Here is a 288358-nt window from a genome sequence, read left to right on the forward strand (position 1 = left end):
AGTGATCCGAGTTGCAGCGAGGGGGAGTGAGTGCATAGCAGAAAGGTAGAGATAGTGTCGAAAGACCAACACAGAGGCAGAGGAGGCTACGCAGAGCTAGCAGGAGTCACGTAGAGGGCCAAAGGGATTGCGCAGAGGCTACCAGGGCCTGCGTGAGTGACGCAAAGGGCCAGAGAGCCAACGCAAAGCATTAGAAAGTTGACACAGAGAGTTCCATGCTGACGCAGAGGCCAGGAGGGCTGACGCAGAGCCTCAGAGAGGCGTTGGATAGATTTTCATGGAGCAGACTTACCGAATATTTGCTTCCGAAGAGAGGTATTACTGCCAAATTGATTTCTCTGTCAAGTGAGCCAGTTTGGCACCCAGTTCAAAAAAGCTTCTTAATAATAAAACCCTCAAAATTGTTGCATTGGTTTTCCCTTGTGTGTTTGTCTATTTCTTTCAATTGATGATCTGTAGATAGTTGATACTGCATTTGTGTTTATTTTTAGTATTTATATGGTTAAATAACTTGTTAAGAAATTAAACAAGCAAGTGAAATAAACCAGATAGTGCAAAAAGAATTTCTAACCGTTAGACTTAGAAATTCCAACATGGTATCATAGGGTTCCAGATCACAGGAAAGATGAAAGCACTCGTTGTAATCAGAAATTTTGCAGCAAAAATAGTTGTCCCGAGAGACAGAAGTTGTTCCTAAGCAGAAAGTAACAGAGAAGGAGTGATGCAGAGGGCTTGTGTCATCATTCCGAGCCAGAGAAAGGGTCAGCACAAAAACAGTGAGGCGGAAGAGGCTCACGAAGAGCCACGTCATCATGCTCAACCAGGTAGGAGTGACGCAGTTGGCTAGAGGAGCAAATCAGCCACTGCCGGGATTGTGCAGTGCCAAGAGGCTCAATTTCTTCAGCTGCTGAGGCCTAGGAAGCTGTGGGCATATTGTGGATTGTGAATCTGATGGGGTGTTGTTGTCGAAGCAGAACAGTACCTAACGGAACAGAACCAAGGTAGAGGGAGTCGCTACCTAAGCGGATTTCTAGCCAAGAAATCCAGATCAGTGTTGTAGGAGCAAAGGGGATCAGAGAAGAGCGATTCGACTATTTGCAGAATGATTTCCAGGAGGGAAATAGAGACCCAAAAGGAGTCTAGGAGAAGGATTTCCAAGAGGCAAAATCGAGACTCAGGAGGAGTCTAGGAGAAGATTTCTAGAAGGGAAATCAAGACTCAGAGGGAGTCTAGAAGAGAACTTCCAAGAGGGAAGTAGAGACTCAGAGGGAGTCAAAGAGAAGAACAGAGATGGCAATGAACAAACTGAGGGATCAGGACCAGTTGGACGCAGAAACCAACTTTGTCATCTGGAAGGCCAGGATCTTGTTTGTTCTTCATTGTGCCATGAGTGCTCATACACCTCTAGAGAAGAGGTGGGGAGACATTGTGTTGTAGTCAGGAGGACCACATGAGATGTGGGGTAGGACCCTTGAGGTACCCAAACACTTGGATCATATCCGACTACAGGAGCCCGAGAGACAATAGCAGGATGATGGATGTCGGTAGAAGCAAGATGTGGATGGAGCAATAGAACAGTGCTAGAGTGCAGGGATCTGTAGCAGCACAATGGGGATTGCAAAAGTGCAAGAGGCACAGAGGAGGTTGCACCAGTGCAGGAAGGCATAGAGGTGTTTGCAGCAGTGCGAGAGGCACAGAGTTGTTGTAGCAACGTAGAGGCAGCAAAGAGAGCTTCAACATCAGAAGGGCTTCTAGCCTAACAAGGATGTCAATAGTTGGGTAGATCAGTTACCAACGTCTTAGTAACAATGGTAGTGTTATGGGCAGCACGATGCAACATGATAAGGGAGCACTGCAGTGCAGATGCAATGTTGGGAGAAAGGACCAGCAACAGCACGAATGCAAAGGGAGCTGCAGTACAGATGTAGCAGTGGCAGTGGCAGAGCCATGGGCAGTAGTACAGGAGGCAGCAATGCAAAGGATGTTGAGCAACAGGCCAAGCATCAACATAGGTACCGGTGTCGAATGATCAAAGTGATGTTCAGTAGTGGAGCATTACTAAAGCACATTCATCACTAAGAGGGTGTTGATTTGGGATAGCATCAGATGTGTTCTAGCCATGAAAATTGGTGGAGAGGCTAAAGCATATGAAATCTCCAAGACCCAGAAATGGTTTGGGGAAATTCCACCCGGTTAGAGAGATATTAAAATAATTAATACTTTTAATGGGTTCCTAAGTCTAAACTTAGGAAAATAAAAATATTAATGGGTATTAATATAAAAGTGGGTGAGAAGGTTCTAAATGACATGGATCAAGCCAAATCTAATATTAGCCGTTAATTAGAGATTTAATCTCGGTCATTGAAGACTCGACAGAAAAAAGTATAAGAGGAGACTTGAGGGTCAGTTGGAAACACACCAAGATTGATCAGTCAGTTCAATTTTCTAGAGCAGGGTTTGTTGAGAGAACTCGGACAAGTGATCTGAGTTGCAGTGAGGGGTGGTGAGTGCATAGCAAAGACGCAAAGATAGTGTTGAAAGACCAGCGCAGAGGCAGAGTAGGTTACGCAGAGCCAGCAGGAGCCACGTAGAGGGCCAGAGGGATTGTGCAGAGACTACCAGGGCATGCGTGAGTGACGAAGAGGGCCAGAGAGCCAACGCAGAGCATCAGAAGGTTGACACAGAGGGTTCCAGGATGATGCAGAGGCTATGAGGGCTGACGCAGAGCCTCAAAGAGTCGTTGGAGAGATTTCGTGGAGTAGACTTGCCAAATATCTGCTTCCAAAGAGAGGTATTACTTCAAATTGATTTCTGTGTCGAGTGAGCCAGTTTGGCACCCAGTTGTACTCAAGAAAGTTGCTTAATAATAAAACCCTGAAAACTACTGTATCGGTTTCCCCAAGTTGGGTTTTTACAGGGAGATTGTCCAAAAATAACGGTGTCCCTTGTGTGTTTGTCTATTTTTTTCAATTCATGAGCTGTAGATGGTTGAAACTGCATTTGTGTTTATTTTCAATATTTATATGGTTAAATAACTTGTTAAGAAATTAAACAAGTAGGTGAAATATACCAGATAGAGCAAGAAGAATTTCTAACAAGTTAGACTTAGAAATATAATAATCCAATATCATCAAAATCACAATACTAAAAAAAATAGTGCATTTCCTCTCACTGTCCTCTTCAAAAGGGTGCTTTTAGTTTTTTCTAGTAAAAATTAAATAGAAAAAACTTGGAGTCATAAAAAAATGTGTTAGTATGACACCTTCTTTTCCTACCCTCTTTTTTTGGGTCAAAATCTTTTTTTTCCTACTCTATGATAATAAATAATAACATCTAGTATTGAGATCAAAAAATCATAAAAAATAGTCAATGTACTAGTGATCTATGTAAATTGTGACAATAGATATTTTTCCACTCTATCTCTCATCATCCCTACATGGAATTTGAAAGTATATGCACTTAACATACAATGGATGTATCTCACTACGTTTACACATTTTTTCAAAAAATCTCTACAATTTTTGTTTTCCTTCAAACTACTCCAAAATAAAATAGTTTTAAGCACTTGAAGAAACAAAAGAAAATTGCACTTTTCATCCTCAGGACAATCAAAGTTTTCATGTTTTCATCCAAAGACTATTTTGTACCAGTTTTTAATAAGTTGTTAGCATATACTTGTAGCTTCATTTATTCTACATGAAAATAAGTACTGTGTTAAATTTTTGCATACATTAGATCTGATTTGGATTTTAATCTCTTGGTGAACGAGTAATGAGTAATTTGTAGGATTATTTGGTATGTAAATTTATCATGAACAATCAATGAATTCCTTTAAATGATTTAACAAGTATATAGAAGCTATAAGGTTGGATCCACTACCATAATATTATATGGTAATAGTGTTCTTTAAATTTGTTAAATATTTGAGAAACGTACTCTAAGAGCTGATATATTATTGCAATATTATTTATTTTATGTGTTGTTTAGTGAATTGGATTGAACAGAGGTCAAACATATATCAGTGCAATATATATTTCAGATTCAATGCTAAAACAAGAAATAGATCTAATTCTCCAAACTTCAATGCTTTCTCTAGATTTTTCTATTGACAAGGCTTGCTTTGAATAATATTAAAATTATGCGATACTATCCATTTTAATACTTTAAAATTGTCCCTTGAGATTGAATTACAAAATTTCTACTGTCATGGCCAGCCGATTACACTGAGATTAGATTGCTTCCCTTGTTTTGTTCGTCCCCTTCTATCTTTAATAATTGACCCTTATCCATATCCCTATGCGTTCTTCCAACCCTTCTTCCTTTCGTATCCTCTAGTGCACGAGATTCCCAAAAATGATCAACTGTGAAAGAGTCATTGTTATTTTCCATGAAAAATCAGTCATACTTGACCCCTTCTGTAATATTGATGAGCCTCGAGAAAAAGACCTTGAAATTGTGCTTGTGTGTAGATGGCTTTCTATTTTAAAGTTTTCTTACAGCTCACCTTTCCTTGTTAATGGACCAGGAAAGTTAGCACTGCATCCAATATTATAATTAAATTTTCAAGGTGAATAAATAAATGAAACTAGAAGGGTACATTTTCGAGAAAATATCTACCTCTCCCACACAAAAATGCCAAAATATTCAAATAAATGGCCCTAGATAAGTTTGAAGCTGGGTCATCGTAACACCTCACTTTGGCGGTTGCCAAGTTCCTGGCTGAAAAGACTGCCCTGTCCCTGTTGGCTCCGATGACCTGTCAAGCATAACATAGAGGTTAGCAGCTTTAATGCTCACCATCTGCGAAGTGATTTGCACAGGATGTCAATCAAAATTAAAGTTTCTCTGAAGATAAAAAGCTTTGCTATTTCACAATACAACCGAACGTATGATACAAAGGAATACTTGTAAATAATATTTATTATTGTTAAATAAGAATATGAGTTGATGGTACAATAACCCTCGTGAAGGGGTTTTTATATAGCATATTCATGGTGAAAGGATACGTGCCCCTTGACTATTCATTTTAATTAATCAATTTATTAGTATTTATTATGTTTATGATATTGCCACCCCTTTTAAATTGCCTTGTCCTCAAAGCAAAGCTAATGAGGGTATTATTTGTTGATTTTCTAGTGCTAATCAGACAAGCACAATTTCTTGCAAATGATAATTTCTTCCAATGATATATGATATTACTTTAGCACACCATTGAACATTATTAAGTAATTACACTCAGAAAATTCAACTCGTCAAATATTCACTGTCTCAGAAATTCGAGTCGTTAGAAACTTTAACCTCTTCCTCAAAGTACTTACCAAGTGCGTGAGAGAGAAAAATATGTGAGTGATGAGTGGGTATCAAAATGAGAAGTTCAAGCGTCTTTTTATAGTGATTTTAGGGTGCCCAAGAGGCATGTTTCTTTGCAGATTAAATTAAATTATCTTTCTTTTGAAATTTAATTTCTCTTTCTTTTAACTTATGTAGCAGGGGAATACTTCCCGCAACTACCCAAAAATCAACACTCCCTCTTAACTAGGGAGGTTTTTACCTTGACTTCCTCAAGATGTCCACTTAGTTTTAAAAATTATCCATCTCAAGAAAAGATTGAATGAGCCCGCTATGTTAAATGTATCCATCCACTTCATGTTCCATTCCAGGACGACATGGAAAACATCCTACATTAGCATCATGCAAAGGATCTAGTCACCCACTAGCCAACTACCCTTTGGGGATATGCTCAACTACCCCTGACCGGGGTAAAACAAAACTAATCCTGGGTCACCAACTTACCAACTTGTCGCTTGGAACCAGGTCAATTTTCCCTAACTAAAGGTGAAACCTTAGGCCCATTTACCATTCACCCGTGTCATCACATAGCACTTGAATGGTAAAAATTCTTGCCTAATGCTTTAAGACACTCACTCTACCCACTAGCCAAGTAACCCTTGGTAATATGGTCAAAACCTCATGACTGAGGGAGCACTCCAACCCTAATGTTAGCTTGGTCATTCTCCATAGCCACATTACATGGCACACAGTCAATACCCCTGACCTAGGGAGAATGTCAGCCTTGATGCTACAACATCAACAGTGCCTCTCAACGATGGAGCCATTCTCATCCACTCCAAACTTGTCCCTGAAGTATACAAACTTCATCTGGGACAGAGGGTTTGTGAGGATGTCAACAACTTCAAGTGTGTAGAAATGTATTGGAGCCTCACTGCTCCATTTTGTACCATGTTTGAGATGTAATGGTACGTGATCTCAATGTGCTTCGACTTGTCGTGGAAAACTGGATTTTCCAAAAGCTTCACACAACTTTAATTGTCACAATGTACAACGATTGTTTCCAATACGTAATCAAACAATCTTGTGAGCAACTTCCGAAGCCGCACTACTTCATAACTCGCCAAACTAGCTGCAATATACTCAACCTCTGCAATGTTCAATGCGACAAATGTCTGCTTTCTTCTCATCCACAATATCATAGCAAAAACCAAACTAAAGCAACATTCTAATGTGCTCTTCCTATCTTCGGCACTTCCTGCCCAATCGAAATCTATGTATCCATGTTGTTGTACTTCACCATTTGAGACATATCTCAATCCATAATTTATTGTACCATGCAAAGATCTCAACACATGCTTTGCCACAATCCAGTGTACATGCTTAGGTACCACAATAGTTCAAATAGAAGTGTATTTGACTACTAGAGCAAATGTCTTTACATAGTCCTCTCCCTCTTTCTGGGAAAACCCTCTTGCCATGAATCTCACTTTGCACTTTTGTATGCAACTATCTACCTCATGTTTGATCTTGTAGATCCACTTGGAAGTCATCATCGACTTCCCCTCAAGTCATAGCACAATTTCCCACACGTCGTTCTTCATGATGGACTAATATTCCTCCATCATGATCCTTCCAAACTTGCTAGCCTATTGCCTCCTTATAGTTAGATGGCTTGGAATCAATGATGTGACTCATCAATGCTGCATATCCTAAGTGCTTCTTAGGATGTTTTTTCTTGAAAGTGCCAAGATGAGTTGCATGCCCCTATGCATCTTGCAATGTACTTTGAAGCCATGTTGACCTCTTCTTGGATTCTAGAACAATGACCCTAAGTGGGTCCACTGGCTCAATGGGCCCTTCTGGGTCTTCCTGATGATCTAAAGGATGTTCCATAGGTACAAAAGGACCTGAATCCACATCCTTGGGAGCCTCTTGCTCCTCATCATCATGAGAGACCCTTTGGATCTCCAGTAGGTTACATCCTTCCATTCTACTTGATTGTTTGCTCCCTCTGAACTAGAAGCTCTTCCAGTCATCTGGCACGGTTCTAGATGTTTGTGCAATTTCTCCCTCTCGAACACAAATCACTCTTGCTGAGTTTATGCTCAATCCAGGGAAAATCCATTGAGATGGCTTATAAATCTCCTAGGTTAATTTCTTATGGACACTAGTGGACTTGTCACTATTCACCCCACAAATATTCTCCAACCATTTACTCATTGGTGCTACAATGTTAAATCTCTGCTCGCATTAAAATTTGTGTTTTACTCCATTGGAATTATGTTAATCCACCCACATATTGATTGACTTTGTTAAATTGTTCCTCCATAATTTATGCGATCTTTGCATAAATTTAGATAGAAGTAAAAAGTAAATATGCAGTATATTCTTTATATTTTAGTAATTAAATATATTTACCAAGAATTACTGCCCACCATAGTTTATGCAATTCTTTGCATAAATATAGGTAGGAGTAAAAGTAAATATGGTGTACATATAGATTGTAACAATCCCAAAAATTCAACACTCTGTTGAGGTCTTTCTCCACCAAAACTTTGATACCATGTTCACTTTCTAGGGCTAATTGGACAAGCACAATTTTCTGAAATTGATAATTACTTCCAATGATATATGATATTACTTTAGAACACTGCAGAACATCATCAAGAAATTACAATCAGAATTTTTGCAATTGATAATTACTTCCAATGATATATGATATTACTTTAGAACACTGCAGAACATCATTAAGAAATTACAATCAGAAAATTCAACTGGTCAAAAATTGACTCTCTGAGACATTCAACTCCTTCGAAACTTCAGCCTCTTCCTTAGATTACTTCCCACGTGTGAGAGAGAGAGAAAGATATGAGTGATGAGTGAGTGATGAGTGTGTATCAAAATGAGAAGTTCAAGTGTCTTTTTATAGTGATTTTAGGGTGCCCAAGAGACATGTCTCTTTGCAAATTAAATTTCTTTCTTTTAATTTTTTTTTTCTTTCAACTTATGTAACTAGTTAATACCTCCCGCAGCTACCCAAAAACCAACATTTTTGGTGAAAATTTTATGTCTCCCATGATGTATCTTCTTCTGGAATGTTTTTCCATTTGACAAGGTATTCTTTGATGGTTATGGAATGTAACACTTTTTCCTTGCAAGAATTCCTTTTGGTTCTAAAATAATTCTTCCTTTGTCATCAAAGTCGAGAATCTCTGTTTGAATAGGTTGGGCTTGTCCGAACACCTTCTTGAGGAAAGACACATGGAAGACATTACGCATGTGACAGTTGTTTGGAAAATTCAACCCATAGGCTACTTTGCTAGTTTTTTTATTGATTTGGAAAGGCCCATAGAATTTTGGAGCCAATTTGTTTTTTCCTTGTTTAAGTGATAATTACTTGTAAGGTTGGAGTCTTACAAACACTCAATTGCCTTCTTTGAACCTTGTTTCTGATCTATGTTGGTATTCTTGTTGTTTCATTCTATTGCGAGTTGTAGCTAAATTTTCTTCCAATATTTTGATGATCTTTTGCTCTTCGTCAAGATGACTCTTCTTTGGTTGGGCCTTAAGTGTCAATTGGTGCAAATTCCTTCTATTTGGTTGTTCATAACCATATAAGGCTTGATGGAAGTCATTTTGGTGGTTCATAACTAAATGCAACCATTGGAACCACTTGTTCTGCATATCTGCCACAAAACAATGGAGGTAAGTTTCCAAGCATTTATTTACAATTTCTATTTGTCCATATGTTTGCAGATGGTAAACTAAACTCATATTAAGGGATATTCCGAGTTTCTTTCAAACCTCTTTTCAAAAGTTCCCTTTAAAATTTGGATCCCTATCGCTTACAATGGCCTTCAGAAAACCATGCAGATTATATAGATTTTTATAGAAAACATCAAGAATCTCTTTTGTTGAATCCATTTCCCTGATTGCCATAAAATGTACACATTTGGTTAGTTTTTTTACCACAATAAAAATCTTATATTTTTTGTCGAACATGAGTAATCCTTCGCTGAAGTTCATTAATATCTCTTCCCATTTTTTAATGTGTAATGGGTGAAGCAGCCCCAATTTCATGATATTCTCATTTTTATTTCTCTGACAAATGTCACATTACACAACAAACTTTTTAAAATATTTATTCATCCCTTTCCAATAAAAGGGTTGCCATGCATTATAGTATGTTTTAAGAAATCCAAATTGTTAGTTATGAAATAAGATTCAAGATCCTTGGCAGATTCAATCTGAATTTAATTTAACCAACTGGAATCACCACTATTGCCACACATGTTATTCCATCATCCTTTCATGACAATGCATCAACAACTACATTGTCTCTCCCCTTTTTGTGTAATATTTCCATATCAAAGATGGAAAGTTTTAACATCCATTTTTGTTGTTTGATTGATAATGCTTTCTATTGTAATAGGAACTGAAGATTCTTATGATCCATATGTATTGAGAATTTACTACCTAAGAGGCAGTGTTGCGGGGAGTGCCCCCCCTCTCGCTCCTGCTCCCAATTCGTGCTCCCAGAGGGAGCTGCTCCGAAGCGCCTCGAGAGCGCACTCCCGAAAACGCTCCCCCCCCCCCCCCTTCTCGCTCCCGCTCCCAATTCGCACTCCAAGCAAGAGCGCGCTCCCTAAAAAAAACGCTCCTTCCCTTTTCAAGAGCATTTAGCCTTTTTTGCAAAAAAAAAATTGCAGTAATGTTCCAAATGCAATTTTTTTAAAAGAAACAAATAAGTTTGAGTGGCAGGGCTTAATGATCAAGCCTATGGCCCTAGTATTGATATGCGATTCATGGTAATGTTAAATTCTTAATGTAAAAGTGACATTCTCCTTAATCTTCATTTTCATCCTTTTACTTAAATTTTTAACATTACCATGAAATGACTTAGGATGTTTGAGAGTGGTTCCGACCTAATTGGATTTCATATGGAGAAAGTAGAATTTTAAATTTCATTCAAAATCCCGCAGACTTATCAATTTTTTAGGACTTCAGGATTGGGGGATTGCAATGTTTCCATCAAATTTTGTCATGTATTAGGGTATGGAACTCGTATTTAATTAAGAGCGCCAATCCCTCTATGTACCTTGATGTTAGTGACATTGGTTGTTGAACTCCTCTTTCATGACCCTCCTAAAAATGTACACATCACTCAAACAAAATCTTGATTTCACATGCTATGCTTTTTCTATCTTATGTTAATGCTTAGAGGGTGATATTAATGACAAAGATCCCTATACAGATTCAGAGGTAATGGCAAAGATACCTCTGGATATTAATGCTTAGAGGGAGATATTAATGACAAAGATCCTGATTTTCCAACAATACTAAAAAATTAGACATTTCTCGTGATGGCAAGAGGCCCAAGCATAAGCAATTGATAATAGATTTACTTGTCTTTTCTAGTTTCTCATAGTTTTTATAGCTATTGACTCTTTCATATTTATTATGATATTTTTTTAAACAATATATGACAATTTAAGTTTGAAGTTGGCAATTGTAACTCATTAGTAATGAATTATGAATATGATGCTTCATGAAAGTTGAAAGTTGTTTCATTCATTTCATTTTATAACATTTCATTTCATGTTAAATATTATTTGTTGTAATGTTTACACTTAGCTTACAAGTACAACTTTGGTGATCAATGATGATAAATGTTATATATTGAATTTTGAAAGCTTGGAACTTTAAGATTGATGAATCATGAGACACAATATGTTGTATATTACTATGTTACTAACTTGTGGACGTGGTTGATGAAGATTGTAATTGTAACTTCTACATGATTGTTGTTATATGGTTCAATCTATGTTTTTTTATGTTTTTTATATCTAATTCATCATTCTACATGTTTTTGTTGGCATATATGTATCAAAATATAAAAAAAAAAAAATATATATATATATATATATATATATATAAAACGCTCTGGGATTCACTCCCAAACCGGGAGCTTTTGAAAATGTCGCTCTCGCACCCGCTCCCCACTTTCGCTCCCGCTCCCAAGTAACACTGCTAAGAGGTATTGTCACCACTTGGCTAACACATGGATGATGGCCAACATCTCTTTATCATATGTAGATTTTATGCATTCCCTCTTGTTGAGTTTTTGGCTCTCAAACCTATCAGATAGCCATTTTGCATTAATATTGCACCTATCCCAACCCCTTAAGTATCACATTCCACCACAAAGGGTTTTATGAAATTTGGTGTTGCTAACAAAAGTGTAGAAAACATAAGTATTTTCAATGATTTTCAAAACACTCTTCTACTTGGTTACTCCATTGTAAGGAATTTTTCTTCAACAAGATAGAGAGAATCGTTGTTAATTGAGCATAGTTCTTGATAAACCTTCTATAATAACCTACTAATCCTAGAAATCCTCTAGTTTTGATACATTATTTGGCCTTGGCCATTCCATGGTTGCTTTGATTTTATTGGAATCTATCTTAACTCCTTTGGATATGGCACAATCGAGGTATTCGACTTCTTCCTTACCAAAAGTACATCTTGGTATTTTTGCATAGAACTGTTTCTCTTCTAAGAGAGAAAATATCTGCTCCAAATGCTTAATATGTTCCTTCCATGTCTTGTTGTAGATAAAAATGACATCAAAAATACAGGTACAAACTTTGTTATGTACGGTTTAAAGAGTTCATTCATGGTTGGTCGGAAGGTGTTAGGGATGTTAGTTAAGCCAAGCGACATCACCATTAATTTGTAATGACCTTCGTGAGTTCTGAAAGCAATCTTTTCCACATCTTCTATCTTTACTTGAATTCGATAAACCCTGACATTTGTTCTAATTTTGAGAATATATTGCTCCATGGAGCTTGACCAACACTTCATCTATAGTAAACTTATTTTTTTATAGTTATCTTGTTTAGGCCTCAATAATCTATGCATAGACTGAAAGATCTATCATTGTAATAACTCCACATCATAAAAGGTATTCAAATAATCTTTCCACATTTGTTTTATGGTGATGAGGATATCGATATGGTTTGATATTCATCAGTGCCAAGTCTAGCTTAACTTTGATTATATGTTCTAACCTTCTTTCTAGAGATGGCTTCATTAGTCTTGGAATACCTCCTTGTATTTCTTGATTAATGCTTTAATCTAAGGGTCCTGAGAATGCACTATTTTTGGTGCTACCATCTCCATTTGATTCCATTATGCAATGTAGATTGGTGGCCCCTTTCTAATTAGTTTCACCATTCGCTGAGAGGATACATTTTGAGTTGGAGACTTTCAATTTGATAAATTGTTTCTAGTGATTTGCAAAAAACGTTGTCATGGTTTGTAGCCATTGAATTCCCAATATGATGCCTACTCCTTTCAAGGGCATGGTGTAGAATCTGGATTCTAATCCATAATCTTCTAATTACAGCTCGACTTTGTGGCACTTTCCAAATCCATCAATTTGTTTTCCGTCTACTACCATCACACTTATGTATACGAATAGATTTAGTCTTTTTGTGACAATTATATCTATGAAGTTATGGGTGTTTCCTATGTCTATGATTATGGTACATTTTCCCTTTTTACATGTCCTCTTAGTTTCAATGTTTGGGTTGTGTTATTCATGTTATCATGGAAGGCAATATCTTGGGCACGGCCTCTTCATCTTCTGTATTTTGAATATTATTTTCTTCTTTAAAATTTTCTTTCGAGTCCCTGCCACATGGCTCATATTCTACCTCAGCTCCACATGTATATAGTTTTTTGTTGTAGCATATGTACTTGGTGTCTAGTTGTCTCTGCAATAGCTACATTTTTGACCCATTTCTTGTTTGACCCTTGATGTTGGTTCTCTAATTCTCTTAAGGGAAGAGGCATATACTTGTAAAACTTGTCTATGGAGTACTTTTTTGACCTTTCATTCGAGTATTTGTTTGATTTTTCTAGACCTGTAAAAGATGGCTTGTTGAACTTGTTCTTTTGTTTAATCAATGGCATCCTCAATTGTTTTAGGATTCCATAGCTTTATTTCACTACAGATATAATCTCTTCATCCACAGATATACATTTTTAGCAATTGTCTGTCTACAAATCCATCTTGTCCAGTTGCCAAAATTTATCATTCATGTGTATGGTTGTCTATGTTTCCCTTCTGCTTGAGATGTACAAATTTGTTATAAGAATAATAATCTTCTTCATCATGAGATGTACAAATTTGTTATACAAAAAATAATCTTCTTCATCATGAGATGTACAAATTTGTTATACAAATAATCACCTTTTTTGTCATGAAACCTTTTTAATAAGATTGGCATAAAGCTTTTCCAATGAAAAGAACAAACATCACATTTTTTTTGTCCACCATAGGAACGAATGATAAGCTTTCCCTTTTAAATTGTTGGAAGATTTCATTATCTTTTCTCTTTCACCTTACGAGGGTTTCATTAAAAAATCACTTCCATTTTGTTGACCCAAATAATTGCTCCTCTATGGTCCTTCTCGTCACACTTTAGTAATTCATTCTTAATCCATTGATGATTTCTATCTAGAATTCTTGTGTTATATTGATTACCTGAAAAAATTACTTCAAGTGGTTCTTCATGGTCTTATCCGCTTGTGTTTTGCGGAGTGTAGACCTTTAATAAACTAAGTGTTGTGCCATTAATGCATCTAACTTCTAAATTAATTGATCAATTCATTCGCCATGGTAGTGAAGATTCTTAGTAGTTTCATCTCTCATCATTTTTTATTCTTAAAGCAGTTTTCCATGTATCTCTATATGATTTTTGTAGAGAAAGTCAGTTTTCATAATTTGTCTTAGCCCTCCAAAATGACATATATCAATTGTACTTCAACTCAACTTTAAAAGAACTAAAATTTGAATTTTCAAATTGTGAAAATTTGCCTCCAAATGAAAGGTCAACTTCAAGTCGGCCCCAGTGAAGGGACACGCCAATTCGGCTCATTCAACAACTATATACTGGCATTCGTCCTCTCCATTTTGGCCATCCAATTCATATCACATTTGAGGCTAATTCGAATTATCTAAGGAAGAATTTCAGGACTCTTAAAGGACGAATCTGAGGCTTACCAAAAAGGACGAATTTGTGGGAAGAATTGAAGGACAAATTCTTTGTGGTAGGACACAATTTCTGAGGCACAACTAACTAAAATTTTAGTATGTTCTATGTTTAAGAGCAATTTACTTCAAATTTCTTATTAGCCCAATATCAATTTCCAGATTAGCAATCGCATCAGCATGATAGTAAAATGCATATAGAGCATAAACATAAACAGTAGAAGATAAGCTAAGACAAGAGGTCACAAGATGTGGCACCAGCCAGGGACAAACCCCATTGTGGGGAAACCCTTGATCAAATATTCTTATATTCTTCAATAATTTAGCAACAAGAGAGAGATAGTACAAATATACAAATAAGATATTTTAAGACAGCAACAGTAAGTCCATCATTCTGCTAATGATGAATGTTCTAAGATGTAGCCCTGAATTCTTATGACAATCTTCAAACATTCACTAAGAGTGTTGTAGCATATCCTTTGAGGAGATCATCAAACTAATGGCCCTCCACATAACACTGATGCAACATTCCTCTGTTTGATTGTTGCTTCTGCAATTCTACTTAGGGCACAATATGCAGCCCTAAACTCCCTTGACAATGATGAATTGTTGATCTAAGAAGGGCACAGAAGCAGTCCTAAACTTCCTTCACAACCTCCAAACAGTCCTAAGAGAGCTGTGGCATATGCTAGAGAAAGTCCTCCTTTTGTTATGAAACAGTGAAACAACTAGGCAACCCTAAGTAGCCCTTGCTATGGTGTTATGGCCTGTGGCCTAGCACATAGCAACTCCTGAAGCAACTGTCCTCAAAACAGTTATACAAACATCATTAATGCAGCGGTATGGGACTACAATAATTTGGATTAATGTTAGCACCCAATCCGCATATGTGACTAGCCCTACGTAGATATGATCTAAGTCTAGAGGGCATACAACTTCTCCTTATGACAGCAAATTAAAAGCCTTGCAATCAGTCCTTTATACATGCTTTAGAATTGCCCCATTTGTCACGTTGTCACCTACAGCATACAAGGATTTTCATGCTTCCTCATGCTCCTTCTTACTGCGGCTAGGTCTCCTTCTCTGTTGCAAATTATGGCTACACTTTATAGTGGATTAGGGCTTCCTTTTAACAGCATATTAAAGCTCCTCTTGACTGTGGATTAAATCCTCCCTTTGTTGCGTATAAGAGCCACCTCTTGCTACATACAAAAGCTTCCTCTTGCTGCGTATAAAAGCACCTTGGATCTACGGAAAGATCTCCTTCAAGACTGCAGCTAGGCTTCTTTGATCTGCGGCCAGATCTCCTTCAAGACAGCGGCTAGGGCTTCTCCCTTCAACTGCAGCTAAGTCTCCTCTTTACCTACGGCTAGGGCTTCTTCATGACTGTGGCTTGATCTCCTTTAGGACAGCGACTAGGGCACCTTCTTCAACTATGGCTAGGGCTTCTCCTCTTGACCTCTCCTTCCACCAAACCCAAACGAGTGGAGAGAGATCATGAGAGATGTGTGTAATAAATGACTTGAGGCCTCCTCTATTTAAATGCAACGTTGAGGTTGAGCTGGGGGTAATTTGGCTGCTGGCCGACCTTGTCAAATAATATAAATAAATTCATATCTCCATGAATACATGTCGGAATCGGATGATCTTTAGATCAATCCTACACCTCTCGAAGAGAGGAATCCAAAAAAAATTATCAGATGCCATAAATAAGATGACCCATGTGGAGTTTGGCCCTAGTTGCAAATTTTAACACTCGCTCTCAACTAGGGAGAACTCCATCTACTAATCCATCTATCAGTCTGTACTATCTCTGCCATCAATGCAGTGCCCTGCACTACTCTGCTAAACTATGAATAAGAAGAAGTGATCGAGAATGTATCATACCATTCTCTATTGACCCGAAGTCAGTCCCATATAAAGAGAGTGTTTCATACCACTCTCACTAATCCGAAATCAGTTCCAAATAAAGAGAGTGTCTCATACCACTCTTATTGACATGTAGTCAGTTCCAATTGATCCCAAGTCAATATCATCCTAGCATAGGGAGTACGGTAGTACACGACGCGTCCATCAATAGTACTAAGGTCCCTATCCTCATTTCCCTACTCATTGGCCAGATGAGAGGTACTTCCCATGAGTCCCAAACTGCATGGGTAGCATGTCTCAGCAAGAGAAGGATGAACCACTCATCCTGCCTACATGTCGCCACAGGTATCACAGGGGAAGCCTGAACCACTCACCCTGTACACAACAAATCACTAGGGGAAGGTTGGACCACTCACTCTATGATTGTGTCTCAACAGGAGAAGAATGAACCACTCTTCCTGCCTACATAGCAAACCACTAGGGGAAGGTTGAACCACTCACCCTATGGTTGCTCATCATCCCAAGAAGTACCCCAAGACCCCCGGAGCTCCCAGAGCTCAGAGTCCATCTCATACAATACCCTCAAGAGAGGGTCTCTCCACGACTCCTAGTCGTTCTCGAAAAGTCAAGAATTTGACCTTTTCCAAGGGCTTCGACAGAGTATCGACGACCTGCTCATCAGTCCCAATGTGATGGAGCCTTATTGCTCCTCATTGTACCATATCCCAAATAAAGTGGTACCTGATGTTTATGTTCTTGGAGCAATCATGAAATACGGGAGTACCTGATAATCGAATCCCACTCACGTTGTCGCAAAAGATCATGGTGGTATCCAGCACATGTCCAAATAGCTCACTGAAGAGCTTCCTCAACCAGACAGCTTCACACAAGGCCATACTCACAGCTATATATTCGACTTCAGCGGTGCTCAAATCAATTGACTTTTTCTTCCTACTCATCCAGGATATCGAAGCAAAACCCAAAGAGAAACAACACCTAGAAGTGCTCTTGCGATCCATCACAGTGTCTGCCCAATCAGCGTCAGAATAACCATGCAGCCTCATATTTCCAGTAGTGTATCTCAATCCATGGGTGATTGTGCCCCGAAGATATCTCAGAAAATTCTTGGCACCAATCTAATGTGAATGATGAGGCTCAACCATATATAGGCTCAACATGCTAACTGCAAAACATATATCTGGACGAGAGTTCACCAAGAACATCAACGCTACTAAAAGTTGACGATACTCAAAAGCATTTCCCAATTTAGGTCCGACAGCACTACCACATAACTTCTTAAAGTTAAGCTCCATCGAGGTAGTCACAGGCTTGCAGTCCACCATCCCAAATTCAAAATCCAACTCCCTCTTATGTTTGTAAATGATAGGGTCTGCACCTGTTAGAGAGAGGTCGTCCTCATAAGGTACCAGTATGAGAGGTCTATCATCCACAACCTTAAAGCAAAGGTTTGGATCAGCTTCACTCCTAGTGAATCTCAGCTTCATCAGATAATTGTCAATCCTCTCAAACCAAGCCCGGGGTACTTGCTTCAAACCATAGAGAGCTTTCTTCATCCTGCTTATATGAGATTCTTGATCATGAACCTCAAGCCGCTCGGGTTGATCCACATATGTGGTCTTGCTATTACTTGAGGGGAATAGACCCCTCGTAGGCTTTCCCTTGGTACATCCTAGGCATATACCTTCATGCACATCTTTGAACTCAAACGTCCCTGTCACCATCTGTCTCACATGAGGTAGGGCCTTCCAGTGCCATAGTTCAAATTAAAAAGATGTGTCACAAGGCATGGTCCACAATGGACTTCCTGCAACTTGATACAAAGTGCCAACCCTGAACCCAAGAGTAAAAGCATCTTTAAAATTCATTTTCCAAACACGTACCTTTCCATCGATGAATGCCACCTTGTAACCTTTATCTTCCATTACCAAAATGGACACCAGGTGCTTATTGAGATCAGGTACATATAGAACTTCTTGTAAATGAATCGTGTTACCCTAATTCAATTGAAGAGTAACATTCCCTATGCCCTTTATGGGATAGGTGGCATCGTCTCCAAGATCGTTTCCTTCTCTATCAGACTAGAGAGAGCTTCCTTGTATCCGATGAAGTGCCTCGAAGCACCACTATCAATAAGCCAATTTCCCAAGGAGTCTGAAGGAGAGGTAGTGGAGAGGGTTGATATAAGATAATACTCCTTTTGCTTATCAGAAACAACATTTGATTCTTCATACCTAGAGTTCCTTGCTTTCTCGGAGGGTCAACCATTTCCTTGATGTCCTGCGTTTGTTTTTCCTTTGTCATTGTACCCATCATTCCTTCGATCATTGTTGTTGAATTTTCCCCTGGAATGATTGTGATTATCATCATGTGGTGTATCCCTTCTATTTGGACACTCCGTTGCATAGTGGCCAAACTTATTGCAAGCAAAACATCTGTCCTTCCTTCCACCCTTAGATCCGAGCTTTCCATTGAAGTGACCTTTAGACCCTACATTATTTCTCCTTTTGGCATGAGTGGAGAAAGCAGTGAGGATGCCTCTATTAGAAGGCATTTCTTGCTCCACCATTCTTGTTTCTTCCTAAATGCATCTTGATATCAATTCTTCAAATCTCAAAATTCGATCATTATTAATAATAGTGGTTCTAAATATATACCTCTCGGGTGGGAGCCCTCCAAGGGTAATGATAGTAAGTTCCCTGTCAGGAATGACTTCTCCAATCGATAAAAGATCATTCTCGATCTCAGTGATCCTTAAGAAGTAGGAGTGAATATCCTAGTCCTTGCCATTCTTAATATCCTTCAAATTATTTTTGAGGAACAAAACTTGATTTGCATCACTAACCTTGAACATGCTTACCAATCTATCATAGATCTCCTTTATGTAGGCCACTCGTAGGCTTAGGGGAATAGACCACTACACGTTTGTCAATGGAATCTTTGATAATCTTCTTCGCTTTGACTTCACCCTTGGTGTACTTGTTCTTTGTAACAACCAGTGCATTTGATGAAGGCTCAGGGATTTTACCCTTCACATAATCCAACACTTTTTGTTCTTCCAATGTCAGATCCATCTGTGATAGTCAGACTTTTCACAGAGCTTGTCTTCAGCAGGGAAGTAGGATGAGGAACCCATTGAATCTTTGTCTGACTATCTTCGGTGATTGCTCTTTCACTCTTGTTTGGGATTTGTCTTCACCTCAGCTCTGATACCATGTTAAAATTTTGGTATGTTTTATGCTTAAGAGCAATTTACTTCAAATTTCTTATTAGCCCAATATCAATTTCCAAATTAGCAATCACATTAGCATGATCATAAAATGCAGATAGAACATAAACATAAACAATAGAAGACAATCCAAGACAAGAGGACACAAGATGTGGCACCATCCAGGGACAAACCCCACTGTGGGGAAACCCTTGATCAAATCTTCTTATATTCTTCAATAGTTCAGCAGAGAGAGAGAGAGAGACAGTACAAATATACAAATCAGACATTTTATGGCAGCAGCGTTAAATCCATCATTCTGCTAATGATGATTGTTTTAAGATGCATCCCTGAATTCTTATGTCAATCTTCAAACATTCACTAAGAGTGTTGTATCATATCCTTTGAGGAGATCATCAAACTAATGGCCCTACACATAATACTAACGCAACATTCCTTTGTTTTCTTGTTGCTTCTGCAATTCTGGTTAGGGACAATATGTAGCCCTAAAGTCCCTTGACAATGATGAATTGTTGATATGATAAGGGCACAGAAGTAGTCCTAAACTTCCTTCACAATCTACAAATAGTCCTTAGAAAGCAGCGACATATGCTAGAGAAAGTCCTCCTTTTGTTATGAAACAGTGACACAACTAGGCAACCCTAAGTAGCCCTTGCTATGGTGCTATGGCCTATGGCCTAGCACATAGAAACTCCTGAAGCAATTGTCCTCAAAACAGTTATACAAACATCATTAATGCAGCAATATGTGACTACAAGAATTCGACTTAATGTTAGCACCCAATCCGCATATGTAACTAGCCCTATGTAGATTTGATCTAAGTCTAGAGGGCATACAGCTTCTCCTTATGACAGTAGATTAAGAGCCTTGCAACCAGTCCTTGATACATGCTCTAGAACTGCCCCATTTGCCACACTATCACCTACAGCATACAGGGATTTTCATGCTTCTTCATGCTCCTCCTTACTGCGGCTAGGTCTCCTTCTTTGTTGCAAATTATGGCTACACTTTACAGTGGATTAGGGCTTCCTTTTGATAGTGTATTGAAGCTTCTCTTGACTACGGATTAAAGCCTCCCTTTGCTGCATATACGAGCCTCCTCTTGTTGCATATAAAAGCCTCCTCTTGCTGCGTATAAAAGCACCTTAGATCTGCGGACAAATCTCCTTCAAGGTTGCGGCTAGGCTTCTTAGATCTACGGCCAAATCTCCTTCAAGACAGTGGCTAGGGCTTCTCCCTTCAACTGCGGCTAAGTCTCCTCTTTACCTGCAGCTAGGGGGGCTTCATGATTGTGGCTTGATCTCCTTTAGGACAGCGGCTAGGGCACCTTCTTTAACTGCGGCTAGGGCTTCTCCTCTTGACCTCTCCTTCCACCAAACCCAAACGAGTGGAGAGATCATGAGAGATGTGTGTAACAAATGACTTGAGGCATCCTCTATTTAAATGAAACGTTGAGGTTGAGCTAGGGGGTAATTTGGTTGATGGCCGACCTTGACAAATTGTCAAATAATATAAATAAATTCATATCTCCATGAATACATGTCGGACTCGGATGATCTTTAGATCAATCCTACACCTCTCGAAGAGAGGAATCCAAGAAAAATATCAGCTGCCATAAATAAGATGACCCACATGGAGTTTGGCCCTAGTTGCCAATTTTAACACTTAAGTTTAGGTACTCCCTTTAACGAAATATTTCAATCTTCCCAACACTTTGTAGTGCATATAAGCATTCCTTCTATGTCAAAGATCTCACTAAGTTTAATGCCCTTGACTTCATATTTGCCACTGACCTTTTGAGTGAACTTCTTTTCAAGTAATTTAGATAGCTAGAATGAGTGTTCAGATTCATAATCATTTTTCCTATGCCTTCTTTTTGGTGATGGTTCATTTAGATCAGTAGCAGATGCATGGTGTCCTCTTCTTCTTTTGTGATCATCATCTCTTTCATATTCATCTCTTCGATTCTTTTGACGACATTGAGCTTGATAGTGACCATAAGCTTGACAATGAAAGCATCGATTAGATCATTTCTATCTCTGTTTTCTCTTCTATCTCTTTTGTTTGGAGAGGGAGGAGGAGATGTTTTATGAGACGTAGAATCCTTCCTTGAGGCAGATCTTGGATCTTGTCTTTACCAGCACTTCTTTGGAATTTGCAAAAATTTGGTTTCTTCTTATTTCCCTCTGCATGAGCTACAAAATGCTTCTATACTTGGATCTTCAATTTCTCCTCTAGAATAGAGTCTTGACTCCTCTTGTGTGCATGCTCCCCATAGCTTCTCAAAGGTTGGAGCATTCTCTCTAACAGTAATACCTAAAGCAAATGAGTCCCAAGATCTAGGGAGACCACCCAAAGCAATAGCTACCAATTCCTTATCAAATACTTCTTCATCAATGGCTTTGAGTTTATCTCTAATTTCAAATAACTTGACAAAATATGATGCCAACGTGTCATTCTTTGTCATCTTGATATTACGAAGTTGACCTCTTACATTGATGGTATGATTCACATCATTGATAGTGCACAATCCAATGATAGCATCGTACATAGCTTTAGCAGACTTATGTTCAGCAATATAGGGAATCAAATGATCCCTAACAGAATCCAATAGAATACTTCTTGCCAAAATATCATCTTCATGATACTTCTCCTTTCCTGCTTGATCAGATGGTTCAATAACTTTACCTGTGACAATTCCCAAGACTTTGTTCCTTTCAAGAATGATCTCAACTCTTGCCTTCCATGCCCTGTAGTTAGTGGCTCCTTCAAGCTTGCTTTCAGTCTTCATGAATGAAGAATTCATGATGAAAATATAGGACAAAACCCAAAAACCTTTCAACTGCTCTTCAAGATGTTTTTCAAGTGTTCTTCAAGTGCTCTTAAGATGATCTCTCTGCTCTTTTCCTTCACCAAAGCTCTGATACCATGTTGAAATTCTAGTGATGTAAAGACTAGAATAGTTTTTCACAATTTGATAACTACTTCCATTGATTCAAGCAGTTCCTTCTTTATCCTTTAATCAGTAAGTAGCTATATATGAAAAACTTCAACCAATAAATCTTCAAGAGCTATAAATAGAGATCACAGTAGACTATAAATAGTAGACAATAATGAAGAGACAAGAGACACCAAGATAAGGCTCACAGTCAGGATAAAACCCACACGGGGAAAACCCAAAAATTCTTTCCTTATGAGAGAGATTTTGTTCATCAAGAGTACATATGAATGTTCCAATAAATTAAAATCAATCTACAAAGAAATACCAGTCAAAGTCTACTAATGTACAAAGAGATTAACTTCAAATCAGTTGTCCAACAAGGCCCAAATTAGGGCATGTGATCACTATTGTAGAAGGTTAAATATAGCATTGTAATCACCTTAGAAGTATCAATGAATTGTTTAGAAAACTCGCCCCAAAATTGCAGACAAACCCTTGCACAACTTCATGTCAACATCTCATCAAAGGAACGAGATTGCAATCAATGAAAGGTCAAGTTTCTTTTGTAGCCTTCGGCCACAAAAATGAAATAGAACAGAAAACAATTTATGCCAAAAACCACCCACTTCAACTCTAACCAATGAGCCTTGAAGGAGATAAACAAAGTAGCCAAAAAAATAAACATTTTCTGATCTTTGCATGTGTGACAAAAGTTTTGAAGTAGTAGATCAAACTTCTTATTGATTTCAGGCTGAATTGCTTGAACTTTATGGTGGTCGAAATGAATGTCAATGACCTCGTATAAATAGGCTTCAAGTGAGGCCTGATAAGCCCTAATAGAGTTGAATTGATGACCTTCAAGGAACCCACTTGTAGGGCTTGTTTGAGCCGACTTGTCGATGACCAAAATTGATCTCTTCTTTGTGTATCCAATGAAAAATGTCAACCATAGCTATATTATATTTCAACAAGAAGTTGAAGCATGAGTTTTCAGGAGAATTCTCTGGTGTGTTTGACTCAAAAGTCAAGGAATTGTCAAAGGGTTATGCACAAAATTTGAAGCCTGATATCAGTCTGAGTTCATGACTGTGTGAAGGTTATAATTTCTTTGTATTTTGACAATGACTTCAGCGAAAACCATAAGGGAGATAAGTTACATTCTTCTCTATTGTACATATTTTCCTTAAGAGCAATCATTAACTCCCTTAGAACTGGTTTTCTCCTTGTGAGTTTTTCCAGGGTCATTAGACCAAAAATATTGTCTCTATTTTCTGAGTGTGTGTGCTTACAATAATTTCTCAGATCAGTGAAAAAGTGAAATACGGTAAAGTAGCCTTTTGTTTCAAGTTAAATGCAACAATAATTTGTATATTAGGCATATGTTTATGATGGGTTTTGGGCATTAAACCATGCAAAAACTTGAACTTGGGTGGGCTACAACAATACAAAATTTTCTACATGGTATCAGAGCCTGAGAGAAGTCAGATCTGAAAATCTTCATCAATTGATAGAAGGACCAGCAAGCGTAAATTCTACCATCCCAGTGAACAACAGTAACTAAACCTCAGTCAGAAACCCAAAGAAGTGTTGGTTGAGAGGGAGGAGATTGCCTAGTAATAGATTTGCTCCAAAGTGTTGGTTGTGACGATCATGGCTACTGGTTTGAGGGTAGAGGACAGATTGAGTGGGGCTGATAATTTTGGCCCCTTGAAGGAGAGGATTATGCTTTTGCTAGAGGAAGTTGAAGTATGGGATATAGTGGAGGCCCGTGTACAACCTCCCATTGATGCTATTTAGTTGGTGAAATTCAACAAGAAAGACGTGAAGGCAAAGAGAATCATCCTTGATGCCATCAAAGATCACTTATTCCCTCATGTAACCAGGAAGAAGTTTGCCTACAAGATGTGGGAGTCCTTTGCCACATTACACTAGAGTTCCAATGAGAACAAGAAGATGGTGTTGAGACAAAAGCTAGGGAACACCAAGATTACCAAGACCAACAATGTGACCTCATACCTCACCAAGATTTCACAAGTAAAGGATAATTTGGTTGTCGTGGGAGGGGCTATCCCAGAGGACCAGTTGGTCAAGACTGCACTAGATGGTTTCACTTAGAAATAGGATGGATTCATTCATGGCATTGAAGTTAGAGAGCACTTTCCAAACTGGAGGAGGATGTGGGGCGATTTCATCTAGGAGGAGTGCCAAGGCGGGCAGTTAGAGTAGTGGGGGAGGTGAGGAGGAGAATGTCGCCCTCGCAACTTAAGGGCAAGAATAAGGCCAAGAAGGGGTCTTCTAGTGGAGTAAAGCGGGAGAAGGGGAAATAGAAGGCGCAAAGGAGAAGGATATGAGCCAAGTGAAATGTTTTGCTTGTCGGAAGATGGGTCACTATGTTGTTTAGTGTCCCAACAAGAATGGTAAGAAAAAGAATGGAGTTGCAACTTTAGCAAAGTTGGACGAGTTCACTTCCAAATTTGACACAGAGTTTACCTTATCAGCAAAGTTGGATGAGTTTGCCCTGGTGGTGAGTTTAGCCACTCATGTTACATCACCTTGTGCATGTTTTGCTCATAATGGAGCATCCTTCCAAATGACTGGAGTGAAAGAGCACTTCACGAGTCTCTCGGAGGATGATATTGACTTGGAGGTTGTGCTTGGAGATAACTTCAAGGCCAGAGCAACAGGAGTGGGGACAGTATCATTTCAAAGAGAGTTGTTGCACACATTTTGTCAAAGTTCCAAGGAAGCAGTTGTACCATATTTTTCAAATTCAGAATCATCAGCCATCAACGTTTTGAGTCATTGAAAACCCATTCTGCAAAATCTGTAATGTAAATGCTGCTAGTAAAGACCATGTACGTATGTAAGAACCTAGGCAACCCTATTATTTTGGCGACGGATTTCAACTTAAGAGGTTTTTCGTCTCACTGATTCATTTGTGTTTCTAAACACGGACAATCGACATAGTTTTTCCCTCCAACCTCACCCCAAAGCTAGGGTGGAATTTATCGTCAAAGTCTTAACTGAGTCTTAATTTTTTAATCGAATCTTATGTAAAAGTGATTTGGGAATAATTTAAACTAATTAGCTAAATTATTTTATTACAAATCACTTGGTTTACGAGATCACATTGTGTCGCAGAATTGGGTAATCATTTGAGGGTCTATAACGAACAGGAATTCCCCTTTTGAGGGTTTAAATGTAATTATCTGATGTAAAAAATATTTTAATGCGTGGTCCCTCAATGCTCATTTTTAGACATCATGGCTAAAATATTTGAGGGTGGAAAAATTATTAATCCCCTCATGGATCAATTTATTAATTTTTTTGACAAAAATTAATTAAATCCTAAGTCAGAAAATTAATTAATTTAAAGTAAAAAAATTTAAATGATAGAGAAATTAATTTCTCCAAGTGGAAAAACTTTGTGGGTCTAAAAGCAATTAATTTTTGGAGGTCCTGCACCAACAAAATATTGGATATTTCAAGAAAAATTGGACCTTTGGACCTTGGTGGTTAAGTCAAAGTCAATTTTTTTAAGAAATTAGCTCAAAATAATTATTTTTGAGCTAATAAAAATTGGTTTTCATGAGAAATTCGAAAATTCCCCAAAAATAAATTTTCGACAATGAAGATTAAAAGATGATCAAATATTTAAAAACGGTCGAGATTATTTTAACAAAGATCAAACCAATTAGTCGTTATTTTCCACTCTAAGGATTTATTTATAAACTAGAGGCCATTTTGCTTCTCAATTCATGATAAAAAGCTCTAACTTTGGTCTATGTAATTTTGTAATGCTAGTGTTGTTTGTTAATTTTAGGTATGTTCTATGATGATAGCAAATTTACTTCAATTTTCCATATTTGTTTAGTATCAATTCCAGATTAACAATCACATTTAGCATGATAGTAAAATGCAAATAGAAAATAAACATAAATCGCAGAAGACAAGCCAAGACAAGAGGACACAAGATGTGGCGCCAGCCAGGGACAAACCCCAACGTGGGGAAACCCTTGATCAATTCTTCTTATACGTTCTTCAATAATTCAGTAGAGAGAGATAGGACATATACATCAGAAGTCAACATCTTGACTTATCAAAATAAGAACAGAGATCTTCTCTAAGAAGATGTCACATGAGGTAGCTGAGTTGGACACAAGTGATTCCATCACCTTACTGTACCTATCACTGTGCTACAACATGTTGCACCATCACCATGTCTATCATCACTGTCCTACACCATGCTCCACCATCATACCATCATCACTGTGTTGCACCATGCTGCACTATCACCATGTCCATCATCATTGTGTTGCACCATGCTGCACCATCACCATGTCCATCATCATTGTGTTGCACCATGTTGCACCATCACTGAGTTGTACCTCATCATGTTGTACCCAACATGTTGCTCTTCACCATCACGCTGCATTATTCATCATACTGCACTATGCATCACTATGATTGTTGTACCTATCATTTTGCACTATGTTGCACTATATTTGATGTACCCATCACTATGCATTATGTTGCACCAATCACTATTGTACCCATAATTGTGCACTATGTTGCACTATGATTGTTGTACCCATCACTTAGTCTATCTTTAGACCATTTGATTACAATTTGAATTATTTCTGCCTTCATAAGAATCATGTCATATGTATGTTTTGCCATACAAATGTATTCCATCAACAAAAGGTATGCACATCCGAATTATATCATCGTCATATAAGGTCTGCTAGCATAGGCTTGCCATCTTAATGCCATCATATAAAGGTTTGTCATCATCATACAAACCATTCAAGGGCATGTCTTTAATACTAGGATCATCAAATGGTCATCCAATAAATCTGGTCTGCCATGCAAATATGTATGACCATAAAATCATGAATGTGAGCCAAGGTAAATCTGGTTTGCGATGTGAATATGTATGGCCATAAAATCATGTATGTGAGCCAATGTAAATCTGGTCTGCCATGCAAATATGTAACCCTACAAAAACATGCATAAGATCCATCCAAAATCTTGGTCTGCCATGTGAGGCTATGGAGTCATGAAAACATACATAAGGATTATACCAAATCTAATTTTTCATGAGTAGGAAATACATCCAAATCTGGTTTTCCATGCAACTGTATCAAACCACATAATTTACATACGAATCCATCCAAGTCTAGTACAAGGAATTTAGGCTTCCATAATAGCGTATAGGAATTAGGCTTCCATTCCATGACACCGTATAGGAATTAGGTTTTCATTCCATGACAATGTATAGGATTTAGGCTTTCATTCCATGGCAGTGTATAGGAATTAGGCTTCCATTCCATGACAGTGTATAGGATTTAGGCTTTCATTCCATGGCAGCATATAGGAATTAGGCTTCCATAACAGCGTATAGGAATTAGGGCAGCATATACTCTTAGTGACTTTTCCTTCCACCAAAACCCAAATGAATGGAGAGGAAAAGATCACATGAGATGAGTGACAAATGACTTGCAAGCCACCTCCTTTTAGAGTAAAACGTTGAGGATAGATGGGGTCAATTTGGATGTTGGCCGACTTTGACGAATTGTCCCATAACACAAATAAATTCATATCTCCATGAATACTTATCACAATCGGATGATCTTTAGATCAATCCTACACCTCTCGATGAGAGGAATCCAGAAAAAATATCAGCTGCCATGAATAAGAAGACCCACATGGAGTTTGGCCCTAGTTGCCAATTTTAACATTGTTCCACTAATTTGCTGGGAATGTTTGAAATATCATAATAAAAGACTTTGGGGTACAATTCATGGTGTTTTCTATCTGATAATATGTCGTACGTGTTGGTTATGTGCTTTCCTATATTGTGCTTAAATTTTTATAAACTTGTTTATTCATTAGATGCTGATAAGAACATTCTATTGGGAGATTTTGGGTCTATCTTAGGTGATCTGATTCGCCATATGTTTAACAAGTTTGCTTGAAGAAATATATAAAGTTTGAAGGTACACTAGCCCTTGGGCTCCAATTTCACACACTTTGGAGAAGAGTCGACCTTATTTGGGCTCCGTGTATTTTATATGGTTCTCTCACTTCGCTAACGCTGTGGGCAATGCCATAACTTTTGAAACACAACTAATCTATTGTCACTATTCATCATTTAAAAATTATTTTCTCAAAAAATATTAAATTTCACAAGCATTGTATATTTGTCAATATTTTGTAGACTAATTTTCTGTAAATTACTTTTCTAACCGTTGTATTTTAATCCTAACCCATTTTAATTTTTGTGTAGTATTTGGGGTTTTGAGGTTTTGAAAATTTATTTTATTTTTGGTATTTGGGTTTCTATTCTAAATTTGATTCAAGATTGAGGAAGAAATTGGCATTGGAGACTTCACAAACCCTAGACGTCTAGGGTTTTCAGGCTATTTTTGTAGGTTGCTTATTTTCAAATCAGGAAAGAAACCCATTTTTTGAAGGCCCTAGCCCTTACCCAACCTAAAACACTAGTGTTTAGGACCTATTTTGCAAGCATTAAGAAAGCCATAAGCCCTACAAGGGCTAGATCTCATTGCAAACAAGGGTTTTTTCAAGGGATTGGCAATTTATCTCTAACAATTTATTTTGCAGCGATTTTGGGGTTAACATTGTGTTTCCAGGTAGTCACCTTCACTGGAAGTCTTCCTAGCCATCTAGAAGGCCCCAAGGCCTCTTGGTTTGCTCTCTAACCTTCTTATTTCACCTCTATCCTAAAATTGAATTTTGAAGTAATTTATGACAACAGTGTAATTAAGGCCTAAACACACTTTATAAAAGTTGAATTTATGTACATAGTAGTGATTTTTTGTGGATTGTTGGGTAATTTTCAAATCTGATATGTTTACTACTTGCAGCAGACATAAAAGTCTGATCTTTGGGTTTTGAGCTAACATTTTGTGAGCACAGGTGATTTCCATCACATCTCCAAACTCATAGGCCATTAGGGCTTGGGGTTTTTTTCTATTGTTTTCATCTCTTATTTTAATTGACTGCATAATTTATATCAGATCTGGTATATTGATATAACAGTGGCATAATCATCATAATACAAGCCTAAAGAACTCACACATGAAGCTAATAATTCATACAAGGTATCAAGAAAAAATTACAAGAGTTTGATCTATCAATTTTATTGTTTTATGTTGGTTGTCATATAGTTTTCAAGGTCTGATTTGAAATTACATAGGTCTGATCTGAATGTTTCAGGTCTAATATAATTGTTACAGCAGTGTATTCAGAGCATAAAACACACATATAATAAGCCTAAATTCATTAACAAGTCACTTAAGGCATTGAACATTAATCTTGTCATTAAATTGATTGCATATAAGTTATTTTTTGATGACTGTTGGGCAATTTCCAGATCTGATATGTTTGCTACAGCCTACAGCCATCTAAAATAAAATAACAATGGCATAATGTTGAGTTTAGGCATGTTCTATGCTTAGAGCAATTTATTTCAATTTTCACAGTTAGCTCAATATCTTTAGCAATCACATCAGCATTAAAGTAAACCGCAAATAGAACATAAACATATATCGCAGAAGACAAGCCAAGACAAGAAGACACAAGATGTGGCGCCAGCCAGGGACAAACCCCAATGTGGGGAAACCCTTGATCAATTCTTCTTATATGTTCTTCAATAGTTCAGCAGAGAGAGAGGGAGATAGTACATTTACAACGGAAGTCAATACTTCGACTAATATATTATCTCTACATGAGATCAGTTCAAGACATGTTGCTTCCACTGATTCTCCAAGGTGACTCATTCACCTATCATGTGCTACATCTCGTCCATACACTGCACCTCACCGTGCTGCACCCATCATCACAATACTTGACCTCATGCTGCTATTGTCTCAGTGTTTATCTAGTGCCACGGCTGCACCATGGTATGCCCATGTGCTTGCTGCACCATTGCTGCTTTGTGTCCTAGCTACATCAAGTATTGTACTATTGTCCCATATAACACTCTACTTGCAGCTATCCATGCTTTACCATGTTGCTGCTCTCCATGATTCTTCATGCTTGCAATTTTCCCATGTTGCATCGTTTTACCATGCATGCTATAATACCTCATCATTGCCATGTTGTCCCATTGCAGCACCTATGTCTAGCAATACTGATCATATGTATTGCTACCCATTGCTGTTATGACAGTGTTCAAGTTAGGGCTACCACACAGTCAGGAGATAAGTCCTTTTAGGACTGCAGTTTATCTTGAAGAGCTTTCCCTCATGTCACATTGCCCTTTGAAGGTGTTGTCCACCCTTGACAGTCCTTGACACAACCTCAGTTGTGTGCTCTGTCTTGCAGGCTAGCACAACAGCTAGCAGTAGCACTCCGCCTTCCCAAATGATACCCAAACAGCAGCGTTTCTTTCTCATGAATTCGGGCAAGCTGACAACACTTACCTGCACTCAAACGCATACATATACAACCATGAATCTCTCCTCCTTGTGACTGCAGCTTTCTTGTCTTGCTGTTGTCCATGCCCACGTTGCTTCATTCTATGATAAGGTCCCTTCTGCTGCGGATGAAGTCCTCCTTATGCTGCGGCTAAGGCCTTGACTCAGTGCTCCTCTTGAAAGCAATTTAGGGCTTCCTCTTGACAGTGGTTTAGGGCTCCCATTAGATACGGATAAGGGCCTTCTCTTTACTATGGTTAGAGCTCCCTTTGTTGCGGATTAGAGCCTTCCCTTTGCTGCGGATTAGCGCTCCCTTTGTTGTGGATTAAAGCCTTCCCTTTGCTACGGTTAGCGCTCCCTTTGCTGCGGATTAGAGCCTTCCCTTTGCTGCGGATTAGGGCTCCCTTTGCTGTGGATTAGAGCCTTCCCTTTGCTGCGGATTAGGGCTCCCTTATTGCGCATTAAACTCCTATTGAATGCAGCTAGGGCTTCTTAGATCTACGGCCAGATCTCCTCCAAGACTGCAGCTAGGGCTCTCCTAGATGACTGCGTCTAGGGCTCTTTTAGATGACCCTCTCCACTGCATCTTCCTTGAGAGAAGAAAAACCCAAAACAAGTGGAGAGAGGGAGATCATGAGAGTTGTGTTCTCAAATGATTCAAGGCACCTTTATTTATACAAAAAACGTTGAGCACAGGAGGGGTCTATTTGGTTGTTTGCCAACCTTGACGAATTGTCCCATAACACAAATAAATTCATATCTCCATGAATACTTATCGGAATAGGATGATCTTTAGATCAATCCTACACCTCTCAATGAGAGGGATCCAAGAAAAATATTAGCTGACATTAATAAGATGACCCACACGGAGTTTGGCCCTAGTTGTCAATTTTAACACTCCCTCTCAACTAGGGAGAACTCCATCCATTGATCTATATGTCTCACTATACTATCTCTACCATGAGTGCCCTGCATTGTTATGTTATGCTCTGCTGAGCTCTGCTCTGCTCAATTTTGCTCTGTTGAACCATGAAGAAGAAGAATTGATCGAGAATGTCTCATACCATTCTCTACTGACCCGAAGTCAGTTTCATCTGAAGAGAGTGTGTCATATCACTCTTACTCACCTGAAGTCAATATTATTGATCCCAGATCAATATCACAAGAGAGTGTCTCAAACCACTCGTACTAATCCTAGATCAGTTTCATTGATCCCAGATCGACGGAGGTCATCCTAGCATAGGGAGTACGGTAGATACAACGATGCGTCCATCGATAGTACTACTATGGTCCCTAACCCCATTTCCCTGCTCATTGATCAGATGAGAAGTACTTCCCATGAGTCCCGGACTGAATGGGTACAATGCTTCAACAGGAGAACTAATCATCCTATCCACAGGAGAACGATCATCCTGTCCACTGGTTGCCACAGGAGAACTAATCATCCTGGCCCACAGGAGAACTAATCCTCCTAGCTCACAGTCGCTACAGGAGAAATAATCATCCCGGCCCACAAGAGAACTAATCAACTTGTTCCATAGTCACCATGAGGTATCACAAGGAAAGGTTGAACTTGTCACCCTGTACATAGCGCACCTCCAGGGGAGGGTGAGTCGCCATGTGGCCGTTTGTTGCTCCAGTAAGTACCCCAAGCCCCCCATAGCTCCCTGAGCTCAGTGCATGCAACATGTAGGACCCTTATATGAAGATCTCTCAACGACTCAAAGTCGTATAGGAAAATCACAGATATGACCTTTCCCCAAGGCTTTGACAAAGTGTCTGCGACCTATACATCAGTCTCAATGTGATGGAGCCTCCTCGCAAATCGACTTACCATATCCCAGATAAGGTAGTACTTGATGTCTATCTGTTAGAGCAATCATCGAATACGGGATTTCTCAGTAATCGAATCCCCCCCTGGTTGTCGCAAAGAATCACAGTGGTATTCATCATGTGTACAAACAGCTCTCTGATGAGCTTCCACAACCAGGCAACTTCACACGAGATCATACTCGTAGCTATGTATTCGGTCTCGACGGTGCTTATAGCAACCGACTTCTGCTTCCTTCTCATCCATGATATCAAAGTAGAATCCAGAGAGAACCAACACTGAGAAGTGCTCTAGCGATCCTCCACACTGCCTACCCAGTCAGCATTTGAATAATCATGCAACTCATATTTATGTCGTTGTATCCCAATCCATGACAGACTATACCCTGAAGATATCTCAGAAGATTCTTGGCATCAATCTAGTGAGGCTCAACGAAATTTGAGCTCACATTGCTAAGTGCAAAGCATATATACAGACGAAAGTTCACCAAGAACATCAATGTAGATGAGTTTATGAAACTCAGAGGCATTTCCCAAATCTGGTCCGGCATCACCACCATATAACTTCTGAAAGTTAAGATCCTCGAGGTAGTCACGGGCTTGTATTTTACCATTCCATATCTGGAATCCAACTCCCTCTTACTTCTGCAAGTGAGAGGCTCTCCACCTGTCAAAAATAGGTCGTCCTCAGAAGGTGCCGATATGAGAGGTCTATCATCCACAACCTTCGAGCAATGGTTTGGATTGGTTTCACTCCTAGTGAATCTCAGCTTCATCAGACAGCTATCAATCCTCTCATACTATGCCCGAGGTGTTATACTTCAAGCCAATAAGAGCTTTCTTCCACCTGTACACATGAGATTCATGATCATGAATCTCAAACTCCTGGGGTTGTTCCAAACCTGTGGACCTGCTACATGAGGGAAATGGTCCCCTTGTAAGATTTTCCTTCGGTGCATCTCAGACATGTACCTTCATGCTCTTCTTGAATTCAGGCATCTGAGTCACCATCTGACTCATATCGGGTAGGGCCCCATAAGTAGACCTCCGGTGCTATAGATCAGATATGTCAACTGGTATGGTCCCCAATGGACCATCCCGCAACTTGATACAAATTGCCAACCTTGAACTCAAAATCATCTTAGAAAGTTTTATTTTTTAAACATGTACCTTTCCATCAATGAATGCCACCCTGAAACCTTTGACTTCCATTGCCAAAATGGACACCAAGTTCTTCTTGCGATCAGGTACATAAAAGAGATTTTGTAAGTGAATCAAGTTACCCTCATTCAATTGAGAGGTAACATTCCCTACACCCTTTCCAGGATAGGTGGCATCAGCTCCAAGTATAATCCCACAATTGTTTCCATCTCTACCAAATTAGAGAGAGCGCACTTCTATTCGATGGAGTGCCTTGAAGCACTACAATCAATAAGCTAGATTCCCAAAGAATCTGAAGGAGAGGGCCAATACAAGATAGCACTTCTTTATCTTATCAGAAACAACATTTGATTCTTCATACCTGGGGTTCCTTTCTTTCTTGAAGAGTCAGTCATTACCTTGATGACCTGCACTGTCATTCCTTTGATCATTGAAGATGTCCTTGGAATGATTGTTATCATCATCAAGTCATGTGTCCCTGCCATTTAGACACTCCTTCTCATAATGGCTGAACTAGTTATCTTCCTTTCCTTCCACCTTGAGATCTGGTCTTCCCAATGAAGTGATCTTTAGGTAGGCCATATTCCGCTGCACCATTCTGATAATATTCTCTGCTTCAATTTCACCCTCGGTGAATTTGAAGAGGGATGAGGAACCCATTGATCCTTTCGTCCTTTCCTAACAGTCTTCGTTGATTGCTCTTTCACTCTTGCTTGGGCATTGTCTTCACCTCACCTCTGATACCATGTTGAGTTTAGCCATGTTCTATGCTTAGAGCAATTTATTTCAATTTTCACAGTTAGCTCAATATCTTTAACAATCACATCATCATCAAAGTAAGTTGCAAATAGAATATAAACATAAATCGCAGAAGACAAGCCAAGACAAGAAGACACAAGATGTGGCGCTAGCCAGGGACAAACCCCAATGTGGGGAAACCCTTGATCAATTCTTCTTATATGTTCTTCAATAGTTCAACAGAGAGAGAGAGAGAGAGATAGTACATTTACAACATAAGTCAATACTTCCACTACTATACTATTTACAACAGAAGTCAATACTTCGACTAATATACTATCTCTACATGAGATTAGTTGAAGACATGCTGCTTCAACTGATTCTCCAAGCTGACTCATTCATCTATCAGGTGATGCATCTCGTCCATATGTTGCACCTCACCGTGCTGCACCATGTTGCACCCATCATCACAATACTGGACCTCATGTTGTTGTTGTCCCAGTGTTTACCTAGTGCCACGGCTGCACCATGCTATGCCCATGTGCTTGTTGCACCATTGTTGCTTTGTGTCCTAGCTACATCAAGTACTATACTGTTGTCCCATACAACACTCTACTTGCAGTTGTCCATGCTTTACCATGCTGCTACTATCCATGATTCTTCATGCTTGCAACTATCCCATGTTGCATCATGTTTTACCATGCATGCTATAATACCTCATCATTGCCATGTTGTCCCATTGCAGCACCTATGTCTAGCAATATTGATCATATGTATTGCTGCCCATCGTTGTTTTGAGTGTGTTCAGGTTAGGGCTAACACACAGTCAGGAGATAAGTCCTTTTAGGACTGCAGTTTATCTTGAAGAGCTTTCCCTCATGCCACGCTGCCCTTTGAAGGTGTTGTCCACCCTTGACAGTCCTTGACACAACCTCAGTTGTGTGTTCTGGCTTGCAACCTAGCACAACAACTAGCAGTAGCACTCTACCTTCCCAAATGATACCCAAACAGCAGCGTTTCTTTCCTCATGAACTCAGGCAAGCTGACAACACTTATTTACACTCAAACGCATACCTATACAGCCCTGAATCTCTCCTCCTTGTGACTGCGGCTTCCCTATCTTGTTGTTGTCCATGCCCACGTTGCTTCATGCTATGATAAGGTCCCTTCAGCTAAGGATGAAGTCCTTATGTTGTGGCTAAGGCCTTGACTCAGGGCTCCTCTTGACAGCAGTTTAGGGCTTCCTCTTGACAGTGGTTTAGGGCTCCCATTAGCTACGAATAAGAGCCTTCCCTTTGCTGCGGATTAGAACCTTCCCTTTCTTATGGATTAGGGCTCCCTTTGTTGTGGATTAGAGCCTTCCCTTTGCTGCGGTTAGAGCTCCCTTTGCTGTGGATTAGTGCCTTCCCTTTGCTGCGTATTAGGGCTCCCTTTGTTGTGGATTATAGCCTTCCCTTTGTTGTGGATTAGAGCCTTCCCTTTGCTGCGGATTAGGGCTCCCTCACTGCGCATTAGAACTCCTATTGACTGCAGCTAGGGCTTCTTAGATCTGTGGCCTGATCTCCTCCAAGATTGCGGCTAGGGCTCTCCTAGATGACTGCATCTAGGTCTGTTTTAGATGACCCTCTCCACTGCATCTTCCTTGAGAGAAGACAAACCCAAAACAAGTGGAGAGAGGGAGATCATGTGAGTTGTGTTCTCAAATGATGCAAGGCACCTTTATTTATACAAAAACATGGAGCACATGAGGTGTTTATTTGATTGTTGGCCGACCTTGACGAATTGTCCCATAACACAAATAAATTCATATCTCCATGAATACTTATCAGAATCGTATGATCTTTAGATCAATTCTACAACTCTCGATGAGAGGGATCCAAGAAAAATATCAACTGCCATTAATCGCCAATTTTAACACATAATAATTGAATTGCAAATATATTTCATCATTGGGAAATCATTGGCATTGGTTGGGTTTGCATTTATTTGAATATCTTGTCACTTCTTGAGGGTTGTCATTAAATTAGAGGTTTGATATATGTTGCATAAGGTCTGATATAAACATTGCAATGGTGCCAAAAATTGTTGACAGTCATCTAAATTCACTTGGCATTTGTTCCTTACATCCTTGCTACTCAAGTCAATTGATAATCATGATCGTGATAAGAAATATTTTTGTGGTTATTTGGAAGAATTGTTAATTGTGTTTAAGCTCTCTATCTCATGTATCTAATTGACACATTAGCACTCTATTGTTATTGGTCATACCTAATTGGCATTATTATTCCATGAGCAATTGTCTTGATCTTAACAACATATTGGCACTTTCTATGTTGTTTCATTGAGCATTCTCTCTTTTAGTGAAGAACATATTGATTAAGTACTTCATCATTTCAAATTGAATATCATCTTGACTATCACTAAGTACTTAAGACATTTAACAATATCACTAAAAGTAATCTTACATCTTGCATTTACATTCTAGAATTAGATTGCATTAATTTACCTCCAAGCATAAGCTTGGTTGATAGAGAGATAGGACCACCTTTTTCATATAGTTTGAAGAGTCTAGAAACTCTTTAGTGGTCAACACGGTGACCTTGTAGTCATCAGAGCCACAATCTCTACAACACCGAAGGCACTGGGTGGTTGGAACACAGGGGAAGGTATCATTAATCAAGTCCTTGCTTGCTTCCCACTGACTTCCATCACACAACCTACTCTAGAGACTAGTTCCAAAACAGTTAAGAGGAAGGCTACATATAGAATAGACATCCAAGCAGCATTTGTTCATCCGGTTACTTGGCATTTAAATGGTAATAAGCAAGAATTTGACTCCTCCATCTCCACATTTCCATAGGGACTACCCCCCATAGCCTGTTCTTGGAAGACAGCTAGAACGGAGAGGTCAGGGATCAGAGTGGCAAACCCTGACTTGAGTCGTTGTCGCAATCCCTATACAATCTGAGCAACAACAAGAGTCATTACCTCCTATGAAAGTGACAAATGTTCTTTATGTTCCAGGGCTGAAGAAGAACTTGATATGAATCTCCAGCTTGGAGGACAAGGGGAATGAGGTTATGTTCTGTGGAGGACAAGTGTTGATATATACCAGGGGATCTAGTGTTGAGCATGCTAGACCTATTGGAGTCCATAGTGGGAAGCTATACAGGTTTATGTTTCAGCCTATTAGAGCCTTGGTGGCACAAACCAACAACAGTAAGTTATGTGAGTTATGGCACAGGAGGATGGCCTAGTTGCACACCATGGAGCTTTCAAGCTATCGAGGGAGATGGTTACTGGTTTACCAAAGTTCAGCAATGATCATCATGATGTGTGCAGGGGGTGTGCTTTGGGAAAGTACACCAAAACACCTTTCCCAAGTAGTGACAGCAGAGCTGCAAGTATCCTTGACTTGGTACACTGATGTTTGTGGTCCTATGTCTCATGTATCACTAAGTGGATGTGCGTACTATGTGACCTTCATTGATGCCCACTCCAAGAAGACCTAGATTTTCTTTCTGCAAACGAAGGATGATGTCTTCAAGAGGTTCCAATAGTTTAAGGCTCTTGTGGAGAACTAGACAAGGAGGATCAAGCTATTGAGATCAGATAATTGGGGTGAGTATACCTCCACGAAGATGAAGGAATTTTGAAGGAGTACGGGCATCAAGAGGAAGTATATAGTGCCTTATAACCCCCATCAGAATGGGGTGCCAAAGAGGAAGAATAGGGCCATAGTGGGTGCAGCTAGAGCGATGTTGCATGATCACATATTGTTTCTCTTCTTGTGGGTCGAGGCCATTGGAAAAAGTAACTATGTTCAGTCTTCAATAATGTACGTGAGTCATTATGTAATGTACTTGTCAAAATAATAAAGAAAATAATTTTATTATTGTAACAATGACTTATTAAAGCATGGGTTTCATGCTTGGATCATCATTATATTAGTCAAAGTCCCCATTGTGGAATCCTAAGATTAATATTGAGTTTATAGAGTCATTGTACATTCAAAGAGACCCTTCTTAGGCTTTCAGATCATGTAAAAAGGTTTTGTATCAAGCAAAATATGAATTATGTGTCCTCCACATCATGTCAGCGTAAGGAAGATAGTCGGCCTAGAGACCCTCATTCGACCCACTAGAATGTTATATAAAGAAGGAAGTCAAAGTCATTTAGAAGCATCACTCTCACAAGCAATTCAATATCTTCTGGGAAGTGTTGGGAAGTGTTGGGGATGCGAAGTCTATTGTCAGAAGGAGGAAAGACGTGCAAGTTTGGGGGAGTCCCTAGAGAAGAGGAAAATTGAAGTTTTGGTACCTCTCTCTCTCTGTTTCATGGTCCGGTTTAGGAGATCAAAGTCCCCTAAGGTTTTGTTGTTGTCGGAAGCTGCATGCTACTGGGATCTGCTACATAGTCGAAGTTGCTAGAAAGAGGTTGAAGATCTTGGAGGTTGACATGGTGTGTAGGGAAAGTCTGGTCTTGGTCTAGGGTGAAGAGTCTCAAAGAATACTATGAAAGGAAGAATTACTTTGACTGGGTTTTCCCCTCGAAGGGGGTTTTGCCCTGGCATGTGCCTATATCTTGTGTCTCTTGTTTTGTGATCGTCATGTATGTATAATTGCTTGATGAAAGATAAGATAATAAAGAAGTAAAAGAAGCCAACGCACTCACACATAATTATCAAGATCGGAGAATCAAACCCTAATATAATATCTTTGATTTTCCAACATGGTATCAGAGTTAAGGTTAAGAGAAGTCGAAGATCACTTTGTTGGCATGGATTCTCCCTCTATGGTGAACTACATAAGATTGGGTTTTCAAATCTATTGGAAGATGGATCAAGAAGATCATCTACTACCTATTCAACAAAGTCAAGAGTCATGGATTCTTAGTTTCGCTTACAGGATTTCTTACTGATGATAATGCATGATCATTGATAGCAGAGCATCGACACATATGACAGGTGAAAGTAAACGACTTTACACACTATCAAAAGAATCATGCTCCCATGCAATGGAACTGGATGACAACAAAAGCTATGTTGTTAGAGACCTGGGATCTACATCATTAAAGCTGGACAATGGATCAAAGTTGCATCTCAACAACATTCTCTATGTTCCAAGTTTGAAAAAGAATTTACTTTCTATTTCTTGTTTAGAAGATAAAGGGGATAGAATTGCTTTTGTTGATGGAAAAGTATTGGTTTGGGGAAAGAACTCTAGTATTGACAAAGCTAGGGTTATTGGAGTTTGAGAAGGAAGTCTTTGTCGGGCTATCACTCCATCTCCTCAAGCTCTTGTTCATATGGAAATAAGTCCCATTGAATTATGGTATTGAAGGTATGGCCATCTTCATTATAGGGTCATCCCTACTCTTAGTCAATTGGTTAATGGCATTCCTGATATGAAGTTGGATCATGAAGGTGTATGCAAGGGATGCTCTTTGGGGAAGCATACAAGAAATCCATTTCGTCATAGTGAATCTAGATCTAAAGAATATTAGATTTCATCCATTCTGATGTGCGCGGGCCCATATGTGACAAGACACTTGGCAGTGATCTCTACTATGTAACATTCATTGATGATCATTCAAGGAAGACATGGCTCTATCTACTCAAAACTAAAGATGAAGTATTTGATAAGTTCAAGGAGTTTAGGGCTGAGGTGGAAACCCTAACTGAAAAGAAGATAAAGACTCTAAGGTCTGACAATGGTGGGGAATACACCTCTAAAGAGTTAATTGCATATTGTAAGGACATAGGTATTAAGAGGGAGCTCATTGTTCCCTACTATCCCAAGCAAAATGGATTGGCTAAAAGAAAGAATAGGTCAATTGAAGAAGGCATTAGAACTATGCTCCTTGATCAAGATCTACCAAAATTCTTATGGGGTGAAGCAGTGATGATTGCCATGTATGTTCAAAATAGAAGTCCTCATAAGAGTCTTGATAATACTACACCCGAAGAAGTATTCACAGGAAAGAAGTCGAGTGTAGATCATTTCTGCATATTTGGAAGTCCAACATTTGTCCATGTTCTGAAGGACAAGTGAAAGAAGTTGGAAACGACAAGAATCAAGGGAATATTCATTGGTTATAGTCTCTCCTCAAAAGCTTATAGAATCTACATAAAGGAGGGAAGATACATTGAAGTAAGCAGGGATGTCACATTTGTTGGGAATCAAGCTTACAAGAAATCAAAGGATATTCCTATTAATGATGACGAAGAAGTTCCCGTATTTGAAAAAGATGAATTTCATGAGAACTCTACTCCAAATGATGAAGAAGAAGAACCAAGTGAGCCTATTTAATCGATGGTTATCCCAGCCACAACGAAAAGGCCATATTGGTTGAGATCTACATTAGAAGATGTTGAAGGACATGAAGCTGCGAAAGGGCCCTCCAAGGAAAGTAAGAAACCGAAAAGGTATTCTGGTTATGCTGCATATATGACAAAGTTGATTGAAGCCGAGCCATCTACATTTCAAGAAGTTGAGCACGAAGAGATTTGGAAGAAAGCTATGCAAGAAGAATATCAATCCATCATGAGGAATGCGGTTTGGGAAATCATTCCTAGACCTAGTGACAAATCGATTGTCACATCAACGTGGATTTATAAAATCAAACATGCTATCGATGGAAGTACAGAGAAGTACAAGGCAAGGTTCGTTGCAAGGGGTTTCTCTCAAAAGGAATGCATTGACTATGCAGAAATATTTGCACCTACTGCTAGGTACACTACCATTAGATCATTAGTTTCACTAGCTGCTACAAGGGGGTGGAATATCCATCAAATGGATGTTAAGACTGCATTTCTAAATGGTACCATTAATGAGGAAGTGTACATCGAACAACTTGAACGATTTGAAGTGAATAGCAGGGACTCTCATGTTTGCATACTCAAGAAGGATCTATATGGCTTGAAGCAAGCACCAAGTGCATGGTATGCAAGAATGGATGCATACCTTCTTAGGCTTGGGTTCGTGAAGAGCATTGCCGATCCAAGTCTATATATCAAGATCGTGAATAATGAGCCAGTCATTATTCTGCTTATGTGGATGATCTATTCATCACCGGTGTAGAACAAATAATTCAAGAATGCAAGAAGATGTTGGCAGCAGAATTTGAGATGAAAGATCTACGACTGATGCACTACTACCTAGGTCTAGAAGCATGGCAAAGACCTAGGGACATATATTTGGGGCAAGGAAAGTACATCATCAAGTTATTGCAAAAATTTGGGATGATGGAATCCACGTTGATGGTTACTCCTATGGTCACCAATCTCAAGAATTTGAGAAGCTCTGACTCGAGTCTTGTGGATCCCACCTTATATCAACAATTGGTGGGTTCAGTGATGTATCTGGTAAATGCTAGGCCAGATATATGTTTTGCAGTGAACATTCATAGTCAGTTTTAGTTGGAGCCTCGTCATGATCACTAGATAGCAGCCAAGCATATATTGAGGTATCTTTGTGGTACTATACATCACTGCCTAAAGTGTGATAGTAAGGAATTCAAGATGATTGGCTTCACAGACTCTGATTGGGGTGAAAGTGAGACTGATGTAAGGAGCACTACCGGAGGATGCTTTAGTCTGGGCGCTGCTATGAGCTCATGGATGAGTAGGAAGCAAGATCCCATTGCATTGAGTAGTGCGGAATAATATGTGGTTGCATGTGAAGTAGGAAAAGAAGTTGTTTGGTTAAGGAAGCTTCTAACAGACTTTTTCGAAAAGTCTCTGGATCTTACTATGATTAACTGTGATAATCAAAGTTGTATCAAGATGTCTGGAGATCTCGTGTTTCACTCAAGGACGAAACATATCAATAGTAAGTTCCACTTTATTAGGAACTTGGTGCAGGATGGGATCGTGAAGCTAGAATATGTTATGACAGATGAACAGGTAGCAGACATCTTGACAAAGGCTCTTCCTAATAAGAAGTTCGAATATCTAAGGAACCTACTGGGTTTGGTAGATATTGGTGACTGTATTGATGATAAAGGAATGGAAGAGATTTGTTAAGGCTTTGCGAGTGAAGCATTCCCTAGGGAGACATCAGGTGGGCACTATGTGTTGATGTCAGGAATCCCATAATTGGAAAGGTTGTGTTTTTTATTGAGCTCGATTTTTGGATACACAACTGTATGTTTGGGTTGTTGGTTAGCAAGTAAGCCTAATGGTACCTAGAGGGGTTGAAAGCTTGAGTCCACCTTAGTTCCACCTAGATAGATTTCCCTGGTCAGGAATCTAGTCCATGGCATTGTGGTGCCTAAATTGTTGAGTGACTAGTTGGATAGATTGCCCTGGTTAGGAATCTAGTCCATGGCATTGTGGTGCCTAAAGGTTCTTCATGTTTTCATATAGTTTGAGATCTTCCATTGTATTTGTACATTATGAATACCTCCCTAGTTAAGAGGGAGTGTTGGAAAAAGTAACTATGTTTAGTCTTCAATAATGTACTTGAGTCATTATGTAATGTACTTGCCAAAAGAATTTTTATAATTGTACCATGACTTATTAAAGAATGGGTTTCATGCTTGGGTCATCATTATATTAGTCAAAGTCCCCATTATGAACTCCTAAGATTAATATTGAGTTTATAGAGTCATTGCACATTCGAAGAGACCCTTCTTGGGCTTTCAGATCATTTAAAAAGGTTTTGTATCAAGCAAAATATGAATTATGTGTCCTCTGCATCATGTCAGCCTAAGGAAGATCAACTCGGCCTAGAGACCCTAATTCGACCCACTAGAAGGCTATATAAAGAAGGAAGTCGAAGTCATTTGGAGGCATCACTCTCACAAGCAATTCGATATCTTCTGGGAAGCGTTGGGAAGTGTTGGGGATGCGAAGTTTGTTGCCGAAAGGAGGAAAGAAGTGTGAGTTTGGGGGAGTCTCTAGAGAAGAGGAAAATCAAAGTTTTGGTACCTCCCTCTGTTTCATGGTCTAGTTTAGGAGATCGAAGTCTCCTAAGGTTTTGATGCTGCCGGAAACTACATGTTGTTGGGATCTGCTGCATAGTCCTAATTATTGGAAAGAGGTCGAAGATTTTGGAGGCTAACATGTTGTGGAGGGAAAGTTTGGTCTTGGTCTAGGGTGAAGAGTCTCAAAGAATACTATTGAAAGGAAGAATTACTTTGACTGGGTTTTCCCCTTGAGGGCGGTTTTTCCCTAGCATGTGCCTAAAGGTTGTTGGTTAGCAAGTAACCCTGATGGTACCTAGAGGGGCTAAAAGCTTGAGTCCACCTTAGTCCCACCTGAATAGATTGCCCTAGTCAGGAATCTAGTCCACGGCATTGTGGTGCCTAAATTGTTGAGTGACTGGTTGGATAGATTGCCCTAGTCAGGAATCTAGTCCATGGCATTGCGGTGCCTAAAGGTTCTTCATGTTTTCATATAGCTTGAGAAATTCCATTGTATTTGTACATTATGAATAACTCCCTAGTTAAGAGGGAGTGTTGGAAAAAGTAACTATGTTCGGTCTTCAATAATGTACTTGAGTCATTATGTAATGTACTTGTCAAAAGAATTTTAATATTGTAACATGACTTATTAAAGCATGGGTTTCATGCTTGGGTCATCATTATATTAGTCAAAGTCCCCATTGTGAACTCCTAAGATTAATATTGAGTTTATAGAGTCATTATACATTTGAAGAGACCCTTCTTGGGCTTTCGGATCAAGTAAGAAGGTTTTGTATCAAGCAAAATATGAATTATGTATCCTCCACATCATGTCAGCCTATGGAAGATCAAGTCGACCTAGAGACCCTCATTTGACCCACTAGAAGGTTATATAAAGAAGGAAGTCGAAGTCATTTCGAGGCATCATTCTCACAAGAAATTCAATATCTTTTGGGAAGTGTTGGGAAGTGTTGGGGATGCGAAATCTGTTGCCGAAAGGAGGAAATAAGTGCGAGTTTGGGGGAATCTCTAGAGAAGAGGAAAATCAATTTTTGGTACCTCTCTCTCTGTTTCGTGATCTAGTTTAGGAAATCGAAGTCTCCTAAGGTTTTGCTGCTACCGAAAACTGCATGTTGTTGGGATCTGCTGCATAGTCGAAGTTGCGGGAAAGAGGTCGAAGATCTTGGAGGCTGACATGGTGTGGAGGGGAAGTGTTGGGGATGCGAAGCTTGTTGCGAGAAGGAGGAAAGAAGTGTGAGTTTGGGGGAGTCTCTAGAGAAGAGGAAAATCAAGTTTTGGTACCTCTCTCTCTGTTTCGTGGTCTGGTTTAGCAGATCGAAGTCTCCTAAGGTTTTGTTGCTGCCGGAAACTGCATGTTGCTAGGATCTGTTGCATAGTCGAAGTTGCGGGAAAGAGGTCAAAGATCTTGGAGGCTAACATGGTGTGGAGGGAAATTTTGGCCTTGGTCTAGGGTGAAGAGTCTCAAATAATACTATTGAAAGGAAGAACTACTTTCACTGGGTTTTCCCCTCGAGGGGGTTTTTCCCTGGCATGTGCCTATATCTTGTGTCTCTTGTTTTGTGATCTTCATGTATGCAATATGTATAATTGCTTGATGAAAGATAAGATAATAAAGAAGTAAAAGAAGCCAACACACTCACAAGTAATTATCAAGATCGGAGAACCAAACCCTGATATAATATCTTTGATTTTCCAACAGAGGCATGTAACACTGGACTGGGAGGGCCTATTGCATATATATTCCTGGACAGAGGAAAGTTGTCCACAAGCAAGATGTGAGATTTGAGGAGGAGAGGGCTTTGTGGAGGTGTCAAGAGGTTGATGAGGTAGAGCAGCAAGCTCCTCAACAGGGGGCGACACCACAGGGTTCAGGATCTTCAGGTGGTACCCCAAGATCAACAAGGTCACCTTCTTCAGGGGTGACACGTTCACAAAGTACAAGATCACATGGTTTAAGATTGTCAGGTGCATGATCTTAGAGTCTAGGATCTTCATTGACCATAATATAGCCTTCATCATCAAGAGGTGAGGCTCCAGTTGAGGATTTTCCCATACCAACAGAGAAGGATACTACAAGGAAGAAGAAGCCAACAAGGCTTCATGACAAACATAACGAAGCTCAAGAGGCAGTGGGGAAACCCAAGTGGTCAGTGAGGGAGAGCAGACCACCATAGTGGTTGGGTGGCTTTGTGGCCAGCTAGTTATAAGGAGGCTTCCAGTTAGCAAATCTAGAGGGATGCTACAATAGAGGAGTATGTTTTCATCACAAAGAATGATGTTTAGAAGGTAGTGCTAAGACCTGAGTGGAAGTCGATGATGACTTTCAAGTGGCTCTACAAGATCAAACATGTTGCAAATGGTAACGTGGGGAAGTTCAAAGCTCGTTTTTTAGCGCAAGGAATCTCACAAGTAGAGGGAGTTGACTCTCTAGAGACCTTCTCTCCAGTTGCTCGTTACACTTATATTACAGAAGTCATTTTTATAACAGTGGAGATGGGTTGGAGGATTCACCAAATGGATGTGAAGACCGCCTTTCTCTATGTAGTTATTTAGGACGAGGTGTACATTGAGCAGCTACAAGGCTTTGAGGTGCATCGGAGGGAGTCTCATGTGTGTAGACTTAGAAAGCCTTGTATGGACTGAAGTAAGTGCAGAGGGCATGGTATGAGATGATGGATGCCTACTTGCAGCCTTAGTAACCAGGTTCGGCGAATTTGAACGAATAAGTTCGGAATTCGCCGAACTTCAAATGAATACGAACTTATTCGTTCAAGTTCGTCGAACTTTATGGCGAACTCGAACTTCAAGCTGAATTTGAATTTAAACGCGAACATAATCAATTAAGTTCGTTTCAAGTTCGATAAAAATCGTTTTGGTTCGATTTAAAAAATTTCGAAATGAATTATTGCAGGCCCGTTTTGCTTTTGGTTTCATTGTTTGCGGACGTCGGGTTTTAGGTTTCAATGTTCATTGTTTGCGGAGGGTTATACCTACCAGTCTACCACCGAGCGACGCTGCAGCCTGCGACCGACGACCACTGACCTCAAGTTTCAACCGAACGACCAGTCCGGACTCCACGTGAGCAACATACAAACTACAGCTCCGCTCTTGACTCCTGTTGCCTCAGCTCGACTCTTGAAGTTGACTCCTGCACGCCGACATACTGATACGATGATACCTAGCGGCTGGCCAAGCAGTCTTGACTCCTGCTGCCTGGTAAGTTTATTAACCTATAGCCTAGCACCTCTACACATAAATTATAATACCAATAACCACGCTAAAGCCCAAAATTTTACATTAAAGCCTAAAGCCTAAAGGTTCCTCTAGATTGTACCTCGCCCCTTGTACAAGTTTACAACAAACCTCAGCCCTTTATTTCAGGACAACGAGAGACTAAGCAAGGTCCAAGGCCTAATTCTGAAGCAGCAAAGGACTTGTAGGCTATAATGTCATGATTACCCATGCAGAATTAAAATTCATAAACCTGGTGACCTTATACAGTGACCCTTGATTGCTTGAATTGCGGCGTACTTCACAATGATTGTCTCTATGATATATCATAACTTGTGACTGAGAGCAAGGAGGTCCAATCCTCTGTTTTTGTTGAACCAGCAAATTCATTATGGATATATGTTGAGGAACACAGAGATGTTTGTTCTCATACACTTTGGTTGTGACTGAGAGCAAGGTGGCCTTGTTGGACTTAATGTACCCTTCATGCCTTCTCAATGCCCTCTTGAATTCCAACACTTCCCTGTGATCCATGGCTGTCCTCAAAAGGCCAAGCCAAACTTCAAATAAAACCAGATTGTGTAGGATAAGACCAAAAAAAGGCCTCAATTCCAGAGAGATAATGAGGATTCCCCTCCACTCAGATTTAAAAAGCATGCTACCAGAACAGAGTCCCTGCAAGAGAAGATCCTTCACAAAATTGCAGAATCCCCTTCACAAAATACACAGCAACAGACATACCTCAGGAAAGACAGACTTGGATATAAAATCTACTTGAAGCAGAGATGTGAGAACAATTTCCTGGAAAACCTTTTTAAATTGCCACAACGACTAGAAAAGCGGAAGCAAAAGGCAATGGTGAAACCACTTCTCAGAATTGAAATCAAACAGCCTGGATTCTAAACAAGTTGCCCTATTCCTGGGGAATTGCTTACATAATCATATATCTCCAGACCTGAGTGTGGACAAATACTTGTTTCAATGTTTCAAAATCAATCTAGACAAACCGACCTAGTATAAACTATAAACAGTGAACACCATATTATTATACTTGACAATTTTAGAGTAAGAGAACAGAAGTATTACATACAATAAATTGTAATACAACTCTCAGACTTCAGTTATAAGTTGTAGGTTGTAGGTTGTGACTTTTTTTTTATGTTTCATTCTGCAAAAAAAAAAAAAAAAACTAATGAAAATGTAAATTCAAAAAAAGTTGCAGACATTTCAGACTTCAAGCCTTCACTAGTTTTTAACAATCAGAGGTTCAGAACCTTCAAATTTCAATCGCACCCCCAAAATCAACTATTGTAGCTTGGAATTTTGTCAAAAAAGATGGTTATAATCTCTCATGTCAGCGTTGTGGACATGATTTCACTGGCACTTTAACTAGAGCAGTGGATCACCTTCTCGGTATTAGCAATGGAAGTGGAGGTGGTGTTGAACCCTGCACTAAGATCACTGATGAACAAAAAGCCACAATGCAGAAAGACCATTCCAATTCAAAGATGCAAAAGGAGAATAGAGTAAATAAGAGGCAACGAATTGAGAGGGAGATTGCCATGTCTTCCTCCAACACCATTAATTCAATCTCAAACATTGGTGGATCAAGTTCTACTCAAGCAAAAATAGGTGGAACCAAAACATTAAATCAATTCTAGAAACTTGTTGAGAAACAAGAAGTTGATGATGTTGTTGCAGAATTCTTTTATGCATGTGCAATTCCCTTTAATGTGGCGAGGAGTCCATATTTTAAAAATGTAATTAAAAAGGCCATTGATTTTGGGAAGGGCTATGTTCCTCCCGGATCTGAAGCTTTAAGGACAACTTTGCTAAAGAAAACAAAAGACAGAGTGACAGGAAAGTTGGTTGAGATTAAAGAGTCTTGGAAGCTTACAGGATGCACAATTTTGAGTGATGGTTGGTCAGATTTGTGTCATCGCCCATTGATCAATGTGCTTGTTTATAGTCCTCAAGGGGTACTTTTCTTGAAGGCAGTAAATGCAATGGATCAAGTGAAGACATCAGAATTTATTTTTGGAATTTTGGATGAAGTGATTCAAGAGGTTGGGGAGGAAAATGTTGTCCATGTTATTACATATAATGCATCAAATTGTGTTGGTGAAGGGAAGTTGATTATGGAAAAGTATAATCAGATTTATTGGATACCTTGTGTAGTTCACTGCTTGGATTTAATGTTGCATGACTTAGCCAAATTTCCTTGGGTCAATGAGACAATCTGAAGAGCCAAAACAATTGCAAACTTCATCATCAACCATCGTCTCACTTTGAGCATATACAGGAAGAATGCATCAAAATAGTTGTTGAGGCCTTGTGATACAAGGTTTGCCACTTTTTGTATTACTCTAAAAAGAGTTGTTGAGGAAAAAGCGAGCCTAAGAGCTGTTTTTTGCAACGTTGAGTGGGAGAGATCTACCCTTTCAAAAGAAACTAAGGGGAAAAATGTTGAACAAATTGTGCTCAAAAATGGCTTTTGGGAAAATGCAAACAAGGTTATAAAAGTTTGTGACCCAATTGTTAATCTACTCCGCATGGTTGATGGTGATAAACCTTATATGGGTTTTTTTTATGAAAGCATTGATCGTTGCAAAGAGATCATTGTAACTACTTTTAATAATGTGGAACTTGATTACCAAGAGATATGGGATTTAATTGATCAAAGATGGAAGATGATGCATGGTCCATTACATGCAGTAGCATGCTATTTGGACCTTAGATTGTTTGGGTTACCAAGACATAGGGATGAAGAAATCATGAATGGACTTATCCATGCTATTGAAAAGATAAATCCAGATCCAGAAATTGCAGGTTTGATCAGAAGTCAGTTGAGGGCATACAGGTTAGAAGAAGGGTTATCTGGAACACAATCAGCAAAGTATGATAGGAGCAGAAGAGATCCAGCAGTATGGTGGGAATTTTATGGTTCAAGGGCACCAGAATTGCAAAATTTTGCAATTCGTATCTTAAGCCAGGGATCAAGTGCATCAACTTGTGAAAGGAATTGGAGTTCCTTTGACCACATTCATTCCAAGAAAAGAAATAGATTGTTATCTGGAAGATTAGAAGATAATGTTTATGTTTGTAGTAACTTGTAGTTGGCATTGAAGAATGTAGCTAAAGAGTCATCCAATTCCTCTACTCCGTGGATCAATCCTGTTCCAAATGCATCAATGGATGACGCTGATTTGTACATTGATAGTGACATTGACAGGGAATTGACTGATGAATCTAATGCTGAAGCATCTAGCGGATTCACAACTCCTACTGCTCTTGATGATATAGAACTTTTTGATATAACAAGTGGGCCACAAGAACATCAAGAATAAAACTTGTGTCCCTGTTTTAGATTTCTAGTTTACTTTTTCCATGAACAATTTTCTAAAACTGCCAAGCTACTTTAAACTTTCGAGTTTATATATTTTGAATACTTTTTTATCAGATTGTTTTTCAATATATGAAATCTGATATGGCCCATGGTTTTGTTAATTTGATATGTGTGCCGAATTGCCAATGTCTATGATGAATTTCTCACATTGTTTACTATGTATGGAAGTTGGAACTTGGTTCTTTATTGGAATTTGGCACTCGCTTTCATGGTTTAAAAAAATTTAAAATTATGTCAAAATGAATTAAATGTTTGAGCAATAATCTTATGTCTTTGCAATGTGCATTGAGGGACTTTGAATTTGACTTTAAATTGATATATATATATATATATATATATATATATATATACATTTTTTTCTCAAATTTCGATATGTTGAATTTTATGTCGAACTTTATCGACAAAATTTTAGTTGCCGAACTTTATTCGAATTTCAAGATCACCGAACTCGAACTCGAACACGAACCTAGTGACTTAGCTTACAATAGATGGGTTTCCAGAAGAGTGATGCAGATCTGAAACTCTATCTCATTATGGTTGGTGACAATCCACTCACTCTAGTTTTATATGTGGATGATTTGTTTATTAAAGGAGAGGACAGACTCATCCAACACTATAAGAGAGACCTTGCTTCAGAGTTTGATATGATCAATATGGGACCGATGCATTATTTTTCGGGGTTGGAAGTTTGGCATGAGGATGGGCATATCTTCAATGGCCAGGGAAGGTATGTTGGTGATATCTTGAGGACATTCAATATGGAGGCTTGCAGGCCTATAGCTGCTCCTGAGCCCTATGATCATCAACTGGAAGAACCTGCATGCTTCAAATTTCGAGCTAGTGAACCTCACCTCGTATCACCAGTTGATCAATTGTTTGATGTATATGTTCAACACTAGACCAGATTTTGTTTCATAGTCAACACACTAAGTCAATTTATGATGGAGCCCGATAGAATGCATTGGATGTATACTAAACATATATTGAGGTACCTACAGTGCACAGTGGACTATGGTCTGGACTATGTCAGGTGTGATGGAGTCAGAGTAATTGGTTGCACGGACTCAGATTGGGTTGGTAGTGCTAGTGACAGGAAGAGTACTTTCGGATGTTTCTCATAGGGCTCAGCAGTTGTGTCATGCTTCAGCAAGAAACAGAAGTCAGTGGCATTAAGCAGTGTGGAAGCAAAGTATATGGCCGCCAGTCAGGCTAGTTGAGAGGCACTGTGATTTTACAAGATGCTTCATGGTTTATTTCGTCAAAGGCTGAGACCAACTACAATATATTGTGATAATCATAGTTGTATTAAACTCTCTGAGAATCCAGTATTTCATGATCAGTGAAAGCATATAGAGATCAAATACCACTTCATCAGACACTGAGTTCAAAGGGGAGTTGTGAAGCTAGAATATATATCCACTGATGAACAGGTAGCAAACATTCTCACCAAGTCATTACCAAGGGTAAGCATGTATTCTTCAGAGACAGAATGGGAGCGGTGAAAAACAACTTCCTCGGTAAGAGGGAGTGTTGAAAATAAGGGTACCACAGAGGTGTTTCCTAGGCATTTATCCTTTTCTAAGTTGCACTAAGCGTCGAAGCGTTTTGGAGTTTCTGAAATGGGTACATTTAGAAACGTCACCTCCAAAAATGGAAACGTCACCCAAAATGTCATATATATATATATATATATATATAAAGAAATTTATAAATGAGTGATTAACACATTATCTTGTAAGATAAAATAAAAATAATACCCATAGATGACAATTTAGGATGAAAACCAATTATATATTAACACTCCTAGATTACATGAAGGTCAAGTTTCAGTTGAGTTTTGACAGAGTTTCAAAGTTTCGAGTACGAGTACAGCCCGAAACACCATGTTCTCGAAAGTTTCGTGCAACATAGATCCTTTTGGCCTAGGGAGACACATTAATGACCCCTTTGTCTAGTGACATTATGTGTTTTATTAATGTCAAGGAGATAATTTACTCTTAATGAGAGATGTACCTTGTACTTTAAGATATTAAAGTCACATGAGTTTTAAAAGTGACTTTATGTGAAAGGTATTAAGTACACTTTATATTATTAAAGTGACTTTTATATTCTAAAAGTGGCTTTATGAGAGAAAATGTGCACATTGTACAAAAAATTAAAAAGTATTAGGAGGCTCATTAATTGAGGGGGACCACATGAGGTGTTGAGAAATATTAGTATCGGTCTTCATAGTTATATTTGAGTCATGATGTAATGAAACTTTCAAAAGAAAGAAACGAAAAGTTATTGTAAAATAGAATTTATTTATAAGCATGGGTTTCATGCTTCATTTATTTTATTTCTAGGTCAAAAGCACTCATTGAGTGTTTTAGTATTTCTTTCTTCACATAATGCTCCCAGAAACTTCCATTGATAGTTCCTTCATCTTTGTCAACCACCTCATATTCCATATGAGGACATATTATGTTGATTTCATCTTTTCAATATGTGAATCATGCCTTCATGCATCTTTTTAATGGAAGAGATCCTTTTCCTTTGTTCATACTCATGAGGTAGAGTATTCACCCATGTTATTTGCAACTATATGGTGACATGACTTAAATCTATCAAACATATGCATACATACCTCTTTTCTCCTTTTGGTCATCCAAACTTCCTTCCTTTGGCAGCGTCCTTTCCCTGATTGAGAGTACTTGAATCAACTTGACCTATTGCACTCCTTTGTCACCATACCATCATCCTTCTAAACAATGGTGGAACGATCAACGAGACGCTTCTTCCAAGTAGAGGTGAACCTTCTGATGAAGATTCCAACAGAGGATCCAGATTATCCTCATCTGGCAGATACTCCTTTCACGATGATGATGTATGATGAATTCCTTCTATCATGCTAGATGACTTTCTTTCAACCATATGTACTATATATGCTTTCAATGAGGTTACCAAGAGCTACTTCCATTATATGATGACTATTACATCCATGTAGATTGTACTTCAACTATTCTTTCAAGCTTCTCTAATGATGTCATGAACCTTTGCTTCAACGGTATGCTTCTAGTATGATGCCATCTTCTACTAAGATGTGTCTCATCATAATACTTCTCATCTTGACTGCCATGGTGGAGATCTTTTCACCTCCTACTTGTCCTTGCTATGCATTGGAGAAACCCTAATAGTGATGATCTATCCCTTTGGATTTCTTCTCATCGGGTTCTTCCACTTCTTTGGTGATATGAGCTTCATTTCTTTCCTTCCTCTTGATGTCCTTCTTGAACTTCAGACAATCTCTCCCATATTCCTAACAGCCACAACGTTGGATCTTTAACATATTCTTCTTCTTTTTTTTTAGGACCAAACTTCCCAAACTTTCCTTTTCTCTTAACCATGGCAGCAAAAACATAAATTTGTTCATTTGATCCCACGTCACTTTTGCCTTCAACCCGGTTTCTTCAATCTTACATAATGACAAAGTTCACTAAACGGGGTGGCTTCCTTCTTTCAATAAATGCTTGATAGTGCATTGAGCACCACAGTGGTCATTTCCTTATCAAAGATTATTTCCCCCAACCCTTGCAGTTGGTTTTGTATTTCTTACACCCTCATAAAGTATGAGGCTATTCCTTCTTCCTTTGATATCTTCATCTTGTAGAGCTCAGTTCTTAATGATATTACTGCTACTGCAGTACTTACGGAGAATACTTCTACTAGCTTCTCATATATTTCTTTTGATGTCTCCAATTTTGCAGCATATGGTATGTGGGGATCCTTGATGGATTCTATAAGGATCCATTAAGCCCTAATTTCTCCTTTCATATACTTGGCTAGGGCTTGAGCTTTTTCTTTGGAGGTTTAGTGATTGAGCCCTTAGCGTGTTCAACGACTTCATTTTCTATGAGGATCAAATCTATCCTCTTCGTCCATGCAAGAAAGTTTGATGACCCAATCAACTTGTTGCTTTACTTGCAAAATGAAGTCAATTTAATAGATTTAGATGTGGACATATAGATACCTACTTGTGAAGATACTCTTTCATGACAATATCTTCAACATGATGCCTTCTTGATTTTGATGATGATGTTGAGAATAGAGGATGTCTTTTTGATGAAGATGTCTTCCTTCAAAAGTGATCCTTCAAAGAGAGGGAGATCACTTTGATTCCCTGATGCTGATTGCTGAGAATTCAATAAGGCAATGAATATGTTAATTCTCTTAAGTTGATAATGGTTCGTGTTACCTTTAACTTTGTTAGCTTTGTTCGTTATTATTCCAGTGTGCAATACATCAAGCAGTTACCAAAACAGTAAGAACAGTGACACAGTATATAGGTTGCAAGCCAGGGCAAAAACCCCTCCTCTTGAGGGGAAAACCCGTAAATCTCTTCTTTATCTTTTAGATCTTTCAATTGACGAATACCATGACCTAGACTCATTCAAATACCCTCCCAGATCAAGTCTACCACGGCCCCCTATTGCAATATCTTTGACCTCCCTGTAGATTTGAAATTCTGCTCCCCAGCAACTGTTGCAACTGTTGTTGCTTCTCTAGGAGACTTCGATCTCCCTCTAATAGCCTTCCTCTTGACTTCGCTTGCCTTGACTTGAGTCCTAGGGCTAGTAAGATGCCCTAAGAGACCTTCGCTTGCCTTCCCTTCTCTTCTTCTAGCAAAATCGAACCCCAGAAGATCTAGTGCAAAAACGCTAACTTTGATCTTCCCAAAAGAATAGATAAGGCATAAAAACACTTCGACTTCTTCACACTTCCTTCTTCGACTTCTCTTTATTTTACTTCTTCGCATAAGAGACGAGTGAGTGAGTGATCCAAATGGAGGACGAGTTCCTCTTATATATAGGCTTCTTCAAGGGTGGATGTGGGTCTTCATGTAGGCCGACTTGATCTTGGTGGTATTTTGACATTTTAAAGACAAAATAATTTTTTCTTTATAATTTACAATGTGCCCATAGGGCCATCAATATATGAAAATGACTCTTATACCTAGGAGAAACCCTAAAAGCACCCAATGGGTGCTCGACCTATAAAATAAAAGAACTTGAGCATAAAACCCATGCTCCAATAATAATAATAATTTCTTTTTCATTTTATATTTACAAGAATACATTTCATACCTATGTTGCCAGGAAACGTGGGTGCGGGGACGGGACGGGACGGGGACGGCATTTTTGGAAACAGGGTGCGTGGGTTCGTCGGGTAATATAATAATATTAAATTTTAATAATTATGTTTTATAAATTATAAATTATAAATTTATAATTAATAATATATATGACATTTGAATTTGTATATTTTTTCAACTTTAAATTTTAAACAAGAAAACTTTAATGACAATCATTTAAACATGCATATTATTAATTAATATTTCATATATATATATATATATATATATACATATGAAATATATTAAAGCTGAAAAAATATAATTAATAATATATATGAAATTTGAATTTTATATTTTTTCCAAACCCATTCTGATAATGCATAAATGGACCTGCTTACCATTTTCATCTGATGGCAGTCTGGCACATGCCTTCAAAATAATAGTGAAGATCACCTGGTTTGGATTTATGCCAAACCAAAGCATTCTGCCACAAATTGGAAAGCATCCATGCAACAGTTGTGGTCAGCATATCCTGTTGTCATTGAGTTCCACAAAACCGCATACCACGCAAACATCCTATCAAATACAGTTTTGCAGGTCAAACTTGTTCCCTAACTCTATATTGACATATTAACATTGCAGACATCATTGTTTGTCTGATCACACTGCTATAATGTCCATCCTTTTCCATGCTTCCAATTTCTCTTCCTATGCTTATCTTTCATTTTATTTTCCAAATCCAACAGAATTTCAGACCTTTCTCAATTGTTATGTTACCTGTTTGACCCTCAAACACAAGTCCCCAGTATTAGCTACCATAAAAAAGAGTGAAGATATTAACTATTGTTTTATACAGACAAGCATAACATCTGTTGCTTGATGCAATTAACTTATTCAATTTAGAGTTGCACCATATTTTCATCCAAAAATGAAACACATGAAATCAGTACAAAGTCAATTATACAGCTTGTTGGCAAGCGTCTTTTGTCAAGCCAACATATGGAATAATACATTACAGCTATAAACTATAATTCTTGTGTGCATCTCTCTATGTCCATTAATGTCTGTTCTCTCTATGTCCATTAATCTCTGTCTATGTGTATGCATCGATTTGTGTGCATACATCTACATCTTATATGTATTTATGTGAGATTTGAATTTCAACACTTCTCATCATGAGCAAAAATAGAACAAGAGTGTCTCTGAAAATGCCTTTACTGCTATTTATAAGTCATTACCTGAAGCTCCGAGGAAACAAAAAGGTCTCTAACAAAAGCCCGATCCCTATTCTGCCCAGACAAGCTCTCTGCAATCATATATCCAAGGAGGTCGACAGTCCACTCACATCTTTTGTTCACTAAATATCTTGATGTAACTTCAACCTAAAAATTTTGAAAATACCCATGCTACTTCAAACTTGTTGTATGGGCTCTTGTCCTTAAGAAATGCCCTAGGGATATATAGCCTTTGGCATGATACATGAAAACAGTAAACAGTCCTAAAACCTCCACTCCCTTTGTAGAGACACCAACAGAATAACATAGCACTTCCAGCTAACTTATTTTACTTAAGCCTCAATATAAATCCCAAAAAAACAGAGTTGAGAAAATAATGAAGTGGATTAAATCACTCAGGACGGTTTTCTGCATGGTGACCTCATTTATGAACTTGGCAGAATAGTGGCAATTACGACATATGCACTTCTTGCGCTTTTGATGAGACTTCAGTGGTCTTTACAACTTGCTGAAAAGCACAAACAAAATATAAGCTTCTTCCTCTTGTAAAACAATGCAGATTCCCACCACTCCTATTGCACATCATGTGATGATCACTACCACCTGCTCCTGTTTCTTATCATGCAGCATAAAGTGCACATCAGGTACATCCCCTGCTTCCTTCATCAACCCTGTCAGTCACTGCAATTCTGCATAGATCTCCTCTGTCTGTGGGTGTGATCTATCTCCTACAACAAATGTATGCACTTTGTTCTTAACCTCAATCCAACTATATATTATTAATTATATTTTTAATATAGTTTTTTTATGAAGAACCCAAAGAACCCGAAGAACCCAAAGAACCCAACCCGAAGAACCCAAGCACTCGAAGAACCCAAGCACCCGAAGAACCCAAGAACCCGTTAAAGGAAAAGAACCCAAATTTTTTTTTTGAAGAACCCGGTTCTTCTGGGTTTGTCTGGGAAGAACCCGTACCCGAATCCGGTACTTGGGTGCAGGAACCCGGGACGAGTTCGAGAACCCCACCCCCGGGTGCGGGTACCCGTGCAACACAGTTTCATACTTATGAAGACCGAACCTAGTTACACATTCTTCAACACTTCCTTTTAACTAGGGAGATATTCATAAGAGGTACATGATCATTCTTAATCTGAAGAGATCTCATAAGAAGAGTCAGATTGGGAACCCAACTGTCTAGCATCATATTAACCAACATTATCACATAGCAAGGCCTTGACTAACAACTCTATCTCTCCACAAGATCAGAGCACAATGTTGGCGAGACCAATGATGTATAGACACCATCATCTTGTCTCCCAAGGTACATACTCCACCCAGGGGTTCACAGAGTATGACCTCCCATTGCACTATTCTTATCTTGGGTACCTAATCCTCAAAGAATATCGATCCACGATTACTCTTGTCTTGAATGCCCTACCACATTCTCAAAGAGTATTGAATGCCAAATGGTTACCCAATCCTCCATCCTTTCTTCCCAAGTAAAGACAAGAATGTAGTGTCTATCTCTCCCTCTCAATTAGGTAGGAAAAATCCACCAAACCAAGCATGTCCCTTAAGTATACAAGCATCTTGTTTGGAAGTGATTTTGTCAATATGTCAACTACCTGTTCATCAGTGGAGATATATCGTAGTTGCAGCACACCATTATGTACTAGCTCTCGAATATAGTGATATTTGTTGTTGATGTGCTTTGTCTTTCCATGAAACACTAGATCCTCAGACAAACGAATGAAATTGGTGTTATCACACAGTATCACTGTAGGGTTCATCGGTCCATCAAACAGGTCGAATCGCAGCTTCCTTAACCAAACTGCTTCTTTGCTTACTTCACATGCTGCAACATATTCAGCCTCAGCACTACTCAAAGAAACGGTGTCTTGCTTTCTGCTCATCCATGATGAGATCATGGAGGATCCTAAACTGAAACATCCTCCCGTAGTGCTTCTTCCACCTTGTTGACTACCTCCCCAGTCGAAATTTGTATATCCAATCAATTGGACATCATTCCTTCTATCATATTTCAAACAGGAGTTGATGGTTCCTCACAGATATCTCAGAATATGTTTTGTTGCGATCCAATGATCATGCTTCAGCTCCACTTGGAATTGACTGAGTACATGTGTTGTAAAACATATGTCTAGTCGAGTATTCACCAAGTACATTAATGAGCCAACAAGTTGTCTATACTTGGAAGGATCCACGGGGCTTGAATCGGAACTCCTTAATCTCTTCAAGTTTGTGATCATCGAAGTGGTCATAAGTTTGAAGTCCATCATGTCAAACTTCTTTAGAATCTCGATAACATACATTCCTTGACCCAAACAGATTTCATTCGGTCCTTGCTAGACTAGTCCCAAATAGTGATGCATCAGCCCAAGATCCTTCATGTTAAATTATGCTGCCAGTTGCTTCCTACATTCTTCAATTCGACCTTCTACACCTGTCAAGAGAAGATCATCTACATACAAAAGAATAATTACAGGTTCATTGTTTACGAACCTTAATACAAAGGTTCGAGTCAGCAGAACTTTTTGTGAAGCCTATTCTCTATAGGTATGCATCCATTCTAGCACACCATGCCCTTGGTGCTTGCCTGAGGCCATATAATGTTTTTTTCAATCTGCAAACATATGCCTTCCTATCTTTGACTTTGAATCCCAAGGGTTGCTCTATATAGACTTCATCTATAATGTCATTCAGAAACGCAGTCTTGACATCCATTTGGTGGGTTTTCCATCCCATCGACGTTGCTAGAGAGACTAATGATCAAATCGTTGTATATCTTGTTGTTGGAGCAAACGTCTCTTCATAGTCGATGCCTTCAAGTAGAGAGAACCCTCTAGCCACAAATCTTGCTTTATACTTATTTATACTTCCATCAGCTACATGCTTGATCTTATAGATCCACTTGGATGTAACCACAAATTTGTCTTCAGGTCTAGGTACGATTTCCCACACTCCATTCTTCATTATAGATTGATGCTCTTCATTCATGGCATCCTTCCATTCTCGACATTCTACATCCTCTTCAAAGTTCGATGGTTCTGCTTCTATTAATTTTGTCATGTATGCAGCATACCTACAATATTTCTTGGGTCTCTTACATTTTCTAAATGATCCTTGTGCTTCCCCATGACCTTTTGCATCAAGTAGTGTGGATTTCAACCAATTAAGTTTCTTCCTTGTTTCTGGAATGACCATGGGTTGAACAGGTTCACGTGGCCCTTCTGTTGATTTGGGGTAGCATCAGATGTGCTCTAGCCACAAAATTTGGTGGAGAGGTTGGACACATGAGATCTCCAATACCCAGAAAGGGTTTGGACAGATTCTAAACAGATCGGGAGATATTAAAATAATTAATATTTTTAATGGAGTCCCTAAGTCTAAACTTAGGGAAAATAAAATATTAATGTGTATTAATATGAATCTGTGATAGAATGGTCCAAAAGACATGGATCAAGCTAGATTTAATCTTAGTCGTTGATTAGGGACTTAATCTCGGTCGTTGATATGTCAACAGGAAAAGCATAAGAGGAGGCTTGAGGGTCACTTGGAGAATACACTAGAGTGATCAGTGATTCTATTCTCTAGAGCCGGGTTTGCTAAGAGAGATAGAATCAGTGATCAGAGAGCAGCTGAGGGGCATTGAGTACAAAGAGACAGAGATAGTGCCGGGAGAACAGCAGAGCAGCCCTAGAGAGTGACGCGAGAGCAGCCAGTACTCACGCAGGGCCACGCAAAGGCAACTAAGTGTTGCACAGAGCACCAAAGAGGCTAGCGTAGCTGATGCAGAGTGTCAGAGAGCTGACACAGGGCATCCTGGGCTTGAAGCAGGGCCAGCGCTGGGCTAGGAGAGGCTGATGCAGTCCAGATTGGGCAGATGCTGGGGTTTCTAGGGCAGATTGGTGCTGAGCAATTGCTGGAAGGATTATCCAGGGTTTTAGCCAGAAGATTTGTCAGAAATTGAGAGGTATTACTGCTAAGGAAATTCTCTGTTGGGTAGGCCAGTTTCGGTACCCAGATTGTATTTTGATATGGCTTAATAAGAAAACCCTCAAATAGCTGCACCGATTTTCCAACATTGGTTTTTTTCTGGGGACATCAGTCCAAAAATAATGGTGTCATATGGTGTGTTTGTTTCTGTTTCTTTTAGTTGCTAATCTATAATATGTTGAGCATGCACTAGTGTTTATTTTCAGTATTTACATTGTAAATAACTTGTTAAGGAAAATAACAAGTAGGTAGGAATAAATCAAATAAAGTGCATGCAGGGTTTCTAACCAAGTAAATTTAGAAACTTCAACATGGTATCAAAGCGTGACTGCAGATCAAAGGAGGACTCAAGGACATCAGCGAAGCAGGGCAATAGCAGCAGAAAACAGTTGTCCCAAGGTGACAAAAGCTGTTTCTAGCAGCACAAAAGCCAAGGAGAGTGTCGCAGAGCCAACCAAGGCTGACGTAGGGCCACGCAGAGGCAGTCGGGAGCTGCGTAGAGCCTCAGAGAAGCCAGCGTTGTTGACACAGAGGGCCAGAGGGTTGATGCAAGGCCTCCCAGGGCTAACGAAAACCCATCCAGGGTGACACAGGGCTAGCATGAGGCAGAGAAGGTCTGACGCAGTCCACAAATAGGCAATTGTTGAGGTTAAGAAGGCTGCAAGAATATTGCAGAGCGGAGTTGGTGAGGTACTGTGGTCAGAACAGTACCTGACAGAGCAGGGCCAGAGGAGTTGCTACCGAGGGTTTCTAGCCGAGGAACCCAGATCAGTGGTGTGGTTGCATAAGACGATCAAAGTAGGGGGCATCTCAACAAGTGGCAAAAGGATTTCCAGGAGGAAATTAGGACTCAGAGGAAGTCCATAAGAGAACTTCCAGACAGGAAGTAGAGACTCATAGGAGTCGAACAAAGAACTTCCAGGAGGGAAGTAGAGGAGCATCATGGCACTACACGAAGTGAGAGACCAAGATAAACTGGACGAAGCATCGAACTTCGCAGTCTGAAAGGCCAGAATATTATCCGTACTTGACAGGAATCATGTCAAGAACTTTGCCTTGAAGGTAATAGTTGTCCCAGTCGACCCCAGTGATAATGACAGGTACGAGGAGGCAATGGCGAGGGCCAAGAGCATTATCCTTGATGATGTCAAGGATCATGTAGTACCCCACATAGCCGAGAAGGAAACGGCATTTGAGATGTGGGAGGCTCTCAAGAAGTTGTACCAGCATACTTCTGTGCAGAGAAGAATGTTGCTTGAGAATCAGATGAGGTCGTATCAAATGAAGAAGGAACAATCGATTGACACATTCCTCGGAGGACTGAATGAGATCCGAGACCAGTTGACTGCTATAGGGGCAACACCGGATTAGGAGCTAATAGTGAGGACAGCCCTGAATGCTGCCTCAGAAGACTAGGCAGTATTTGTCCAGAGTATACTGGGCAGAGGCACACTTCCGCCTTGGGACGAGATGTGGGCAGCTCTTCGCTAGGAAGAGATCAAACGGCAGTCAAAGACAGGTAGCAGCAGCAAGGGGATCAAATTCAAGTAGGAGGAGGAAGATGTGGCCCTAGCATCTAAGGGAAAGCAGGAGAAGCGGAAGAAGAAAGATCTCTCCAAGATCAAGTGCTTCCACTATGGGGAGTTGGGTCATTACGCGACCCAGTGTCCAAGGAAGAAGAGTAAGGGAGAGTCTTCTGAGACTAAGGCAACGCCAGCATGGGCAGAGAAGGAAGTTTTGACAAACGATGACTGTGCCATGAGTGCACATGCACCACTTGAGTGGAAGTGGGGAGACATCGAGCTATAGTCAAGCAGACTACAGGCAACGAGGGGAAGGATCCTTGAGGTACCCAACCTCTTGGATTAGACCTTGCTACGAGAGCCCTGAAGAGGAATAGCAGGATTGGTTGAGTCGGGTAGAGATGGATGCGGATGGAGCGGCAGAGAGAGCTATAGTGCAGGAGTCCCGAGATAGCGTGAGGCTAGCAAGCTGCAACAGTGCGAGAGGCACACAAGTGTTGCACAAGTGCAGGATGGCACAGAGCGGTGTGCAACGGTGCGAGATGCAGGGAGTTGTTGCAGCAGTGTAGAGGTCAGAGAGGGAGCACTTGTCAGCGGCAAAGGGAGCACTAGCATCAGTGGGTGTCTCTAGCCCAACAAGGAGGTCAGATTGGGAGATCAGTTACTTACTTCTCAGTAACTGAGTTGGAGTGCAGCAGTGGGCAACACGATGCAACATGATGGGAGGAGGTGCAGTGCAGATGCAGTGTTGGGAGAAAGGACCAGCAACAGCACGGATGCAGAGAGGGTTGTCGTATAGATGCAGCAGTGGCAGTGGCAAAACCATGGGCAGCAGTATAGGATGCAGCAGTGTAGAGGATGTTGGGCAAGGAGGCCTAGCATCAGCACAAGTACCGATGTCAGATGATCAAAGTAATACTCAGTAAGGAGTATTGCTAGAGCACAGTCCTCGCTAAGAGGGAGCGTTGATTTGGGGTAGCATCGGATGTGCTCTAGCCACGAAATTTGGTGGAGAGGTTGTGGCACATGAGATCTCCAAAACCCATAAAGGGTCTGGACAGATTCTAAACAGATCAGGAGATATTAAAATAATTAATATTTTTAATGGAGTCCCTACGTCTAAACTTAAGGAAAATAAACTATTAATGTGTATTAATATGAATCTGTGTTAGAATGGTCCAAAAGACATGGATCAAGCCAGATCTAATCTTAGCTGTTGATTAGGGACTTAATCTCGGTCGTTGATATGTCAACAAGAAAAGTATAAGAGGAGGCTTGAGGGTTACTTGGAGAATAGACCAGAGTGATCAGTCATTCTATTCTCTAGAGCGGTTTTTGCTAAGAGAGATAGAATCAATGATCGAAGAGCAGCTGAGGGGCATTGAGTACAGAGAGGCAGAGATAGTGTCGAGAGAACAGCAGAGCAGCTAGAGAGAGTGACAAAGGGGCAACCAGTGCTCATGCAGGGCCACGCAAAGGCAGCTAAGTGTTGCACAGAGCACCAGAGAGGCCAGCGTAGCTGACGCAGAGGGTCAGAGAGCTGACGCAGGGCCTCCTGGGGTTGATGCAGGCCAAGATAGGCTAACGCAAGGCCAGCGCTGGGCTAGGAGATGCTGACACAGTCCAGATTGGGAAGATGTTGGAGTTTATGCAGTAGATTGGTGCTGAGTAGCTACCGTAATGATTATTCAAGGTTTTAGCCAGTAGATTTGTCAGAAACTGAGAGGTATTACTGCCAAGGAAATTCTCTGTTGAGTAGGCTAGTTTCGGTACCCAGATTGTACTCTGATATTGCTTAATAAGAAAACCCTAGATAGTTGCACCGGTTTTCCCACATTGGGTTTTTTCAAGGACATTAGTCCACAAATAATGGTGTCATATGACGTGTTTGTTTTATTTCTTTTAGTTGTTGATCTGTAATATGTTGAGCATGCACTAGTGTTTATTTTCAGTATTTACATTATATATAACTTGTTAAGGAAAATAACAAGTAGGTAGGAATAAATCAGATAAAGTGAATGGAGGGTTTCTAACCAAGTAAACTTAGAAACTTTAACACCTTCTTCATGATGTGGTCCTTCTCCCTCCCTGTCAACTTCCTCAAATATTGAAATTTCTTCATCATCAGGATCTATGGAAAGTTCTTTTGACTTCTTGAATGTTATCCTCTCATCAAATATGATATCACAACAAACTTCAATGTGATGTCCATCTTTCATATTGTTAATTTTAGGCAACAATGGTATGTTCTATGCTTTAAAGAAAATTTACTTCAATTTCTTCATTAACCCAATATCAATATTCAGGTTAGCAATCACATCAACATGATAGCAAAATGCAGATAGAACATAAACATAAACACTAGAAGACAAGCCAAGACAAGAGGACACAAGATGTGGCAGCAGCCAGGGGCAAACCCCAATGTGGGGAAACCCTTGATCAAATCTTCTTTTAGTCTTTAATAGTTCAGCATAGAGAGATAGTACAATTTACAAATCTAATCATTTATAACAACAACGAAAGAGCCCTAACTAGAAAAGTCAACGTTGGTCAACAAAGAAGATTTGACCCTCAGCAAATCGGTCAACTTCAACCAACTTTAGCCTCCAAACAACAAGATAAAACAGCCCTCAAAACAGTCAAATTCAGCAAAATCAAAGTCCGGTCAAACAACCCACCTGCAATCAGCCCTAGTTGCAGTCAATGTTGGTCAACAGTCAACCTTTAGCCTCGATTTTTGAGCCCAAAAAAGCGGCCTACCCAAACAGAGATAGCCCTCACAAAAATGTAGTCAAAGGAGGTCAATACAAGCTGCTCAACGCTTGGTCAAATTGTCCAGAAATTTGGTATCTTGAAATTTCGACCTCCTGAAATTTCGCTCTCCTAAAATGTCGACCTCATGAAATTTCACTCTCCTAAAATTTCGGCCTCCTGAAATTTTTCTCTCCTGAAATTTCGGACGTGTGGAGAGAGAGAGGCTCAGAAATCCGTACCCAATTAATGAGGAGAGAGAGAGAAGTCTGAAGATGAGTGTCCAAATGAGGCTAAGTCACCTTCTATTTATATGCAACATTGAGGATGAATAGACGTGACTGTTGGGCTTTTGAGCCTACATAAATTTGTTGGTCGACCTTCACAATTTGACCATAATCAAAATAAATTCGTAACTTCATTTGTACATGTCAAAATCGGAAGATCTTTAGATCAATCCTACACTTCTCGGAGAGATGAATCAAAGAAAAATATCAGTTGTCATAAATAATATGACCCACGTGGATTTTGGCCCTAGTTGCCAATTTTAACACATATAGATTCTATAGGCCTTTGATGAGTTACTATACCCAACAAATATTCCCTTCATACCAGAAGGATCCGGCTTCTTTCTTTTGTCCTTTGGTATATGAATATACACAAGACACCCAAAGATTCGGAGATGATCTACAGATGGCTTCTTCCCAGTGAACACATCTTTCGAAGTCTTGTTATCTAGATATTTGTGAGGACATCGATTTTGAATATAGAATGTTGTCTTTATTGCCTCTCCCCATAGAAACTTAGGTAGATCTCGATCGTGTAACATTGCTTTTACACTTTTTTCAATGGATCTATTCTTTCTTTCTTCGACTCCATTTGGTTCGGGATTGTATGGGACTATCAACTCCCGCTTAATCTCAAACTCCTTACAAAATGCTATAAGCTCTTTGGATGTATAATCTCATCCATTATCATATCTCAATATCTTGATTCTTCTTTTTGGAAGGTTCTCCACTTCAGCCTTGAATTCTTGAAATTTTGTAAATACTTCAATGCATCCTTAGTTTTCATGAAGCAAACCCAGGTCTTTCTTAAATGATCATCTATGAATGTGAGATAGTATAGATGGCCTCCAAGTGATTTTGGAGTCATAGGGCCACACACATCAGAGTGAATGAGATCCAAGATTTCTTTCAACCATGAAGCACTGCTTCCAAATGGTCTCTTGGTATTCTTGCCCAATGCACATCCCTTGCAGACACCTTCATGATCCTCCTTCAAATTTGGTATTCCATCTACTATGGAACTTAAAGTTGGAAGTATTTTGAAATGTAGATGACCAAACCTTCGATGCCAAAGTTCACATGGACTAATCTCAATGTGAACTAGGGCTTGGTTTACGGGAGATATTAATCTGTAAATCCTTCCTTCTCGGATACCAATAACTTTTGCTTGATCTATGCTTGAGTCTTTTCCCCAAACAACTACTTTTCCATCAATGAAGGCTACTCTATCTCCTTTGTCTTCTAAACTTGAAATAGAAAGTAATTTTTTGTGCAAACCTAGAACAAATAGAATGTTGTTGAGGTGGATGTTGCTTCCATCTTTAAGTTTTATGGAAGTTGACCCAATGCCCTTCACAAGATAGCTCTTGTTGTCTCCAAGTTCCATAGAGGAAGTGTATTTTTCCTTTTGATAAGATCAATAGTTGTTTAGAGTGGCCAGTCATGTGCCTTGATGCACCACTATCAATTACCCAGATGTCTTCGTCTTGGAATGTACCAGAGAGAGTCGAGAATAGACCTTCATCCATTTCATTGATTGATGCCTTCTTTGAAGAGAATAAGAAACTCCATGCTTCCTTGATACCTTTCTTGAGATGGCTTGCAATTTTCTTGATGAACTTCTTCATTGTAGAGGAGATCTTCATGATGCCCGTAGAGAACCAAAGCTTTCATATCATGTTGAGAATTCAATAGGGCAATGAATATGTTAATACTCTTAACTTGATAACTGTTTGTGTTACCTTTTACTTTGTTAGCTTTGTCCATTATTATTCCAATGTGCAATACATCAAACAATTACCAAAACAATAAGAACGGTGACACGGTATTTAGGCTACAAGCCAAGGCAAAAACCCCTCCTCTTGAGGGGAAAACCCGTAAATCTCTTCATCTTTTAGATCTTTCAATTGACGAATACCATGACCTAGACTCAGAAAAATACCCTCCAAGATCAAGTCTACCACAGCCCCATGCTGCAATATCTTCGACCTCCCAGTAGATCCGAAATTTTGCTCCCCAGCAACTATTGCAAATGTTGTTGCTTCTCTAGGAGACTTCAATCTCCCTCTAATAGCCTTTCTCTTAACTTCGCTTGCCTTGACTTGAGTCCTAGGGCCAGTAAGATGCCCTAAGAAACCTTTGCTTGCCTTCCCTTCTCTTCTTCTTCCAAAATCGAACCCCAGAAGACCTAGTGCAAAAACCCTAACTTCGATCTTCCCAGAAGAATAGATAAGGGCCAAAAACACTTAGACTTTTTCAACTTCCTCCTCTTCGCACTTCTTTCTTCGACTTCTCTTTCTTCTACTTCTTCGCATATGAGATGAGTGAATGAGTGATCCAGAAGGAGGACAACTTCCTCTTATATATAGGCTTCTTCAAGGATGTAGTTCGACTTGACAGCTCATTAGGCCGACTTGATCTTGGAGGTATTTTGACACTTTAAAGACAAAATAATTTTTTCTTTACAATTTACAATGTGCCCATAGGGTCTTCAATATATGACGACGACTCTTATACCTGGGACAAACCCTAGAAGCACTCAATGGGTGTTTGACCTTTAAAATAAAAGAACTTTAGCATGACACCCATCCTCCAATAATAATAATAATTTCTTTTTCATTTTCTATTTACAAGAATACATTTCATACTTATGAAGATCGAACCTAGTTACACATTTTTCAACAATGATGGCAATGCTTATACCTACTTCCCTTGGATGTAAGTACTTCAAGATGCTTCAATTTGTAGTCCTTCTTTCTTTCAGTAGAGGTGGGGTCTTTAATACTTCTTCTTGAGTAAGTTGTTCTAACTTGTCATTTAGTAACTTCTTGCCACTTTTAAGCTTCTTTATTTGCATAAGAAGGTTTTGATTATGATTCCTTAGAGGTAAAAGCTCTTCGCTTTCTGGAATGTTGACCTTATTCTTAGTATCCTCCTCATCTTTTAAACTTTTGATTTGTTCTAATAACCTTTGGTTAAGGTTCTTTAAGCATAAATTTTCCTCTTCTTTTTCTAATAGACTTTTGTTGAATTTCTTTTTCTTGTTCTAACTTATGTAAGTAGTTTATGATTATGCTCTTTCAAACATGAATTTTCCTTGTTTTTGTTGGATATGACTTCTTCAAGCTCTTTCTGCTTTTTTGATACTATTTCTGGATTCTCTTGAAACATTAGTTTTGAAATATCTTTAAGGTCTTTTGATGAAGGCATTATTAGTTTTGATTTCGTTGTCATGTCTTGGAATGTGGCTATCTTCTTCTTGGAAGGGAACATTAAAAATCAAAAATAAAATAAATAAATAAAAATTGTGTCTAACATAACCGTACCTAATTCCTCAAACCAAGGTCGACCGAGAATTATGTCGACCTCTTTGTCAACATAGTTATGACACGGAATTAAGTTATGTACTCATAGTGATCAATTGTCACTTGTAAATCATTAATTTCATATTCTATTTCACCAAAAATACCTTTCCATTTGCCTATATTTGGCTATAGAACTAATAGTTGATTTGTCAAATTAATATTGATGTAATTATTCTCGATGCTTGGATTAATAGCAATACTAATCTATTTCCCTTGAATACACCCTTTTAATGTAAATAATCTAAAATATACAATTGGAATACCTTTATAGGAGGATCTTCCTTCCTTTATTTTCGAATTAGGCTCCATTTGCTTCATCAATAAACAAAAAACAAAAAACCAAAAAAAAAAAATTAACATATAATTTACGATAAATAATATCTTAATTTTAAAAATTTTCCTCCACTAGCCTTTGTTTTCGTTAAACATCTCTCCTCAACACTTCAAAAATACCCCCTTTATGTACTTTTAGGAGTACAATAATTTTCTTCCTTTTTACCTTTATAAATACCTTCACAAAATTTCCCCCTATATATTTTATAATACCTTTTTCATATCCTTTTATAATATAACACTTTATAATCGAAAAATGTTCGATTCTCCTTGGAATATACTAATTGGTATAACAAAACTTTTAGGGTTTATGTTATACCCTTTACTTACAATTTTACACAATTGAATGTAGACTATTGTTTAATCACCTTATATTATAATGTCTAATATCCAACAAGGTTGATTTTTATAAGGCGGACTTGGAACCCAAATATTAATTGTATTTTTTTTGTGGTTATGTGGCCATTGTCTAGAGATTTCTTACTAGTAACAATGAAACGACAATAGGATTTCGACGAACGTTAAGTGGATGAAACAAACTATGATTATACGGATTTGCATGTTTGCAAAGATTCATAACTATACAGATGTGAATGGCAATACGTGGTCACAAACTTAATTGGTAGGGTCAATTAATTGGTACAGGTTTTATTCAATTGTACATCAGCAAGAGTTCTGTTGCATCAAGAATATGCAACGATATGTTGATTCTTAGAGCAATGAATGTGCCTTAATTAAAGCATATTGACACCTGATAAATTTTTTTGGGTGATTTATTCAAACCAGTGTTGCAGGGGAGCGCCCCTCCCCCCCCCCCCGAACCCACTCCCAATCCGCACTCCGGGTAGGAGCGGCTCGGGAGCGCGCTCCCATTAAAAAAAAAAATTGCACTCTTTGCCAAAACAGGGATCGACTTCGGGAGCGTCGCTCTCGTCGCTCCAGGAGCGATCACTCTCGGGCATTATTTTTCGCTCCCGAAGCGACACGCGCTGCCACCAGAAGTGAAAGTCGCGGAAAAAAAATTCCGGACGTGAAAAAAAAAATTATTTTAAAAAAAGTTTTTGTTATATAAGGGCTTGGAGGGCTTTTATAAGTCATTATGACTTGAGAGAGTTGGAGGAGAGCCAAGGAGCATGTGCCAAGGAACGAGGAGCGAGCACCGAGGAGCAAGGAGCAAACCTGCAAGGAGGTTAGTAACTTAGTAATTTAGTAATTATTTCTAGAATGATGAATCTAAAATTAATAAATAGTAAATACATTTTTAATTTACTCATTCCCATTCCCATTAAATTTTGCAAATTCAAAACTACAAATTTCAAACATCATGGACCTGGTTATATTTCTTGGCATTTTCTTCTTCTTGGTCCCTTTTCTGGTTATTATGGTGCTGGGGACTAGGAAAAGGAGGGGTCAAAATGAAGAGGGGGATGAAGAAGGGGGACAAAGTGGATTTGATGAAAACCCCGGTGAAGAGGAGCTGGAGGAAGGTGAACATGAGTCTCAAAAAACTAAACAAGACCAAACCCCATTATGGAAATATGTTAACAGGCCTGAAGCAGGGAAAGGGGGTGGAACCACTAAATTTCATTGCCCCCATTGCAACGATAATTACACAATTTCATACACCCGTGCCAGAAAACACCTTTGCGGGAAAAGGCCATGGAATGGAGATAAACAAATAGGAATCAAAACTTGTACAGTTGTGTCAGCAGCAGATAGAGCCAAATACATAAGGGAAGAGGAGGAAGCCCAATACAAATCTAAAAAATCAAGGGATTTCTTTGAACCAAGCTCACAATCACAAGCACAAAGAACTCCTTCAACATCCTCCCAAGGCAGTGGATATGGAGGCATAGGGTCACCAACTTTAAGGCATAGAACCATATCAGATTTCCTTGATGAGAGGTGTAGGAATGATGTGGATTCAAAAGTTTACAAGTTTATATATGCATGTGGGATACCATTCAATGTTCTTCGCTCACCTTATTGGCACGAAATGGTTTATGCCATAAATGATGCCCCTAAAGGATACAAAAGACCTAGGTATGACGAGGCAAGAACCGTTGGACTTGATCATGAAAAAGCAAAAATATCACATTCTTTGAATAGAATGACAAGTTCTTGGACTAACCATGGGGTGTCCACTGTATCTGATGAATGGGAAAATGTAAAAGGCAAGCCATTGATAAGTGTTCTTGCTATGTCTGTTAGTCGTGCCATCTTTCTAAATGCATATGATTACTCAGAGAAGTTCAAGACCGGCATCAACATTACAGAAGCATTACTTGAAACAATTGACCGTATTGGGCCATACAATGTCATCCAAGTCATCACTGATAATGCTCCTAATTATAAGGCAGCGGGAGCAATTATTGAGGATAAATACCCCAACATATTTTGGTTTGGGTGTTTGGTTCACACATTGAACCTTTTGATGCATGATGTTATTAAGAACAAAAATGAACAATACAAATGGATTGGTGATTTGTACAAGAAAGGCAAACAAATGATAAAATTTATTACAAATCATAGCAATACCCATGGCCTTTTCCGCAGTCACTCAAGATTGGAGTTGTTGAAGATTGTGAGGATTAGATTTGGTAGCTATTACCTCATCTTCAGGTGCCTTTTGAAGGTAAGAGAGTCATTGGCTAGCATGGTATCAAGTCCACACTGGCGGGTATTAAAGGAAAGGGCTACAAATGCAGCTGACAGGCGAGGTTTTGAACTGGTAGAGGAGGTTGCTCTTGATGGTATGTTTTGGGCAAGTGTGAGGCAAGTATTGGATTTCACCAAGCCCATTTATCACATGATTTGGTTTGCAAATACGGATCAACCAGTGATTGGCAAGGTGTATGAGCAGATGGATACCATGTTGGGGCAAATAAAAGATATTATTCATAACAATGATCCCGACTTGTACAAACTAATTCACGATTGTGTGTGTGTACAGTGGAATAAACTTAATCTTCCACTACATTGCTTAGCGTATATCCTTACACCAAAATACTACTCAAAATCTTGGTTGGACCAACCTGCACCAGGGGGTGGGGTTAGGACCAAACCCCATTTAGATGAAGACGTAACTAGAGGATATTTGGATGCATTAGAAAAGTTGATACCTGACAGGGAGGAATGTGCAGTTGTGCGCCTTGAAATAGGCAGATACTTCAGTGGCATTGGTTTGTTTGGTACCTTCCATGCAATGGAAGACAGAGACAAATTTGATTCTCTCAGATGGTGGGAATCATCTGGCGGCCAAGGACTTTTGCCAAAATTGGCAAAAACAGTTCTATCACAAGTTGTAAAAACTTATTCTGCAGAGAGGTGTTGGAGCACCTACAGCTTCATACATAATGTGAAAAGAAACAGAGTCAATGAAAACCGGGTAGAAAGCTTGGTTTATGTGCACTACAACTTGAGGTTGTTGAGTCATTACTGTGATCGGGCTTATGAGGATCCAACATATAAAATTTGGGACAACCACCCAAAGGATGGCAATTTGGAGGATGGCACTATACATCTTGAAGAACTAGAAGAGGAACTTATAAGGGATGAAGATGAAGCAGCTACAGCAGCCATGCCACCTCCACCATCCAGTAGCAGTGCTCGAGTTCCGAGTCTTGTTCCTTTGTTGTCGCCACCTCCATCTACAGCCTCACGTGGAGGGCATGTGCCTTCTAGTTCTAGTCGTCGGTCTGTGCGGGAGACTCCTAGAAGACCACCACGACCTGCTCATACAGTAGACTCTCGTGGCAAGGGCCACATGTAATAGTAGATAACAGATTTACAATTTACTTGACTTTTCTAGTTTCTATTAGTTTTCATAATTGTTGAGTCTTGAGTCCTTGACTCTTGATTCTTGACTCTTTCATATCATAATGATATTTTTTGTAAACAATATATGACTATGACAATGAAAGTTTGAAGTTTGAAGTTGGCAATTATAACTCATTGGTAATGATTGTGAATTATTAATATGATGCTTCATGAAAGACTAAAGTTGTTTCATTTCATTTCATAATTCATTTTATAACATTTCATTTCATGTTAACAGTTAGAACTTAGAAATATCTCAGATATTATTTCTTGTAATGGTTAAACTTAGCTTACAAGTACAACTTTGGTGATCAATGATGATAAATGTTATATATTGAATTTTCAATTTTGAAAGCTTGAAGTTGAAACTTTAAGATTGAATTTGATGAATCATGATTCAGGAGACTCAATATGTTGCAGTTGTAATATGTATGTTACTAACTCGTGGACGTGGTTGATGAAGATTATAGCTTCTAGATGATTGATGTGATATGGTTCAATCTATGTTTTTCTATGTTTCTTATATCTAATTCATCATTCTACATGTTTTTGTTGACATATATGTATCAAAATATAAAAAATATATAAATTTTTAAAAAATCGCTCCGGGATTCGCTCCCAAACCGGGAGCTTCTGAAAATGTCGCTCATGCTCCGGTTTTCACTCCCGCTCCCAAGTAACACTGATTCAAACGATAAGCTGATTCTTAGAGAAATGAATGTGCCTTAATTAAAGCATATTGACACCGATTATTTTTTTTGGGTGATTTATTCAAACGAAAGAGGTGGTAAGGGACAGAATGACAATGTTTGTGACTGTGTATGGAATATGCAACGATAAGTTGATTCTTAGAGCAATGAATGTGCCTTAATTAAAGCCTATTGACACTGATAAATTTTTTGGGTGATTTATTCAAATGAAAGAGGTGGTAAGGGACAGAATGACAATGTTTGTGACAGTGTATGGTGGTATGTGATAGCGTTGCTGCGTAAGAAGGTTGGGCAGTCGTTGGTGGCTGCAGCATTAGGTGGCTATTGCAAAATTCAGACATTTACCACAACAACGGCATGAGCTGAATGTGCTGCAGGAAAGAGCTAAGGCGAATGGCTCTGTTGCTGGGAGTGGTCAACGAACAGCTTACTATGACAGTAGATTTGCTTGGTCGCCAGCGTCCGGGGAGGAGAAGGTCGCGACAGAGTGCTGTCGGGGACAACTAGTGTCAGACGGTTGCGGGCGATAAAAATTCTGGCAGTCATCGAAAGTGAGTCGAGTTGTGTTCAAGGATGGTCTAGAAAAGCAGGTATGTTGACACCTTTTTTTTATAAACTCTTTTTATTTTCTCCAAATTTTTTTAAGCTTTTTTTTATTTATTTTCAATCTTTTTTTTTCTCTTTTTCTACATTTAAATAATGGACAAAGGCCCAAAAATAAATTGGAGAATCTCCAAAATCTTGTGTAGCAAAACACTTGAATCACAACGACAACGAAGTTGATGACAAGTTGATGGCCAAAGGCCAAATCAGACTGGCTTTGTGCAGCGGTGGAGCGGCCAGAGGATCGAACAGCTCTAATACCAACGTAATGAACAAGGTTTGTTATAACAGGTTAAGCACGCCAAAAGACTTGAATATGTAGATCTCCATTGAAGACATAAGAATATATATTAAAATATATGAATGAGAATATGATGTTACAAAGGAGAGTAAGGAACTGCTTATATACCCTACACAGGTGTCCCTTTATGAACGGTCATGTCCTTGGGGACATACCTCTTCATTAACTAATTTATGATGTGTTATTATTACTTATATTTACATTATTTATATGAATATCTATATTTTATTCATAACATCTACTCATCCTCCATTCTATCATAATACTGTATGAAATGCATGCAGAAAACACAGAAGGTGGATATTCTCCATGACCCTCACCGTGGGTGTATGTCACCTATGTAGTATGTACACTCTTGATCCTATACATACTGATACAACTTTTAGTATCAAGAAAACATACTTCATTTGCTGCTATATCTGATTGTCTATTCCTGTAGTAAGCACATCTAGGTTATAATTTCTTATCTATTCTTCACATATTCACATGAAATATGCAGCTTTGAAGAATGCTCACTCGGGGGGCTGCCAGGTTCCAGGCCGAAAAGAACTTCCTGTCCCCACTGGTTCTGAAACCCTGCCAAACATAAGTGTGTTAAGTGTATTTGCATGCTTGTGTATTTCAAACTAAGGTACTAGTATTCCACAGAAGGAAGTTATTTCAAACTAAAAAATCTTGAACTCTAGTAATGTTTCCTCAACTCCCATAAAAAAATGGAGACTATTGTTACAATTTTGACTTGCAATCCATGCAGCAAAATTGTTTAACTTTGCTGTTTTGGAGAAGAATAAAAAAAGGTGCTAAAAGGAAACATAATATCATATACACTTTTAACATGCTACAAAATGCAATATGCAGCCAAAATGACCAAACACAGGATTCCTCAATTTTTTATACGACACAATATCATTCATCCAGAAATGAATGTACAATGTATGGCATGGTAAGACTAATTAAAATATCAAGACAGATTTAACACATAACCACAAGCCTTTTCACCTGATATTTAATTTTAACTTCCAGGGAATATGGCGCTGCTATCATACATGCAATATTGCATAATGCCAGGGTGGTAAGTATATAGGGTATGGCCCATATAAATTTCAAAGACAGATTAATTTTACATTTTTGAAACATTTTATCAAAGTTAAAGGAAATATGTGTACTGGAGGAAATGAGAGGTGACTTCGACACTACTGCAGCAGATTTTAGAGCTTTTGGAGTACAAGGTACATCTGAACTAGGGTTTTCCCAGATTTGTATATATACAAGCATGTTTAAACATAACCACTCATTGGATTACAAACGTGACTGACTCCAAACTTACACTAGAATAACTACCTTGTTTGGTTTCAGTCATCATTGATTCTTAAACAATATTGGAGATGTTACACCTCATCATAACATAACAAACGAGGTTCTGTATCATGATTTTCATCACATTTATGGAGATTTGCTGTTTCTTCCTTCGAGGTTTTGGATTGGCCTAGGGGAGATGCACCTTCATTGAGCATCTCATCCTTGGCATTGGAGGTCATTGATGCTATTTTTGAAATTCCTGTTTCAGATTTAATGTCTCGTGTAATTATATTACCCTCAGAAATGATTTTGCTCAATAAATGAATTTCTCCACAGTAAATACAATCTGAAAACTACAAATGGAAATTCTTTGGCACTTTCACTCACCAAACAGCAGTGTAAAAAAATTCGGAAATAACCCAAAAAAAGCAGACAAGAACAACAATTATTTTAACCCTCCAATCTCTATTCATTAAACTTTCTCAGAGAAATTACAGGCTTCCTTACCAGCGAAAATGGCCCTCTAAAAATACACAAAATACAGCTAATGGAACCAACAAAATCAGCCCCAAGAAATTTTCCTGCACTTTGCTGGCTGTCTTTCACAAGTTCAGCCCTCCTGAAGCTGCTCAACCCCTCCACAACTGCAGCCTCAACCCTCATGGTATCCCCATGCTTATGGCACCACTCCACAAACTCAGCCTCAACCCTCTTGGCCTCGCCAAGCTCACAGCACACCTCAGCCTCACCCTGAAGCAAATCACAGCCCTCCTCTTCTGCACTCCACCTGCAAAATTGTTCTCACTCAAAATCCCAGTTACACACTTCAATTTCTTCACCATGTAAATCTCTCAATCATCAAATCTACACTATGACTCATCCAAATACCTCAAAAAAACTCTCTGAATCTCTCATGTCGTCTCTCCATCCTCTCCCTTAAGTTCTATTTATAATTTCTCCATAAGCCAAATCCCTAATCTCAAAAGTGATAGAGGGATAGGATTAAATCTTAGCCTTCTTAGATCAACAGTGGATATTAGATCTATGTCACTTAACTAAGTTAATATTTATCCTTAGATAAACATTAGCCCAAAGTCAACATTAATCAATGTATTTTTCCTAAGCTAAAAACCTAGGAAGGAGATCACATTAGTTGCTCCTCTCGAACAACCACCTAAAGAGGACTTCTCTCCTACATGACATGACACTAAACCTATGCAGAACACCTTCTGGAGCTATAAAATCAACACTCCCTCCTAGCAAGGAAGCGATTCTCCACCACCCCCAACTTGTCCATGTAGAACACAAACTTCCCCTTCACTAAGGGTTTGATGAGAATATCTGCCACCTACTCTTATGTGGATATTTCTTACAATCTCACAACACCTCTTTGTACCTTGTCTCTAATGAAGTGGTATTTGATCTCTATATTCTTGGACCTATCATGAAACATTGGATTCTAAAGCTTGATACAGTTTTGGTTGTCATAGTGAATCATTGTGGGCCCATCTTAAGACTACATAAACTTGAGAGCATCTTGCAAAGCCATATGACCTCACAACTTGCTGAACTTGCTACCATATAGTTGGCCTCTACTAAGCTAAGTGCACTAAGTGTTGTTTCTCACAAAACCACGATACCATTAATGACCCCAAGCTGAAGCAACATCCTTAAGTACTCTTCCTGTGTAGCCCAGCAATTGCACTCCACCAACCCTAACATACCTCAATCCAAACTCCATTGTACCACAAAGATACATAAGCACATGCTTTGTTGCCACCCAATGCACCCTCCTCAACTCCACCATAAACTGGTTGAGTGTGTTCACAGCAAAACAAATATATAGTCTAGTATTGACCAAATACCTCAACGACCCAATCAATTATATGTACAAAGTGGGGTCCACCAACTCACTATCGATAGCATCAATCTTCCTCAAATTATTGATCATAGGTGTAGACATAGGCCTACAATCCTCCATCTCAAATCTCTTCAAAATATCAACTACATGCTTGCCCTGCCTAAGGAAAATCTCTCCTAGCTGCTATCACACCTCCCGCCCCAAAAAGTAGCGCATCAAGCCAATATCCTTCATCTAAAACTCCAAAGCAAGGTCCTCCTTACACATCCCTATGAGCCTCTTCAATACTACATCAACATAAAGTACCAAGATGAGCGGCTCACCATCAATAAGTACATGGCACAAATTGGAGTCCACCTCACTCTTGGTGAAACCCAAACCAAGTAGGTACACATCAATCCTCGAGTCCCATGCATGAGATGCTTGCCTAAATCCATACAATGATTTCTTCAATCTACATACAAGGGACTTTGTCCTATGCAACTTAAATCCCTAAGGTTGGTCAATATACACCTCTTCCTCAATTACCTCATCAGGGAAGGCAATCAATCTTCACATCCATCTAATATATCCTCCACCCCATCCCTGAAGGATGTTGGAAAATGTCACTAGGTTCGGTCTTCATAATTATCATTGTACTTGTATCATTTTATTTTCCAGGTAAAAACGAAAAGAAGAAAAAGAATTTATTATTATTATTTCATTAGTCAAGCATGTTCTTCATGCTTCTAGGGTTCATTGAGTCAAAAGAATATTTCTTATGAGTCAATTTATTGTATTGGAGTCAAGTCCCATTTGGACTTTTGAAAGAAAGTGGAAAATGAATTTTATTTGAGTCAAAATAGTCAGTTTTGTCCCCACGAGACCAAGTCGGCCCTACCTAAATAAGTCAACCCTAGAAGGGACCCATTCGACCTCCAAGATGTGTATATATATAGAGCAATCTGACCTCATTTGTGGACTAGTAAACTTTGATTTCGGTTCCAAGAAGAAAGAAATATTTGATTTCAATGCCAAGTGACTCAATAATGTTCTTTTACACACTCATTATTGGCATGGCATATTCCTCTTACACTCTCATTAATGCTCTTGCACTCTATTACACTCATTAAAGAACGTCATAAAAAAATCCCTTACACTTTCTTACACTCAATAAAAGCATGTCTTAAAAGATTCCTCTTACGCACTCTTTAATGCATATGCTACACTCTCTTTCTTAATGGCATAAGTTACAAAGGCATGCGTACTTGCTTAATGGCATGAGTTACATTTCCTAAATGGGCATATGTTACTCTCCCTCTTGGCATGCGAGTTACTCCTCCTTTATGGCATGGATTTGTTGCTCCTCCTATATATATGTGCCTCATTCTTTCTCCCCTCACTACTTGTGCATTATGAAAGGAGAGTACGAACTTGAGGAAGAGAGAGTTAGAGAGTCTAGAGAAGAATTGTGAGAGAGAGAGAGAGAAAGTCTTGAAAAGTAAGAGCAAAACTTGGTGAGCCAAGGTTGATTCAGTGGTTCAATGTTTCAGTGATGATTCAATTGAAGAGAAAGATGATTCAGTGTGTGCCTCTATTGTTGCTACTAGTGATATTCATGCTACAACTTGTTCAGATTTGGGTGAACTTACTCATTCTCTTGATCTCTCATTGTACTTTGTATCTTCGTTGAACAATTGATTTCTAATAGAAGAAGAATAAGGTTTGGTTTTCCCCTTATGGGTTTTTCCCTGGCCATTGGACCTAAATTCTCTGTCTCGTTGTATTCATGGTTGTCTTCTATTGTGCATTTGATTTATGTTCTATCTACAATTGCTTATTTAATATTGCAGCATAAAGAAGTTTTGTAATAAGTGATTATTACAGCATAGAACATCAGAATTTCAACATTGGTCATATGGGTTCTTTCTGCAAGGAGAGCAATAAGCTCGTTGGAGCATCAAATTACCTAGCATGGAAGAAAAGGAATGGCCTGGCACTTATAGAGCATGAGGTAATGGAACATGTAACTAGGGACATCACTAAACCTAGCAAAGACAAGACTCAAGAACTAGAAAAATACAAGAAAGGGGAAGTAAGGGCACAAAGGATCACAGTTGAATCAATCAAGGATCCTCTTGTTCCATTTAATTTCCAAGGCTATGTATGACAAACTAGTGACCTTGTACTCTGCGACTACATCGGGACAAAAGATGTCTTTGCAGAATAAACCATACAAGATGAAGAAATCAAAGGATGAGGACATGGCATCCTTTCTAATTAATGAAGATAACTCAATTAAGAGATCATTTGTAGGGGCTTAGAGAGACAAAATTTTATTCAGAAATGACCATATGTGCATTAAATGCATTGTTGTCAAAATGGAGCAACTTTGGAACAAGTATCTACTCTAAGAAAAATTCAACTCCTTCTGATGAGTTGTGGGCACAATGCATTTTGGAAGAATCAAGGATCAAGGTAAAAGATGGCATTGGATCAGATGAGCAGTCTCAAACCTTTCTAGCTCAAGTCAAGAAGCTAAAGAAAGGAAAGTTCAGAAAGTCTAAGAAGAAATATATGTCCAAGGTTCAATGCTTCAAATGCAATGAATATGCACACTATAAGAGGGACAATCCAAGCCAACAAAACAACAAGAGAAAGGAAAGAAGCAAGGCTCACATAGCAGAGGAAGTAGGAGAACCTGAGAAGAAGCCGAAGAAAGAAGAAGAGAAAGATCTTTACTATTAAAGAAGGTATCTTGTTTGTCAAGTTCTTGGTAAAGTTGGTCTTTCCTTTAGATAGTATGCATTGTTGTTTACTTCATTTTGTATGGCATCATAGAGAGAAGCATTTGATAGTAGCACATGTAGAGTCAACTTGGTTAAGTTGCTTTGTAGGAATCATCTAGTCTTTAAGAATAGATAGATAGACCAGTTTGCATATTAATCATCCAAGCATTATATAACATTATGTTAGAGGTAGTCATCTTGCTTAGGTGGATCATCATGATCCTAGAAGAACCATCATTATGGAAGGTTCTTGGGAGAAGCACTATGACAATGTTAGTATACATTCCATGTAATATGGAAACAATACCAGTAAAGGGATGAAGGAATGCAATGGTTCAAGATACAGGCTCATTATGAGACATATAGCTAGATGATGGAATAAGAGGCATAGGAAGTGACTCTTGGTTAAGATTCATGTGTGTAGAATCATGTGACATGCTTAGTATGATTGTATGATATTTAAAAGGAAGAATTTGACCTCAGGATGTATAAAAGATTAACACTTTCTCTAGAATATGGAAAATAATGATTAACATCTAGTATAGTCTCGGAAGAAAAAGTCGCAACTTGGTAATCAAGTTCGGTCCTTGGGCACTCTGATGCATGAAGGAAGATTCATATCGAGATGGACCATGAGGATGTTGATAGAACGAGATGGTCATCATGATGAGGTAAGTTTGATTTTCATTATTTTTGGTTATTTGGTTAGCATATTATTTTGCTACTTGGAAGAATGTTGCAGGAATACATGATGATAGTTGAGGCAAGTTCAATTGTATGAATGGAAACGTATGAAGAATCTTGAAGGAAGCTCAACATCTGAAGAATTTTGAATGGAAATGTATGAACTATGAAGAATGGAAACTGTAAATTCAAGATGTGTCAATCTTGGGATTGAAAGGTAGCAGTGCGAGAAGAACCTGAAGGTCAAATGAGATCACTTTCATGAGGAAGCCATGATCAGCGTGAAGTTTGGAAAGGCCTAATGCAATGTCTTCATCTATGATGTTGAAGATGAAAGTGATGAGCAAGGAAATTGACCTAGATCTGATTCATGTCACAAGATTAACAAGTGAAGATGGCTCCATGATAAATCAAAAGGAAGCAATCTTGATACAATGAGATGCGGAAAGAGGGAGCCAAGCAGCTATGGATTATTGGTAGTTGACACTCTTACGAAGACAATTTATAAGGTTTGTGGTGTTGACCTCCCAAATAGAAAGGAAGTCTGGAATCTTCTCTGGTTTTGAGAAGGAAGCAAGGGAAGTCTCCTTAATAGGAGCAAGGATCTATTCTATGGGCAAGAGGAAATAGGGATATCCTCTCCGGTTGAGAGGGAGTGATTTTAGACATCACATGTGCTTTCTTGGCTTCATGTGCCAAGCACTTGCCCAGGACTAAAAGTCGTAAATCTAAGTGAAGGCCTTGGAGAGAGAATGGTGGAGGATTGGATAAGCATCTGTGGTTTCCTTGAGGATATAGCATCCAAGAAAGGAAAGGGACCAACACACTCTTTGAGGATAAGACAGGTGTCCAAGATAAGAGTGATCGAAGAGGACCATTATTCTTTTAGGATTCAAGTTTGGAAATCCAAGATAAGGATAGTCCTAAAAGGACATACCTTGTAGACATCCGGATGGGGTATGTGCCTTGAAGAGGTAGTGTGGTATCACACGTAAAGCCTCCCAGCATAATGCTCTCAAATGAAGTTGAGCTTGTCAAGTTAGGCCTCAGTAACAATGTTGGTTATAACTATGATGTTTACAGTTTGGCCTATCAATCTGACTCTTCTTATGAGAACTCTTCAGCTTGAGAATGATGTTGTACACGTTGTACAATTATGAATACCTCCCTAGTTCAGAGGGAGTGTTGAAAATGTAACTAGTTTCGGTCTTCATAATTGTTGTACTCATTTCAATATATATCCTATGTAACAAACAAAAGAAGAGAAAAAAAAAAGTTATTATTATTAAAGCATGGGTTTCATGTTTCTTATTGATGGTGTTCTAGGTAAAAGCCTGTTCTTCATGCTTCTAGGGTTTGTTAGATCTTAGGATTTATTGTCATGAGTCAAAAAAGTCAACATCATGTTTATAAGACCCTTCCAAGCAAAATGTAACTGGAAAAAGAACTTATTTTGAGTCTAGAAACTCCAAAAGTACAAGTTGGCCCTAGCAACTTCAAGTCGGCCTAAAGGAGGGAATTTGACCCCTTGGAAAGGCTATATAAAGAAGCAATTCAGCCTCATTTAGCACTCTACTCACTCACAAGTTCGATTGGAGTGAATGAACAGCAGCAAGAAGAGCAGTTTGAGGCACGGTTTCCAAGGAAAAGAGCAGGCTGGAAATTGCTGGCTGTTTGGACAGCTACAGGATATTTTTTGCACATAAATTGAGGAAGAGACTGGCTGTAATTTGGGTTGTACAGTACCATACAGCAGTACAGATTTCTGAGCAAGCTGGGCACAGAAATTGAGGGGCAAATTTGGCACATTTTGCAAGGAAAGGACAGCATAAATTAATGTGATTAGTTGTTGTATTTATAGCTGAGTTGTACTACTGCAATTTATTCCTATTTGCTCAAGAAATAAAATAAATCTCTTTCTCTGGGTTTTCCCCTTTGTCGGGGGGGTGGTGTGAAGTAAAGTTACCTGCATTTACTTCGAAGTTTTATTGAAGTTATAAATGACTGTATGCTAGGTGTATGACAAAATTACCAAGTGAACTATTAGTGACTTTGTGTGATTTTTCTACATCAACTTCTAGGCTACACCCCACATGATCTGTCAGAGTTGACAAGAGGTAACTTGCAGAAAAGAAAAGCAATAAGGATTCATTTTGCAGCATGGAGTGATCATCAGGGAGTCTAGATAATGTGGCACCACATCCCTACTGTTGGATGCGGGGGGAATACCAACTCAAGGATAATGACTCAATGCAGACTAAAGAGACAAGACAAAATGACTCAAAACTCATCATATTGTCTCTTCAACACTACCCGTCTATCAAATGGAAAGCTCAATGGTTAGTAATCGAAATCCCTCTTCTAGGGTAAACTTCCACATAAGTTGAAGAATGGTTGGGTGAAAAAATGTAAGACTTAGAATTTGACCCTTAACACGCAATGGACAGCAAATTATCAACCTAAATAACCGAAAATAAAGATGACTTAGGCTTATAAAACACTTCTATTATGCAAGACCAATGTTATCGCAACCGAACCAGTCATCAAACCAGTCGACCCCCCAAACCAGGAACTAGTCCAGAACCGAACTGAAAATATATAATAAGAATGTGGAAAAGCCTCTAACTTATGTGTTTTCCTAATTAAAAATTGATACTTAACGAGAGATAGAAAAGTAGCATTGTAATTCTGGAAATAAGTAAAACTGGAAACCATCTAAGGTTGGGGAATGCATGCACCCTCTACCATTGTCTGGTTATACTGTAGTCCCTTCAAGACACTTTCTATTGCGCCTTTAGTTCAGTGCCCTCTCTGTTGTGCACAACTGAGGCAAGGAATCTAGGCTGTATGTATTCTGTTTGTATAAGTAGCACTGAGTCTGCTGCTGCTGCAGAATCTGCTTATCACACTGCACCATACACGAGACTCACTCTCACTCCAAGTGTGTCCTCTTCTTGACCCAAGCAATCTCTGCTCAACATGCTACAGAGAAATGGAGAACTCAAAACAACCAGGGAAACTAACAATTACATGCTACAGAGAAATGGAAAACTCAAAGCAACCAGGGAAACTAACAATTACATACATGCACTGTGCACAATTAACATGCAGGTCTTATGGCGTAGTTGCAACTTTTCATTATGGCAACAAATATTTGTCATGAGAGTCTGCTGATTTGAGCAATCATGGTGACGGTATTAACATAAAACTAATTTTTTTATTAGAGGCACATCTTTGAGAAAGACTAAAACATGAAGAAATGTTGAGCAGAATGTAACAAACCACAATACAATAAAGATAAGATAATTTTATTATTGTCCACAAATGGCCAAAAAGATAGGTTAATTGGACTCAAATAGACAACCAATTAACATCAGATTATGGGAGTTCCAAGAACACTCCTATTCGCTAAAGGATGAAAAGATACATATGCAAGTACAAAAAAACAGAAGTATATCAGAAATGGCAAACTGAAAAGCTAAACTCAGAAGGAGAGGAAACACTACTCAATATCAGAGATAGAGAGACGAAGATTGAAGTGAGTGTGAGAACTGACATCCCTGTCATCATCTATCACTGTAATGGAACCAGTGCAAGCCTGATAATGTCCTCTCATGAGTTCCAGGGGCTGAGAAGGTCAATCTAGGTGAACCTAGGAAGTGACTAGAAGTGGTTCATCAAAACTCACCTGAAATCTGAGGCCAAAGAGAGAAATCTGGAGATGGGTGTCTGCATGCTCAATCTGGACTGAGGGGCAGCATCACAAAAAGAGAGGCTTTGGACTTTTTGGGTACGTACGGAATAAGAGGCAATTTTAATTATTTTTAAGAATAATATAAACATGCAAAGATGTCTTCCAAGCATAGAAGCATTTTTGGAAACTGGAAAATGCAGATTTCAAAGAAATGAAGACCACGTAGCCTTTTCTCTTTGCATCCTTCTTAAATTAACAATATGATCTTAGAAACAAAGAACAAAAAAGGGTAAACTAACATTTTCATGGGAGTGATGAAATATAATGAATAAAAACACAAAATGATAATATGGAGATGACAAATCGTAGTGATTATAACTGGACAAATCAGCCATTGTTTTGCAGAACAATCTTATATCATAAAAGAAAATTTATATAGCAATTTCTCCAATGAGGTAATTCAACAATTCATAGGCTCAATAATAAGATTTTTTCATTTCAGAGACAAAAGCACACCTCATAATTGTACCAGTTCCAAGCATCCAAAAAAAGCTATAAAGACAGTACATTAAACTATAAAGAAGAAATGTAATTGAACCTGTCAGCATTTTCGTGTGTTCCGTGTGATATTTTCTCCGCATCTCCACCTTTTCAAATCACAAAACATCATAAGAAGAGTTTCAGCAGAAATTTGATCAACTTAACTCACAAGTCCCCATTTGCAAGCATAAAACCTACAAGTATAGATCAACCTAGCATACGTATTTCTTGCATCTAGAAGGTGAATACACATCGGATAATATGCCACTTAGTGAATTAATAGAGCAGAAAAATCGTCATCATTACACTTTTACAATACATGTATGATTGTGTAATAAAATAAATATATAAATAATAATTAAACAATAATTAGTTTAAACTTTAATGAAAGGAAGTAATATCCCTTTTCAAGGATATCCCTCAAACACAAGCAAACTCCAACCAGAGATGGACTGGGAGGGCGTTTGCCAGATATGTCGCCTCTCAAAAGAGGACGAGATCTGGAGGCTACCTGGCCCTTCCCAGACTCTGTCTAAGAGTATAGGAGAAAAACACACAAGTGATATAGTAGCCGGGAAGCTCAAGAGATAAAAATAACAGTAGTGCAACATACAATAATGTATACATAGAATATAATCAGATACTCAAGAAATGCAGAGAGAAATGCTAAGCCATTTTATTACATTGAGTAATGGAAAGAGTACAGGAGGTGATCAGAAAGACAGCACCTCGACTTGCACAAGGCAAGTGAAGAAATACACTCAGAATGGTAAGGAAATGGCCTCTCTCTGAACTGCGTCCAAGCTACCGAAGAACTACTGTGCTGCTGCTACTGCTGGAATCAAGTGAGGATTTGGGGCTGTTCCCTTCCTCAGAAAAATTTGAAACTCTGGAATCAACCACTGCTCAATAGACCCAGAAAAGCCCAGAAAGCTTTTCTAAAATAGCTGACCCTCGAAAATCACCCCCTTGAGGATCTATGTTATCCCTCAAGGCTCTGCGCTGCCACTGAAGAAAATCCTCCAAAACTCTGCCCGAGACTCTGCCAAAATCCTCCAATATGCAAGGGTTGATCCCTTGCTCAATCTCCAAGCTCAAATCCTCCACATAAACCCAATCTGGAGCTCCTACCAAAAGAGACTGCGTCCTCCTCTCTCAAGACTGCGCAGTCATCAAAATGCTCAGTTCCTTCTCACTCCAAAGATCGATCCTCCTGCAAAACACTGATGAAACTACCTTGCCCGAGCAGGCACTCGAAGTCTCCCGGGGCTAAGGGTGAGATCTCCAAACGGAGACACTCGATGCACTAAACAGTGCTGCAGACAGGCTAAACAACCAGCGTGCTCTACGTCGAAGTGACTAGCTCAAATGCAACATAATTGAATGCCAAAATGAGGAGGCTCCTCTCTCCTTTATAGCGTTGACCTCTCTCAAAACCCTAAGGCCCACCTCCTCCAACGTAGCCTCTCTCTTGCCACGTGCTCCTCTCCATCTGCGCAGTCCCTCCAAGTGTCTACATGGGCCCCCTTCTCTATGTGGTCCTTTGGCCCCCTTGGCTCCCCTTTTAAGTTACAACGTTGTGCTATTAAGGAGTGACTTTATTCAAAAAGTGAGTTATGTCCCCCTTTCCTCACCTTATTTTTATTTATAAATAACTATATAAGGCAAAATTGAGCAAAATCAAATATTCCAATTAGCCATGGCTAATTAGGAATATTACAGTCTCCCCCGGCAAAATGTTGCTTGTCCTCAAGCAACTGAAGTGATGGATGCTGCAAAATTTCCTCACTCTCTCAAGTGGTATCCTCATCCGGTAAATTCTTCCACCTCACCAAGAATTCCCGGATCGTCCTGCTCCACAGCTGCCTCTCCCTGGTATCAATAATAGCCTCTGGCTGCAACACCAAATGCCCCTCATCATCCGTGGGTGGTAGCTCATCTGTCACTGTCACCTGCTGCCCCAATGCCTTCTTCAGGCATGATACATGAAAAACGTTATGAATCTTGCTACCTTGGGGCAGCTCCAACTCATACGCAACCTGTCCAATCCTGCGTATCACCCTGTATGGCCCATAAAAGCGGGGCTTGAGCTTCTCAACCCCCTTCTGCTTCAGTGATGATTGTCGGTATGGTTGTAATCGCAGGTAGACAAAGTCCCCTACCTCAAAGTGTCTCTCCACCCGACCCCTGTCAGCATACAGCTTCTGCTGGTTCTGCGCTGTAGCCATATTATCCTTGAGAGCTCGGAGAATATCCTGACTCTCTTGGATCCAAATCTTGGCTCTCGAAGCCTTGCTAGCACGAAACATCACATCAGCTAAAGATAAAGGATGATATCCATATAAAGCATAGAATGGTGACATACCAATGGACATGTGATGTGTAGTGTTGTAGCATTACTCCCCCAAATGCAGCCACTTCAGCCATGCTCACTGTTGCCCACTGACATAGTTACACAAGTAGCCCTCCAGCCACTTGTTAACTATCTCTATCTGCCTGTCCATCTGTGGGTGATAACTGGTACTCGGTGTCAACTTCGTCCCCACCAACCGGAAAAGCCTCCTGCCAAAACCCGCCCATGAAACGGCTGTCCCTGTCACTGGTGATGGTCTTAGAAAGACCATGTAGCCTAAAGACCTCTCTGAAGAACATTTTGGCCACCTGCGCTGCTGTGTAGTGTGCGGATATGACGAAAAAATGTGCGTACTTTGTCAGTCAATCAACAACGACAAGGATACAATCCTTGCCCTATACCATGGGCAACCCTGTGATGAAGTCCATCGAAATACACTCCCATTTCCCCTCCGGAATGGGAAGAGGCTGCAATAATCCTGCGGGATGGCTCATCTCCCCCTTGTTCCTCTGGCAAATATCGCACTCCAGGATATGCTGGAATACGTCCTCCTTGAGGCCCTTCCATGAGAACCTCTCTCTAATGGCCCTGTAGGTTTTGGTAAACCCCTGATCGCCGGCCAATGGTGAATCATGTGATGCCTAAAGTATCTTCTTCTTGAGCTGAGATCCCTCAGTCAAGAAGATCCAGTCCCTGTAGTAGATGATCTCATCGACCACCCTGTACCTGTCATCCGCCACCTGCCCATCCAGAACCTCACATGCAAATCTGTCCTTGGAGTACTCTACTAAGAGTCGAGCCCTCCAGTCTGTGTCCAAGCTCATAAGAGACAACGTAGCTGGTCTACGTGAAAGGGCATCTGCTACCACGTTGTTCTTACCCTTGACATACTCAATATCAAAGTCATACGCTTGGATCTTAGTGATCCACTTCTACTGCCTCTCCTGTAGCTGTTTTTGCTCGAAAAAGAACCTGAGACTGTTGTGATCAGTCCTCACCCTGAACCTATTACCCACTAAATACTGTCGGAACTTGGCCAATGCATGCATAATGGCCATCATTTCCTTGTCGTATATAGAATACAACCTCTCGTGCGGAAGGAGCTTCCGGCTCTCAAAGGCTATAGGGTGACCTCCCTGCATCAACACTACGCCGATCCCCTCTCCCGACGCACCACACTCCAAAACAAATGGCTGCAAAAAATCTGGCAATGCAAGCACAGGGCAGCTGCTCATAATCTCCTTGAGCCTGTCAAAGGCTCGCTGCGTTGTATCCGACCAACTAAATGCCCCCTTCCTCGTCAGATCTGTCAGGGATGCAACAAGTTGTGAGAAACTCTTGACGAACTTCCGGTAGTAAGTACAAATACCAATGAATCCCCGACGTTCTATCACGTTCCTCAGCTCCAGCCAATCTCTGATGGCCCTGATCTTCTCCTCGTGGACTCTCACTCCGTCCACCCTTATGATGTGTCCCAAGTACAACATCTCTGTCAACCCAAACTCGCACTTGGAGAGCTTGGCACAGAACTACTGCTCCTCCAAGATATGCAACACTATCTCAATGTGCTGGAGATGCTCCTCCCAAGTCTTGTTGTAAATGAGGATATCATCAAAGAACACCAACACAAACTTCCTTAAGTGACTGCGGAAGATGTGATTCATGCAGGGCTGGAATGTAGTTGGGGCGTTGGTTACACCGAAGGACATCACCATAAGCTCAAAGTGCCCACAATGACACCTGAAGGCAGTCTTGGGAATGTCCTGCTCCCTCACGTGAATCTAATGGTACCCAGATCTCAAATCAATCTTTAAGAAGAATTGTGCTCCTCTCAACTCATCCATCAACTCATCGATCCTGGGTATGGGGTACCTGTTCTTCAGGGTTTTCTTGTTCAGGGCCCTGTAGTCAATGCACATCCTCAATGTGCCATCCTTCTTCTTCACCAACACCACGGAAGAAGCAAAAGGACTCGTGCTCGGCCGAATGTGCCCAAGAGTCAGCAACTCCTGAATGGCCCGCTCAATCTCATCCCGATATGCCTTGAGATGCCTATAGGGGGTAGTAATCACTGCCGATATTCCCTGCTCAAGCTCAATGGTGTGCTCAAACCCCTGGCCCAGTGGTTGTCCCAGAATCTCCCCAAACACTGTAGCATACTGGTCAAGGATGGACTGTATCTCTGGGTGCACCGTCTGCCTTGTAGTCCCTGCCTCTGATGCACGCAGCTCCACTACCCACTCTACGTCTCCCTTCCGGAAGACTGCCTCCATCCAATGAGCCAAAACAGTCTGAGGCAAGTATGTGTGTTGTCCCCATATCTTCTCATGCCTCCCTATCTTCTCATCATCCCACTCCATCTCTAGGGCCTTCCAATCTATTATGAGCTTCCCTAGAGTGATAAGCCACTGAACACCCAGTATCATGTTGGTGTCCGGAATATTGACCACAAAAAAGTGGTCAGTCAGTGTGTAGGTGCCCATTGTCACTGATAACTCTGGGACATAACGAGCACACACCATGGTCTGATCTCCTGGGACCAAAACTGAAAATCCATCGAAGCTCTCTGTCTGTATACCTCTCTGCTCAACCATCTGTGCATCGATGAAGTTGTGGGTTGCCCCACTGTCAACCAAAACTGATACTCGCTGGCCACGTACTGTCCCCCGTACGCGCAGCGTCAAATACTTGGGAACTCCTCGCAATGCTGCAAGGGCCCCTCCGGTAGGTGCAAAAGCTGCACCACCTGCTGCTGGTGGTGGAGGTGGCAAAGGATCCTGCGCGGCATGACTATCTCCTGCCTCCACATCATCCTCCTCATCCTCTTCCCTGCTGCTCTCAGAGAAGACCTCAATAAAATGTGCTTTGCTAGCAGCACATCTATGCCCCGTTGCCCATGGCCCCCGTTCAAGTAAAGCACAACCGCTTCTTCTTCAGCTCCCTCCTGGCATCATCATCAATCTATGCTCGTCCTAGATTCCCCATTGGAGGCGGAATCCTCACATCCTTCCCCTTAGGCTGGAAAGCCTGTCTCTGGGGTGAGGTGTCCGGGTCCTGGGTAAGGCATCCTGTAAGTCCCAGGTCCTGCTAATAGCATCCTGGAGTGTGGTTGGTCTAGTGGATCTGACTAGACCCCAAAGTGGCTCTGTTAACCCCTCAACAAACATGCAGATCATCTGTGTCGCGGATAGATCTGGCACCATCACTGAAACCCTCAAGAAGTCTGCAATGTAGGTCTCTGGGCTCCCGGTCTATTTGAGCCTCGTCAACTCAACAAAGTGTTGTTCTAGATCCCTCCAGTCAAACCTCTCTATCAATCTCTTGGTGAACTCGGCATATGTCGTCACTATGGAGTGTCCGAGTGTAACCATCCCATGGAACCAACAGTCCTGGGCCTCACCGTCCAAATGTAATGTCGCCACCTTGATGGCCGCTACCTCCAACATCTGGTTAAGTTGGAAATAGATGTCCAGCTTCTCCACCCAAGACTTTGCCGCACTGTTTGACGAACCATCAAACGTAGGCAAGTGGGATCTACTAGTTGTGCGGTGGGTGTCTCCATCATGATAATGCCGATATTCCCTATGATAGTCGCGGGGTCTACTATCCCGCTGGAGCTAAACAAAGTCTCTGAATGAGAGAGCATCCCTGAACTCCTGCCCATAGGCCCGGTACTCTGCAAATAATCGCCCATATGACTGGGCTCTGCCTCCTGCTGGGCTCCTGCCCCCGTGTCTGCTCCTAGGAAAGTGGGCATGGTAGAGCGTGTAGGGGCATGTGAGGCCATCTACTGAGTAGTATCACGCTGAGTGGCACCCTGTTCTGGCAAATGGTGGGCTGTACCCAATCCCTCACCAACCAGGAAAACCCGTGGATTCTCACGCTGTCTAGCCTCCACCACCGTGAATCTCTACCCCATCACCTCAATCTGCCTCGACAGATCCTACACTGATTTGAGGAGCATGTCCGCAAATCTCTTCCCATCCTCATCTGCCATCGAATCCTCCTGCTCTGTGTCCACCACAGGCTCCTCCTGTTCTGTGTCCACCACCCGAACACAGTCTCCCTCTCCATAGGTGTTCCCCAACCTACGCTCAGTATCTCTATATTTCTTACCTCTGTAACAGATGTAGGGCTTCTCCCCCAGTGTCATAGACTGCTAGCTCCACAAGCTGAGCCAGATCTATGCTTTGATACCATTGTAATATCCCTTTTCAGGGATATCCCTCAAACACAAGCAAACTCCAACCAGAGATGGACTGGGAGGTCGTTTACCAGATATGTCGCCTCTCAAAAGAGGACAAGATCTGGAGGCTACCTAGCCCTTCCTAGACTTTGTCTAAGAGTATAGGAGAAAAACACACAAGTGATATAGTAGCCGGGAAGCTCAAGAGATAAAAATAATAGTAGTGCAACATACAATAATGTATACATAGAATATAAGCAGATACTCAAGAAATGCAGAGTGAAATGCTAAGCCATTTTATTATACTGAGTAATGGAAAGAGTACAGGAGGTGATCAGAAAGATAGCACCTCGACTTGCACAAGGCAAGTGAAGAAATACACTCAAAATGGTAAGGAAATGGCCTCTCTCCGAACTGCGTCCAAGCTGCCAGAGAACTGTTGTGATGTTGCTACTGCTAGAATCAAGTGAGGATTTGGGGCAGTTCCCCTCCTCAGAAAATGTTGAAACTCTGGAATCAGCCTCTGCTCAATAGACCCAGAAAAGCCCAAAAAGCTTTTCTAAAATAGCTAACCCCCGAATATCACCCCCTTGAGGATCTACGCTATCCCTCAAGGCTCTGTGCTGCCACTGAAGAAAATCCTCCAAAACTCTACCCGAGACTCTGCCAAAATCCTCCCAATATGCAAGGGTTGATCCCTTGCTCAATCTCCAAGCTCCAATCCTCCACATAAACCCAATCCGGAGCTCCTACAAAAAGAAACTGCGTCATCCTCTCTCAAGCCTGCGCAGTCATCAAAATGCTCAGTTCCTCCTCACTCCAAAGATCGATCCTCCTGCAAAAAACCGATGAAACTACCGTGCCCAAGCAGGCACTCGAAGTCCCCTGAGGCTAAGGGTGAGATCTCCGAACGGAGACACTCGATGCACTAAACAGTGCTGCAGACAAGCTAAACAGCCAGCATGCTCTCAAATGCAACATAATCGAATGCTAAAATGAGGAGGCTCCTCTCTCCTTTATAGCGTTGGCCTCTCTCAAAACCCTAAGGCCCGCCTCCTCCAACGTAGCCTCTCTCTTGCCACGTGCTCCTCTCCATCTGCGCAGTCCCTCCAAGTGTCTATGTGGGCCCCCTTCTCTACGTGGTCCTTTGGCCCCCTTGGCTCCCCTTTTAAGTTACAATGTTGTGCTATTAGGGAGTGACTTTATTCAAAAAGTGAGTTATGTCCCCCTTTCCTCACCTTTTTTTATTTATAAATAACTATAGAAAGCAAAATTGAGCAAAATCGAATATTCCAATTAGCCATGGCTAATTAGGAATATTACAAAGGACATGTCTCAAAAGACGTGTCTCTTATGAAAGGGCATCCCCCTAGTATTTATACAGAGCCCTCATTGTAATCCAACATATCAATACAATTAAATACATTTTATACATTATTACTCTTAGAATGGACTCTTTTACTATATTCCAAGAGTTCTGGACTGTTTAATCTGTAAGTGAATTATGTTCGTCACATTGCTATCAGAGCTGAGTTCTAATTCCATCCATTGGCCACACTTCATTCAAAGGAAATTGATAGCCACACATATTTTTGGAGTTTTTCCATTTGCTCAGTAGAAAAAAGATGAAAAATAATATATATATATATATATAAAATCAAAAACAAAACAAACAACCAGCACCATCCACTTACCGCCGCCACCCAACAATTACCATCTGATGCCGCATTAGCCCCCACATTGTTGTACAATCTGTTGTACTTCGCAGCAAAATCCTCACCATACAAACCAATTTTTTATTGCTCCTAGTATTCTGTACATTCCAGATTGCAGATCATTCAACTGTCACACAACATCCTACCAACCCCATCCGTACCATTCCTACTGCTATCTGCATCCGAGCCCCCCTTCCGCATCACAGGGGGTTTGACTGGTGCAGAAAATTTTGTTTTTGGACCCTATATTAGGTTGAGTGGACCTACCTATGGTTTTGTGCATGATTTCCGCACATGGTTTTGGATTCGATGGTTTTAGGTCCATGGTTTTGGATGCGATGGTTTTCGGTCCATGGTATGGGATGCTTCGGCATGTATAAATATGTATTGTAACATTGAAAGGAACATAATGAAAAATAACGTTGGTAGTCCCGGTTTTGGGACCCATGGGAAAATCTCTGTGTATATATGTTTTATGTGTTAGGATCTTGCATTGTTTATTTTCTGTGTTTTAGAATTCGTATGCAGGTAATCCCTGTACAAGGTTAAAAACTAACTCTTTCCACTGTCTACGTTCATTGCCTGTCTCTTATTTTTTACAGTCGTCAGGACATACATACCATCCATTGCTCTGTATATCCATCGCAGTTGTGTAGCTGCTGTACATTTTTCTGCAATTTCCCATCTTTTACTCCATTCAGTTATCGGCACATCCGTACAGTCACAATTAAAAAAAGGTGGAAATACTCGTCTTTATCATCATACCATACAGATAGTTGAATTCGTATAAACGTTTGAACAACAGCCACCGTTTCACATATAAAAGTCTCCATATTTTGTGAGGGTGCACCATTAAGGCATTGTCTGACAAGGCCACAATTTCACCCGGACAGCAAATCTCGAAAGAAATTTTTCAAGAAATTTGATGGTGGGAGTGTTCAAATCATTTTTTTATGCCTGAAATGGTTTCATCACCATCAAAAACCCCAGTGCATCCAAAATCCTGAACCTTGATAGCAATTTTCAAACATTTCCACCAGATTTGCTCAAAATTATGCTGAAATTTATATTATTTTCCGAGCAAAAACATGGCTTGTTTAAACTAGGAGCGAGATTAATTAGTGGAACCACTAAAATGATAAAGTGAAAAATAAATAAAGAAAATGAAAAAAAAATATTAAATAATTCCCAAAATTCTATTCAATTTAGAAAGAAAAATTAAGCAGTAAACGAAAAGGAGGACAAATTAGAAAAAAAATAATTCAAGTTTACTCAAGCGAAACTTAAGGAATATGAAATGAAATGATATTTTAAGGTCCATGTGACTAAAAATAGTCTATGAGACAATTAGTTCCCTGTTTTTCGCTTTTTGCAATTCAATCCTTTTCCGATTCAAATTGATGATGAGCTGGCCCAACCTTCCAACAATCCCCTCAATGAAAAGACAATGCCAAGAATCTGAGGCTAACATGTTCTCATAACTTTCTCTGATGTCTTTGAATGCATCACATTCCAAAATGAAATGTTTGTCCGATTCCACTGCCCCAGACGTGCAAAATGTACACGCCCGTTCTTCTCAAGCTTCTTAAGGCCTTTTCCACCGTCCTGTTTCACGCTGAAGTTTATGCGAGTTGGTCCTTAATTGAGCAATAAGAACCTTTGCCCTCCACGGAATGCTAGCTCCAATGAACTCTTTTTGTTGTAGATAACACGTAGGGTTGAATTCATCAATGTAGTACTTCTTCTTTCTACCAAACTCTTTTCCCCATACCCTTTTACAAAACTTCTCCATAACAAAATTATTTAGTTCCTTGTTATTTGTGGGACAAGCATTGAGGTAGATATTCCATTTTTACATCCATGTGTAGTTTTGTTTCATCCATGTTTTCTTTCTTTCACTCATGCCTTCATCGAAGATAACATTAGGCCATCTACCTACTCTCATTTTCTCAATTCTTTTTAGACATCTTATGAGCAGCACCATAGCCATTGCTTCGATGGGAGTTGCTCTTGTTTCACTCAACATTATCTCATAAGGAACTGAACCTTTTATTTTGAACTTGCTCATGATCAAATGTTTTTGGATTTTCTCAATTTGTTCCCAAAAAAGTTGATTTTAGAAAAAGTTTATCGAAGTTTCATAAGAAGGGGTACTTAAAAGGTAAAGTGAGAACACTGAAAATTATTAAAGTGGCCATTTTAGTAATTATAAGTTTATGAGAGTTTATAAAAGGAGTTATCCAGGTTATAAACTATTAAATTTTCAATTAATATTAAGAAAAAATAAGGTTTAAAAGGGGCATAAGAGAATTCATCTCCACAATCAAAGGACCATTTAAAAAAAAAGGTTACGAGGGGTGAAAGCAAAAGAAGCCATAATAATTCAATTCAAGACATGTATTAAAGAAAAGAGGTTTTGACTTTTATTATAAAAGTTAAGAGTGGTTATTTAAAAAAATAAAAGTCCAAAATAATTGAAATAACATTACCCTCAATTCAAAATTCAAAAAGGGGAAATTCAAAACAAAGGAAAGAAGATTCTCCTCTAAAGGTAGTATGATCTCATGTTGTGAATTATGTACATTAAACCGAATATTCAAAGAAAATATATTAATATGACTATCAATGAGAACCATGAGGAAAAGTAAATTAATGTTAATTTAGCAAATCAAATATAATTGAGAATAAAGATGTCTCTTATTTCAAAGCAAAATGCAAAATTAAGAACTTGCAAGTAATAATTGATGATTATGGATGTATATCTCAATTCAGTGTTGTAACTATGTTTAACGAAGAGATTGACATGATTCTCAGTCTACATTGGTTTAAAGAATTTGTTATGTTCATCTTAAACATGAAGAAAAAAATCTTGGTGTTTCCCTATAAGAATAAGATGATGGCATTCCAAGACATGACAATGAAGTCAAAATTGATAATACCTTCATCAAAAGAGACTTTAAAGATATTTGTAAATTGGTTCTTCATGAGAATCAAAAATCAATATCAAGGACGCAGAAAGAATTTGACGAAATTATCTCTAATAAAAACAAAGAGATTTCTCCCTTAAAAGATCATGGTCAAAAATTATTTGCACAAGTCAAGAAATCCAAAGCTGCAAAGTAGTCATTTGAAACATAATAAAAAACTTATTCAAACAGAAGTATTGAAGACTTCAAATAAAAATGCCCAAGTTGAGGAGAAAGGAACAAATACAGATCTCAATAATCTTATAACTCAAGAAGACGCCAATCTAATTGAAGTCAAAACATACTCCAACGCTGCAACCAATGTTGCACGAAGCGCCCCCCCTCCCCCCGGTTCCAAGCCCGGAAGCGTGTCCCGTGCGGAAGCATCTAGGAAGCTTCGGCGAAAGCGCGCTTCCGAATTTTTTTGCCGCTTCCTGGAATTTTTCGAAGCGTGGCTCAGAAGCACGCTTCCAGACCTCCGAAGCACACTTCGTACAGCGCTTCAAGCGTACGAAGCGTGGCGCTTCGGAGGAGGAAGCGCACGCTTCCCGTACGCTTCCGAAAAAGGCCGAGCGCCTAATGAATTCGGTTTTTTTTTTCGTTGACTTGGCATAAAGGGGGTGGGTTGGGGTGAGGTTAAGGTGAGGAATGAAGGGAATAAAGCCTCCATTCATTCCTCATTTGGTCACTTTGAGTTTATGAGAGTTGGAGAAGAGAAGAGAGGAGAGGAGAAGAAAAGAGAGGAAAGGAGAGGAGAAGAGAGGAGAGCTTGGAGGAGTGAAGGAGGAGGAGCTAGGAGAAGGAAGAGGAGCTTGGAGCAAGAGCTTGGAGGACTTCATCTACAAGAGCTAAAGAGGTAAGTTCAAACCCCAAACTCCCTTATTTTTTTGACATTTTTTTTGTATTTTTCTCCTCCCTCTCCTACTCTTTCCCATTGTTTCTATTTGCTCCTTTACTTGCAGGTTGTCCACCACCTATATCCATATTCCAAGATGGTTTTCTTTTGGCTTCTATGTATCATTCCACTCTTGGTTTTAATGATGGCAAGGGGGAATAGGAATAGAAGGGAAGAAACAAAAGAGGATCGTGGTCCCAATATGAGTGACCCAATGTATGATGAGGAGGAAGGGTTTGAAGAGGAAGGGGATGAACCTGAAGGGGAAACAGAAACACTAGATGGGAAAGATGCATTAACACCCTTATGGAACTATGTGACCAAACTTGATGGGGGAAAGGGTGGTGGAACTTACAAATTTGTGTACCCTCATGGTTGTCATGAAGGAAAACCATATTGTGGTTCATATACCCGTGTGAGGAGGCATCTTTGTGGGGCGCTGGACAGTGATGAAAAAAGGGTATTGTGGGGGTACAAATTTGCCCAAACATTTCAACTGAAGAAAGAAGAAAATACATCCAAATAGAAGAGGTTGCACAACAAAAAAACAAGAAACAAAAAACTCATTCTGAATCAAGTGCAACCTCTAAATTTGGTAGTTTCTCATCTCCTCATGGTACTTTTGCAAGCTCTGGAGGTAGAAGAACAATAGGGGATTTCCTTAATGTTGCTGGGAGGGATGATGTGGATGGAAAGATAGTCCGTTTTCTTTGTCCTTGCGATGTACCATTCAATGTGCTTCGCTCTCCCTATTGGCATGAAATGGTAAAGGCCATCAATGAAGCCCCAAAAGGATACAAGGCCCCCAACTATGAAAAAGCTAGAACACTGTTATTAGAAAGAGAAAAAGCTAAGGTTCAAAGAGCTTTCACACGTTTTACAAATGAGTGGGTAGATTTTGGGGTATCCATTGTATCAGATGGGTGGATAAATATTAGAAACCAACATTTGATAAATGTTCTTGGTGTTTCTTCTAGTGGTGCAGTATTTATTACATGTCATGACTCCTCCTCCATCACTACATTTGCACAAAACATTGCAGATCTCCTATTGAAATCAATCAAAGATGTTGGTCCGAATAATGTGGTTCAAGTGATCACAGATAATGCAGCAAATTGTAAGGCAGCAGGAAAAATTATTGAGTGTACATATCCACACATCTTTTGGTCTGGGTGCCTGGTTCACACATTGAACCTTTTGATGCATGATATTATGAAGCACATAGAATGTGGGTAGATTACTGAGCTTTACAAGAGAGGGAAGCAACTCATTAAATTCATCACAGGGCATACAAGGGTAAACTACTTCTATGGCACTTACTCCAAGTTGTCGTTGCTTAAAATTGCAAAGACAAGATTTGCTAGTTATTACCTCACCTTTAGGCGGCTAGTGACAAGCTTTAACTAATCTAGTGTGTGCTAAATCATGGGATGAAATTAACACTGACATAGATGGTGCTAATGCAGTCAAGGACATTGTTCTTGACAGTTACTTTTGGGCAAAGGTTAAATATGTTTTGCAATTCACCAAACCAATTTATTACATGATCAAGTTTGCAGATTCAGATCGACCAGTAATTGGGGAGGTGTATGAGCAAATGGATAGCATGTTGGGGCAGATTAAAGACATTGTTGAGCCTAGAGATACCACCTTGTACAATTATATTCGTGCAGAGGTGGAAAACCGATGGGAAATGCTAAATGTTCCATTGCATGCATTAGCATATGTTTTGACACCTAAATACTATCATCCATCATGGCTTTCAACACCAGCCCTGGGGGGGAAACAGGAGAAAACCACACCAAGATCAAGAGGTTCACAAAAAATATATGATTGCATTGAGTAAATTAGTCCCTGACGAGGAGGAGGCTACCATGGTACGGAGACAGATGAGCAAATATACGCTTGACACTGGTCCATTTGGGAGCATGCATGCAATTAAAGATCGTGAGACTTTTTCTTCTCTTGATTGGTGGAACATGCATGGAGGAGGTACTCCACTTCTACAGACTTTGGCATTGCGGGTGCTATCACAGGTGGTAAACACTTCTTCTGCAGAGAGGTGTTGGAGCTCTTATTCTTTCATCCACAGTGTTAAAAGGAACAGGTTGAGTTTAGACCGGGCAGAGAGCTTGGTTTATGTTCATTACAACTTGCGATTGTTGTCCCATTACTGTGAAGATGCAAAGTCTAATAAAGACCTATTGATTTGGGACAAGAATCCAGAGGAGCCCAATTTGGAGGATGGAGTGTTGCGATTAGAGCAATTAGAGGATGCTTTTATCCAGGTATGTCCATTGTAGTATGAATTTTCCAATTTTTCCTTATAAATCATTTCTCCAATTCATGTTTTTAATTTTTTTGCTAACTAGTGTTTTTTTTTTGCATGAATTTTTTGAGCGATTCCAGGATGATGATGATCGTGTTGATATGCCACCCCCACCCCCATCTGGTCCCTTGGTTCCTAGGTTCCATGGTTCAACACAAACAGCAGGGGGTTCTTCTTTATCAGTTTCAGTGCCACTGCCACAACTTCCACAGGCACCATCTTCTGCATTGCCACCACGTGGAGGCCCGCCGCCACGTTCTCTTCGTGGTGGAAGGAGGAGAGATTAGTAGATATATTCACAATCTACTACTTTTGTCATAGATTACTCATTAGACTTGTAGGCTTGTGAATTTGAGTTTTGAACCTTTTTTGTCTTGGCAGTGACCAAGTGACATATTTTGAAAACATTATTATTTGAATTTTGGACATGACAAATGTTGACAGTTGCTCGCTTGCAAGATAAATCATAATATGCTCTATGTTTTATGTTTTATAATATGCTTAAATGTTTTATTTTTTATAATATGCTTAAAAATTTGATGTATGTTTGTAATAGCTAGAATATAGATGGTTGTTGTACATACTAGTAACTACAATGGAATCATGGATGCCATATCTATCTTGATTTATGCAAAAATATGCATGTTTTCATGTCTTCTACAGGTAATTTGGTATTTGGGATGTTTGTTTTGAGTATAAATGCAAAAAAATAAAAAATAAATATATATATATAGCAGATGCTTCCGTGGATGCTTTGCTTCCTAGATTTTTGGAAAATGACGCTTCTGCGTCCCCGCTTCGTGCAACATTGGCTGCAACACAGATGACAGAAATTCCAAATAAAGATTTTGTAACCAACTCAGCAACATCAATACCTAAATTAAATCACGAAATCGCCACATGCACGACAAGGGAAAACCAAGTCACAAAAACTCCTTATTGACATCCAAATCATAAAAGCAAGCATCTCAACCACTCAATGTATCATTATCACACAAAGTAGAAACAACTAACTTATGTTCCAAAGAATATTGATGTCAACACAATTACATCTTATAATAATTCATCCCAAGTACCAAATAATCGCAAAGTTCCACAAAAGATTGATTTGGGATGGTTAGTGTTCGAAATATGGTAGCCATGATTGGTAATTTCATCAAGAAAGGAAATAGGAAAAAATTAATTTTGAAATTATGCCCCCACAAGAGTCAAGTTTTTAATATTGAAATTATGCCTCTAAAGTAGCCAATAGATCTCTGACATTGGTATCTCTTACAATACAACCTTGTTTCAATAGAAAAACAGTGATGTTCTCCCAGCTTGTCCTAAGCTAAATCACCTTGCAAGAACCCTGATCCTGCTTTCCTATTTCTTTGCGCAAACCCCAAGGAAATTCTCCTCTATCAACTGTGTATAGGTTTCTCCTTAGTACGCCCTTCCCACACACAAGCTTTTGCACACAAACTCGTGCTCTCTAATTCCTTGTCTCACCAACTCATGCTCACAAAACAAATTAATCAACTCTTTTCCTTCGCCCTCCTTATAAGCAATTCGAATAGGCTAAATCTAGCAAGTTTTATTTTTGGGAGTCAAACTTGTGATTGATGAGTTAATTAAGTCAAATTGACTCTCGCAACTCGTCTAGTCTCAATTTAGAACTGAGACTCTTCGCATGCCAATTTCCAAAACTAACTTACACTAGAAGACAACAAACTAAGCCTCCCACACCAGCGTATTAGTGAAACTGCTTCATGAATTGCCCTAACTTTTAGGGACTCGTGCATGCAAAGGAAACGTGGTTGTGGTCTCTTTGACTAAGGCACAGGTCAAAGAAGGACCTTTCTCGCTACTATTTTCAACACTCCCTCCTAGCGAGGAAGGTGCTTCTAGAAATACCTCATCCACCTGGATCTATCTCCAATACTACCACGTTCTCTGCTACTACAGCTTCTCCCTCTGAACTAGAAGACTTCCCTGCTTTCTTCTGCAGAAAATGATTTGAAGACCTATTCCTTCCCACCATAGTACATACTCTCTTTGTCCATCACTTCAATCATAAGTGCCATGTACCCTGTGTACCTCTATGGCTGCTTCTTCTGGCTGAAGGTGATACTGGAAGATCCAACTCTCTCCTAATCTCCCTTAAACAAATCCTCTGCCCACTTGGCTCAAACTCTCCCTATATTGGGAGTCTCTAGCTGAGTGGTTGCCTCCACTCACCCTGGGTTATGCTCCTCATCATCCTACTAGTCAGCCCAACTGCCAACTAGCTTAGACTCAAACTGAGACACTGGCTGAGGCTCCATCTTGAGAGCTCTATCCTGCTCTCGCTCAACCACCACTTCTCTACTCTTAGCTCTACTTGCCTTGCTTCTTAAGGTTGCACCTATCTCTACCTACAACTTGTAGAGATTCTTCACCCTCACAACTATCCGCTTATTACATCCAAAAGCTAAGTGTTGGAGGTACGCCTTACCTCTGTTGATGATGATATCATATCCCTTGTCCTCAAGGGTGGCTGTTGAAACAAGATTCTACCTCAATCCCAGAAAATAGATAACATCTCTAAGATGAAGAGGATTACCTGACTCCCTCTAAAAACTGACAGTACGAACTCCTCTAGCTACATATCGCCTAGCGCAATCTGAAATTACACGTCCTCCTTTAGGTGGTTGGAACTCTTCTTGTTCCCAGTCATGTGGAAGGATGCTCCTAAATCAATATGCCAAATATTGTTATCTATTGAGCTTGTCATGCGGCAATAAATGAGAAATCTTTAATGAATTGGGCAAGAAATGCATCTACCTTTGTTGATGCAGCTACATGATCCTTATTGGACTCCTTCCGCTTGGGACAATTAGTGGCATAGTGTCCAAACTCATGGCAACGGAAGCACTTGATCTTGCTTAGATCCTTCTTCTTGCCCTTCTGAATGGACTTGGCCACTCCTTGGCCCTCCTTGCCCTTAGCCTTGCAGCACTTTCCTGTCAGGGCAAAGTTCTCCTCGTCCTCTATCTTCATCAATCTACCACCTTTGGTTCCTCTCTAGATCTCTTCTTGAACACAGTCAGTCCATAACCTTTCCCATCTGGGAAAATTTCTCTGTCACTTATAGCATCCTAGAACCCATACCAAGACTTGTGAAGTCCTAAAAGAGCAAAACTCACAAGGGCCTGCTCTGGTACAGTCACACCCACACCACCTAGCTCATTGTGTACCTGAGTGAACTTTGACAAATATGTGACAATGGGCTCTCCTTTGCTCATCCAGAGGCTTCTTAGCTTCTTCTTGAGAGAAAGCTTCTTGGCATCACAGGAACCCTGACACAAATCTAAGATAGTTTTAAACATCTCATATGTTGTCTTCTTCTCATTGACATGAGGGATAATATGATCTTTGATCCCCTCATCAAGGTTACTTGGGAGCAGGAGCAAAAGCAAAGTGTGGGAGTGGAAGCAAGGAGTGGGAGCGAAAGCGAGAGCAGCGAGCGACATTTTCAAAAGCTCTCGGTTCGAGAGCAAATTAGAAGCAAATTTTTATATAATATATATTTTTATATATATTGATGCATATATGTCAACAAAAGCATGTAGAATGATGGATTAGGTATAAAAAACATAAAAACATGGACTGAACCATATAACGTCAATCATCTTAAAGTTATAATCTTTATCAACCATGTTCACAAGTTAGTATCATACAATATATCAAGTCTCATGATTCATCAATCTTAAAGTTTCAAGCTTTCAAAATTCAATATATAACATTTATCATCATTGATCACGAAAGTTGTAACTTGTACTTGTAACCATTACCATTACCAAGTAACCAAATGATAACAAAGAATATCTAACATGAAATGAAATGTTTCAACTTTTACGAAGCATCATATTCATAACTCATTACCAATGAGTTATAAATGCCAACTTCAAACTTCAAACTTAATTGTCATATATCTTTTACAAAAAATACCATAATAAATATGAAAGAGTCAATAGTTATAAAAAGTACTAGAAACTAAAGAAGACAAATAAATCTATTATCTACTGCTTGACCCTCTTGCCACGATAAATTTCTAATTTCTTGTCTCATGCTTTATTGGGAATCTCCTCCTGCATAGTTGAACGACCTTGGTGCTCTTAATTAAATACAAGTTCCATACCCTAGTACCCTAGGTGCTCTTGATTATTAGGACTCTCCCCCGCATAGAGGGCTTGGTGCTCTTGATTAAATACAAGTTCCATACCCTAGTATATGACAAAATCCAATAGAAACATTGCAATCCCCCCAATCCTGAAATCCTGAAAAAATGACAAGCGTGTTGGATTTTGACTGAGATCTAAAATTCTACTTTCTCCATATGAAATCCAATGAGGTCAAAGCCGCTCTCAAATGGAGTCACAACCAGTTTCCAATTGTACCCACAGGGATAGCAGGAAGTCACACCCAATATATGGGCTAGGATACTCTACTAAAAATGGTGTACCCACCCAAGCTAGATTTGTGCAAGGTGTCAGATAAAAATGGTGTACCCACCCAAGCTAGATTTGTGGAAGGTTTCGGACCTTAAAGCGCCACAGGGATAGCAGGAAGTCACACCCAATATATGGGCTGGGATACTCTGCTAAAAATGGTGTACCCACCCAAGCTAGATTTGTGAGAGGTGTCAGATAAAAATGGTGTACCCACCCAAGCTAGATTTGTGCAAGGTGTCAGATAAAAATGGTGTACCCACCCAAGCTAGATTTGTGGAAGGTTTCGAACCTCTTGAGTCATTTCATGGTAATGTTAAAAATTTAAGTAAAAGGATGAAAATGAAAGATAAAGGAGAATGTCACTTTTACTTTAAGAATTTAACATTACCATAAACTGCATATCAACACTAAGGCCATAGGCTTGATTATTAGGTTGCCCCACTCAAAAAAAATATTTCAGCTCCCCTCTATCACTCCTAAATTGGCAGGGAGTGAAAAAAAATTAGGGAGCATGCTCCCAGGGTCACTCACAATGCTTGCTCCAAGAGCGGGTTCGGGGGGGGCTCCCCTGAAACCCTACCCCTCATGAATAATCTTCCTTGCTTTGATGTCATTCTTATTATGCTAGATCCACTGTTGGGCATCTTGAGGTGAAGCTATTCACTGCTTCACATACTCGAGCACTCCATTATCTTCCAACACCACTAAGATTCGCTCCTTCCATGAGCAGAAGTTTGAGGCTCCCTCTGAACTGTGATCTGACCTTAGTTCCTTGGAATACCATACTGCTATCCAAAGATACTTCTCTTCAAACTCTAGGGCAAGCCTCCTACTTAATTTGCGCTCTTCATTGACTGATCAATTTGGTGTTGGTCTTTATACTGATCGTTGCTCTGATACCACATTAAATTTCCATGAAACTCTGCAACTACTTCGATGAATAATTGAAAATTGAAACCTAGTTTACTTTCACCAAGATACAGAGTTTCTTAACACATTAGAAACAGTGAAATAAAAAACACATCACACAAATTGACACACTTGTTTTCTCAAGAAACCCAATAAGGAAAACCCTCTACTTGTTTGAGAATTTTATTGATAGAATATTGAGCAATAGATCTCTTACAATACAACCTTGTTTCAATAAAAAATAAAGTCTTGTTGTCCCTGTTTGTCCAAATATGAAACACCTTACAAGAACCCTGATCCCGCTTTCCTATTTCTTTGTGCAAACACCAAGAAAATTATCCTCTGTCAACGACACACAGGTTTCTCCTTTATACGCCCTTCCCACACACAAGCTTATGCACTCAAACTCGTGCTCTCCATTGCCTTATCTCACCAACTTGTGCTCACAAAACAAATTAATCAATTCTTTGCCTTTGTCCTCCTTATAAGCAATTCGAATAGGCTAAATCTAGCAATTTTTATTTTTGGAACTCAAACTTGTGATTAATGAGTTAACTGAGTCAAGTTAACTCTTGCAACTCGTCTAGTCTCAATTTAGAATTGAGACTCTTCGCATGTCAATTTCCAAACCTAACTTGCATTGGAAGACAACAAATTGAGCCTCATACTCTAGTGCATTAGTCAAATTGCTTCATGAATAGTCCTAATTTATAGAAACTCGCACTAACTTTTAGGAACTCATGCATGCTAAGGAAAGAGTGGTTATGGTCTCTTTGACTAAGGCAAAAGTCAAAGGACCTTTCTCACTACTATTTTCAACAAGAAACTCTCCTTGGGTCTCGGCCTGATTCCTCCTTGAATCTTGGCCTCCTACCACTCAACCTCAGCCTAAAACCTTCTTGTTGTACACTCCTTTCTCTACAAACAAACGCAGCCTCCTTTCTCTCACTCAAGCTCTTCGTATGCTCTCCTTTTTCTTCTCAATATCACACATGAGAATAATCAATGCAAAAACCCTTTCATTTTCCTTTTTGTCTTCTCCTAAAGAGGGAAAACCTAAACCTAATGATCAAGGGCTGAGACTAAATCTCAGCCCATGAGATCAATGGTTGAACTCAAATCCCCCACTGGATCCCCTTTCTCATGTAATTCCCCTCACTAAAATAACTCTTAGTTACCTTTATAATGTTTTGTACTATGTACACTTTTTCTCTCGTAAAGTGACTTATAAAATAAAAAAGTCGCTTTAATATTAAAAGTCACTCTGTACCTTTTCTCCCTAAAGTCACATCTAAAACATAAAGCAGTGTTATAAGGACCAAACTGGACCAACCAATTCAGACCAGTGCAACCGTTTTGAAGCAAAAACCCATTCGCACCAATGACTTGAACCGTTTTTGTTCGGTCCAATATGGTAAAGTCACGTAGAAGGCAACAAGTGGGGTTTGTTTTGTTTTTTCTTTTAATATTTGTCGTAGTTGCGCACTAGCCCATAATAGGTGCCTAATATTCAAGCATATGGCCCTACTATTGTTATGCATTTCATGGTAAAGTAAATTCTTAAATTTTTAAGTCACGTAGAAGGCAACAAGTAGGGCCTATTTTGTTTTTTTTGTTTTAATGTTTGTCGTAGTTGGGCACTAGCCCATAATAGGTGCATAATATTCAAGCATATGGCCCTACTCTTGTTAAGCATTTGACATTACCATGAAATGACTCTAGATGTTTGAGAGTGGTTTTGATCTCATTGGATTTCATATGGAACAAGTAGAATTTTAGATCTCGCTCAAAATCCAACGGACTTAACAGTTTTCCAAGATTTCAGGATTGGGGGGATTGCAACACTACATTGGATTTTCTCATGTACGAGGGTATGAAACTAGTATCTGATCAAGAGCACCAAGCCCTCTATGTACCTTGATGTTAGTGGCATTGGTTGTTGAACTCCTTTATCATGATCCTACTAAAAAAAATACCCATCAATCAAACAAAATCTTGACTTGACATGCTATGATTTTTCTATCTTATTTTAATGCTTAGAGGGTGATATTGATGACGAAGATCCCAATATAGGAAACAATTTTGATGATATGTAGGTATTTGTTGTAGCATAATTTTTTTGTATGCTAGAGGCCATGTGGAGCTTGTTTGCTGATGTATTTTCAGTTTAGAGATGGATTGCACTCGATGTTATTTTGGTTATGTGCACCCTTGCATGTTATATAAATGAGAACTTTTGCTTATTTGTGTATAAATGGTTTGGATTCATATGGATGCACATGAATATATATATGTTCTTCTTTAAAATTTGAACATTTTATGTGTTTTTGGTTGACTAGTTTTTTGGTCCTGTTTTTTAACCAGTTTTCATATGGTTCTGATCAGTTCCCGATCCAGGGGTTCTACCGATTCAATGATCGGTCTGACTCTGATAACTATGACATAAAGCGACTTAAATAAAAGGTACCTAGCACATGTACCACCTCATAAAATGACTTTACCCCATGAAATTAATATAACAAATAATGTCACATAACAAAAAGGTTATTAATGTGTCTTCCTAGGCCAAAAGGATTAGTGCGTAGGAAACACTTCCTTGGTACCAATTTTCTCAACACCCCCTCTTATCAAGGAAGCTGTTTCCCACCACTCCATATTTATCTCTGAAGTGGATATGCTTACCCCTTAGTACCATCCTATCACCCACTACTCTCGCCACATCACCACCCAACATCCCTAGTGGTATGATCTCCCTCATTAATTCATGTGCTTCCTTTAAGATACCATAAAGCCTTCTCGACTTCCTCAACTCTAAAGAAGTCTCCTGCACAAGTGTGGGAGCCTCATCTTCATCTCCTTACACATGTGGCCCTGATGAAGATGCCCCATGTGGCCCGTAATGATCATGTACTCAGAGTTCCTACACTTTGAGATCCAGCACTCAGTGAACCTGTCATCCCAAAAGCCAGTAATCCTCCTGACCTCTATGAACATGTACTAGTGGACCCTAAAACCTATAGTGTGCTCCCCTGCCCATGAGCCTACTACTCTACACAATCATCCTCCTGTTACCTCCTCACAGACCTAGCAAGCTAAAACATGAACCTGTAAAGTCTCCCCTCACAGACACCAACCACTCTAGCAGATGCCATGCTAGATCCCACGGGATACATCAACACTTGCCCATCCTGGAACACCACAACATATGTATTGTCCTCAATACAGGAAATCGATATCAGGTTCCTCCTCAACCGAGTTACATAAAGGACTTTTGTCACATTTAGAGGACGTAATGACTCCCTCTGAAAGGAAACAGTGCCCACTCCTGCCACTCTGACCCTGGTGTCATCTCCAAGCACCACCTCCAAATCTAAACCCTATATATAAGACTCGTAAAGTTCTCCCTCACCCCGTCATATGGAAAGATACTGCACTGCCTATAAGCCAGACACTTGAGGATATAGGACTAATGGCTAAGCTCACCACAAGGGGAAACATTGCATCAAACCGCGAGGTGAACTCCTCCACTATTGATGTTGCCACATACTTCTTCTTCTTCCCCTTCTTCTCAAGACACTTACAAGCATAGTGACCCATCTCCCCACAAGCAAAGCATCTCACTTTGCTCATGTCCTTCTCAAACTTCCCTTCTTCTGTTGCTTGGCCCCACTGGTGGACCCCTTCTTCTTCGTGCCCTTAGTTGCAAAGGCGACATTCTTCTCCTCATCTGTCCCACCACTCTTGGCGCTCCTCCTAGTCTACTCCTAGATAAAATCTTCCCACAACCTCCTCCAATCTAAAAAATGCTATATGGCCACAATGTCATGTATGAATCCATCCCACTACTTCGTGAAACCATCAAGTGGGATCTAGACCAACTAGTCCTTAGGGATAACCTCTCCCACTGCATCCATCTCATCTCTCACCTGAGAGATCTTAGTGAGGTATGAGGTCATCATGTCGGTCTTGGTCATCTTGGTGCTTTTTACCTTCTCCTTTAACAACATCTTCTTATTCTCATTGGAACTCTAATGTAGTGTGACTAGGGACTCCTAGATCTCATAGGCATACCTCTTCCCAATCAAATGAGAGAATAGGTTGTCTATGATGGCATCAAGAATGATTCTCTTTGCTTTTACATTCTTCTTGGTGAACTTGCTCAACTGAACAGGATCTGTAGGAGGTTACATGACCCTTACAACCAACACAGTCTCAGGTCTCTGAAAACAGTAAACTCCCCCCTCTCAACCAACAATCCTTGGGGTTTCTGAAGGTTTTTTAAGCTTGTCTTCTTACTATTCTATCAGAAGGTGCTTGTTGGTCTCTTCTATCAGCTGAAGAAAATTTCAAATCTGAAGCTTCCTTTCTCAGATCTGGAGTTTTTCACGCTCTGATTCTATGCAGAAAAATATAGTTTGTTGGCAGCCCACAGCCCCAAATGCTTTAGCTGATATAAAACACTTATTACAAATTTATTTGAAACATTTAAGCTACGACTACACTTCACTTTTCCAGCTGATATGAAAGAGTAAACAAGCAGCACACACTCAGTAAATTACACAGTTTACGTAATAAATTTTGGTCAACTGAGCCTGGAAAAACCAACAAGGGGAAAACCAATTCTTCAAGGAGGATTTTATTTGCCTCATAAGGAAATTTCTACAACAAGAAATAAGGACTTATCTCTTCCCTATAAAGGAGTGCCTCTAAGTCCTCATTCCACTGAGTTCTAGACTGATATTTCTTACACACAGTCAGCTCTCCACAAGAAAAAAATTTGGGCCTCCTGTCAACTCCTTGTACACAAGAAATCGGGCCACTAAACAGCCAACTATCTGCCCTGAAAATGTGGGTTTCCTTAGCAGAAAATACACACACACATTACAGGTATCTCCTCCTTGTACAGCAAGTTGAAACTCTCAGGAATAGGCCTGAGAATCTCGTTGTAAATGCCTAGAAACTCGGATTTTGTGTAGGTTGTCTGAAGGATAATTTATGGTTGCTTGTATGCTGGTTTTGAAAACTAGTTTCTCTGCCCATACTGACTCAACTGTGGCTGAAGAAGAGAGGTACAAACAACTCCTCAGTCTCCCAAGTAGCACGCTGAGTTTCTCATTCAGCTTCTTTATCTCCCAGTGCAGGTCCTAAACTAGATTCTTGGCATGTTTACACTTAAAAACTCGACGTGGAAACTCTCCTTGGGTCTCGGCCTGATTCCTTGTTGAATCTACTTGGCCTCCTAACACTGAAACTCAGCCTGGAAGCTTCTTGTTGTACGCTCCTCCTTTCCTTGCAAACAAACTCAGCCTCATTTCTCTCACTTGAGCTCTTTCTAAGCTCTCATTTTTCTTCTCAATATCACACATGAGAATAATCAATGCAAAAACCCTTTCCTTTTCCTTTTTGTCTTCTCTTAGAGAGGGAAAACATAAGCCTAATGATCAAGGGTTGAGATTAAACCTCAGCCCATGAGACCAATGGTTGAGATCAAGTTCCCCATTTGATTCCCTCTCTCAGGTAGTCCCCCTCACTTAAAGAACTCCTAGTCACCTTTTTAATGTTTTGTACCATGTGCATTTTTCTCTCATAAAGTGACTTTTAAAATATAAGTCACTTTAATATTAAAAGTCACTTTGTACCTTTTCTCCCTAAAGTCACATTTAAAACATAAAGTGATTGAAATAAAAGGTACCTATCACATGTACCACTGCATAAAGTGACTTTACCCCATGACATTAATAATTTATTATAATACATTATGTCACATGACAAAAAGGTTATTAATGTGTCTTCCTAGGCCAAAAGGGTAAATGCCTAAGAAACACTTCCTTGGTACCAATTTTCTCAACAATTCAGCTCCCCTTTTCCTTTTCAAGTTCAGAAAATTGCTCCTTGAATTGTGCTTGATGTATGTGCCAATAGGTCAATCTTCCCTTTGTATTTATATCTGTCCATGAGGTCGAGTAGGTGGCCCTTGGAGGCCCATGCCGACTTCTTCCCAAGGAGGGCTGACTTTGACTATTTTGGTGGACTGACTCAATATAAAATTATTTTTCTCTTCTTACAAAAAGTCCAAATGGGACTTGACTCTTTGACTCTATAAGCATGAAGAACATGCTTTGACCAAAAATAAAATAATAATTATGAATATAATAAATATGCCAATGATAAAAATTACATTTTATTACATTATGAAGACCCTGTTGAAAATTTTTAAATGTTACCCATTAGAAATCCCTACTACATTATCTGGTTTATTTCACCTACTTGTTTATTCCTTAACAAGTTATTTATTCATATAAATACTGAAAATAAACACAAATGCAACCTTAACTCATATACAGATCAACAACTGAAATACTAGACAAACACACAAGGGACACCGTTATTTTTGGACAATCGTCCCCGGAAAAACCCAATGCGGGAAAACTGGTGCAACAGTTCTGAGGGTTTTATTATTATGCAAATTTCTTGAGTACAACTAGGGTGCCAAATTGGCTCACCCAACAGAGATTTTTACACGGCAGTAATACCTCTTCTCGGAAGCAGATATTCAACTTCTTAGCACTAGTTTTCCCAACGAAAATCCTTTCAGCACTTCTCTAATGCTCTGCGTCAACCCTGTTAGCCTCTGCGTAGCTCTAGAACCCTCTGCGTCAGCCTTCTGCCTCTCTGCGTTAGCTCTCTGGCATTCTGTGTCACACACGCAGGCCCCTCAACCTTTGCGCAGTCTCTAATTGCCTCTGTGTGGCTCCTGCTGCCTCTGTGTAGCCTCTTCATTCACTGTGTTGTCCCTCTGCCACTATTTCTGCCTCTATGCTATGTACTCACTGCCCCTCGCTACCAATGTTGCGAACATTGGCATCGGGATAAAATCGAAAAGGGTCCGAAAAAGCAAAAAATCGTAAAAATCATGAAAATATCGATAAAAAAAGGGCAAACATTGGCAAAATTAAGATACCATAAAAATATATTTAAAAATCGGCAAACATCGGCTAGGCCAAAAAATCGTGATTTCGAGATAAAATTGGGATGTTATCAAGATGTTCGCAACACTGCTCGCTGCAACTTAGATCACTTATTCAAATTTTCTTAGCAAACGTCGCTCCAGAAAATCGAACTTACTGATCAATCTTGGTGTATTTCCCACTGACCCTCAAGCCTCCTCTTATACTTTTCCTGTTGAGTCTTCAATGGTCGAGATTAAGTCTCTAATCAACAGCTAAGAATAGGTTTGGCTTGATCCATGTCATTTAGAATCTTCTCACGCAGACTTATATTAATACCAATTAATATTTTAATTTTCCCAAGTTTAGACTTACGAACCCCATTAAAAATATTAATTCTTTTAATATCTATCTAACCGGGTGGAATTTCCGCAAACCATTTCTGGGTCTTGGAGATCTCATGTGTTTTAACCTCTCCACCAATTCATGGCTAGAGCACATTCGATGCTACCACAAATCAACACTCCCTCTTAGTGAGGAATGTGTTCTAGTAATGCTCCACCATTGAACATTACACTGATCCTCCAGCACCAGTTCCTGCACTGATGCTTGGCCTGCTGCCCAACATCCACTACACTGCTGCTTCCTGTACTGCTACCCATGACCTTGCCACTGCCACTGCCACTGCCACATATGTACTGCAACTCCCTCTCAACATGTTGCATCATGCTACACATAGCACTGCCACTGCTAACTACTGCACTACAACTCAGTTACCAAAAAGTAAGTAACTGATCTACCCAAATTCTAACATGCTTTTCAATCAGGAAGCCTCCTGATGCTGAAGCTACCTCTGCTACTATTTGGTGCTTTCTTTGTTGCCTTTGCACTGTTGCAACCACCTTTGTGCCTCTCGCACAGTTGCAACCTCCATTGTGCCTCTCGTACTGTTGCAATCACCTTTGTACATCTCGCACTGTTGCAACTCCCACTACGCTACTACAGGCCTTTGCACTCTAGCACTACCATGTCGTTTCGTCGCATCTTGCTTCTATTGACATCTGTCATCCTGCTACTGTCATTCGGTGCTCCCATAGCCAGATATGATCCAAGAGTTTGGGTACGTCAAGGATCTTGCCCCTCATCTTCTGTAGTCCTCCTTACTACAGCGTGATGTCACCCCACCTCTTCTCTAGAGGTGCATGAGCACTCATGGCATAGTCTCATCAATCTCGACTTCTTTATCTGCCTTAGCTGGCGCTGCCTTGGAGTCGAAAGCCTGTCCCTTATTCTTCTTCCTGGGACACTGGGTTGCATAATGACCCAGCTCCCCATAATAGAAGCACTTCACCTTGGAGATGTCCTTCTTCTTCCTCTTCCCCTGTTGTCCCGCAAATGCTAAGGCCACAACCTCCTCCTCCTCTTTCTTGATTCAACCCCCTTCGCTGCTACTCCCTGCCTTGGTCAATCGTCTAATCTCTTCGTGGCGAAGAGCTACCCACATCTCTTCCCATCTTGGAAGATTAGCTATGACCAAAATGCTTTGGACAAATGTCTCCCAATCCTCAGAGACTGCATTCAACGCGGTCCTCACCATGAACTCTTGATCTGGCGTGGCCCATATGGAAGTAAGTTGGTCCTGAATCTCCTGCAATATGAGGAGATATAGATATATCTGCTCCACCTTCTGCATCTAATATGACCGCAGCTGATTGTCTAATAGCATCTTCTATTGCACGAAAGTGTCCTGATACAATGTCGTCAAAGTATCCCACATCTCCCTTGTCATGTTCTTTTCGGCAATATGTGGTCCAACACGATACTTGACCCCATCAAGGATTATGCACTTTTCCCTTGCCATTACATCCTCATATTTCTCATTATCAGCTAGGTCGACAGGGACAGCCACAGCTCTCAAAGCGAAGCCCTTGATGCGATGTCTATCCAGCACTGACAAGATACTGGCCTTCCAGATGACAAAGTTGGAAGCCCCATCCAACCTGTCTTGATCCCTCATTTTGTTCACTGCCATCTCCGCTCCTTCTTCTGGACTCCCTCTAAGATTCAATTTCCCGACTGGAAATCTTCCCGCCAACTGTTGATCTGCTCCTCTCTGATCCTTTTTGCAACTGCAATTCAGATCTGGGTTTCTTGGCTAGAAATTCGTCAAGGCAGTGACTCCCTCTACCTTGGTTCTGTCCCGTTAGGTATTGTTTTGCTTCGACAGCAACAGCACCCCACAAGCTTCCTAATCCACAATCTTCCTATAGCTCCCTATGCACCAGCAATTGAAGAAACTAAGCCTTCCAGCTCTGCACAATCCCAAAAAGGCTAAATCACTCCTCTGGCCAACTACATCAAACCTACCTGACTGACTAGGATGACATGACTCTTCGTGAGCCTCTTCTGCCTCTCTCTGCCTTTGCATTGGCCCTTTCTGTGGCTCGAAATGATGACGCAAGCCCTCTGCATCACTCCTTCTCTGCTGCTTTTTGCTTAGGAGCAGCTCTATCTCTCGGGACAGCTGCTACTACTGCAAAATACTTATGATTATGTTGGTGCCTTCAGTCCTCCTATGATCTTCAATGCCCTGATACCATGTTGAAATTTCTAAATGTTACCCATTAGAAATCCCTACTGCATTATTTGGTTTATTTCACCTACTTATTTATTCCTTAACAAGTTATTTATTCATATAGATACTGAAAATAAACACAAATGCAACCTTAACTCATATACAGATCAGCCACTGAAATACTAGACAAACACACAAGGGACGCCGTTATTTTTGGACAATCATCCCCGAAAAAACCCAATGCGGGAAAATCAATGCAACAGTGTTGAGGGTTTGATTATTATGCAGATTTCTTGAGTATAACTAGGGTGCCAAACTGGCTCACCCAACAGAGATTTTTACATGGCAGTAATACCTCTTCTCGGAAGCAGATATTCAGCGTCTCAGCACTAGTCTGCCCCACAAAAATCCTTCCCTGCTAACCTTCGCGTAGCTCTGGAACCCTATGCATCAGCCTTTTGCCTCTCTACGTCAGCTCTCTAGCTTTCCACGTCACCCACGCAGGCCCCTCAGCCTCTGCGCAATCTCTAGCTGCCTCTATAATGGCTCCTACTACCTCTGTGTAGCCTCCTCAAGTCACTGCGTTGTCCCTCTGGCACTATCTCTGCCTCTCTGATATGTACTCACTGCCCCTCACTGTAACTCAGATCACTTGTTCGAATTTTCTCAGCAAACCCTACTTCAGAAAATGGAAAAGTGTTTTTCCAACTGACCCTCAAGCCTCCTCTTATATTTTTCCTGTTGAGTCTTCAACGACCGAGATTAAGTCTCTAATCAACGGCTAAGATTAGATTTGGCTTAATCCATGTCATTTAGAACCTTCTCACCCAATTTTATATTAATACCCATTAAGATTTTAACTTTCCTAAGTTTAGACTTAGGAACCCCATTAAAAATATTAATTATTTCAATATCTCACTAACCGGGTAGAATTCCCCCAAACCATTTTGGGTCTTGGAGATCTCATGTGCTTTAGCCTCTCCACCAATTTTCAAAGCTAGAGCACATTCGATGCTACCACAAATCAGCGGACCGACACTAGTAACATTTTTCAACACTCCATCTTAACTTAGGAGGTATTCATAATGACGCAACAGGATGCTCTCAAGTTGAAATATTCATATAAGGAAGGATCTTGATTGACAAGCATCAATGATGAATTACATCATCATATCGAGCATTGTCAAAATATCAAGGCCTTGACTAACACGCTCTATTTCTCCACTAGATTAGAGCACAATGCTAGGAGGCATAAATTTGGACACCACCACCTCTCAAGGCACATACCCCACCCAGTATTCCTAAGGTATCACATCACAAGACCATTTCCTAATGTTGAAAATTTGGCAGCTCAGGGATGAATTTCTAAAACTAGAAAGTCTAAAAATAGAATTTCTAAAAACAGAAAGTCTAAAAATAGAAGGTCTCAGGTATGACTTTACAAAAATAGTAAATCACCTTGCGTCAATTGGTAATCAAGTATTGTTGATGAAAAATCCCTTTTGATCATCAATCAATTCTAATAGTTGAATTTCTACTTAATCATCAATATTATGTTAGGTCCCTATAATACTAGTGATTACCCCATTACTATTGTAGTTATATCCCTTATTAATATTGTTGTGCCCCTATTGTCCCCATATTGTTATTATTGTGCCCCGTAGAATCCCTCTATTGTTATTTTTGTGCCTTTATATTATTATTGTTATGTCGGCTGAGTTATATTGTGACTCTTTAGACTCCTATATATAGAAAGGAGGTTTTGTCATTTGAATCATCAAAAAATCATTCATTTGTGTAATGTAAAGGAGGTTGCCCCCTCGAAGAGGCTGAATTCTAAGGCGTTGATCTATCTTTTCTATCTTTTTGTGAGCTGGTTTCATAACATTTGGTATCAAAGCTTTGGATTCTAGGGTTTCACTGCTCCAAATAGGTCATCGTGGCATTTTCGCTATAACTTTTTTATGGGACGTTTTAGAAGCGAGGATGATAATTTTATACAGAAGCATCCAAAACTACTCAAGCATTGAGGACAACACTTTTTTGAAGGAGAGGGGCATGTTAGGTCCCTATAATACTAGTGATTACCCCATTGCTATTGTAGTTATATCCCTTATTAATATTGTTGTGCCCCTATTGTCCCCATATCGTTATTACTGTGCCCCATAGAATCCCTCTATTGTTATTTTTGTGCCTTTATATTATTATTGTTAGGTCCGCTGAGTTATATTGTGACTCCTTAGACTCCTATATATAAAAAGGAGGTTTTGTCATTTGAATCATCAAAAAATCATTCATTTTTGTAATGTAAAGGAGGTTGCCCCCTCGAAGAGGCTGAATTCTAAGGCATTGATCTATCTTTTCTATCGTTTTGTGAGCTGGTTTCATAACATATTATCATTAATGATAATAATAATAATATTATTATTATGATACTATTATATTATTATTAAAAATAAATTCAAGTCACTCTAAGTCACCTGACACGGGGATTCGGGATTCGTAGGATTCGGGATTCGTGGTGTCGGATTCGAACACGTTGACCCCCCAGAACAGGACATGTAGGATTCGTTATATATTATTTTATTAAAAATATATATATATATATTAAAAATTAGATATTTCTTACACAAATTTTAATTAATGATACAAATTTATTGATTTCAAATATAGATCTTCATCTATAGCTATTAGCATGCATAGTACATACAAAATTCAAATACATGTCAATCTATTATCTATTTCTTATGCTTGGCCCTCTTGCCACCACAAGAAATGTCTATTTTTTTAGTCTTGTTGGAAAATCAGGATCTTTGTCATTAATATCACCCTCTAAGCATTAATATCTAGAGGTATCTTTGTCATTACCTCTGTATCTGTATTGGGATCTTTGTCATTAATATCACCCTTTAAGCATTAACATAAGATAGAACAAGCATAACATGTCAAGTCAAGATTTTGTTTGAGTGATGCGTACATTTTTAGGAGGGTCATGATACAGGAGTTCAACAACCAATGTCACTAACATCAAGGTACATAGAGGGATTGGTGCTCTTGATTAAATATGAGTTCCATACCCTAATACATGACAAAATTCAATGGAAACATTGCAATCCCCCAATCCTAAAATCCTGAAAAACTGATAAGTCTGCTGGATTTTGAATGAAACCTAAAATTCTACTTTCTCCATATGAAATCCAATGAGGCCGAAACCACTCTCAAACATCCTGAGTCATTTCATGGTAATGTTAAAAATTTAAGTAAAAGGATGAAAATGAAGATTAAGGAGAATGCCAATTTTACTTTATTCTTAAACATTACCATGAATAGCATATCAATACTAGGGTCTAGACTTGATCATTAAGCTGCCAAAACGCTTGCCAAATGAAAATATGTGTGGTTGTAATGACCAAATGCGACCTTTTCATACCCGTGCAGGTCACTTTTGCCGCCTAACGAGTCCTGGAAAACAGGACACGCTGCCAAAATCGTGACACGCAATCGGATTCGACGTGTCAAAATAGGACACGACGTGTCATGGTTTTTGGACACGAATCTCGAGAGAATCGTGTCAGACACGATGGATTCGAGATTCGTGGGGCCTATAGGACGAATCCGGTTATCTAGAAGTCACTCAATCATAGCTCTCAATAATGTTCTCTTACATTCATTATTAGCATGGCATATTCCTCTTACACTCTCATTAATGCTCTTGCACTCTCTTACACTCAATAAAAGCTCATCATAAATGATTCCTCTTACAGTCTCTTACGCTCTCATTAAAGCATGTCATGAAATAATCCTCTTACACACTCTTAAATGCATATGTTACACTCTCCTTAATGGCATAAGTTACAAAGGCATGTGTACCTTCTTAATGGCATGAGTTACATTTCCTAAATGGACATATATTACTCTCCCTCTGGGCATGCGAGTTACACCTCCTTTATAGCATGGATTCATTGCTCCTCCAATATATATGTGCATCCTTCTTTCTCCCCTTACTACTTGTGCATTGTGAAATAAGAATTCGAACTTGAGAGAAAGTTGGAGAGAGTGAAAGAACATTGTGAGAGAGAGACTTGGAGATTAAGAGCAGAACTTGGTGAGCCAAGGTTGATTCAGTGCTTCAATGTTCCAATGTTGATTCGGTTGAAGGGAAGGTTGATTCAGTGTGTGCATCTGTTTTTGCTACCAATGATCTTCATGCTACATCTTGTTCAAATTTGGGTGAACTTACTCATTCTCTTGATCTATCATTCTGTAGAGAAATCTAGAGGCAGCTAGATTAGGTGATTTATCTTCTTTGATAATTGCTTATGATGTATTTTTACTTATTTGATTAGCTTCTTCTTTCACTTGATTATTATTATTGTTCTCTATCATCAAACAGCTACAAAACCATAAAGATCAATGAAACAAGAGGGCACAAAATGTAGGTTGTAAGCCAGGGCCAAAACCTCTCCTCTTGAGAGGAAAACCCACAAGAATCCTTACCTTCTTATAGAACTTGAAATGACAAATTCTAAGACCTATGACCCTTGACAAAGACCCCTCCAATACCAAGTCAAACTTCTCCTTGAAGCACTTCCTTCTCACAAAGTCAACTCTAGTCAAACTTGCCTTGTCATAGCTACAACTTCTTCTCAATAGAAATTGTAATTATCGCTGCAATTTCGGCCTTCCTTACCTGCAATTTTCAGCCTACCTGTAATTTGCATGTGTGATCAATCTAGGGCAGAATCTGAGTGCTTCTCTTCTTTGCTTGTCTTGGGCCTATCTTCTTAGAATTTTGGCTTGCATGAATGATCCTTTGCATGCTAGATTTCTGCTCCTTTTAGGTAAGCAATCCTTCACTTCAAAAACACTAATTTCAATTCACACGTGTGAGAGATTATGTCCAAGAATAGTGCTTCAAAACCTTCATTCCTCCTTCCTTTTGTCTCTCCTCTTCCTCGTTGGCTATTCCTTGTCTTCTTGTGCTTATGATCGAACTTCTTCAGCTGATTAGATGTCAAAAAATGAGGTCGAGGTTTGCCCTATATATAGGCTTCTTAAGGTGGTCGAACAACCCTTCCATGAGGTCGACTAGTCAATTTGTAGGCCAACTTGATCTCCTTTTAAGGCTGACTTTTTGTTGCTTGATGAAAAGGTCTTGGAGGGTGTGAAACTTTTTGACTTTACAAAAAAAAGTTCTGACTTGATACAATAAGCCCAAGAGGGTCTTCCATACATGACAATGACTCAATTGACTTGTTGACTCAATGACAAGCCCTAGAAGCACTCAATGGGTGCTTGACCTATAAATCAAATAACCTTGAGCATGAAACCCATGCATCAAGAATGACAATAATAAATTTATTTTCTCTTCAATATCAAATACATAAAATCATGACTACATATGTCATTATGAAGACCGAACCTAGTTGCATATTTTAACACATTGTACTATGTATCTCTGCTGAACAATTGATTTCTAATAGAAGAGGAATCTGGTTGCTTTTTTCCCCTTGTGGGTTTCCCTGGTTATTGGACCTAAATTCTTTGTGTCTCATTTTGTTCTTGGTTGTCTTCTATTGTGCATTTGATTTATGTTCTATCTACAATTGCTTATCTAATATTGCAGCATAAAGAAATTTTGTAATAAATGATTGTTACAACATAGAACATTTGAATTTCAACACCTAATCCAAGGAAAAGTATGTCCTCCGGACCACTCTTTACCAAGTCCATGTATCTGACTTAGGATGTTAATCCCAGTCAATCACAATACATGACTCAAGAATGTTCGTCCCTGATGCTTATCCAATCCACCATTCACCCTATCAGTATTCTTTACTAGGCTTACAGTCCTTAGTCCTGGCTATAGTACATGACACATGGAGAACACAGTGTCCACCCTCACTCCCTCTCAATCAGGGACGAGATCCTCACTCCCTCTCAAACAGGGAGGAAATAACCACAAGCCTATGCTTGTCTCAAAAATACTCATTCTTGAAAAGGAACTTCATCGATGCATCGGCTACCTGTTCTTCCATGGAGATTTGTTGTAGCTTCTTGACTCCTATCTGCATCATACTCTCAAATCATAAAGCACTTCGCCTTCCTAGCTTCCTGACAATCTTCATGCAGCTTTGAATTCAATATGTCATCAAGTAATTCATCGAAAACCTTTGGTCTCTTCCATTGATTGTATGCAGTGCCATAGAGATGAACTTCGCACACCTTTGGATATCTTATCACAGTTCTTCCACAAAGTTTTAGCCTTTAATTTCCAGAGAAGATTTATAATTGGTTCCTTCCAGGTTCCACCGAACCTTGATTTTTATAGAGGTATAGAAGAACCTGGCCTTTCCAATAGATATATCAGAGATATCATATTCCATAGAAATATAATATTGTGCACAGTTTAGTTACGTCTCCAAAATATAGATTACTTCAATTTTCACTATATATGTTCTTTCAAGAGCAAGTGGCCTTGTATACCGTTTCAGGTCCCAATAATAGATGCAAGTGTATAATACAGATTTTCTTTACAAGTGAACTGGTGCTTCTCAAGGGGATGAGTGCTTGCTTCAAATGCCAAGTTAGTCTTCAAATTCTGTCATGCTTTGTCAACAATGACAGTCTTCTCGTGGTCTGCATTTATGACGATAGTCTTTCATGTGGCTCGCATAGTCCTCCTGTAATTCACAATTCCAGTAAGTATAGCACCTCAGAAAAATTAACTTGACCATGAACTGTGTGCCTTAGAAGATTCGAATTCCACAAAAAATGTTACAAAAACTCGAGTTTTCAATTTAGAGCAAGGTCATGTGAATCTCTCTTTGACTTGATGAACTTTATAAAGATCCCTCCTTGTCTTTTCTAAACTTCGGCCTTCTTCCTTTCTTTCAGAGATAGATAAATTAGATGGTATGTAATGTGTATGCCAAATGAGGGATGTGAATAGATTTTAATCACAGTGAGAGGCTTGGATGTCACAAAGAAATTTGAATTTCTTACAAAGGTGCCATTTCATATGCAATTTGGATCTAATCCGTGATTTGTATCTGATGTATACTATTAATGAGACAGACTTTCACGACAAAACTCAGATAAGTACCTCAAAATTTGGTCAAAACACCACAGATTACAGATATGAGTCACAGACCTCGAACAAGCCACCACAGAAGGTTTGGAATTTTCACAGGTTCACATCTTCCTTGTCTTTCCCATTCTTGATTTAGATTGTACATATAAAACTCTTCTTCCAATCTTTGAAACTAGATGCTTCATCAAATTTGTTGTCATAGAAACTTTGATGCTTTGTCATATGTGACAGAATTCAAATTTCTTTCAAACAATGAATGATCAAAAATATAAGGTGTTCTTCCAAGTTTCAAACTGCCCCTTTTCCTACCTTTGTGTGCCAAGAATATATTGATCCCTTTGTTCAGAGATATAAGAATGATCTTGGCCTCTCTGCATATTAGACTTTTGCTGCTTATTTCTTTCAGATTTAGCCCTACTCAGAGCTTCTTCATTAGTGCTCCTATCACCACCATAGCTATGATACCATGTTGAGAAACCAAGTGATGTAGGATTAGTTTTGATTTCTGTGTCTTGATAATTACTCGTGAATGTTATATAGCATTTATTATGTGTTATGTCTTCTTCATCGAGCAATTATACAAATGTTCAATCAACCAGGAAAACAAAGAGATAAGAGACACCAAAATTAGGCTCCAAGCCAGGGAAAAACCCCAAAAGGGGGAAAACCCAACAATCCTTCTCTTATAGAATTAGATCAAAATGAGATTATCCAAAACCAAGACCAAGACCCAAAACTGCCACCAAAATGTCAAGTTCAACCTTCCTCCAAGTCACCTCCAAATCTAGTCAAAGTCAACTGTGGTCAAACTATCCAAATCTATCATCTTCCTGAAATCTCGGTCCTATCCTAAAATTTTGGCCCTGAAATTTCGGGCCTGGATTAGCCACATTAAACTTCGTTCATTTTCACAGAAATCATCCTCAACGTATGCTAGATCTTTTCTCCTTTAATTCAGCACCCTTTTTCCTATTTTAGTCAAAAAATTGGTCCTTGAATTGTGCTTGATGCATGTGCTAATAAGTTGAACTGTCCTTTCTATTTATATCAGTCTAGGAGGTCGAGTAGATGGGCCCTTGGAGGTCTAGGCCGACTTGTTTCCAAGTGTTGAAAATTATCACTAGGTTCTGTCTTTATAATGACCTAATTGTAATCATGACATTGTATATTCTTTATAAAGAAAGAAAAATAAATTATATTTTATTTTGGAGTATGGATTTCATACTCAAGTTTGAGTCAAACACATGTTTTTCGTGCATTTAGGTTTTCTAGGTCTTTCTAGAATAAAGACTAATATTGGTCATGTGTCATAGTCCCATTTGGACTCTCTGAAGTTTGTAATAAAGAAAGATATTTATTTTATCAAGAAAAGTCATTTTCTATCCCAAGACCAAGTCGGCCTAAGGGAGGGCTATTCAACCGCTCAAAAAGGCTATAAACAAGGAACTTGACCTCATTTAGCACACTCACTCAACACAAGTTTGATCTGCAGTAGCGAAGAAGAAGAAGAGCTAGAAGGACAAAGGAAGCAAGGAAGAATCAAAGTTTCTAGGGCTAAATCTCTCTCTCTCTCTTTGTTCACACATGCGATGTTAGGGCTTCTGTGCAGCTGCAAATGAAGAGATGCAGAAATTGCAGGGCCAAAATTTTAAGGAGCAGTTGCAGGGCCGAAATTCTGGGATGAAGTTGCAATAGGTCAAAGTTTGGAAGCTGCCTTAAAAAAGATCTTGTTGGGGGCTGACTTGGTGCTTGGTAGGGTTGTTGGCTTTGATCTTTGGGTCTTGGAAGTCTCTTTGTACGCAGATTCTATGTAAGAAAAGAAGCATTTTTCTGGGTTTTCCCCTTGGACAGGTTTTACCTTGGCTTGGAGCCTATATCTTGTGTACTTTGTATTGTTGTAATCTTCATTGTTTTGGTAATTGCTTGATGATCAAAAATCTAATAAAGTAATAAAAGGCCAACACACATCACAAGTAATTATCAAGTTAAGGAAAATCTCTATAACATCTAAGTCTCTTGATTTTCCAACACCAAGAAGGGCCAACTTTGACTATTTTGGTGGACTTTGACTTGATATAAAATTCTTTTTCTTTTATTACAAAAAGACCAAGGGGACTTGACTCAAAATACATCTTTCTTTTCGCCTCTTTGACTCTATAAGCATGAAAAACATGCTTTGACCAAAAATAAAATAGTAATAATGAAAATAATAAATATGTCAATGATAAAAATTACATTTTATTACATTATGAAGACCAACACTAGGTTACATTTTTCAACATTCTCATTGTTCTTTTCTACTGCTCTTTCATGTTTAAATTTTAATGGTTGAAATTTCTTTATGTATAATTGCTTAATGATATTGGATGTTATATGGAATTAATGCTCATAAATCATTATAGATTGAAGGAAATTTTTTCTAGTTTGTTTATCCTAGAAAAATCAACATGGTATCAAAGAGAAGAGTTAAAGAGCGGTCATGAAAAGGGCATCCGAATTTTCTCTAATGTAGGGCCAAATTCCTGTGGTGCATTCATGTGCAAAAGGACAAAGATTCTGAAAGTTATTGTTGTAGAAAGAGGTTGAAGTAAAGTGGCTAGTCCTTGTTGAAGAAGAGCCAAAGTGTGAGTTTTGAGGTTGAGGAAGAGCCTAAAGTTCGACCCTATTAGAGACCTATGGACAGAATCTGATTTAGAGTTATGTAATCCGAGTTAGAATCTAAGTTTGCTAAGAAAGTGGCATGTTTGAGGTATGAGTTTGGCACATGATTTACTAAGGCATGCGAAGTCCAAGACACACATCTCTATGGCATTTGAATGGCATCCGAGCTACATTTGTGGCATCTAAATTACATGATCTTTGTGGTATTGATTGTTCAAGGGTGTGAATGATCCATGACTGTGGAGGATTCAAGTATATGGTATAAGCCCTTAACAATCGAATATTTGAACCTGAGGTGATTGAGACCAAGTTATCTCTGTGGTCCGAAGGTCCTCAAAAGGAGAAAGACGAGTTCTTTCTGTTTTGTTTCTATGTTCTCGTATAGATCAAGCTTATGCAGGTCTGATATGATGTTGATAATTCTGGGCATGCGAATTAGGAATCATATCTAAGATCAAGGCCGAGTAAATCGCTATGTCTATCCTTGTGTTATTGGAGGGTTGAAACTTGACACACCTAGAGTCTATTGTATAGTAGACCGAGTACACCTTACACAGGACCGAGTCCATTGTAATCTGAGTAGCGGTTGCAAGGAGGTTCGTGGTATTGTCTTTAAAAGGAGGATTGTTGTCTTGAGTCTCTTTGTCTCTATAGCAGAAGTCAAAACCAAAGTTATAACCCAAGAATCTTGATGATGACCAAGTCTAAGGTTTGTCCGAAGTCTGAGAAAAGGGTCAGGTCCTTGTGTTATCTATGTTTGTTTACCCTCACTAAGTAAGGTAATCAAGTCCAAGCTTATTGTGCCATCTGTGGATTAAGGATAAAGTCAAAATCTCTAAAGACCGAAGGCATATCACTGAAGAACAAGTCTGATCTGAGAAGTTTGATTCAAATATGAGCCTGAACTGGTATGTACCTTATATATAGTATAAGTACAGCAAAAGGAGGTTGACGTTATCTTAAAAGTATGAGGATACAATCCTATGTCACTTGAAGGACTAATATATATATATATATATATATATATATATATGAAGCTATGCAACTCTCGATATATATATATATATATATTGAAGCTATGCAACTCTCGATGAGTGGCTAGTTGCAAGTCAATGAATGAAAGAATAGTGTTAGAACATTGCTTTGGAATCTCAACAAGGCCTAGAAGCTTCTTTAAAGGTCTGTTAAATCTGAAGATAAAGTCCTACAGAAATAAGAGCCTACATGAATATCTGTGTATATGCTTAAGACATGTATGATATAGCCAAAGGAAATACTGCTACAATGACGTTGGGCATTGGAAATATATGCAAAGCTGCTAAGACATATCAAGACGTCGTAACTCCTCTTCAAAACCTGAAGGTTGATCAAATTATGAGCAGAATACATTTTTTGATATCTTGTTGCAAAGTTGAGACTTGATGAGATTGCAACAACTAGGGTTTGGAAGACTATATTCTAGGAATGTTTTTGGGTTTGTAAAACCCTAGGACTGTTGATGTTGAAAATAATGACGCTGGAAAAGAATGCAAGGATGAATGTTACACATCTAGGGTTTGTAAACCCTAGACTAAACCTGAAAAATTATTAGGGTTTGGAGACAAAACCCTAGCTAAGCAGATTGCAAACCCTATCAAGACAAAAGGGGTTGAAGATGGAAGCCTAGGGCTTATGGATTGATTGCTTCCGATTGAAAGAAGAAACTCTAGCTCCTGGATGAAATGACATCTTGATGATGAGGTTGATTTGCAAGTTGGATGCAAGAAGTCTAAGCTTAAGAGGGAGCTGAGATATTCTTAAGAGATATCTACTTATTTTATTATTTCTATTTTTTATTAGTAGTCTATTGTCTTTGTATTTGTTCTTCCATGGCTTCCTAGTGAGGATTGCAAATACATAATGAAGGTTGTCAGGTCATGGCAATCATTGATGGAAGAATAAATTGACAAGAAGACTTGTGATTGGATGAGTTTTTGACTCAGAGGGAGCAAACAAGATCAACCTGATTGAAGCATGTTTTGATCTATGACGAAAAGAAGTCAATTGTAACGTCAAAGATGAAGATAGCTAGAATCTTTTGAAGAGCAATGTTGATTTGAATATGTTGAAGATGAGCACATGATCTTTTCTACTGTGTTGATTCTAACAAGGGTTGAGCACTTCTATATCTAGTGTAAGAGGGAGTTGTTTTCGTAGAGGCATGAGCCAGGTGAAAACCTTGCTGCAATTTGGCACAATGGACTACGAGTCCATGGACATCTCCATGATGGAAAATTTGAAGAAGTTGCAAGACTTTGTTGCTGACTTGGTTGATTCTCCAATTAGCTCTAAACTATTTGTTGCATATTCCGATGATTTCTTATGTGAGAAGCCATGGCTGAAGTTGAATAAATAGTTGGTTGTTCACCTTATTGTTGTCTGCTGGAATATTTCATCAAGTGTTGAAATCCACCATGGCTACTTTTCTGCAGTTAAGTAGGTTGTTGATGTTTGCTTATGTGAGAAGCCTGGAATGGCTGAGAATCGCTCTTGAAAAGGAGCACTGATTAACAGCATCATGAGAATCTTCCTTGGGCTATAGCTGAGAGGCCATAGATTACGACCAAGAAGATTGTCAGTCACTTAGGTCAGTTGAACGAGAGGCAAGTGAATCTGGTTGGGGAGCTTACTTCTAAGGCATGAAGTGATCCCTTAAGAACAAAGAGGCTCATTTTTACATCTTCATGATTATAATCAGCAGCTCTCCCATACTTACCTACCCAAGAACCAAAAGCTTTCAGATGAGCATCAACACTAATTGCATTATTGCCCTGAAAAGAAGGCAATTTATTAATCCCATTCTCCGGAAGATCATTAGGATAACCTTGAATGTTAGCAAAGTTACAAGGGGTGAACATGTCCATGATGTCATGCTTAGTCAAGTCAGGAAAAAGAAAATGGATATCAGAGAGAGCTTCTTGTCCGAGATTAACAAGAAGTGTATGGGAAGAGAGCTTGTGTAATCGTACTCTGAGAGCCCTTTTAGGATCAGGAGTTGGACTAACCAAGCTACTTGGATGTCTTCTAGTACACACTCTTGTAGAAAATAAAAGAAATCGAGTCGCCACCCGAACAAAAATCTAACTTTGAGAAATCTAGATGCAAAAAAGGAAGTCAGTAAAAGGAACCAAGGACAAGGAACTTATCCTAGTGAGAGATGAAAGGATGAGGATGACTAAGATGAATGTCACAAAGCCAAGGTCCAAAACTAGTTCTCCAGCAATAGCGCCAAAAAATGTTGTGCCACTTGACGGGCTAATGAAACTCAAAAAAGATTAAATGATTAGAAAAATGCTATGAGGACCAAGGACAAGAAAATTCTATCCCTGGCAATGGCGCCAAAAAATGTTGTCGCACAGAATGTTTACACACCACGACAACGGTTCATATCAGGGGTTGTCAACCTAATCCCCAATCTCTTTTTTTAAGTTGTCTCCCAATAGCAGACTAAGGGGGGTAGACCCTACGAAAATGGATGGAAGAAGGATTAGTTGGGAACCAACCAATCCGGGAGACACAATTAAGCGACCAAATACTTGTTTTAGATTAAGCAAGATTTTAAAAGATTAGATTAGATTTAGACGATTGATACCAGTGCCTTATGAAGTCAACTATCCTGCTAAGTAAATTTAAGACAAGTATTGAATGGATAATTGTTGCTTTAATGAATAACTAACTTATATGACATGCAATTCCTAAAACTAATGTGAAATGCAGGATCTTGGTTAATTTTAATTATATCCCTATTCTAAGTATGTCCTTTGATCTTTGAAATCTAAACTTGATAGCAAATGGCAGAGAGAAGACAAGGTGAAGCACACGAGGGTGTGATTCACAATCCCTCTCCTTGAAATCTAACGTACCCGATGCTTCTAACACTGCAAAGGTTGTGGCTCTGATGACTGCAAGGTCACCATTTTAGACACTAAAAAGACTAAACTTCTCAAGAGAAGACACAAAGGTGTTCCTATCTTTCTTTCAACCAAGCTTATGCTTGGAGGTTGATTATTAAATGCAAGACTAACTTAGAATGTGGAATGTAAGGAGGATTAGAAGATGTTTAGTGAAGCAAGATGTTAAAGACTCAAAACACTTAGATTACGATTTATTTTGAGTTAAAAGCTAAGTACTTAAGTGAAAATTTAATGAAAAAACCTCAATTATGCAAATGTTCAAAGTACTAAATTTCAAGAACTGAAAGATATACAATTTTCCACAAGTCCACAATAAAGTATTCAATAAAAATGTTGATCACTATTACTCGAAAATCCTCAAAACTAATTATTCAAGAAATATCCAATAACTCAAGAAAATAGATCCAAAATTAGAGTTAATTTCCTTCTTAGACAATGAGCAATCCCAATAATTATCAAGCATTAAAACCAATGATCACAAAACTTAGTTGAAGCATGGAAATAATGAAAGCCTAAGCACTTAAATTTCAACAATTAAATATTCAGGATAACAATGAAATTTAGATGCTAATTAAAGCCAATTTAGTGAACAAACACCTCTTCAAATATTTTTGGAATTTATTAATTTTTCTAATGTCTCAAATCTAGAAGAATATTTTTTTCCTATAGTGAGACTTAGAGAAAAATTTTAAACAAATTATATGTTGCCTTGACTATATAAGAATTTAAATTTTACCCCACAACAAATTTTAAAGATTATAGGCCCACAAAAAACCCTTATCACAAAAACTAAAAAAAGAACTTTAGATTAAAATTGATGTCACACTTTAACAAGTTTAATGTGATAACGGTTGTAAAGAAAATTAAAAAAAAAAAGAGGGCCAACGTAAGAAACCATTTTTAATGTGATAAATGAGCATTTAATTTTGTAAAGGGGGCAAAAAATCAAAAAGGTAAGTTTTTTATGAAGAAATAAATTTAATTTTTTTGAAGGGCTAAAGGCCACTTTAAAAAAAAAAAATGAAATGTGATATGTGAGGGAAGTCCACTTTACATCAGCGAGAGGGAAAAATGCATATGCAGGTGAGAAATATGGCCTAGATCAAGCAGCGAAGGGAAAGGAGCTCACGCGCAGGGTTGAGGAGCGAGGAGCTCATGGAGAGGAAAATGAGGCGGAGGCAACTCACATAGGGATGAGGGACGCAGGGAGAGGAAAAGGAATGCGGATTAGGCAAGGAAGCGAGGAGGAACTGCAAGAGTTTTGCAGTGAGGGAGAGACGCGAGTTGGGGTCGAGGGGATGAGAACGAAGGCGAGTAAAGAGGAGACTGCGAAACACAGAAGATTAGGGTCGCACTGCAAAGAAGAGAAAGAAAAGACTGCGCGAGGAGAAAAAAAATGCAGAGGAATGGGATTGAGGGAGAAGGTTGATGAGGAAAAAGTTAAAACGCACATAGAAGAGGGAGGAGATAAGGTTGAACAACGATGTAAAACATAGGGAAAAAAGAGCTTGAGGAAGCCAAGGGTTGTCCTTAAAAACAAAATTATATTTTATTTTAAAAAATTGCCCAGAAATTTATATTTCAAAATGATGTATCTCTGCTTTGAATTGCTCTCAGAATTCAACATGAAAACCTTAGATCTGAACCTTCAAATGAATGATTTCGTTGTTTAATCCCTGCACACAAAGTGTGAGGCTAGATCTTGCCCTCCAGGGCCTAGATCTGCCTCAAAACCCCAAATTTTCCTTGACAATCTTCAGATCTGAACTTGCACAAAACAAAAATAAAACCCCAGATCCCACATATATACAAAAAAATTAATTGAAAACCAAATCCCAAGTTAGAAAATAAAATTTAAAATTTCTGAAGATTTACATAATTAAATTTACAGATTTGTCTCGATGGGGATACCCTGGTGAACTACAGAGGTTAGGATTTGAGTGCTCTCCGCAGCCTCCCCTCGCGCCTCTGGTTCATGCCTTCGGTGCCCTGTCCGCCATGGCAGATCCGCAACAACATCCTGGCGCCCACTCCTTCAAGGATATAGTCTCTAGTTGGCGGCTAGACCAGGCTTCATTCTTCACCAAGTTTGCCTCCAGTTCCGCCTTTTGTACACCACCAAAAGGAAACTCTAACAAAGAAGAAACAACACATCCATAGCAAAAAGAGTTGCCTAAGAGGAACGAAGACACAGTCAAAGGATAACCAAGGATAATCGGGCAGAAAAAGGCAAGGTCGCAGACACACCCTTTCCTGCTAACGTAAATCCTTCAAAAACTTAGGAGCAGTCACAGGATCAGGGGAAAAAGACTAAGAATAGCTGCAACCCCAAAGCCAATAAATTCCCAGAACTGGAAATCCAGGACCTCGGGGTAGTAGTATACAGAGAATACATGCAAGAACACGCAGTAATATGCAAGTTCATAAGCATCTGGCCAACCGAAAAAGCCTTGAACTGGTGGATTCAAAGAAAATGGACACCCAAAGGGAAGATCAGACTTCAATTGGGCTCCAAAGGATTCTTCACAATCATCTTTGACCTCCTAGAAGATAGAGACAAAATATTTGAAGAAGGATCCTATTTCTACAATTCAGCTGGTTTATACATGAGATTTTGTAGGGAGAACTTCACACCAAAAAAAGAGGATTTTACGAGGGTTCCAGTCTGGGTATGCCTCTACTCCTTACCAACTGATTATTGGGCTCCTTCAGTCTTAAAAGGTATAGGAGACCAGTTGGGGGAGTACATCAAAATGTCTGAAGGCACCAAAACGGGTCACTATGTTTCCTACGCCCGAATTTGCGTATATATAGACGTCTCTGGTTCCCTGCCAGAAGCAATTACATTAATCTTTAGGGACGAAGTCTGGCTGCAAATTATAGACTATGAACAAGTGTCATGAGCATGGGCATCTCTTCAAACACTGTCCAATGAATAAAACCCCTCATTCGCAAGAGCAAGCAAGTAAACAAAAAGATAGCGAAGGATTTACTAAAGTCATATCCAGGAACAAGAACAACAGGAAAAAGGCTATCCCCAAGAAGAACCAATTTAAAGAAGCAGGCCAGAACCAGTTCAATGTATTGAACAGTACCCAGGGGCAAATGGATCCTAACGAACTGAGAGGAGATGAGCATGGGCATCTCTTCAAACACTGTCCAATGAATAAAACCCCTCAATCGCAAGAGCAAGCAAGTAAACAAAAAGATAGCGAAGGATTTACTAAAGTCATCTCCAGGAACAAGAACAACAGGAAAAAGGCTATCCCCAAGAAGAACCAATTTAAAGAAGCAGGCCAGAACCAGTTCAATGTATTGAATAGTACCCAGGAGCAAATGGATCCTAACGAACTGATAGTAGATGAAGCAGGAGAGGAAGAAATGATCCCAGTAGACAGCGAACACGATGAGAGGGATACAGGTTATACCAACAGAGGAAAGGAGCATGCACAAGAGGATACAGAAATGGAGCAAATAGAAACAGAGGAAACACTAGAGGAAAACGCCATAGAGGAAGCTCTGGAGGGGGTAGACCTTGCAACAATTGTAGAGGAATGGAAACAAAAAGGAATAAATGCCATATCAGAACAACAGTTACAAAAAATTGAAGGAGCTTATCTCCTCCAGGAAGAACTAAAACTCAAAGCTCACCATCCAGCACAAGAAAGCACAATTTCAAAGGGCATATTAGCAAATATTCCAATAGAAGGACTCAACCTCAAAGGCTCAAGCCGAAAGTGAGGTCGAAAGACCACCAGTCAACTCCTCCAAGAACTGGGTGCCAAATTAATCAACAAAGGAAAGGTAAAGGCTCTAGCTCTATACCCATCTCCATGTCAATGAATTGCATCTCTTGGAATATTAGGGGACTGAACAGTCCTGGGAAGAAATGTATCTTAAAAAACATAATCCTATCTGATCATCCTGACATCCTGCTAATTCAAGAAACTAAACTTGATTCGACTCACCCCCCCCCTTCTCAACTCTTGCTTCAAGCCATACAACTCCTTGGCCAACTTGGCTACAGGTACGGCAGGGGGCATAATGACCTTTTGGAAAAACTCCAAATTCGACCTCATATCCTCTCTGGCCACTCATCATTCCATAACAGTGATCCTGAGAATCATAGGTACCAACGAGAGCATTTGCATAACTAATATTTATGCCCCGCACAAGGTGACAGACCATATCAAAATGCTCCAAAACATCTCCAATCTCCTTGACCCTCTTCACCATCCTCTCAAAATCATAGCAGGTGATTTTAATATGATAACTAACTTGTCTGAGAAGAAAGGAGGTATCTAAAAGCTTGATAAGGACTCTGAGGCTTTCCTCACCACCATTGAAAACCTCAACCTCATCGACATTCCCACCAGCAATGGCATTTTCACCTGGAATAACAGAAGAGGAGGAGACCGTCAAATTGCCTCCCGTTTAGACCGCTTCCTTTTATCTGAGGCAACTTATCTCACCTCCTAGGAAACGGAGGCGAGAATTATTTTGCAAGCAGGCTCTGATCACTGGCCAATCTCTCTCAAGATTCAAATTTCCAATGGTCCGAAAAATAAGCCTTTCAGATTCGAGGCCTTCTGGTTGGATCACCAAGACTTCATGGAAAAAATGAAACAATGGTGGACTTACACTCCCATCAGAACTGGAAACAAAATGTACACTTTCCAACAAAAGTTAAAACATATCAAAGAGGAAATCAAAAAATGGAACAAAGAAACATTTGGCAACATCATCACGGATAAAAAAAACTTGGAGCATCAACTGGAACTTCTCCAACAAAACATAATTGAAGAAGGGCTAACGAAGAACAGTAAGCAAGAGGAACAACGATTTCAAAAAAACTAGGAGGAAAGAGCCATCCAGGGAGAAAAGTTGTGGCAACAAAAATCCAGAATAAATTGGTTGAAATGTGGAGAAAGGAACATAGCTTTTTTTCCATAAAACAATGATACAGCATAGGAGAAACAACAGAATTCTGGCTTTGAAGAACCAAGATGGTCATCTCATTCACTCTCAAGAGGAGTTGGAAACAGAGCTCAATCACTATTTCAACTCCCTTCTCAAAAAGCCAAGGAATGACCGGGATCAAGACATCAAAAAAATCACCAAGCATATCCCCAAAATCCTCACAAAGGACCATAACAAAATGCTCCTAAGGAAAGTCTCCCTCGAGGAAGTGGAGGATGTGGTCATGGGAATTCTCAATGGAAAAGCACCAAGTCTGGATGGTTTCACCATTGATTTCTACAAAGCTTGATGGCTTATCATCAACTTGGAAGTGCATGCCCTTGTGGAGGAATCTTGAATTCAGAAGTTTGTCCTTAAAGCCCTTAACTCCACCTTCCTAACTCTGATTCCTAAGGGCAGCTATGTTGATTCCTCGGACAAATTTAGGCCCATAGCCCTCTGCAAAGTCATCTACAAAATAATCTCCAAAGTTCTCGCCAATCGAAATAAAGTCATCCTCCCTCTCCTCATCTCCGATCAACAATCTGGCTATGGAAGGAAGGCAAATCATGGATAGTATCGTCCTCTCTCATGAGCTTATCCACTCTCTTAAATCAAAAAAAAAAACTGGTATGATGATTCGGCTAGATATGTCCAAAGCCTTTGAAAAAATTAGTTGGAACTATATGAGACAAGTCCTAGCAGTGTTTGGGTTCCACAAAGAAAGCATCAAGTGGATCATGGCTATGGTGTCGGGAACCTTCTTCTCCATCCTCGTGAATGGATCCCCTTCACAACCCTTTAATCCTTCCAGGGGTATCAGGCAAGGGGATCCAATCTCTCCCTTCCTCTTTGTTATAATGGATGAAGGGCTAAGCCACTCTATCTCTATTGTCCTACAAGATAATAAGCTCTCTGGTCTCCAGCCACATGCCTCTGCTCCCCCATCTACGCACCAGCAATTTGAGGATGATACCTTTCTCATAGGCCTCCCATCTATCAAAGAAGTCTCCTCTTTCTTGTCCATTCTGTCCGGACTTCTCTACTAAATCTAGAACCTCCATCAACCCCGTGAAATCCAAGTTGTTCTTCTTTAACACTCCGCTGCCCATTTGCAGGAACATCGCCAGACTCCTGGCCATTCCCATTAGTACCCTCCCCTCCACTTACCTTGGTGTTCCCCTTACAGACAGGCCTCTCTCCCGGGCCACTTGGGAGAACCTGATTAACAAGATGGAGAAAAGAATTGCCAACTGGACCTTCAGATCTCTCAATTTGGCAGGTCGTCTTATCCTGGTCAAATCTGTTTTACAAGCCATCCCGCTCTACTTGTACTCGGCTCTGGTAGCCCCAAAAGTGATTTCAAACAAAATCAGAAACCTTCAGAGGAACTTCTTATGGAGAGGTGCGAGGTGAAACAGAAATGGGCTTTGGTGGCATGGGAAAAAATTTGCAAGCCCAAAAAGTATGATGGACTAGGTCTTAGAGACATAGACTTCCTAGGAAGGGCCCTTGGATCCAAAAATTTATGGAGATGGATTACAAACCTCAACTCCCCTTGGGGAATCCTATGGAAAGCAATGTATACCCCTCCCTCTCGCAAGAGCAAATCATCAGGCTCAATGGAAATATCAAAGGTTCAGTCATTTGGAACCAAGCGTAGGAGAATAAGGATATCATTCAAAATCACAGTTTCTAGGAAATAGGCAACGAAAACAAGGCTCTTTTTTGGGAGGACGCTTGGCAACAAGGGTCGGAACTTGATTAAGATCATTATCACCAAATCAAGGTTGATATGCAAAACAGAGGGAAGATCAAAGTCAGCCAATACTGGAATACGAGTGACAAAAAGGACAGAAGGAGAATTTGGATGGAACAAGAGGATTGGACTCCCCATATGAACCCCCAAGCCTAGTCGGACCTCTCATCAAAACTACAAAAAGACAAATCCTCCTTGACTCTATCGAGGATCAACTCAAATGGGGGAAAAACTCAGCAGGACACTTCAATTTAAAAGAAGCCTACAGATACATAGCCAAGCAAGATCAACTTCAACCAAAACCGAAGTGGAACGCAATCTGGGACAGGAAGCATTGGCCGAAAATATCTATCTTTCTATGGTTAGTCATGCATAGAAAGATTTTAACGTGGGACAACCTAAGAAGAAAAGGCTTTATTGGCCCATTGAGATGCCCTCTCTGCCAGCAAGAAGAAGAAACCCCCAATCATCTGTTAAATGTATGCCCATTCGCATCCAATTTATGGGATTGGATTTCTCTGGTCTTCAACAGCTCTGATCAGGACCCCTCATCTATTCAAAGTACCATTGCAAACTGGAGATTTGTCTTCTCCTCACATCCTCTGGTTAACCGTGCATGGAATTTAATTCCTGGTCTGATCTGCTGGGCTCTATGGAAGGAGCGCAACACAAGAATCTTTCATGGCATCTCCACCCAAGAGGTAATCATAATCTAGAAATTCAAAAGTGCGATCCGGGAAACAGTGACCTCTCTACCCACTCAGACAGTCAAATCCCCTCCCACCTTCTTCGAAGAGAGAATTCTCTCAATGCTGGATCTCCTTCAGATCAAGGTCCACGAAGTCACCCCCCTCTCCAGGCTTGAAAATATAAAAAAACACCTAGAGGCCGCCAGAGAAGGGGACTTTCAAGCTCAACTACGACAGTGCAGCTAAGGGGAATCCGGAACCAGCCAATTTTGGACAAGTCTTCAGAAAATCTAAAGGAGAGATAATCTGGATATATGAAGGCAATATAGGTTCTGCCACAAACAATGTCGCAGTACTTCATGCCATCAAAAATGGCATCACCACAACGCACAACCTAAAGCTCTGTCCTCTAATTGTAGAAGGAGATTCCACACTGGCCACTCAGATTGGCAAAAAAATTCAGCAAGGCATCAAGGTGGACAAAATAATACAACGGATCAAGCAAGGAATTGACAGCATGGCAGGCCTCCACTTTCAAGCAATCAAAAGGAAGGGAAATAAACTCGCGGACAGACTGGCAAATGAGGGTACAGCTGGTACCCTACACCTGAAGTCCCGAGCATGGCAGGAATTGGAGGAAGGTGAACTCCATCAGCAATGCGCATCAATCAATGATGAAGATAACCACTCTACCGAACAATAACTATTCACGTACCCTTCATCATTTCAAGGTCGATTCTCTGTTCCGTTGGAAGGACATGTGGATGGCGCACGTGCACAGACTCATCCTTGGCTTGCCTGATTCTAGCGCCCGCGATGCCACCTCCCCTCTCCCTTGTGTGACCATTGCCTCCCAGTCACATCCTCTCTGCTCAGACATTCCTCCACCGCCATGCATCAGAACTTCGCATGCTTCCCCTTCCCACCCTTCTCCCTGCTCCCGGCCTCCCACCATCACCCGGCTTCTATATATTTTCCCCTCCCCCTTCTCCCCCTCATTCTTCTCTCTGCCTTTATCCCTCTCCATTGGTCCTTCGCACTTTGGTTCCCCTCGCTCCCTAGCCCTTCTACTTCTCTCATGGCCCTGAAGAATTGCTCCACCCCTAGTTCCAACAGCGGAGGTGCGCGCAGTCGCGCAACCTCCTGCTGGCAGTCCCTGGGTGGCCCCCCACCACTCACGCGGAGACCTCTGCAAGATGCGCAGCTTTGTGCTACGCGGCAACAGTAAATCTTGAAACTCAATAGTGCATTGCCGAATTAGAAGCCCAAGCAAATGTTCTTCGTAGAGAGGTCACTACTGAGGAAGTCGGCGTCGTCTTTGCCTTGATTCTGAACCCTGCCTTCACCCGAACGCGCGAAAATCTCTACGCGCAAGCTATCGAAACATGGTGGCAAATGAAAACCATCATGGGGTTATCAATGCAGGAGCAGGAGGAGCACACCAAGGCATTGTAAACAAAGATTGACCGGTTGACTGAGAAGTTTGTTATGTATGTCAAAGCCATCCACCACTGTCAATTCATTACTCGGGACACACCGCATTACACAGTTATTAAAAAGAAGTCGATGACAAAGTCCATTCGACTGTTGAATGATCCCCAAACATCAAAAAAGAGGTTGCTGGGACCTCCACAAGTCGACAAAACACCACCGCGCAGCAGCAGGGAAGCTCTCAGGAGACTCCCATTTGTCTAGATGAGGATCTGGTAACCATCAACTAGGAGTGACTTCGTCAACCTCCTTTTTGTTTTTCTTCCTTCGCAAAGGGCTTTTTGTCGCAGAGAAAAACGACTTTTGCTTGGTCGACCTCGCTATGGTTTTCTTCTCTTCTCTCGGTTTCTATACTCTCAGTTTTGAGAATGTTGTAAAGAGGGTTCCTCTCAGTTTCCACCTCTGTACTCAGAACCCACTTTTGTCATGGTTGCACTATAAAAAAAGACAATTCTATGGCCATTTCAAGGATTTTGGTTGGGTCTTGTGTCGAGCTCTCTCTCCCACACAACCCAAATTATGTAATCTGTCAGTTTCCACAGTAATATATTTTATCGTATTCACAAACAAAAAAAATTACAGATTTGTCAGATCTAAGGAGTATGAGTCCAACTTCGCTCTCAAATCTGTAGATTTCAGGCTCTTGCTAGCCAGATCTAACTATTTAGCACAATTTATTAAGGATAAATAGAGATTTTAATTGAGGAACTAGCCCAGAAAATCCCTGCAAGAAGAAATTCGTCAGAGAATCTTAAGATATCAGAAAGGCTCTCCAAATCTTATGTCTCGGAAGTCAATTAGTCCAACCGAGGACTTCCCCAAACGCTCAATTTCTGAATAAGAATGATTTTCGCACACTTAGAATTTGAGTTGTTAAACCAATAGAGATACAAAATAGCAATTAAATTTTCAGAGATTAGAGATACCTACTAATCCAATTAAATTATAATGCTACCTTAAACCCAATAGCAAGATACTTGTGCAATAGATTACTCTATGAAAGCTATTAACCAACAACTTATCAAATAAGATCAGCAGAATATTAAGAACAATATTACCATAAAACATCGGAGAGGAACACTGCCATCAAATAAAACCCCAAAGACTTTGCATTGTATTATTTAAGGAAAAAAATATTACAAGAGAGTTTCAAAAGTCATTACACAACTCAATGATCGGATCCTTTGATGTGACAAATGACCTCTAAATTATAGATTAATTCTCTAATGGCTAGTTGGCTTGATCCCCATCAAAATAATCTTGATCGTTTAAAAAATTTAATTATCTTTTAATCTCTTCCATCAAAAATATTTTATTTTTTGAGGAAATTCGAATTTTTCATTTAATTGAATTTTAATCAACTCAAAATTAATTATTTTGAGTTGATTCCTCAAAAAATTGAATTTGACTTAACTACCAAAGCCCAAGGGTCCAAAATATCTTGAAATTTTCAACATTCCCTTGTTTAGGGACCTCCAAAAATTAATTCTTAGAACCCAAAAATTTTTAATTTGGAGAATTAATTTTACCTAGGACTTAAAATTAATTAAATTTCTAGCTTAAGATTTTAATTTATTTTTGTTAGAGAATTTATTTAATTAATTGACTCATGAAAGGATTAATAATTTTCCAACCCTCAAATAATTTAGCCATGGTCTCTAAATATGACGGACCTTGCCTTAAAATATTTTTCATATCAAGATATTGCAATTTAATACATGAAGGGGGAACACCCATTTGTTATAGACCTTCAATTATTTAACCAATTCTGCGACTCAAATATGATCTAGTAGACCCAGTGATCACTTTACACAAAACTCAACTATAATACTAGGACTTCCCTAAGATCTTGGCATCAAAATCCACCCTAGCTTTAGGGTGAGGTAGGAGGGAAAAACTTTGTCAATCATTCGTGTTTAAAAACACACATGAATCATTAGAAGAAAAACCTGCTATGATAGAAATCGTCACCAAAAAAGTAGGATTACCTAAGTTGTTATACACAACGAGAATCATTTACATTATAAACTTGCAGAATGGGTTTACAATTTTAACAAAATGATGACTGAAAATGATGATGAAATCTGGATAATCTTCCCTACCCGAGCATGATGGAATCTTCTTGCGAAAATGTACAATGGTATAGGGTAGTTGCCGCGGAGTGGTCAACAGTGGTGATATCAAACAAGAGAAAGACCTCCAAACACAATCGACACCATTTTTTTGTTGGGTACAACTTCACCAACTGTAATTGATTCCTGATTTTAGTCATTCTCATGAAGTATGCTTGAACCGTCTCTCCTCTATTCATCTTGATATCTCTCAGTTGATTCTTCAAGGCAATAATCTGATTCAAGTTACTAATTGCAAACATGCCAATTAGTTTGTCATACATTTCTTTATCTTTCTTCAAACCAGAAGCATAAGTAATGAAATGATCACTAAAAGAATCAAAAATAATTTTCCTATCTTTGATTTCACCCTTTTTATGTTTGGATTTGACAGCAGCACTTGAATTCTCTGGTGGATTAGCTACTGTGACTTTGACATACTTCACAACTTCATGTTCTTCAAGAGTGATATCTAGCCTTGCTTTCCATGGACCAAAGTCTGAAGCATCATTCAGCTTCTCCTCTACCTTGAAGTAGGACGAAGTCATCTTGATCAAAAAACTTTGGCAACAAGTGGGGTCTATTTAGGTGATCACTAGTCTCCTTGGACTTGTCTTCACCAAGGCTTTGATACCATGTTAAAATCTGAGAGATCTACGCTGAAATTTAAAAATTAATTGTAAAAACTTGAAAGTTCTATGCAAAAAAATTGAATGTACCATGCAGAAAATTGAATCTACTTCATAGAAATTTGAATGGAACTGAATGTACGTTGCAGAAAACTGAAATTACTTTGCAAAAAATTGAATTTTCTATGTTGTTTCAATTACTTATAATGCAAATTTCTTCTTCAAAACTTTTCAGATCATCAAATGTAGACAGAACATAAACTTAAGAATCATATGAAGACAACCAAGCACAAATATAAGACACAAAGAGTTAGGTCCAATGAGCAGGGAAAAACCCACAAGAGGAAAACTCAAATGATTCTTCTTCTATTAGATTTCTTCAATTGTTTAGCAGAGTATAGAGAGAGAGAGAGAATGAGAATGAACAAAGTCATCAATGCCTAATCAACTTGCAGCTGGAGTGCTTTTGCTCTTTGCTTGAAGATCTCCTTCTCTTGATCAGATCTTGTCCTTCACACTTACTCTAGCTCTTCCCTTGCTCTTACTCTTCACTTGCTCTCACATTTCTCTTGCACACAATCAACACTAGCTTTCCTTCTTCACAATGAACATGCTACTCCCAACTCTCACTTTGCTCTTTCTTAAATAGATGAGAAGGGAGAAGAGTTACAAAATGAATTCCTCCCTTGAGCCAATAATAGGAGAATCAAATTCCATGAGGGAGGAGTTACTTGAGGAGAAGCGTAATTCATCCCAAGAATAGAAAGAGAGGTACACTTGTCTTGAGGAGTTACAATTCGAATTAAGGAGAGACGGAGAGTTACACTTAGAGATAAAAGAATATTTGGTGAGAGTTAGAAATTGAATTGAATGAGGGAGTTATAAGTGCAATTAATGAGGAGGAGTTACACTTTTGTCATATATTGAATTAGTGAGGGACAGTTACATTCTATAAAGTGTGGTGTTACTATTTTATTCCAAGAGAGAGCTTCAATTTTCCAAGTAAGCGATTTTCAATTTAATTTACATATTCCATCAGAGAATTCATTTTTTATTAATCCATTAAAGGTAAATGACTTTAGAATATTTTATAAATAATAGTATCATAATAATAATAATACTAGTAAGGATAAATATATTAATTATTGACTTGTATAATCATGATTGATTTGATTTTAAAGTGGATTCCATATGTCAAGATCATCCTTGATCATTTAGACATGACTTTCTATTTTTGGAAAGTCATTTCCAAATTGAGATGTGACTTACTATTTTTGGAAAGTCATATTAGAATTGTTAGAAATGAAATTTTATTATAGGTGGTTCAAACAAAACTGAAAGATATGATTTCTTCTAAGAAAAATTCATCCCTGAGCTGTCAAATTTTAACAAATTGTAATGTAAATCTCCTCATGACAGCCTTGAGCAATAAGCTTGGGATATTCGGAGAAGATGGGGATTCTAATGCAAAGGACAAATCAAAAGGGAGATCAGGAGATCAGCAACATATGGACAACCAATTGAAAAAAGGACCTGAAAAAATATCAACCTCATTCAAGTGCCATGTATCATTCACAGTGCTTGTTCAAAATGGAAGTGAAAGTCGATATCAAGTTGTACCAAGGCAAGATTAACGCTTTGAAGCCAAATCATTGGTCGCAACAACTGCAACTGTATTTCAATGTTCATCATATAGAGGAGGAACAAAAGATTTCATTTGAATGGCTGAAATTAGAGGGACATGCCCTAACTTGGTGGAAAAGCCACACAGAGACCTTGAAGTTGGAGGTAGAGCCTCCAATGACTAAGTGGGAGGACTTCAAAACTCTCATAAAGTCACAATTTTGCCCTCTTAGGTATGTAGAGGACCAGTGGATCCAATGGAACTACTTCAAGCAAAAGCAGGGGTAAAGTGTGCAGGAGTACACTACAAAGTTCAAAAAGATTGCCATAATGATGGGTATCTCCCCAAAAAACCCAAATGTACTCCTCAAGTATATGGGGGGTCTACAAAGCCATCTACAAAAAAAAGTGATGTTGTTCAAGCCCAAATCAATGGACGAGGCTTGTGTATAGGCACAATACCTCGAGAACATAGACTTGAAGAAAGGGAAATCAAGTAGATCAAAGCAAAAGGAGCAACAAAATGCTTCTAAGGAGGGAAAGAAAAAGCAGAAAGGTGTAAAAGATTAAAAAACGACAACCACGGCACATCAGTGCAAAGAACCCAGAAACCACTGCATCATTGGTGTCCATACAGAGGAAAAGTGTTGGAAGTTGCATCTAAAGCTTAACCCGAAAAAACAAAAAAAAAAACAATAAGAAGAAGAAGTTTAACCCGAAAAAACAAAAAAAAACAATAAGAAGAAGAATCTCATGGCCACTGATTCGAGCAACCCAGTTGAAAGTAGCTCGGATGTGGATTAGAAGATCGTTTGTACATCAATGCAGAAGGAGGTGAATCTAAGTAGCCTTCGGCAACAAGAAGTGAAAGAAATGACCAAACCCTTCTATATAAAGATACAAGTCAAGAACATAAAGGTTGGTTTGACTCAGGATCGCAGGTGAATCTCATTGCAACAAAATTGGTCAAGAAGTTAGGGTTGGAAGTTCGTGATCATCCAAGCCCATATCCATTGGGGTGGGTAAATAAGGATGCAAAGTTGAAGGTAACAAAACAATGCAAAATTAGATTTACTATTAGTGTTGATTTTATTGATGAAGTAGAACTAGATGTGGTTCCCCTCGATGCGTGTGGAGTTGTGTTTGAGAGTCACTACATGTACATGTGAGATACAATAGTCACACAGAGAGCCAATTAATTTCAACTCATCAAAGATGAAAATCGTTCACCATCAAAGCGCACAAAGGCAAGCCAAAAATTTCGCTAGTAAGTGCCAGCCAAGCCAAGAAATTGATTAATTCCAGTAAATATGCTTTATGGTATTTAAGAGAAAATCAGTCTATAGAAGAGTCAGTAAGAGGCAAGGCATCCCGGGAGGGGTCTACTAAGAAACCACTGCATCATTTGGTAGACCCCTCTTTGGGGACTCTTATGCACATGGAGCCATTCACCCATGATGCATATAGAGAGGCATATTTAGAGGATCAAAACTTCAAGGAGGTGTTCCAGTAGTTGCAGAGTCAGAGTCATGTGCATGATGGCGACAACACTGTTGACTACCATCTACAGGATGGGTTACTCTACAAGTTGGATAAGTTATGTGTTCCTAAAGGCAAGCGATTGCAGTTGATTAGAGAGGCTCACACCTCCAAGGTTGCAGGGCAATTGGTATAGGGAAGACAGTGGCCAACTTGTAGAGGTATGTGTATTGGCCCAAGATGCAAGAACAACTAGCTAAGTTCATAAGAGGATGCATGCTTTGTTGTACCAGCAAGCCTAGCAATAGGAAATAGGGTCTATATCATCCCTTACCTGTACCCACTCATCCTTGGGAGAGCATTTCCATGGACTTTGTGGGAGGTTTATCAACAACCAGGAAGGGACATGACTACCTGTTTGTGGTAGTTGACAGGTTCAGCAACATGTGTGTTCTGATGCCCTGTAAAAATACCATCAGTTGGCAAGAAGCAGCAAACTTGTTCTTTGTAGAAGTTTGGGTACACTTTGCAATACCAAGGAGCATTGTTTCAGACAAGGACATAAGATTTCTCAGTGCATTCTAGACAACAATGTGGGAGAATATGGACACAAAGTTGAAGACATCTACAACATTCCATCCACAGACAGATAGGTGGATATAAGTTGTCAACGGGACTTTGGTGCAGCTTCTGAGGGGATACAATCAGAAGCATTTGAAGACTTAAGATGAAAATCCGGTATATATACACCGTCCATACAACAAAGTAGTCCACACTTTTACTGGAAAGTCTCCATTTGAAACCTGTTTTGGATATTTTCCACCTTCACCTTTGGACATTGCATATGGGTAGCAAGGAGTGAGGGACGATCTTATAGGAGATGCCTTGAGGGCTGAAAAATTTATAGAGAAGATCAAGCAGGTCCATATACACATACAACAGACACTGCAAAAGTCACAGGAGAAATATAAGGTCGGGCATTATCAGCATAGAACAAATAAATCGTTCAACGTGAAAGAGAAAATATGGCTACAGTTGAACAAGGAGAGGCTACAGGGGCCTGGTAAGAAAATCAAGGCTCTACAGTATGGTCCGTTTGAGATACTAGAAAAGGTGGGTGATAATGCCTATCAACTCAATTTACCACCATATATACACATTTACTCAGTTGTTAATGTAGAGAATCTAAAACCCTATAAGCCTTCCATGCCAGATTAAGAAGATGAAGAAGTACTACCTTCTGTGGAGGATTTGGCACCGGATTCTCAGGCAAAGTTGACAAAAGATATAGTTTTGTAAAAGAGGTCTACAACTAAAATACAAGAGTAGCATGACCTTTGGAAGAATGGATTGAAAGGACAACTTCCAAGCAAGCAAAGCTAAATGGTACACTTGAGAGAAGGTGGAGGAAAAATTTCCTTGCTTCATTCAATAAAAGCTTTTGAGTACCAAAATCCGTCCAAAATGGGGAGGTGTTTGTCATCCATATATATGCTTTCAAAGTGGAAAAACTGGGGGAATCAATTCACAAGACCTTTTTTACCTGCAGGGCCCAATTTGGCAAATTGGGGTCTGAAAATTTCCGAGAGCATTTTTAGTCATCAAATGACATTTTTTGGGGTTGGGGGTAAAACTTTGTCGTTTTAGCCCCACACCTTTTCTTCTTATTCTACACATAGAGATCTTTCCAACAATGCAAGAATCACATCAATCAGAATCCATATGCGAAAATTATGCCACCCAGAAGTTGACCTTCCTGTTTTCACCATCATATTTCTAGAGGATGCCACATCAGCCCTATTATTCATGAAAAAGGGGCTAGCCATGTGATTATGATGAAGAAGACTCTAGAAGATTCTACATTGTAACTTTGGTTAAGAGTTGAAGTCGTCAAACCTAACAAATAGACTATCGGGTTGTGTTATAACGACCACTAGGAGGAAAAGGGATTCTATTCTTTCAAATGCATTTGTTTCATAGTTGAGCAAAAAAATAGCCAAGAGGGATAGGAGATAGAGCACACAAAGAGAATTTGTGCATTGTAGTAGCCCACGGACCACAGGACATACTTATTTGTACTCGTAGACATTTTCTATTCAGAGAAAGAAAGTAGAGTGGCCTCACCTTCCAGCTGGGTTTCCTCCCAAAAGGGTTTCTTAGTTCATATCTTCTGTCAAATGTGTGTGATATCAATTTCATTCTTCTCTATTTTCTACATAATTTTAATTTCCATGCATACGCTATTAACAGTAATCTACAGATCTATAAATCTAAAGCGAAATAAAACTATAATAGTGTAGATTTTGGACTTTCAATTATAATTTTATCAAGTCTGTCATGATTCATGATGAAGGGTTCCTCAGCCGCCGAGCCCTCTACTCCCTCAATGCCCTCAGGTGTTTATTATTGCTGATATTTTCTGATCATTTCTGATAGTTTCCTCGATATTTCTGATGTTTCTTTCTGAACCCTCAGCAATACAATCCCCAAACGATATTTGCAACATTGATAAAAGACTGGATATTACACTGCAATGGACTAATCTCTCACTAGCATTTAAAAGATCTGCATTCATATCCCTGGATTTTACATTGTAAAGGATCAGATCATATAAATCATGATGAAGATGTATACCTTCATCATGTGCAATAGAAGCATCACTGAAATCCTGAATGAACCTTGCCAAGTTTGGAGGACCAACATCACCTGAAAAGCATCAAAACCAAATTGATTTTTAAATAAAGACTCACTGAATCAAAATTGCAAACATGATGAGGCATACAGTCACAGATATCCATTTAGTGCTAAATATTTGTTCAGTAATATAAATAGCATCAAACAGCACAGTATGCAAAGGTCGAACATGCCAAAATAAAGCACAATGTTACTGAAAGGCATGACTCTTCAAAATGCTGGACACTCCAAACATGGCTTAGGGCCTCATACTTACGTAAAAAAAGTTACAAAAAAAAAGGGCCATATGTTACAAGTAACAGTAGTTGGTGAGCCTTCCAATAAAAGAAATGGAAATTTTACAATCTAAAAGTGAATGTTTCAAAAAGAAAAAAACTGTTATATAGTTTTTCAAATGTGGGAGAAATGCAGCAAACATATCTTATACATTAAATTCAGTTTCTAAGGGGCAATCTTGCAACTTTGTGAAAAAATCTAAAAAGTGTCTAGAAATAGTGAAATTATTAATGCTAGCTCCTCAAGCTCTAGCTGAGTCTGGTAAGAAAGTCAATTCCTTTATTTGGACACTGCTTTCATGAAAAGATACCATCTTAAGGCTATTTGTAGGGTTTAGATCAAATTCCTATGGAATCAACTCCACAGTTATTGAGCCCCAGCTAATCACAAGCATGTGAATAACAATAGTTTTGGGGCCTATGTACTACAATCCCTGAAAAAGGCACGATCCATAGAGATCAAACCAGTGAACAATGACAATCAACCAAAATGGTGTTTTATCAATCCCTCATATAATAACAATACCTTTGGGGCCTATCTACTACAATCCCTGAAAAGGGCACGATCCATAGAGATCAAACCAGTGAATAATGACAATCAACCAAAATGGTGTTTTATCAATCCCTCTTACATATAATAAGATATCTTCGTATATGAACTAGAAGCTATAATATGGTCCACAAAACTATGCTGACAACCATACATATTTTTGTAAAAGAGAACTAACCCATATAATATCCAGTCACTATGTTGAAATGGCATTAGAGTAGAATATTGATGCTCTAACCTACCCATTCCCCTTTGTATTTCCAACAAATTCCAAGCAGAATATTTTTCCAATCCAAGATCAGAGTTAGTCATAGCTCTAACCATAATTGATATGTGATAAAATGCCTACCACAAAAGGGGCTATATCTACCACATAGCCCTCAAACTAACCTCCATTCGTAACTTTCTATCCTCTGATTGCACTTAGAAACAGTCTCAATGTTGGAAGTCCAAGAGTGTACCCAATGCTACAATTAGATATTTTAAAGCATGTCTTGCAAGCTCAGTCATTATGTATGATCTTGGAGAACACTTCAGCAACCATACCATTATTAACTATAACCACTTCCTTAATGAATCATGCACAAGGGAAAACTTAATGTTCTCTGAACGGGACCAGTCATTGAACCAGTCAACACCAAATATGTGAACCAGACTGGAACTGAAAAAAGCTGGAAAAAAACTGTACCAAAAAATACATAGAATATTCAAATTTTGAGGAAAACCATATATATTCATATGATCCATATGAATCCAAACCATTAACACAAATATGCAAAGTTTCTCAGTTATATTGCAAGAATGCATATAACCAAAGTAGCACCTAGTGTAATACATCTTTGAACCAAAGTACATCAACAAAGAGGCTCTAGTCCTATTAGCCCCTAGATTTTTCCCCTTGAAAATCTGAAAGGTTAAGGACCAGAACATTTCATTTGTGCTGGAGATTCAGAATTATATTCGTAGACAACTTCGCTTGAGCTAGGTTTGGTTCGCATGGAGTTCAGCTATAGGATGGGTTCAGTGATATTATGGTTGAATACAGATTTTGCAGAGAATTTTATGAGATTGAAGAGAGTTGCTTATTTTTTGCAGTACCCTTACATTGTAGGAGACAGGATTCTGAGGCTTTCATGTCAAATATGATGGACTATTTAGAATCCTTATGAGATTCCAAGACTTATGAGTCCTTTTTGGGACACACGTGAGACATTTCTATTTTTAGCAAGTGGTTGCATGTCGATTCTGCTCGCATATTTGGATTCCTCACTGAAAACCAAGTTCGATGAGTATAATCTTGTGGACAAGCAGACAACTTTATTTTTTTAGCAGTGATCATGCAGGGATGACATTTGGCAACCTCTAGTGATGACATGCTGCAGCATTCGTTTGTGACACATGGTAGCTTAAGGGTGACATGTGCCAAGATTTGGATGCATGCATGAGTTGCATGATTCTCTCCACTTAGCTTAAGTTCAAATCTCTCTCTAGTTCAACCTCAGTTGGACTAAAATCATCATTTTAAATTCCTATATACAAAATCTGATTTATATTCCAAGCAATCTTTTATAACCAGAAAATTATTTTAACCCAGTAAATTATTTTCTAAAATGCTGAATAAAAATATAACGTAATTTTAACAATAAAATGTGCAGTAGAAGCACAAGTAGCAAATCAATCACATGGTGGAATATTAAACCCTCCAATTTATTCTTCACTTTATTTCACAGAATAAATAAGAGCTCCCTTACAAGGAAGCCCACAAAGAATTACAGAATCTATACAGCAAAACGAACCTAGAAATCTCAACCCACAGAAAAACTTAAACCCTCAGGAAAACTCAGCCCCTGGAAAATTTGGCCTCCTCTCTCCTAGCCTTGTACATCACGTGCACTAGATAAAGTTTAAACCTCTCATCCTCAACTAGGCTGTGACTTGTACAACCCCATGCGCAAGCCTCCAAGATGGATCTCGAACCCCCTCCAAATTCAGCTTTCCAAGATCTTGGCCTCCACAAGATCCCTCTCTCTGGAATTTCCTGTTGCAATATTTCCTTCTTCTGAGCCCAACGACATCACGTGCACTAGATAAAGTTTAAACCTCTCGTCCTCAAGTAGGCTGTGACTTGTACAACCCCATGTGCAAGCCTCCAAGATGGATCTCGACCCCCCTCCAAATTCAGCTTTCCAAGATCTTGGCCTCCACAAGATCCCTCTCTCTGGAATTTCCTGTTGCAATATTTCCTTCTCCTTAGCCCAAAGACTCACTTTTCACTTCAGAAAATCGTTCTCTCAATGATTCGTTGCGTCTTCCTCATCTCCTTTGGCTTTCTTTTATAATTACTTATTGAGCTAAATCCCTGACCCTAATCTCCAAAGTGATGGATAGCTAGGATTAAATGCTAACCCACTTGAGATCAACAATAAAGATGAGATCTAACTCACTAAAGTGAATAATTCATTTTCTTTAGAAAGCCTTAGTCCAATAGCCAACATTAATTAATGCTTAGCCTCCTGCATGTTGATGCTTAGCCTCTCCACTGCTACAAACGCTAACACATCTCCTCTTCTCCCATATGCATGGCTAGTCCATATCCACCTCACCCTAGTTCTTCACCAGTTAAACTCCAACAAATCTTCAATTCACTCCACTTCACCTTAGTTAAGTCAAAGCACATTGCTTTTCTACTCCACTCATCTCTCCAATCTATTCCATCTTCTTTTGCTTCACTGCCAATCTTACTCCACAACATATCCACTTCATCCAAAGTAAATTGCTTCTCTCTATTCTTTAACAACCTGACTAATATAGACTCCTAATCAAACTAAAGTGCATTGACACTCTTCCCCTAGCTTGACTTCACGCAAAATATACTATAGGACACATTAGTATGTGTTGAGTCAACTGCTCCTCGATTTAACTCGGAGTGTTTGACACTTTAGTCTTCTCTGAGATTACAGCATTCACACTCACTTGGGATGAAGCATACCCCCACTTGTTGATAGTTGGATGGTGAGTTCACTACACTCATCTGGGTAATGTGCATGAGAGAGGCCTTGTATGGCTAATTCGACCTTCATTCACCAATGTGCATAAGAGGAAGACTCATTAACAGAAAGCTTTCTTCATTGTTTCAAGTTTGGATCATCTTACACAACAACAGATTACTCTCTCTCTATTTCTCTTCTTTCTCTCTTCTAGCTTCTACTTTCTTGTGCAGGATCATCACTGTATCGATCCTGTAACTATCTTCCTGGGGTAACTAGCCTGTTGGAATTTGTAGAATAAAGCTCGATTTTGCTCTTATTTGGTCTTGGTAACAAATCTGTCATTTGAAGCGCTTTCCAATGTTTTCTTTCTCCATTTGAAGTTAACATTGAATCCAAATCAACCACTTTATGCACAAATTATTTTATAACCTCTTTGGCCACTTAGTTGTTGATTAACGGAAACTTTTACATGTTTGTCGAGTGTTTGTTTTGCATATCTATAGAGAAAACATTGCATGGCAGTCTAGGGACACCCCCCTATGATTGGCACACACCAGGCTAAACAGAGAGAAGAATTTGTATGTGACGCTATATGCAAAATTCTTCTACATGTTACACTGATATTTTCGATTCTAGATATACCATGTTTTCACCTTCTGCAAGGGTAAATTTCTATGCTAGCAAGTCCAAAAAAATATCGTAGAAGAAATAACTACAAATCAATGTATCATCAAAATCATTTCCTATATTGGGATCCTCATCATCAATATCACCCTTAAGCATTAAAATAAGATAGCAAAAGCTTAATAACATCCTAATCAGTGATTTTGATTGAGTGGAGGGTACATTTTTACTAGGATCATGACAAAGGAGTTTAGCAATCAATACCACCAACCTCAAGGTACATAGAGAGCTTGGTGCTCTTGATTAAATGTTAATTCCATACCCTTATACATGATAGAATCCAACATAAATGTTGCAATCCTACCAATCCTAAAATCCTAAAAATATAGAAATATGCTAAATTTTGAATGGCAACTAAAATTCTACTTTATCCATATGAAGTCTATTGAGGTTGGAACCACTCTCAGAAATCCTTAAACAATTAACTGTAATGTTAAAAATTTAAGTAAAAGGATAGAAATTAAAGATAAAAGAGAAAATCATAAACTTAAGAATAGAAAATGAAAGATGATATTCCCATTAATTACTAGGGTGAGTGAAATGGAGGTGAGAACCTCTTTAAATAGCACTAGTAGAGCCCTAGGGTTAGGTATTATGTTTGCAAATAACTTAATTTAATGTTAAAAAAACAGTTTTGGTGATCCCTAGCTATGTTGTATTGTATCATATAGAATCGGCTAGAAACAATCTGAAACCCTAGAGCACACCGGAGTGGCCCCAAAGCCAATCAGACCAACTAGTTTTTCCTGTTCTGATCTAGTTGTTAGGACACTAGGAAGAAAAATGATCAATCTGATTGACCAACCATAACATAGCCCTCCTACAAGCATTTCACATATATTTTGCAAAGATAAATAAAGCATCAATATGCCCGATAAGAAGGTTGAATATTTTGAAGCATGCCTAGACTAGTGGATATATCTGATTTAGTTGATAGGGAGAGATGAAGCATCTTGGGGCAACACGATGCTTCGGAGGACATCTGGTCAGCATGTGATGATGCCTAGATCCCGAAGTAGGGAGGGTATCGTTGGTCTTGTGGAGCTCCGACCTTGGATACAATACCTGGATCCCGGGTTGGTGTTAGAGTTGAAGCCTGATGGTATTCATAGTGGCTAAAGCTTGGAACACACCTTAGACCCAACCAGTTAGATACCTTGGTCAAGTATCTAATCTGTAGCACTGCATATATTGTGACTCTTCATAGAACATATCATTTTGAGTTCGTCCATGTGCCTATGTATACAGGTAATTGAATACCTCCCTAGTTAAGAGGGAGTGTTGAGAAATGTAACGAGTATCAGTCTTCATAATTGAGTCATGATGTAATGTATTTTTCAAAAGAAAAGAATTTTTTTAATGTAAAAGAAAATTGACTTAAAGCATGGTGTTCATGCTTGGTCAATAGGTCAAAGCACCCATTGTGTGCTCTAGGATTTTTGACTAAATCAAGGTCAAAATCATTATGTAAAAGACCCTTCTTGGGCTCATTATGACAAAGAAAGAAAATATTTTTATGTCAAAAATTAGGTCTTGTTTCTCCTCCATCAAGTCGGCCTTGCCTCATATCAACTAGACATCCTCAATGGTCTAGTCAGCCTCATAAAGGGACACATCCACCCTACAAGAAGACTATATAAAAAGAAGCATTAGATTTTGTGAAAAAGAGACCAACAACTATCCACTTGATCTGCAATTTCTATGTGATAAAGAAAGTATGAAGAGATATCTATAAGAAAAGAAAAAAAGAAGAGGATTGAAGTTTGCTACGTGATTGCAAGACAAAAGTCTAGTATGATTGTAGAACCGAAGTTTAGCATGAAGTACAGGACTGAAGTTCTGCAGGAGTCAAAGATACAAGATGACGGAGAGGGCAGAGAACCCAATACAGTTGTTTGATGTTGATTTGTGAAGAAATAAACTAGAAGATGACTTATCTATTTGCAAGAATGACTTGATGGATGGAAGAAGGTCTTGGTCTAGGTCAAAGAGTGTTGGTTTGTCTCAACTTGATTTAATTCTATATTGGAAGAGTTTCACTAGGTTTTCCCCTTCATTGGAGTTTTGCACTGGCTAAGTGTACATACGGTGTCCATTTGTCTTTGATAATCTTCATGTTTTGGTAGTTGTTTGATGATAAAGAAACAATAACAAGAAGAATCTAAAATTATGTCACAAGCAACTATGAAAGTTAAGAGAAATCAATTAAATAGCCCTAACTAATCTACCTAGATTTCTCAACAGGAGTCTCACTTGATCTCGATGTGCTTCGACCAATCATCACGGTTGTCTCCAACACCTGATCAAACAATCATATGGGTCGCTTTTGAAACCACACTGCTTCACAACTCGTCAAACTAGTTGCAGTATACTCAGCCTCTACAGTGATAGATATCTGTTTTTTGCTCATCAAGGATATCATAGCAGAACTCAAACTGAAGCAACATCTTGATGTGCTCTTCCTGTCTTCAGCACTCCCTGCCCAATCTGAATTTGTATATCCCTTACAGTTGTACTTCATCATTTGAGACATATCTCAATCGATATCTAATTGTATCATGTTGATACCTCAACACATGTTGTTATGCATGCCTCGACTCAACCATAAATTGATCAACTTCCTTCACTGGATTCATCACCACAATTGCTTTCCGATCACCCTGACTGGGTGCTCCCTCTGACACTGAAACAGATGTTGCTCTGGAAATCCTGGTTGCTCCCTCTACCACTGATGTTTCCTAGACAATGAAGCATATCTGATGTCTGGCATAGTCCATTTATAGGAGGTGCATTGCTCTTAGAGATCTCCCTTCTCTGAGCATCTAGTCTAACAATCTCAATCTCATGATATCACTTTCCCAAACCATCACTCTAATGCCACTTCTAATTACATAGCTATGATGCTTCCGCCCAATACCAAAAATAGCAATAGCATCAAATGCGATAAGAGAAAAATGAAAAGGATACAAATAGAAAATGAAGTCAAGGTGCAAAAGTGCTTAATACAGAATCCATGCTACTTTGAGGGTCTCCAATTACAACCAAATAGATAAATTCAACAACACCTAAGAATGAAGAGCTATCCTCTAACTATATGTTAAAAATGTAGCAAGCAAGGTCTTCTAGCTTGTGCCTTAGCCAATGAAGACCTCGAATTGTCTTCATGAGCTAGACTTTTGTTAGGATGAGTTATTTCTAGTTTACTGGAATAAGCATCAAGTTAACATGTGTTGACTTGAAGCTTCAGTTATATAGGAGTCTTCATCAATTTGACTACAGAATGAAGTGGCGGTTAGCAGTTTAGTTAGGGCGAGTTAGCCACATCAAGCAAGCAGGTTTTCCCTGCTGGGTTTCCTAAGAATACAAATGTGTCAATTTGTGCATGTGTTTTTATCTCTGTGTTTGAATTTTGCTGCTTATGACTTGTTAAGAGACTTTGTATCATGGTAAAAGTAAACTCGTTTTCAGTTTTCAATTATTCATCTAAGTAGTTGCAGAATTTCGTGGAAATTTAACATGGTATCAAAGCAGAGGTCAGTATAAAGATCAGCACCAGATTGGCCAATTAGTGAACAACGCAAATCAAGCAGAAGGCTTGCACTAGAGTTTGAAGAGCAGAGCAATTCTTTGGATAGCAGTATGGTGTTCCAAGGACTAAGGTCAGATCATAGTTTAGAGGGAGCCTCAAATTTTTGCTCATGGAAGGAGCAGATCTCAATGGTGTTGGAAGATAATGGAGTGCTCGAGTATGTGAAGCAGGCAATAGCTCCACCTCAAGATGCCCAATAGTTGATCCAACATAACAAGAATGACACCAAGGCGAGGAGGATCATTCTTGAGGGGATCAAAGATCATATTATCCCTCATCTCCATGAGAAGAAGACAACATATGAGATGGACTAAAGCGATCTTAGATCTGTATCAAGGTTTGAATGATGCCAAGAAGCTTGCTCAAGGAGAAGCTAAAAGTATCTAGATGAGCAAAGGAGAGCCCAACATCACATATCTTTCAAAGTTCACTCAAGTTCGACATGAGCTAGGTGGAGTGGGCATGACCATAGCAAACAGTGACCTTATGAGTCTTGCCCTTTTGGGACTTCATAAGTCTTGGTATAGTTTCCAAGATGCAGTGAGTGGCAGAGAGAATATTCCCAGTGGGAAAGGTTATAAAGTGACTGCGTTCAAGAAGAAATCGAGAGAGGGACAAGAGCTAGTAGAGAAGCTCCAACAGAGACTTGGAGAACTTTGCCATGGTAGAAAAAGGTAGCAAAGATAAGGGAAAGAAGGGTCGAGGAGAGGCTGAGTCTAGTCAAAAGGGCAAGAAGAAGGAGTATTTGAGCAACATCAAGTGCTTCCATTGCCATGAGCTCAAACATTACGCCACTAAGCATCCTAATAGGAAGGAGGAGTCCAGTAAGGATCATGTGGCTACATCAACTAAGGTAGATGCGTTTTCTTCTCAGTTTGAGAAATATTTCTCATTAATAGCTTGCATGGCAAGCTTAGCAGACAGCGTAGGTATATTGATTCACGAGCATCCTTCCACATGACTAGGAACATGGAGTATTTTAGCCACCTAAAGGAGAGGATATGCAGTTCCAGATTGAGCTAGGAGATGATGGCAAGTGCACAACCAAGAGAGTTGGTACTGTCAATTTTGAGAGGAAGTTAGGTAGCTTTCTCCCTCTCAGAGATGTCCTCTATGTTCAAGACCTGAAAAAGAACCTTGTTTCAGTGGCTACCTTGAGGACAAGGGTTATGTTTTCATCTTCTGCAAAGGTAAGGCTTACCTGCAGCACTTAGCTTTTGGATGTAAGAAGCAGATAGTTGCGAGGAAGAAGAATTTGTACCTGCTACAAGTTGAGATGGGCACAACCTTGAGCAGCAAGGCAGGAAGTGCACAAAGTAGACACATGAGGGTTGAGGAGAGTAGAGCTCTGAGGGAGTCCTTAGAGTGAGAGCGGGATAGAGCTACAAAGGATCCTCAGCCAGTATCACAGTGTGAGTCTCGGCTAGCTGGAAAGTGGGTCGAACAACAGGATGATGACGATCAAAGCCCAAGCCAAGAGGAGGAAGCCACTCAATCAATGACTCCTAGTATAGGGAGAGTTCAAGCCAAGTGGGCAGAAGAGTTGTTTAAGGAGGAGCAGAAGAGAGTTGGACCTCCCAATACCACCTTCAAGCAGAGTAAGCAGCCACAGAGATACATCGAGTACATGGCACTTATGACTAAGGTGATACACTCCCAAAATAGGAGTACATACTACGGTTGGAAGAAATGGGTCTTCAGATCAGACTCCTCGGTAAGAAGCAGGGAAGTCTTCTAGTTCAAAGAGAGCAGTGGCAGCGACACATAACATGTTGGTGTTGAAGATAGATCTAGGTGGAAGAGGTTCTTCCAAAAGTACTTTCCTCGCTAAAGAGTGTTGAAAATTTAACAAGCAAGGTCTTTTGGCTTATGCCTTAGCCAGTGAAGACCTCAAATTGACCTCATGATTTAGACTTCAGTTAGGATGAGTTATTTCCATTTTACTAGAATAATCATCAAGTTAACATGCATATAGTTGAAGCTTTAGTTATATAGGAGTCTTCACCAATTTGCCTACAGAATGAGGTGGCAAATAGCAGTTCAGTTAGAGCGAGTTAGCCTTTAGTCTTGATTGAAGGAAGGAGGAGTTAAGAACTCCAGTGTTGATTGGAGAAAGAAAGAGTATCTCTCAGTGAATTCATCAAACAAGAACTCGACTTCTAAATTTGAACTGGGTCTTCTTGCATGTCTGAATTGGGTCTATATAGAGGAGGACAAAAGCACAAGGAAATTCAACTGCTTTTGTGCACAAAGGTCTATGTGACAAGACAGAGCTCGCAAGTTTGTGAGAGAGCCTTGACTGTGGAGAGCACGGGAATTATGTCCTAAGAAATAGGAGGCACAAGTGCGCTAGGATTCAGGAGTTGGTTGTGCACAAGGAAGAGGAGTTAGGTCCTAAGAAATAGGACGCAGGAAGTGCACAAGGATATAGGGATTTCCCCTATAAAATAAGAGTTGATCTGTGCTAAAGAATACGAGTTGAAGTGCGCTAGGAAATAGGGGCCTAGTGTGCAAGGATTAAGGATCCCCTAGTGTGCAGAGATCAAGTAGAAGTGAGCAAGTTTTGCAGAGCAAGTCAAGGAGACAACAAAGGAACAACTGTCTCCTAGAAGGTCGAGATCAAGTAGGATCTAGACTAGCAAAGATCAGTTGCATCAGTTGAGATTTGTGTGAGAAGCCAAACGATTTCTCGAGAGAGATAGATTTCTTTGTAATAGATCCAAGTGCTCAAGAACAATCAATAAAACAGCCACATCAAGCAAGTAGGTTTTCCCTATTGGTTTTCCTGAGACAACAAGTGTGTCAATTCGTGCATGTGTTTTTATCTCTATGTTTTTATTTCGTTGCTTATGACTTGTTAAGACACTGTATCTTGGTGAAGTAAACTAGTTTTCAATTTTCAATTATTCATCTAAGTAGTTGCAGAGTTTCGTGGAAATTTAACACTATAGACATAATTAGGTTGAGAAACCCCATAAACCCTAATTAGGCTAACATATATAAAATAAAAATAAATAAATAAACTACTAGAGACTTCTTAACGGTTAAGCGCCATTGCATAACTCGCATAATCCTACATAGAATTAGGACCATAACAAACAATTTGTTGAGTGATCAATTATTCAAAGGGATGTATTTGAGCACGGTTTTATTCCTCTTCCCCGGGACTGCTTGGAAGCGAGAAGCGACATTTTCAAAAGCTCTCAAGTCAGGAGTAAATCGGGAGCGAATTACTATATAATATATATTTATATATTTTGATGCATATATGTTAACAAAAGCATGTAGAATGATGAATTAGATATAAAAGGCATAAAAACATGGATTAAGCCATATAACATCAATCATATTGAAGTTATAATCTTCATCAACCACATGTCCACAAGTTACAAGTTCTCATTTATATAGCATGTAAGGGTGCACATAACCAAAATAGCATCGAGTGCAATCCATCTCTGAACTAAAAATACATCAACAAATAGGCTCTAGATGGCCTCTAGCATCCAAAAAAATCATGTGACAACAAATACCTACATATGATCAAAAGCATTGCCTATCTTGGGATCTTTGTCATTAATATCACCCTCTAAGAAATTAACATAAGATAGTAAAAACGCAGCATGTCAAGTCAAGATTTTGTTTGAGTGATGGGTACATTTTTAGTAGGGTCGTGATAGAGGAGTTCGACAACCAATGTCACTAACATCAAGGTACACAAAGGGTTTGGTGCTCTTGATTAAATATGAGTTCCATACCCTAGTACATGACAAAATCCAATGGAAACATTGCAATCCCCCCAATTCTAAAATCCTAAAAAACTGATAAGCCTGTTGGATTTTGAGTGAGATCTAAAATTCTACTTTCTCCATAAGAAATCCAATGAGGTTGAAACCACTCTCAAACATCTTGAGTCATTTCGTGGTAATGTTAAACATTTAAGCAAAACAATAAAATGAAAGATAAAGGAAAATGTCACTTTTACTTTAAGAATTTAACATTACCATGAATTGCATATCAATACTAGGGCCATATGCTTGAATGTCAGGTTGCCATACTCAAAAACTCTAGTTTCTTTGAAAAAAAATTGCATTTGGAGCATCTTTGTGGAAAAAAATTGCAAAAAGCCAGGGAGTGATTTTTTTTTGAGGCGGGAAATTTCGGGAGTGCACTCCCAGGGCGCTCCCGCTCAAAGCGCGCTTCGAAAGCGGATTCGAAGGGGGGAGGGGACGCGTTCCCCCCCAGCCCCTCTCTTCCTTTAGCACACGTTCTTAAGAAAGAAAAGATATATATATCTGCACCAGATGACGTTTGGGATGTAAATTGAATAGCTATGCACTTGAGTCTTGGTGTTTACCAAGTCTAGCTGCGAATTCAAATTTTCATGCAGATATTAGATGGGTATCTACACGTATAATATAACATTCAATAGTGAAACTAGGATTTCAAACATGCATTTAATCCTCAATTACTATTTTTATGCAAGATATATGATAAAAAATATTTCTTACCAGGGGCAACTGTAGTCATTCAAGAAGAAAAATTATGCTGCTAAAGAGAGTTGTCAGAATATACAAAATAGCACTTTCATAGCCAAACACTCAAAAAATAGGGGCTAACATAGCTCTCAAGAATATTATTTTATTTATAGCTAGGGAAATCATCACTAATTTAAGATATCTACCAGATCAGCAGTATATAGATCTATTATTAATAAGACATCTCCAATATACAATAAATGTGCTTTGCTATTTCTGTGCATTGGTTCAATAAGTATGCAACCATAACCTTAGAAGGAACAGGCATTAAAAGGAAACTGACCACTGTCCATGCTCTGCTGAAGACTCTTTGCTCTGAATCTCCTTTTCTCCTCTTCTTTCTGCAGAACTGTAAAATCCAAGAAGACTAGTATTAATATCATGAACATGCAAAACAATCTATTTACATGTTTCAAAGATTTACATGCTTACTAAACAAAAACATATTAGAAAATAGTGATACATATCTTCACAAGCCTTTTTTGCAATGGCAGGAACTCCATTACAACTTTGATGTGAAACTTATGAGTTTAATCAAACTTGCACACATGACCCAGCATCACTCTTATAATGGCCAAGAGCCTACTGTCATGTCACACTTTATTATATTGTATCAGTTGCCTATGCTAGTCTAAAACCAACCTAGTCAACCTCCTTGGAGTTAGTGCCCTGCCTCTAGGATGGTGTATAAATACACAAGTATTCAATTCTAATATTCATTCAAGTGACTCATTCATTAGTCACAAGCCTCAAGCAACTCTCTCTATTGTGCACTCTTTTGCAGGTTATTTTGTTATCTTTAGCTTTAGTGCATTGATGGTTGTGGGCTGTTATGGCTCTTTATCTCTAAAGTGTTCTTGTGCTCTCTCTTTGCAAAGCACACTGATGTAGATTCATTATTGTTTGGTCCTCAACTAGATTAGGGTTTGCTGGTTGGTTCATCATAGATCTTTTATCATAGATCCCAGTCAACATCTGAATAACCATGGAGCCTCAAATTCCCAACAATATATCTCAGTCCATAAGTGAATGTGCCTCAGAGATATCTCAAGAGATTCTTGAGAACAATCTAATGTATGTGATGAGGCTCAACCATAAACTAACTCAATGTATTCACTACAAAGCATATGTTCGGACGGGAGTTCACCAAAAACATCAAGGCCCCCACGAGTTGACGATACTCAGAAGTATTTCCCAAATCGGGCCCAACGGCACTTCTGCATAACTTCTTGAAGTTAAGTTCCATCAGAGTATCCACAAACTTACAATCCACCATCCCAAATCTTTCAACTAGCTTCACAATGTATTTTCCTTAGGAAAGGAAAATCTCTTTTGCCAGACCTCCAAGCCTAGGAAGTAGTGCATCAATCCTAGGTCCTTCATCTCGAATTTGGAAGCCAACTTCCTCTTGCATTGATGAATAAGAGGGTCTGCACCTGTCAGAAAGAGATCGTCCACATGAGGTAACAGGATGAGAGGTCTATCATTTTCAACCTTAAAGTAAAGGTTCAGATCAACTTCACTTCCTGTAAATCCCAGCTTCATTAGATAGTTGTCGATCCTCTCATACCAAGCCCGGGGAGCTTGCTTCAACCCATAGAGGGATTTCTTCAACCTGCATACATGTGTCTTACAATATTAAACTTCGAACCCCTCAAGTTGTTCAACATAGACTTCCTCTTTAAGTGAACCATGCAAGGAGGCAGTATTGACATCCATTTGATGTAAATTCCATCTGCGTGAGGTAGCAAGGGCAATCATCGAATGGATGGTGGTATACTAGGCAACTAGTGCAAATATCTCATCATAGTCCACACCTTCCTTTTGAGAAGCCTCGAGCAACAAACCTGGCCTTGAACTTTTCAAAACTTCCATTAGCTCCATGCTTGATTTTGTAAAGCCATTTTGAGGTGACAATGGATTTGTCCTTGGGTCTAGGCACCACATCCCAGGCATCATTCTTCATAATCAACTCATAATCTGTGTTCATAGCATCCTTACAAACTTGGTGCTTCACAGCTTCTTCGAATGTGCAAGGCTCAGTTTGAACAATGGTGCTCATAGCAGCTAAGTACCCTTGGTACCTATTCGGTTTCTTACTTTCACGAAATATCCGTCTTGGTGCAATATGTCTTGGCATCTTCGAGAGTGTCCTTGAGCCATGATGGTCTCCTTTTTTAGGAGGAGGATTCATGAGGAGGTGGATTAATGGGATCCATCGGTCCTTCAGCATCAGGAATCGGCTCATCCCGCAGTTCGCCTTGCTTTCCTGTATATGCTTCTTTGTCTTTCCTTGGAATAGGAAGGTTCCTACTCTTCCCAAGGGTAGCATCTTTATCAAAGTTGACATCATGGTTTATTTTCACTTTTCTTTGACCATGCACATAGATTCTATATGCCTTAGAAGTTTCACTGTAGCCCACAAATATTCCTTTCTTCCCAAATGCATCCAATTTTCTTCTCTTTTCTTTCGGCACATGAAAATACACGGGGCTACCAAAAATTCTAAAGTGAGAAACATCAAGTTTCTTACTGGTGAAAACTTCTTCGGGAGTTTTGGAGTCCAAAGCTTGATGAGGGCATCTATTTTGAACATACATGACAGTGTTGGCAGCTTCTGCCCATAGGAACTTCGGAAGGCTTTGATCATGAAGCATGGCACGAGTGGCTTCTATAATAGAACAATTCTTCCTTTCAGCAACACCATTTTGCTCAAGAGTATATGCAGTAGTAGTCTCCCTCTTAATGTCAACTTCTCTACAATAGTCATTGAACTCATTTGATTCATATTCGGTTCCATTATCAGTCCTCAATATTTTGATCTTCTTCCCTGTTTGATTTTCGACCAAGGCTTTGAAAGAGCAAAACCATGAGAACACTTTGTCCTTCTTCAAGAAATAAATCCAAGTTTTGCAAGAGAAGTCATCCACAAAGATAGCATAATATAAACATCCTCCCAAATATGTCACGGGCATCATACCAGATAGATCAGAATGAACCAATTGCAAAATGTTGATAGTCTTGCTATCACTTGAGGGGAATGTTCACCTTGTACGTTTTCCTTCAGCACATCCCTGACAAACACCTTCATGTTCTACTTTAAGTTCGAGCATACCTATCACCATCTTGTTTGCATCGAGTAGAGGCTTATAATGTAGATGAGCTAATCTCCGGTGCCATAGTTCAAATTCAAGTGATGTGTCGCAAGACATAGCTCCCAATGGACTTCCTCCAACTTGATATAGGCTATCAAACCTGAATCCAAGTGTAAATGCATCTTTGAAATTTTTATTCCACACACATACCTTTACATCCGTGAATGCCACTTTGAATCCTTTGTCCTCCATTGCCAAGATGGATACCAAGCTCTTCTTTAGATCAAGTACATATAGTACTTATTGTAGATAAACGGTGCTACATTGATTTAATTGAAGAGTAACATTCCCAACTCCTTTCACGTGATAGGTGGCATTGTCTCCAAGAATGATTTCCAAATTTGTATCCTTTTCTATTAGATTTGAAAGAGCTTCCTTATACCCAGTGAAGTGCCTTGCGGCACCACTATCAATCAACCAATTTCCCAAGGTATCTGAAGGAGAGGCAGTAGAGAGGGCAGATATAAGATAAAATTATTTTTGCTTGTTATCTACAACATTAGATTCATCATACCTAGAGTTTCTTGATCTTTTGGGAGGTCAACCATTTCGATGTTGAGTAGCGGGCATCATTCTTTCCTTTGTTGTTGAGCCTACCATTCCTTTGATTGTCGTTGCCCCTGAAATTGTTGTGGTCGTTGTTGTCATCATCCCGAGGTGTATGCCTTCTATTAGGACACTCCCTACCATAGTGGCCAAACCTGTTACAAATAAAGCATCTACCCTTTTTTCCATCTTTGAATCATGATCTTCCTTAACATTGTTTCTTTGAACCTGCATTGCTCTTCTTTTTAGCATGAGCGAAGAATACAGTAGGATCATTCCTATTTGAAGGCATGTCTCTCTCCATCATCCTTGTTTCTTCTTGAATACATCTAGTCAACAATTCATCAAAACCTGGAATCCGGTCATTGTTGAGGATAGTAGTGTTGAACACATCCCATTCACGAGGGAGACCTCTAAGGGCAATGAGAGTGAGCTCCCTGTCAGCTATAACTTCACTAATAGATAGAAGACCATTTTTTATTTTGGTGATCCTCATGAAGTAGGATTGAATATCTTCTACTCTTCCCTTCTTTATGTCCTTCAACTTGTTATTTAGGAAGAGAACTTGGTTTTCATTGCTACCTTTGAACATGCTAACCAATTTGTCATACATCTCCTTAGATGTGCCCAAATCGGAGATGTAAGCAACTAAATGCTTATGAATAGAATCCCTGATGATCTTTTTAGCTTTGACTTCACCTTTCTAGTACTTTGTCTTAGCGACAGTCGATACATTTGAAGGAGGTTCAACAATATTTCCCTGCACATAGTCCATAGCATGATGCTCTTCCAAAGTCAAGTCAAGAAACATCTTCCATCCATGATAATCAAACTTATCATTGAGCTTGTCATCAGATTTGAAATAAGATGAGGAGGCCATTTGAATCTTGTCCTCGTCCAACAAATATCAGTGATTGCTCTTCTCACTCTTGCTTGGGCTTTGTCTTCACCTCAGCTCTGATACCATGTTAATTTTAGATAGCAATGGTATGTTCTAAGCTTTAGAGCAATTTACTTCAATTTTTCTTATTAGCCCAATATCAATTTCCAGATTAGCAATCACATTAACATTGATAGAAATACAAATAGAACATAAACAATAAGCAAAAGACAAGCCAAGACAAGAGGACACAATATTTGGCGGATACCATGGAAAAACCCCAATGTGGAAAAAACCCTTTGATCAAATCTTCTTATTATGCTTCAAAAGTTCAGCAGAGAGAGTACATCATACAAAATTCACTAGCCCAAACACTATCAAAACAAACCAGCCAAACAGCAGTCAATAGGATGCCCTCACCAAAAATTCAATGCTAGTCAAACCAGCATAAATCTTCATATCAGCTCGGTCAAACCCAATCAACTTGGCCTTTAGGGATAGTCCAAATCAATGTAAAACAGTCTGGAAATTATAGGTCAAAGTTGGTAAACACACAGTCAACTCTGCAGTCAAACTTGTTGTAGTCAATGCTAGTCAAACAACCCAAAAAATCTCGGTTTTTGTTCCCAAATATGCAGCTTGCCCAAACAAAGATATTCCCACACAAAAAATCGCAGTCAAACGAAATCAAACATTGCCCGATCAACGTTGGTCAAAGCTGGCTGCAACTCGGTCAATGCAGAAATCAGAAAACCTAATCAAACCTTCGCACGTGTGGAGAGGAATAGGTTGCCCTGAAATTCGTATGACCCAATCAAATGAAGAGAGAGAAAGATGTGTGAGTGATGATTGTGCAAATGAGGAAAAGGCCTCTTCTATTTATACACAATGTTGAGGGTGAAGAGACACATTTGTTGGGCTTCATGAGCCTACATTAGACCTCTGGCCGACCTTGACAATTTGTCCAAGAAAAAATAAATTCATAATTCCATTTCTACTTGTCAGAATGAGATGATCTTTAGATCAATCCTACACCTCTCGGAAAGAGCAATCCAATAAAAATGTCATTTCCATCATGAGTTGTCCAAGGTGGAGTTTGGCCCCAGTTGTCAATTTTAACAATCTCTAACCCTGCTCCATTTCCTTTATCTCATTAGCTAGTTTATTTCACGCATTTATATTATGTTTTTTATATTTCAGTTTGTTAAGATAGATTTTCTATTCCGGCGGTATTTTCTATATATGCATGATGATTCTGATCTTGAATGGATATCTATTTGATGGACTTTTGTTTACTTGGATGCAAGATTCTGAGATTCTCACGTTACTTCTTGGAAGCAACATGTCCCCATATGGAGCCAGATGTTGCACTCAAATTGTCAAAGTTCCAAGGAAGCGGAAGTATCAAATTTTTCAACAAGGATCAGATCACATATCAACAATCCATGTGTCATAGTCACCCCATTCTGCAAGTTATATATTGTAACTGATCTCAGTATAACCATGAGTCTGTGTAACAACCTAGGTAAGCCTATAATTTGATGACGAAGTCCATCCTAGGAGATTTTTTAACCTCACTAATTCCCTGTGTTTTTCGACATGGCTAATCATAAGAGTTTTTTCCCTCCAACTTAAACCCCCAAAACTAGGGTGAAATTTATTGTCGAATTATTAGGTGAGTCCTAGTGTTTTAGTCGAGTCTGATGTAAAAGTGGTTTGGGAATAATTTAAGCTAATTGGCTAAATTATTTTATTACAAATCACTTAGTTTAATAGATCATATTGAGTCGCAGATGGGTTGTGTCTTGAGGGTCTTGTGATGTTGAATGGATATCTATTTGATGGACTTTTGTTTACTTGGATGCAAGATTCTGAGATTCTCACGTTACTTCTTGGAAGCAACATGTCCCCATATGGAGCCAGATGTTGCACTCAAATTGTCAAAGTTCCAAGGAAGCAGAAGTATCAAATTTTTCAACAAGGATCGGATCACATATTAGCAATCCATGTGTCATAGTCACCACATTCTGCAAGTTATATATTGTAAATGATCTCAGTAAAACCATGAGTCTGTGTAACAACCTAGGTAAGCCTATAATTTGATGACGAATTCCATCCTAGGAGATATTTTAACCTCACTAATTCCCTGTGTTTTTCGACATGGCTAATCATAAGAGTTTTTCCCCTCCAACTTAAACCCCCAAAACTAGGGTGAAATTTATTGTCGAATTATTAGGTGAGTCCTAGTGTTTTAGTCGAGTCTGATGTAAAAGTGGTTTGGGAATAATTTAAGCTAATTGGCTAAATTATTTTATTACAAATCACTTAGTTTAATAGATCATATTGAGTCACAGATGGGTTGTGTCTTGAGGGTCTTGAGGGTCTAAGACATGTGTATTCCTTCTTTGAGTCTTTAAATGAAAAAAACATATGTATTAGAGGGCTAGAAACATAAGTAATCCCTCATGTGTAAATTAATTAATTTTTCTCGCAAAAATCAAATTAAATCTTAAGCCAGAAAATTAATTAATTAGAGTAAAAATTACATTGTCTAGGAAACTAAATTCTCCAAATGGAAAAATTCGTGGGTCTTGAAAAAATTAATTTTTAAAGGTCCTCCACCAAGAGAATGTTGTCTTTTTCAAGAAAATTTGAACCCTTGAACCTTGGTGGAGGACCTTTAAGCCAATCAAATTTTTTAGCAAATTAGCTCTAAATAATTAATTTTGAGATAATTAAAATGGAATTAAATGATAAATTGGAAATTTCCTCAAAAATAAGAAATCAAGGGCCAAAATTAAAAGATCTTTAAGTGTTATCAACGGCCAAGATTATTTTGACAAAGATCAAAGAAACTAGCTATTATTTTCCCATTTGGAGGATTTATCTATAAATTAGAGAGTCAATTGAGTCTTTAATCACCTTGATCTCGGGTTAGAATTGTTGTTGAAGCATTGTGTAAACTATTGTCATGCTGGAAACTATTTTCTCTATCATAATAAAAGACTTTGGGGTGCAATTTAAGGATTTCTTGTTTATTGATTTGTGATATGTGATGACTACGGGCATCTCTATGTTGTGTTGAATATTGGTAAGTTTTGTTTTTATCATTAAATGGAGATAGAACCATACTATTGATAGTTTTGGGCTAATCTTAGGTGGTTTGATTCCCCATGTGATCTAACAAATTATTTTGAGATAAATTCATAGTGGTTGCAGGTACTTCAGTCCTTGGCCTCCAAGTTCACAAATTTGGGCAAGAACCATTGTTGCTTGGATCTCTAGTTTTTATATGGTGGATTTCATATTTGTTGGGCTATAGTAAATCATTAATTTTTCTAAAGCATTTTAGTGATTCTTTCAAGTAAAAAATATTGAAAAAAATTATTTTCTCAAAATCCACTTAAAAAACCCATGTATATTTTGTAAATTAAATTGTAAATTGTAATTGTGATTTATTTTTTTTAACTTGGGTTGGGGTTTTAGATTTATTTTGTATATATTTGGGGTTTGAGTGTTTCTACTTTTATTTTTGCAAGTTAGATCAAGGAGTTAAGTGGAAGAAGAGCTAGATCCATGTTGCTTGGGAGCGGGAGCGGGAGTGGGGAGCGGGAGCGAAAACGGGAGCAGGAGCGACCATTTTCAGAAGCTCCCGGTTTGGGAGCAAATCCGGGAGCGATTTTTTAAAAATATATATATTTTTTATATTTTTTAATTTTTGATACATATATGTCAACAAAAACATGTAGAATGATGAATTAGACATAAAAAACATAAAAAAACATAAATTGATCATTGAACCATATCACATCAATCATCTAGAAATTATAATCGTCATCAACCATGTCCACAAGTTAGTAAAATACATATTACAACTGCAACATATTGAGTCTCATGAATCATGATTCATCAAATTCAATCTTAAAGTTTCAACTTCAAGCTTTCAAAAGTGAAAATTCAATAACATTTATCATCATTGATCACCAAAGTTGTACTTGTAAGCTAAGTTTAACCATTATAAGAAGTAATATCTAAGATATTTCTAAATCCTAACTTCTAACTGTTAACATGATATGAAATGTTATAAATTTATAAAATGAAACATGAATAATGAAATGAAATGAAACAACTTTAGTCTTTCACGAAGCATCATATTCATAATTCACATCATTACCAATGAGTTATAATTGCCAAGGCCCAACTTCAAACTTCAAATTTTCATTGTCACAGTGATATATTGTTTACAAAAAATATCATTATGATATGAAAGAATCAAGAGTCAAGGACTCAAAACTCAATAGTTATGAAAACTAAAGTCTAATAGAAACTAAAAAAGACAAGTAAACTGTAAATCAGAATCTACATGTGGCCCTTGCCACGAGAGTCTGCAGGAGTATAAGCAATTCGTGGTGGTCTTCTAGGAATCTCCCGCACAAACCGATGACCAGAACTAGAACCTCCACGTGAGGGTGTAGATGGAGGTGGCGACAGCAAAGGAACAAGACTCGGACCTCGAGCACTGCTACTGGATGGTGGAGGTGGAGGTGGAGGTGGAGGTGGCATGGCTGCTGCAGCTGCTTCATCTTCATCCCTTACAAGTTCCTCTTCCAGTTCTTCAATATGTACAATGCCATCCTCCAAATTGTCATCCTCTGGGTGATTGTCCCAAATTTTATATGTGGGATCCTCATAAGCCCGATCACAGTAATGACTCAACAACCTCAAGTTGTAGCGCACATAAACCAGTCTTTCTGCTCGGTTTTCATTGAGTCTGTTTCTTTTCACATTATGTATGTAGTTGTAGGTGCTCCAACACCTCTCTGCAGAAGAAGTATTTACAACCTGTGAAAGAACTTTTTTTGCCAGTTTTGGCAAAGTCCATGCCCGCCATATGTTTCCCACCATGTAAGAGTATCAAGTCTATCTCTGTCGTCCATTGCATGGAAGTTACCATACAAACCAGTGCCACTGAAATATCTGCCTATTTCAAAGCGCACAGCTGCACATTCCTCCCTGTCAGGTACCAACTTTTCTAATGCTTCCAAATATCCTTTAGTTACCTCTGGATCTAAATGGGGTTTGGTCCTAACCCCACCCCCTGCTGCAGGTTGGCCCAACCAAGATGTAGAGTAGTATTTTGGCATAAGGATATACGCCAAGCAATGTAGTGGAAGATGAAGCCTATTCCACCATTCACACACACAATCATGAATCAGTTTGTACAAGTTGGGATCTCTATTATGAACAATGTCTTTTATTTCCCCCAACATGGTATCCATTTGCTCATACACCTCGCCAATCACTGGTTTGTCTGTATCTGCAAACCAAATCATGTGATAAATTGGCTTGATGAAATCCAATACCTGCCTCACAGTTGTTCAAAACTGCCCATCAAGAGCGGCCTCCTCCACCATTTCAAAACCTGCCATGTCAGCTACATTTGTAGCCCTTTCCTTTAATACCTGCCAATGTGGACTTGATACCATGCTAGCTAATGCCTCTCTTACCTTCAAAAGCCGCCTCAAGGTGAGGTAATAGCTACCAAATCTAGTCTTCGCAATCTTCAACAACTCCAATCTCGAGTGATTGCGGAAAAGGCCATGGGTATTGCTATGATTTGTAATAAATTATATCATTTGTTTGCCTTTCTTGTACAAATCACCAATCCATTGGTATTGTTCATTTTTGTTCTTGACAATATCATGCAACAGAAGGTTCAATGTGTGAACCAAACATCCAGACCAAAATATATTGGGGTATTTATCCTCAATAATTGCTCCCGTGTCCTTACAATTAGGAGCATTATCAGTGATGACTTGGATGACATTGTATGGGCCAATACGCTCAATTGTTTCAAGTAATGTTTCTGCAATGTTGATGGTGGTCTTGAACTTGTCTGCGTAATCATGTGCAGCTAGAAAGATGGGACCACTAACAGACACAGCAAGAAAACTTATCAATGGCTTGCCTTTTACATTTGTCCATCCATCAGATACAATGGACACCCCATGGTCAGTCCAGGAACTTGTCATTCTATTCAAAGAATGTGATATTTTTGCTTTTTCATGATCAAGGCCAACGGTTCTTGCCTTGTCATACCGAGGGCTCTTGTATCCTTTAGGGGCATCATTTATGGCAGAAACCATTTCGTGCCAATAAGGTGAGCGAAGAACATTGAATGGTATCCCACATGCATAGAGAAACCTGTAAACCTTTGAATCCACATCATTCCTACACCCCTCATCAAGGAAATCTGATATGGTTCTACGCCTTAAAGATGATGACCCTGTGCCTCCATATCCACTGCCTTGGGAGGATGCTGAAGGAGTTCTTTGTGATTGTGAGCTTGGTTCAAAGAAACCCCTTGATTTTTTTGATCTGTGTTGGGCTTCCTCCTCTTCCCTTATGTATTTGGCTCTATCCGCCGCTGACACCGCTGTACAAGTTTTGATTCCTATTTGTTTGTCTCCATCCCAAGGCCTTTTCCCACAGAAGTGTCTTCTAGCACAGGTGTATGAACCTGTGTAATCAATGTTGCAATGGGGGCAATGAAATTTAGTGGTTCCACCCCCTCTCCCTGTTTCAGCCCTGTTAACATATTTCCACAATGGAGTTTGGTCTTGTTTAGTTTTTTGAGGGTCATATTCACCCTCCTCCAGCTCCTCCTCACCGGGGTTTTCACCAATTTGACTTTCTCCAGCGTCTTCATCCCCCTCTTCAGTTTGGCCCCTCTGTTTCCTACTCTCTAGCACCATAATAACCATAAAGGGGACCAGGAAGAGGAAAATGCCAAGAAATATAGCTAGGTCCATGGTGTTTGATGTTTGTAGGGTTTTGATTCTTGAATATGCAAATTAATTTAATTTATTGGGATTAATTAATTTAATTTAAATTTATGATTTTTAAACTCAATAAACTATATTAAATTAACTAAATCACTACCTAACTAACTAAACTAACTAAATTATTAAGTTACTTACCTCTGCAGGCTTGCTCCTCGCTCCTCGGCACTTGCTCCTCGCTCCTCAGCACTTGCTCCTCGCTCCTTTGCTCTTTCTCCAAACTCTTGCTCAATGAAGTCACAATGAAATTTTTTTAGGCCCATTGGGCTCGAAAGCTAGCAGACACGGGCCAAACATCCAGATATCCGAGAAAGCATTATTCCCTCACCCACAAACTAATAAACTCAACTACCGGGGTGAAACTAGAAACTATCTAGCTACCAGCTTCATTCAACTGGTGGGAAAAGAACAACTGTTGGGGGCGCAACGTGAGCTCTCTATCCATCCAACTATATCCATCCATTAGAAACAGCAATCCAATGAAGGACTACCGAGGCCGGGTAACCGGTTGAACTCCTTCCTTTTAAAACCAAAAAAAAAAAAAAAAAAAAATGATTTTTTTGGCGTCCGCGGAAATTTTTTCCGTCGGATCACTCCCGGTGCCCGTCGAAACGCTCCAGGAGCGATTTTTTACGCCCGGGAGCGATCGCTCCCCAATCGCTCCTGGGCGTTAAAAATCGCTCCGGGAGCGACGGAGCGATCGCTCCCCGAAACGCTCCCGAACAGGGCAGGGAGCGTAAATTTTTTTTAGGGAGCGCGCTCCCGAGCCGCTCCGGCCCGGAGCGCGATTCGGGAGCGGGTTCAAGGGGGGGCGCTCCCCCGCAACTATGAGCTAGATCTAGGCCTTTGATGGTAAGATCTAGTATCTTGGAATTTTTTGCAGGTTTCTCATGGCAGAATTTTCAAAAAATCAAAGAGCTAAAGCATAAAAAAAAATGAGCAAGGGTTTTCAATTTTTGCCCTTCCCATGTCCAGGTCTACCTCCTCCATGCCCAACATCTCCCTCTCTTAGCCTGCATCGGCCCACCTTGCCATTTACATCATCTTTTCGACCTTCCTAGGCTAGCCGTTAGCCTTCCATAGGCCTGCGCAGGACTCTCCACCTTTTCGGCCCTCCTCCTTTGGCCCTTTCTCCTCCTCCTCCTTGGTCGCAGCCCTCTAAGAGCTTGCGGCTCCCTTGTGGAACCTTTAGGCCCTAGGGCTTAGGCCTTGTGGTTAGCCCCTAAACCACTTGTTTCCCAAACGCTAGCTTCTTTGTGCAAAGCGTTGGCCCTTCTTAGCCATTTCCAGCCTCCTTGTGGCCCAATCTATCATCCTAAGCCACTTATCCACGCAAATTCATTTCATTTGTCATAGTTCTCCAAATTTTGGCCTCTTTTGCCCCAAAATTGACTTGAAACCCTAATCTGAAAATTTAAGGCTAATACTTGGCGATTTTACAGGATTCAGGTCTCAAAATTCATATCTAGCAAGCGGCAAGGTATTACCAAAGTTTCAACGATTTTCAACAGTGGGATCTTCAAGACTTTGGGCCTAGGGTTTGACCTCCAAACACGCATTTTGCTTCAGTTTCATTACAGCAGTTAAATCATAAATTTCTAAGTCCTAAAATCATAATTCTAATTGGTCAAAATCGATTAAAATTGCAAAATCTAATTTTTCACAAGTTTTGGCCACTTGGGCATCTCTATTTTTACCTAGATCTAACATTTTAGCTTGCTGAAATTTATTGCATAACTGTGAAATTCAAGTCTGAAATATTTCTGAAGCATATACTTAATTAGAACTAAAATTTGGAATTTTCAGTGCCTCGACAAAAACTTACTATTTTTATACATTTGAGGCAGCATATTCAGTATTTTTAGCTTGTTGATTTGTAACCAATTTACCACTGTAATTAGTTTATCAGCTCTGAATATTCTCTAAAAAACACGAAAAATTAAAAAATAAATAATAATAATAATTCTCAATTTTGGAGAAATTTTTCTATTTTTTGAAATATTGGGCATCTATTTCTCGCTGGGTTAATTTGTTGATCTGTGGTTAATTCACTGCAGTGATATTCATATCAGATCTGCAGTGATATTCATATCAGATCTGAAAATTGTTGAGGCAAACTCACCTAGAACTCTAAATTTGAAATTCTCATGTTCTAGTGCATTTTTCTATTTTTTGACATATTGGATATCTAGTTTGGGAAGTTTTTATCTTGCCAATCTATTTTTACTTACTGTTATAATCTTAAAATCAGATCTGAAATATTGTTGAATACTCCATCATAAAGTGTGTTAGGGAAACTAATTTACATTCTTGGTCAAATTGGAAATTGTATGCTTCAATGTATTGAGTAATTTTCATTATTTGAAGTGGCTTATGCCCTATTGTTATACATTGGTAAATGTGAATTTTCTGAAATATTAATGCTGATATAAACTGTCATAAATCTGTGATCAGCGTCTTGATTGACTATTGTTAGCATTTGGCATCTTCGGTATCTTGGTATGTTGTTGAAATTTCCACTTGTATCTATAAGCATTTTATCTTGTTTAACATTGTGATTCACTATTGTTAAGTACCATTAAAAGGTTTCTAATTAAAGTACTTAAACAACTTAAGGAGATATTAACTCAACAGAAATCTCACACATAATCTCTTACATAAGCATTCTAGATCTAGATTTGCATTAATAATTTACCTCCTATCATAAGCTAGGTTGATAGAGATATAGGTCAACCCTTCTTATCTAGCTTGAGGGGCCTCGGCAACTCTTCGGTGGTTAACATGGTGACCTTGCCGTTGTCAGAGCCACAGTCTCTGCCGCGCCAGAGACATCGAGTGATAGAAATCTAACAGAAGGTATCGTTAATCAAGCCCTAGCTTGCTTCTTGTTAAGCTCCTTCCCACAACCTACCTTGGAGCCCAACTTCAAAATAGTTAAACGAAAGTTACACTTAAACTAGGCATTTAACTAAAATTTACCAAGATCCTTGCATCTCACATAGGTTCTAGGATTTGCACATCATATAGGTAGTCAATCATTCAAATAGCGGGTGTCCATCCGGTCATTTGGTTTCAATTCATAAGAAGCAAGAATTTGTGACTCCATTAAGGCACTGGTCTCATAATAGAAAATCTAATTTAATCATAACCTTGCTTAAATTCAACCAAGTGACTAGGCCACTCATCCTTGTCTCCCAAGTAAGTTGATTTCTCAACTTACTTTCTTTCACCTCATTCCATGGGGTCTATTCCCCATAGCCTGTTGTTGGGAGATAGCTAGGATGGAGTGGGTGGGGATCAGAGTGACAACCCCCGTCCTGAGCGTTGTTGCGGTGCCTGTACAATCTGGGCAACAACAAGTACCATTGTTCAATATGAGCCATGTATGTTCAAAGAAGCTGTGAAGCACCAAATTTGGAAGGATGAGATGAATGAGGAATATGAATCGATCATAAAGAATGATGTCTGGGATGTGGTTCCTAGACCCAATGACAAGTTAGTGGTCACTTTAAAATGGCTTTACAAAATCAAACATGGAGCTAATGGGAGTGTTGAAAAGTTCAAGGCCAGGTCCGTTGCTCAAGGCTTCTCTCAAAAGGAAGAAGTGGACTATGATGAGATATTTGCACCAGTTGCCCGATATACCACTATCCATTCAATTATATCTCTTGTTGCCTCTCAAGGACGAAGCCTACACCAAATGGATGTCAAAATTGTTTTCTTGCATGGCTCGCTTAATTAGGAAGTCTATGTAGAGCAACTCGAGGGGTTCGAAGTTCAAGATAATAAGACACATGTATGAAGATTGAAGAAAGCCCTCTATGGGTTGAAACAAACCCCCAAGGCTTGGTAACAGAGGATTGATAGATATCTTATGAAGCTGGGATTTACAAGGAGCGATGTTGACCCGAACCTACACTTCAAGGTTGAAAAGGACAAGCCTCTCATTTTGGTCCTTTATGTGGATGATCTCTTTCTAATAGGTGATTACCCTCTAATTTATCAATGCAAGAGGGAGTTGGCTTCCGAATTTGAGATGAAGGACGTAGGTCTAATACACTACTTCCTAGGCTTAGAGGTCTGGCAAAAGCCAGATGAGATTTTCCTTTCTCAAGGAAAATACATTGTAAAGTTGCTTGAGAGATGGGGGATGGTGGATTGCAAGAGTGTGTTTACTGCAATGGAACTCAACTTCAAGAAGTTATGTGGAAGTGTCGTTGAGCCCGCACTAGAAAATCCTTCCAAGTATCGGCAACTTATGGGGGCCCTAATGTTCTTGGTGAACTCCCATCCAAACATATGCTTCACTGTGAATACATTGAATCAATTTATGGTCGAACCTCATCACATACATTGGATTGTTGCCAAGAATCTCTTGAGATATCTCTGTGGCACAATCAACTATGGTTTGAGATACACTGCCGGGAACTTGAGGCTACTTGGATATATTGATGTTGACTGGATTGGCAGTGTGGTGGATCATAAGAGCACGTATGGATGTTGCTTCTCATTGGGATCTACTTCAATTTCTTGGATGACCAGGAAGCAGAAATTAGTTGCACTAAGCACCGCTGAGGCCAAATACAAAGTTGTTAGTATGGCCTGTTGTGAAGCTCTTTAGTGAGCTATTTGAGCACATGCTAGATACCACCATGATCTTCTGCAACAACCAGAGTGGGATTCGCCTTTCAGAGAATCTTGTGTTCCACAACCGCTCCAAGCACATTGATATCAGGTACCACTTTATCCAGGATATGGTACAATGGGGAGCAATAAGGCTCCAACACATCAGAACGAATGAGCAGGTTGCAAACATTCTCACGAAGCCCTTAGGGAAGGTCAAATTCTTCGCCTTCCGTGAGAGACTCAGAGTTGTGGAAAGGCCCTCCCATAAGGGTCCCACTTGAGTTCAACATTGAGCTTTGGGAGCTCCTGGGGGCTTGGGGTACTTCTTGGAGCTATGAGCAACCATAAAGTGAGTGTTTCACCTTCCCATAGTGGTGCGCTATGTATAGGGTGAGTGGTTCACCTTCCCCTGTGATACCCCATGATGGTTGACATGTGTGTAGAGTAAGTGGTTCACCTTCCCCTACGATTCCAGACACATGTATGTAAGGTGAGTGGTTCACCTTCCCCTACGACTGACATATGCATAGGATGAGTGGTTCACCTTCTCCTATGGCATATGAGCAGGATGAGTGGTTCACCTTCTCTTGCCGATGCCCAACATACATCCTACCCATGGAATCTGAGACTCACGGGAAGTACCTCTCATCTGGCCAATGAGTACGCATCGTGTACTGTTGTACTCCCTATGACTAGGATGCATGGTGTTCAACAACTTGATCTGGGATCATTTGAGGTTCTACCTCTAGACTAATTTTTGTCAGTGGAGAGTGGTAAGGTCTTGTGACTCACTCGCGATCACTTCTTCTACATTATTAATTCATGGTTCAGCAGAATAGAGATGGCAGAGATGGTACATGACAACAGGATGGCTTGATGATGGCAGATGGAATTGCAAGTGGAATTCTCCCTAGTTGAGAGGGAGTGTTAAAATTGACAACTAGGGCAAAATTCCACCTTGGGACAACTCATTTGATGGAAATGATGATTGTATTGGATTCCTCTTTTCAAGAGATCCAAGATTGATATAATGATCATCTCATTCAGACAAGCAGAAGTGTGATTTTGAATATATTCCCTCACATGTACAAATTGTTCAGGTCGGCCTCAGCTTAATGTTGGCTCAAGAAGCTTGATGGATGTGTCTCTTTACCCACAGCAAAGTGTATAAATAGAAGAGACCTCACACCTTATTTGGACATCAACCACTCACGCATTCTTTCCCCTCTTCATCAAATTGGTTTGTACAGCTTGGGCATCTTCTCTCTCTCACACACACGTGCAGCTAGGAGGATAGGTTTTCTGGACTAAAACAGAACCGAAATTTCAAACTATTAACTAGCGTTGACTAAGGCTGTTTTGACTAAATTTGATTGCAATTTTAGGGCAGAATTTCGCTTTCTTGAGGCCGCATTTATTGGCACAAAAATCGAGAAGTTTGGGGTTGTTTGACTTGCGTTGACCACAAGCCTATTTAACCATAGAGCTGATTGTTGTTTGATCGAGTTTGACCAAAGTTTGTGGGACTATTTTGAGTTGACTTTCACCTTTGCTGGAGGCCGAATTGGATTTTGACTGAGCTTCAAAGGAGGTGTTTCACTATTGATTTGACCGATGTTGACTTTTTGGTTAGGGTTGAAGTTTGACTGCAATGCACTGCAAAATTTGATAAGCTGACTTTCTAGTTAGGGTTGAAGTTTGACTACAATTAACGGCAGAATTTGACAGGCTGATTTGACTTTGTATTGGGCTAGTCTATTTGACTTTTGTACTCTCTCTCTCTACTGAACTATTGAACAATAATAAGAAGATTTGATCAAAGAGTTTTCCCCACATTGGGGATTTTCCCTGGCATCCGCCAAATCTAGTGTCCTCTTGTCTTGGCTTGTCTTTTGCATTTGCTTTTACGTTCTATTTGCATTTACTGTCAATGTGATTAATGGTTGATGTGATTACTAATGGAAATAATTGGATATTGTTATTGGGTTGCTAAAAAACATTGAAGTAAATTGTGCTAAGCATAGAACATACCACTATTATCTAAAATTAACACACTCTTAGTCAACACCAATCAAATCAGCCCTAACCAGAAAGTCAACCACTGTCAAAATCTCGTCAGAAATTCTTCAAAACAGCTCAGTCAAAGGAGAGAAGAACTCGGCCTCTCTTGTTGGTCAAAGTCAGCCCAAAACAGTCAACTGATCAACAGTCAAACTCAATCAACATGTAGTCAACTTCTACAGTCAAACAGGCTTGCATTCAACACAGGTCAAAGTGTTTCTTTTGCCTCGGTTTCTGTGCCCAGAAACTTGGCCTGCCCAAACAGAAATTCTCCCAGAAAAATCGCAGTCAAAGGAGGTCAAATAGCCCTTGGTCAACATTGGTCAAACCCTGCAACTGAGCTAAAATTCAGCGTCCTAAAATTCAGCCTCCTAAGATTCATCCACGTTTTTGCCACACATGTGAGAAGATCAGCTGCCCAATGAGGTGTACGAACCAATTAGATGAGGAGATAGAAGAATGTGTGAGTTGATGAGGTGCCAAATGAGTATGGAGGTCTCTCTTATTTATAAAAGTCATTGAGGGTCAAAAGACATGTCCATTGGGCTTCATGAGCCTACTTGAGGATGTGACCGATCTTGACAACTTACACGTGTGGGCTTGACCTCAAAAATATTTTTCTCCTTGTCCAAATTTAGTGATCTTTAGGTCCATTTTGGTCCTTTCGAAAAGAGGAATACAATGCAATAATTATCTCCACCAAATGAGTTGTCCAATGTGGAATTTGGCCCTAATTGCGAATTTTAACACTCCCTCTCAATTAGGGAGAATTCCACCTGCTAGTACCAGACCATCGATCATCCTGTCATCATGTACCATCTTTGCATCTCATCTCAACTCTATTGAACACTAATATAGATAATGAAGAAACCCTGATCAAGAGTGAGTCACAAGACCTTGCCACTCTCCACTTACAAAAGTCAATCCACATAACCAAGGATAGAACCCCAATCAGACTTGATCCCAAATCAAGTTGTTGAACACCATGCATCCTAGGCATCGAGAGTACGACAGTACACGATGTGTACATCTGTAGTGTTATGGTCCGTATCCACTTTTCCCAACTCATTGGCCAAATGAGAGATACTTCCCACGAGTCTTGGACTACATGGGTAGGATGTATGCTGGGACATTCGCATGAGATGATGAACCACTCATCCTGCAGATATGCCATAGGAGAAGGTCAACCACTCATCCTATGCACATATCATCAACTATAGGGAAAGGTGAACCACTCACCCTATGCTCTCATATATCATCATGGGGTATCATAGGGGAAGGTGAACCACTCACCATGTACACAACGTACCTATAAGGGAAGGTGAACCACTCACCCTATGGTCGCTCATAGCCCCAAGAAATACCCCAGGCCCCCAGGAGTTACCAGAGCTCAATATCCAACTCAAGCAAGACCCTCATGGGAGGATCCTTCCATGACTCCAAGTCTCTCTCGGAAGGTTAAGAACTTGACCTTCCCCAAGGGGTTGGTGTGGGATGTCAACAACCTTCTCATCAGTACTAATGTGTTGGAGCCTTATTGCTCCCCATTGTATTATATCTCGGATAAAGTGATACATGATATCGATATGCTTGATATTTTTTATCGAAAATGAGCTCCCGAAAGCAACAAAGGAGATGGAGGTAGGGTTTGTTGGTACCACCTACAGACTGCGCCTCCCTTGAGGCTGCCTAACCCTACTGTGACAACCCTAGTCACCCGTACGCCGGCCCGTTCTACTCTTGAGACTCGTCTGCCTCTGGGGTTTTTACCTTCTTTTACTGTTACAGGATTCCCTTAATCTCCCTCCCGGTTTTTTACCGCTGCGCATCTTAGGGTTTCTGTAGGCAGCTGGCGCGGTTTTTTAGAGTCGATTATGGAAGACCTTGTTGATTATTTCGAAGACCCTCTTGAGGGCGCCTCCAGCTGGTCATCCTCGAAGGTTTTTCCAGCCAGCAGTTATCACTTTGGCGATGAGTTCACCGACACAGTAGCCTCACTCCCCTCGATCTCAGGGCCCCCGTGCTCGACAGCGACGCTCTCCGAGGTCACTCCTTCCATCCCTGATCTGGCCGGCCAGGCTTTGTCTCCCTCCACCCTCAATTTCGTGGATCAATCTCTCGATCCGAGTCTGGGTTTGTCATCTGATGACCTCCCCTCCTCTGTCGGTTCTCGCATGCCCTCTGATCCCCAAAGCGTCCCCGCTGCCCCAGCCCCTGGACCTTTCGCTCCGGATTCAGTGCTGCCCTCTTCCGATAACTTCACTGAGGTCCCCCCCATTTCTGAGGCTTTCCCCTCTATTCCCCCTTTGGGTGACCCGACTCCTAAGAAAAACCCTACTAATAATCCCCCGCTGAGCCACCCCCCTGAAGACAACCCTCGCAAATCTAAAAAGTTGAGGATCCTTAGACCAAAAAACTTAGAGGTTTTCTTAAAACTGGGCCAGCATTTCCAGTGGAGCAAGGCCATGGAAACAGCTGAAAGGGTGCTTGTGAGAAGAATTCGGGGTCGGCACTACAACGCAGACAGGTTAAAGCAGTGGGTCTCAGAGGTCTGGAGCAACCACCTGGCCGAACTCTCGATGGTATAGACCTTTGTGAAAGGATGGTTTGCGCTCAAGTTTGCAAGGGCAGAACACACCAATTGGGTTCTCTCAATGGTATGGCACATCGAACAAGCCCTGGTCCTCCTCCGGCGATGGACTCCTCTTTGTGAGCTGGAGAAAGAGCAGCTAGGGGCCAGCCTTCTCTGGGTTAGATTGCTTGGGCTGCCCATGCAATTCTAGTCTGAAGACATATTTAGACGCATCGGGAACTCTCTGGGAACCTACCTCGAATATGATAAGTCCTATCTTGAGACTAGGAAGATGGCGTATGCTCGGATCCTAGTTCACATTGATACCAGCGGTGGGTTACAGGAATACATCACAATCCAATGGAGGAACTTCTCAAGAAGGCAAAACCTAGATTACGAAGGGGTTCCTTTTCGATGCTGGAGGTGCCACAAGGTGGGGCATCTCTATAAGGACTGCCCACTCAATAAGAACAACAGGGATCTGGGTGGCAAGGAACCTGAAAAGACAATATCCTCAAAGTCCGACCAGAACCAGGGAAAGCCAAATAGCAACACAGATGAAGGGAATCGGAGTGACCAGACTCCAAGTGATCAAACTCAGTCACAGGGACCCCTGAAGAAACATAGCAGACCTTCGTTTCGGCCTCCTTCCCCTCCCCTCACCAGGGCAAGAGCGGTTGTAGGGTCAGCGGTTTCTTCGGGTAAGTAGCACAATTCTTCTTCTCCTCTTGCATTCATGATTCTGATAATTTAGTAAATTTATCTCCCGCAAATGTTTTGAAGAAGACGGCCTCCCCCTCCCCTCTGAAGGCACCCTCTTGTCCCCACTTGGTCGACACCCCTCCTCCCCCTCCCCCTCCATTCCCCTGTTCCGAGATCCCCTCTTCCCCCACTCCTCCCCTCTGGAATTGCCCTAGATCCTGGGTTTGACCCCCCTCCCCCTCGCTATCAGACCAGGTCCAAGGTCAAGCAGAAACCCTCCCCTCAAGATTCCTCTGGACTGGATCCCTCGATGACTCCTCTCTATCCCAAGCTCCCTAGGGGGCGTCCCTCTTCTCTCTCAAAGGCTCAACTTCGAGCAGGCGGAGAAATTGCTTCGGGGAAGCAAGCCACCATCAATGGGGTACTTAGAGCAATGAACCCCTCAGTTGCCCCTCCCTGATGAAGATAGGCTGGCTAGGCCTGACAAAAAACTAGCCATGCGAAGATTGTTTCAAACATCCCCAGTCGACATCATCCTTCTGCACGAGACTCTGGGACTTTTTGACTCCACCTCCCTCCTCCTGGAAACCATGTTCAACAGATGGAGTTTTTTTGGAATTGATGCTAATGGAAGATTAGGAGGCTTAATTATGGGTTTCAATTCCCGCTCCTTTCGTCTTATCAATTGTTGGGTTGGCCATGGCCACCTGGGAGGGGACTTTTTCTCATTTGAGTTGGGCCTGAGATTTTGCATTCTTAATATCTATGGGCCCTACCATCAGAAACCTACCTTTTGGGATCATTTCCTTGACTCTGCTATCCTCCAAACAGACCTGCTTATTCTGAGGGGAGATCTAAATTTCTCCTTAGGCTTTTCGGAATCATGGGGTTCTCATGCTTAGCAAGATCCCTTATCAGCCTATTTCGATAACCTATTGGGGACCCATAACCTCCTGGACATCCCTTCTGCCAAGCTTATGCCAACTTGGAGGAATAATAGATCTGGAGAAGACAGTCTTGCGAGACGTTTGGACTGCTTTCTTATTAAGGAAGTTGTTAGTAACTCTGGGTTTCTTTCACAATTAATAGGTAGGCTCAGGGGGTATTTCTGATCACCTCCCTATCTTTATGGAAACTCGTGGAGGACCCCAAAAGCCCAAGGGCCCTTTCAAGTTTAGCTCTTCCTGGCTAAAAGACCCCTCCTACACCCAGATGATGAAGGAATTCTGGAAAGCCCGCCCCCGTCTGAATGTGGCAATATAATGGAGGGTTTTGCACAAAATCTAAGATTTGGGCTCACAACAAACTCATAAAAGATGACCAAACCCTTCTATGTGTTGAGAAGGAAATAGTTGTATTAGAAAACGGTCCACTCCGAGCATACGGCAAGCCTGATCTAAAAAACAGACTGGCAGAGCTTTATGCCTCTCGGAAGAAAATTCTATTGGACTGTGAAGAAGCATGGAGGTTGAGGAGTAGGGCGACTTAGCTATTAGAGGGAGATGAAAATACAAAATTCTTCCATAGTTCGCAAATGGAAGGAAGAACATAAACATTATCTGGAATCTCCTGGATGAGCAGGGCCATCAAGTAAATACCTTCCCTCAGCTGGCCTCACTTGCAACATCTCACTTCAAACAAATCAATAAGGCCCCCCTGATATTAATATTGCCGAAATCATGCAAGTAGCCCAGCTCTTCCCTCGTTTCGTGGACCGAGAGGACAATTTGGAACTGTTGAGAGAAATCTCAATGGGGGAATTGGAAGCCACAATCGAGGGGTTTAAGAAGGACAAAAGTCCAGGACCGGATGGTTGGGCAATTGAATTCTATTCTGCTTTTTTCGACACTCTGGGAGGAGATCTCCTAAAGGTCTTGGAACACTCCAGAGTCAGTGGATCACTCCCCGAATCCCTCACCTCTACCTTCATTGCTCTCATTCCTACGGCTGACAACCCTCCTCTTTCGATGATTTTCGGCCTATCTCGTTGTGTAATTGCATTTATAAAATATTAGCCAAGATCATCACAAACAAATTACGGCCTATCCAAAGAAGCCGCGCACAGAACACCAGGCACTTGGTTCATTCAGGAGCACAGAGAAGGGCATGCCTATCAATTTTATCACAGACCCTTTATGGACATAGACACTTCAGAGAGCTCTCAGGGAGCATAGTTTTTTGTTTTTTGTGCTTATTTTATACACCTCTGTATGTAAATATCCATATGTTCCTATTTATTATCAAGCTACTTTAGGAACTCTATTTTTTTGACAGAAAAACTGGTGGCTCTAGGCCAGTTTATTTTTTGACAAGAAAAATAAACGATTACAAGTGAACAGCCTCCCTGCGTGGAAGAAAGGATTTTTTTGACAGGCATAGCCTCAAACAGCATATGCTTTTGCATTTATAGCATGTAATTTTTATATCTCAATGAAAATTACGTTTTTTCCAAGGGGAAAAAAATGATATCAATATGCTTGGAGTGGTCGTGGAACACGAGATACTCTGAAAGGTGAATCCCACTCTAATTGTTGCAATAGATAACAATAGCATCCAGCTCGTGGTCAAGTAGCTCATTGAAGAGCTTCCTCAACCAAACAGCTTCACAACAGGCCATACTCGTTGCAATATATTCAGCCTTGGCGATGCTTAGAGCAATTGATTTTTGCTTCATGCTCAACCAAGAAACTGAAGCAAATCCAAATGAGAAGCAACATCCTGACGTGCTCTTTCTAACCACCACACTGCCAACCTAGTCAGCGTTAGAATATCCATGTAGCCTCAAATTCCCGACAGTGTATCTCAACCCATAGTTGATTGTGCCACAAAGATATCTCAAGAGATCCTTTGCAGTAACCCAATGTGTGTGATGAGGCTCGGCCATAAATTGACTCAAAGTATTTATCGCGAACCATATGTCCGGTGGGGAGTTTACCAAAAACATTAGGGCCCTCGCAAGTTGTCTATATTTAGAAGAGTTTGCCAATTCAGGCCCAGTAGCACTTCCACATAGCTTCTTGAAGTTAAGTTCCATCGAAGTAGACATAGACTGGCAATCCACCATCCCACATCTTTCTAGTAGCTTCACAATGTATTTTACTTGATAAAGGAAAATCTCTACTAGCTTACTCTAGACCTCCGAGCCTAGGAAGTAATGCATCAATCCTAGGTCCTTCATCTCGAACTCGGAAGTCAACTCACTCTTGCATTGATCAGTGAGAGGGTCTACACCAATCAGAAAGAGATCATCAACATAAAGGACCAAAATAAGAGGCATGTCCTTTTCAACCTTGAAGTATAGGTTTGGATCAGCATAGCTCCTTGTTAATCCCAACTTCATAAGATAATTGTCAATCCTTTCATGCCAAACCCTAAGGGCTTGGTTCAAACCATACATGGATTTCTTCAGTCAACAGGCATGTGTCCTTCTATCTTGTACTTCAAACCCCTGAGGTTGTTCCAAGTAGACTTCCTCCTTAAGTGAGAAATGCAAGAAAGCAGTTTTGATGTCTATTTGATGTAGGATCCATCCTTGGTTGGCAGTGAGAGCATAATGGATCGGATGGTGGTATATCGGACAACCAATGCAAATATTTCATCGTAGTCCACTCCTTCCTTTTGAGAGAAGCCACGTCCAACGAACCTAGCCTTGTATTTTTCATCACTTCCATCAACTCCATGTTTAATTTTGTAAAGCCATTTTAAGGTGACCACGGATTTGTCCTTAGGTCTAGGCACGACATCCCATACATCATTATTCATGATAGATTCATATTCCTCATTCATCACATCCTTCCATACTTGATGTTTTACGGCTTCTTCAAACGTGCATGGTTCAGCTTGAACGATAGTACTTGTAGTAGCCAAATACCCTTAATACATGTTCGTCTTCTTAATTTCGCGACATGTTCCTCTTGGAGCAGTATGTCTTTCAGCATCTTCGAGAGTATCTTTAAGCCACAATGGTATTTTCCTTGAGGTAGACGGATCACCAGGAGGTGGATCAATAGGATCCATCAAACCATCAATATTGGGCATAGACTCATCCATCGAAGGTTCATCTTGTTTTTCGACAGCATTATAATCTTCCTTCCTTGAGATAGGGAGATCTTTGGCTTTCCCAAGGGTAGTGTCTTCATCAAAGGTAACATCACAGCATACTTCCACATCTCTTTGACCTGGTTCACAGATTATATATGCTTTTGAATTTTCACTGTAACCGATGAATATACCTTTCTTTCCAGAAGCTTCCAATTTATTCATTTTCTCTTTAGGCACATGAAAGTATGTTGGACAACCAAATATTCTAAAATGATAAACATCAAGTTTCTTACTAGTGAAAACTTCCTCTGGTGTCTTGAAATTCAAGTCTGATGCGAGCTCCTATTTTGAACACATATGACAGTGTTGGCAGCTTCTCCCCATAAGAACTTTGGTAGACCTTGATCATAGATCATGGCACAGGTGGCTTCCATGATTGTTCGATTCTTCCTTTCAACAACACCATTCTGCTCAGGAGTGTATGGAACAATTGTCTCCCTCTTAATGCTAGACTCTCTGCAAAAGTCATTGAATTCATTTGATTCATATTTGGTTCCGTTATCAGTCCTCAACGTCTTGATCTTCTTCCCTGTTTGATTTTCCACCAATGCCTTAAAAGAGCGGAACCATTTGAACACTTCATCCTTCCTCTTCAAGATATAGATCCATGTTTTGCATAAGTAGTCATCCACAAAGATTGCATGGTATATGTATCCTCCCAATGAGGTCACGGGCAAGGTACCAGATAGGTTAGAATGTACCAATTGAAGAATATCGGTTGTCTTGCTTTCGCTAGAAAGAAATGCTCCCCTTGCACAACCCTGACAAACATGTTCATGGTTCATGTTAAACTCGGGCAAATCTTCGATGCCATTATTCACATTGAAGAGAAGTATTACTCGCCAAAGCTCCCAAAGGATTTCCACTCGCCAAAGCTCCCAAAGGACTTCCACTAACTTGATAGAAACCATCAACCCTAAATCCAAGGGTAAATGCATCTTTAGGGTTTCTATGCCAAATACGTACCTTTCCATCAATGAACGCTACTTTGAAGCCTTTATCTTCCATCGCAGAAATAGACACCAAGTTCTTCAAATCGAGCACATACAATAATTCTTGTAGATGTATGGTTTGGCCTTGATTCAAGTGAAGAGTGATAGTACCTAACCCTTTCACGGGGTCAATTTTGGTCCTCTCGAAAGGAGAAATTCTATGCAATAGTTATCTCCATCAAATGAGCTGTCCAAAGTAGAATTTGGCCCTAGTTGCCAATTTTAACAATTATGAGACTAAAAAGGAGGAAAAAGGCAAGGAGAGCATTCTTTATTCATGTGCAAGTGTTGGAGAAGAGCAAGGAGGAGAGCAGGAGGCAAGGAGGCTGAGATAGCTTACGCTGAAGGAGAGAACACACAGCAAAGAGAAGGAGAAAAAGCGAAAGTTTCAAGGCTTGAAGAGAAGCATGCGTCCCAAGGAAAACTGGCCGAAGTCTTAGGCTGGAAATCAGAACGCAAACCAAGGTATAGAAGTGAGTTCTAGCGCTGAGTTTGAGGAGCTCCTGCATATTTTTCAGAGGTCTGATAGGCCCCAAAATACAGAAGGCTAAGCATATTTTTAGGGGCAAGCACAGGCCCAAAAAACAAGGAGAAAACAAAGGTCTGTAGCATCATTTCAAGGCAGAGTCTGCTAGCCTGAAGTACAAATTTCGATGGGCAGAGAGTACTGTCAGTGGCACAAAATTTGAGATTTGGAAGTCTGATGATGGCATGTTTTTTCTGAGCAGAGAAGAGCAGACAGTGGCACAAACTATAGCTGTAATTTCTGTGTCTTCTCCGTGGGTAGAATTCCTTGTTAATAGAGGCCCTAATTTTCCAGAGTAATATAAAGTGGAGGAAAATTTGACGGGCATATTTTTTCAGTTGTGTTATGTGAATGGGTTCCCATTTATTTTCCACTGCAAAATTATTTAGAAGTTAAAATACCAGTGTATTTATTTTCAGTAGTTTTCATAGAAACATTTCACTGGGTGAAATATTTTCTGGGTATAAAATAAATTGCTAGGAAAATGAAATCAGATCACGTATAAAATTTAGCAATAAAATGCAGTCCTGTTAATCTTTCTTTTTACCATGATTAACAAACATGAGAAAGAAACCTGGTACCAAAAAATGGTAACTTATTCAATGGACTATCATTAATCATCAAAGTAGATAATATTCCAAAGAAAATATTAATTACTATATATGAATATTAGGTGCCCCAAATATCCTAAAAGAAGCATAAACACATACTTGCAGCATTCATTTTGACACGCTCACGTTGTGCTTCTAACTCCAGCATTTCCTGCAGATTGTAAACTAGTTCATGAGAAGAAGCGGGAGTAAAAGGATAAGAAAAAACTATATTCAAGCTGCTTTATTCGTTTTAAAATGAATCTTGAGTGGATGATATAGGAAAAATGAAAACGGACTTAGGGACCAAACAGGTGGCCCCTCAGTACAGAGTGAAGAAACAGTTCCACATATTTTTCTTTACTGTGCCTTCACCAAAAACATCAGAATTCAGCCTGCCAGACTTTTGAGGCAAGCACAGATATCTAAATGATCTAATCAAAGTTAAAGACTTGTGCTAGAAAATGGGGAAACTGATATCTAGAGTTGTAACATATCTCTAGAGTCTAGATGACTTTAACAACTTCCCTTACCGGGGAATTTGGCATTCATGAAAAAATTGTTACCTTAGGAGATGAAGCTCCTACTTCTAAAAAAACATGCCAAATTAATAGAGACTCAAATAAAGAAATAGTCCTAGCTAATTCCAAGTCCATCCCAAAACAATAAGAACCAATGGTAAACCAAAGAAGATCGAACACTAATGAATACATGATTCCCAAAGATTCTATAAGCTAACTTCCAAGTCCATCCCAAAACAATAAGAACCAATGGTAAACCAAAGAAGATCGAACACTAATGAATACATGATTCCCAAAGATTCTATAAGCTAACTTCCAAGTCCATCCCAAAACAATAAGAACCAATGGTAAACCAAAGAAGATCGAACACTAATGAATACATGATTCCCAAAGATTCTGGAGCTAACTGTTAGTTTTAGTGTCACAGTTATCATGATATTATCACCATTATCGCCATAAATCATCTAAAAATCCAAGTGGTGATATTAATGCCTTAGTTTATCATGATAATTTCCAGGTTTTGAAATTATCACGATGATTTAGGTAATTAACATGAGATGATCCAATTTATTGCCCCATCACTATCTCACTCACTTTAAAACAGTTTTTTTGGATTCTTTTACTCTCATTTTGCAAAAGTCACCAAAAGGATTGAGCTCTTAAGGACTAAAGGATACTGTGACCATTTTTCATCAAGCAAACAAGCGGAAACCTGCAGTTTTCATTGCCATCAACCAAGCATTCATGGAGTGGGGATTTACTCCAATATACCATATTCATATTCCCAGGTATGTAGAAAGAATCATGCCTTTAAGAATCTATGCTCTTATCTAGATAAGTCAAAGTGTTGACTTTTGTTGTAAATGTACTCTCTCTCTCTCCCCCCCTCTGTTGAACTATTGAAGAACGTATAAGAAGAATTGATCAAGAGTTTCCCCACATTGGGATTTGTCCTTGGCTAGCGCCGCATCTTGTGTCCTCTTGTCTTGGCTTGTCTTCTGCGATGTATGTTTATGTTCTATCTGCAGTTTAATTTAATGTTGATGTGATTGCTAATCTGGAAAAGATACTGAGCTAACTGTGAAAATTGAAATAAATTGCTTTAAGCATAGAACATATACCTAAAAATAACAAAAAGAGATTAATTAACCACAATTAATTGAGAATGGTGAGATTTCTCTAGAAACTCACACAGATTGAGTTGAATGATCTTAGCCATTTATGAGGATCTAACCATGGTCATTGTTTTACCAACAAGAGATTATAAGAGAAACTCGATTGGGATGGAGAAGACAGACAAGGAGAGCGAGTTTCCTTGGCAGATCGAGCTATCCAATTGTAGTGATTCAGCAAAGAGAGAAGTTCGGGCCAAAAGGGACACAAAGGCTGAGAGGGAGGAGTAGAAGTGATTCTGAAGGAAGTTTCCAGTTTCCAAGAGGTAGTGTAATTCCACTGAGGGGTTGCACAAGCAGCTTCAGTGAGCAGTTCAATTTAGCTGAGAAGGAGGTCGAATCAGGTTCCAAAGGCCGGGATAATTTTCCAAAGGGTCGGAGAGTCACTTCCAACAACAGTAGTAGGCAGGATGGCTTGATCAAAGGCAGTTTCAGGCCACGCGTGTGAGGGCCTGCGCAAGGGTTTGGATGGCTAGTTTTTCTGAAGCAAGTTGTGCCGAGATTGCTCATGGAGAGAGAGAAAATTCTCTCTATTAATTTTGGCTAGATTATTTGTTGAGGATACCCAGTTTGGCATCCAAATTATACTAAGAAATTTCACTGTTGCATAATAATAATAAAACCCTCATTTATTGCACCAATTCTCCCACATTGGGTTTTTCCAGGGACAATTGTCCAACATAACTATGTCAATTTTATTGTGTGCGTGCTCTATATTTCTCAGATTCAACATTTTATTTTCCACAACATTTTTTATTTGTGAAGAATTGCAGTATAATTTATTTGTTGTTTGTTGTGGCAAATAAACTGCATAATTAATCAGTTGGAAGAATAAAATTCACGTGCTTGAAATTCAAGGAAATTTCACATGGTATCAGAGCAGAGATGAAGACAAATCAGAAGCGATGAAGAAATTCATGCAGGTTCAGAGGGAGTTCTGCAGCACAATTTCCAGGTTTACGCAAAGGTCCAGCCAGCCAGTGCGAATTATTGGGCAAGGGTTCGATTTCCAGTTGCAATGGCAGGAAAAGTTTGGACAAGCTCAGCAGCAGTTCCAACAGGCAGTGGTGTTGCCAAGAAGTAGTTCCTATGAGCAGATCTGGGCACAGTTGGTTTGCAGCAGTGTTTGAGGTAGTAGATTAGCGTTAAGTGGAAGAGAAAAGCACACAGAGGAAGAGGAATTTCCAGAAATTCTTAGAGGGTTTCCAAATCTAGTTCCAGGAGGAGATCTGAGATATCAAGTTGCAAAAATTCATAGCAATTTTTCCAGTCAATAAGTGCGAGCTTCAAGAGCAACAAATCCTGTGCCAGATTCTGTAGGACTTCAGACAGGTTGAGCGAGTTGCCCACTTGAGGTAGCAAGCAGAGTGATTGTCAAAGAAGAGACATCTGGAGGCAAGCAATAGCAGATTTGGGAATTTCCAGAGGGAATACGAGTAGCAAAGAAAGTCGAGCAGGGAAGAGAAGAATATTTCTAGTTTCAGTCTCCAGATTATTAGAGTTTCGCAGATTTTGCAGCTTTGCAAAGATGGTCGTACAAGATTGCCAGAGGAGGTCATGCGAGTTAGCCAGAATGCAGATCTGGGCAGCAAATCGACTTCCAGTTGCCGAAGACAAGTGCTGGAGGAAGTGCAAGATGCAAAGTGAAGAAAGGTCTGAGTAAGGGACAAGGCTCAAAAGGAGATAGTGAAGCACCAAATCCAAGAGGAGGTGGAGTTTGATTCTCTTGCATATCAAGATTGCCAGGGTCCAACGCAATTGCAACAAAGAGATCAGTCAGACCAGTTCTAGATTATTGTAGCGGGACCCATCACCTTTGCTTAAGGAGCCCACAGTATCACAGTAGCAAGATGCAGTGTCAGCAAAGCTAGTTGCAGTCAGTACACAAGAGACAGTTGCAGTGACACAGGCAATGCAAATTGCCCAGTTGCAGTATGCAGGGGTAATTCCAGCCAGAAGATTCACAATGTAGAGCTACACAGTCTAGTTTCCAGAGCAGAAGGACAATGCGAGTTGCCAGGAGGGAGCAGAGAAATTTCCCATAGGGAGATCAAAACAATAATGTCTCCATATCTTCAACACTAGCACTACCGCAGCCAATTCTAATTCATGTGGGGCTTTAACTTCCTTGAGGCATACATTATTACTCCTTTGTCTTGCATAAATACTACATCTAATCCTTGCTTGGATGCATTGCTACATATAATAAAGTCTTTGTCCGTGTCAGGCACTCGCAAGATTGGTGCACTGGTCAACAATCTTTTAAGCTTAGTGAATGCGATGTGACATTCCTCGGTCCACTCGTACCTAACTCCTTTGTGTTAGAGGGTTGTGATAGGCTTTGAGTTTGTAATTTTGGAGAACCCTTATACAAACCTTCGATACTATCCGGCTAAACCCATAAACCTACGTACTTCATGCGCATTTTTCGATATCAACCAATCCATGATTGCTTTACCTTCTCAAGATCTATTGAGATCCCTTCACTAAATATTATATGACCTAGGTAATGAATCTCCTTCTGAAAGAAGGAACACTTGGATAACTTTTCGTATAACTAGTACTCCCTGAGGCAAGATAATATTATCCACAAATGTTCTTCATGCTCCTTCTCATTTTTGGAGTAGATAAGAATATCATCCAAGAAGACTTGTAGAAAGTGGTTGAGATACTTGCGGAAACACTATTCATAAGAGTCATGAATATTGTTGGTGCATTGGTCGACCCAAATGGTACCACCGTGAACTCGTAATGCCGAAAGCGTGTTCGAAATGCGATCACTGTCACTGATTCTTAATTGATGATAACCCGACCATAGATCGATTTTTGAAATGATAGAAGCTCCTTTCATTTGATCGAAGAGATCATCAATTCGAGGCATTGGATATCTATTTTTTACTGTAGCCAGATTCAAGTCTCGATAGTCTATGCATAGCTACAAGGAACCATCCTTCTTCTTGACAAAATTTAGGGGTGCTCCCCAATGTGAAATACTGGGTCAGATGTGTCATATATCTAGTAGTTCCTTCAGTTGAATTTGTAACTCTTGAAGTTTCGGAGCCATCATTTTGTAGGGTATTTTAGAGATAGGTTATGTGATCTATTTTAGTTCTATTGATCAAGCTCCCTCTCAAGAGGTAATCCTGGCAATTATTTTGGAAAACATCTGAAAATTCGAACAACACAAGATATTGCCCTAGGGATGGTCCCTTCTCCTTGCTTACTTCCTTTACTGCATATACCTGGAAACCTTTTCTTAGGCAATGCGTCATTTGCATTGCTGAGATAAAGCGTAAAGATACCTTTCTCTTAATACCCTGGATTTGGATCGTCTCTCCTTCATCATTTATGTAGAGAATTATTTTTCCATAATAGTCCACCCAAGATTGATGAGCTTCCAACCAATCCATCCATATGACGAGGTCATAAGTTCCTAGGGCTGTGACATATACTTTTAACTTAGTCACGCAGACCCCTAAATCAAATTTGCACTCCTCAACACTTGATTCGACAAACTGAAATTCCCCCGAAGCCACTTCTACCTGTCTAAAATCGTTTAGCTCACTTGTTGTTGTGAAAATTTCAAAATAGAAATCCAACTACAGTGATTGATATTATTTCTTCTACTTATTAATTCAGAAATAAGTTATTCACTGTGTTTCTTCGGCAAATATCAAAATAAATTCTACTGCAACCTTCACAAATAAAATACTACAAAGAAAAAGACTAGCAAAAGGATAATCACAATGGCAGTTATTTTTGGACAATCGTCCCTGGAAAAACCTAGTGTGGGAAAACCGGTGCAGCAGATGGAGGTTTCTTTATTAATCTTCAGCAAAAATCTCATGTACAAGATGCAACTAGCAGAATATTAAAGATACCTTTGTGAGAATTTTACATACAACTTTCTCACACCCCTTGGCGAGACTCTGATCTGGGAGAGGACATGTTGTCCCCTCTATCATTCATTGCGTCAACTTTTGCGTAGGGACTACACGGTCCCAGTGTCTCAACTTTTGAGTTGTCCCTCTGCGTCACAGCGTCTACGTTGTCTCTTCTCTGCTCTGCTTCTTCTGCTCCTGCCTCTTGATTGTTGCCTATGTCGCAAGGTTCATCAAACTTTAACCTTGAGGTTCAAATTTTGGTGAACCTTAAAAAAAATTGAGGTTCGACTAGTGTTTTAAAAACCGGCCAGTTAGCTAGCCCACCGAGTCAAACCGGCAGAAAAACCCGGTTTGACCTCCATTTCGCCAAAAAAAGAGGACAAACCGACCAGTTTATTGGCAGGGCAACTATAAACCCCAAAAAATGCATTTTAATGAGTTTTGAAGTTGTTTTGAGGGAAATTTGGGGTTGTTTTCCTCCAAAAATAGTCCCTCCGAGAAAAACATGCCTACCCTGTCATTTTCCTGACACATCTCAACCCTAACAATGTTGGCAATTAATGGTAATATTAAATTCTTAAAGTAAAAGGATGAAAATGAAAATTAAAGGAAATCTTTTACTTAAAATTTAACATTACCATGAAATAACTCAAGATGTTTGAGAGTGGTTTTGACCTCATTGGATTTCATATGGAGAAACTAGAATTTTAGATTTCACTCAAAATTCAGCAGACTTAATGGTTTTCAGGATTTCATGGTTTGGGGGTTTGCAATGTTTCCATTTGATTCTATCATGCGTGAGGGTATGAGATTGACATTTGATCAAGAGCATGAAGCCCTTTAAGAACCTTGATCGTGGTGGCATTGATTGTTGAACTTTGTTGATGTTGGTGGTACTGATTGTTGAACTCCTCTACCATGGCCTCAACAAGAATGCACCCTTCACTCAAAGGAAAACAACTGGTTAGGCATGCTAATCTTTTTCTACCACAATATAAGGTTGAGGAGATGAACCCTTCACTCAAACCAAAATCATTGGTTAGCCATGTTAAACCTTTTCAATTTTTATCATGTTATAAGGTTGAGCAATCCAAGTCTAAAGACTTTGAGCTAGATGATGTTCATGTATCTCTTGTTGATGATGTTTATGTATTTCTAATAGTGTTGAATCAATGATGAGTTTCATAAGTGGTATGTTCATCAATGATTTGTAGTTTTGATGTCTATTTTTTCTACTACTACTAAAGTTTTAGAGGAGTTTTAGGAGTCCTCAAACCAGGAGGCATATTATTTATGTAGCTCATGTTGATGATCTCTTGTCTAGTAGTGGTGATGAGTTTGATCATGATGTTGATCACTGATATGTAGACTTGTAGTAGTTCAGTGGCCCCATAGCTTAGAGCATTGTTTTCGGACTCTAAAGGCCATTTAGAGCCTCATTGATTATGTATTTTGTTGCGGATATGTATTGCACTCGATGCCATTTTGATATATTCACCTTTACATGGTATATATATGAGCAAACCTTGCATATTTTGTTTCTATTGGCTTGGAATCATGGTTTTAAATCTTAAAAATAATTTTTTTCATTAAAAAATAATTATTTAATGTATTTTTTTAAACCAGTTCGTTTAGACCTAACCAGTCCCGATTCGACCGGCTTCAGTTCGAAACCCGATTCAGTAGGTAGACCGGTCCAATCACCGGTTCCAGTTTTTATAAGATTGGGTTCGGAAATCCTCATCGAACCTCATAGCCATTGACCAAGTTCATAGATCACAACTCATAACCTCGTGTCTCAACTCAAGCTTAGAATTTATCCTTGTAATTTCTATGTCCTTGATAACAATTTTGATGTTTACTGATGTTGATCTCTTACTATTTTATTCTATAATTCATTATATATATATATATATAGATATAGAGAGAGAGAGAGGAACCTACTGGTGAACCTCATCCAAACGTCATCAAAAAATTCGAACTCAAACCAAACCTAGTCATTGTCGAACCCCAACTCAAACCTGAACCATGTGACACTGGCTGCTACTAATACCCTCTCTCTTCCTCACCTGCAACTCTCCCTCTGAATTGATTTCCTCTTGCCGAAATTCGACCAGCGAGGAAATCGATTTTACTCAGGTAACTGAGTATCTGCCTAGTGTGTTTTCCAAATTCCCATCGAAGTCCTCCTTATAATCCTCCAGTTGAGTATTCAATGGCCCAGATTAGATTCTAATCAATGGCTCATATCATATTGACTTGATCTTCGTCTTCTTCTAAAAGTTTCACCCACAGTTAGATTAATACCCTTTACTTATTTTAATTTCCTAAGTTTAGAAATAGGCACTCATTAAAAATAAATAATTATTTTAATAAAATTGTCTCAGGGTGGAATTTCCCAAAACTATTTCTGGGTATTGTAAAATACGTGTCTAGGCCTCCCTGCAAAATTTGAGACTCAGAGTACATCCGATGCTACAAGAAATCAACACTCCCTCTTAGCAAGGAATCTGCTCTAGCAATGCAACCTGTCAAAGCATCACCCTGTCTGTAACATCTCCCTTTGCGTCGTTGATGTCTAACATCACTGCCCACCAACTACTGCGCAAATGTTGCATCTGTACTGTTGTTGACCCTACCACTGCCAACACTGCATCTGTACTGCAACTCCCTCTCATTTCCTGTCACTGTAACTGAGAAATCACCTGTTTCTACTACTAAAATGGATTCTCTACCATACCCATCTGCTCTCAACTGAATGAACTTAGCTCTTCCTAAAGCCTTTGCGAGTACCTCTGCTACCTGATCTCCTATGGGTACATAATGCAGTTGTATTGCCCCACGCTGAACACAATCTCTGATAAAGTGACATTTGATATCAATATGTTTCGACCGATCATGAAATACTGGATTCTCAGAGAGTTTGATACAACTCTGATTATCGCAGTAAATCATCGTCGCTTCCATCCTTTTTCTAAACAAACTCACAAGCAGTTTTCTAAGCCATATAGCTTCGCACATAATTGTGTTCGCTGCCATATATTCAACTTCTGCTGAGCTCAGAATTACCGACTTTTGTTTCCTACTGCACCAAGAGATCATTCTTGATCCAACATTAGAGCAATACCCAGAGGTACTTTTCCGGTCTACTGAACTACTTGCCCAATCTGACATCATCTCCTTGGGAGTATTTCAACCCATATCCAACTATTCCACGCACATACCTAAGAATGTGCCTCGCTGCTGCCGAATGCAACCTTTTCGGTTACACCATGAACTGACTAAGGGTATTGACAGCGAAGCAAATGTCTTGCATAGTGTTGACCAAATAGATGAGTGGCCCAACAAGTTGTCTGTACAAGGTGGGGTCCACCTTCTTGTCTCCAAATGCATCTATTTTCTTCCAGTTGGTGATCATGGGTGTAGCCATGGGTCGACAATCCTGCATTCTGAATCTCTTCAGAATCTCTATAGCATATCTTCTTTGACCAAGGAGGATCTTCCCATTCTTCTGCCAAACTCTCAATACTAGAAAATAATGCATCAACCCCATATCCTTGATGTCGAATTCTGCTTCAAGATTCTTCTTGCAGTCTTGTATGAGCCTAGATGACCTTGTTAGAAACAAGTCATCCACATATAATACTAGAATAAGTGGCTCATTCTCTACCATTAAATAGTAGAGATTGGGATCAGCCTCACTCTTGATGAATCCTGATTGTTGCAACTAACTATCAATCTGACCATCCCATGCTTCGGGTGTATGCTTGAGCCCATACAAGGCTTTCTTTAATTTGCATACATGAGTTCTCTTTTCATGAGTTTTGAAACCTTCGAGTTGTTCTATATACACCTCTTCTTCTATCACCCCATTCAAGAATGTTGTCTTGACATCCATCTGGTGAATCTCCCATCCCATTTGAGCTGCTAGGGATATAACGGATCTGATAGAGGTATATCGGGCTACTAGGGCGAAGGTCTCTTCATAGTCTATTCCTTCTTTCTGTGTACCCCTTTGCCACGAACCTAGCCTTGTACTTCTCTATACTGCCATCTGCAACATACTTGATCTTGTAGATCCACCTTGATCCTACAACTAATCTATCCTCTAGTCTAGGTACTACTTCCCAAACATCATTCGTCATGATAGAACTATACTCTTCTACCATGGCATCCACCCAAACTTGGTGTTGAATGGCTTCCTGAAAGCTAGAGGGTTCTTCAACCTGTTCTACCAAGGTCTGGTAACTGTCAAGTTGTCTACGCTGCGTCTTCTCGGTTCTAGGAGCTACAACAAACTCCTCTGCGTCCCTCAGTATTTGTCGTACTTCCCTACTGGTTCTGCCACTAGTGGTGGGAGGCTCAATCAACTCCTCCTCCAGATCCTGTCGTTCCATCTGCTGAGAACTATCTGAATTTCCTTCCTTTGAGGAAATACTGGTATTGGTCACTGTACTCAATCCAGGGGTTTGACCTCCTGCCTGTCATCCTTGCTACCCCTACTGCTGCTGGAATAATAGCACATCTACTAATTGACCTTCTGCTAGCATCTCTCGAGATTTCTTGAAAGCTCTGTCCTCTGTGAACTTCGCATCCCGTCTCACTACAATCTTCCTATTGCTAGGAATGTAGACTCTATATGCCTTTAAGGTCTCACTATATCCTACAAGGTACCCCTTTTCTGCAGTCTGATGCAATTTACTACGCTTCTCAGCTGGAATGTGACAATATGCCACACTTCCAAATATCCTGAGATGACTGACTTTTGGCTTCTTCCCTGTGAAGACTCCTTCGGGCGTTTTCTTCCCCAATACTCTGTGAGGAGTTCTATTCTGGATATACACCGTCGTGTTGCAAGCTTCTGCCCATAAGAACTTAGGCAGATCTTGATCATACAACATAGCCTTTTCCGCTCCAACAATATTTCTATTCTTACGTTCTACAACTCCATTATGCTCCGAATTATAGGGATATGTCCATTCTCTTTTGATGCCCTCCTTTGCGCAAAAATCTGTGAAGTCTTTGTCCGTATATTCTCCACCATTATATGAACACAATACCTTTATCTTTTTCCTTGTCATGTTCTCAACGAGAGCCTTCAACTCTCTGAACCGATCGAAGACCTCATCCTTGGTCTTTAAGAAATAGATCCATGTTTTTCTAATGTGATCATCGATAAAGGTGGCAAAGTATTCGCCACCACTGAGAGATCTTATGGACATTGGACCATAGATATTTGAGTGTATCAATCCCAATACGCCTTCCGCTTTGTTTTTACTCCTGGGAAAAGCTGCTTTAGCATACTTCCCTAGTACGCATCCTCTACATATATCATCATGCTCAGTACTAAGGACTGGAACTCTTGCCACAGTCTCTTTGAGCATCCTTAGTGCTCTGTGGTGTAAGTGTCCCATTCGCCTGTGCCATAGCTCATTCACTTCCTTTTCACCATTAAGATTGTTGCCTATCCATGCCATTGGAGACTTGAGCTACAATCTATACAGTTTGTTGCTTTGAGCTCCAATTTGTCTCTCCTTCTTCTAGCTTGGATGTTTGACATATACTTTCATTCCAATGAAGTATACTTTTGCATGTTTGACATATACTTTTGTATCCCTTGTCCTGTAACTACTAGGACGCTGAAATCAGATTCATTCCTAACTCGGGCACATGCAGAACATTAGTGACTCAGATGCCGGTTCCCGCTTCCGTCTAAAATGCTATGGTGTCTCTCCTTAATGGAGTACACATCGTTTTGTTTCCCATAGTAATCTGGAATTCCATTTGCTCTTCTTGATAGCTCAAGAAACATTCTCGTACTCCAGTCATATGAGTTGAAGCCCCGCTATCAATGTATCAAACATCTGTCAATGATGAACATGACAAACATGTGAATTCTTCTTCTAATCTAGAAGATAATTTGGAGACATCTTGATTTGCCATCCTTCTTAGTGCTATCAATCTCTGACACTTTTTCTGCCCCCAGCCACTGCTACAGAAAAGACTGTGTCTTTACCTAAATACTGCTCTGCGTTGAAGCTTCTAAGCTGCTCCCTCTGTTAGTAGCAATTTCAACCTGGAAATCATCTTCTCTATTAATTCACTCAAAGAGGGATTTTCTTATGAAAAAATTGCCCCTCCAAAACTAGCCTGCGGAATTCCTTTGGGGTTTCGATTTTCTGCCTATGCAGTGATTTCGAACTCCCTTCTTCTCTCCAATGCTTAGCTCTTTTGGTCTGCACTTATCTCAATTCTAATACCATGTGAAAATTTTAAAATAGAAATCCAACTGCAGTGACTGATATTATTTCTTCTACTTATTAATTCACAAATAAGTTATTCATAGTGTTTCTCTAGCAAATATCGAAATAAATTCTACTACAGCCTTCACAAATAAAATACTGCAAAGAAAAATACTAGCACAAGGATAATCACAATGATAGTTATTTTTGGACAATTGTCCCTAGAAAAACCCGGTGTGTGAAAACCGGTGCAGCAAATGAAGGTTTCTTTATTAATCTTCAGCAAAAATCTCATGTACAACATGCAACTAGCATAATAGAAAAGATATCTTTGTAAGAATTTTATAGACATCTTTCTCACACTCCTTGGCGAGTTCCTTAATAGGGAGAGGACTAATTGTCCCCTCTGTCACTCACTGCGTCAACTTCTGTGTAAAGACTACGCAGTCCCAACGTCTTAGCTTCTGCATTGTCCCTCTGCGTCACAATTTCTGTGTTGTCTCTTCTCTGCTCTACTTCTTCTACTCCTGCCTCTCGACTGTTGCTAATACCCTCTCTCCTCCTCACCTGCAACTCTCCCTTTGAATCAATTTCCTCTTGTTGAACTTCGACCAGTGAGGAAATCAATTTTACTCGGGTAACTCAGTATCTGCTTGGTGTGTTTTCCAAATGCCCATCGAAGTCCTTCTTATAATCCTCCAGTTGAGTATTCAACGACCCAAATTAGATTCTAATCAATGGCTCAGATCATATTGACTTGATCTTTGTCTTCTTCTAGAAGTTTCACCCAAAGTTAGATTAATACCCTTTAATTATTTTAATTTCTTAAGTTTAGACTTAGGCGCTCATTAAAAATAATTAATTATTTTAATAAAACTGTCTACGGGTGGAATTTCCAAAAACGATTTCTGGGTATTGTGGAATACATGTGTGTAAGCCTGCCTCCCTGCAAAATTTGAGACTTAGAGCACATCCGATACTACAAAAAATCAACAGTTGTCAACCCACATTTATCTAATGCATATGAAGAAAGGAAACTATCAATAACACTAGAATCAAATAAGTGAGTATAAATTTGGAATTTCATACATTAAAGGGAAGGAGAATGTAGTGGCAGATGCTCTAAGTAGAAGACCAAGGATCTTTCAAGGTAGACTTGAGGGAGCAAGTGCTAGAACATCTCCTAGAAGATAACTAGTATTTAAAAGTAAGATTTGGGCTTGATAGTAAAGATGTAAAAGAACCTAAGTTGGAGGGGTATGAACTAGAGGATGATGGACTGTTACGATTCCATGGAAGGATGTATATCCCTAATAGTGGGGATATTCGTAACACCATCCTTAAGGAAGCCCACAAAGCACTGTATTGTGTACATCCTGGTGTAAAGAAAATGTACGCTGACACAAAGAAACTTTACTTTTGGGTAGGCATGAAGCGAGATATTGTCCAGTTCGTTGGAAAATGTCTTGAATGTCAGCCAGTTAAGGTTGACCATCGTCACCCAGCAAGTCTCTTGCAACCTCACGACATTCTTATGACCAAATGGGAGGTGATTTCTATGGATTTTAGCGTCGAAATACCCCTTATTCCACAAAGGCACAATATAATTCTTGTCATGGTAGATAAACTAACGAAAAGTGCTCACTTTATTCCTATAAAAGATACTTATGAGGTTGTTGACATAGCTTGGGTATTCATAAATGAAATCATCAAATTTCATGGAGTTCCTAAGAAGGTCATATCAGATAGGGATACATGGTTCGCTTCAAGCTTCTGAACTTGTATGTAGTTAACTTTAGGAACTCAACTAATTTTTAAGTGCAGCTTATCACCTTCAGACTGGTGGACAGACAGAAAGAGTGAACCAAGTAATAGAAGATACACTGAGAATGTATGTTATGGACCAGCAAACACACTGGGAAAAGTACTTTCCCTTGGTTGAATTTGCATACAATAACAGTTACCACAATTCAATCGAATTTTAAGGAGCGTCGAATTAATTCGGCACAAATCCGCCAAACTCAAAAATGAATTTCATTTCGAAATCAAACTCAATTTCATGGCAAATAAATTCAATGAATTTGGAGTCGGCAATCATCAAATTCTGAGGAGGCACTGAAATTCAGGAAAGGCGGTAATATTAGGCACGTGGTTTTTTTCAATTTCCCATGGTTTTCCATAATGCATGTGGTCCTATTAGGGGCCCACAATTTTCATTACACCCGAGGATGCAGCGCAGGAGTGTAATTTTTTCCTTTCCCTCATGTAGACTCTATTGTCCATGAGTCACGACTCACTGTCGACTCTCGAATTATGCAATCCTACATGAAGGTTATAGTAGTTATGAATAGTAGAAAATCACTCCATCATTATCGAAATTTGGTTTCATCCCTGCAAAAACAAATGAAATGAAATACAAAACTTTCAAAGAGATTGGAGTTTTAATGGAAGTCAGAGTTGGACTTGCAATTTGCGAAGGTTTACACGGACTTGGCAATTAGCTTTACGGATTCGTTTAGCACAATAAATAAATAATACATCTTTTCCAGAAAGAGATTTGATTTATATCTCTTGAAGTACAAAGGATATCACATTTTTTTCAAATAATTTTGAAAAGAAAAACAGTTTAGAATATTTGACTTTTTCTCATATTTAATAAATTAAAATTCAAATGGATAGTTAAAAATTGAAATACAACCATTGAATATTTTTATCCATATTCTTAATTTATTATTATATATATATATATATATAAAAGATGTGATGCAAATAAGAGGAAGTGGTTGGGAAATAATGTAATGGAAATGCAAAGTGTTCTAGCTTCTCCTTTAAACTTTTCCTTACTATGAAATATTTAGAATATGTTTTTTATTTTGATTTTGATTTTAAAGGGAATGCTTAGGGAATATTGTAACGCAAAAGAGAACTGGGTTTTAGCTTCTTTTATAATTTTTTCCTTGGTGTGAAATATTTAATATTTGTTTTTTTATTTTATTTAATTTTAAACTTAAATTTGAATAGAATTAAAATTGCATCAACTTACATATATTAGTGATGTTGATCATAATTAACATCTATTAAGATTTTAAATTGATTTAATAATATTTAGAAAAAAAATATTATATATTTTTTTTATTTTTTAACATGTCAAATTTAATGCCGAATTTTATTCCAAACATTTTTGCTATCAAATTTTTATCGAACTTCAAGGTCGTCAAACTCGAATTCGAATTTGAACCAGGTGACAGGGGAAAATTACTTGCCCTTGGTTGAATTTGCATACAATAACAGTTATCATAGTTGAATGCCTCCATTTGAGGCGTTATATGGCAAACTTTGCAGAACATCGCTAAGTTGTGATAGGTTAGAGGAGAGGGTGATAGTCAGACCATAACTAATTCAAGAGATGGAAAAGCAAGTAAAACAAATTAGGCAATGGTTAAAGGAAGCACAAGATAAACAGAGAATCTATGTTGATTCTTAAGGGACAAATAGGAATTATGAAGTAGAGCATCAAGTTTTTATTTGCATCAGAGCTAACAAAAGCACTATCTGGTTTGGAAAAGGAAAAAAGCTATTGCCTCGGTTTATTGGGCCATTTAAAGTTCTGGAAAGAGTTGGACTTGTCGTCTATGGTCTTCCACTGCCAGCTCACTTGCATAAAATTCATAATCGTTTTCATGTATCTATACTAACTCTAAGACATTACATAGTTGACAAATCTCAAAACCTTCAATGGAAGGAACTGCAAGTATCAGACGAGGGAACCATTTTTGTCAAACCATTACGTATACTGGAACGTAGGGTTCAACAACTCAAGAACCACATGTTAGACCAAGTTAAGGACCAGTATGACAAGTATAGTCCTGGATTAGCTTCCTGGGAAGACATAGAGACCATATACTAGAAATACCCCAACTTATTTTGATTTTGAAGCACTTAAAACCTTATTTTGTATATCTTTACTTTATTTTGGCTAGATACTTGAGACTATCATTTAAACTATTATATGACTATGCAAGGTTACACGTAAGAATAATTTCAAACTATTATGCTTAATGTTGTTGCTACATGAATATCAATATAAGTGATGTTATGAATGTGATGTCTACAATTTTACTTTATGTATCAACATGAATGATGAGATGGAAATAAAAGAATGACTACATTTGACTACTTAATGTGAAAGCTAACTTACAGATATATTGGCTACACATAGCCAAATATCAATATCACAGATGGCAGCACGATAGAAATGCAAGGGAACTGTTATTTGAATACAATGGGTTTTGAATATATTGATGCATGTATTATAATGTGTGGACAAGTGTTTTTATTGCAGATGGTATCATTACCAAGACAACCATGTGATGACAAAACTCCAAGAACAGTTAAGGCTCAATGAGGTTCCATGATAAGGTGTTGACCCTAGTCCTACTATGAGGGGTGGAGGTGTTGCCCACTGATTATCCTCCAAAACCTAGAGTCATGGGAGGATTGTGCAAGTCAAGATCTGGACCTTTTAAGCTCTCCACAACTCTAATGAACTACTTCGAACTTCAAATTTACTTTCAGTGAACTCCAAGTTTATTTCGACTAAGCTATTCCGAATTCCATAAGATACCATCACAATATGTTTCTGCGGAAAATGGGTTCTCTCTTCCAATGTTTGACCTTGCAATAACAATTCTGGGAAAGATCATGAACGTTTGCTGGCTGATGCCATTACCATTTTCTTGATCCTTGATTTAATTATTTTTGCATCTATATTGTTGTTTTGTGGTCCACATGATACTAACACATAAGTCTGCCATTTCAATTGTACTGAGTTTGCAACCATTGATTGTTATATGTTTGCCACTGTCACTTTAATTTAGTTTGCCATTGCCAAATGAATTTAGTTTAATTTTAGATTATTAAAAATTAATGAAATTAGTAGTTTTTATATACTATACTTCAAAAAAAATTATTATTAGTAATTTTTATTTATAGCTATAAAAACTATTGGGCATCATCCCAAGCAAATTCGAGTTAGCGTATTCAATTCATTACGTTTTTGCACCTTTATTATCCAAGTATATATATAGGTATCTATATATTAGCAAAGCCTTCCATATGGGTATTCGCATCCACGATATGCCTGGGGCACCAATATCTGAAACCCCTAGCCTTGTTGGCCCATATTGACATGGAGTCAAATTTCCTTTAAATAAAATTATGTATTGTGGTGGGAGGATCTTTGGCTCGTGAACATTGACTTGGAGCCAACACAACTTTCTCTTCAGGGGATATCATTGGCTTTTTAAGTTATAAATATTGTTTAATATTTGGTGTAGTTGTTCAAGACTTTTGGAATAGATTACGTGGAGAGTTTTTAACATGGAAAAATTATTATATTTTGCAAACTAAGCAGTGTTTTAAATAGTTGGTGTGAATCTAGATTTGGCTCCACTTTGTTTTTTTTATGGCATCACAGTCCATCGGGGCATATGCGTAATCCATGAACTATTGTTACGTTGACCAAATTATCGAGTTGCTAAAGAATTATGAAAAATTTATACAATATAACATATATGTAATGAGTAGGCTAAGAGTTAAAAACATTAAATTAAAAATTTGCCTACCCAAAGGGAGCGCATTTGAGGGAGAGGGACCAAGCAATAGGAGAAGAAGTGAACCAATTTTATTTTTTGTTTCCATTTTAGACAATAAACAAAGGTTTGGTTGGGGGTTTGTAAAGTTCCTCTTATACCTAAAAATCAAAGCAGATTTAGCTTAAAAACTCATAGTCTATGTAGAACTATAGGATTTTCAGCCTTGCATTGACTATGAGTGTGCCACTCTTTCAACAGGGAATAATATATAATTTTAATAATATCTTTATTATGGGTATTGTGCTCTATGTTCAGATTACTCACGGAATGGTCATTCACCCTTTTAAGTGAGTCATTTTAATTTGGTGCGAGTTTCAACCGTTGTACTCGCTAAATTGAATAAGTGTATGTTATTAGACTCTTAATAAGGATAGATTGTAATGAGGCGACATGTATAGATTGTTGAACAATGTTTGTTATATACTAGAAACATTGAGCTAAACCAATTAAAACCCTTTGATGAACTATAAAGACCAACATAGCAAAATATGTATTGTTACACATTGATGCATATTAGAACATATTTCCCTTTAATTTAGGACAAGGAGGTAACGATACCACCCTCCTTGACCTCAATATCAGTAACACCTGCCTGCAGGTAATAATAGCAGAAAACCTATACCCTCATGTGAGCTTGAATTTACGAAGTTGTATTTGCTAATCTAAATTGTACCTCGGATACTCATAACATATTTTGTGACCAGGGAAAAGTTGTAATGGATAAGACATATCAACGACGACGTTGTCTAGCAGCATCGCCACCACCAGCACCAACTACTTCGGTGTCTGAGATAACCATTATAATGCACTCATTGGAAACACTAAAAGGGTTGCTAAGTGTCAGTACCAAGGAAGAGCGACCTCACCTTCAGGAAGGAAACCCAGAGGGAACTACAAAAGGTTAAGCTTCCAGAATTTTCAAGACGACGAGCTGGAGAGCGTGTTGTACAACTGCTTCGGTGTCTGAGATAACCATTATAATGCGCTCATTGGAAACACTAAAAAGGTTGCTAACCGTCAATACCAAGGAAGAGCGACCTCACGTTCAGGAAGGAAACCCAGAGGGAACTACAAAAGTTTAAGCTTCCAAAATTTTCAGGACGACGAGCTAGAGAGCGTGTTGAAGCATGGCTAGAAGGAACGAAAAGGTGTTTTGTGCTACGAGAATATTCTTCTACCTCCAAAACAAATATCATTATATTTCAGCTGAGAGAAAGTGCTTTGATTTGGTGGGGATATATAGAAAGATAATTGTGTCTCACATCAGACAACGTTCCCTTGGAGTTGTTCGAAGAAAATTTTTGCGCAAAGTACTTGCCACCCTACTTTCAAGAACAACAGGACAGAGCCTTCCACACATTAATCCTAGGTAACAAAACAGTGGAAGAATATGAAATACGATTTATGGAACTCATAAAATATGTTCCTTATCTAGATACTGATGAACGCCAAGCTGAGCATTTCATGTATGGATTAAATCCTCAAATCAAGACCATCATTAGAATGTAGAGACCATCATCAGTAGCAATGGCAGTTGAATGTCCCTGTTATGCAGAGGAGCATCTAGGGATTAAAAGGGATGCCAGAACAACAAGACCCCCACAGCCGTGATTTCCAAGGAAGACTCACCGAAACATCTTCAGAAGGAGTAAATTTAATGCTCTAACTTTTCAATTAACCAGAAACCAAATTAAACCTAAATTTAACAATTTATTCGCAAATACTTACTTGGAAATCTCGTTTGAAGTCAATTTCGGTTGTTGTCACTCCCAATCTGCTCCTGCTACCAAATCGACTGTTTCCTCCCAACCTATCTGGGATCAACCTATTCCATTCCCGAATCCAAAAGCCTATGAAATTGAAGTCTTTTGGCCCCTCGTGCCCAAAATTCCAAGAATATTTGCTCAAATTTTCTCAAACTTGCTCCTCAATGGTGTATCCTTCCTCCAATTTCCTTGGATTTCCCCAAATTTTCTTTTCTTTCCCCCTCCATTATGTATTCTCCCACCATCTTATATAAAATCCCCCCTGTCCCCAAATGGTGGTCGCCTTCCCTGGTTCAACCAAGGATAAGGTATGGGATAAGGTGTAGTCAAGCATATGCATGCATTAACCACCTGCGCTAAAGGTTCACAACATAGCTATATATGGAGTTTATTTGTGAGGCTAGGTTTATTTCATATTCGAAGTTTGAAAAATTATAATGCTTGTTTAAAAAAAACATGATTTATTTGTATTTCTTAATTATATTTATGAATTTATAACATTTGTTTATAGATATAGCTTATTTATATTATTTTATTAATTTAATCATAAGTAACATAATTTATAATTTTATGAATATTTCTTCATTAATTTACTCATAAATATAAGTTTTACATTTTCTTGTGAGTTAAGTATTAAATTAGTATGCATACTAGTGCAGTGCATACAACGCGTGCTAATATTTCCATTTTGCACGTAATTTGAGATGGGTCATTACATACAATCCTCCTTCAGAAAACTTTGTACCGAAGTTAGGGTTTCTATAGTATATTAGTGATTACTTTAGTGTTTAGTATAATCATGTAAGGATTATATTCTATGATTGAATTCTTGCTTATAATGTGAGGACATTTTTTAAATTTGTTTAGAACATTCATGCCCTGCCCCAGCAGTGTTCCCTAGCTATTCTAGAATCATCCTATCCTCCCTAATCTCTTCCGCTCCCATCCTATCCGTCCTCTACTGGAATATGCCATGGCGTCAGCTACATTGACCTTTGACCTAACCATCCATAAAACCACAAGGGTGAAAGTGTCGACTATATTGACCTAACTTCTACAATAGGCATCTGACAGTCATCATCACACGTGTAGTTTCAGAGGGAGCAGCCCTATGAAAGCTGGCGCTCCAAGATTTGGGGAGATCAGACTCATTATTGCAATAGTTGTAGCAGCATTGCACAAATAGCAGCAGAGTACTAGCAGCGACAATATGAGTAGATAAAGTTCAGAATTGCAAAGATTTGGGCAATATCCAAGGAGAATAGCATCAGACAGATGTTTCCCCACAAATCATTACCCTTTGTTACAATGGCCAACAATTTTCAGTAGCAGATGGATCAGTGTTCAGTTCTTGGGGGACAGTTGCAGTCAGATGCTGAGGAGCATAGAGAAGTTGTAGCGCAAACAGTTATTCAGTGGACAATGCAAAGGCTAGTAACACAAACAGAGACTCGGGAGACAGATGCAGAGCCAATCCAGAGGTAGTTGATTCAGTAATTTTGTTCTCAGTTGCAGTGGTTGCAGCGGCAGTAGTAGCAGCAGCAAGAGTTCAGTTGCAGCATAGAGCATAGTTGGCAGCAGTGGTACTGTGCAATGTCAACAGCAACGCAAATGCAGGGTGGTTCAGCCCAAAGTGGCAGATGAATTAGAGTTGCGTAGTGACTTGTTGTCGCAGTTGTCAAACATTAGCAGCGTGTATGGAGGATGTTATGGAGACAAAGTGAGAAAACACCTTCCTTACTAAGAGGGAGTGTTAGTTTTTGTAGCATCAGACAAATGTTCTATTCTCGACTTTGGTCAAAGAGGCTAAGGAGCACAGGATCTCCAAAACCCAAAAAAAGTTTCAGGATAAAACACCTAGAGATGGCTCAATTAAGTTAATTAATCAATAATTAAATATTTCCTAACTTAGGAAAAGTGATTAAAGGTGAGATTTCTCTAGAAACTCACATGAATCAAGTTAGAGATGATCTTAGCCATTGATGGGGATCTAATCATGGTCGTTGGTTCACCAATGAGAGATTATAAGAGCAACTCGATGGGGATGGGGAAGACACATCAGAAGAGCGAGTTTCCTTGGCACATCGAGCTACCCAATTACAATGATTCAGCAAGGAGAGAAGTTTGAGCCAAAGGGACACAGAGGCTGAGAGGGAGTAGCATAAGTGATTCCGAAGGAAGTTTCCAATTCCGGAGAGGCAACAACAAGAGGCAGAGTTATTGCACTAAGAAGGTTGTGCATGGACTGCGCAGGCAACTTCAGTGAGTAGTTTGATTTAGCTTAGGAGGTCGATTCAAGTTCCAGAGGCCGAGATAATTTTCCAGAGGGCGGGAGAGTCACTTTCAATAGCAGTAGTAGGGGCAAAACGACTTGACCAGAGGCAGTTTTGTGTCACACATGTGAGGGTCTGCACAGGCACTGCGCAAGGTTTTGGACAGCCAGTTTTTCTAAAGCAGGTTGTGTCGGGATTGCTTGTGGAGAGAGAAAATCCTCTCTAAGAATTTTGGCCAAATTATTTACTGAGGATAGCTAGTTTGGCAGCCAGATTGTACTTAGAAATTTCTTGAATAATAATAATAATAATAAAACCCTCATCTATTGCATCAGTTTTCCTACATTGGGTTTTTCCGGGGACAATTGTCCAAAAATAATTGTGTCAATTTTATTGTGTGTTCTCTATATTTCTCAGTTCCAGCATTTTATTTTCCGTAGCATTTTTATTTGTGAAGAATTGCAATGTGATTTATTCGTTCTTTGTCGTAGCAAATAACCTGCATAATTAATTAGTTAGAAGAATAAATTTCCAATTGCTGCAATTCAAGGAAATTTCACATTAAGTCAATCCTCGGGCTCACCTTCCACAATGCCCAACCCCTCAATGTCCTTGGGTTTCTTTGTGCCTAGAGGACAACCTTCGATTTGGTCAATAATTATAAACAAGATGGAGGAGGCCAACAAGAGATGGTGGAAAAATGTTTCCCATGAAGTGAAATTCCATCCACCTTGCCAAGAACAACCCATTCTACCATTACATATTTGAAGCCATTGTTATTGGTGGTCCAAGGTACAAGGGCCCTTTTTATAATGACTTGAGGGCCTCTTTTTCATGGAGAAAAGGTTGATTGCACAAGGCTAAGTTGCAGGAAATATGTCAACTCCCTCCCTTCGATGTCCATACAGCGCATTTTTAAGTGTTTTTTTGGGCTTGGGACCCAAAAAAAACAATTTTAATTGATTAAATCCTGGCTTTAAAGGAGGTCCCATTGGACTAGAGTCAAAAACTAACCTCCCAAGTGAAGTAAGGGAACAAGATTACAGCCAAGATCGGTCAATTATCAACTTTTTCCTCGCGATCCATATTAGTATGCCCATAATATTAAGTGAAAGCACATGATTGCAAAAATGGTTAAAGTACCTATCGATGGATGACCAACCCTCCTTCAAGAAGCCATGTCGAATGGGAGAGAAATCTAACCAGAAAAATAAGTGGAGAAGAATAGCATAATGTTGTGTTGATCATATAGGGTTGTTGATTAGTTGGATATCCACAAAGGAGAAAAAAAAAAATCTCCTAGGGGTTATCCACTTTTTGGTGGGTAACAGTCACCATCATCATTTGCTTGTTGAGAGCTTTCCAACGATATTAATTTCATCAAATTCCAAACTCAAGACACAAAGTTATGGCCCTTTGAAAATCTCCCATCTAGGCCATATTAATGTTTGTATCATCCACATGTCCTCACCACAATGCATCACATTTGCAAGCCAAACACCTTAGCTTGCCAGGTCATATCTGGATACGAAATTTTTATTTATCCATTCTAGTAGCTTTTTCTAATCTTTCAAATTTTGAATCTGGGCACTAATGCTTAGTCAACAAGGCAAACATCCAAATTTGGATCTAGATGTTTCCAAAAATGTCATTTAAACAAACTTCTAGATTTTTGAATTTCCATTATGGACAATGGGTCAACTCTCTGGGGATCCAAAAAAAATCAAAAAATTCCCATTTAAACAAAAAGCAAGGTTTTCGAATTCCAAAACAGGGATATTTGTTATCCACGTCATCTCCACAATGGATGCCACCTATAGCCTCCATCTCAGCGCCATCAAGCCTATCGAAAAGTCCCATTTAAACAAAATGCAAGATTTTCATATTTTGGATCTGGAACATCTGTTATCATATTGTCTCCACAATGGATGCCACTTGGCCTCCACTTGAACATTATCACACCTCTTAGCCATGTCGTCTCCACAATGGATGCCACCTAGCCTCCACCTCAACACTGTCATGCCTCTTAGCCACGTCATCACCATGTCACCTTAGCTCGGTCAACAAAGGTTAATCTTCTACTCATCCAAATTTCTATATTTTGAAACATCTGACATCTTAAGAAACCTAAAAGAGGCATTTTAACAAAATTCCATATTCTTGGACTTCCAATCTCAATGTCTTGTGCCACAACAAAGGCCACATCAACTCTTTCGCACTACCATGCCACATTATCATGCTACATCACATGCCACATCATCCATACATGTCCTTTGTGTAACCTCAATAATGACATGGCATCATGCCACATCACTAATCACATGTTAACCACCCCATCCATTGCCACATCACTAGTCACATGTTAACCACCCCATCCACTGCCACATCACTAGTCACATGTTAACCACCCCATCCACTGCCACATCACTTGCCACAACATCAACCTTGTCATACCCTAAGTTACTTGTAAGGCCTTGAGTTCATCTTATGTGGCTAAACGTGGTTTGCACCACTAGCATCCAGCTTTATGTATTTGGTTTTTCGCCTCATTGTAGACTTATAAGTTATAATGAATTTTAAAATTTTGAATACCCTGTGTAACTCTACCATCAAGGTTGTCATAGGTAGGGTTCCTCCATTTCGTGGTTCCACCCATGCAAGTTATCTACCATCTGAAGTTCTCCATTGCTCGAAAATATAATAAAGTTATAAATGCCTGGATACCTGAATATTCAAAGCATCCTAAAAGTTCCACTAATGTTGCTCAACAAAATTCAAGATTTTCAGGTATCCAACTATCTAGAACATCCCAATTCTCCCACTAGCACTTCCAGAATGAATCTAGATGTTTGATTATTCGAATATTTGGAATAATTGGGACATCCGCTCTTTATCAGGCTAAAACCCCTAAGCCTCTTTTTTTGTTAGGCTTCAATCACAACCCTCACTAGCCCATATGACTAAAGGGCTTGGGCTAAAACTTCAATCCCCAAATTTCACAAAATTTGGTATATTTTACAAGAATCTCAGAAGTAAAACTTCAACCTTCTCCATAATTGAAACTGACTCCAACAAAGGTTGAATTTGCCCAAATTTGTTCTAAAGGTTACTCAAGTCCATAGTAACATGTAATACTTACAAAACTCCTCAAACCCTTTGTTAGATTTGAGCATCTTTTCAAGAAATCAAATGGGGACCCTATGGCTAAATTCCTCAAAATTTAACAACTAGGTGAACTCTCTTTCTCCTTAATACTAATAACTCAAGGCTTTCAAGCCCTTTAGTAAGCTTTCTAACTCTTTGCATTAGATATTTTGTAAAGACTCGTTCCTCTGAGTCTTCACTCTAACAATTAAAGATTTTTTTTCTTGCCTGAAAATGGAAATTTACACAAGCTTTTATTTCTCGGCAATTTTCTTAGTTATCTTGGATAGTCCATCCTTATTTACATATTAAAATTCATCCCCATAGGCTATTATAGAACCGGCCTTCTGGTCTCAGGCCCACTAACATCCTCCAACCTTTCTATCATGAATTATTATGACAAAGTGTAGTACACATCCATAATATAACAAGTAAACATTATTTAAAGAGCTAATTCTGCATTACAAACCCATCCTTATGAAGATTACAACCAGTAGCCAAGCATCATTACAAAGGGCATAATTCATTAATAAATTCACACTCAGCAACCCATTAACAACATCATTCATAAAACTAGAAACACACACATATAGATTCCATTCAAGAAAGAGAGATAAACTTATCTGAATTGTTTTTAAGCTTTTGCTGAAATTGAAGAAGGGAGATAAGATTATTATCTTACTATTTGATAAATGCCCACAGAAGTAGGTGAACGAGACTGAAGAGTACAACTAATATGAATAAAGTACGAGATTGCAAGTGCAACTCCTAGAAATGTCTAAAATAATATAAAGAAAGTAACCTACATAGGTATAACATCATAACATAAACATATAAATGTATAAAGTTGTGACAAGGGTATAGTGTTACAAAATACTAAATACTAAGTGAGTTTTGGACAACTCTGTTGTCCTTTAAGAAACCAATTTCTTGGCTGTGTAGAAATTGTGCTTAAGACATTAATGTTTATTATTCTTGTCACTTATTTGTATGATATATCCTCAAGTGAAGGACGTGAAGGGCCTAACTTTTAACCCTTAATATTTAGTTGATATGAAAGTCTCAGAATGCCATATGATTGTTGAATATAAATGCTGAGTGAAGAATGCTTTGAGAAGTTAGAGACAATATGTTGTTTTTCACAGAAACTATTATCTGTAACTTAGAAGAAATGTAGAGGTAGGAACTTTAAATACAGGAGCGCTCTTTTAAGGGATTTTAACCTCATTCACATAAGTAAACAAAGACCTACAGCTTCATTACCATATTTAAAGAAAGGAAGACACATGATGACACATAACAGAGAAATTACAAAATCATACCCAACAATGTGTGGAAAACTCCTGATTCTTTCATTAATCATCAATTTATCAAGAATACAATAGCATAGCCTCCATGCTCTTCAAAATTCGAACCTTTTTTCTATAATTTTGCCTCTTCTTATACATCTGGTAACTATCAAAATTATCAAAATTGCTTAACTACCTTCTAACTATCTAAAGTAAAAGTCATTACAGAATATTACATTGGAGGGTAAAAGACACCTCATTCTTCTCAAGAAAATAAGATAACAAGAAGTAACAGAAATCAAAGTATGATTGGTGATTGCTGCTCGTTGTTCGAATCTGTGGCCTTTGAAACTGCTTCCTTCATCTCATTTATCTTCTTCTCAGCAGTATTCATGTAGATGTTCTGATGACAGCTAAACTGCTTTAACGCAGCAAAGTTGCATCTTTACAAAATTCCATGCGTGTACCTCTAGGTTATGGACCCACGTATATATCTAAAGCGTTCAAAGGAACCCGACCAATCACCGTCGGTCCTTCCTTAAACGCTTATGGCCAGAACCCAAAAGGAAATAAACCCCAGTTCATAACATATCAGGTCCGCTAGAACTGTTAACCCACGCACACATTCGAGCGCGATTACCGTCCGATCATTCAATCAATGAACGGTCTCGATGGTCGGAACTATCGTTTCTAATTCAGGTGGAAGTTCTTCTTGGATTTCCTTTGGAGTTTCAGTCATCCACCTCTAATTTTAGTTATTCTGCTAAAACAATGGAATTGGTTGATTTACGCGGAATATGGCAAACCTTCAGTTACCACAGAACCAAAGGAATTAAGACTCTGGTTCATAATCTTATCACGTCCACCTTTTCCACAAACCTTTACCTTCCCCATGAAACCGAAAGGAAACAAAATTGTAGTTCATAGACTTCTCGGGTCTGAAATTTATAATAAAACCCGTGCACTTTTTGACGCGATATCCGTCGGATCTCGTCCCTTCTTGATGAGCGGTTGTGATCGATCCAAACTTCAATGGATTAAATCACATTCCATAAACCATCGCGTCCGTTTTCTGGATTAAACCTCGTCCTTGTTAACCACGCGATTACCGTCGGATCTAAATCCTTCAAGCAGACGGCCCCAATTAACTGAGGTTTTAACTCAATTTTATAATTTCTCGCGTCTGATTTTGGAGTTATCCTCCGCGCTTGTTAGCACGCGATTACTGTTAGATCTGTTGCCTGTCGATCGGACGGCTCAGATCTTCTCCTGGGTTTCTCACGTTCAAAAGCCATCAATAATATAAAACAAATCACTTCTTTCGGACTTCCACATTCTCTTTTAATTCTGTTAGAACATAATATTTTATTTTTTTATTTTTTTGCGATAAAATTGAAAACGAAATTTAAATGACAATGGATGCTACAACAAACTCAATAACATGTCAAGAGTGAGAAAGTGAGAGAGAGATCAGCCAATGCAGTTGATGATGTCCAAATCTCCGAAGTGAAGGCCAAGGGCGAAGGGGACAAATAGGACATTGGTTTTTTGTCGGAGTCCTATGGAACTATCGGGGGGCCTCGTTGTATCATCCGAGAGGGAATGTACAAGCAAGGGACACTATTAGCATCTAAGGTCGGAATAAGGAAACTTTGAATAGATCTTTGGTTGCTCCGTTGGGATTGGGAGGCAGTCTAACAAGCAAGTGGTACTCTACTCTGAGATCATTTGGAGCTAATCTCTCTACCATTCTGAGAACATGTGGCTTGATGTACGTCTCCCTTGGCTTGGTGTTGGCCTCCCTTGGTTGGCCTCCCTAAGAGGGAGGCTGAAGAGAAACCTGTGGTCTCGCCATTCTACTGTCTGGTGTACTTTGGAACTCAGCCTAGCATTTGCATCTCCAATCTAATGGATCAACAAGAGATGTGATCGGTTTTTTCATCCATGGTAGGGCATAGCATGCAAGAGCTGAGATCTATGGCAAAAGATATCCATGATGAAGAGGGCTAAGCATCTCTAGTCTTGATGCTAAAAGTAAGTAGAGACGGAGCTCCTTGAGTCCTTATAAAGGCAATGATAGCATTCTCTAATCTCATAGTCCTCTAATTTGATGGACAGCCACACTCCTCCCATCCATAGGCTCAGTTGCACCATGACTTTCTTACAGCTAGCTACCCCCGCACTAGATTGGTTTCCACAAGAAGTTGTTGGCAATGTGGTAGCCATGGTCAGTATTTTCATCATGTGAAGAAATAGAAAAAAATGAATTTATATTATGCCTCCTTAATTGCTCAAGTCGGCTTCCTATTATTAAAGTCGGTTGGGCCCCTTGAAGGCACCTATTCAACCCCCTTGCAAAGTCTATAGATAAGAGACCCCTCCTTCTCATTTGGATATCAACTTCTGTCTTGATTATCTTTATTCCAACGAAGGAAAAAGAGGAAAAGAGGGTCGAAATATCAGAAGGATGGAGGAGAGGCTTGGCAGCTCTTGTTTCTGGTTAGATGTTATATTGATGTCTTGTTTCTGGATGTATTGATAAACTTTGAACACTTCCTCTCATAAGGAACAATTTCTTGGTTTTCCCCTTGTGGGTTTTGCCCTGGCCTCAAGCCTAATTTTTGTGTCTCTTATCTCTTTGTTTCATGGTTATTTTCTACTGCTCTTTCATGTTTATGGGTTGAAATTTTCTTCTGTATAACTGCTTAATGATGTTGGATGTTATATATGTAATTAACATTAATTGATCATTGGAAGTAGTTATCTGTTGAAGAAAATTATTCTAGCTTGTTTCCCTAGAAAAAAATCAACATGGTATCAGAGCCAAGTTGAAGCGCAGTTTGAATGACAAGCACAAGATTTCAAAAAGGATGATGTAGCTGGCCGAGTTGATAAAGGTTAGTTCTCGGCATAAGTTAAGAGATGAGTTTGTGACCAGGCCGAAGTAAAAGATTCACAGTGGTAAGAAAAGGGTTGAAACCCTTGTTAAGGTTGGGATATCAGGCCGAGTTACCTCTAACAGTCGTGAAGTAAATTTCAAGGGCTGGAAAAGTGTGTGTCACGAGCTAAAGTAACCTATTGTGGGGCTGCAGAAATTTGGAAATGAGGCTGAAAATCTCAGTGAAGTCGAGCCATCTCTAATCCAATCTTGAAGTGATTCAAGCCAAGGTCTGTGGTACAATCTCTATGGAAAACTAAGTTTGAATCCAAGGCATCAGAGATATCTCTGAGGTATTATCATTTTACAAATACTAGTAGACTTGTATTGATGATGGAATAATGACAACATGATTCAAGTTTTGTTATCTGACTTACTGTGATAACAATTATGATCTGAATCTAGTCTAAGTTTTGTGTTGGAATTCATAATCTAAGTTCTGAATTCAATAGGATGATCTGAATTTTGTAAGTTTGTGGTTCATTGCTATGATTGAGGTCCGAGTTACCTCAGCGCAAAGAGCAGTTTGGGATCCAATCTACCTTTGTTTACTGATCCAAGTTCTCTCAAGGGGCGACTTATGATCCGAGTTCTCTCAAGGGACGAGTTATGATCTGAGTTATCTCTGTAATGTGTAAAAGTCTGAGGCATCCTATTCTTTGTAAAAATTTGCAATCCTGAGGAATTCTTTCTCTGTGGAAAGCTACGAACCTAAGGCACTTCTTCTCTGTGGAATCCTTATGGTCCTGAGGCACCTTATCACTATGAAAATTAAGATACCAGTGAAACATATTACAAGGAATCCGGGCTTGAGGGATCATCTATTAAAGCGCTGTGCTATTACCAACGAAGATAAGAAAGGTATGTTCTACCTCTTGTTATCTTAGTTCCTTTGACTCACTCTTGAGGGTTGTCTATATATTTGTTTAACCAAGACCAAATATATAAGTTTGTAGGAAGTCTCCCAAAAGAACTATTGATTTCCAGCTCAATAAAGATAAGGCAAATCTCATGTTTGATAAAACCTTTAAGGATCCATTAAGGTCTGTTTTGCATCAGAATTTTTCCATTAATGAAAGTAAGACCTTTGTGCCTCATTTTTTTATCTCAGTGTCATTGACAATTGTGAATGTGTTTCATGTATGCAATATTGTCTAATGCTAAATGACTTTGTTCTCCATATGAATAATGATCAAAATTGTATGAGGATAGAAAACCAGAAATCTGGATTGCAATGAAGCCTGGGAGTTCAAATAAAGTTGGGTATGATCATAGCCAAGAAAGAAGCTCGCATCTCTTGAAGGCTTAAGGCAGTTTTGAGGCAGCATATGGCATATCTCTGAGGCAGTGAATTGGCTAACATAATAGAAGCTTGCATCTCTTGAAGTAGCTCGCACTTGTCTGAGGTTAGAAAGATCTAATTTCTGACAGAAAACAAAGGTGTTCCTGAGGCATGCGAAGGCTATTCCAAAGGCAAAGTGAAAGGCATCTCTGGAGCAACCTAAGTTCTCTCTAAGGCCAGTGAAGGGCAGAAAAGAAGGATTTAAATCTGTGGAGGATTCAAAACTATCGTATAACCTTGACACCAAGATTGTTTGAAGGCGACACTTCTCTATACATAAAAGAAGAATGACATACATCGCAAAAGGGCCGACCTGATTGATCTAAAGCAAGAAGCTGACATTTATAAGTCCCAGGATCCAAGACCATTATATATTTTTGAAAGCTATGCTCCTCTTTAAGTCTTCAAGAATATGATCAGAATTATTGTAATGACTACTGAAGTTTCATTAATGATCTCCCTTTGGGTTTTGTTCAGACCTTTAAATGATGGGTGCCTCGGTATCTAAAGTTGCAAGTCTGCAAAATAGCTTCAAAACACTGCTTTGGAGTTTCAAGTATTGAGCAAAAGGTCTACTAAATGTATGGACGTTGCTTGTTTCTCTTCAAGCATTGAAGACCCATGTCTCTCTAGATGAAGTCCTATATAACTAAGTGTTGGCATGAATATTTGAGAATAAGCCTAGACCCAAATGATGGAATTCATTGCATGAACTGATGTTGTTGTTACAATAATGTTGTGATAAAAGAATTTCTTGATCTGAAAATCATTCCATGCATGTAACTGTGGACATTAGAATCAAATGCAAAAGTGACAAGATATGATAAGAGGATGAAGCTCCTCTTCAAAACTTACAGTCTGATCGAATTATTGTTGACAGATTTGAAATTTGTTGAGATTGCAAAATCCTAGGGTTTGGAAGATTGAAATGATTTGAATCTGTAAAACCCTAGTAAGGGTTTGAACAAGGAATGTCCTAGGGTTTATGAACAAAAACCTAGAACTAATCACTCGTAATACTGATATTGAAATTCAAGAATGATGAAGTTGAATGCAAGGATGAGTGGGTTTGTAAACCCTGGACTAAGCTTGAAGAAATTTTGGGGCTTAGAGTCAAAACCCTTGCTAATCAATTGATTACCCTATCTAGGGTTGGAGATGAAATCCTAGGGCTTATGAATTATTTCCTTTTGCTTGAAAGAAGAAACCCTAGCTCCTAGAAGATTTGACATCTTGATGATGAGGTTGATTTGCAGGTTGGATGCAAGAATGCAAAAGATTAAGAGGGAGTTGACATGTTCTGAAAAGATAAGTATCTTGTATTTCTTTTATTTTTAATCATTACTGATGTTGTTTTCCTTCTTGTCCTTGTAGATCTTGTTTGGTTATATTCGTTCTTCCATGACCTCCTAGTAAGGATTGCAGGTACATGATGAAGTATGTCAAGGTTGTGGCAATCATTGAAAATATGGAAGAACAAAGTGACAAGAAGACTCGTGATTGGATGGGCTTTGGACTCAGAGGAAGCATACAATCTCAGATTGATTGAAGGATGTTTTGATCTATGATGAAAAGAAGTCGGTTGTGAATTCCAAGATGAAGTTGGCTAGATGTCTTGAAGAATGATGCTGATCCAAATATGCTGAAGATGAGCCCGTGATTTTTTTCTGCTATGTATTGATGATATGTTTCTAACAAGGGCTAAGGACTTTTGTGTCCTGTGTAAGAGGGAGTTGCTTTTGTAAAGGCATGAGCCTTAAGAGGGAGTTGTTTTTGTAGAGGCATGAGCCTAGTCAAATCCTTGTTACGATTTGAGTTTTCCCCTTGGTCGGGAAGGTTGAGTTTTCCCCTTGTGGGTTTTGCCCTCATAACGCTCTCTCATAACAAAAGATTTCTGGGTTTTCCCCTTGTGGGTTTTGCCCTAGCCTCAGGCCTAATTTCTGTGTCTCTCATCTCTTTGTCTCATGGTTATTTTATACTGATCTTTCATGTTTATTGGTTGAAACTTTCTTCTGTATAACTGTTTAATGATATTGGATGTTATATATGTAATTAATACTAACTGATCATTGGAAGTAGTTATCTGTTGAAGAAAATTGTTCTAGCTGATTTGCCCTAGAAAAAAATCAACAGAGGTAGTTTTGCTCAGTCCTCAAAAGGTTAATTACAAGGTAGAGATATGACGGAAACTCTCGTTCATATACAGAAATCAGGATATTATTTATGAACTCATTGAGCCAAGGCCGGTTACTCATCACAGATTTGCTATAAATGAGCTGGCACAGCACTAAGGGGGTCCTTCACTGCCCAACCGTCCCTTGACACCTCCCTTTTCTCAGTACTTCTCGTGCTTACTCAACAGAATCCAGAAAACTCATGGTCCTCTCTTTCAGCCCAGGTTGAAGACTTTTTGCCTGATTTCCCTAATAAGAGATTTATAGTTTCTCTCTACACTCACACACATTGGTTTCTTCTCTTAGCAACTGACTCTCTTAATGAGATTTTGTGATCCATATGCTGGACTGTGTGGTCAATCCCGAAATCTCTAGAAGAGTACTTTGCCCATACCTTTGGGCAGTCTTGTACCTCTTCCATCTCTTCTCATGACTGGTGGAAATCGGTAATTCTGCTACCAGACGCTTTCTTCTCTGGTTTTTTCGGAAGAGTAAAACCTAGGCATTTAATTCAGGACAAGATATTTCTGCTAATAATAAATTTCCCAATTTCCTCACAGTTTCCTCTCATGACATTGAATCTGTGTAGGTTTTCCCCTTTCCATCAGCTGTTGGCAATATATATTAAAATAAAACATATTACATCAGTCAAGCTGTTCAAAATATCCATGCTGGCCATGCCAACAATGCAAGTTATATTTACAATTACAATAACGGGGCTTAAAGTGGGGTGTTACACACTAACAGGCTAATCATGTGGATAATTCTAAAACTCAAAATATAGAATTCAATTTTAAAAATAATATATTAGATATTTATAAATTATACCCTTTTTTATCCTCACCAATATTAACTTTCATTTGAAATTCTTGATATGAACTAAAAATACGAAATGCAGCACATACACACTCCTGTATCTTTGACATGATTATAAGCATGTCATGCATTCAGCCATTACCTGTGGAGTTGGAGCTTCTTTCCTCCGTCCTGTTAACCAGCTTATCCACTCGACTGATTTTTTTTGACAAGCAAGCAAACAAAAATAAGTTAGAACTAAGACTGATCAAATTGTAAACTGTAATCATTGTCCAACACATTTCTGTTTTTCAAACATCATAGAGCTGATAAGATAAGATAAGTTTATTAATGTCCAACGAATGACCACAAAAGTAGGTCAATGGGACTGATTGGTAGTAGGTACATCTAGTGCAAGTACAATGTGGGAGTGTAAATGCAACTCCTAGATAAATGCCAAAGCTAAATCTAGAGTAAATGAAGTAAAGAAGAAATGCAACAGTATGACAACCTCATAAACATGTATATAACTGAATCAAAGGCCCCGATACCATCAACTATTTTTTTTAAATCCTTTTTAGTATACAATAAGGGTTTACTTCACTATCCTTTATAATACCACTTGACCAAATATTTGGAACTTTACATGTAGACAGTGTACTTTAACACTGTCAAAATAAGCTGCAATACCAAGCAGTCATTTACTCATTGAGCAAAATGAATCCCGTTGGAAATGAATGCAACTAGTCCAGATCATGTCTGTTCTACCATGCAGTTGGCAGTTTCTTTCTAATGTTCTGGCAGGCATAGTGCATAGAAGTTTAATGCAAAAGGAAAGATGAGTAAACGTTGAGATGTGATCTACAGTAAATTACTCGTGTGGATGTCAAAGGATTGAACCGGTTTCCTAAAATACCACTGACTGCTTGCATACGTTAAAAACTTATTTTGAAGGGCAAGCCTAAGAGAAAATGAGAACAATAAACTGAGCAGCAAGCTTAATAGTAACCCAGATTGTCTCTCAATTAAAAGCTTCCAAATGTTTCCAGCATGGCATAGTTACCTTTAGTTCAGAATCAGAATAACACATTTTAAGCAATAAATTTTTGTAATATAAACTGCAAAAAGAATTTGGGCTTGGAAACAGTGAACACGTCTTCAATGAACAGCAGTTCATATACACAAACATATCCAACATAGAAACGAAAGATAGTTGAAACCCATAAAGGATAATAATATTGTATAATTGATAATAAATAAGTGAGATGATACAATGAGCGTTGTGAGAGTATACTTTTGTACATATTGACTAGTCACAAAGGCTAATGGTGGTATCCCTTTATTTATATATTACTATTAAGATTTACTCATGCATTTTATATTCATTACATTGGTATCAAAGCCATTTCTCAGGCACTTCCACTAATTCAGCTCTTGGCCACACATTTACCAAAGTTTCTCTGATTTCGGATCTTTGACCACACCGGCCACTAACCATTTACAGCTTATAATTTCTATTAAACAAAAATCTTTCTGTTGCGAATTTGAACATATCAGATATCAGAAAGGGTTTAATCCCATTCGATTTATAATACAAGGGTTACAAATTTTGAGGTGACTATAGATATATATATGCGTGAAACTCAACTTCAAAGGAAAGGAACTTATAACTCTTAGAAAAAGTCTAGTTTGAAATTGACGTGGTATTTAAAACCTTATCTATTTAATTCCCTAGAGGAAAAGGTGCCATAGTGACAAGGAGAAGTAAAAGTACCTCATCATTTTCATGGGTCCCTCACACTTGTGTTCCCACTAATTATCAAAGTAAGTCGAGGAATAAGTAAATCTTCAACTTTGAATTCCACGTATATTTCAACATTGTGGACTAAATGTCTTTTCGTGCAATGGATATTTGTTGACCTTTGAAAATAAAAATCTCCATTGCCAAAATTGTTGGATAGTATTTACTGCAAGGGAATACCGAAGTAACATGCCAATGTATAAATTTGAGTCCTTGGAGAGTACATACTGCAAGGGAACGTCAAGATAGCATGCAAATGTATAAAATTGCATCACAAATTAAAAAATTGGAGGTTGAACTAGCAAAACGTCAACAATATAAGAAAGTATGACAACAAAAAATTAAGAATCTCGTGGAGAAATTTGACAATGAACTATCAAAGAAATGTTAAATTGGCAACTAGGGCCAAACTCCATGTGGGTCAGCTTATTTATGGCAGCTGATATTTTTATTGGATCCCTCTCGTCGAGAGGTGTAGGATTGATCCAAAGATCATCCGATTCCGATAAGTATTTATGGAGATATGAATTTATTTTGTTTATGTAATTATTATCAAGCCGACCAGCACTTATGTAGGCTCTAGAAGCCCAACCGACGTGTCTATTCAACCCCTACAAGTTAGTATAAATAAAAGAGGATTTGATGTCATTTGAGACATACATTATTGTGGTGATCTCTTCCTCTCCACGTCTTGGGTTTTTGGAGCAGGAGAGAGACACCATGAAAATGTACGCTGGCCTATGATGCCCTAGCCACAGTAAATCTATCAGCGGCATTTAAGGGTGCCCTAGCCATAGCATTTGAGGGTACTCTTGACAGCAATAAATGATAATCTAATGCAACAAAGGGAGGCACTTATACGCAGTCTAGAAGAGACTTAATTCCACTAAGAAAGGAGGTTCTAAACGCAACCATAAGATGCCCTAAGTCACAGCAAAGGGAGGCTCAATATGCAGTCCATGCAGTCCATGAAGGCACAGTAATTAGATTCTTATACGCTGTTCTATATGCAGCAAGAAGAGGGACTTCGCTGTCCCTATAGACACAGTCCTAGGAGACCCTTTAACGCAGGTAAGAAGATGCCCTAGGTACAGTTCAGTGGGTGCCCAATCCGCAGTCATAATGTGCCCTAGCCGCAGGCTTATGAAGAATCATATACGCAATCCTGATTCACGCAAAGGATAAATGCAATTCTGTTCACGCAAAGGATACATGCAGTCCTGTACACTTGTTATATGCAGTCAAATGGATTAGAAGTATCCTCGGGAGGGTCTAAGGTACAGTATCCCTGTAGCAGACAGCAGTATAACTTGGCATAGGAATATATTACAATGAGAAGACCAGATCTATTATTCTCAGCATACTTGTAACTTGATGATCTCATAACAGTATACCTCAACGTCCTTCATTCTTGCTTCAACCACACATATTTGTGATCACTGTCTCAGTCCGGATACTCTCGTGGAAAGATACAGCAGTGAATGATCTTGGTGATATAGCTGTGAAGTTGTAACGGCGATGGTTTCAGTATCAAGTAAGATCTTGTTAAAGGCTGTTGTAGTAATGACAATGATAGTTACATTCTCGGCATATACAGAAGTATTTTTGTGCCCTTACTATCCTCACTGTTTGGGTCTAATGGAGATCATAGTAATGCTGTAGTTGCTATCTCAGTCTCAGCATTGATGTGATCATGTTGGAGAGTATTTAAGTAATGACTGTGTCCACTACACTCTAAGCATAATCTACAGTGATAGAATGGCATACCTGTAGCAGCCATATGACAATGAATAGCAGTGATAGAATGTCATCTGTTAAGGCAGCAACATGATGATGATGCACATTAGTATGGGCAGCATGAAGTTGAAAGATGATCATGGATATGAAGGGCAGCATGATGATGGATAAGATCATGGACATGGGCAACATGATGTAGATCATGGACAGCATGATGTATGGGCAACATGATGAAGATCATGGGCAGTACAGTGATATATGAGAGCATGAGCAGCATGATGATCATGGGCAGCATGATGGTGCTACACAGTGAGGTGCAGCAAATGGACGAGATGCAGCATGATGATAGGTGAAGGAGTCACCTTGAGAATCAGTTGAAGCAGAATGTCTTCAACTGATCTCATCATGATACGAAATGATCTATGCTAGATCTAGATAAGTCAAAGTATTTGACTTCTGTTGTAAATGTACTCTCTCTCTCTCTCTCCTTCTCTGCTGAACTTTGAAGATAAAAGAAGATTTGATCAAAGGGTTTCCCCACACATTGTGGGGTTTGTCCCTGGCTTGCGCCACATCCTGTGTCCTCTTGTCTTGGCTTGTCTTCTGCGTTTTATATTTATGTTCTATCTGCAGTTTATCATAATGCTGATGTGATTGCTAACTGTGAAAATTTAAATAAATTGCTCTAGCAATTTAACATAGAAGCTCTAGCAATAGAACATACCTAATCTTAACAAGAAAGATGACAAAAATTCTCATTTAAAGAACCATAATCAAAGTTTAGTTGCACAAATCACAAAGTTGATCAAAGTTTAGTAGCACAAATCACAAAGTTGATCAAAGTTTAGTTGCACAAATCACAAAGTTGAAGAACGAGGAGAAATCACAACAAAACAACAAGGAATCAAAGATCCATAAAGCAACAATGACCAACCCAGTTTAAATAGAAGTTGTTGGACATAAAAATCCAAACATTGGAGAAAGGAACCACTAGAGACCCAGACAATATCAAAAATTAAAAAGAATCTTATATTGAAATGTTATCAACCTAAATCACAAGAAGTATCAAAAGATAAATGTTCCAAAAATAAAACACAAAACACAAGGATGACTTATTATCATCCTAATTATAATAACCATTGTATTATTTAGCAAATTAACCAAAGACAAAATCAATATGAAAAATTAAGTGAAAATCCTAGTCTATCAAAGGGAGGCTTAAGTGTGAAATCTTATCATTCCCGAAATCACAAAAGTCATTGCCATACAATGCTTAGGGCGGTCTGACCCTTTAACAATACGACAATTCTGCTCAGCTTTTCATAGCTCAAATTGTCTCATGTCTTCAACCATCACATCGTTGAGAATGGAGAATCATGAGAAGACATTGCAGGCTAGAACTATGGCATAGCTTTCTCTATAAAATGCTTCAAGGGAAAAGAATCCTTGCACGGAGAGGCAATAAACATTAATTACAATAATATATAATCTATATGACACAACCCTCTACCCTTGTAACTAGTCAATGCATATAAGTATAGCATCACAAGGGTTATGTATCATCTCACTTATTCGTTATCAATTATATAATTATTATATAATTTATGGATTTCAGCTATCTTTGACTCCTATGTTGGATATTTTTGCATATATGAACTATTGTTCATTACAACATCTTAATCAAAAACTGTTATGAACATGATTACAAAACTTCAAAGAATCAGTCACACATTAACTTACCTGGTAGTGTAGTGGGGTCTGAATCACTTTTAAACTTTACCGACGTTCTTTTACTGCAGTTAGAATGACAAATTACAACACAAGCAATAAAGCAAAATGAGCATTGGAAATGATCTGCAAAAATAATGAATAACATATCTATCAATTTGCAAATGTTGCTATTAGAGTATAAGCTAAACACTGAAAACTTTCTCCTAGAAACTTGGTTCTAAAACATGCCATGACCTCTTGACATTGGTGTCTTAAAGTTAGGACAGATCCCAAAGCCGAGACACACCATTACAAGATGCAGCTAATTTCACATATGCTTGACCTGGCCATAATTGTTTCGTAGCTTTTACATTTCTACATAATAGGAGATGACCATAAAGTAGAAAGTATTTCACAACTCTTTTCAATTCTTACCCCATTGTTTTAATCAAGTAAAATATTGACTAGTCTTAAGACCACGGTTAGACATTGCACAAGAGAATTGTTGATTTTTCAAGTGCAATAGATACAAGCACAAATTTCTGAAACTGATAATTACTTCTAATGATAAAGATATTATCTTTAACACTTCCAGTTTATAATTAAGCAATTACATTTCCGAAATTCAACCATAAAATGCAGTAGGGCAGAAAGATTACAATAGAACACTGATGCATAAAGACACCACAAGATTTACCCTGAGAAAACCCTATTCTAGAGGAAAACCCAGCAACCTTTTCTTAGAGAAATTATTCAATTCAACAAGAAAAACAATCTGATCTTTCCAATCAAAACAAAGTCAAACAGACCAGCAACAAAAACCAAGTCAAACCTGGTCAAACTATCCACAAGCCAAAGTACTTGAAAGACAAATTCCCCTCGAAAGAGATCCCAACACATGATATATGTGCCCATCGCCTAAAGAATAGGAACTTGTGTAAGTGATTAAAATGATATTACAAATGACAGCGGAGCTTATACACAACTCAAAGGCACTTTCCTCAAGAGGGGTTATGAACCCACTACGATGACTATGTCAGCAATAACTTTCTGGGCACAAAAATAATTGAGCGTTGACTACGTTGGCTTTGAGCTAAACCTGGTAACACAATAATAACGATTACAAAGTGAGGTCAGCCTTGGCCTCAAATAAAGTTCACAACATCATCTCAAAAGTAATGTTAATAAAATTTACCTCGACATTGGGCGTTTTACGGGTAGTAGGATAATGATATACTGCAATGTCCATTTATCTTCTAAGATTATTCTGCATATGGTAGAGGAACTCCAATTTTAAGGGCGGAAATCTGACAAGTCCAATTAATCCAAAGTCTGAATATCCCTGGCTTGCTGGCCTTCGAACTTCAGATCTTATTAATTTTCATAATCTGTCGTTCTTAAAAGCCCAGGATCCTTTCAGGGACGATGAATTGGAGAGTGCCCCATGTCACTGGCAGGACCACCATGAGCAAAATTGTACGTGGCCATCATGACCAAAAGTTCATACAGAGATGTTGCAGGCATCCCAAGCCAAAGTGAACACGTGGGTACCTAGTAAGCATGGAGTTAAGTTTAAGCCCTAAGCTTTGACAGCTGAATCAGAAAATGTGGTCTTTGCCCATGTATAGGCAGATAAGAGGGTACCATTTTGGGAGGCTAGGTTACTCCCAAGGAATTATAACGAAACCCTGTTTAAGGTCCTTGTCCAACGCACGTCGATAAAATCCCTTTTCTAATCCAATAACCAGGGCCAAACCATGACAGTTCAAATTCAACAATGGTATTCAGTTTGCGACAGTTGTTTTCCTAATTGAAGAAATCCAACATATAGTAATTCTGCAAAGGGTGTGTTCAATTTGTAGTCTCTCATAAATCCCATATAAGTATTGTTTTGCTTCCGAACCCAATACATAAATTTCACACGAATAAGATGCTTACACCTAAGAATTAATACAAAGAGAAAGTAAATAGGACTTACAAGCTCCATCCATATCCTCAGTTCTGGTGAAGTAGCGGTTGCCTGACTTGTCAATCCCAGCCAGGGTGCTGGGGCGTAACCAGCCCATGATCCTTGATACCAGCTTCGCCATGGCTTCTTCTACTCTCTACATCATACTGTATGTCAGAGGTGCATTAAGAAATGGCGAGAATCGAATATTTGCGAGTATGAAAGGTCCCACGGGTGATTAATGATAGAACTGGAGGGTATTGAATTTGCCAGGTGCTCCCTTAGATCGAAAAATCCAAAGTTTCTGTGGTTTCACGTCTCATACCTTGAGGACATGGTTGCCTCTTCAAAAACTGCCCAATGCCGTTTCCCGTTCACGAGCGATGCGAGCATGCACACAATTATTACTATGCTCGTATGTAATCGGGTAATGAACGAAAATTAAAATATGGAATTTGGAAAAATAATTTATAGTATCGTGTTTTGCATGGCTAACTAGACCCTTGTGATAAACTTTTTGTTTGCAAAATTATAAATTTTTTTGTTTGTAAAGTCATTTGGAAGCTTCGTAAATTTTGTGTTTTGTTTGTAAAGTTATTTGGAAGCTTTTGCAAAGTTATTTGGAAATATGCTAGAAAATAAAATTAGTAAGTAGGAAAAAGAAAGAAATAAGCGTGCTAAAGACATGTAGGTTTTAGACCTAAACATTTCACAGTTGATCATTGTATAACTTCAAGGCACATCATTGAAGAAGTTTGGGAGAAAAATAAAGAAATTTTTGTTGTTTTGTTGATTTTAGAAAAGCGTTTGACACAGTTCCTAGGGATAAGCTTTGGCACAGAATGGAGGAACTTGGGGTTCCTAAACATTTGAGAGCAGTTGTGTATAGGTTGTATAAAGAAGTGAAAGTCAAAATTAGAACTTCAACGAGCATTTTTAAAAGTTTTAGAAGCAATATCGGGGTCAAGCAAAGTTGCCCACTATCTCCTACCCTTTTTGGTTTATATATCGACAAGCTTGAGGAGTGGTTAAATTCGCAATGAGTGATGGTATCTATTTGGGCAAGTTTGTTGTAAGGCTTCTTTTGTATGCAGATGACCTTATTTTGATTACTAAATCGGCTCTTGGTTTTCAAGAGCAATTACTATCCCTTGAGCATTTTTGTAGAAGTGTGGGGATGCAAGTCAATATCAGCAAAACGAATGTAGTGGTTTTCTCTTAAAAAAACATAATGAGCAAAAGTTCTACTTTGAAGGCAACATTCTGGAAGAAGTTGTGGATTACAAATACCTCGGAAGTGACTCAACAAAAATCTAAGTTGGGATGGTTGTAGAAAGATAAGAACTTTGGGGGCTTGGAAAGCATTTTATGCTTTTCAAAATAGGTGTTGAGAGGCAGAGTTATGGGACTGGAAAACCACTCAAAGTCCTTTTGGGCTTTTAGTGATTCCGATGATTCTCTATGGTTGTGAACTATGGGCCAATAGTACATCCGACATGTAGTGGAGACAAATTGAGAAAATTCAGAAGCGTTTCATGACAAACAAATTCAAGATTAAAAGTGCAGTTTCTTATGTTATCTTGTTAAGTGAAACAGGGGTTGCTCCTTCGGCCCTTTTCTTATGAATCCTCGCAATAAGTGCTCTCAACTTCTCGACAAACCCCTTGCTAAATAGATTATCCCAAGAGCTAGCTGCCAGAATATCTGCATAAGTTTCCCTATTGTCTTTGAAGGCCTCACATTCTAAAATGAAATGCTTTTCTATTTCCACTTTTCCGGAAGAACAAAAAATACATACTCTTTCCTCCCTCGCTTCTTTTGGCCTTTTCCAGTGCCCTATTTCACAACAGAGTTGATGAGAATTAGTACTTATAACAAAATACAAACAATAGTTAGTATGAAATTTGTTATTGCAATGAGAGTAATAAAGATGCATTTATAGTTTAGTGGATGTTTTGTATATATTACTTATTAAAAAAATTACAATTTTTAATAATTTAAATTTAAAAATAATAAATTATAATAGTAGTAATAATTATAAAAAATTATAGGTTAATTGGGGTTATTTTGTGTGGTTGGATAGAATGATTTTTATCCTCACCTAGTTTCAAATCTTCGTTAATGACATGCTGACCTTTGATGCTTTGATAATTATAGGTAATGACTTCGAGCCTAGAAAAAGCACTTTTAAGTGAGTATAACTATGGGTTGGTCTGGAACCAGCAACCTCACTCTTACCTTCAAGCTCAAATGGAGGTCAATTTCTTTCCTTGGAAAAAAACAAATTATAAAAATCTATAACCTCTTAAATGGGGTGTTAGAAAAGTAAGAGAGTAAGTGGGATGCTTATTGAAAGGACATATGAATAGTATCCCTAGTTTGGTTGTGTATGAGGAGGAGACAGGCAAAGGGGATGAGAAGGCATGAAGTCATCGTAGCTCAACCTCCATGCTCAAACCTTAACGTCATTTACCCAAGCCGAGGAGAGGCCTTAATCAAATGCATGATGGTAGGAGAGCGACCTAATATGAATGCATTAGTGAAGATTTATGATAGAGGAATGGGCACTCAAGAGCATAAGTAGGATTTGTCAACTCTATAAATATGTGGTTGTATGAAATAAAGGGTTCCAATTTATTTGTTGGTTAAAAAACATAGGGTACTTTTAATGAGGATTTCATAAGAAGACACCCTCATGGAAATACTTGTCTAAGATACAAACACTAACACTCCCTCTTAGTGAGGAAGGTATTCTCCACCACTCCAAGCTTATCTCAAAACTCGACAAACTTTCCCTTCACCAAGGGCTTGGTGAAAATGTTTGTCAACTATTCCTTTGTAGAAATATATTGGAGCTTGATTGCTCCTTTTAGCACCCTGTTGCTAATGAAGTGGTATTTAATCTCAATGTGCTTTTACATGTCGTGAAACACAGGATTCTTTGAGGTTTTGATACAAATATGGTTATCATAGTGAATCATTGTTGGCTCAAGCTTTTGACCAAACAATCCTTTGAGTAGTTTGTGACTCCAAATGGCTTCATAACTAGCAAGATTGGATGCCATGTACTTCTCCTCAATTGAAATTGATGCTACTAAAGTCTACTGCCTTCTGACTAGGAAATGATTGCTAGCACCCAAAGGTGTTCTTCCAATCTATATCATTACCTACCAAGTTTGAATCTAAGTAGCCTTGCAACCTCATACCATCTCTACCAATGTACTACAATCCATATGCTACTGTGCCCTGCAAATATTTGAGCATGTGCTTTACTACAACTAGTGAACCTCCCTCAATTCCACCAAGAACTAGCTCAGATGTGTTAAAAGCAAAGCCAATTTCTAGTTGAGTGTTGATCAGATATATCAATGATCCAATCAACTTCCTATATTATATATGGTTTTCCAACTCTAAAACTGAAGAATCAATCTTCTTCAGGTTGGTCACCGTCGGAGTGGGCATCTATTAGTTGTCCTCCACCCTTAATCTCTTTAGGATATCTAGTTTGTACTTCCCCTATCTAAGGAAGATCTCGCTTGGTTGCTGCAAATTCCCAAAAAAGTGATGCATTGACCTGATAACCCCTCATCTCAAATTCTAATGCTAGTTCTAAATTACAACCTACAATCAATCTCTCTACACATGTTTGAATGATATCGTCCACATACAACACCAAAATTAGGGGCTTAGATCTAATCAACAAGAAGTATAGGTTGGGATCCACCTTGCTCTTAGTGAAGCCTATGTTTTGCATATAACAACCACTTTTGGCATACGAGGCCTTGGGTTCTTATTTGAGTCCATACATGGATTTCTTAAACCTACATACATATGTCTCTATATCATGGACTTCAAACCCCTATGGTTTCTTAGTATAGATTTCTTCCTCAATGATGACATTGAGGAAGGTGATATTCACATCCATCTAATGGATGGTCCATCCCGTCTCAAAAGCTATTGAAATAACTTCTTGAATAGAGGAGTATCTGGCTACAGGAGCAAAAGTCTCCTCGTAGTCTACTCCCTCTTTATGAGAGAACCCACAAGCTATAAATTTAGCCTTGTATTTCTCCACACTACCATCTACTACATGATTTACCTTACAAATCCACTTGGAAGACACAACTTACTTCCCATTTAGTCTAGACACAATCTCCAAAACATCATTCTTCATGATGGAGTTGTGCACCTCCACCATGGCATCTATCCACACTTGTTGGTTAGTTGCTTCATCAAAGTTGGAAGGCTCTCAGTCTATGATGTTCATAATCAAGTCCATGTACGTAAAAAAAATCCGCAGAGGTCTTGTCTCCTTGAAAGTGGTCATGGGAGGTTCAACATGCTCTTGAGCATCTTGCAAGGTCTGATCTGCCGACTTGGACCTCTTAATTGATGTTGAAGGAGTTATTTTCTCCTCTTGCACTGAAGGTTGGATATATCTACTATTGGAAGTCTTTGCCCTTGAATCCTCCTCCTAAGTCCCCTCTATAATTGTTGGTAAGTCCAAAGATTTCCTAGATCCCAAGTTCTCCATGAACCGCTAATTCATCAAGAAGACTCCACAAACCTTCAAATCCTCAATGTGTCCACTTAGGATGTCCCTCTCGCCCAAGCGCTACAACTTTTTCCTCTTTTTCATAGGTATGTGGATGTAGATTGCACAACTAGATATCTTGAAATTTCATATCTCAAATTTCTTTCTTGTGGATGTTTCCTCTAGTTTCTTATCCCCCAAAATCAAGCGTGGGCTCGTACTATGCAAGTACATAGTTGTATTGCATGCCTCGACTAATAAAACCATCTTCAAACTATGATCATGGATTATGTCCTTCACTGCACTAATGATAGATTGGTTCTTCCTCTCTACAACCCCATAAGCTATTGTTTTCTCCCTCTTGATCCATACCTCCTTGTAGAAATTAATGAACTCATTAGGGTGTACTCACCCTCATTGTTTGTCCTCAAAACCTTGATATTCTTGTCTTTCATGTTCTCCACTTGAGCCTTGAAAGCTCTAAAACGACTGACGACCTCACCCTTATTCTTTATGAAGTAGATCTAGGCCTTCCTGGAGAATTAATCAATGAAGGTTACGTAGTAATATGTGCTCTTTATTTAATATATTGACATAGTCCGCTAAATCAGAATGGATCAGATCCAAAATGTCTTTGGATTGAGTTTCATTGTTAGGGAAATATGCATTGACATTCTTACCAACTGCACACCCTTTGCACACCCCCTACTCATCCATACTAAATTCTAGAAGCCTAGTGACCATTCATCTTAGTATTGGTAGAGCCTTATGATGGGGATGCCCATCTCTCTATGTTAAAGCTCATGCATGCTCTTACTAATGTGCACTAGTTCTTGAGTAGGTTAACCCTTAATTATATATAGGTTCCCCTCTTGGACTCCAATCCTCCCTCTAGTCTTCGGACTAGCTCCATCTGGGTAGATGAACACTTGCCCCCTTTGCAAGTTCCTCGTAACCTTTGCCCTTCATGATTGAGATGGACAAAATATTGTTCTTTAGGCTAGGTATACAGAGCACCTCCTATGCATAAAATGGCCCTCGTAACTCAATATAGAATTAAACTATTCCTTTTTCCCTCACTGCATACTTGGCATCATCATCAAGCTAAATATGGATCCTTGAGTCATCCTCTACAAAACTATTGAATAAATCTCTAGCCTTTGTCATGTGGCGAGGGGTACCATTATCCAAATACCAAGCGTTTCTATCAAAAGTGTTGGTATAAAAGCAAGATATAAGTGAAAAGTCACTCTAGAACTTGGAAGCAAGCTCACTCAACTGTGTCTTTGTTGTCACTACAATTGTTTGTGACTTCCTGTTGGTTAGGTAAATCCCCTCTGCGGACAGAGGCGATCCCACTAGCCTAAAACAGAACTAGCCACAATCAAACCACGCTGCTACGCAAGTTCCTAGTTATGCATCAAAGGTAAATTAAGAAGACCAACCTCGAGTCCAACGCTATGATTGAAGCAGAGTTGATATTCCCGCTCCCTTGCTCCAGCAGATCATAAACGAACACCTGCACATGCAAAGGAAGAGACAGATACCAACATAAAATCTACCAAGGCACAACTATATTTCAGTCAGAAAGGAAATAAATCAACACATCACCATAATAGACAATGAGATTGGAACTATAATAGCAGTCGCTCATTAATTAATAATAAACAGGAAAAGTTACAACCATGGTTCTGACGTTGAACCTCTCCTGGCTGGGCGAGTAACTATATGTGTCTTGCAATGCATCTCCTCTCCGGTAGCATAACCTCTCTAGCATTCACTAGCATTCCTCCAAGAACTCAAGGACTCAACATCTAACACTCCATGACTAACAATTATCACTTCTATCACTAGCTTGTCCAATGCATAAGGACAAGCTTATATAGATGAAGAAGGGAGGAGGATACGATGAACCGGGACACCTATTGTGGATTAACATTATCCCCAAAAGCCATTAAAGATGGAGATAGGATAGAGCTCGTCATAAGACTGATTTTTTATCCTCAAAAAGCTCCATGTAATGAAGGAAACAACAGTCGGGCGTGCGTTAAGGCAAAAAACATGACCAAACTTGGTTGGCGCGACTGTTGCTCTAAGACAGAGCGCCAATGGTCGCGCCCTCTTTTGAGGATCTCCATGATTGGCGCAGGTAAGATACTATGGACTTGCGCTAATGGAAAAAGAGCACTTTTCAGGGATAATCTGTAGGAGGTGTCTTCAGGGAACATGAAGTACATACTCAGGGGAACATAATGCAAGTGTTTTTAGACTTTGTCACTTCTTATAACTCCCGGGATGAGTCCTCCAAGGTACGACAAGAGGAGTAATAGGGATGGTGACAAATTACTGTGTAACAGATGCCCCCTAAAGCATGAAGTCCGAGAGGTGGAGAGGGGTGAAATGCTTTACAAGAACACACAAGAACACATAAGAACACATATAGTTACTGCCGCCAAGGATTCTGTGTTAAGAGACATGAATGATAGTTCAATTACATAATGTACTTGGTATGGTCGCAGCCATCCATAAGAGAGTACATAAATAATCTAGATCCATAGTATGGACGCAGCCATCTGGTTAGGATCAATGAACTGACTCAGGTATGGTCGCAGCCATCCAGTGAATGAGTCAAGTATCAAGAATCACGCCTGGATTACAACAGACACAATCCAGGGTCTTGCGCTCCATCTCGACCCGAACAAGAGTACAAGTTCAAGCATGTGAATATATGAGCTGAAGTCGAACATGCATGAACATCGTCTAATTACCAGTCAATAGTGGAAACTGTTAACAGACGCGAGAGGTACCACCAATAATGACAATGGTCCTCAAGGTACTATAGGTACAATCTACGGCGCGTGAATTAATGATCTGAAGTCGAACGCCCGTAGAATCATTCGATCGGAGGCCAATGATGAAAACCTCTCGTCGAACACGAAGAACCTGCCATTGAGGCATGCAGGCTCCAAGGCACCGGAAAGGAGTCTCTAGATCAACTTCCTGGATAATGAGTTGAAGTCGACAGGAAGTGACCTTGATCGAAGGTGGGCCATAATGTTTCCCACATCATCGACACGAGACAGAGAGATAATGTTGTGAATCAATATTGTGCGAACTATCAGAGGGAGGTTGTTTCTTTGCAGAGGTCAACTTCTCTTGAACATATCGGCGGCACATTAATGGAGTCGGCAGTATTTGACATCAATATATCAAAGGTCATAATGACGAGGCAATGAGTGGATGAGAGGTCAAATAAGGTACCCAAGTCCATGGAAGCAAGTGAAAGATATGAGATGAGATATCCCCACCCCGGACACGAAAGCAGAAAAGTGCCATGTTCAAGAGCGACATACTGCCGTTACGGTAATAATTATGGTTCAAAAATTTTCTTTTCCCCCCGCCATTTCTGGCGAGTACCCCAGTTATTTTTAACAAGCTTGATGGGGATAGCATATGCTTGTGTTGTGACAAAATCCGATGTCATTAAGTTTTAACGAGTCTGACAAAGGGAGAACTCGGCGTCTTTTCATGTTTAGAGAGTTTGAAAAGACAGCAGAAAAGGAAACTCCACGGATGTCCTTTTTCGTAAAGTTGTGTCTCTCGGGCCCGAAAAAGTATAAAATAATACCCGAAAGAACCGCCCGATCATTACGATCGAGGAGTACTTTTCATAATTAGTGATTTCGACATGAAAAAGTAAAAAAGTGGTCAAAACCACGTCGTTTCGTAACCATTAACGAGTTTGAAACGACAAAAACCCGATAATCTTTTTATGTTTTAACGGTCGACAAAAAGAACTTAAAACGACCGCCCCTTATTACCATTTAACGAGTCAAGGGGAGCGACTCGGCAATCTTTTCCTCTTTAAATGGTCAGAAAAGAGCTGAAAGCGGACCTTCATTTTTATTTTCTTTAACGAGTCAAAAAAGGAAAAATACTCGACAATCTTTTCATATTTTACGAGTCAGAAAAGAGCGTAAAGGCGACTCGTTCTGAAGGAACGAGTGGTATAAAGGATAGCAACTGGTTCCGGTAATGGTGGAACTTACTCGAAACATGCAAAGGTTAAGAGGCTGGCTAATAAAACCACTCATTGCTGCGGTTCTTCAGGAAAGGAGAAACAACCAAGTAAAAGCATATGATCGGCCAAAGAGATGGTGGCGATGGAATGAAACAACCAAGGCTCATCTAGCAGAATTTAGCAGATAAAAGGCAATCACGGGATGTAAATCAGGTATGGGTTCATTTTTACACAAGCTTGAACCATGGAGAACTTTTCTTGTTAATTTTTTTTTTGCATGCCCCCAGCATGATAATGCAAAATCGAGGTACATGCCCCCCAAGCTTCATGGCATTCACGTAGTGGATGGAATGAAGGTTTACTTGGAAAGACTCGATTTTGAAGGAGGATGCATGCCCCCCCCCCGGGCTTCAGTCACGCACCCGGGTCAGCTACCGTCATCAGAATGACGGGGTGGATGCGGGGGAAGTTCCTATGGAAATAAGACCATTTAGGAATGGTAGATGACTATATGTGAAGTGTGAACCGGGGAAGGAAAGTTGGTCTACGACTTTGATCGTCCTTCCTTCATGCGGAAAACACATCACTCTGAAGAGTGAGGACACAATAGCACGTATGCGATAAATATAGTCTCGTCCAAGGAGTAAATTGTAATCTAACGGACCTTGGACTACCATGACACCCATTTGAATAGTCTTCCCTTCTAACGTGATAGGTACATTGGGAAGAATTCCTAAAGGTCGAGTGATTTCTCGATGGAAACCTGTAAGGTTTCTCATCTCAGGCAGAAGCAGTGGGGAACCAAGTGCTTCCCAAGCTGTTGAAGAAAGGATACTCACAGGAGATCCCTCATCAATAATTGTACCGGCCATAACCATGCGGTAGACTTGGACTATAATTCGAAATGGTATGGAGGCTGGTAACCGAGGATTGACTAGTTGATCCCAATTGAAGGAAACAACTAGGTTGCTTGGAGGTGGGACTGGATAGACAGCCGGATATGATTCTGATGGACTTTCTTCCTGGTGCGAAGGAATGAGAGGGATGCTCACTTGATCATTAGAGTCTATGTTGATGAATAGAATTGGGACGGTGGGATCTTCATCCTTTATAGTGATAACATCATTTGAGGAGGTAACTTCTGAAGGCAAAACCGGGTCACTTGTAAGCCGGACCGTTTGACTTTTGTCTGGTTTGGATTCAGGTGTAAGATCATCTAGGGATGGAACTCCTGTAGGCAAAACCGGGGCACTTGTAAGCTGGACCTTTTGAAAGACCGGGTCAACTGTAATCTGGAACTGTGGACTTTCGTTTGGTTTGGACTCAGGTGGTTCATCTTTGATGATAGAGTGGTGCGTAGATGATGAATATAAATCAACACTCGTTCCGACCAGGGACTGGTCTGGAGCAGGCGGAGCACAAGTAGGTTCAGGAAGAGAAGGCTGGACTAAAGAGGAATCATGCTTGATCACTTGGTTAGTGGAAAGATGATCTGCAGTTGCAAAAAGACGCTGATATCCAGCGGGTAGTTGGGGTAAGGGAGCTGACAGACTTGCCAAAAGACGGGAAGCTTCATCCATAAGTGGACAAAGGCGAAGGAGATGATTACCTTCACAAAGTCGACAAGGGAAACGAACCTTCCCTTTTCTCTTACCAACTAATAAGGTATCGTCGATTTGCGACGACAAGGGGCGAGTCGGGTCACGGGACCATATATCTAGGATCCTGGGAATACCAGGACAATCAGAAAGAAAATGGTCCGCCTTGCATAATCGACAAGGAGACTTAGCCTTCCGCGGAGGAGCAGAAGGTGATTCCATTTCAAATAGTCTCGTGGTAGATACGACCTTTCCCTTAGGAGACTTCTTCTTTTTGGTCTTCTTCTTCTTCTTCTTAGCCACCTAGTTATTGAAATCCAAGGTGTCACCAGGCGAAGTAGAAGATGAGGACGCAGCAATGGGCGAAGAAGGGAAGGGGTCCACCTTAGAATCAACATGATGTTGTTCGGGTGGAGGAGGTGGTGGCGGAACAGGAGTCATCACACTTGAGACCACCGAGTTTGAAAACAACCATACGGGTAAACCAATGGTCAACCCAGGCAAGGACAATGTTGCGATATACTGAACACCGACATTTCCAACAGAAGGAAATGGACGAGGGTTCCCATCAGGAGGAACACCTTGGCCGGTGGGCGCCGGGAAAGCTGCCATTGAACGAGAAATAATCCTACTCAAGCTAACGCAAACAAAATCTAATTGGGCAGATGTTATTGTGGCCAATAAATTTTAAGACACTGAACTTAACCTTTTCATTTTTTAAGAGTCGAGAAAAGGATAAAAGATGACTCTAGTCTCCTTCGAATATTTAATGAGCACGAAGTGACAAGACGCTCACAGGCACCTTTTCGTTTAAGGAGTCCAAAAAGGATCAAAAGTGACTGCTCTGGAATTCTAGGTAGAGGGTGTGCCAAACTTTTCGCAAAACCACAGAATACTTTTTAGGGTACGGGTGGTCAGTCTTCGTGAATGTTGTGTTCACTGCATTGCGAATCGTAGGGCGGATGACACGGCTTCCTATGGATAAAGGCTTTATTCCTATAGGGGTCTCCCAATATATACTCGACGGTACGTGGGAGCACAGTCCGTATTGGCACCTATCGTTTCACCGTGGAGGAATCACCCAACCACTCGACGATAAACTACCAGGTTTAAAGACGCCGGAACACGTCTCTAACCTAGACCTCTAGAGTATTTGCGTTATGTTCCAATGCATTATTATGTTCATTGAGTTTATTTTAAAGTTTATCTTCAATTATGTTTCATTTTTTGGTCCTACCGTATGTGATATCTCAAAAACTTCTTAAGTGCAAACTATATGCCAAAATTATATCATTTGATTCGATGAATTCTATCTACAGGAGGGTTGAGATTTTTACAAACGAAATGATCACTCAACCAACAACAAAGATCTTAATGCAGCTAATAACAAGAAATGAAATTTTTCTTTTTCTTTTTAATAGCAACAAACAACAATAAACGCTACCTAATATAATGCAAAAGATTTTTTGTTTTTCTTTCCTTTAAGATGGCATGATGCATGTAAACAAATTTTAAGAGATATGCACAATCCAAGTTCACTCAATGAAATAGAACCAATTCTGAAACACCAAAATGAACCATGCAAGCAAGGAAAAACACAAAAGACTTTCACTGAACCATGTAATCTAAGTTCAAATGAAGTCAAGTGAAATCCAAAGAGGCTAGAAGTGAAGCACTCAGAGTATAGAAGATCAAGCTTTAACAAATCACTGGATAGGTGCAGAACACAACCAACAAGCTGACTGGATAATCAAGAGACCGAAACTTCCCACAGAAGGCTAGACATGCAAAGTCACTAGATGTTCTAGGGCTGAGACGAAAATCAATAGAAATAAGCAAACAGCTGAAGGATAAAGGCTAAGACCAGTCAAGCAGAGGTTCAACACACTTCCAGAGGCTGTAAGAGATATAAAAAGAGACTGAAAGAGCTTTCCACCCACACACAGGCAAAATTTACAGGGCTGGCGCGACTGTCAGCCTGCAACTTGCGCTACCAGAGGATTGGCGCGAGTTGCTTTTGAGCAACATGCGCCAACTGGCGCGACTGTCAGAGTAATAACCGCGCCAATTAAGCTTGCCGGCTAGAAAAATAAATGATATGACCTCAGGTCGAGTTGACAGTGCTCAGATGGGTCAAACAATAAAGAATAAACTCAAAAATGACTCAGGAAGCTCATTCACTCAAGCAAGCAGAAGAAAATTAACATGCAAGACAAATTCCAAATAGCTTCTTCCCCAGCGGAGTCACCAAATTGTTGGTTAGGTAAATCCCCTCTGCGGACAGAGGCAATCCCACTAGCCTAAAACATAACTAGCCACAATCAAACCACGCTGCTACGCAAGTTCCTAGTTATGCATCAAAGGTAAATTAAGAAGACCAACCTGGAGTCCAACGCTATGATTGAAGCAGAGTTGATATTCCCGCTCCCTTGCTCCAACAGATCATAAACGAACACCTGCACATGCAAAGGAAGAGACAGATACCAACATAAAATCTACCAAGGCACAACTATATTTCAGTCAGAAAGGAAATAAATCAACACATCACCATAATAGACAATGAGATTGGAACTATAATAGCAGTCGCTCATTAATTAATAATAAACAGGAAAAGTTACAACCATGGTTCTGACGTTGAACCTCTCCTGGCTGGGCGAGTAACTATATGTGTCTTGCAATGCATCTCCTCTCCGGTAGCATAACCTCTCTAGAATTCACTAGCATTCCTCCAAGAACTCAAGGACTCAACATCTAACACTCCATGACTAACAATTATCACTTCTATCACTAGCTTGTCCAATGCATAAGGACAAGCTTATATAGATGAAGAAGGGAGGAGGATACGATGAACCGGGACACCTATTGTGGATTAACATTATCCCCAAAAGCCATTAAAGATGGAGATAGGATAGAGCTCGTCATAAGACTGATTTTTTATCCTCAAAAAGCTCCATGTAATGAAGGAAACAACAGTTGGGCGTGCGTTAAGGCAAAAAACATGACCAAACTTGGTTGGCGCGACTGTTGCTCTAAGACAGAGCGCCAATGGTCGCGCCCTCTTTTGAGGATCTCCATGATTGGCGCGGGTAAGATACTGTGGACTTGCGCCAATGGAAAAAGAGCACTTTTCAGGGATAATCTGTAGGAGGTGTCTTCAGGGAACATGAAGTACATACTCAGGGGAACATAATGCAAGTGTTTTTAGACTTTGTCACTTCTTATAACTCTCGGGATGAGTCCTCCAAGGTACGACAAGAGGAGTAATAGGGATGGTGACAAATTACTGTGTAACACTTCCCATTGTCTTCCTTTATGGAAACTGAGAAGAAAAATGGTGATTCTAATGGAATATATATCATTTGATCTTTTCTCATATCTCTCTTATTCCTAGAGTGTTGTCCCTCTCCTTGACTGTCATCCTTCTTGATGGAAACTTTCCCTTCGGTCTTCTTCGTCTTACTGACTAGGGCTAAATTTTCATCTGCTACTCCTCCTTATTTGTTTATCCAGTCTCCTCTTTGATGTTGTCATCTTAAATTTTCTCCCGGTTTGGAAGATGCTCTCATGCATAGATGCCCATGATGAATGGTTCCTAATCCTTCGCGAACCCATTCAGAGCAACATTCACTAGCTCTGCATCCAATATAGCTTCTCCAATCACTGCAAGTTGGTCGTAGATCTGTGTGATCCTCAAAAGGTAGTTGGTCACATTGGCGGAAGGGTTAGTTTTGCACTTTTTGAGCTTATTTTTTTAGAAGCATTTTCTAACTCATGTCATCACTTTCAAAAAGCAATACCAAGGTGTCAAATGTCTCCTTAAATATAGCATTTTCTGCAACATGAGAAAACAGATGATCCTTAATAGCTTCAAGGATCACCCTTTATGCCTTTATGTCCTTCTTATCCACATTGCCTACACTACAGGGTCTACTACCACTAGTGTTTGTGTGCTCCCTAAGGTTTACTTTGGAATTGGAGATGACTTCATACAAGTCTTGTTCCTTCAAGATCACTGAGATTCTTGTCTTCCATAGCAATAAATTTGAATCCTCATCAAGTCGATCCTCAACTTTCACAATAGTTACCGACATGTTTGTCTTGAGGTCTGTCTCTCAATCTTGATGAAGTAACTAGAAAAAAAATAGATTTTATTTCCTCTCAAAGAAAGTGCTTTGGTACCATGTTAAATTATCCTAAAACTAGCCATCTAAGCAAATAAATTAGATCTAGGTACTAGAATTATAAACTCTTGCACGTAGCAAAAAAACAAGAAAATCAATCACACAATGCACAATTTAGTTATTCTCTTCTAAATCAATTCATCATTCAAAAATGATCTTCATAGCTTACAAGAGCTCCCTTACAAGGAAAATGGATCTGAGAAATTAAGCAAACAAACAACAAACCTAGAAATTTTAGTTTGCATGGAAATGAAGGTAGCATTCCCTCCAAATCTGTATGAATACATAGAATTTATACGATATACAAAATCTATATGTACGATTGTACAACCTACTCTTTTAATTGTTTCTAACAAGCTACTTTTCATTGCTGAAAATTGGCTACCTTATCGTCGTTGAACTACTGTTGAAATCCTCACCAATTGTTAAAAATCAGATCTCTAGTTTTCTCCTTCACTCATGTGACTTGTGAAATGAATGTTCTTTTTCCTTTGCCCTCTCGTTCTTTTATAACTTTGACATGTGCCAAAAACCTATTCAACGATTGAGATCTAACTATGAGATCAAGGGTTATCTTGTGATTAAATTATTAAGTGACCCACTTTAGTCACTTTAGTAATTGAAAGTCACCCTAATTTAAACTTGTTCACTTTATTAATTATTCAATAAAGTGAACTTTTCAAAAATTATAGGATACCTCCTTGTATGAGCTACAAACACTAACATTGTATGTCTGAGCAAATGATGCAAGAAACATCTACCATTTTCTTTACCAACATCCCTCTGCTCCAAATACAACAAATTGAATCAAACACTCCTTATTCAAGTATTTCCTTATCTTCCACTCTACATCCATGTGCTTCTGTTATGTTCCACGTCAATCCTTGTGATGTATTTCTAGGTTTCATTTATCATATTTCACATACCCATGAATCATCACTTCATGTAAGTAGTTAGTTCATTAAGTTTAACACTAAGGGTTGAATGATTTAGTAGGAGAAAAGGATGTTTGTTATAATCATAATGAAAACCTTCCATTGTATGGTTGCAATCTTTGATGCCATGCTCAAGTAAGTGCCAGCGTGTGATATCTAAACATGCCTTTATCTAACTATAATAGCTCCAACTCCATTGATATGTAACTCATTTTTCTCCATCTTAATGCCAAAATCTATGATCATTTGATCAAGGAGACTTGCCAGTGCAATTTCTTTGATAGTGAGTTCTCCCCTAGTGTGTCAACATAACTTGTCCCTTCCCATAACTCTATGTTTAGCCTCATTGTTTGGTTCCTTATTTATGTCTAGCTTTTTATAGTGTCTCAACATTTTATTTTAATTTGTTTAAATTAGAAGGACCCATGATTGCTTATTCTTGTTCTTTCCTTGATGGTTAGGTGGACCCCATTAAAGCCACTAATGCTACAATGTAATTAGAGGTTCTTGGGAGCTCCTACTCAATTGGAGAGTTATTCTCAAGGTTTAACATAACTGCATTCATGGATGCTAGTTAAGCATTCCACCTCTTATAGTGATGATATTTGCATGTTTGCACCCATGGGTGGTTTAAGATTTTAGAGCTTCTCAAATTAATGATTTGGAGGAAATTACAGTACTTGTTTACCCCAAGGGGTATAGTTAATCTTCTACACAATCATGATGTGCTAAACCATGTTGACACACAGTTGCATTCATCCACTTGGCTAAATTCACTACACATTAAAAGAACCTAATATAAAGTGTCCTTATTTGGTCTCAAATTACCCCTAGTTCCTACAATTGTTATGCATCATTGACATGTAAACCATATCAAACTCATAAGCGTGTTTTTTATTTTTTTTGCTTGATATCATCAATGATCCAACTAAGGATACCTTTTGGCATCCTACGACACCATTATATAATTGTTCACTCAACATACTTATATTAGTATTGCGTAGATCCAAAACTTATTCTTAGCATATGCAATATATTTGATTTGATCATTGATAGGATTACTTTTGGTGGTTTATAGGATCATGGTATTGGAAAATCCATGGTATTTTACCATGATATTTGATGTGATGAAGCTTATTTTAAGGCGTCAAGGAATCCGTTATAAAATGCTTCAAGTGGCTTGGTGTTTGGCTAGCTTGGATAAGGGTAATAAAGATATATATCTCGAGTGTTGGTTTTCTTGGTAAAGGGTGTCTAAGGTAAATATTGACTCTTTTATACATGTTTTCCATGTTTATAATCATTCGTGTTTATCTTATTTCTCTAAATGTGGTCTAATACCACATGTTAAAAATGGAGTGTAACGAGAGAAATGAATAAATACATGTACAAAAGAGTCGATATTTACCTTGAAAACCCTTTACTAGTTAAAATATAGTATACTATATATATATATATATACTATATATATATATATATATGTATATATATATATATGTATATATATATATATATATGTATATACATATATATATATGTATATACATATATATATATATATATATATATATATATATGTATATACATATATATATATATACACACACACATATATATATATAGAATATATATACATATAAATACACACACACACACACACACATATATATATATATATAGATATAATGTAAGGGCACAACAATAACAATAGTGGGCTTCTATGGGGCACAATAATAACAATATGGGGACTACATGGGCACAACAACATAATAAGGGGGTTGCACTAATAATAATAAGGGGTTACACTAGTAGTATAGGGGCCTAACATGCCCTTCTCCTTCAAAAAGTATTGTCCTCAATGCTTGAGTAGTTATGGATGCCTATGTATAAAATTCTCGTCCTCCCATGTGGAATATTCAGTGAGTAAGTTCTTCCATTTGATGAGATACTCTGAAATTGATCGATTTCGTAGTTGTCGGGTTCTTGTTTCCGTGACTGCTTCAGGTTCCAATATGATTTTTTTCTTCCTCATCAAGTTCCAAAAATATTGTTTGAATTGGGAGCTTCTCACCTAGAACCTTCTTTAAGCATGAAACATGGAAAACTAGGGGCACCCGGGAAGATGTAGGAAGCTCCAATTTGTATGCCATAGTACCAATCTTTTGTAGCACCTTGTAAGGACCATAGTACTTTGGTGATAATTTATTATCCTTCTTAGCTTGCTTGAGGAACATTTGTTTGTATGGTTGTATTCGTAAAAATACCCAATCGCCTACATCAAAACATCTTTCACTGTGATGTTGATATGGCTGTTGTTTCATTCGATTATGCACCAAAGTGGGGTTATCCTTTAAAAGTTGGAGAACTTGTTGTTGATGCTCAATGTGATCTTTCATTTCTTGAACCTTTTTCTTTTTGATATGTCCTTCTACATTGAGAGTTTGAGGAGTGGTAATTCTTGCCAATGCATTACAAGATATGGTTGGATTCATTTCTTGATGCTCGATGTGATCTTTCACTTCTTGAACCTTTTTCTTCTTGGTATGTCCTTATATCTTGAGAGTTTGAGGAGTGGTAATTATTTCCAATGCTTTACAAAATATGGTAGGTTCATTTCTTCTTTCTGTAGGGTTGTTTCCTATTGTATATCCTCTTCTTTTGACATTTCTTGATTGTTTTCTTCCTCCTCTTCACAATCTATGTAAATTAGTTTCTTCTCGACACACTTATGACCTTTAGTGTATTTGCTATCACAATTATAACAAATCCCTTTTTCTCTCTTTTCTTCCAATTGTTGTGGTGTAAACCTTATAGGTTGTGGAAGGCTAGGAGAAAAAACACTTCCATATTTATAGTTGTGAGTGGTAGGATTCCTTGTTTCCATAATTCTGCTTTCAATTGTTCTTGCCAACCTGAATGCCTTCTCCAATGAATCAGGTTCCCAAAGATGCACCTCATGTTGAATGTCATCCTTTAAAGTCCCTACGAATACATCAATCCTTTGCTTCTCTAGAATATCATTTACACTTATATTCAACTTTTGGAAGTCCTCAATGTGCTCTGCCATTGAACCCTTTTGTTTGAGATTTATCAATTGGCTAAAGAAGGTGTTTCTCTTTGTATCCTCATAATGTGCTATCATTTCCTCTATAAAAATTGACCAGGTGACAAGTGATTTACGAGAACAAAGCCCTCTATACCATACAAATTTATTTGGTTCTAAATATAAAGATGAAATCTGTACCTTTTGTAATAGTTGTACATCATGTAGATCGAAATATTGCTCCATTTGTAGTATCCAATTTACTGGATCCTTGCCATCAAACTTCCTCATATTTTATCGTTTTTTTTTCTTGATTTTAGGAGCTCGATCTTGAAGCTATTGTATCTCTGAAATTTATGATCTCCAAGGTCTGAAATTACGACCTGCAGTAGCCCTCTGCATTCTCTTTCCATTGCCACTAGTATGATCGAAATTGGATTATCCAAGAAAGAGTTATGCCCAATCTCCCAAGATTTCCTGATTATATACTTTTTCAGTAGAGAAAACTTGTACGACGTGCCACGTGTCACTATTTCAACCTTCGGACCTAGAGTTGATATACAAAAAACTACAGTCCGTCCTCTTTCTATAACTTCTTATGAAATTTCAATCTGATGCTTAGAAAGAAAGTTATTACAATTTTCCCCAAGTCACCTGTTTGAGATATAATTTGGGATCCTGCAAAAACCCTAACTTATGTGGATCATATCTCCGAAAATATAGCGAGACAAGATCTTAAATTTGGACCTGAGGTTCGGAGCGATTTCCTCTCAGAAAATTCCTGATTATATACTTTTTTAGTAGAGAAAATTTGTACGACGTGCCACGTGTCACTATTTCAACCTTCGGACCTGAAACTGATACACAAAAAACTACATTCCGTCCTCTTTCTATACCTTCTTATGAAATTTCAATCTGATGCTCAAAAAGAAAGTTATTACAATTTTTCCCAGGTCACCTATTTGAGATATAATTCGGGATCCTGCAAAAACCCTAACTTATGTGGATCATATATCTGAAAATATAGCGAGACAAGATCTTAAATTTGGACCCGAGGTTCAGAGCGATTTTTTTAGCTTCTGAAACATCGCAGAAAATTCCTTGATGACTTGTTTGGAGCAGGGAAACCCTAGAATCCAAAGCTCTGATGCCAAATGTTATGAAACCAACTCATAAAAATATAGAAAATATAGATCAATGACTTAGAAATCAGCCTCTTTGAGGGGGAAACCTCCTTTACATTACACAAATGAACAATTCTTGGATCCTACAAATGACAAGACCTCCTTTCTATATATAGGAATCTAAGGGGTCATAATATAATTAGAGCCGCCATAACAATAATAATGTAAGGGCACAACAATAATAATAGTGGGCTTCTATGGGGCACAATAATAACAATATGGGGACTAAATGGGCACAACAACATAATAAGGGGGTTGCATTAATAATAATAAGGGGTTACACTAGTAGTATAGGGACCTAATATTATCCAAATTGACCAAACATTAGACCACTTGAGGTATTTTATGAAGGAATTCTCCAAGTCTTTAAATATGATTCATCTCATTCAATACCATGGGTCACCTATGCCATGGGCTCATAAACCACCAATGATAAATCCATCAGTGACCAAAACAAGGTTATCGTAACTACATTGTGAGTAAGGAATAACCTGACATAAGACACATAGGATCCATGTTATGGTGAATAATTATCAAGTAGAACACCAATCTACAATCTTGTAGACCATAGGTAAAATAAATGGAATTAAATTTTCTTTATTAATTGATTGAAAAGAGACTAAAACTTTTATTTCTCCAAATTAATTATTTAGATGTGTTTTAATGGCAAATAAGCAAATGCATTCTAAATTGGTTGAGATGACTTTAATTATTAAAAAGGGGTAGACCAATTGTTAAAAGATTATGAACTTAATTTCAGAGCATGCGGTACTTAGATATTGTCATATATTACCACCTTGGGACCCTATGTTATAATTCTCTGTATGGACTTGTTGGGAACTCATGAAATAATTCTAGATATGAAAGGTAAGTTACTTTAATTTGTAGATGATTTAGGGAAAAGGAGAATCTTGGTAGGAACGAAGAGCGAAGTAACTCTAAGATTCATTTCAGCCTTACAACTAAAAGGAGTCTTAGACAAGGTTGTTTTATGTATGTGGTAGTGGCTTTGAACTATAATAAATTTTCAAAACATATATACCATCATCATATATTGTTAGAATTCATTGATGCATTTATAGAAGAGTTACCTAGACTACCATTAAAATGTGAGATATAATTTACTACCAAACTTAACCCAATGATATAGCATATTTTCAAGCCTCTATATTGTATGATTATTCTAGAATTGTATGGTTTACAAATGCAACTTCAAAAGATATTGAAGGGTTGATTTAACCTAGTATATTAACTTGGGGAGAACTAGTGATTTTTATATGAAAGGAAGATGTACCTTGGAGGCATTGCATTGACTACAGGTAGGTAAATACAAACACAATTAAAAATAAATACTCCTTTCCTCAAATTGATGATATTTTTATTGAATGAAAGGAGATGTGATATTTTTTAAAATTGATATATGGTCTTTGATATCATTTATTGAAAAATAAGGAAGAAGATATTGCAAAGGAAACATTTAAAACTTAGTTATGACACTATGAATATGCAGTGGTACCTTTTGGGTTAACCAAAGCTCTAGATATATTTACAAGTTTGATGAATCAATGTTATGCATCAAAACAACCAAATAACAAAAAAGAGAAAAAGGAGTAACTTGATGACTTGAGAATGAAAGAGAAGAATGATTGTGAACCCTCTTTGAAAGGGAAACCTCCTTTCACAATATAACCAATGTACAAGTTGAGATGCTCACTAAAACTAGGTATCCTTGGTATATATATGTGACAATAGGTACAATTACAATAAAAGGGTCTAGCAACCAATAAGGATAATATTAATATAATAATATAAATATAATAATTCAATATCTATGGCTTAATATTCTCTCCTCTTCAAACAAGTGTCGCCTTCAACTCTTGCTTAATTGTTGATGTTTATGCATGAAGAATTAATATTACCATGCCACCTCATTTACTAGTAGGTTCTCCCACTTGATGATGAATTCAACAATTATTCAATTTCGTAGTTGCTTCATCCTTTATTCAAGGATTGTTTTTGGTTCTAATATGATTTTCTCTTCTTCGTTAATATCTACTAAAGTAGTATGAATTGGGATCTTGTCATTGATTACCTTCTTTAAGAAAAAAACATGGAAGACTAGTTGTATACATGAAGATGGAGGCAACTCCAATTTGTAAGCCATAATTCCAATCTTTTACAACACCATCTAGGGACCACAATGTTGATTTCTCTACGACACTAAGAATTAGGTTTGAGTCTAAGATCATGATCACAAACACACTCAAGTTACACGGGATAAGCACTTTGCACAATGGAAAACATATAATAGTGAATCAACAAGTACACAAGACAATTTTTAACCCATAACTTGCTATATTACAAATCTTAATAAACAAACTTAGCGCCCCCATACCAGGTGTTAGCGCTTGAAATTTCACCTCAAGCTGAGAAAGGTAAACCTCAAGGCAACATCAAACCACTTAGCCTCGTAGCTAGCCCTACGGGGCGGGAGAGGGCTCTCTCCGGTCTATCTCGATAAAGATCTTCAATGGGCGAGATAACCAATAGGGTAACACTGATTTTAGGCTAGTAAACTGATCAAAAGGGTTGATTTGGAATTTTTAGGGTTTTTGGTGGCAAATTGAGGAGTGGCAATTTTGGGTGCGGGGATAGGACACAGTTTCTGCAGGGGGTTCTTTGGGGCGAGATAGGATACAGTATTGATGCCTTAGATTGAGGTGAATGGATGAGAAAGACAGGTGAAGAGCTAAGGAGAGCAAACAATAACTTTGAATTCTCCTTAAACAACAGAAAACATTGAAATTAAACAAACTTAAAAGCAGAGCATGACAGTCATGAATTCTACTTTAACACTTCATTTGTTTAATGTGCAGAAGGAAAAGTAAGGAAATGATTCACATAACACACTTACAAGTACATAGAGAAACACACCATCAATACATGTAACCACAAGAATCCCAAAAAGGACTGCAAAACCCTGGTCTTCCTTAGCCAAAAATTGCAGAGATACAGTGAATAATACAATGATAGCTTTTCCCTCAAGAATCCAACCTTCCAACCCTTGAAAATGATTGAGAAAATACATAATATAGGCAATCAAACCTCTTTCCTTGCCTCTAGGGGTTGAGCTCATCCTTCTAGGAGCTATTTCAACCAATTCTAAACTGAGCACTAAAATCTAGGCAGTCAAAACAACTTGCCTCTATAAGCTAGGAAACCAATTCATTCATTAAATGTTTGTTATTTCATGAATGAATCTTCTAGAATAGGTAAATAAGTGTCATGTCAACATAAAAATACATGAATTACATCAAAGAGGGTGAAAAATCCCATCAAAAGTGAAAACTAGTAAAAGCTGGGCGAATCCATGAGCTGTAAGTGAAAAATTGTGAAAATTGCCTGACGGGTCGCGTGCCTTTGAGAGCACTTTTGGGGCACTTCCAAGTGTCCAAATGAGGCAAGAGTAGGCTTGTTGGAAAGGTCTGTGAGTCTACTTTCCAACCCAACTGCAATTTCTAAATTTGGTGGTCATTTTCCCCTCCAAAATTGCAATCTCCCAAGACTTCTTTCTGTGTCTAAAAAATGTGGCAGAAAGTCATTTTTTGCTTGTTTTTTGACTTTTAGGAGGCCCAAAACTTCATAAAATCTCTTGGCAATGGATGAGTATGTGTAAATTTTCATGAAAAATCCAAAAATGCTGAGTTTTACTGGAACGGAGTTGCCAAATGAAAGGGTCGCGCGGGGGGTGAGACCCGTCAAGCGGAAAAACCTGTTTATGGCACAAAAAATTCACAAATGACAAAATTTTCTCCAAATTTCTTGAAATTTGGGCTGGGAGTCCCAAATCAAGTACCATGCTCAGTCAAAGGGCTTTGACCAAAATTTGGAGTGGATCGGGCCTTTTCCGTCGTTTTAGTGCCTTGGCCAACCTCCTTGGATCCGACGATTGTAATTTTGACATTTCTCTAAAACCATGACACTTGTGAAAAAAGTGAAGGAGGTTTTTCTTCTTTGGAATGTTGTGGACAAAAACCTCTCTCAGTTTTGCAAAATTCATCTTTGATTGCTCTGAAACATCATTTGAGTGAAACTTGCCCCGATGTGTGAAACAAGGAATTTTGTCGAAATGAAGCGAAATGAAGGGGATAAGGGGCTTCTAAATTCTTGGGGAAATTTTTGGAAGTAGGGAGGGATGTTAGGAAGCAGGGGAAAGTGGAATCTCAGGGATTGAGTGAGGGGAAGGGGTCCAAAAGGGCAAAACACAGGCCAAACCTAGAAAATTGCCAGGTTGTAGCTAGAAACTAGGGTTTGTGCAAAAATGAGGAATTTGGGGGATCTAAGGGATGGGAAGCATTTGATAGGGTATTTTAAGGATAGGGGAAGGTGTATGAAAATATGGATACAAGTTTTGTCGATGACTTGACCTTCCAAGAGAAATTGGTTTTCAAAACCCTAGGAGAGGGAAATGGCCTTGCCAAGGCACAATTGAAACATGAACAAGGTGTAAAATGACCCAATGGAACCTAATATGATGATGACAACCCTCTGAATGATGATACACTCAGCTGAATGATGACATGGACTGACATTTGGGCAACTTTGAAAGGAGTGAGAACAAACCCTAGACCTAATGTCTAGCGACCAAATTTTGCTTGAAGACTCACTGAAATGACAAAATTTGACCTTGACACTTCAAAATCACTTTGTAAGAGCACATTTGATCATTTGAGGAAGGCTGGAAAAACTAACACTAACATTGGCTCCAATGGGGATGGTAGCTCCTTGGAGGTGCCAAGAACCGCAGATCTCTGGAAGAGCAGACCAACGCCTTCATCCATTGGGCAAATGAGTCAAAAACTCAAGCTGAAATGCATGATTGAAAACTGATGACTTGACAACACAAATTGACTCTCACTCAACTAAAAACTGACTCAATTCTTAAACACAACCGACAAACTAGAAATGATGCTCAAAGTGGAGCTTATTCGTCACAACCTACCCTAACAGTTTCATTCATCACCTGATCAAGTGAAATGAAACAACCAGTGCAACCAAGTAAGTATTCCATTTGTTGTTCGAATTCTCCACAAGTGCTCACTTATGAACAACAAGAGAGAACTACTGAAAGGCAACTCCCATGATAACTTAGAAACAGATCCGTTGAATGATATGAATTCTCTATCTGCCTCCAAAAACACTGCATAAGGATCTTGAAGTTCATGCACACAGGAACTTAGCTCATCCAATGGATTACTTCTCGTTTCCTCATACCATGAATGAAAACTTTGATATGAGCCTTGTGACGAGACCTCTGCTGAAAATGACAAAGAAATCGGCTGCCGGATCAAGTTCATATCAGCACATGTTTCAAGCTCACATATAGACAATGGAGAAAAACTTTGACTGCAAACCTCATCTAAAACATCAGCTATTGGATCATGAAAAACTTGAAAAGACTGCTGCAATCCCATTTCTATTGGTTCCATTGTGATTACATCATTGCCTACATGCTGCTCATTCTTCACTGAAGATGGACTATGCAAATTTCCCTTCAAATACTGAAATGATTCAAAACAGAATGGTACAGAGTCACCTTGTATCATTAAACCATGTGTGTCCACTTCCAAGTCTTCAGCTGCAACTTGACAATCAATGGCTTTTGGGGGTTGCAAATCTGAATATGTAAAGTCTTGAACAAAATTTCCATTGCTCTCAAGATGATTCAAATCAAGACTTGTTGACATTTGATTTCTGATTGCATGGTAGTTATCTCTGATGAACTGAAACGAATCAAAACAAAAAGGCAAAGATCCTTCACTTACTTCAAACTTTGCTGCACTTTCCTCGTCAATGTCATAGCTGATATGTGATGGTTGAACATTGTATTCAAGCTGCTGAAAATGAACTTCTTCCTCCCACAAACTAGCTGCTGATTTGTCTTTAAGATTAGCTTCTGTTTGGAGAACATAATCATCATCATACTGATCAAACCGAGACAAATCATCGGTATGAAACATATCATCAAGCATGTAGGTCATGTCAACAGTTCTTTCTTCGCCAAGGTGATCTACAAAACAATCATTATCAGATCTATGACAACTAGGATAAGAAAGAGAATGTTTTGGATCAGCAACTTGTTCTTTTTCAATCAGTGAGCCATGGGTTTGAACATCATAATCATTCCTTGCGGTGATCTTCTCCATCATCTTTTCCACTGCACTTACCAAAATGTCAAGCTTCACCTCTAGAGATGTTGATTTTTCTGGATCTATGTTTTTCATCTCTTCTTCTTTCAACCTTGCCCTTCGGATCAGCAGATGAGCTTCTACCTTTACTGCACTGTTTTGCATCTCGTGAAGTGTTGCAATATCCCTTTCTCTCAGCTGAAACTCCATCTCCGGATCAAAGCCACCCGGATAGTGCAAGAGAGCAGATCTAGGAGAAGGTCTAATATCAACTGGCATCGAATAATAAACTTGGTTAAATCTGGCTGAAAACTGTTGTACTGTCTCCCCTGGTAGTCTTTTCAGCTGGTTATACTCTTCTACAATCAAGAAAAGGTTTTGCCCGATCATCCACCTATCGAGAAAAACTTTGACAAATTGCTGGAAATCTGAAATGCTTGCATCAGGCAGGGCTTTGAACCAACTCTTCACTTTAGCTTGCAAAGAAAGAGCAAAAAGCTTAATACTAACATCCTCTTCATTAACTTCAAAAAGATCCAGAAAATTCTCAAAATTCTGCACATGTTGCTCAGCGTTGACATTCTTACTTTCACCATCAAACCTCGGCAAGTATAGATCATAGTTTTTCGGGAAAGCATGGAGAACAGAAGGTAAAACAAGAGGTTTATACCGATCTGGAATTTTACAAGTTGTAGGGGTATGTAGAACAGGTATAGAATCTGTCTTGGTCTTTTGAGGTTCATCAATCTGAAGATGGTCGTCACAAAATTTAGAAGAAAGGTCTTGATCAAGCTCAAAGGTATGCAAATCTTTGGTATTCACGATCTTCAAAGGGAAGGAATCAACTGCAGGACGAGGATCTCTTCTCAAATACAATATACTTTGCAAAGCCTTCTTGACATTCTTGGGAAAAGAGAAGAAATAATTTATGACAAAGAACAAAATGTCTTGGATGAAATTCCAACTTGAATACCTGGTCTGTCCATGCTGGTCGGGATCATCCTCCAGTGGAGTCTTTGGATATGATCTCGAAAATTATTTAGAGTCGCCAAGTGAATGATTTCAGCCTTTCAAGTGTCTGATCGTTGTCCACTATCAACAATCAGATCTGAACTTGATACAAGTACTGGGGTAAAATGCAAATGAAGTGTTGTATCCACAAGCTCACGGAGATTGACTGAAGCAGCGTTTATCTACTTCCGCTTATGCAAAGCAAAAGCGTTTCGAAGGCTACCTGGCATAACTTCAGGCTCTGTCTAAGACTTATGAAACAAACACATCAAACCACAAACAATTTTGTTCTCCCCAGTATGGTCGCCAATATGTTAGCGCTTGAAATTTCACCTCAGGCTGAGAAAGGTAAACCTCAAGGCAACATCAAACCACTTAGCCTCGTAGCTAGCCCTACGGGGCGGGAGAGGGCTCTCTCCGGTCTATCTCGATAAAGATCTTCAATGGGTGAGATAACCAATAGGGTAACACTGATTTTAGGCTAGTAAACCGATCAAAAGGGTTGATTTGGAATTTTTAGGGTTTTTGGTGGCAAATTGAGGAGTGGCAATTTTGGGTGCGGGGATAGGACACAATTTCTGCAGGGGGTTCTTTGGGGTGAGATAGGATACAGTATTGATGCCTTAGATTGAGGTGAATGGATGAGAAAGACAGGTGAGGAGCTAAGGAGAGCAAACAATAACTTTGAATTCTCCTTAAACAACAGAAAACATTGAAATTAAACAAACTTAAAAGCAGAGCATGACAGTCATGAATTCTACTTTAACACTTCATTTGTTTAATGTGCAGAAGGAAAAGTAAGGAAATGATTCACATAACACACTTACAAGTACATAGAGAAATACACCATCAATACATGTAACCACAAGAATCCCAAAAAGGACTGCAAAACCCTGGTCTTCCTTAGCCAAAAATTGCAGAGATACAGTGAATAATACAATGATAGCTTTTCCCTCAAGAATCCAACCTTCCAACCCTTGAAAATGATTGAGAAAATACATAATATAGGCAAGCCAACCTCTTTCCTTGCCTCTAGGGGTTGAGCTCATCCTTCTAGGAGCTGTTTCAACCAATTCTAAACTGAGCACTAAAATCTAGGCAGTCAAAACAACTTGCCTCTATAAGCTAGGAAACCAATTCATTCATTAAATGTTTGCTATTTCATGAATGAATCTTCTAGAATAGGTAAATAAGTGTCATTTCAACATAAAAATACATTAATTACATCAAAGAGGGTGAAAAATCCCATCAAAAGTAAAAACTAGTAAAAGCTGGGCGAATCCATGAGCTGTAAGTGAAAAATTGTGAAAATTGCCTGACGGGTCGCGCGCCTTTGAGAGCACTTTTGGGGCACTTCCAGGTGTCCAAATGAGGCAAGCGTAGGCTTGTTGGAAAGGTTTGTGAGTCTACTTTCCAACCCAACTGAAATTTCTGAATTTGGTGGTCATTTGCCCCTCCAAAATTGCAATCTCCCAAGACTGCTTTCTGTGTTTCAAAAATGTGGCAGAAAGTCATTTTTTGCTTGTTTTTTGACTTTTAGGAGGCCCAAAACTTCATAAAATCTCTTGGAAATGGATGATAATGTGTAAATTTTCATGAAAAATCCAAAAATGTTGAGTTTTCTCGGAACGGAGTTGCCAAATGAAAGGGTCGCGCAGGGGGTGAGACCCGTCAAGCGGAAAAACCTGTTTATGGCACAAAAAATTCACAAATGACAAAATTTTCTCCAAATTTCTTGAAATTTGGGCCGGGAGTCCCCAATCAAGTACCATGCTTAGTCAAAGAGGCTTTGACCAAAATTTGGAGTGGATCGGGCCTTTTCCGTCATTTTAGTGCCTTGGCCAACCTCCTTGGATCCGACGATTATAATTTTGACATTTCTCTAAAACCATGACACCTGTGCAAAAAGTGAAGGAGGTTTTTCTTCTTTGGCATGTTGTGGACAAAAAACTCTCTCAGTTTTGAAAAATTCATCTTTGATTGCTCTGAAACATCATTTGAGTGAAACTTGCCCCGATGTGTGAAACAAGGAATTTTGTCGAAATGAAGTGAAATGAAGGGGATAAGGGGCTTCTAAATTCTTGGGGAAATTTTTGGAAGTAGGGAGGGATGTTAGGAAGCAGGGGAAAGTGGAATCTCAAGGATTGAGTGAGGGGAAGGGGTCCAAAAGGGCAAAACACAGGACAAACCTAGAAAATTGCCAGGTTGTAGCTAGAAACTAGGGTTTGTGCAAAAATGAGGAATTTGGGGGATCTAAGGGATGGGAAGCATTTGATAGGGTATTTTAAGGATAGGGGAAGGTGTATGAACATGTGGATACAAGTTTTGCCGATGACTTGACCGTCCAAGAGAAATTGGTTTTCAAAACCCTAGGAGAGGGAAATGGCCTTGCCAAGGCACAACTGAAACATGAACAAGGTGTAACATGACCCAATGGAACCTAATATGATGATGAAAACCCTCTGAATGATGATACACTCAGCTGAATGATGACATGGACTGACATTTGGGCAACTTTGAAAGGAGTGAGAACAAACCCTAGACCTAATGCCTAGCGACCAAATTTTGCTTGAAGACTCACTGAAATGACAAAATTTGACCTTGACACTTCAAAATCACTTTGTAAGAGCACATTTGATCATTGGAGGAAGGCTGGAAAGACTGACACTAACACCAGGGATCATGACCCTTACACACAACCCTAATACATGAATGACAATGGATTGACGTTAATAACTATGATCACCAATATTTCCCTAAACAAGGTACACTTGACCTATTTGCTGATGTAGCGCTTCTACAACCTTTTCAATCCACGTACCTTGAGCACATATGGAAAGTACTTTGCCTCTTCTTCTGTTGATCACTGCAACTTCAAGATGCTTACATCTCTAGCTATCAATATGGCCACTATCAATCTTCTAGCCGCCTCTAGAATGATTGAACATAAGCTCGGTGATCTACCCTCTAGCAAGCCTCTTGCTCCACCAAGATGCGTTGATCTTTGGGACTTCAATTTCTACCACCATATTAGTGATTTGCCACACCAAACCCTAACCTAGGTTTCATCAAATCTGCCTCATAAATATCCCTTAGTTGCTCCAAGGTTAACTGTACATGAGTGCAGTGAAGTAAAATTTTAAGTGCAGACACAAGAATTCCTCTAGCCCGATAGTGGGTCTAGCCACAAACAAGACATTCTATGGAAGATTTCCTTAGGTTAGAACCAATTAAGGGGGCCTACCTCTTAGTACGCTTATCCTGTTTGATGATGGCCTTGCTTGCTCACTCCAACTATCTCCTGTTTCCTTCTTCGAACACTTGAAACAAGTAAACAACAGCAAACAACAACCGTGGTAATAAACAAATTGTATTCAACCTACTTAAAAAGTCAAGAAACATTAAGCCATAAACATGTGAGATGACATATTATGTAGAAAATCAATCGATAGTTGCATATATATTAAATCAAGAATAGATTACAATCATTGTCTTGACGTTGATGTTCTCCTCCGAAAAATCTGGGTTCCCACACACTTCCTTTAACATTCCATGATGGCCTCAATAATGGTAGTTTGAAGGCTCTTCCCTTTAGTCTTCACACTAAAAAAAATTCACACTTCTCCCTCACACGCAACTAGAGAGCTATAACTATGAATAACTTGTTGATTACTCCAAACTTAATTAGCACTAGCACACCAACACTAGCTTATGCTTGGGAAAAGGGAGGTTTATATAGCATGGATGGAAGGGAGATGCCTCCTCTTCTCATGGGAAAAGGTCTTATCTCTTGAGGTAGTTCCATCCTAATAGGGGAAAGGATCCCAAACTAACATCCTCGATTCCATTAGGCCTAACCATTTACTAGACTTCTGTTACGAAGCTTCGGCTCCTTATTTAAAAAACTTTCCAAAAGAGGATCGATGCGACTAGAACAAGGCTCAGTCACTCCGGTCGGCTCCAGGGAAAATTATAATCTCTGCATATTGATGCGAGGAGGATACGGGTCATTAACGCCGGTCTTGTAAAATGGGAAAAAAAAAGAATATTTTTGGGAAATGGTGCAAAAGGGGATTGTTTTTCTCATGAAGCGGGGCACAATGGAAGTTTCTTCGTGATGGGTGATCTGAAAATGGGGCACTCGAGGCTTCTTGTCAAGCTGGCAAGAACCTCTCCCATTCCCAAAGCTTATATATTCCCTAGACCCAAATGATTAACCAATTACGGAATTAATAATGTGCTAGAAAATAAGGTGTATGCTGGTGTTTATTTTTTACTGTTTATGTGCTTTAAAATTCTATTGTTTATGCTGATATAACATACATATAACAGTAAAATATTACAACAAATAACAAACACATAAGACAACAAATTTAATATGGATTTCACCCAAAACTCTTGGGCTACGTCTCCTTGAGCTCTAGTCAACTCAACTAGGCTCTCTCAGATTATGGCAACAGTTCTTTTACAAGCTCCATGCTCAACTCCACTAGTTTACACAGAACACAATGGGCTTAGAACACCATTTCATCCCTCGCTCTGAAGCTCTCGGCTCTAGCTCTTGGCTCTAGCTCTGGCTCTGGCTCTCGGCTCTGGCTCTGGCTCTGGCTCTTCGGCTTTGGCTTTGTGATCTTTCAGCAGTCCACTTGACCTCCAAGCGACTGTCGCGGCCACTTTCAGCTCTCTGGTTTTCCACTTGACATCCAAGCGACTCCAAGACTTCCTCAATTGCTCTGCGCGTTAGCTTTTCACTAGTTGCCCCGTTAATTGGGCTCTCTGGCTCTCTTGAGGCATTTTTTCGGCTCTGCGGCTTCCCCTATCATTTCTCTGTGTGTAATCATCCCTCTGCAGCTTTGCGGCTTCTTTTCTCCTTGTTTGTTCGACTGGCCATCTGGCTCTGTGACTCTGTGACTTTGTGGCTCTGCGTGTTCCCAAATGCATCATTGTCTACAAAATGCCCGCTTGCAGCGTGGCACAACGATCAAGAGCTGTTACAAAGGAATCGAGGTCTTTTTCCAGGCAAAACCTGAGAATGGACAAAAATTCCAATACACAGAGATTTTCCGAAAATTACACTATCGGGCATGAATTTTGGACTTCAAATTCCCTGAAATCGCCCCTATAAACCCTATCGGGTCTGCCATTAGTCACATATCACATCGCATAGGAGGACTAGCCAAAACCCCAAATACACGGGAATACATTGAAAAATTTGAATTCCCGGACTTCAAAAATTATGAAATCAGGTCTATAAACCCATCGGGTCCGACCCTTATCGGCATATCATTATCGCATTGGCCCTGACATCGGGGTTCGTCAATTAAATCTGGATCGTTGATTTACTACCCGATCGGATGGTCCATATCGCATTGCATATTGCTATCGCATCGGCCCTTTGTGTCGGGGATCACCAATCTCCCGACCACCGATTAATTCTTGGCTGTTGATCTACTTTCTCGATCCGACGGCTGAGATCGCACATCGCAGATCGCTTTATTGCATATCACATTTACTATGGTCTGAGTCTTTTCATATGCCATACACCGACACCAATCTGCCAATGCCGATAATCAGTAATCGCATGTCGCATTGGCTTGAGGGTCCTTCCCTTATGGCATACGCCGATGCCAATCCGCCGACGCTGATATCGCATAGCCCGGGGTCCCGACATCGGGTGAAGGCCTACCTCCGATGCGATAAGTCGAAGGTCGCAATTGAAGGTTCCTTCCACCCTTGCCTTAAGTCCTCTGCTCGACCCTTCCGATGCGATTTTCCTTTATAAAGCCTTTTATGCCATTTTTAGGAGAAATGCCTCCTTTTTCAAAGGACAAAGGAAATCTTCTTTTTGCGATAACTTCTGCATCCGAAGTCCATTTTAGCCCATTCAAATTGTAGTAGATTCAGAATGAAAAGATCTATGCAATGGGACTATTTCCAGGAGCATATTTGGACTTTCATTTTCCTCTATGAGGAACACTTAGACTCAGAAGTCTATCCAAAATCCATTTTGGATCAATGGGGAAGCAAATAGGGTTCACTGTAGAAGTCCTCCAGGATCATGGAATGAGGAGTATAGGGACAATGACAAAATTTTGTGTAAAATATGCCCCCTAAAGCATGAAGGCTAAGTTAGAGTGAGGGGTGAAATGCTTTACAACTTAGTGCGAGGAACTGGAGCCTATCGTCGGAAAACCTGTAAGTAAGTACAAATACATATACATTTATGAAAGCTCAGTCAAATGATACATGAATCGTGGTATGGATGCAGCCATCCACAGAATGATCATGTAAATGGATCCAGTTATGGGCGCAACCATCCAATAAAGAGGATTATATCGAAACCATGGTATGGTCGTAGCCATCCAATAATGAAAAGGATCACATATGACAACTCATGGAATGGTCGCAACCAACCATCTGAAAGAGATATGTATATCAGCACAACCATGTCACATCGCCTTGCAACCTGGATTTTGTAATTTGAGCCGAGTGTCTTGCGCTCCAACACGAATCGATCAAAGTACAAATTCTAACATGTGAATAGATGTGTTGATGTCAAACATGCTAGAAAATCTCTTGATTACCAGTCAATGATGTAAACTGTTAACAAGTGCAAGAGAAACCACCAAAAATGACAATGGTTCTCAAGATACCAACAACACAATCCATGGAATGTGAATAAAGGGATTGAAGTCAAACACCTGTGAAATCACCTGATCGAAAGCCAATGATGTGAACATATTGTCGAGCGTGAAGACATTTCCATTAAGGCATGCAAGCCTTATGGTACTGGAAGGGAGTCTGTTGGCCAGCTTCCTAGATAATGAGCTGAAGTCAATAGGAAGTGACCGTGTCGAAGGAGGGCCATGATGTATCCCACGTCATTGACACGAGACAAAGGGATGCAAATGATTTTGGATGATACAGAGAATAAGGGGTAAGTGTAACTACAGAAGGACAACTCTTGAACATATCGGTGACACTACTTCAGAGTTTGGCAGCTTTTAGATCCATAGAATCGGTGGTCATGATGATGTGGCAGAGATTAATTGGAAGGAAAAAATGAACGAGCCAACCCAGGAAGGTCAATAATGAAGTGAGGATATCCCAATCCGACACAAAGCATAAAGTGTCACGTTCAAGAGTGAGCTGCCGACACAACTGATAGAATTTCCCATTTTCCCCCACCATTTCTGGCAGGTACCCCAATTATTTTTTAATTGCAAGCTTGAAGTGATAACATGTTCTTACATTGTAAGTCCATCCTTCAGATGAATCCAACCTAGTAAGTTTAATGAGCCCTAGGAAGGAGAAGCTCATGTTCGTTATGGTGATGAATCCGATGTTGTTTAATGTTTTAACGAGTCTTACAAACGTATAGCTTGGTATCTTTTTCATGATTAGAGAGTTTGAAAAAGACACAGAAAATAAAACTCCAAAAGGTCCCTTTTCCTACATTTGTGTCTCTCGAACCTGAAAAGGTATAAAACGATACTTGAGAGAACCGCTTGACCATTTCTGTCAAGGAGTAACTTTTTCATAAATAGTTCATCCTAGCCCGAAAAAGGGGAAAACATATGGTGGGTTAACGACGTTTTGCACACGAGTTCAAAACGATAAGAGATCGACAACATTTTCATGTTTTAAGAGTCAGAGAAGAGCTTGAAAGTGGATCCCCCGTTTTTATTTTCTTTTAACGAGTCAAAAAAGGAAAAAATACTCAGCGATCTTTTCATTTTTTACGAGTCAGAAAAGAGCTTAAAGGTGACTCATCTTGGACGAATAAGTGGTATAAATGGTAGCAACTGGTTCCGACAATGGTGTAACTGCTCAAAGCATGTAATGGTTAAGAGGTTGGCTAATAAAACCACTCATTGCAGCGGTCCCTCGGGAAAGGAAAAACAACCAAGTGAAATCATATGATCGGCCAAAGTGATGGTGGCGATGGAATGAAAAAACCAAGGCTCATCTAGCAGAAATTCGCTAATAAAAAACGACAATGATGAGATGTAAATTGGGCATGGGTTCATTTTTACATAAGCTTGAACCATGGAGAACTCTGTTTGGATTTGGTTTCATGTTTACACAAGATTGAAATGAAAAACTATGCTTGTTATAAGTTTGCATGCCCCCAACATAATGAATCAAATGAGGTACATGCCCCCTAAGCTTCATTTCATTCAGCTAGGTGGATGGAATGAAGGTTCACTTTCGAGATCTAGAAAAGACTCGACTAGGATCTTACGAGATCTTAATCAAAGACTCGATTTGGACTAGGGATTTGTTACATTTTTTAACGAGGTTGAAATAGTAAAAGAACTATCCTTGGACATCTGTTTCATTTTTTAACGAGGTAGATACAGGAAAAAACTATCCTCGAACTCCTTGATTCATCTTTTAACGAGCTAGACACAAGACAAGGAACTATGCTCATACCCTTTGTTTCATTTTTTAACGAGGTTGACACAAGACCAGGAACTATCCTCATGACCCTTGTTTCATTTTTTACCAGCAGGGATGGGCTCGTCCGGTTGGACCCGCCTATCGACCTCCAATGCCTTTCAATACTCAATTGTCGTTCTTGGCTACACTAGAGTTTCCAGATGTGTCTCAACTCATGGATGATCCAATTATTCATTCGCCATACTGGCCTCTATTTCTGTCCAAGATCCCGAGCAATTGTCCCAAGTTCGATGGGAAAGAAAAGGAAGATCCTCAAGCCCATGTGATGACGTATCACCTCTGGTGCTATTCCGATTCCTACATTTATGATTCTATTCATCTCTGTCTTTTCCAATGAACCCTTATAGGTGCTGCAGCCAAGTGGTACATTGAGCTCCCTCGAAGTACTTACCATGACTTCAACTCTTTATCCATGGATTTCCTCATGCATTTCCAGTTGCTGGTTTGCTACGAAATTGACACCTATTTGCTTACATCTCTCAAGCAAGATACTGCGATGCACATCTCCGATCACATCCATGAATGGAGACATAGAAGTCGCTTGATCAAATTTGAGATTGTTGATCAGTTGCTAATCGAATGGTTTACCAAGTCATTCGTCGCTCCAATTGCTCACGATATAGCTATGGGTGGATTCATTATCGAAGAACAAGCCATTGCTTGTGCCTAGTGCTTAGACCTTGTTTATTCCTAGTTTGGCACTTTGTATGAGTTATTACCCGATGCTCAACGACCATCATCCAATCCAATGACATCGAAGTCACAGGCTACACCTCCTGTTGATGGAGTAATTGGTTCGGTGTCCTAGACCCCTGCAAAACCTTCTTCTAAACAGAAGTCGGTCTCAAACACTGCTTCCAATAGTTCCTCACAGAATCCACCTGGCCCTGGTAAAACCTCAGAGATCCACGCTGTCCAGTCTACCACAATGGACAAATCCTCGAAAGGTAAGAAGAAAGGCAAAGGAAAGGGTAAAGACGATGCCCCAAAATGGGTTCCTCCTAAGTCATCTATTGGTGACTCTTCAAAACAAAAGCCTATGTATATGTGCCTCATTTGTGAGGAGGATCACTACACTAAGGATTGTTCCCAATGGTTCGAAGTTAGTCATTTGCTCAAAGGAACCCCAACTGTCCTGAAAGATATATTTCCATGTCAGCAGACTCAAATGGTAGACCAACCTCAATCATCTTCTTCCTCAGGATCTCAAGTGTTCATGAGGAGTACGTCTAGTAATGTGGCTACTAGCTAGACTAAAAGATTATCAAACTCCTGCTCCGACAGTCTTCAAAGAGAAAGAGGCCACCCCTTCTTCTTCAGCCCCGAGTTTTGGCCCTCTTCATATCGAGTGCCCTAACCCTGATTTCGCCATTCGACCGCCTTCTTGAGGTGTGCTATGGAAGTCCTTGTACAATCCCAACGCTCGAGTCGCTCAACACTATAATATTGTTGACGATTTGGCTTAGGTGCCATCAGCTATGTCTGCTCTCGAGGTACTCCAAAGTTGTTTGTCTCAGTGGAAATCATTGTTGTTGGCTATTGGGGGTATTGATCCTACCGATTCCAATTTGATATGTTTTGATCTAGAGAACCATGTTTCGTGACTACCTCATTGGATTGCCTTTCTCATTTAGGTAATTATCAACGAGAAAACCATTCATAGGATCGTCATTGATGAAGGTGCTTTTACCTGCATCATGTTAGTCTGTTGTTGGAAGGCAATTGGTTCTCCTACTTTGAAACAATCCCATAACACTTTGGAAGCTTTTTACGGGCCTGATTCGCGACCATTTAGTTTCTTACCCAACCTTGCCATTACTTTGGAGGACAAGATAGTACACGTCGAGGTGGAGATTGTTGATGCTAATCTCAATTATAATCTTCTACTCGGACAAAGCTAGACCCATGCCACGCATGTTGTATCCTCCTCCCTCTTCTGCGTGATTCGTTTTCCTCATTAAGGGAAGATTGTCACAGTCGACCAACTATCTTTCTTTGCCTCTTCCTCCTCATATGTCAATGTCCTGTATGTCAAGCACACCGATGCTCCTTACGAGAGTGTGGGGGCAGGACTTTTTAAAGATTCTGCCTTGATAGGAATTTTTCTGCTCCCACCTCCTCATGTTGCCTCTGTCAACATGATCTCAGTCAAATCTAATCCTTGGGTCATACCTTCACCGGATCTTGTTGATTATTGGGGCAAGGTTATGCCACTTAGTCTTGCCAAAATCAATATGTGGAAATTGTTTCGGCCTCAAGTTATGTATCCTTTGTTTTTCCTGTTTCGAGGACTTCTCTCGATACTTATTCTCAATCCCCATGGCTTGGTGCTTCGGAATCTCCTGATCCCTTAGCCGAGACTTTTCTTGATGACGAGAGTATCATGGAAGTAATGTATCTAGAGGAACCACCTTGGAACGATACTCATCATTGTTCCTCGTTCCAACCTAGCCCGACGGTCGCATCTACTTGTCTCAAAGAGTTCTCTTCTCAGTTTCCTTCCCTATTGCTTCAGGCGTTGATCATGCCTCATGAAGTATGGTCGGAAGGAAATTTGGGTAACATTACCCAAACGATGCCAATTGATATTTCTATCAAGCCTGGTGTCGTTGAAAATGTCCATATCTGGGTAACTTGTTCTCGAGATGAGATCAAGATCTATACTCGTATTTTTCAAGAATTTCGTGATGTTTTTGTGTGGTCATATGAGGAAATGCCTGGCATTGATCCTAGCATCGGCATGCATGAAATACCAACTTATCCTCACGCGAAGCTTGTTCGCCAACAGCTCTACCCAGTGCACCCTAAGAAAGCAGCAACTATCAAGGGTGAAGTTGAAAATTTTCTCAAAACTCGATTCATTTATCCGATCCCTCTTATAGATTGGGTGTCTAATATTGTACGGATGGCAAAGAAACAAGGCACAATCCGCGTTTGCGTCAATTACCGTGATCTCAATCGTGGTTGCCACTCCCTTCATTGATAAGATCATTGATGAATGTGTTGGGAGCAAATTTTTTTCCTTTATGGATGGGTTTTCTGGTTACAACCAAATTAACATTGTGCTGACTGATCAATAAAAGACGACTTTTATCTGTCTATGCAGTAATTTCGTGTACAAAAAGCTCCCTTTTGGACTAAAAATGTTGGGGCTACATTTCAAAGGGCGATGTCCTATGCGTTTCATGACATTCAAACATCGTTCAACCTTACTTGGATGACCTTCCTGCTCATTCTTGTAAGCACCATGATCACCCTGACCATCTTCACAAGATTTTTCTTCGCTATAGACATTAACAAATTCTGTTAAATCCGCATAAATGTTTTTTCTGCATCGAATCCGGACGACTCCTCAGCTTTATTTTTTCTAAGGAAGGCATTTGCCTTGATCCACTTAAAGTCGAGCCCATTGTTAATTTACCTCCTACATATTTGTTGCACCAACTACAGAGCATGCAGGGAAAAGCAAATTTCCTCCATCGTTTCGTACCCAATTACGATGGGCTAGCTTCAGGATTTACTTGGTTGCTCAAGCAAGGAACGCCCTTTGTTTGGGATGAGATTGCCCAAAAGTATTTCGATGACCTTAAGGCTGTCCTCATAAATGTTCCTTTGCTCCATCCCCTGGATTATCATCGCGATTTCTTCTTTTATCTTGTTGCAGCCTCTAGCACCATTTTTATGGTGTTGGTACAAGATGATGATGAAGGAAATGAACATGTTATCTACTACCTTAGTCGCAATATCCTTGACACCGAAACACGTTATGCCCATGTCAAGAAGTTGGCTTTGGCTATTGTACAGGTTGTTCGGCGCTTTCAACATTACATTCTCTTAGGCACTACTATTGTCATTTCTGAATGCAACCCCATGACCTACATCTTGACTCATCAGTTGCTAGGAGGAAAGTATTCTAAATGGATTTTCATCCTACAAGAATTTGATTTGGTGTTTACTATTGCCAAATCTATGAATCACTAGTTTTTGCCAAGTTGATTTGCTCCCTTCCTTCTATGTCTCTCCTCGTTGGTGCAGATGAACATCTCCTGGACGAGACTCTTTTCTTGATAAGCACCCTTGACCCATGGTACAATGATATCATCGTGTATCTCTAGACGTCCACGTTCCGGTCCGTGTTGACTAAGGATGATCGCTGATGTATTCAGCATCACTCCCAACCCTACCGTATTATTGGAGATACTTTATACCGTGTTGGTGTCAATTCAGTTCTTTTCTGATGTCTTACTCTCAAGGAGGCTGAGAGAGTTCTCAATGACTGCCATTCTGGGGCATGTGGCGGTCATATGTATGGCTATGCTACAGCTCAAAAAATCCTTCGTGTTGGTTATTTTTGGCTGTCCATCTTTAAGGATTGCATCCTTGCGTTTCGTAAGTGCCATGAATGCCAAATTTACCAGCGCAAGATGTGCGCCCAACCCACTCACCTACACCTCGTCATTACCGTTGGTCTTTTTACCAAATGGGGCATCGACTATATGACATGTAACCCTTGTTCAGCCGTGGGGCATGGTTATATTATCGTTGTGGTGGATTATTTCACCGAATGGGCCAAAGCGATGCCTACATACTTTGCGGATGGTAAAACGATGGCTCGATTTCTATTCAATCACATTATTTCCAGGTTCAACGTACCTCAAGCCATTGTCACCGACCATGGCTCCCATTGATGAGATTACATGATGGTTGAGCTGACCTTAATGTTAGGTTTGCGCCACGATGGCTCAACCCCGTATTACCCTCAGGCCAATGGTCAAGTTGAAGCCGTGAACAAAGTTTTGGTTACAATGCTTCAACTTACTATTGGGATGCATAAGTCCAACTGGCATCTCATGCTCTTTTCAGCTTCGTGGGCTTACCAAACCTCGACCAAGGACGTAATTGGTTTTACACCATTCCATCTCGTCTATGGTCTGGAAGCAATGTTACCGATTAAGTGTGAAATTCCTTCACTCAAGCTAGCTGTCAAACTTCTCCTCGAAACCTCACCTCAAGAAGAATGCCTCTTGTATTTAGAATGGATGGATGAGACTCGTCGTCTCGCTGCTTTGGTCATTGAAGCAAAAAAGAAGTGAGTCAAATCCCATTTTGATCGATCAGTCTCCCCTCACGCATTCTCTGAGGGTGATTTGGTTTTACTATTTGATCAAGCTAATGATAAGCTGGGGGTAGGTAAGTTTCAACCCATGTGGCATGGGACCTACATTGTTAAACGAGCATTGCAAAAAGGGGCCTATGAGCTAATTTATTATGAAGGCAATCCTCTAGACAAGCCCTGAAATGGGCTTTACCTCAAAAAGTACCATGCTTAGGTCATCTTGCATGGTTACTTGTGTACATTAGTGTGTCATTCATTTTTGTGTAGTGTGGTTTGATGTGTTGGTTTTCAAACAACTTTCCTGTTACTATTTTTTTCCCTGCTTTGCAGATGTCTGTGACTCCTCACATTGGTTTTGCTGATGGTGCTTACCATAGTACCTAGAATCTATACTCCGCAGCATGGGCCATTTATGACCCTCATGGTGAGTTGATTTATCTTCAAGGTATTTGTTTAGGTTGCACAACTAATAACATTGATGAATACAATGCGGTTATCAAATTGTTGTCAGAGGCCATTGCCCTTGACATTTGGGAATTGGTTGTCAACCTGGATTCGCAACTTGTTGTCCTTAAATTCGATGGACAATATTCCATTACAAAGCCTCAGATATTGAGAATGTATCTATGTATTTGTCTACTGGAAAGAAATTTTGATTACATTACATATCATCATATTCCCAGATGCATGAATACATTGACAGATGCGTTAGCTAATTATGTGTTGGATAGACATTTACGAAACATGTGAAAAACCAAAAAAAAATCATTTTGTACCATAGTAAGCGAGAATATACAGTATATATATATATATATGGCAATAATGTTTGATACATCAAAACCCCAAAAAATAATATGTGTGTTCAAATAACATCCGCGACTCACAGGTCTCATATATCTATTGCATGTAGGCATAAAAAATGTAAATGCTGGACCTAGGAACTAATCAGCATGATGATCATGGTAACATGAAACTGTTCATGCTACATGAGTCAGCAATCGGCGGATCCGATTCGGTACCCCCACCATATGCCTTTGGTACTAGCGTGGGATGTCTCCCACCTGGGCATGCTTTGGGATACCACAAGTCAACCCCTCAAGGTTCCTTGTTATCTCCTCCTCATTGTCGCTTCCTTCCTGATAAGGAGCGACATCAAATTGGCGAGCGACGCGCCTGGCTATCGGGGACATCCTAGTAGGGCGCTTTGGTCCAACATCTGCGTTTATAAAACAAAATGTTATAAACACGTATATATAAAAAAAATTGAAAAATCAAAAGATTAACAATTGATTTTTTACCTTCACCGTCGAAATCCTCCCCATATGGAAGCAGCATATCCGGATTTCCATGGAAGTCGATACCGCTGTATGGCCAATCCTCCACTACGATCAGCTATCATCGTAGCCATGAGGAGAAGGTAAGTTTGTAGGACATATGTTGGTCCCTAGTGGAGTCGCCAATTTGTGGTGAAGTAAAATTTTAAGTGCAGACACAAACAATTCCTCTAGCCTGATAGCAGGTTTAGCCACAAACAAGACATTCTATGGAAGATTTCCTTAGGTTAGAACCAATTAAGAGGACCTACCTCTTAGTACGCTTATCCAATTTGATGATGACCTTCATTGCTCACTCTAGCTATCTCCTGTTTCCTTCTTCGAATACCTGAAACAAGTAAACAACAACAAACAACAACCGTGATAATAGACAAATTGTATTCAACCTACTTAACAAGTCAAGAAACATTAAGCCATAAACATTTGAGATGACATATTATGTATGAAATCAATCGATAGTTGCATGTATATTAAATCAATAAGAGATTACAACCGTTGTCTTGACGTTGTTGTTCTCCTCCGACAAATCTGGGTTCCCACACATTTCTGTTAGCATTCCATGATGGCATCAATAATGGTAGTTGAAGGCTCTTCCATTTAGTCTTCACACTAAACCAAATTCACACTTCTCCCTCACACACAACTAGAGAGCTACAACTATGAATAACTTGCTGATTACTCCAAACTTAATTAGCACTAGCACACCAACAATAACTTGTTCTTAGGAAAAGGGAGGTTTATATATCATCGATGGAAGGGAGATGGTTCCTATTCTCATGGGAGAAGGTCTTATCTCTTGAGGTAGTTCCATCCTAATAGGGGAAAGGAGCTCAAACTGACATCCTCAACTCCATCCGGCCCAACCATTTACTAGACTCCTGTTACGAAGCTTTTAGAGCTGGTAGCCTCAACTCCTTATTTAAAAAACTTCCCAAAAGATGATTGATGCGACTGGAACAACTTAGTTGCTCTGGTCGACGCTAGGGACATTTATAATCCCTGCATATCGACATAAGGAGGACATTGGTTATTAGCCGTTGGTCTTGTAAACTGGGAAAAACAGAAGATTTTTTGGGAAATGATGCAAAAGGGGATTGTTGGGACACAATGAAAGTTTCTTCATGGTGGTGAAGAAAATAGGGTTCACTATAGAGGTCCTCCAGGATCATGGAACAAGGAGCACAGGGACAATGACAAAATTTTGTGTAACAATGAGGTGTTCATACTTAACCCTCTTATTGTTCCTCTAGCTTCCCCTTAGATGATTGAACTAGGGCATCATTAGATCTTCCCACACATCAACAATTTTCCTCCTTGCATCTGTTGAATTTAGGGCTCCAAGGACTGCCCTTTTAACAATGACAAACCTACACCTTGATCAATGTATGGGGCATAAACACCAATTGTTCAAACCCTACGAGAAAACCTCACTACATCACCTTCAGTACTTCATGACAACCATACAATAATTAGCATATCACCCTACCTGTATCCACACTTGCACACTCTTCTATGCACACCTTTAGAGTATTTCAGCCCCCTTACTTAGATGATATATCCACAAACATGTGCACACAATAAAAGGCACGTCGACCCTCAAAACAAAGATACTCTTAGTCTTTTAAGGTCTCAACGCTCTCCTCTTGTAGCAGAACTAGAGCGAACTTCTTCAAGTCACTGGGACAAACTTTAGGCTTGACTGTACATGCACTGAAACAACCCTAAACTAGGGCATTTAAACCTTTATCCTAAACCTTAAGGATAGACCCTACCACCATAGCCAATTCATTAACTTGAAACCACTCATCATACCTCCTTAGAGACATGACATAGTCTCCAAAGCTCTATGGTCCAAAACACAATTTTGGCTGAAGTACTTAAGTTGATATTTATATCTTTGCTACCCCAAAACTAGGGTTACCTCAGTCAATTTCAAGCATATCGTTACCTCTTTTCTAGCATGCACACAAAGACACCACAAAACATTACATGCCCATAACCTCACAAACATGACTCCTTGAATCCGATCTGTCAAAACATAAGAATAAAGAGATCATTCATCCTTCCTTTTCCTCCTAGATTAAACTCCTTGAGGTATGTGGCTCCTTGAGAGGTCTCCTAAAATGCTATTGTGGTGTATTCAAATGAACTCCATCTCTTCCTTCTTATAATTTTCTATGATGGTAAAGGTTTTCCCTCAAGGGGTGTCACTTAAGCTGAAGTTAACCTAAAATTTCTAGATAAAACCCCAACTAACGTTAGGAAATTAATTTCTTTCACTTGATCTCACCACATCATCAAAACCTTAGGTGCCCCTTACCCCTTCAAGGGTGCCCCACTTGATTTTGATGATTAAATAATTAATTCTTCACTTTGTTTTATACCCACAAAGTTGGGTGAAAAACCCGTTGCTTGGGTACACCTGCCCACAAATCCCTTATGGGTCAACTTCTTCCAAACCCAGTACCCTAGGGTGTGGAAGTACTTCCCAAGCTACAAAAATAAACACTCCCTCTTAGCGAGGGAATTACTTCAACTACACATAAGTAACCTTCATCATTAGTGACACTAGCTCAATCTATGGAATTCACCAATGCAACATTCCCTATAGAATGAACCACACTATTTTGGTAATGTCCCTGCCTCATCTTGTCAAAACCTAAAGATTCAAACTTCCATTGGGAATCTCCCTCTGAAGTTAGACTCCCTCTATATCTACACAACCTCCACTAGCCCACACAACTACTGAAATCGTGTCCTTACAAGGCCAGACCAAGATGCGGTCGATCATGGGCCACATCACCACCACAACCCAGCATAACAGAAGATCTCATCGCCTAGCTCAAACACCATACATGCACATGGTTCCAATATTAGATATGCTACATCACGACCCAATGAAGAAACTAGCTTGCCATCATCTCACCTACAACATGGAGCCAACTTGTTGTTGCTAAAGCATCCCTTGAGTAGTCCCAATGATCCATTACAAGTCATCATAAGTCCATGATCTGCATCCTGTCACGCAACAAACTACTATTCACTAGGTTCACCACGGATCCACCAAAACTCCCAACCCATCTCGCCACCTAACCAATCGAGACCACACTTCCATGTACTTATTTGAACCTTCTGCTCCATGCTCTAGACATTGTCTCAACTCCCTCTGAGATATTTGTTGTACACACTTTGATCCACTATCCCTTCAAAGTATCTTTGATACCATGTTGATTTTTCTAGGACACTTAAGAATCAAGTTTGATTCTAAGATCATGATCATAAACACACTCAAATGCCACAACATATGATCTTTGCATAGTGGAAAACATATGGCAGTGAATCAACTAGTACATAAGACAAATTTTAACCCACAACTTGCATTATTACAAATATTAATACAATAAACTTAGGGCTCCCATACCAGTGATCATGGCCCTCACATACAACCCTGATACAAGAATGACTAGGGCTTGGTGTCAACAACTATGACCACAAATATTTCCTTGAATAAGGTACACTTTACCTACTTGTTGATGTAGCACTTCCACAACCCTTCTAGTCCACGTACCTTGAACACATCTGGCAGGTACTTTGCCTCCTCTTCTGTTAATCACGACAACTTCAAAATGCTTTCATATCCAACCATCAATACTACCACAATCAATCTTCTAGTTGCCTCTACAATGACTGAACATAGGCTCACTGGATTCCCTCTAATAACACTCTTTCTCCACCAATATGGACTGTTCTTTGGGACTTCAAAGTTTTCCCTCTTATTAGTGATTTGCCACACCAAATCCCTAACCTAGGGCTTCATCAGATATGCCTCCTATATATCCCTTAGCTGCTCCAAGGATAATTATAAATGAGGTCTTCATACTTAGCCCTCTTATCAACCCTCTAGCTTCCCCTTAGATCACTAAACTAGGGCATCATTAGATATGTCCACACATCAACAATATGTCTCCTTGCATCTACTGAACTTAGGGCTCCAAGGATTGCCCTCTTAAAAGTTACAAGCCTACACCTTGATCATTGTATTAGGGCATAAACAATCGTTGTTCAAGCCCTATGAAAAAACCTCACTACATCACCTTTAGTACTTCATTGCAACCATAAACATATCACCCTACCATTGTCCACACAAGCACACTCTTTTGTCCACACCTTGAGAGTATTTCGTCCTCCTTATGTAGATCATATTTCCGACATACCTACGCACAAAAACAGAGGCACAACGTCCCTCAGAACAAAGTGTTACAGATCCATTTGGGCACATTAACCCCAACTTACAGATCAATATTATTAGGGCCCATCAACCCCCAGTGCAATTGTTACATGCCTTAAAGAAGTTAGTCATCAGAATGCCTCACTTCCCAACAAGTTCCATCACTGAAAACATCCAAAAACTACCTCTAAGAAGATCAACGCAGGTAGGCCTTCATTAGGGTGTGCTGCAATGCAAACCATACATTGACAGGGTGCTATGCAACGCACTTGGTCCCTCTTTGGCCTGCACTGGGTGAATTTGAGTGAACTTCCATGAGGGTTTGAAGGTTCTTTATCCATTGGAAGCCTCTAGAAGTTTCTCAATGCCACATACTCCTTTGAGTTCACATTTGGATGAGGAATGGAGTTAAGGAACATCAATCCCCTATCCCTTCTTCCATGGAACTGATTTATAAATTTAGAAAGGCAATCATTATCACCATTGATGGCATAACCTCTTTCATTCACCTATAAAAAGATCACTCATCTAAGAGATCAAGGGCTAGAAAATATTGAGTTATAGGGAGATGCTGTTGTTATGACACCAGAGTTGACTACAAAGTGTTGTATAGTGTTGAAGTGTCTTGCTTGTCATGAGGTGAAGAGGGATTGAATTGGAAGAGTGTCACAATATCGAGCACATATGGGTTGTAATTCTTCCTCTTATTAATAAAGTCTTTTCCTTATGCTTATGTTATATGTTGATGTTTCATATGTATATCATGTTCTCGATTTCATGTTATTTATAAGCAATAGATCATTATCGTTTTCTTTGATGGGTTTTTGTCTTTGTGTTTGTGCAGGTACTTTTCAAGTGGCTTAAGTACGAAAAGGAGTGGCAATATTGGTCAAGGGAGACAAGGAGCTAGTGAAAACTACAAGTAGGTTTCTCTTCTCTCTTGTTTGATCTATTGATTATAGAAAAGGTAGAGATTACTTTGTCTATTGTTTCTAGACCTGCTACTAAGTCTAGAGGGTTAGGCGTTTGTCCAAGAACGCTAAATATTCCCAAAACACAGAGATACTCTTAGTCCTTTAGGGTCTCCACCCTTTCCTCTTATAGCAAAACTAGAGAAAACTTCTTCAAGACACTAGGAAAAACTTTAGGTTTGATTTGGCTAACTATCCACGCACTGAAACAACCCTAAAATAGGGCATCTATAGCTATGTTCTTAACCCTTAGGACAACCCCTACAACCATAGAAAATTCATGAACATGAAAACACTCATCATACCTCCTTAGAGACACAACATAGTCTCCAAAGCTCCATGATCTAGAACACACTTTTGACTAAAGTTTTTGTGCTGGTCTTTAGATCTCAACGACCCCAAAACTAGGGTTACCTCAGTTAATTTTAAGCCAATGGTTACCTCTTTTCTAGCCCTAAAATCTTGCACATGACCATGTCCCTTTGTGCTTTCCTTATCATAGACCTTGTGGCCTTTTAACAAACACAAAATAGGGTCTCAAATCTCTCTATTAACCAAAATTTGTCACGGCCTACACACATAGATACCACAAAGAATTACATGCCAAGAAACTCATGAACAAGCCTCCACGAACCTGATATAATAGAAAATAAGAATAGATAGATCATTCATCCTTCCTTCTTCCTCCTAGTTTGAACTCCTTGAGGTCTACAACTCCTTGAGGGGTATCCTTATGATGAAATTCTCTTGTGGCGTATTCAAATGAACTCCATGTCTTCCTTCTTATAGTTTTCTATGAGGGTAAACATTAGCCGTCAAGGGTATCACTTAAGCCCAAATCAACTTGAGCTTTCTAGATAAAACACCAGCTAATATTAAGAAATTAATTTCTTTCACTTGATCTCGCCACATCAAACCCTTAGGTGCCCCTTACCCCTTCAATGGTGCCCCACTTGATTTTCATGATTAAATAATTAATTCTCTACTTGGTTTTGTGCCCACAACATTTGGTGCAAACCCCACTACTTGGGTACACTTGCCCACAAATCCCTTGTGGGACAACTTCTCCCAAACCTAGTACCCTAGGGTGTGAGAGTACCCCCCAAGCTAGACAAAACAACACATAGTACTTGAGTGCTAATTTTTTGTCCCTCTTTTATTGCTTGAGGGAAATTTGTTTATAAGATTATAGTCTCTTAAATATCCAATCCCCCACTTTAAATTCCCTTTCATTGTAATGTTGATATGCTCCTTGTTTAATCTTATTTTATGTTATAGCCAAGTTGTCCTTCAATAATTGGAGAACCTTTTCTTGGTGTTCTTTGTGGTCCTCCACTAATTAAACCTTTAATTTTCATATCAAGTGTGATGTGATGGATGGAGGATGATAACCATATAGTGTCATAAATGGGGATATTTTTTATGAAGTATGGAAGGATGTGTTGTACCGTCATTCTTCTAAGGGAAACGACTTGACCTATAATGTCTATTTATCATTTTCAAAGAAATGAAGATATCCTTCAAGACATTTTTTCACAATCTCAAATTTTCCATTGTATTGGGGACAATAAGAGGAGCTTTGAGTTAATTCAGTATCGAAACAAGAAAATAATTCAATCCCAAAATTGCTTGTGCAAATTAAATCTTTAACAGTTACAACATGTGTTTTTTTAAAATAATCCTAACAGTACATATACACACGTGAAGTATTATGGTGTCATAATCTATTTCTTCTATAAAGAAAAAAAGGATTGATAATCCTTTTAGATTTACTTACATTTCAAATGAAACATCAAGCTCTTTTCTCCTTACCATCAATTTCCACTAGAGTCACTGTCCAGGTCAATTGAACATTTTCTCATTGTCTTTATCATATTTTTCTTTTATAACTTTATGGTTATGTCTCTTATGATACCAATAACATAAATCCATTCCTCTTTTTATATATATTTAAATAAGGGTCCTATTGACCTTCTAGAGAATGTATGCTAGTATAATGACTTCACTCTATATACCCAAGACACGATTACCATGTCTTATGGTTACAAGAGTTCGTAAGTTTCGATGGATTGCAATTACATTATTTAACTTACCCATGGACACCATAATACTACTGTAGCTTAACATAGATTTATTGACTCTTCACAATGTTCACCATGATGTAAAGGGTTCACATATGTATATATAACATTGATATATTATGTTGGAAGACGCCTCTGTTCGCATTGCTTGTTATTAAAGGTATGTTGACCACTCTGAAGTTTCTAGTTATATTATATAAGAAAAATGGAGATATGCTTTGATGAGGTGATACGTATACCCTTACACCGATAACAATAATAATTATTTTGTGTGCCAAATATCGGCCCATGGTTTTGTGGTGTGTGTATCCCATTTCCATAAAATCTTGGCTCCCATGACTTTGTTGATCAGATCAAGATCATAGAGTCCTAGCCCCCATTCTGTCTTTGTGAGGCAGAGTGTGTCCAACTTGACTAAGGACCATTTTTTCTTGGGGCCATTGTCGCTCTAGAGGAAATTTATTTAGATGGATTTGATACTTTTGTGTACCCACTTGGGGGTAGCCAACATAGAGAATAGGTAGATAGGAAGAGATTGGAGAACACATTTAAGAAGGAAAAGTTTGTAGAAAATATTGAGGGGGTGGAAGGTTTGACTATCCAGACATTGAAGAAGCTTATTAAGGAGGTCTCGTCAGGGGGAGTGCTTGATGGAAGAATCAATTAGGGGAAGAACAAAGTATTTAGAGGGAAGAGAGGCAATGCAGACTAGTTGTATCCATGAAGATGGAAACAACACCATCTAGGGACCATAGCGTTGATTTTTCTACGACATTAAGAATTATGTTTGAGTCTAAGATCACAATCACAAACACACTCAAATGCCACAAGACGAGCACGTTGCACAATGAAAAACATATAACAGTGAATCAACTAGTACATAAGACAAATTTTAACCCATAACTTGCTACATTGCAAATATTAATACAACAAACTTAGAATCCCCATACCAGGGATCATGACCCTTACATACAACCCTGATACACGAATGAATAATGCTTGGTGTTAATAACTGTAGCCATCAATATTTCCCTGAATAAAGTACACTTGACCTGTTTGCTGATGTAGCATTTCTACGACCTTTTCAATCCATGTACCTTGAACACATCTAGAAAGTACTTTTCCTCCTCTTCTGCTGATCACTACAACTTCTGCAACTTCAGAATGCTTACATCTCCAACTATAAATATTGCCACTATCAATCTTTTAACCTCTAGAATGATTGAACATATGCTCAGTGATCTGCCCTCTAGCAACCCTCTTGCTCCACCAAGATGGGCTGCTCTTTGGGACTTCAGTGTATGCCCTCTTATCAGTGATTTGCCACACCAAATCACTGATTATCCCTAAGATATGCTTCCTAACTATCCTTTAGTTTCTCCAAGGATCACTGTACATGAGGTCTTAATACTCAACCCTCTTATCAATCCTCTAGCTCCCCCTTATATGACTGAACTAAGGCATCATTGGATCTTCCCACACACAAAAAATATGCCTCCTTCAATTTGTTGAACTTAGGGCTTCAAGAATTTCCCTCTTAACAAAGAGAATCCTACACCTTGATCATTGTACTAGGGCATAAACACCTATTATTCAAACCCTATGAACAAACCTCACTACATCACCTTCAGTACTTAATGACAATCATACAATAATTAACATACCATCTTACCTCTATCCACACTTGTACGCTCTTCTATATACAACTTTAGAGTATTTCGACCTCCTTACTTAGATGATATCTCCCACAAACCTGTGTACACAAGCAAAGGCACATTGACCCTCAAAACGAAGATACTCTTAGTCCTTTAGGGTCTCAACGCTCTCCTCTTGTAGCAGAACTAGAGCGAATTTCTTCAAGACGTTGGGACAAACTTTAGGCTTGACTATCTAATCCATTTGGCTCCAGAGACACTTAAAAGTTAAAGAGTACTCAGAATGGCTCAAAAAACAAAGTCCTTAGATTGAAGTACAACTAGTACCATATCGTAGTGCTCATCGCCCTTGATTTCTGTTGGTAAGGTAAATCCCCTGTGCGGACAGAGGCGATCCCACTAGCCTATCACAGAACTAGCCACAAACAAACCACGCTGCTACGCAAGTCCCTAGTTATGCATCAAAGGTGAATCAAGAAGACTAACCTGGAGTCCAACGCTATAATTGAAGCAGTTGATATCCTCGCTCCCTTGCTCCAACAGATCATAAACGAACACCTGCACATGCAAAGAAAGAGACAGATACCAACATAGAAACTACCAAGGCACAACTATATTTCAGTCAGAAAGGAAATAAATCAACATATCACCATGACAGATAATGAGATTGGAACTATAATAGCAGTCGCTCATCAATTAATAAACAGGAAAAGTTACAACCATTGTTCTGACGTCGACCCTTCTCCTGGCTGGGCGAATAACTATATGTGTCTTGACATGCATCTCCTCTCCGGCAGCATAACCTCTCTAGCACTCACCAGCATTCCTCCAAGAACTCAACATCTAACACTCCATGACCAATAATCATCACTACTATAACTCAATCACCAAATCACTAGCATAACACTAACACCAACACTCTAGCTTGTCTAATGCATAATGACAAGCTTATATAGATGAAGAAGGGAGGAGGATGCGATGAACCGGGACACCTTTTGTGGATTAGCAAAAGCCATAAAGATGGATAAAGCTCGACAAAAGACTGATTTTTTATCCTTAGAAAAGCTCCATGTAGTGAAGGAAACAACAGTCGGACGTGCATTAAGGCAAAAAGCACGACTAAATTTGGTTGGCGCGACTGTTGCTCTAAGACAGAGCGCCAATGGTCGCGCCCCCTTTTGAGGATCTCCATCATTGGTGCGGGTAGGATACTGTGGACTTGCGCCAATGGAAAAAGAGCACTTTTTAGGGATGATCTGCAGAAGGTGTCTTCAGGGAACATGGAGTACATACTCAGGGGAACATAATGCAAGTGTTTTTAGCCCTTGTCACTTCTTATAACTCCCGGAATGAGTCCTCTAAGGTACGACAAGAGGAGTAACAGGGATGGTGACAAATTACCGTGTAACAGATGCCCCCTAAAGCATGAAGTCCGAGAGGTGGAGAGGGGTGAAATGCTTTACAAGAACACACATAAGAGCACATATAGTTACTGCTGCCGAGGAGCTGTATTAAGAGACATGACTGATAGTTCAATTGCATGATGTACATGGTATGGTCGCATCCATCCATAAGAGAGTACATAAATAATCTAGATCCATAGCATGGACGCAGCCATCTGGTTAGGATCAATGAATTGACTCAGGTATGGTCGCAGCCAGCCAGAGAATGAGTCAAGTATCAAGAATCACGCCTGGATTACAACAGACACAATCCAGGGTCTTGCGCTCCATCTCGACCCGAACAAGAGTACAAGTTCAAGCATGTGAATATATGAGCTGAAGTCGAACATGCATGAACATCGCCTGATTACCAGTCAATAATGGAAACTGTTAACAGACGCGAGAGGTACCACCAATAATGACAATGGCCCTCAAGGTACTATAGGTACAATCTACGGCGTGTGAATCAATGATCTGAAGTCGAACACCCGTAGAATCATTCGATCGGAGGCCAATGATGAAAACCTCACGTTGAACACGAAGAACCTGCCATTGAGGCATGCAGGCTCCAAGGCACCAGAAAGGAGTCTCTAGATCAATTCCCCGCAGCGAAAAATAAGACGGAGCAACCTAAGCAGGAAACCCCGAAACCTCAACCTGAGGACGGCGCTAAACGCAAACCCAAATATCCTTGTCTTATTTGCGATGAAAATCACTTTACCAAGGATTGCCCGAGGCGGTCCGAAGTTAGTCGTTTATTAAAAGGCACCTCTGGGACTCCTGCGGTGCTCAAGGAGCCCTTTCCCACCCAACACACTCAAAAAACTCAAATGGTGGCTGACCCTACTCAGCCTCCCTCTTCCTTTGGTTCACAAGTGTTTATGGCTGGTACAATACCCATTAATATCAGTGCTCGAACGAAGGATTATTCGTCATCTGCCGAGAAGGAGCCTGAGGTTCCCCCAAGTGCTCCCCCGTTCAGTTCAGGTCCGCTCCACATTGAGAGACCTACCACTGAAACGCCTCTTCGACCCCCTCCAAAAGGAGTACTCCGGAAATCCTCGTATAATCTGAATGCTCGTGCTGCACAGCACTACAACATCGTTGAGGACTTAGCACAGAATCCGTCGGCTATGTCCGCTTTAGAGGTTCTCCAGAGTTGCCCTTCGCAGAGGAAGTCCATGCTATCTGCCATCGGGGGCATAGACCCGGCCGATTCGGATTTAATAACCTTTGACTTAGAACGCCACACTCTAAGACTACCTCCCCAAATCGCCTTCCTCATACAGGTAATTATTGATTCCAAGACGATTCATCGTACAGTTATTGATGAAGGTGCCTCAACTTGCATCATGTCCGTTGCCTGTTGGAAAGCGATTGGATCTCCGACGTTGAGCCAATCTCCCACCACCTTGGAAGCTTTTGATGGAAGAGCGTCCCGTCCTTACGGTATACTCCAATGTTTACCAATCTCTTTGGAAGGGAAGACGGTCGAGATGGAAGTTGAAGTTGTTGATGCTACTCTAACCTACAACCTCCTTCTCGGACGTAGCTGGATATACGCAATGCAAGCTGTTGCTTCATCTTTCTTCCGAATCATCCGTTTTCCTCATCAAGGGAAGATCGTTACCGTTGACCAGCTCTCCTTTTTTGCTTCCTCTTCCGAAGGCAACATCCCGTTCGTGGACCATACTTCAAAATTACCTAAGACTCTGGGAGCTGGACTTTTCAAAGATCCTGATCTTATGGGTGTTTTTCCACTCCCTCCTATAAATGTCGCCTCTGTCAATATGATCGCTACTGGCTCTGATCCGTGGCTCGTACCCCCTACAGACCAAGTAGATTCCTGGGGCGACCAGATGCCATTAAGTCCCGCCGAGTTTAATTATGTTGAAATCATTGCTGCCTCGGCTCCCTCCTCTACGCTTACTCCATCCTTAGGACTTCTAGATAAGGCTTCTTCGGATTCTCTAGGAGAAATATTCCTCTCCGACGAAGCTATTGTTGAGACTATGTCTCTAGAGGAACCTCCCTGGTATAGTTCTCACCATCGTTCCTCATTTCTCCCTACCTCGCAGCATTTCCTGACATGCCTCGAACGGTTTGCTCGTTACACAGTAATTTGTCACCATCCCTGTTACTCTTGTCGTACCTTGGAGGACCCATCCCGGGAGTTATAAGAAGTGACAAAGTCTAAAAACACTTGCATTATGTTCCCCTGAGTATGTACTCCATGTTCCCTGAAGACACCTTCTGCAGATCATCCCTAAAAAGTGCTCTTTTTCCATTGGCGCAAGTCCACAATATCTTACCCGTGCCAATGATGGAGATCCTCGAAAGGGGGCGCGACCATTGGCGCTCTGTCTTAGAGCAACAGTCGCGCCAACCAAATTTAGTCGTGCTTTTTGCCTTAATGCACGTCCGACTGTTGTTTCCTTCATTACATGGAGCTTTTCTAAGGATAAAAAATCAGTCTTTTGTCGAGCTTTATCCATCTTTATGGCTTTTGCTAATCCGCGAAAGGTGTCCAGGTTCATTGCATCCTCCTCCCTTCTACATCTATATAAGCTTGTCATTATGCATTGGACAAGATAGAGTGTTGGCGTTAGTGTTATGCTAGTGATTTGGTGATTGAGTTATAGTAGTGATGATTGGTCATGGAGTGTTAGATGTTGAGTTCTTGGAGGAATGCTAGTGAGTGCTAGAGAGGTTATGCTGCCGGAGAGGAGATGCATGTCAAGACACATATAGTTATTCACCCAGCCAGGAGAAGGGTCGACGTCAGAACAATGGTTGTAACTTTTCCTGTTTATTAATTGATGAGCGACTGCTATTATAGTTCCAATCTCATTATCTGTCATGGTGATATGTTGATTTATTTCCTTTCTGACTGAAATATAGTTGTGCCTTGGTAGTTTCTATGTTGGTATCTGTCTCTTCCTTTGCATGTGCAGGTGTTCGTTTATGATCTGTTGGAGCAAGGGAGCGAGGATATCAACTCTGCTTCAATCATAGCGTTGGACTCCAGGTTAGTCTTCTTGATTCACCTTTGATGCATAACTAGGAACTTGCGTAGCAGCGTGGTTTGTTTGTGGCTAGTTCTGTGATAGGCTAGTGGGATCGCCTCTGTCCGCAGAGGGGATTTACCTTACCAACAAATTGGCGACTCCACTGGGGAATAACTCTTTGATTTCTGTCTTGCATGTTAATTTTCTTCTGCTTGCTTGAGTGCATGAGCTTCCTGAGTCAGTTTTGAGTTGATTCTTTACTGTTTGACCCATCTGAGCACTGTCAACCCGACCTGAGGTCGTATCATTTATCTTTTTAGTTGGCAAGCTTAATTGGCGCGGTTATTTCTCTGACAGTCGCGCCAGTTGGCGCACGTTGCTCAAGAGAAGCTCGCGCCAATTCTGTGGTAGCGCAAGTTGCAGGCTGACAGTCGCGCCAGCTCTGTAAATTTTGCCTGTGTGTGGGTGGAAAGCTCATTCAGTCTCTTTATATATCTCTTTCAGCCTCTGGAACTGTGTTGAACCTCTGCTTGACTGGTCTTAGCCTGTATCCCTCAGCTGTTTGCTTATTTCCAGTGAGTTTGCATGTCTAAGCCTTCTGTGGGAAGTTTCGGTCTCTTGATTATCCAGTCAGCTTGTTGATTGTGTTCTGCACTTATTCAGTGATTTGTTAAAGCTTGATCTTCTATACTTTGAGTACTTCACTTCTAGCTTCTTTGGATTTCACTAGTCTTTGTGTTTTTCCTTGCTTGCATGGTTCTTTTTGTGTTTTAGGATTGGTTCTATTTCATTGACTGAACTTGGATTGTGCATATCTCTTAGAATTTGTTTACATGCATCATGCCATCTTAAAGGAAAGAAAAAAAATCTCTTGCATCATAGTAGTTAGCATTTACTGTTATTTGTTGCTATTAAAAAGAAAAAGACAAAATTTCGTTTCTTGTTATTAGCTGCATTAGGTTGTTTGTTGAAGTGATCATTTCGTTTGTGAAAAAGATCTCAACCCTCCTGTAGATAGAGTTCATTGAATCAAATGATTTAATTTTGGCATATAGTTTGCATGTAAGAAGTTTTGAGATATCACATACGGTAGGACCAAAAAACTGAAACATAATCAAAGATAAACTTTAAAATGAACTCAATGAACATAACAACGCATTGGAACATAACGCAAACACTCTAGAGGTCTAGGTTAGAGACGTGTTCCGGCGTCTTTAAACCTGGTAGTTTATCGTCGAGTGGTTGGGTGATTCCTCGACGATGAAACGATAGGTGCCAATACGGACTGTGCTTCCACGTACCGTCGAGTATATATTGGGAGACCCCTATAGGAATAAAGCCTTTATCCATAGGAAGCCGTGTCAGCCGCCCTACGATTCGCAATGCAGTGAACACAGCATTCACGAAGATCGACCACCGGTACCCTAAAAAGTATTCTGTGGTTTTGCGAAAAGTTTGGCACACCCTCTACCTAGAATTCCAGAGCAGTCACTTTTGATCCTTTTCGGACTCCCTAAACGAAAAGGTGTCTGTGAGCGTCTTGTCACTTCGTGCTCATTAAATATTCGAAGGAGACTAGAGTCATCTTTTACCCTTTTCTTGACTCTTAAAAAATGAAAAGGTTAAGTTCAGTGTCTTAAAATTTATTGGCCACGATAACATTACCCAATTAGATTTTGTTTGCGTTAGCTTGAGTAGGGTTATTTCTCGTTCAATGGCAGCCTTTCCGGTGCCCACCGGCCAAGGTGTTCCTCCTGATGGGTACCCTCGCCCATTTCCTTCTGTTGGAAATGTTGGTGTTCAGTATATCGCAACATTGTCTTTGCCTGGGTTGACCATTGGTTTACCCGTATGGTTGTTTTCAAACTCGGTGGTCTCAAGTGTGATGACTCCTGTCCCACCACCACCTCCTCCACCCGAACAACACCATGTTGATTCTAAGGTGGACCCCTTCCCTTCTTCGCCTATTGCTGCATCCTCATCTTCTACTTCGCCTGGTGAAACCTTGGATTTCACTAACCAGGTGGCTAAGAAGAAGAAGAAGAAGATCAAAAAGAAGAAGTCTCCTAAGGGAAAGGTCATATCTACCACGAAGCTATCAGAAGTGGAACCACCTTCTGCTCCTCCGCGGAAGCTCCGGTCTCCTTGTCGATTATGCAAAGGGGACCATTTTCTTTCTGATTGTCCTGGCATTCCCAGGATCCTAGATATATGGTCCCGTGACCCGACTCGCCCCTTACTGTCGCAAATCGACGATACCTTACTAGCTGGTAACAGAAAAGGGAAGGTTCGTTTCCCTTGTCGACTTTGTGAAGGTAATCATCTCCTTCGCCTTTGTCCACTTATGGATGAAGCTTCCCGTCTTTTGGCAAGTCTGTCGGATCCCTTACCCCAACTACCCGCTGGATATCAGCGTCTTTTTACAACTGCAGAGCATCTCTCCACTAACCAAGTGATCAAACATGATTCCTCTTTAGTCCAGCTTTCTCTTCCTGAACCTACCTGTGCTCCGCCTGCTCCAGACCAGTCCCTGGTCGGAACGAGTGATTTATATTCATCATCTACGCACCACTTGATCATCAAAGATGAACTATCTGAGTCCAAACCAAATGAAAGTCCACAGTTCCAGCTTACAAGTGACCCAGTCTTTCAAAAGGTCCAGCTTACAAGTGACCCGGTTTTTCCTACAGAAGTTCCATCCCTAGATGCTCTTACATCTGAATCCAAACCAGACAAAAGTCAAAAGGTCCGGCTTACAAGTGACCCGGTTTTGCTTTCAGAATTTTCCACCCTAGATGATCCTACATCTGAATCCAAACCAGACAACAGTCAAACGGTTCGGATTACAAGTGACCTGGTTTCGCCTTCAGAAGTAACCTCCTCAGATGATGTTATCACTACCAAGAATGAAGAACCCACCGCCAAAATTCTGTTCATTGACATAGCCGTTAATGATCAAGTGAGCGTCCCTCTCATTCCTTCACACCAGGAAGAAAGTCCATTAGAATCATATCCGGCTGTCTATCCAGTCCCACCTCCAAGCAACCTAGTTGTTTCCTTTAATTGGGCTCAACTAGTCAATCCTCGGTTACCAGCCGCCATACCATTTCACATTATAGTCCAAGTCTACCGCATGGTTATGGCTGGTACAATTATTGATGAGGGATCTCCTGTGAGTATCCTTTCTTCAACAGCTTGGGAAGCACTTGGTTCCCCACTGCTTCTGCCTGAGATGAGAAACCTCAGAGGTTTCCATCGAGAAATCACTCGACCTTTAGGAATTCTTCCCAATGTACCTATCACGTTAGAAGGGAAGACTATCCAAATGGGTCTCATGGTAGTCCAAGGTCCGTTAGATTACAATTTACTCCTTGGACGAGACTATATTTATCGCATACGTGCTATTGTGTCCTCACTCTTCAGAGTGATGTGTTTTCCGCATGAAGGAAGAACGATCAAAGTCGTAGACCAACTTTCATTCCCCGGTTCACACTTCACATATAGCCATCTGCCATTCCTAAATGGTCTTATCTCCACAGGAAATTCCCCAGCACCCACCCCGTCATTCTGATGACGGCAGCTCACCCGGGCGCGTGACTGAAGCCCGGGGGGCATGCATCCTCCAATCGAGTCTTTCCAAGTAAACCTTCATTCCATCCACTCCGTGAATGCCATGAAGCTTGGGGGGCATGTACCTCGATTTGTATGATCATGCTGGGGGCATCATGCTGAAGGCATGCAACAAAATTTTTTTAACAAGCAAAGTTCTCCATGGTTCAAGCTTGTGTAAAAATGAACCCATTTACATCCCGTGATTGCCTTTTATCCGCTAAAATTCTGCTAGATGAGCCTTGGTTGTTTCATTCCATCGCCACCATCTTTTTGGCCGATCATATGCTTTCACTTGGTTGTTTCTCCTTTCCTGAGGAACCGCAGCGATGAGTGGTTTTATTAGCCAGCCTCTTAACCTTTACGTGTTTCAAGTGAGTTCCACCATTACCGGAACCAGTTGCTATCCCTTATACCACTCGTTCCTTCAGGACGGGTCGCCTTTACGCTCTTTTCTGACTCATAAAATATGAAAAGATTGCCGAGTATTTTTCCCTTTTTGACTCGTTAAAGAAAATAAAAATGGAGGTCCACTTTCAGCTCTTTTCTGACCATTTAAAGAGGAAAAGATTGCCGAGTCGCTCCTCTTGACTCGTTAAATGGTGATAAGGGGCGGTCGTTTTAAGTTCTTTTTGTCGACCGTTAAAACATAAAAAGATTACCGGGTTTTTGTCGTTTCAAACTCGTTAGTGGTTACGAAACGACGTGGTTTTGACCGCTTTTTTACTTTTTTCAGGTCGAAGTCACTAATCATGAAAAGTACTCCTCGATCGTAATGATCGGGCGGTTCTTTCGGGTATTATTTTATACTTTTTCGGGCCCGAGAGACACAACTTTACGAAAAAGGACATCCCTGGAGTTTCTTTTTTTGCTGTCTTTTCAAACTCTCTAAACATGGAAAGACACCGAGTTCTTCCTTTGTCAGACTCGTTAAAACTTAATGACATCGGATTTTATCACAATACAAGCATATGCTATCCCCATCAAGCTTGTTAAAAATAACTGGGGTACTCGCCAGAAATGGTGGGGGGAAAAGAAAATTTTGAACCATAATTATTACCGTAAAGGCAGTATGTCGCTCTTGAACATGGCACTTTTTGTTTTCGTGTCCGGGGTGGGGATATTTCATCTCATATCTTTCACTTGCTTTCATGGATTTGGGTACCCTATTTGACCTCTCATTCACTCATTGCCTCGTCATAATGACCTTTGATACATTGATGTCAAATACTGCCAATTCCGTTAATGTGCCGCCGATATGTTCAAGAGAAGTTGACCTCTGAAAAAACAACCTCCTTCTGATTGTTCGCACAATCTTGATTCACAACTTCATCTCTCTGTCTCGTGTCGATGATGTGGGAAACATTATGGCCCACCTTCGATCAAGGTCACTCCCTGTCGACTTCAACTCATTATCCAGGGAATTGATCTAGAGACTCCTTTCCGGTGCCTTGGAGCCTGCATGCCTCAATGGCAGGTTCTTCGTGTTCGACGTGAGGTTTTCATCATTGGCCTCCGATCGAATGATTCTACGGGTGTTCGACTTCAGATCATTGATTCACACGCCGTAGATTGTACCTATAGTACCTTGAGGGCCATTGTCATTATTGGTGGTACCTCTCGCGTCTGTTAACAGTTTCCATTATTGACTTGTAATCAGGCGATGTTCATGCATGTTCGACTTCAGCTCATATATTCACATGCTTGAACTTGTACTCTTGTTCGGGTCGAGATGGAGCGCAAGACCCTGGATTGTGTCTGTTGTAATCTAGGCGTGATTCTTGATACTTGACTCATTCTCTGGATGGCTGCGACCATACCTGAGTCAATTCATTGATCCTAACCAGATGGCTGCATCCATGCTATGGATCTAGATTATTTATGTACTCTCTTATGGATGGCTGCGACCATACCATGTACATCATGTAATTGAACTATCAGTCATGTCTCTTAATACAGCTCCTCGGCGGCAGTAACTATATGTGCTCTTGTGTGCTCTTATGTGTGTGTTCTTGTAAAGCATTTCACCCCTCTCCACCTCTCGGGCTTCATGCTTTAGGGGGCATCTGTTACACAATAATTTGTCACCATCCCTGTTACTCCTCTTGTCGTACCTTGGAGGACCCATCCCGGGAGTTATAAGAAGTGACAAAGTCTAAAAACACTTGCATTATGTTCCCCTGAGTATGTACTCCATGTTCCCTGAAGACACCTTCTGCAGATCATCCCTAAAAAGTGCTATTTTTCCATTGGCGCAAGTCCACAATATCTTACCCGCGCCAATGATGGAGATCCTCAAAAGGGGGCGCGACCATTGGCGCTCTGTCTTAGAGCAACAGTCACGCCAACCAAATTTAGTCGTGCTTTTTGCCTTAATGCACGTCCGACTGTTGTTTCCTTCATTACATGGAGCTTTTCTAAGGATAAAAAATCAGTCTTTTGTCGAGCTTTATCCATCTTTATGGCTTTTGCTAATCCGCGAAAGGTGTCCAGGTCCATTGCATCCTCCTCCCTTCTCCATCTATATAAGCTTGTCATTATGCATTGGACAAGATAGAGTGTTGGCGTTAGTGTTATGCTAGTGATTTGGTGATTGAGTTATAGTAGTGATGATTGGTCATGGAGTGTTAGATGTTGAGTTCTTGGAGGAATGCTAGTGAGTGCTAGAGAGGTTATGCTGTTGGAGAGGAGATGCATGTCAAGACACATATAGTTATTCGCCCAGCCAGGAGAAGGGTCGACGTCAGAACAATGGTTGTAACCTTTCCTGTTTATTAATTGATGAGCGACTGCTATTATAGTTCCAATCTCATTATCTGTCATGGTGATATGTTGATTTATTTCCTTTCTGACTGAAATATAGTTGTGCCTTGGTAGTTTCTATGTTGGTATCTGTCTCTTCCTTTGCATGTGCAGGTGTTCGTTTATGATCTGTTGGAGCAAGGGAGCGAGGATATCAACTCTGCTTCAATCATAGCATTGGACTCCAGGTTAGTCTTCTTGATTCACCTTTGATGCATAACTAGGAACTTGCGTAGCAGCGTGGTTTGTTTGTGGCTAGTTCTGTGATAGGCTAGTGGGATCGCCTCTGTCCGCAGAGGGGATTTACCTTACCAACAAATTGTTACAACCATTGTTCTGACGTCGACCCTTCTCCTGGCTGGGCGAATAACTATATGTGTCTTGACATGCATCTCCTCTCCGGCAGCATAACCTCTCTAGCACTCACCAGCATTCCTCCAAGAACTCAACATCTAACACTCCATGACCAATAATCATCACTACTATAACTCAATCACCAAATCACTAGCATAACACTAACACCAACACTCTAGCTTGTCTAATGCATAATGACAAGCTTATATAGATGAAGAAGGGAGGAGGATGCGATGAACCGGGACACCTTTTGTGGATTAGCAAAAGCCATAAAGACGGATAAAGCTCGACAAAAGACTGATTTTCTATCCTCAGAAAAGCTCCATGTAATGAAGGAAACAACAGTCGGACGTGCATTAAGGCAAAAAGCACGACTAAATTTGGTTGGCGCGACTTTTGCTCTAAGACAGAGCACCAATGGTCGCGCCCTCTTTTGAGGATCTCCATCATTGGCACGG

The 288358-nt window shown here is 39.4% G+C and overlaps 1 protein-coding gene across 17 annotated transcripts; it reads right to left on the reverse strand.

The window, feature by feature from the left end:
- Nucleotides 1–4066: 4066 nt before the first annotated feature.
- Nucleotides 4067–226461, reverse strand: LOC149249361 (NADH:ubiquinone oxidoreductase, 17.2kDa subunit). Of its 17 annotated transcripts, none has more exons than XR_016266757.1 (10): nucleotides 224225–224375; nucleotides 219110–219162; nucleotides 185873–185924; nucleotides 158443–158508; nucleotides 145477–145548; nucleotides 85104–85152; nucleotides 74716–74775; nucleotides 4618–4756; nucleotides 4505–4536; nucleotides 4230–4361 (listed from the first exon to the last, which is right to left on the reverse strand). XR_016266757.1 is itself a non-coding variant. In XM_089458672.1 (10 exons), exons 1-8 carry the CDS (start codon nucleotides 224358–224360, stop codon nucleotides 4693–4695), a joined length of 552 nt encoding a protein of 183 aa, XP_089314798.1. In that variant the 5' UTR covers nucleotides 224361–224375; the 3' UTR covers nucleotides 4230–4361; nucleotides 4505–4536; nucleotide 4692. The 17 variants fall into 17 exon arrangements, 10 of the variants coding, with proteins under 10 accessions (XP_089314800.1, XP_089314798.1, XP_089314806.1 ...); XM_089458672.1 differs by having other exon boundaries at nucleotides 4692–4756; XR_016266762.1 differs by lacking the exon at nucleotides 85104–85152.
- Nucleotides 226462–288358: the final 61897 nt, after the last annotated feature.

Source organism: Pinus tabuliformis, chromosome 7 (genome assembly GCF_031772625.1).
Source record: "Pinus tabuliformis cultivar Carrire ecotype Pingquan chromosome 7, CPIR1, whole genome shotgun sequence".
NCBI lineage: Eukaryota > Viridiplantae > Streptophyta > Pinopsida > Pinales > Pinaceae > Pinus > Pinus tabuliformis.

Coding starts and splice junctions, on each gene's coding strand:
- LOC149249361 (XM_089458680.1), bottom strand. CDS start 226,284: ATGGCGAAGCTGGTATCAAGGATCATGGGCTGGTTACGCCCCAGCACC. Junction 185,925..219,109: donor AAGAAGCTCCAACTCCACAG/GTAATGGCTGAA, acceptor TACAATCTGCAG/GAAATGCTGGAGTTAGAAGC. Junction 74,776..85,103: donor ACACACGAAAATGCTGACAG/GTTCAATTACAT, acceptor TATGTTTGGCAG/GGTTTCAGAACCAGTGGGGA.